We start from the raw sequence: 248,643 nt of genomic DNA on the forward strand, positions 1-248,643 counted from the left end.
TATTCCATTCTATATACATTTAAATTAAATTAAAGGATATAAGAATTCATAAATTGTCAGGTTTTCATTTCCTTTTTAGGCTTTAAGCAGGAAAAGCACATTATCTAACACTGATTCATTAATGATCACTAATGATGTTTTTGATGCTCCAGTTTGAGCCGGTTAGAACTGCAGAACACAAACTGTCATCTGGACAGACTGGAGAGCAAACAAAGTGTTCAAGGTGATGATGTGACTACAGAAACTTCACTGCTCTTCTCCGGTTTGACGAGTTTCTATTTTTAACAACGTGTAAAAACAAGTAGACACAACACAGCTGGTGTGTGTCGTTCAGAAGATTTCCACTGTGTTTAAACGTGTTTTGCTGGATATTGTTGTTACATATGCTGTATTCTCATATTGAAGTGTATAATCAGTGTGTGTGGGATTGTTGTTTTGGCAGCTTTTAATTCTAAGACGAGGATGAAGGAAAAACCCAAACACGTGACGTTTCATTCATCAGTTGGTTGTTTTATTTATCATTAGCAATGACACCAAATGTACTCTACTGTTTCACTTGCTATCATAGGAGATGCATTTTGAATTGTAAACAGTGAAAATGAGAAAATGCATTTCAGAAAACTCCTTACAAGCAGTGTATGACCAGGGAACAGAGCAGCTTGCACCCGCTCGTACTCGCCTATTTATTACAATACATGTCATTTTATAGCTTTGAGTCTCTCGTATTTACATAGATACAGCTGGCTCACACATTCAACCAGCACAAACCTATTGGTTTCTTGTTTTTGTATGTTTTTAATGTGTTATCACATAGTTTTCTTAAAGAATAACAGTATATTTACAACAATAACCTCCCAGCTGCCTGCTGCTGGGGTAAACGCACAGTTAGAATGACTTGCTTTAAACTCAACGCACTACTTATGGTTCTTTAAAGTTTACAATGTAAGTCAACCTTATAGCTCTAAATCTTCTTCTCTTAACAAATAAAGTTAAAACAGAGCTCAAGCCATTCGTCTTCCCCATACAAATTCATAATTATCCAAATACATGAACAAACAAAAAAGAAAATAATAATAAAATAAAATAAACAATACAAAATATTGCACTTAAAGTTCAGGACAGCATTGGACCTGGAACGGTGGTTAAGAGGGCAAGTGAGAGCTTTTAGCTGAGTGCTTTGGAGGAGCTGAGGGCGGCTGTAGAAGCATCCAGCGAGTTTATTCTAAATAAATAGTCAAACTTTTGTACAACATGAAGCGTTATATTCGTCTGGGTGTGAGACGAGCGACCTCTCGTATCGCTCGGTACACCGATGGAGTGCAGGTTTGAGGCCTTAAGCGTGTCAAAGGAACAGGTGATGTGTAGAAACAGAGGGGAAACAGTGGAGAACATAAACCAAGCAATGTCCTGAGAGTGTTTCCTCTATTAGTCCAGAATGAGCTGCTATGTTAAAGGAAAATGTCTTTTGGCTGCACGGGACGTTTTTTTTTCTCATCCTTCTGGAGATTTCCTTCCTCGTAAACAGTCTCCGGAGACAACGTGCAACGAGGAGCCGCTCCATCTCGTCTCTGCTCTGTGTCATAATGTCCTTTACCGTGCCACTGACACGTCTCTGCGTTTCATCACAGCTTCAGTCCGTCTTGTTATTTATACCTTGTAGTCCCTCACGGAAGCTTCCAGAGTGGCAGCAGGATGTGGGTGAGAGCCTTTAAATAAGTGGTGAAGAAGAGGACCAAGGGTTTTGAAGAGGAGGAGTGTGCTTTCGTTTTACGGAGGAGAGAGCAGGTGAAGGGGAGCTGCCGGGACGGTTTAGGTTCGGACGTTGTCCCTCCGTCACACAGTTCGGAGCCCGAAAACATGGGGGGTGGGGGGGGGGTCCTTGTAGTTGTGTCTGTGTGTGTCTGTGTGTGTGTGTGTGTGTGTGTGTCTGTGCGTATGTTTGTGTCGTACCACCAGCTTTGAAGTGGCTTCAGAGGAGGACGTGCAGGAGGAAAGGAGGAGGGGGGGAGGAGAGTCGAGAGTGGGAACTTAAAAAAAAAAGAAAAGAAAGGGGAAAAAAAGTGACAAAACAGTACCGGACTGTCTTCGTGTCTGCTGGAGGGGGGGGGGTGTTCAGAGCGTGTGTCCCCCTCCTCTCCCCTACCGCCCTCCCCCTCCACAACTCCTCCTCCTTTTCTCCGTCACATCTGGACAAACACTTAAACAACTACGAGCAAAATGTACAGTGGGACAAGAGACTGTGCAAGCCCCCAGTGATCAGACAAGCGTCCAGCTCCTGCTCCGGCCCTCCCTCGCGGGCCTTCGGCTCTTCGCTCCATGCATCCATCCATCCATCCATCCATCCATCCATGCATCCATCCATCATTGCGTAAACTACATTCCTCTGCAGTGCCGCCGTCTCCTCTCACACCACAACAACAACAACAACAACAACAACAAAAATCACAGTGGACAGGATGGCAGACAGACAAAAAAAGGACAATAAAAACAGACAAACAAAGATGTCGACCTCTTGTCCACCCCTCCTCCGCTCAATTCACACTTTTCTCTCCAAGTCTGCCACTTTTCCCTCTCCGCTCTCGTTGATAATCATCTTCTCTTTCTCGCCTCGTGTCTTTTTTTTCTCTCCCGCCGCCGCCGCCGCCTCGTCTCTCATTACGACGAAGACGAGGTGGAGGTGGAGCTGGGCTTTTTTTGGTTGATTAAGTCCAAGTAGAGTTCTGAGCGCAGGAAGCGGGGGTATGAGTCCTTCTCCATCAGCCCGTATATCCTCCTCTGTGCGAGGTCGAAGCAGGAGCGCGTCACATTCTGCAGGTTGTCCTTAGTGTGATCTCTGGTGTAGGAATCCAGGTTGACCTGAACAGGAAAAGGAGGAAAAGAAGGTGAAGATGACGCTTTTATTCTGAAGGGATCAAGCTGTGGATCAGGGTCTGCAAGTGTGTGTGTGTGTAAGTGAGTGTGTGGCGTCCTCTCTCACCTCTTTACACGACTGGATGGCGATGTACTCAGCGAAGATCTTCTTGGCTTTGGAGGCCATCTTGGATTGCGACTTGACCTTCTTGTATTCCTCACATGCGAGCCAGAATTCCAGATTTTCCTCGCTGAACTCGGTGCGAAGGAAAGCTCTGAACGCTGCCAGACCATCTGAAGTGGAGGAGGAGGAGGAGGAGGAGGGGGAGGGGGGGGAGATAAACAAGAGAAGAAGTTGACTGGGGTGTCATGGCAACGTGCGCCGCTCGGAGTTTTCGGCAGCAGAAATAACTCAGTGACAGACGTTTGAGTCATGTGGTCGGAATAAAATACGGGTAAAGAAAAACACATTTTCAAGACTTAACACATCCTTTAAGTGACATCATCCCACTCCACATATGCCACCTGTGCATTCCTCCGTACACAGAAAGTGAATGAACAAAGCGGTGATTGTGTGAGCGTGCAGGGGGGCCGTGGAGGGATGAAACACGCTTTCTAATCTAATTCTGGCGCTTCTTAAGCTTTGGTTTCGGTTAATGATTTGAGGAAGGAGGCATCCGGAAGAAAGAATCGCAGGAAGCCCAGTCCCACCCTCGGCACCTTTCCGTTCCCATGAATCACCCGCGCTGATAAGGACCGCCGACGCAAAAGAGCTCCTCTTCTACCTCATTCCACAGAACTGGGGGTGAGGCGAGAGGACAAACAAAGGGCACGACGGGGCGAGAGGAGAGGAGAGGAGAGGGAAGAGGGGGTAGAATAGAGAGGATGGATCTGCCAGGAATGTCAGTGCTCATGTTTTGTGAGCAGAGAAATCGCTTGTTTGTGTGCTGGGATTTGAACTAAAAAAAGAAAGAAAAAGGCTGCACGTTGGCGGTGCGTCACTCTGCATTAAGCCTGGACTCTATCCTCGGGATTAGAGGGGGGGAAGCGTGTTGGCCATTGACTGCAGCACAATGCTCCCGCGCCAGCATGTGTTTCTGTAAGTGTGTGTGTGTGTGTGTGTGTGTGTGTGTAACTCACATCTGTGCAAGCATATTTCCTGCACTCAACACCCTCCCTCCCTCCCTCCCTCCCTCCCTCCCCCCCACCTCATGTGTGCCCTGTGTCCATATCCTCTCAGTCTCTGTCTACATTCAGGCAAAATAAAGAGAGAAGACTGTAAAGGAGAGAAAGAGGAGAAAAGGGGGGAGAGATGGAGAAAAGTCGATTTTCAGTAAATCAAAGGAACTTCAGTAACTTACATTTGTGCACCAGCAGCTTGTCGAGCGAGTCGCCCCACTTGAGCGCTTCCTCTGGGGTGGGCCTGCAGATGAAAGCAGAGCGATTCTTTAACAAGCCCATCTCAGCCAGGTTTCTCATTGTGTGACCCATCCGCAGGACCTCGTCTAAGGACAGTGCAGGACAGATGAGCCCCTAAACGCAGGAGAAGGTATTCCTCTGTCTGTCTGTCTGTCTGTCTCTCTCTCTCTGCCTCTCATGCGTCCACTCCACCCGGAGCTGTGAGCCTGTGTGCCTGTGTGCTGTGATGGGCGGGGAGGGGGGGTCGGCTCTTTATAATCCCCCCGACTGCAAAGCAGAAGGCGGGAGGGGGCGCGGCTTTGGCCGACCAATGGTGGCGCGTTGTGTCTTTTAAGGACCGCCCCCCTCCTCCATCTGCCCGCCCCCTGCTGCCTCTCTGAGCCATGCTGGGCTGCAGGCCACATGATCACAGGAGAAGATCTGAAGTTTGACCTGCTTTGATGATAGATTTGAGTTTTATCCAAAAACCCATTTTTTAAATAAATCACAACATATCAAATCTAACGCCTGCACTCATTAACTTCCCGGTGGTTCTCAAACTGTGCTGAAGCAACCCCTGCTGGTACGCCACATGTCATGGACATTTCAGGCAAGAATAACAATAGTTGAAGTATACAGAACTTATCAAAACGAGAAAATTTAATTATTTAGTTAATTTATAGCTCAATTTCAGTGCAACAACAGTGTGTATGTAATAACGTTGACCTGACATTGACACAGATCATCAGGTAAAGATGTATGGATTGATATATTTATTATTTTATAGATTTTATAGATTAAAACTCTTTTGCCCGTCAAGGTTTGCCGTTCCTCCTCTGCCCACGTCCCCTCTTCCACTTTATCCGTGTCACGCATCACAGGCTCACTTCTATTTCTGCCACTGCCCACACGTCTGTATTTCTAGACCAGGTCATCAGCATTTGGGTGGCGAGACCCAGAAAATAACCACACACACGTGCTGGCAGGAAGTGGGCACTTACTTGACTGACTTCATCGCTTTGTCTAACTTGCTGGCTGGGTTGCTTCCTGGAGATTCATTCCTCCTCCGCAGGAAAGCCAGCCGATTCTTCATGTCTTTGGCCCTGAGTGAGGGAAAGACAGAGAGAGAGAGAGAGAGAGAGAGAGAGAGAGAGAGAGAGAGAGAGAGAGAGAGAGAGAGAGAGAGAGAGAGAGAGAGAGGGAGAATGAGGGATGGTTGGCAGGAGAGATGAGATGAGAGGGACACAGCAGGAGCAGGGGAGAGGGGAAAGTTGAGAGAAATGAATCCAGGATGAAAGGAAAGATAAAGTGGATAGAAGAAGTAAAACATGGGGGAAAGAGGGAGAGAGAAAGAGAGAGAGAGCGTTTTGAATATCCAGTCCAAAGTCCATAATCAAAGACAATCCGAGTCATGGGAAATCACCAACAAACTCTTCAGCACTGCAAATCCAATCCATATGAAATCAAACCCACAAAAGCCAAGAAACGCCAAAAAGAGGAGGTAAATAAATGCCAAAGTTTTGTACATTTTAGCCTTGGGTGAGGTATGCCGCTACGGTGGCTCGGAATCTTCCAAAAGGCCGATGCGGCGACGTCAAGCTCGCGCTCTTCTGTCTTCCTGCCACTCTCCTGTCTTTCCTGTAGATGTGTCCCTGGCAGGTTCCTAGGCAGGGACTGAGTGATTGTGGCAGCGAAGGAGGAGAGAGACTCAATCCTCACTCCTCTGTTTCATCACGCCATTCTCCGTGTGCCTGGAGGGGTTTTGCTGAGAGGGAGCTGACCCAAGGCCGAAGCAACAGGGCGAGCTGACCTCCTCGCTCCTCTGTTTCCCTTTCGCCAACATCCAATATCCTCTTGACCACCCATCTCAGCCCACTGTCACACACTCAGGGACCCCTCTCTCCCTCCCTCCCTCCCCCCCCCCCCCCCCCGGCAATCATAAAGCCCCACCTCATCCTTAACGCCTCGACGACGTAATACGCCAAACCCTCAGCCTCCCCCTCAAAGGCTTCGACAGAATCCTGCGCATTCCCATAATCCCATGGTGCGCGTCCTGGCTTTTCCCGACCTGCAGCGCGTGCTGCCTCTCTGGGATGTGACCTCACTCAACACCCATTTCCTGAGTCCCTGCTTTTGATTTCCACTGTGGATTGACTGGCCTGCTAATAATGCCGAGCGCGGCGGCGGCGTGCGCGTGGCCTAATCACTGTAAGCTCTCACTCCCGCAGCCAACCCAGAGAGAGAAGCTAAATTAAGAAGCAGCTTCCATTTATACACTCTTATCGCTCCAACATGCATGGAAAGGCGCCCAAACTCTGATTAAAACACACTCCGAGCAGCCAGTCTGCACCTGTTCCAACTCATACACACTTTACTTCACGTGTGATGTGAAAAATCATGTCGTTGCCAGAAAGTGTGTGTGTGCATTTCTGGTCACACAGGCTGATTGTAGCACTGAACACAGCACACAGTCAGCAGCCCCAATGTGAGCTTTTCCATCCGCACGCCTACACACACACACATATGACGCGACACACCATGACTACATTTGCAATCTTAAGCAGCGGCGGCGGCTGAATGATTCCTTTACACCAGGAATGAGTGTGACAGGATGTGCGTTACAGTTCTGGGTTCTATTTGGGTTGTGGAGGTTTGAGCGGTGCAGACTAGTTTAGTTAACGCAGATTAGCCATAAGGGGATTTTTACGAGTGTTTGAGAGAGTCAGGAAGATGACGAAAAGGCAAATCAGAAGCTGTTAATAGGAAAAGAAAGAAAAAGGGGAAACGCGTCTGGAAAAAAAAAAGAAGAAGTAAGGCTGTGAAGAAGTGATCGATACATTCATAGAGAAGCAGAGGAATCTTGCCCTTTTAATCAGAATGTATGAAATATTCATCACTGACATCTTATACACACACACACACACACTCACACAATCACACACACACGCCAAGGAAATGTTATTAATAGAGAGATGACACATGGGCTGGAATAACATTAAGTGACCCGTATGAAACTACAAGTATTCGTTAAAAATGTGCTGAATCAAAGTCAGGCCTTCCTTTGATGGAGTTCAGCCGTTTGTTATCCCCCCCCCCTCGTCTGTCGCTTCCATTTGCCAGGCCGAAGGGTGTTATTACCCAAAATAAAAACTCTCTGGCAGTTAAATAAAATCACAACACGAGAGCAGGATTTATTAGCTCGCTCTATTTTCGGCTGCATCCGAGGCAATTAGGCCCCGGGCTGCCAGCGCGTGTGAGGAAGAGAGGGGTATGTGAGGAAGAGGAGGTGTGTTTTACGGAGAGGGGAAAATATTTGGTTGGCCCGGGGAGAAAAAAAGACTTTTATTATTTATGCGAGCTCCAGATCTGAGTCCACACGGGAGACGGAAGACAATGATGTCACAGCTCCAGTTACTGTGTTTTAAAGGTGAACTACTGTAGCGTCTCCATTCTGCCACCGTGTGGGCAAGACTGGATACTGCAAGGCACGGCTCAGCTTGGGATCAAAGCCACAGATGCTTGCAGGCTTGTATTTTTCCTCAGTGTCAAAATTGGAAATAACCTCATCTTACATCACCACCAGCTTTATAAAGAATCTGGGGAATATTAGGATAATAACACGCTGGTCAACAACCTGACTGCACTAACTAGCTGAGCTTTCTTTTTAAATGTAAGTCTGCATATGTTGTGTGAAGGATTGTGTCGTGTGGTGCAGCGATTTGCTCAGATGAGAGAGTTTGTTCTTCTGCAGCCATTAATGGAATTGCCGCAGTGGTTGGTCTGAAGCTTGAGGGCTGCATATCTCCACTCTTCATTTTAAAAAGTGAAGCTTTACTCCAGCAGAGAGAACACGCAGATGTAATTACTGCAGCGGAGTTACTGTGAAGCAAGTTGTGGAGCAGAAATGTGCAACGTCAGCTACACCGCCTAAAAACTAATAACCCAAAAAAGGAAGAGGTACTATTAAACTTTGAAGTCAAAACTTCATGTAGCAGAACGTGTGCATCCTCAAATCAGATTCTCAGAAGGAAGAAGGAGGTCTGGGTAATGCGGTAATGGATGGAAAGGTTATATTTCCTAATTGGAGGAAGAAAGTGTGAATTTTGTCAATTGAAGCCTGTTAAACTGGATTTTCACTTTCCGGTGCTTCCTTCAGTATCTAAGTTCTAGTCTCTCTCTCCGTCTAAAGTTCCTTCTTCTTCCTCCGCTTCGCCCCGTATCTCTCCAGCTGAGCGCCGCCGGCTGCTAATGGCCCCCCCGGCACCACTACCGTTAGCACGCCTCTTCCTTTGATCTTTACCATACAATCATCCCCATACACTCCAGCTAATCTGCTAAAACACTGACCCCCGCTCTGAGGAAGATTATCAAATTAGACTCATCTTTGATCCAACATAGTGTCGCACCACACACGCTCTCTATTTACAGCCACGTCCATGAATGCAGAACATCTTGACTGTCTAATACAAACGCACGCTGGTCTGCTGGAGTTAAAAGCGTACCAGAAGGTCTTCAGCTCTGCAATTATCTGCAGGTTTCCACGCTCTTATTCCCACTTTGCTTGGCTCACATTAGATACACTAATAGCCCCCCGCTGGCTATTCCTGGTGTTGTGAAAGTAGGCCGCACTCCCAGGGAAAGGCTCTGGAAACATGTCGAGGGGGGAAGAGCTGCAGCAGAGACACACTGATAGGAGGAGGACCGAGTACCGACAAGCACGGGACACAAACACCGTCACCCCACTTTGTCCCCCCTTTTGCTCCTCGTTTACCTGAGTCTCTTTCCCCACAACGGAGGGACTTCACCCTTTGAGGCATGAGGCACGGGCAGAGTGTGTTTCCAATCCCTCCGCCGGTATTTACAGAAGGCTGTACGCCAGTGACACTGCACACAAATAACCCTGTGTCTGCCTGTTTGTGTTGGTCCTGCCTTGGTGTGTGTGTGTGTGTGTGTGAATAACAGGTCAAGGGTTGTGTCAGTGTGTGTGCAATTTTCTATACATCAACACCATTTCAGAAACATGTGTGAGCAGTTTGTCAGGATTTGTTTTGATCCTCCATTCTGCCACGATAAACCAAATGATGAGAAAAAACACAAAACAGGAGGAGAAGCTCATGCTGCCAATCCTCAACGCACCTCGTCAATGTAAGTCACTCTATTCCTAGAAGAACAACCAAAAGGGAAATTGTCCTAAATTTGATCTATATATAAACGTGGAGCGCCATCATATTCCGCGCCTCAATCAGAGAGAAGAGAGATCTATTTCTGAGCAACACTCACCTTCCCAACCACAGAGACCACATGAGAAAGTCCTATTCCTGAAATCCAGGCTGCTTATAATAAGAAAAAGGGGCAGCCTGGAGTTAGAAGTTAAAGCTGCTTCCTCCGAAATAGTTGGAGTGCTTCAGCCTCGCAGGGGGATTCTCCCTCGCTGCGACTGTCAAATGAGATCCACAATCCAGAGGTCAAATGGCTCCCTACCAACTCCAGAAGCGGCGGTTTGTGCAACAACAACAAAAAAAAGGGGACCCCCCTCCCACCAAGACCCACCCACCCAGTCCTTCCTAGCCCTCCCCCTCATCCTCTCTCATACTTTTCCAAATCTTGACAGCCGAGATCAAATATCGCACACACAAACAAACAAGACAGGCCCCTCTCGCTTACCTTTCCAGGTACTTCTCAGAGAAATCGACCATAGCGTGAAACATGGGTGCCAGCCAGAGCGCGAGGGGGGTCACACGGCAAAAACGTGAGTTCATGTAAGTGTGTGTCAGAGTGCCAGAGCTCAGGGCTCAGGGGGTTTGTTTGACAATCACATTCCTCTAACCCCTGAGAGGCTCCGTTTGAGCTTTATATAGTCCTGGCGGTCTGGAGGAGGCGGACCCTGGGCTCAACCAATCACCGCGCAGGGTTTGGAGAGGACAGATTCCTTCCGCTGGGGCCTGGACAGGTTTTAGTTTTATGGGTTAGTAAGTTGAGATCAGATCGGTCTTCTGACAGGAGGCTCGACTACTGTAACGCTTCGTTCTTTCTGTCTCAGGTTGATTACAGAGGACAGACGCGTCCTTAGAGGCTAAAACAAAGACACACATCAGAAGATTAGATTCATCTTCCACCGGATGCTTATGTGCTTTTAAAGTTTATTTTATGAACTTGACCACAAATCAAACTAGTCTGCATCTGTGGGGTGTAAAACTAAGAGTCCTATTTTAAAATCACATCATAACTTTGACTGGAATGACTTAATCCAAAGTAACTGGGCGTCCCTGGTGGTCCTCCAGTGATTCATCAGTTAAAGTGACTGATGAGGAGTAAGAGGCTTTTGAACCTCTGCAGGTCACTGACATCTCCGCACTTCATTTGTCCTTCTTTGGTTTGTTTTTGTAAACGTTGGGAGCCACGAGGTTCCCGTTTGGAGGAGATGACGCCACGTGAGTGTGTGTCACAGCATTTGACGATTTGGGATTATGCAGAACTTCACATCTCTAAATTCCACTAGAAATTCTACTTGTGAACCCGTTGATACTGCGATTAAAAACTAACTGGTGAACAATCAAACTTAGTGGTTCTCAAACTGTGCAACTTTAAACTGCAGAAATTCCCTAAAATTGGGAATGTCAATCCAGATTTTTGGAAATTCTTCTATTGGGTCAAATCGTTCACACATACAAGGTTTAAAATGAAATGAAATAGATGTTTTGTGGAAGATCTACGTTTCTCTCTGCATGAGTTTGAATGCAGAAAGTCACCTTAAGCATTTACTGCTACTTGTTGGAATTTGCTTGGGGAGGCAGAACACCTGGACTGCTTAACAATAGAGATAATAATGGAGGTGGCGGTGGTGGGGGGGGGCGAGCGGAGATAAAGGAGACAATCCCAGGAAAACAGCTGCGCTCCATCTCCAGAAAAAGGAGACAAGGAGGGGTGGGGGGGGGGGGGGGGGGAGACAACAAGGAGGGAGAGAGGGAGAAGAATGAAGCGTAGGAAGTAAGAAACGGCGAAAAAAGGTGCTGAGAGCAAAGGAGAGAAAAGACGTGGAGGAGGCGGAGGAGGAAGAGGAGGAGGAGGAGGAGGAGGAGGAGGAGGAGGAGGAATAGGAGGACAGAAATGCTGAGGAAGTCAGGGACCACACTGGTGTCTTTGTCATTGTAAATGATGCATGAGTGTAGAGGAAACAGTGCGTTCACTGTGCGGGAGCCAAGCGGCGCTGGAGGGAGGGAAGCTTCAACGCAGACGGGGGGGGGGGGGGGCAAATGTACCCAAACAAGTCTGCTCCATATTTACCTGTTAACACTCGGGCAGAGGAAAATAGAACACGGATATTCGCCCAGAACATGTATTTTTAGAAACATCTAAACTGGATAATCAATATTCCAGATTATTCGTCTCGCCCTTGACTGATTCTTAAAGGAACGAGCTCGCCTGCAGACTATCTTCCATAATATCAACATGTGTTCTGTTTAGATTAATTCTGTGTGTGTGTTTCAGCCAACAGTTATCAGTACAATGTACTAGAAAAGCAAATGCTGTACATGTACTGCAGTATGTCAAAGATGACGTCATACACTCCAGCTCTAGGCAGCTATGAACAACACTCGCCCGTCCAACTGAATAATAAAAAGCAGAAATCAGGGCGATAAAGCGCAAATCAAGCGGCTTTAACGCAACGCTGAATAGCAAGGAACAAGTGGAGGGTGGGTTTATCCGTCTGTAATCTAGGCGGCAGAAGAGGTTCAGAACAAAGCGGCACCATGTGGAAAACAGACGGGACGCGGCGGCGGGAAGATCAATATGATTTCCAAAGAAAAGGTTCATATTTCAACCCGGGAGGAAAATAATGGCGTGAGCGGTGATGGATGACTCTGCAAGAGGAAGAATGGGGGTCAAAAGAAAGAGAGATTGTTGTACTTAAGAGTGTAGGCTTACATGAAACGGTGACACACACACACACACACACACACACACACACACACACACACACACACACACAGTGCCGGATGATGACAGGTGGAGGTTATTGTCCGTTTCAGGAAAGTAGTACTTAATTAAGCCCTACGGAAGTAATCCAAACGAAAGAGAGGGAATATGGGAATAACACTGCCATGATTCCAGTTTGATGGATGTAAACAGGCCAGTCACTGACCTCTCCTCTCCAAACATCACTTTCGTATCTGATGGCGGTTCTGTAGCATCAGGGTGATTAGGTCAGACACAGCTGATGCTCTCTGCCTCCCCTGTATGGCTTCTATATCAGCCCTCAACATCTGGAGTGAATATTTTCATTTCCTACTCGTGTGATTATATTGGCAAACGGAGATTTCAATCTTTACCCGCAAAAATATTGCAAATATCAAACCCTGAATGTTATAGGCACATTTCTATCTGATCTGATATCATTTAGAACATGTTTCAGTCTGGTGTCGGCTTACATGCTGGAACAATGAAGAAGGAATCAAAGTGGGTCAATAGATTCGGTTTGAAATGTTTTCTTTGACTTGCTAAATTATAGTAAACAGACAAAAGTATTTTGCAGAATAAAAGCAGAACGCTACGGCAGAAAACAAAATGGCAACTGTCTCAACACACTGGAAGTAAACTGTGGAATCTTAATCACTTAATCTGTCGGTTAACTGAACACACACACACACACACACACACACACACGCTTGTGTAGGAGAATGCGCAACCATCACACACCGAGGATACTGGAGTGGGTTTATTGTCCTGAAGGTGTGAAATGTGCTTTCATCTGGGTGAACGGCAGCGAGAATGAGGTTCAATCAACAGCTGATGAATCACCGAGGTGTGAGCACACACACCCCGACCCCCCCCCCCCCCCCCCCCCCCACACCCCACCCCACCCCCTGAGCACACAACACCTTCTCGCACTACTGAGAGAGAGAGCCTCACACACATTTAGCTCACTTCTCACCACTACACACTCTTTACAACTTAATTAAGAGGACGACGATGACGATCTCCACACAGAAAACTTCAACTCTTTAGCCTACCATCTGTGTGTTTGAGTCATCGAACACATACACACACACACATTCCCCGGCATGTTTGTATCTACTGTTAATGTTTGCATAAGGGGGGACAGTGACACAAGTACCAAAGCAGAAAGCCTGAAGAGAAATAACAAATAAACAGCAATAAATGCTGGGAATGAATGAGACGAGCCATCTGTTTTTGTTTGCCATTTGGCTCTTTGTTTGTGTTGGGCGCTGGCTCCACCACATAACCCTCTCACAGTTGTTTACTTCACAGGACTGCTTCTGTACCTGGTTTGACATATTAGGTGTGTGTGTGTGTGTGTGTGTGTGTGTGTGTGTGTGTGCCAGCTAAGCATTTACCAGTAACTCCTGTTTGTCCCCATTGAAACGCATTCTGGAGAGAGAAGCACTTTGATCCGTCAGAGGTGAAGACTTTAACATCCTCAGTCTGCTAATCCAAATCACACCTCCTCAAAATCAGATAATGTCTCCGTCGACCCCCCGCGGACTCCAATTCCATTTAACAGGCCATTATCTCTCACCACTGACTTGGACATAACAAATAGTGTCCTGTGAAGTAACAACCTTACTCACAGCATGTCAGTCTCTTTTACTGAATGAGTGCGCTCATCAAATTAGCATCACAAAAGGCGGATGATGAATGGACAGTGAGCGAACATGAAAGGAGAGACACTGCTGCAGCTGGAAGAACATTAATCAATTGTTAATCGTTACAGCTGCTGTTTAATCTCCCCGCACACACTCTCGTCATATTTCCTCCTCTCATTCTCACATTTATTTAGATTGTGTTTCTGAATGTAAAAGTCAAGATGGATTACAGCCTTATTTAATGCTTCCGCAAACAATCAGACAGTAAAGTTTAAAGAGACTCCAGAAGGAAACAAAGAAACAAAGAATAAAGGTACTTACAGGTTCTTGGATTTCTTCTTCTTGGTCCCGTCGGGCCCAACTTCGCAACTACAGGGGGATCCGGAGCTCAGCTGAGGGGAGAGGAAGGAGAGCACACACTGCATCATCCGCTCTCCACACACTAAGTGAGGCCCTGCAGCCTCATGCAGAGGGCTCTGACTAGCCAATGGCAACCTGGTCGGCTAGTGAGCCAATAGTCCTCAATGTGTTGTTGGAGGATTGCAGTTCAGGTCGAAATGAAGACAGCCAATCAACAAAATGCATAATCCATATCTGCAGTCAGGCAAAACTCCCAGAGGTCAGAGGGTGTGTGTCTGTTTCACTGAACAAAAAGTGACAGAGTGTGACTGTGGCAGATGGTGTTTGTGTGCAATATGTGCGAGTGAAACAAAAAAAAAAGGAACAAATTGAGTCTGTACGAGTGCAGCAGAGTGTGTGGAAGTATGTGTGTGTGTTGATTCTGTTGGCCTCGAACTGCCCCAAGTGTTGAGCTGAGACCTCTGGTTTCACATTACACTTTCTGCCAACCCACTGATTTGATTGGTTGAAAGGAAATGGGAAGTTGCTTCAGGGTGGGGAAGGGGTCAATCTCCACTAATCTGATGGCTTGAAGCTGCCCCATTGTGTGTGTGTGTGTGTGTGTGTGTGTGTGTGTGTGTGTGTGTGTGTGTGTGTGTGTGTGTGTGTGTGTGTGTGAGAGAAACCCTAAATAATGACCCATTGTATTTATGAGAATCTGGTCAATTCTGAGTAAGATACTGGACACAGCTGGTAACTTGTGTGTGTGTGTGAGTGTGTGTGTTCTTTACTCCCATGTTTGTTAGAATCAAAAGGAGTTTCAGCTGACAAAGTGAACCACTTAAGCCCACTTTGATACATGTTTTGATGTGCCTAACATAAAGATGATAAGGAAAAATCTAAACCAGATGATTCAGAGGACTTCCAGGTTCCTTTCTGAAATAAAGGACCATAACCCAGACGGTGCACTGAGTGGGGCTATGTATAAGTCGACATCTTGAGGACATGGGCTGATGTAATGCAGTCAGCAGCCATCTTGCATACGTGAGCGTTATTGTACTCAAACAATAACTCCTCCACCAAGCTGAAGTCTCAAGAGCAAACGTTTCCTCCATCTACTGTACGCAGGTGAGTAAAGTCACATCCTGTTGAACTTGGTCTATGATGTCATCGATGTCGCCTCCAAGTATGAACCCGGCTTCATGGCCATAGAAACATCACAAACCTCAAGGAATAGCTCTTAAGTTGGAGCGGGACCCCTTCTCGCTGGTAGACCATGTACAGTACACACATACTTTGATCTACTAATCTCTGGCAGAAGTCACAGTTGACGGTGAAAAGTGAAGGAGAGCACATGTTGTAAGAGCCGTCTAAAAATAACTACAAGCTGGGAACAGGAGGGGAATATTTTTAGAGCCGCTGTTTGATGGCTACAAAGAAGTGTCAAACTTTGCCAGATTGGCGCAGGTCTGTGCACAGGAAGGACGAAAAGATATTTACACTCCGCAGACGTTTTGATGGTGTGAATAATGTAATGGACTGGGAAAGCAACATCTGTCCCCATAAACCCCCACAGGTAAGGTTCACTCGGGGGTTTCGGTGGTCAGAATGACGCAGCGGCGTGGATACTGTGGAGTTCCTCTCTGCCTGTACGCGAGCCAGGATGGTCCTTCACACTAGACTGCTATGTTCCAACTGGATGAGCTCCACATGGAAACGCATCCAGGGAATGTGGCTACATTCTTGCAACAATCTCCAGGTTGACAATCACATATGTTTATTCAAACAGAATAGAAAAGGGAAAGGCATTTACAGACTATACGCCATGGGAAAGCAATTTTTTTTTTGCGTTGCCTCAGTGTTCATGCTGCTCCCGCACACACTACACAGCCACGCTGTCATTGTAAATAGATTTATTCAGATGTAGACGTCTGAGAGTGCCACCTCCGCATGCCTTTCCTCGCCTCACACTGCAATTACTCGAGAGAACGGCGGAAGTTGATTAATTTCCCCCATGTTTGGTGCATATATATGGCTTGATTTTAGGCTTAATCGCAGCACCTGACAAATAATCAGAGCGTGAAGTGCATGTAAACACAGCGAGCGCCAGGCTTTCATCTTCCTGCAGGGCCGCAAATCACAAGACGAGGCCTGCGTCTCGTTGAGGGGGAGGAGGTCAGTTAGCAGAGTTTGGAGTGCTTAAATTACAACACTTCACTTTCATACGGCCTTGAAAATGACCTTCTGACTGACGTTTAAAGATTCATTTATAGAAGGAAATGCAATCTACAGGAACACATTTATTCCCTGTTGGCTGAAAGAGGCTAATTATGGGCTTCCAAACGAATCTCTGGCCATCTCCGCTACCAGCTTCACACTAAATATAGGCCTCTATCAATACGCTGTAGATTCAGGCCAGCGAGGGATAAATGCTTTATAGATAATAGGACTCCAATCGATCATATAAGATCAATTATCACAGCTTTGCAGTATTGTCGGTATAATTAACTCCATATATAAGTCTGTTATTAAAAGAAGTTATATGTTAAGTATGTTAAAAGATCTTTTTGTTTCCGTTTCTCTTCTTCCAACTCACTTTGTGGCGTTTAGAGGACTGGACGCTACCCGAGCCCCCACACACAAATGAGACAAACACACACACAGGCAGACTGACGGATAGGCTCAATGGCCAGTGGAGCGTCAAAAGTCTGAGTCTAAAAATAACCCTGGAGTGTGTGTGTGTGTGTGTGTGTGTGTGTGTGTGTGTGTGTGTGTGTGCATGCATTACATTACATTACGATCATTTGGCAGACGCTTTTATCCAAAGCGACTTACATTACATTACCACCCTTCGCAGAGGGGGGAGCAATTAAGGGTTCAGTGCCTTGCTCAGGGGCACCTAGGCAGGGGCTCGAACCGGCAACTCTCCGGTTCCCAAGCGGAAGGTCTACCCACTGAGCTACTGCCTCCCATGCGTATGTGTATAGACTACTCACATGCTTCAGTGAAGACAGTAAGAAAACACAGCATCTGCCAAAGACCACACGACTACAGAGGTATGGGATGCAGATGTCCACACACAGTTAAGGGATGTGGGACGGCTGCACAGATACGCAGATAAAGGTTTGCATGCGTACGGACACCTGGTTGGTGTGTTGCGCACGTGTCTTTGTATCCAAACAGCTCTATAGACTTCTGTATGCATGCACGTGCAAAGGCGATCGCAAGGAGGGGAAAACGTATCCAACAATAGCAAAGTGAGTTTCAAACACGTGCAGAAAAACCTAAACGCACACGACCCCCGACAGATTACATGCGTGTTCGGCCAAAATCAGCAGTTCAGGGATGTAATTCTCATTCTCGCTCTTTCTAATCAAACTTTCCATTCCTCATTTGCACTCTGAGCTAACAAACATCGTGTTAGAGATCAGAAACATTATTGACCCACTAAACCCAGACTCCAAATCCTGCAATGATCTAAAAAAGCCCCAAAGAAGTAAAGTCTGGGTTCTTTGTAAAATTAAACTCCTTTAACCCGCTGCTGGGTTTCTTCATCAGGCTGTTTCCTTCCTGTTCATTCGCTTTCTGCCAGAAGAAAACAAATTGACGAGCCGGCTCGTGAACATTGTTACCGAGACCCCAGACGGGCGTGTGTGTTCCCCGGGGGCAGCCCCTCGCTCATGTTCCCTTTTACGTCACCCTGAGGTTTGTGCGACACGGTAGACCTCAGCTTCCTCACATTGTGTGTGTGAGTGCGTGTCATACCCTTTCTAGACTAATAGTCACACCAGCTGACCTGGCTTCATGATCCTGCTCCCAACCTGGCTCTTATCCAGCTCTGACCTCATTCACCTTTCATATGAATGGAGGGAATATTCCATTATTACTACACAAATACTGTTATGTTGAAGAAAGAAAGAATTATTATAAGATTATTTACCTGAAGGAGCCATTGGCGCCGAATTGCAGCCTGACCAAATACAGTAAGATAATTCTATAAAGTTGCACCATTTCCCTTCACAATCACCTTGAATCTCAAGAGTAAATATTACAGCACAAATTCTAACGACGTTATGAAGCGCATATTAGCAGAATTTGCCACCCGAAGTCTCGTTTGAAACGTAATGAGCGGGGATTAACCAGTGTCAGCACTCCGGTATGAATGATCAAACGTGACTCTTTACGATCCGGCGTCAAACATTACAAGGGGGAAGAAACGGAAACACGTGGAGGAATTAAACCAAATTAACATGTGTGTAAACAGGAGAGTATAAAAATAGAGCAGGAAATGACTTCCATCTGCGCGATTTACTAAACAAGGTTCAATCTGCTATTGAGCGCAAGCAGAAACTACAACATGTCCACTGACCTACTGACGTTTGTTGCATAATAACTGTACCATTAAGTAAACAATATGTAAAGATGGTACAGTTCCATCTGAAGCTCCAATCTAACACAAAAAACTGCTATGATGACAACATTAACGCACAAGCTGGTATAAAAAGGTATTTTATTAGGAGAATAATGGCGTGGGTGAGAAGCCTGGAGGCAATGTTCAAATATAGCCCAGTGTTGAAAGGGCTAGAAAAGGTGAGAAACACTTTGTTCTGGACATGATGGACGTCACCGTGCAGCTGAAGCGTCACTGAGGTGAGATGATGGATCCAAACACAGAATCGCACTTTCTCCTTCCCCCTGATTCTCATTTATGAACCTTAACCGTGTTCATTCCCTTAAAGTAAAGCTCCAGAGTGATCGGAAACATTTACATGCACTTTGAAACTTCGATTATTCTTCAATTTCTTTCCTCCAATCACCTTAATGGGATGGAGATCAAATGAGCAGCAGAGCCTGATAATCCAACTGTAAATCATTAAGGTGTGTAAACGTACTTCGCCTCTGCAGTCTGCGTTTCATGGCGGTAAGGACCGATCCTCTGGAGTACTGAGTGCACGTTAATGAGCTGAGCCTTAATGATTTTGGCCTCATGAGTCCCAGTCGCCTCATTCATTAGTGAAGCTGGACGGCAGTAATTGAAGTCGTCATGAGGTCGGGAAAAGACCAGATGAGCTAGATTCATCAAAAAAGGGAAATACGTAGCAGTGATTTACATTTTGCGCAGCTTTGGTGATGTGTGTGTGTGTGTGTGTGTGAGAGTGTGTGTGTGTGTCTGATTGGACACAAACAATAGTGTATCCACCTGTTTGGTAATATTTGAAAATACACTCAGTAACCCACAGACAGGATACTGACTCACCACAACGCACATCATGAAAGCAGACACAAAAGGTGCATTGTGTGTGCTTGTGTGTGTGTGTTGTACTTGATCTGACCCTGCTCGGCCTCCTGTTGTTCAGCACTGCTAAGGAGATGGCTGCTTCCTGCCTGAGTACTTCCCGTGTCACAGGATGTTACTGAACAATGTCTCGTGCGGCGTCATTTCTCTGAGATGCAAAAGTCAAAGTCAAAGTCCTGGAATCGGTGGAACCGTCCATCGGACCTGTGATTGACATTTCCTTTCCAGGGAACGGCCGTTTCTGCCAGGAATTCCAATGGCTTTTCAATGCAAGCTCGGAATTCTTTCCACTCCCGGCTCGCTAGCCGTTAAGGAGCGCCGGAAGTTTTCCCAAAGGCCAAACCCACAGTAATTACTGTAATAATCAACTTCACTGACGACTAATATGGACAGACAGAGACAACAGACACAATCAAGCTTTTACACACACACTTAAACATTTGCTTTGGCTTCACTGCCCGGTCGTGTTGTATAATATAACACAAACTAATGGTATGGGCCATTAAGTGAGTCTGCTGCATGCTAATGACTGTATGTGGTTGTTGTTGTTGTTGAAGACCTGAAGGGGAACAGGGCTTTTATGATTTATGAGTGTGTGTGTAAATATTTGCCATATCAGCAATTCAGAATGTCAGACAGGACAGGTTGGGGTATGATCGCTGAGGCTTGGAATGCAATTGGAAAACTGTCCGTCCTGTGTGTGTGTGTGTGTGTCTTTAACTGCGGGGATGAATACCTGCAGAGTCTGGCATCATCTTCGCTCAAATCAACGCTCTGGCATGTAAAAAATCGAAACCAAATACTGAGAAAGCCGCGCGCGTGAGTGTGTTTGTGTGCGTCTGCGACCGGAGTGACTGCGGGGAGGTTGAGGGAGGAATGTTGCGAATGGGATTCCGAGCCCTGCGAGCGGGAGAGTGATGTGGGTCACACACTCGCCCATGTAAAGGTCATGCTTCACCTCCCCGTGGAAGTAAACAACACATAGCAGCCACGGAACATCTGACTTTACTGGCGGTCTTCTATTTATGGAGCGGCAGGCGGGGATTCCAGCCTGCGTTCCTTGAAATGTCTGAGAAGTCACAAGCCTAGTTGAGTTACATAACGCGACCGTGCCAGCTTCAGTACTTACAGAGGTTCAATTTGTTGTTGTGCTGTTTATCTCTAATAGGAATCCATTACAAAGTCCAATCGCCGGATTACTGGAGGAGAAAAGTGAATGCAAACTGTTCACTTCAACGGGTAGAAATGATACCTGGCCGCCCACACAGATGATGTCTGTTACTGATCCAAAATTGTTTGGATGACATTTAATTGCCGAAATTGGTCATGGGCGTAATGAGAATGGATGTGACACACTAAGGGAAGGAAGAGAAAGTACTCAGGTTCATAACTACAGTGGAAAATTCCTGTTTTAAAATGTTTACCAAGAAATTAGCAGTAAGATTTGCAAAAAAGTGCTCAAAGGGAAAAGTCTGGTTTCAGAAGAAGGGAAAATGAAGGTGCCACGGAATTTACTTTGGAACGGCGTGCATAGTGATAACAGCAGGAAGCGGCGAGGAGCAACAAGCGTTTGATGTCTGCTGAGCAAATGCAACAAAACCGTCCACCAGAAAAAATGTTTTATTTAATGGCGGATGTTGGATTGTGTCATCAAACGGTGAACTTTGATTTCTTTCTCCCCGTCAGTCGTCTGTTTGGCTTCCTCTGCCTCCTGCTTGCTGCCCTGACCCTGTTCCCACCCTGCGAGGACAGTGTGTGTGTGTGTGCATGTGTGTTCCTCATTATCCCACTAGCAACACTCATCCTGACTCCTGCCACCTGCAGAGTTTCTGTCCGCGTGTGTCAACCTGCGTGGGCCGCTATACGGTCATGCATGTGTGTGTGTGTGTGTGTGTGTGTGTGTGTGTGTGTGTGTGTGTGTGTCTGTGTGTCTGTGTGTGTGTGTCTGTGAAAAACTACAAACCCAGCTGGAGATACTGTAAGTGCTGATGTGGACCACAAAAGCTGGCACTCAGAGATAAAGTACATCACGTTCCAGATATCTGACTGTATGTACGTTTCCCCTCAGAACAAAACAGAACACTTGGACTGAAACTGACCGACGTGCAATCTGCTTCCAGAAATGGTCATTAAGCAAGAGGGGGGGGGGGTGACGCTCACATATTTGGATATGTAGTGTTGCAGATTAGCTACAGCTACAAGACGAGAAGCTACTTAACTTAACTTAACTTGATTGCAGATTCAGGTTGTTTTTCCATTTGGGACCTGTGACCTCTTATTAACTTTATTATGTCAATATTTGCAAATTTAGAGAAGAGAACATTGTGCTTAACTCATGTATTACAACTGTACTCATGTCACTACACGTTATCAAGTAATCACACAATCTTAATTATGATTAAGAGAGAAAGATATCAGGATGAAGATTACAGCCTTTAAAAGTCAAGGGGTTTTAATCCTAGTTGATTAAAGAAGACATTGTTCTATACATTAACACATCTTTATTTATACAGGATAGCACCTGTGTCTAGTTATGTCTTCTTGACGTAACCCTTTATTCATACGCGTTGATCTGCGTGCTCTTTTAACCAAACTGAGGTCGTCGCGGCTCCAAGCGACGCGGGTTCAAACACTATTATAACATTATATAATTGTGAGATCATGGAACATGAATGTGTATATATGGTCCTATCAATATCAATATTTAGACACCCGACACCTGATTCAGCCAAAATACTGCTATGGCAACCAGAGCTGCAAACACATCTAAGACAAACTAATGCAACGCAGCAGCCGCTTCTGGATCTTATCTGGGATAAGCTGGACGTCAGGAGAGAGCTTTGTTGTACCTGTCTCACTGTGGATACCAGGCAATGTGCTGCCAAGTCATCAACCGGCTGCTTTTGCTGAAGGGCACTAAGGTAGGTGGAGAGTAGGGCTCTGCTGGGAAAGGTCAGGACGGGTGACATCAGGCTATTAAGTGTTAAGAAAGTGCTGCACGGTGTTGAAATGGAAAGGTCGCAGAGGTAATAGAGGTCGAGTTGTTCAACGCTTTACTGTGCGATGTAATGCATCATCACGTCAAACTCTGTGCGTGCAGCCGTGTTGTATCGCAAATTAAAATGTGATTGAATTGCAGCCTGATTTCTGACAAACAACGACAACACTGTGTATCGATCCGTCCCTCGACATGTTTATTCCTCCTGATTCCTCCTCTTCCTTCCGTCGGCCATCGGGATTGTCTAATGAGTTGTGTGCGCTCTCTCTGTAAGCACCATTCGTCAGGAACAGACTAATGAAAATCTTACACCAAGTAAAATATTGTGTAGTCTGCGGAGGCCATAAGTCAAGCGAGGATAGTTTATACAGCTTTATACAGCTTCAGGTGGCCACGTCATCTGATTAATAGCTGCCAGGGCTAAAGGGAATCATGTGGGAGAGTGAGGGAGAACAGACGAGTGTGTCTACGTGTGTGTCTACGTGTGTGTGTGTGTGTGTGTGTGTGTGTGTGTGTGTGTGTGTGTGTGTGTGTGTGTGTGTGTGCGTGCGTGCGTGGCAGCTCCTGGATTGGCCACGAAAGCTCTAAAACCTCATGAGGATTAACAAGTTTTATTTTAAGGGGAAAAATAACAAAACAGCACATTTCTTCGATTATTGTGTCTTAAAAAAAGCGGTTTTATCAGATAGGGTACTTAAAGAAGAATTTGTACTTTTTGAGAGTATTTATAATTTCGTAAATTATGACTTTTACTTTTTATTACATATCCAAATAAAATACTTTTGTTCTGATTCCTGAGAATTATGTTGCAATATTTCCCCGCATCAAAATTTTTGAAAGATTCCAAAAATAAAGTTGGAATATTTAAAGGCGAAATATGTAGTGATTAAAGTAAAACTTGTCACTGCTTTTCCTCCTGGAGACGAGCTCTGTGTTGTGTCTCATGCGGATTGTTGGCGCAGGATTCAGATTTTGTCTCTCACGGTCTGAACGCAGCAGAGAGGAACGAGAAATCAACCGTTTTTACCTTTAATACTTAAATACAGTTATTAAATACTTACATCAACAGCTAACTTGCTAACTAGCTCTAATTTCAACTGTAATGAGTTCAGTTTGAATTTAAGGTTCTTTATCCACTGTTATGAAGTCATATCTCTCTCCAGCGCCCCTGTATTCTGGTCTTTCTATCTGTCAATCACTTATCAATCATCTATCGTACATTGCAAACTGATCATACTGATGCATTCAAGGTCAGACGATCACACATCAAATGCATGAAAACGCATTTTCCCACAAAAAACAAATGGAATGAGCAACATAATAAATTCATCAAGGCCCCACTTGCACACACACACACACGCACATACACACATACACACACTCTGCAGGGGTTGGTGAGTGCCAGCGAGAGCCCGTCTCAGTCGACTCTCATTATCACTATCATTTCCCCTTCATGTCAGTGTGCCTGGCTATCTATGGAGCCGGAATGTCTTACATACACGCCAGGGAGACATGTGTGTATTTAACACGGATAAAAAAGGACACAATTACAGTACAAGCACGCACACACACACACACACACACACACACACACAACCACAAACACATGTTATGTATGCAAATGAAGCCATACTATCGGTACTAATGTATACAAGTGTACAAATTAGGGTTATTAGCTGGTATTCATGTACAAATATTTTAAAATCTATCTTTTGACTGTGTCGCATGTTTGTGTGTGTCTGTGTAAGCGTACCTCTGTCTTAGTGAGGCGTTCAGATGAAAAGAGGAGATGTACAGAGAGAGAGAGAAGGAGAGAGAGACAGACAGACAGACAGACAGACAGAGAGAAAGAGAGAGAGAGAGAGAGAGAGAGAGAGAGAGAGAGAGACAGAGACAGAGACAGAGAGAGAGAGAGAGAGAGAGAGAGAGAGAGAGAGAGAGAGAGAGAGAGAGAGAGAGAGAGAGAGAGAGAGAGGGAGAGAGAGAGAGGGAGAGAGAGACAGATGGTAACAAACTGTCTGTGCCTTCCAGACAAAACACAAACCTTTTAACCTCTGGCTGAGGGAGAAGCGCTTCACGTTTCACAACAAGTGACAGAAATTCCTTCCCATATGAGTTTTTGCTCTTATGTAACTAGCCTGGCACCAAAAAAAAGAAGAAGAAGATGAAAGAAACGCAGATGCTCCAGATTAACAGCAGCAGCCATGTTTGGTGCGACTCTCGCAGAAGGTCAGACGTGTTAAGAGAAGTTGTTTTCAAGCCTGACGTCAGTTTGTTCTGTTGCTGTATTTTGTTTCACGCTGGCAAACAAATCAATGCAAACAAAGTTATAACAGGAAAAGACACGTACATTCCAAGTAGAGCCGTCGAGTTCAAGTCACACTGATTACAAATTCGGTTCAGCCGAAAATTTCAGGCTTGATTCAAGCTTTGACTCCTAGTCTTCATCTTCATTTTGGTCTTACAGTAAACAAAACAAAGCCAGGTGGATAAAGAACCATGATGCCTTCAGGTACCCCAACAGTAAATGGGACACCTTGCAATCTGGGCCCTCTCTAGTTCTACATCACTGAGTGGATCCAAGCTCACACCAGAAACAAAACCAGATCCAGGACCTGGACTTGTCCTCTGTCCGGTTCAAACCCAAGCCCACACACACACACACACACACACACACACACCAACAGATGCACAAACACATCCATGCATCAGCGATTCTTATCAGCTAAATTGATTTCAAACAGCGAAAACAACAACAATTTAAGCTCATTCAACATTATTGTCAACAGACTCTTGGCTGGCTGAACGCCGCGCTGACTTTCCAGAACGTCCGATTCTGCTCCGTAAATATTTACATGTTGCTCATTTAGTATATCGCTGGACTCATCCCACCCCGGACCGGCTGCGAGGCTTTGAACTCCGGAGACCTTTTGTCCCCCGTCCAGGCCAAGTGCAGTCAAACAGAGAGAGTGTTTACCCGCCGCGCTGTCCACCCAGCGTGTAGGACCGGGGCGGTGAGCAAACACGGTTCACATGTTGCACATTAACGGAGGCGTCTTCTTCTTATTTTAGGCTTTCAAATTGGAACATAACAACACTAGAAGGAATGAGGAACGAGGAATGAGGAACAGCACTTATCGATATATTTTTAAAGACTTTTCCAGGAACCCCTCGCACGGCTCATTCAGTTAAAAACAAACACACTATTCTTAGCGCCATCCTGACCCGCGTGTAGGTGGCGATAACAGTCTTGATGTTATGAGTCTCTCTCACACACTGTGGCCTGTATGAGCTCAGTTTCAGTAAAAAAAGTACAAAGAACGGGAACATTAGGGCCTCGGGGGATAAGGAGAGGTTAAGCACCAATGAATGTGTCTTGTGTGTCGCTGAAAACCAGAGGCTTTGCAAACAAAAAGCCACATCTGCTCATTTATATTTCATCTAATTCAGTGAAACGCAGCGCATAAAAAGCACGGCGCTGTTGGAAACCTGTTCAAAATAATAATCCCTGGATACGCAGAAAGGCGTTACAAAACTGTGCAGGTGAAAATATGGGAGAGACATAACTGACAATCAGAACCATGAGGGGCTGCTCACTCTCTCTCTCTCTCTGATCGGTGGAAAGAAACGACGATGAAGATAAATATCCTGCTGGAGACGATCATCTTCATTGTTATCTCTCTCCAAAAATCAGAACGTAGCTTATTTTCCTCCCTCCTCTGTCTCTTCTTCACCGTCTCTCCCTGATTTCATCTTCAAGCTCTGCCTCCTTTGTTTCAGGACAGTGGCGTAGACTTACGTTGGAACAATTTGCAGACATTAGACTCAACTTGAGCACTTGAGGGACCTACTTTACGGACGTATTTAACAATGACGTTGTTGATTTAGGATAGGATAGGACTCATTCTCCTTTGTTGGCAGAGGTTGGACTGTTTCAATGACCGATACCATCAGGTTTTGTTGTCATGTCTTTTCTCTCATTTTGTAGAGAAATCTAACAAATATTTAACGAGCAATTACAGAATTTCAGCGACTTGATTTGGACTTCTGCTTTGGACTTCTGCTTTGTGACCTGACTCTCCCTGTGTTGACTTGTGACCTGACTTGGAATCGTCACCTTTAACTCGTCACATCCCTGACTTGACTTGGAACATGAGGCCTAAGACTTGAGACTTATTTGTGCAATCGTTGTTTACAGCATCCTGCACTCATCCATTCAATCTATGAAGTAATGTGTGTGTGAGAGTACACACAAACACACACACACACACACACACACACACACACAGTCCCCACCTGTTTGCAGACCTGCTTCCGCGTACATGCATGCAATCTTATTTTCATTTTCTTCCATCCACTCCTTGTGTTTCCTTGAAACAACCCAGGAATGTAAGCCATCAAGCAATCAGCAGTAAACACAGTAAAAGTGTTTCCCTAAACATCTGCTGTGACAGCTGATATTTATCCAGATTTCAAACAAACATTCACAGCCCATAAACAAAATGTTTGACCTGTTTAAGCTGCCGGGGCTGGTGTGCATATGTGTGTGTGTGTGTGTGCGTGTGCGTGTGCGTGTGTGTGTGTGTGTTGCGATAGCATCCACGAGGATGCACCACACTCACTGCAGGGGTGAGTGTGACACAAAGTGACAGAGGACAGATACACAGACAGACAGACGATAGTGAGGACACAGGTCCATTCAGCACCACATCTCCTCAAAAACTCAAACATCCAATAAGTTCAACGCGGGCGACTGTTTCAACATTTGCTAAATGTCAGAAAATAATTTCAAAAATAATACGACTAAATAGGGGAAGACTTCAAACTAAATCTCACATTTGTTAAATGTCAGGGAAAACAATGACTTTAAATTAGGGAGGCGAACAGTTACATGATATTTAGGCATAAATATCAAGAAAACAGAAGTTGAAAAACATTTTAGGCAGATTTGAAATGCTGTCTTCCATCTGATAAAATGCCTTCAGGTACCCCAACAGTAAATAATCATATTTCAAGTCGTTTACCGCTGATATTAGCAGCTATTAGTTAGTATGTTTACATGCACACTATACTGTATATGCTTGAATGGAACGATGGTTGAATATATACTGTAACTGAGTCATTGCTTCCTTGGCTCATGAGAGGAAACTGATGCACGGAATGATTAACAGAGTGACATCATGGAGCCAATGATGCCATTACAGTCAACGTGGTTTAAATGCAGATTGATCCAGAATCTGTTGGCTCACATGTTTGTGCTCATATTGAGGATCATTCTTCAAGATAAATCATCTCTTAAAATCATCTGTTTTGCACAATTTCTAAGGCTCTTTATCCACATCGTTGGTCCCTTTTCCTTGTTTTTAGGATAATTGTTGTAAAAATGTATTACTCCATTACTGTTATTCACCGCTGGTCCTCATGTCTTAGTCTGATATTTCTCTTGACCTGTTCCCCGTCGGTCTCTGCTTATCTTTATGCTGACAGTGGGCCACTAAAGGCATCAAGAGACGAGAGAAGGAGCAGATCGGAAAGAAAGACAGGAGCAGAGTCGGTGCTTGTTAAAGGGCGAGTAAACACTGGCTGACAAGAGAGAGGAGACAGACGAGGAGAAAGAGAGACAGAGGGAGAGCGAGAGAGGGTCAGGCCTTCATTTTATGAAACAGCATTTACATTCACTCACACTCTCTCTCTCTCTCCCTCGCTCTTTCCCAGTAATATGCCTTAAAATGCATGACGCTGACATTTTACAATCACACAAAGTCAAAATCTGACATTTACTGCCGAATCTCTGCATAAGCACGATGATAAAAAGGACTTTGAAAGTAGGCATCTATAAAGTTGGGGGGGAAAACTGGTCATGTGCCGACTAAAAGTGCACACAATTCAAAACACTCCATAGGGAGAAAAAAGTGCTTTATGTTTTGTTTTGCAGAGGAGGGAGGCAATGGCTGGCTTATATACAGCATGTAGATTTGTTTTCATTGCAGAGATCCCACCATTGTCCTGTGCAAAGCCTGATTGAAACCAGATTTCCCTGTAAAACATTCCAACATCTGATAACGAGCCCCGACGAGCTGCACCAACTTTGACTTTGAAGGTATAATGAAGTTAAAACACCATTTGCTTGCAGGAGAATGGATCAACTAAGTCTCAAATCATCCCGTGAAATTTCCTTTTGGGTCGCAGGTTGCGCACACACACCCACACGTTATTTACTTCAATATGTCATTAGATACATGACGGGTGGGCGACGGATCATTTTAAATAATGGAAACTCCGGCCCCAAAGGAACAGTGTCCATGACGCCAATAGGTAGTAAAATTACCCTTGAATCTGCCAAGACCAATAGGCTGCAGCTCCGTCTGCTGCATTCCTCCTCCCTCTGAACGGCTCACACACACTGCCATTTAAGGCTGCCTGGCGTGCTGATGGACTTGCAGGATGGAGAGATGGATAAAGTGAAGTGGTGCTTCTGTGTTCTACAAAGGCGGCCAGCTCTTGTTTACCTGCTTGAGCTCAGTCACTCAACAAGTTAATCTCTGGGCTGATATCTCACTCTGACCCTCAATCACTCTATCACCAAAAAGTATGCGGTTAAAGTCTTGTTATTATGAAAGGCGTCACTCCTTCAGCTGTTCAGAACTATCAAGCATATTGCTGCACAGTTAACGAGAGGACAAACTGAGATGTGTCTGACTCAGTGTTTCTTACTCAGCTTTGGTGAAGGTGGCGTTAGGAAAAGCAGCGTGTGCGTTACGTGAGGCTGCCGGTTCCCTCTGTTGGACATCTGCAACAACTACCATCTGCGGTCAAATGAAAGGCTTCCTCACAAAGCCTATTGTCACTACAAAAGACACAGATCCTTAATACTACAATACTATACTACTGTAACACTGCAGCATTTGTGGTTGTATTTTGTTTGCAAGTGTTTGTTAGACTCATCAACTACAAACGTCGATGAAACTACACTTGTGTCCTTGTGCACTTTCCTCTTTTGACCACTTGGTGTCGCTCATTCTACAGAAACCAGTGCCATGTCCACCTCAAGAGAATTGGAGCTGTGAGTGTGTGTGTGTGTCTGTGCGTGTGTGTGTAAAAACATTGCTTTAAATGTACCAAACCAATGACCTTCATAGGCTGCAGCTGAATCATTTCTACATGCAGCATAGAGCCTATACACACAATATACAACAGTATTTGTTAAGTCCACTGCTGCATTTGTGAGTGTGTGTGCGTGTGTGTGAGTGTGTGTTGCTGCCTACCTTCCTGCCAGAGAACAGCAAACACAGTTGGTGCATGGAGCCTCCGTTCTTGGTGAGCTCCTTCTTCAGGGTCTTGGGTGATGGCAGCGTCCATCCCCCCGTGTGGTGAGCCCCTCCCACCTCCAGGCAGTTGATGGCGTTGTCGGAGGTGAAGCAGGGCGTGCGGGGGTCCTGCAGGAGGCTCCCCTCGCTGTGCGTGCGCCTGCGGAGGGAGTTCTGCACGCTCAGCCCCCCTCCTCCGTGTTTCTCACAGGTGGCGCCCTCCACCATGCTGCGGCGCTTGCTGTCGCTACGCTGCAGGTAGGCGTCGTCGCTATCGTCTTCGTCGTCTTCGTCTTCGTCGTCTTCATCATCGGACTCTTCGTCATACTCTTCTTCGTCAGTGTTGGGCGAGGAGAGGGCGTCGGCGCTGAAGGAGCGATCGAGGCGTAGTTCTGGGATGACAAACGAGGATGAGGAGGAGGAAGGAGGCGCGTTGGTGTCAGGCGGCTCTGAGACATTGTCGTCGTCTGTGTTGGAGACCACCAGGGTGAGGTTGAGGTCACCTTCGCTCCTCTCCCCTTCTTCCTTTCCTGCTTCTTGTATCTCCTCACTCCCAACACTCTCTCTGCTGGCCCCATCCTCTTCCTCTTCTTCTTCTTCTCCCCTGCTCTCCCTATCCCTGGCCTCCCTCCAGATCTCCATCTCGTTGCAATATTCACCCTCAGTGGAAGGAGGCGGTGTAGGAGGCACCTTGTGCCGCTCCTCAGATCCCCCCAGACTTCCAAGGGGCGTGTAGATCTCGTCCAAAGGAGTGATGGAGTCTGAGGGGTGAGGGCTGCCTAGGGTCGGGGGCTCTGAGGGGCTGGAGGGGTACAGACTACTTTCATCACCTTCTGAGTGGCGAGGAGGCAGGTGGAGGCAGCCCATGCCTCCTCGATCTGCTCCCACTCCGCCCAGCTCACATGAAGGGGCATCCACCTTAGGCTCCAACATCTATGTGGGGAAGAGAAGACAGAGAGAAAGGATGAGAATCATAAATTGAACCTGAGGGCAACTGATGTTCAGTACAGTAAGTTAATCTGATGATGACACACCATCTCTCCTCCTAGAGTCAGGATATGACAGTGATGTTATTTTGAGTGAACTTCAAACCTCCTGCTTTAAAGTGAAACTCCACCAAAATGTGTCATTTTTTGTCATACTCTGGCAACTGTGGAGAGGAAGGAAATGCTTCACAAGTGTGTGACTTGTTATATTTTCCACCGTGAAATCTCAGACGAGTTCTGACTAAGAAGAGCTGCTGCTTCACTGAGCACCAACTCCAGTCACACAGTCGCTGCAACTTTAGTGCAAACTGGACAGAGAACCTATTTTGAATCAGTTAATATTCATACATTCAGTTTAGTTCAAAGTCTGTACTAAATTGCAATAAAATGTTAAAAAACAGCAAAGCATCCATTTCTCTCAATTTGATAATTCCACCCACAGTACATTTCTGTGTATCCATATGACCACACACAAAAATGCCCCCACACACACTTTCCAGGGCACATCACATTAGTCTCTCTCTCACACACACACACACACACACACACACACACACACACACACACACACACACACACACACACACACACACACACACACACACACACACACACACACACACACACACACACACACACACACACAGACAGAGTTATCCTCCCCCTGCATCTCTCTCTCTCTCACATTCCTTCCCATATCTGCTGGTTTGAAATGCTGCTTTAACCTCTTTGAGCCCACGGGGCCTTCAGTGGGCAGACCATTACAAAGCCATTTTGCGTGGCTCAACTTAGTTAAAACTCACAAAGGTTTTTTTGAAATATTCCATTAAAAGTTTCCACAACACCAAACATGTCAGGGTGTATTATTATTTAGCTGGATATTGAACCTTGAGTGGAAGAGTAAAGCTCAAGCCTGACATGATGGAATGTGAGAAAAGGGTTTGTCCTCACTTAGTCAGACAGAAAGAAGTCAAAAATCTGCTCCCCTAAGCTTCTTTCCTCCTGTCGCCTCTGGGCCAGCATCTCCCACCCACGGTGAGCAGAAATCGTGACGGATGAAACTTTTATAGATTTACAGCGACAAATTATTTTTATGGTTTTTGGTGAGCGGGGGACGACAAACAACTGCAGTTCCCCCAAAAATAGATGGCTACTGCCGCCGCTGTCTCATGAGCTCTCTACATCAAAAGTGCTCCAGTCAATGTAGAAAATAAATTCTACCTCCTTCCTCTTCTTCTTCTTCTTCTTCTTAAGAGTCTGCAGAGAGTGGTGTGAGAGGCGCTCATTGTGCTGGAAATGTTCACCCGTGATAACTAGCTGCAGTCACAAGACACACGCACAAGAGTCTGGATGCCTCCCCTCCTCTCCCTCCCTCTTCCATTGCTCTCTTTATATTTGTAAAGTTTGGAGTTCAAAGTGTTTTCTCCAATGTCGAGTAGCACCAACGTCTTCTACTTCTTCTTCTTGATATGACTTGAACACCTCAATAGTCCACACAGATCGATTAGGGCGGAGAAAACTGAACTGTTATCTCCTCAAACTATTCAGATCTTCTGCGCCTTGTTGGTGTGGAAATGTCAAAAAAGTCCATATAAAGTGAAGTGAAGAGTCCTGTGTGTGTGTGTGTGTGCGGCGGCAGTAAGCAAAGCTGTTTTCCTGCCGAAAGCCGAGAACAGATGAGTGTCTGTTTGAGCATCGTGCCTGCTCCACAGAAACAGAGGGGATAAACAGTGCGTGGTTATTTGCATAGCGCTCTGTGGATCTGATCACACGCCGTCACAGGAGAGGATTCTGGGACGCTTTGTGACGTCAGTTGCGAGTGGAAATGGACCAGGACACACACACACACTGCAGAGTGTCGGTATATCTGGATACAAGACCTTCAACGTTCATGGCATTTGTTAATTAAATGCACAGATTTTTACACTGTAGTTGGAAAGTTTGTACTTTTATATTTATAGTCTTTGTTACTGATGTTTAGTCAATATGAATGAGACCTGTAGTGGTGATTTAAGACTGTAATGGCTCTGAATCAGGTCACTGTGTCCTTTCCAACAGTAACACCTCATGTTACTTTAATGCCGGCTTCTCTTTATGGATTTCCTATAACTCTGTAAAATGATCAATAAATCGGAGAATATGTTAACGACTGCATTATTTACAACACTATTTTCCATTACAGTAACCGGTCACTGCCAGTTTTTGCTTGGTGCGCAATTGAGCTCGTCTAGACTGAGGTGCTGCGACACGCACGCATGCACACACACCCAGCCACACACCTTTTACACAAAAACGTGCTCTTACATGTTTGCTGCGTGTAATTTCTTTCATCAATCTTTCTCTCTACCTTATCATTCAGGAAATCCCTGCCTGGTTTTCCTTTGTGCCTGGAGTTAAAGGTTAAGGGCTACAGTGTTGTTGTGTCCATAATCGGTGTGAGGACCTGAGAGCCGACAACCCTCGCAAACCCACAACTGCCCGCCGGTGATCAAGACCTCTTCATTTTCTCTTCCAACACCCCTTAACCTCCCTGTGATCTTATCTAAATGGTTCACTGAGCCGCCATAAAACACCAAAGGCTCTTAGTGACGCGCAGAGTACACAACGGGTATTTTTAGAATGAAATGCACTTTCATAAAAGCACCCAGGGATCAAAGTAGAAGTAAAATCCTATTTTTATCCCCGTCTGTCCACACTAACAGCTCATTGTTATCGTTTACTGTACGATCTTTGCTCCAGACAGGTGGCAAGGACTGAAGATGTTACTTGATGAGCCGAGAGCTGCATGGATAATTACTTCCCCTTTCTAATTATAAATACCCTCACAAACACACACACACACACGACACCCCACCCTGTTCCACATTATCCCCTAATCTCTCTTTACCTGTCTTACACACATGCAGTAAAGCCCAGAGGGGGGAAGATACAGCTCCAGACACAATGGAGCCACCTGTCTTGTCAGATACATTTGTTCCCTCTCATGGTCTCAATGCAGCACACACACACACACACACACACACACACACACACACACACACACACACACACACACACACACACACACACACACACACACACACACACACTCACACACACACAGAGAAAAAATCAAGAGGATTTACGCAACTCTGTGTATCTTTAGGACCTTGCGTCTTATCGCCAGATGTAAGCGTCACCTTGATTTCAGACAAGGCCACGTAATCTCAAACCACATTAATCATATCAACGGGGGAAACAGGCGCACAGTTTTACTTTCACTCCTTTCCTTGGTGTGAGCGTTGGAAAGGAAAGAAAGTGCTTAAGAGTTCCATACAGCTCTTCTCCATTTTCACACCTGGCCACAAGCAACCAATTGCTGTGGGAGAGGAGAAAGGGGGCGTGGCTAGTGGAGAGATGCACTGAAATGGCTAAATGAAGCATACTGCAGCCTCTAGACTGTAGGTAAGGTGTGTGTGTGTGTGTGTGTGTGTTTAGAATACACTCCATTTCTGTGGTTTTGTTTATCGACATGCGTATTGTACAAGGCTACCAATGATTCAACGCCAACAAAATCATTCAGGCATGACCTCCATTAAGCAACAAGGAAACAAAACCCACAGTAAAAGGCAGCTCTAGAGGGAGTGAAGACTGAACAGAGGAGACAAAGTCGACAAGACAAGCAAAGGAGAGGAGGAGAAACAGACAGGCAATGACTCGGAGATTAGATGAATAGATGATGGCGGGGGGTGGAAGGTGGGGGGGGAGGAAAATGGAGATAAGAGAGAGAGAGGGGAGGGAAGGAAGGAGACGTTGGAAAATGTCCATCTCTGTTTTTTCCTGGAGGAGGACTATAATGGCAGCATTATTGCTCTTGCCTGCTCAGGAGCACTTAAGCAAAATCCCCTGAGAACAACACTGACAAAAAACATCAACTTCTTCTTACACATCGTTCATTCTTACTTACAGGGAGTGGCAAAACGCTAAACATATGCATGTTCATCCAAATATACTCATTAACAATCAATCACGTCCATTAGCAGACATTTCTATGGCAAGTCAATATTCTGTTAAATCCACTCCAGAGTTTGCTTGCGTGAACGTTTTACCGCACGATAAACAAACCAAATGGCGGATGCATGTTTGGTTTGGTTTGTTCTTCATTGACTCTTGCTCTTGTTTGCCTTCACGGCCAATATAATCAAACGGGATAAGATTGGATTCTGCCCAGCGAGTAAATCTAAATGAATCCCATGTTGGTCAGCAAACTATGTGAGCTTGATGAGCTGAAACCTGCTTCATCATGCTGCAGATTGTGTTTGCTGTGTATGGGCATTAAGGTTTGGATGAGAGCCAACCGTGCTGACCACAGGTCTGGTTTTACTGTGATTATGTTGACATGTTAATGCAAGGAAAGGTGTATTTAATACCATTCCACGGGTCATTAAGCCCTCATTCACCACACCAGGGCTCTGGCACTCAAACAGCATGGAGATACACTTTTGCTCTGCCTACGACCTCACATTCAAATGAAAATGCCAGTATTTGCTCTCTCTTTTAAGTACATTGCAGAGAAAGAGCAGAGACACCCTTCAGACTCCTTTATAGCTGGATTTAACGGGCAGATGGAAGTTTCCAAAGCGCTAATTAACAGTCACAGTTTTGTTTTTAATCAGAGGTACTCCCAGCAGGCATAAAGGTGGAAAACTTGATGCATGTGTTTTGGCAAAGAGTTTGGTGAGTGTTTGCTCGGACACGCAGATGCATGGTATGACATAAACACATGCCCGACAAGTGGGAGTCCCCGAATAGAGGCACAATGGAGCAAAGAGAAAAACAACAGTAGGCCATGTTTGTTGCAACTTCCTACAGTGGGTCAAAAAGAGAAATAAAATCGGATTAATTCCATATTAACAGATTGGAATATTGGAACATGCTGCACTATTGACCTTCTCACTACGACTTATCATAGAAATACATTTGGATATGTTTGTAAAAACTGTTTCAACAGTCAAAGTCAATAATCAAACATCATACTATCGCTTTAATATTTTGTCTTTTCTGTCAAGAGAAGTTCCATCTTCCTTGAGGTGGCAAATATCATCCCTGTCAAGGACTGAATCTCAGAAGGTCTACAGCTCAAGATTACAGGAGGACATTAAAACACACACACAACCACACACACACACTCTGACGGTCACCCAGGGGATTCATGTGAACTCTGTCCCATAGTTACCATGACAACCGGAGACCCTAGCCCGAGGGCAGGTGCGCTGCGTGTCCTTCAGAGGCTAAAGACGTACCTATGAACTCTGCTGTGGTATTCCTGACACCCCTCCCCCCTCCCCCCTATCTCCTTTTTTAGCTGCCGCCTCTCATCTTCCTCTCCTTCTCCCTTTTCTTCCCCTTTTTGCATGTTCTCAGTTTTACAGGAAGACATTTCAATAAAGAACATGTTCGAGACGACATGTGTTATGGGTTTAATCTTTTCCTTTGCTAGATTTGTCAAATTGATCTCCAACCTGAACTAATCTGTCTTCCTGCCAAAGCTTCGGTTTCTCCTTCCTTCTCTTCTTCTCTGCCACTCCCTTTGTTTCTCCTCCCTCCCTCCTTCCCTCCCACTGATTCACTGCTGGATCTGTGTGATACCAATGGGATAGTTGGCATGGTGCCTAAATGATGCAACTCCCCAAACTGTATATTCAGACCATTATCCAGTATTCAGGCTACATCAATTTTCGGAGTCTATTCTTTGGTGTTCCTTTCTGATTTTGACTCATTGATTTATTCTGAGGTCATTTAAGGGACAGGGAGGGAAAACATGAACATTTGGCAGCCACCTTGATTAAAAATGTCACCTTTGGAAGTTCAATGCTGTACTGTCATAACTAAATAAAGTATATGCAATTTATAGTGAATGGATGTAGGAGAATAGCACCATTACTGCTCAGAGGAATGCATCTGAAGTAGAAAATCTATAAGACCAAAGTTTGCTGCACAGAGATCACTCCCTGCATGTATTTTAACACTGATATCTCAAGCAGCATCTATGTATCTTCGCGTGATGAAAATCGGCACAAATCGTATGTTTCCCCTGAGCAACGGAACAAGATTATGGAGTAGTGGGCAGACTGCAATCAGGTAACGCGTCATTATACTTGGAGAATCCAATCGATCCAGGCGTGTACAGTAAACGGCTTTATCATCAGACTTTAATTAGAGTAAGGCCAAACGCTCAGAGTGTTTCCTAACAGAACGGCCTGAATCACTGCAACTTGAGCCTTGTAAGTCATCTATAAGATCCAATTGTATGTTTGTACCCAGTGGAGCACTTTGGGTTCTAAAGAAGAGACAGAGATGGAGACACAGAGAAGGTAGAAGGACTCCTTATACAAGAACTCCTTGTACAAATTCTTCTTCAAGTAAAATGTGTACCATACATAAGAATTCTCTGTCCTAAAATAACGGTTTGTCACTTTGCATGTTATCTTCCTCAACAACCTGTCAATAGTTTTTTTTGTCAAAAGTCAAGTTTTTCCTATTTCAGGAGGTTATTTTCCATCAATCACATAGTTGTTTTCTTTACTTTATTGAAATGAGTTGCTGCAAGACACCAATTTTGTATAAAAACACTCGCACAGTTGACAATAAGGTCACCAAGTCAGATATCTAACCCAGATTCTTGTGTGTTCTTGTGCATGTCAATGTGGAGGAGCTGCATCACGCTCCTGGTGAGCTTGTCACGTACCACCTAATATGATCGACATCCTGCCGCACTGAGAGTAAGTGTGTGAGAGCCCGTGTGTTTGCAGCCGCGCCTGTGTGTATCCGTCCGTGCAATTTCAATATATTTTAAAGTATGTTTTCACACGCACCATAATGTGCAGGAAAATCTATAGCCTGAAGATTCATCCATGAGGTCGTTATTGCTTTGTGTAAGACCAATAGCTCGTTAAAGGTCCAGACCATATAGACGATCAATCCTTGTCACATTATGTGCGCTGCCCTCTCTTGGCCCGGCTCTCTCTGAAAAACCAGGGATTAGGAGGTAATGGTCGTTTATCTGTCAGACGTCTCTACTGTGATCAAGTCAAAAGGGAATGGCAAAAGGGAGCGAGGGAACAAGTGAGACAAGGCTGCAGATCAAGGCAAAAAAGGGGGAGAAAGGATGTCTGATGAATAACTGGAAACATGACTGCCATCTTGTTAACTGAGACGTTGAAAAACTATGAAACAAGTTTTGGTTGAAAATAGCAGTGGAGCCATTAGTTTTCTTACTGAATTCTAAGTGTTTGTGTGGGTGTACATTTTAGTCTTATTCTTATGTCTTGTCTTTTGTTTTTAATTCATGTAATTATTGGATCACAATTGGAGCATTTATATTTGAATAGATATAGTTCATATATCTTTGAATATTACTGCGTTATCATAACACCACAACTGCATTACAGCCAACGGAATAGCACAGACCGGCAGTGTGTGTGTGGAGGGTGATATTCAAAGATGCAAAGGCATCGCTGATAGTCGGCAACGGTCGAGGGAGGAAATGTCACCGACGTGACGCCAGCTGAAGACAATGTGACCACTGAATAAGATTGGAAAAGGCCGTCACACACAAGAATGAAGTGTGTGTGTTTGTGTATGTGCAGACACACACGCCATTCACACGACTGTACATAAATATGAATGTGCCGTATATGTGCGTGAATGGTGTAAATGTGTACTGTATGTGTGTGTGTGAATGAGAGGACAGTGAGAGAGGATGCGTCCATCAATCATTCTCTCTTTCTGTGTGTGTGTGTGTGTGTGTGTGTGTGTGTGGTAGTGTGTATTTGTCGTTGTGTGTGTGTGTGTGTGAAGAGCAGGCCATTGTTTGTCCCAGCTATAGCCAATAACAAACATCTCATTTGTTCAAGCTGGGGCCCACTGTGTAAGACCAGACAATAAATCTCATTTACGTGTGTGTGTGTGTGTGTGTGTGTGTGTGTGTGTGTGTGTGTGTGTGTGTGTGTGTGTGTGTGTGTGTGTCTGGGAGAGGGCGGCTAGGAAGGCCACTGTCTACTATTGATCAGGGACAAGCAAACGGAAGATAGAGGGAAGGACAGATGCAGCAAAGGGGAAAGAGAGATCTTCCATGCATCTTTCTCCCACTTAACTAACTTCTGAAAGTCTCATATATACACACACACGCGCGCGCACACACACACACACGCGCACACACACACTCACGCTCCATTTCTCTCTGTCTCTCTCACTCACTCTCTCCTTCCAACAGGAGAATATAACCCCACAATTCCCCTAATGAGGAAAAGACAACAACATTTCTCCCCAGTGTGCTTCCTGTTGTTTTCCCTCTCTGAGCTCCGCGTCTCTCGATCACTTTCTGCTCGGCTCTTGACATGCTTGTTGATAATGGTCACCCGCGCTCTTTCCTCTCCTTTCCTTCTCTCCATCCCTCTCTATCTTGACTCTACGGCCATGTGGCGAGCTAAATAATGTGACTGGCACATCGCCAAGGCAGAATAGGCTGAAACGAGCGGGCCAGGCGAGGGGTACACACCATCCAAATGTGCAGAAAATATTGTTTACAACTGCTGCGCGTTCAACGGGAGGCGATATTGCGGAGGGGACAAACAATTACAGAAGGAAGGAAGGAAAGAGGGAAAGGGAGCGAGCAAACACATAACTATCACCTAAGTCTTCATAAAAGCTTGCCATAAAAATGTCCAGAGATAAATAAGCCTTTATTGCTTTCTGTTATCTTTCCTCCCATCTCTCTGTGTGTTGCCTCTCTCTCCGTGTGACCAAACCGCTCCCTACCTGCCAGCTATTAAACAATATAGGCAAATATACCCTCATGCATACATTTACTCAAAAATTATTCCTTTCAAATTGCCATAAAAGCCATTTAAATGAAACTTCCTCCGTATTAGCACTAAAACGAGCATGTATGGATTAGAAATGATGAGAGTCCATAAACCCTACCTGGCAAAGAGGAAGCAGTTCCAGCTTACAATCCGCTAAACACAGATACAGGCACTCCACGCATCCCTATTAAAGTGGCCTACTTCCTCTGTCAGAGGGGTGTGTGAATGTTTGTGGCTGGCTGCCTGGTGTGTGTGATCCCGTCAGTGTGGGCTAGGCCAACTGAACTGTGCAGGACAGAGAGAGAGAGGGAGAGGGAGAGCGAGAGAGAGAGAGGAGAGGAGAGGAGAGAGACAAAGCCCATGAGGCTAAGAAGGTAGACTCCCAAGCTGCACAAACAAGTGAAAAGGAAAGAGGGAGAGGGAAGGAGAGAGGATGGAGGGAGGAGATAGCAGTAATGAGAGTCGACAAATGAGCAGCGAGAGCTCAGAGGGAAGCACGAGAACGTATTTGTGTGTGTGTGTGTGTGTGTGTGTGTGTGTGTGTGTGTGTATTCACTGTCCTTCTTTATAACACACTGTATGATTGCATTGTGGCCGCAGAAGCACGCGCATCTGCAAATATTGCTCAACGTGTACTTACTGTATGTGTTTGGTTCTCGTGTGCGTTTGTGCCTGTACGTTCTCCGTATCTCCCCCTCCTCCCCCGGGTCTTTGTGAAGACATTAAGGCACTAAAGCCGCGTCCCACAGGATGCACAAAGCACACAATGGACGTGGATACACAATCAACCATTGTAAACACACAAGTACAGACATGGCAGACACGCGAAAGCGCCAAACAGACGTAAAAATAGACACACCACAGTGACTCACAGCCGCTGGACATACAGTTCCGTACATTTAGAGGCCGCGCGGCAGCTGTTGGGCCACCGCTCTTCCGTCTGAAACCCTGACGAAGGGATTCTGTACAGTAACGACGCGCAGGCACAGATTGTCAATGTAGAAAATCACATTAAGCAGCGCACAGGTGGTGCCTGACGAGGGTGCGGCGGGTCCCACCATGACAGGTCGCCGTCCCCATTACACAGCTTTACCCTCGGGCATGATTGTGCGTCACTACCTGGCTACGCTCATAAGCACGCAGAGGGGAAGCCGGCAGACTGTTGTCACCCTCGCTGCGTTCCATCAAGGTGTGCCGGTGCCAGAGCCCTCGTATTGTGCACGCCTGCATCATTAGCTTAATAGCTTAGCGAAATGGAACTGATCCCTCATGAAGGTCTCTGGAGAAAGGTGAAGACCAGTTATTGTAGCTGTTAGCAGTAGATATTATACACCAACTCGAGTCAATCGTGGCATACTACAGTGAATTATGTTCTTAATTAAAACTGCTGAGCATGATAATGGACCGGCAATCTGGGCAACTCCAGTGTTAGCTTGGCTAGCGCAGAGTGCTGACAGAAGTACTACTTTACTCAACGGAAGCCTGTCGTTAGTAGTTCATCAATATTAAAATACAGTGTAAATAATTTGTTAGCCGCGTAACAGGCGGGCAAGACGTTACTTTATCACTTATGTAACATAGCTAATGGTGTTTTGGTGAATACAAACAGTTGAAATGAGTCAAAACACGGCTATTCAGACAACCTTTAGATTTGACTGATTTTACAAACTTCTACATCTTACTCTTCATCACATTTACACATTTACTAACTAAATAAGACTTCAGGTTTAGGAAGTTTCCGTTATAAAGCAGTACCTGAAATGCTAATCTCACATCAAATAAAGACCTGCAGGATCTGTAAGGTCACAACATTCACAAAGACTTAACCTCACAGAGAGGCAACAGATTGTTCACACATTTGAGCAAAATGTATCCCAGTATGTCTATGATCACTTAGATATGGAGCACCATTACTACCTCGCAACCTTTTAAAAGCTTTATTAAGCTAATATAATTTTATTGTTGCTATAAAGGTCACTTTCTAGATAGATTTGTTTGTACTCAATAATATCGCTGACTCACAGCCATTTCTGCAAATCCTTGGCCTTTTCTAACTACACCCAGCAGGGGAGACTTCATCAAGAACCATGCGAGAGAGCTGTAAAATGCAAAATCACTTTAATCTCTGCCACTCAAACACAAGTCTCTGCCTTCACCAGCCTGTTCTTATATGCAGACGTTGCAAGAGGTTACTTGAAAGAGAATGCCGTGATGTAGTGTGTGTGTTAGTGATGTTACAGGAAAGGAGTCCATCGTCTTAGATACCTGAGAATAATGCACAGTTGACATGCTCACGATGACCGCACCATGTTTAAGTGCAAGCAGCTACAGCACACATGAAGTTTGTTTTACCCATTTTGGTACCAGTTGGCCAGGTGGTGGCGCTGTAATAATCACTTGTCAAGTTTTGTAACAATTGACTCAAATTGCGGTAAGCACACACAGGCAAAAACACACATGTGGAATGTTTGGACCAAACCTTCATGGTCATAACTAAGCACCTGTCAAATCAATGGGAGACAGAGCCACAGCGAGAGGACTTTGTGGCCTTGGTGGAGGTATGGTAAAGCAGTAGAAGTAACAATATTGTGTTAGTATTCGCAACACTGCAATTGACTCTGCAATATACAGATACACATACACACACTCCACCCCTCACACTCATCTCAAGGGCCTCTCAACATGTCTCTGGAGACAGGTTGTTTTCTGTAATGTCATCTGTATCACAAGCTGCATTTGACAGGAGACGCGCGCGCGTCTCCTGTCAAATGCAGGAGAGAGAGAGAGAGAGAGAGAGAGAGAGAGAGAGAGAGAGAGAGAGAGAGAGAGAGAGAGAGAGAGAGAGAGAGAGAGAGAGAGAGAGAGAGAGAGAGAGAGAGAGAGAGAGAGAGAGACACACACACACACACACACTATCTCTACACTGTCAATCACGTGTTATGTGTGATGACACCCTTCAAAGATAAGATAAAGATAATACCAGCAACAGGGGGTAGGGGGGGAACAATCAATACTAATAATTGTAAACACGCACTCACTCTAATAGTTTCTACATTCTGACTGAACAAAAAGTCTTTTAATTATATCAATGTTCACATATTATAAATACCTAAAATGGACTTAAATTCCCCACAAAGCATGGCAACCATTCCTATCAAATCCTATTACATAATATATAATTAAAATAATAGGACATGATATACAAAATGTGTGTAATGTGCAAATACTTCTTATAGTTAGTAAACAAACATTGCCTCAGATTCTCAAATACAGACAAATATTCCCTTCATCTCTGGTGTAAATGCCAGAAGGAAAAGCTCTTAGTTTGACCTTCAGAACAACAGTGGAAAAGATTACATTACCTTCGAGACAGGCATCTGGACGAGCAGAATGCTTGAGTGTGTGTGCGAGTGTGTGAATGCTTGCTTGGTATAATTAGTGTGTGTCCCAGAGTAGAGCAGTCCATCCAGTCGTACACAGACTGGCACCGCACTTGTGCAGCGTGAACAGACGCTAATCCACTACGACCATGTGAGCCTGTTTTGTTTCCCTGTTTTCTGGAAGTGTCAGTGCCTCTTTTCTTGTCCTTGCTCTGTCTCCTCTGCTGTGTGCTCTGCTGCCCTGCGGTCCCAGCTCTACGCCGGCTCGGCGATAATGTGTGTGTGCCAGTGTGTGCGCAAGACACAGTGCGAGGGGGGGGGGAGAGAGAGAGAAAGGAGGGAAACAGAGGGTGGGAGAGGAAAATGAGAAAAAAGGGGGAGAATGGGGGAGAGTCAGACCAGTAACAGCGAAAAAGAAATTGAAGGGGGAGTGAGCATGGTTATGGAAAGATCAACCAACTCTCTAGAGAGCGAAAACTCTCTTTCTCTCTCTCTCTCTCTGCTATTTTTAGAAGTTGCTCAGTGGCAAATCAAAGCACTGAATCAAAACCTATCAAAGAGCTGGATGCAAAGAGCCATGTCTCTCACACCTAATAGGACACACACACACACAAACACACACACGCACACTCACACAAACCTGTCTGGTTTAGCCATGTGTCTGAGCCTGATGAGTGTGTGTAAGCTATTAATCAAGCCTCCTCTTATCACACATGTGCAAATATTGAATGGGACTTTCAAACGCGAACACACCACACAGACTGTGTCAAATGTGATCTCAAGGGGGAATTTGGCTCTTTGGCAGATGCTTTTAAGTGATAAATGACATTTGAATTTTGAAACATGAACTTTTGAGAGGAGAAACTGTTGCAGTTTCATTACCGTGTAGCTGAAATTAAGGACAATTACATTCAAACAGCTTCGTCGGATGCTCAGCTACACTCATTTTACAGTAAAGAATGAGTATCATTAAAATTGAGCAAATGTAATTCCACAGGAGTAAAAATTTGATGTGCTAACTTTGGTCCGTGTCCATCAGGCTCCACGGCTGCTGTTCCTGATGCATAATTGCCATTATATAATACAGTTATGAATAGTTAACGGTGAGCTAAAAAAAAGCCATCAAAGGGAAAATCGTTAATATTTAAATAGAGACAAGGGAATTAATCTTACACTACAGGCCACAATGAATAACATCGCTGAGCTGTGTGTGTTCCTGCTCTTGTGTGTGTGTGTGCGTGTGTGTGACTGGCTGAGTGACAAAGTCATACATGGTGGAGGTGAAAAAACAGACAGCGGGAGACAGAATGAGGGTGAGAGATTCCATATTTGCACTCGGTGGCTGCAGTAAACTGCAATGTAATCTCTACAATGGAACGGGGTGGGAAGAGTGAGAAGTGAAGCCAACGCCCAGGGAGAAGGAAAGGTCCACAGTTGAAAGACCCCGAGATTAAAAAGAAAAATTGAAAAGAGACGAGGGGTGGATAAAGAGAGTGTGGATGAAGAAATGCAGAACAGAGTGAGAGAGTGAGAGTAAGAGTGAGAGAGAGAGAGAGCACAGATTGGCTAAACAGCTTAAGCTTTGTTTCTCAGCTAGGGTGGAAGAGGAGAGTTCACTGTAGCGTAATCTCAAGATGGATTTGGAAGGAGCTTGACAGATTTCATTCATTCAACCATTGTATGACACACAGCCTGTTACTAGATGGTTAAAGAGGCTCACGATCAGTAGAGATGACTGACAGCGGCTGTAGCTTTTTTTACCAACGAAACAGGAACGGGGCGGGAAGAGACGGAGGAGGAAGAAGATTGAGAATTTTCTGCCCTTATTTGAGAAACGCAGCGTACAGACACGCAGAGAAACTAGTGAATGAACCAAAGTCTTCTCCAAAAGGCCGTCAGCGGTGTCATACTTAGAGCAGTTACGGCGAAAACACTATTAGAAGTAGAAACAGGCCAAAGACAAACGTTCACTTTGTGGGTTTTGTGACGAGAACATCAAAAGAGCCTCGCTCACCACGTGGGGAGGCCTTGTAAGATAAGTGTTTGCCCTGAAACCTCTACTTTCGTTTGAAGTACACTGGGGCCTTCGGCGTGTAATGGAGCAATGAGAAACAGTTCCAATTACAAGGCTTTCATGGGGGGATATGATCGTATCAATATACAGGAGTTTTAGATGATAAAACGAGGGGAAAACATGAATAGAAGCATGGAAAATTTCAAATAAGAGGACACAAGGGGGTAATGTAAATAGTCATGTATGGGAGTGAACGCACGGTGTGTGAGTTGGTGTTGATGTTGGCAGTTGTAAAGATTGAAGGTTTGAGCGGAGTGAAGCAACCAGAGCTGCAGAGATATTGGACAGCGGTGCCATGGCTGTTTATAGAGTTTATATTCCCATATGGCTCCAAACAAACAGCCTGATATACTGGGAAATATGCAAACTCAAGACTTCTCTCTGCTACTGAATGCTATTTCAAGACGAAGGGATCCCATAAAATAACGTTTTGGAGAGCTCATATCCTTTGTGATGCTATCTGTCTACGTTAAAGTGTTAATAGGAGGTTTCTCGTCTCTGCTCCACTCCACGGTTCTAAATCTGGAGACGACACACACTGAAAAACAACACATTCCAGATATAGCCTGCGTGCTGTTCATGTGTCGTACGTGGGCTGATTGGAAGACACAAATGGAATCCCTCCGTGTCCAGTCCCTAATGTTAAACATGTGAGCATCCTGTCTGCGTCTGTATGTAGGTTACTTTGCATTCCTCTGTTCAAACTATAAATCAAAACTCAGCAGAGGTCGGAAATTGCAGGATAGATACAGTACGTATGAAGATGTTTAAAGGGGGACAGAAAGCAGTAATGCTAAGAAATTGATCGTAGTTCATCTTGGGGAGCTTTATTCTTTTCTTTTGGCATTTGGCGCTCCGCATTTATACTGGAAATATATATCTACAGCAGAACGAGCAGCATTCAGACCTCAGGCCCACATGATTTTAGCGATTACTTTCTAGTCCTACACAAAATCCTCCAATGTGCCACAAAAATCTCTGGTATGAGCCAATTTCTTACCGACACAAACGACGGCTGTTCAGACCTATAACCCGGCCCAATCTCCGAGCCGGCCCGGACACCCTCCGACATTTTCAAGCACGTTCGGAATTACCGGCACCCAAAACGACGATGTGCTCTCTTAATTCGAGCGTATCGCCAACAAATCTAACGCCCACAACGACAACGAGCAAAAGGCCATTAAGACCTTGAGAGGAGGTGAAAGAGACCAAAAGGACCGGGCGAACACGAGTTGAATATCAATCAGCTTCTCCTCGCGTGCAAAGTCACAGTGACTTTCACAAAATGAGTCTTACCTTCCTTGATTTAACTTCTTCTATCAGGTTTCAGGACAATCGATTTTAGGCCTTATTCATCTCCTCCCAGGTGAGGATTCAGGATTGGAACCTGTAATGGCAACCTGCACTGATTCAGAAATATTTTAAGATAGGGAGGATAAGGTGTAAGTTTCCTCTGAGAGAATGTTACAGTTTAGGGCCATTTTCCTGTTATAAGATGAAAGAACTTCGAATGGAGAGCAGATCTGGTATTATGTTTCACTTTTAACAGTAGATTTATAGTTATTGGGGGCCCTCTGAGCTTAACGTTTAGAATTCCGAAGTCTAAAGGTTGACAAAAGCCAGCTCCCTGTGACTTCTTGCTGTCAGGGGTTGTCTGCCTGTAACACTGATTGATGCGGAGGGACGTGTGAGGAAAACAGAGGAGGAAAGCGCTTTCTATCTTAATCTGAAGGATCTGGCTGGTGAAGAGGGGGAGTCAGAGGATGAGGGGGATGAGAGAGGGTCCTTGTCACACTGCTTCCTCAAGCCATATTAACCAACTCTGCAGCTAAAACAGATTCTCATAAATGTGAAATGAGACAGCCAGATACGAGAGAAGAGAACAGGAAGCCTCTTAAGCCCAACAGACACACTTTGTTCTTACTAGCAGCTTTTGCACTCTTTTTTTTTGTACAGCTTTTCTGTGTGTCTCTATGACTTTTACTGCAGAGAGTTTGCTTTCTTCTTCTGACTCAAAGAGAACGAATGGCAGCATTGTTCATCAAATGCTAACTGTGATTAACTGTGGCTGTCATTTGCAAAATGGCCAGTCCTGGTTAAATTCCCATTTGAGACAGAGACAAGAGAGAGAGAGAGAGAGAGAGAGAGAGACGAGAGAGAGAGAGAGAGAGAGAGAGACGAGAGAGACGAGAGAGACGAGAGAGCCAGAGAGAGAGAGAGAGGGAGGGCATGTGTGCGGCTGTGCAAATTTACTTTTCCAGAAGCTTAGTGGCTAATTCTGCACAGGCAAGAATGTACCGGAAGCTTTGCAAAGGAAGAAGCTCAGAAATGGGCTGCAGAAAACCAGACCCCAGGGCCATCTTACTGCAACGTATAAGCATGTGTGTGTGTGTGTGTTTACATGAATGTGCCCCTATTTTACATCTCTTATGTAACAAAAAATGACTGATGAGTTCATTGAAATGCTGCAGGTTATTCATTAGAGCAGATGTGAACACAGACCCTCTCACTTTTATACGTAAAATGCTCTTAAAATACCCAGAACTTAAAAACAATTGGGAAGAAAACACAACAGCAGCGTGTGTGTTTGTTATGTCTGCGCTCCAAGGTTATTAAAAAGCTCAGCAGCAAACCTGATTTATTGTTAATGATGATGATGATGATGATGATGATGTACGAGTGCTGTTTCCACTCAAATGACGCAATTGACATGTCCCACATTAAAATCACATTATTGTTGGGCTCTGTACATAACTTCTATTCAAATATGCTTTAAGATTTATTCAAAAACAACACAAGAAAAAGGATAATTGGTAATAAGAGAAGCATTCTGTATGTGTGGAAAGAATCCTAAAACCTTTTTTTTTAAGTCCAGGTGCTGGAGGAAGAAGACTGTGTGCAGCTTTGAGTTAATGTTTGAGATGAAGAGCTCACTGTAATCCTTAAGTTAGTTGAGGCAATTCATTTATTTCAAAGGTTTTGCTATGCCGCCTTTAAGGTTAAACATAAATAGAGAGAGAAAGAGAGAGAGAGGGAGAGAGGGAGAGAGAGAGAAGCCTCAGCTATTCCGCTTTGAGGTTAGTCATCATAAACAGCAACCCCAAATCTTCCGATTAACATCTGCACACTTTAGACGAGGCGCCGCACAAAAACAGTAGCTGGCAGAGTCATCACAGAAGGATTAGAGGATCTCAAGTGAAAAGGGCTCGGGTCCAATTTTTAAAAAGGAAAGCAGCGTTCAAAGCCTTTAGAGAGCAGAGGAAGTAGGGCAGCTGCTGACATCAACACTGCAGCAACGGAACCTCATTTACTGAATGAATACCATCGTGCCTATGACGTTATTCCTACCTGCTTCCCCCTCAAAAATGGATTCTGCTCTCACTGAACCTCAGTCTTACAAAATACTAACCTGCGTGCTTGGGCTAAGATGCTGATGTTGTGCATCAGAGTGGCACATTTCAGTTTCCGACACAGGGGAAATGTCAGCGGGCATTCCAGCAGGTCGGGTTTTTTTAATGCTCCTCTTTGGGTGATTCATACCCAAGTGCGCACAGGCACACAATACATCAGCAATATAAATGCCACCGTAGCTTCCGGATTAAACATCGGCTCCCCCTCAGTTTGATTTAAAGTCATTGATACCGAACAAAGAATAGTTTTGTTGAATTATTGGAATACTAACGTCATCCATGTCTTTTCAATTCGCCATTGCATCATTAGTAATCACTGTATATATAACTATGGCAGCATAGATTTGATTTGCATTCTTTAAGCTATTGTTGATCAGGATTAATTACGTCTTTCTAGTGCATATGAGCTTTTTTGTGTTGCATCTGTGCTGAATTAGGGGATATAAAGGATCATCATAGGGGCTTTTCGTCATGGTACGTGTGCTTCTGAATCTAAAGTTAGGCGTTCTTCCAATACAGCGTCCATTGAGGAAGGATTGGAACAACCACATGTGTCTATCTACAAGAAGTGTCCTTAGTTTGTCTATAAATATACATTCCCCAACGGATACTTCCAACATGTCACATAAAACATGCAGCACACATGATGTGTTATTTTAAAAAAGGCCTCTGTGTCACACGCAAGGGCTCAACAAAGACATTCCCCTTCGATGCTCTGTTCTTAACAAAGCTGGCTTTCACATAATTAAAGACATATTGGGGTGACTGACTACAAACTATTTCCCTCCAAGGTACTTGCATAAATGCAATCAAAAGTGAACTAATTTGTCTCAATGTGGAGTAATGTTGTCATGATTAAGCATGCATTCCCTTAGCTGCAGGACACTGTTCACAATCACATTTCCATTTATAAGGGAACTGGTTAGAGGTTCTAATAATGTACACAGTGTACAGGCGCGGTCACACGCTTACAAACATGTGTGTGTACGAGAGAGACAGCAAGATATATGGGAGTTTGGACTAAACATAGCAGTTACATTTGCATTATTTTTATAACTTGCATACGTCTCCGTCCCTGGCAAATGCAAGAAAAACAGCAGCAACACACTGTTTGAAATATTAAAGGTTGATTATCGGGTAAAGATCATGGTGAATTAGATCAATTATTAGAGAAATATTCAGATACAAGCAAAATATTATGTTATTTAATCAGGTAATCAGGTCAGATTCTGGAATATTTTGGGGCTCGGCAGAATTGGTAAAGAGCACATTTGCACACTCACACATACACACACTCACACACACATATGTAAAGAGACTGGGATAAAAGACTCTCTTCCCCTCTTTCATATGCTAATGAAGTGAAGCCTTAATGAACAACAGGTGAGCTATCTACATTTTAGACTCTTTATCCTTTTTAATCACCTTGGATCCGGATGAAAACGGAAACAAGCCCAGAATAGAAAAGAAATGAAGGTATTTAAAATAACCATCAATCCAAAGTGCTTTGCGGAGGGAGAAGATGTTAAACAGTCACACTTTGGAGTTCTGCTCCAGAGGACAAGGACTCATCTATCTGGTCCAGTGTTTTGTCACATTCGTGTTCACGAGTGCAGCTTTTGGGAAGAAGAAGAAGAAGAAGAAAAAAATCCTCTAACAGATAATTAACATAATTAACAAGAAAAGAAAAAGATCATTTAGAGTTGATTTCCCTCGGTAACGCCTAAAATGACCAAACTGGGCCACGTCAGTCTCCTTCACAGACCCCCGGGGGGCGCCGTCTCAATCGGGGCGGATGAAGCCCGGAAGAGCAAACAAGTTGGTCACAGTGACACTGAGATCAGGAGGGCGTCGGCTACTCTGACAACTTCCAAGTTCAAACGTCTGGAAACTCCTTGAAAGTTTAATAAAAGTACAAAAAGATATGATATCAAAGACAGATATCAAAGTGCTATTTCATCAGAACAGAAACTCATCTATTATTCGAAGGCTGAACTTACTGTAATATGAATCAAGTTTGATCAATCCCCATTATTTTAGACTCATATTTCCTAAGGTGTAGATGGTAAAAAGTAATTCAATTTGTCTAAGTTATCTTCTCCCTCCGCAAAGCACCTTTGGATTGATCGTTCTTGCTTGTGAGGCCGCCGTCACCTCACCCAAGATCAACTGACCCGCTGGGAAATATTCACAGTATTCATGAGCAAGATGATCACAGCAAATATGATAAGCCCCAGCTGTAAGTGCAGTGTAATGAGCTCCACAGAGAGTTTGGTTGGTATGTGCAAAATGCAGCAATAAATCTTCCTTTTGCCTGCAAGTATCGCACTTTAAGCCAATTTGAGCAGAACCAAAGCACAGCTAAAAGTGTATCTACCTGAAACTCAAGCCAACGAGACAAAAGACAGCATTACACTTTCACAAATCTATGTGAAACTGTATAGGGAATGAAGATAATTGAAGGTTCAGAGTGTTATGCGTTACAGAATGAGAGATGCAGCGATTGTGCATTTGCATGCATGCTTGGGAGTGTGTCTTGGTCACGGGGCATCTGCGATGGGAGAATGCGAAAATGTATGCACTCCCACGTGTTGGTGTGTGTACCGGCTTGTGTGCAGTTGCGTCTGGAAGCGGAGAAAGCTCAGAGAAGTGTGTTTGTGTCGTACCTGTTCAAAATGTGGTATGAGGGGCTCCCTCCTGTGAAGCTGGAGCTGTTTGTCAATGTTGTCCTTCAGGCACTGACACACACGCCGCTTCTGGTCCGCAGAATAGGCTTCCAGACTGAGCAGGCAGTCACACTTCTACAGAGACACGGATCCAAAGGGAGAGAGAGGCAGAGAGAGAGAGAGAGAGAGAGAGAGAGAGAGAGAGCGAGAGGAGCAAGAGGGGTGGAAGGGACATCAAGCAGATTATTCATCGACCGCCAGAGAGAAGTGACTTGTGTTTGTAGGTTTCAAGAGAGCCATTATACAAGTGTGGAAGCAGTAGATAGTACATGGAGTATGAATAGAAGAAAAGGAGTGGATGATCTGCATTCAGTGTGACAAAAAGTGAGCTACGAGAGAGTGTGTGTGTGTGTGTTAGTGTGTGAACAATGACAAACCAGGGAATGGCTTCAGAGAGGATAATGACTAACAAAAGAGCTTAACTAGCCACAAGTATCAGAAGTGTTATTCTGTCGTGTTTGAGTGCGAGAGTGTGCACGTCTGTGTGTGCGTGTGCGTGTGTGTGTGTATCCAGATTTTCCCTCTGAAGATTAAAATAAGCAGTGCCCATAATTGACGCTTATCCCAGTTGTACATTTGGTCACTGCCTGCTTGTTTGGTCTTATATTCGTATAAACGTCACATTCATCCTCTCTGCTCCGCCATCGTGACGGCAAACTGGCACAAACTGCAGCTCAGCGGCCCTGCAGATGACAAAACGCTGCCATGAGTGAAATTAGATGATGGGCTGTACTCACTTTAGGCAGAATTTGATATGCTGACCCAACTGAAGACAACAGAACTGAGAAAGTACAAATCAATACATCGCTCCTGGTATAAATATATGATGAGCAGCAGGGATTCTTCAATATCTAGATCTTGATGTCTATCTTTGATCTCACTGGTTTTAAGGGTTCCATTTACTGTTTTGTATGCCTGCTCAGCATTCAGAATAAGGCCAAGGTTTCAATCCACTTGATCTCTTTTCTCTTCTCTTTCAACTTTGAATCACTTCCATTTACCTTGCTTGTTTTGACTTACGGCTACATCAGGGAAAAACATTTGTGTCTTGACGTGTTTGGGCATAGGTCAGGATATAAATAGGGTTTCTTTCCATTTTGGGCAACTCTTCAGAGATGTACTGAAGTCCTCCGGGCTTTTTCCTGACGCTCACTGTCCTGATCAGCATCATGGTGCCTGTTTATCTGCTCGTTCTCTGGATCTGTCCTTCCATTATGTTTGTCATTAATGTTTGGCTGATGATGGAGATGTTGATGTTACGAGGGTCTTCAGGGGCCCTTTTTTTTTTCTTTTTTTAAATGGGAAATGCCTTGTCATTTTGATTGATGTTAAATTAGGCATTTTTGGTAGCAATGATGACTTTCCCTTGGCGCCCAGCATGAAATGAACTGCATGCAAAGTACAGTTTGTTTGGAAAGAAACTTAACAGGGGCAGAATTTGTTTGCATCCAAGAGACAATAGGAAAGAAAAGCATTGATCAAAACGATGAAGATAAATCGTCCAACAGAAGCAGAGGGACTAAGTAAGGATGGAAAGCAGAGCAATTGATGATATTGACCCCCTGAGTTGCTCTGAGTTGCCACCATGTGATGATGGAGAAGGGACTTTTGTGGATCAGACAGAAATCAATGTTGTGCTTCTTCAAAATCCATCATTTGGACCGGACTTTAAGACTACAAGGGGGCAGCAGAGGTCTAGGTTTTATACTTGAAAAATACACACACATGCCTCGATTCAACAATGTACATGTGTTGTGATTCAACCTGGTTTGTTGTTTCGGTTGCGACATGTTTCCTCCTCCAGCTTTACACCAAAGGACGTTTCTCCACATATATGGAACGTCCTTGACTCTCATCACTTTAGCTCTCCTCTGTGTTTATTTTTAATGTTCTGCAAGGTGCTGACACATGAATTCCGACCTGACCATTCTGGCTGCAGTTGCACGTGTAGGGATTGGATACAAACCTAAGACTAGGATGGAACAAATCTGCCACGTAGCAATTGCCTCCTATGTTATGGTACAAATTAAATCATTAGCAACAGCAAACCCCCAAATTACAGTCCAGTAAAGGCACCCGCCAACCCCACCCAGAACAGTGTAAATCCATATCCTGAGTCATGGTTATGAGTGAGTAATGCCGTAAAAACTCTGCGGCGGCTCAGGTTTTCCAGAAAGCATGCCCTCATATGGACTGGCCTCTCAGCATCCACTCCCTACTGCCCCACATCACAGAAAACACATCTGCGACGGAGCAGCTCAGCGTCTCAGAGGAGCCCATGCACCTGCGTCCACACACACAATCACCCGGCTTCACAATCTGCACACACACACACGAACACTACCAGTCTGAAGTCAGTATAAATACAGTCAGGGCAGCCACATATTTACAGGATATAAGCATTCAACAACCAAAACCAAGAAGAGGCGAGCAGCTGGGGCTCTCGGGTCTCAGAAACGTAGGAGGGAGGACTTGTATCCCTGATCACCCAGAGAGAGGAAGTGTGTTTGTTTACACAGTCTTGGGAGTGTAAATATGAGGCACACGATGCATTAAACACAACCCGCTTACTGACATCACACACATTCTGTCTGGCATAAGGAGAGAAAGGGGGAGCGGATGACAGAAGATGACAGATGTAGGATAATACTGAAGATACAAACAGCAGCCCACAAATGATTTGACCCGCTTTTTTTAGATCTCCTTTGGGGTAATAACAAACATTTTTGATGGATTTTTGGTGTTAGGAAATAATGTTTGATGTCAAAGTATTTGGACATGTTAATGAAGTGAAAGATGACGTCTGTCTACATTCTAATGATCGCTACAGTATAAACAGAAATAAGTCTAACATTACTATATATGATTAAAGGGGACTTCCAGGTTAACGCCCTGTAAAATTTATTTGGGGGCTTTTTTTACTTACAACATTCTGTAAGATAATTCTAAGTGGTTAAGTCTTGTGATGCATTCCCTGCAGTATTGATTTGTTTCAGCCTAAAATATTTTTTTTGAAGCAAAACTCCATTGAACACAGCAACAATCAAAAATAATGTTTGGACCGAATCCTAGTCAACATTTGGAACCCTTTGAGTTTGAAGGTCTTTGGGGATGTTCTAGTTTAGGCCATGTTGCGTCTTGGCATTGAGCAGCATGCAGGCAGATATGAATGTAACCCTTAAGTATCAGTGTCATTGGTTAAGTAATAAATGCAGTCCTTGTTATTGCAATAATGGAGTGGTTGTATTTCCTATAGGACCTTCTTTATTTAAGCTCGTTCTACATACCCTGTTTATGAATGCGCATATACACCAGATAAACATGATAGGTAATGAAACAAAATCCAATGAATGGCCACTGGCCTGCTGTGGTGCGGCTAAAAATACAGGCAGCATTTCCCCTTAATCAGATTGATTAAAGTGCTCCCTGGTTGGAGCCCTCCCCCCTGAGCCATCTGGCAGACGAGCTTCCAGCGGTGTGACTGGATTGCTGTCAACACGGCTCACCTTAGCCGCTTTACAAGAGATTAGCGAGGTTTCAGTGACAGCTAATGGACGTGACACTGCAGAAAGGGTAAACATGCTGGCATTGAGATACCACTTATTTACCAGGCAGGGGGTAAATAGTGACACAATTTGCCCTCCAGTACTCAGATCTGATCACTTATCCCAACTCCAAACTTCAATTATAATCGCTGTCTGGTTTGCACGACAGGTCAGAGTTTGCTCCTATAGGTCGGGCTTATTTCTGACATGTATTTACGTAAGCATGCCACATCCAGAGGCCGTTTCCGTGTCTTGTCCTTATACGTTTGCGTACCAAGCGGTGTGCACCACGGTTTGTTCCGGCGCCCGTACACTAGTGGCTGACTGGTGTCGTGACCCGTCGTTCTATTTTGCCTTTACAGTTGAGTTAGTTACAGATCAACACATCAGACGCACACATAGCCTTGCAGTGTTCTCTACACAGCTATCACTCTTTGGTCTACAGTGTTTTTCACATGAGACGCGTGTCATCAAGACCTTGTGACGCTTAAAGCCTTCTGACTCCTGTTAAGTTTCTCCACGCTCATATAAATAGATGTAGATGTCTCATCCTTTTACTACCATTACTTATCTTGTGATCTGGATTTCCTCAACTAATGTTGTATGGTGGTGAATGTCTCATAACTGTGCTGACTGAGTAATCAAAACACAAATACTACATATGATACAGGAGGTGACACAATCATTATAACTATATATTGTATTATATTTTAAGCTGTAAAACTGTAACTTCGGTTCATTGGATTTCTGACTGTGAAAGTAGATTTGGAGAACAAATTTCACAACCTGTTTTGGAAAATCCTTTAATCTGGTTCCTCTGTTTTTATTCTCAGTTTGCATTTCTCACAGTTTGAGAAACCCAGGAATAAAGCAAAGCACAGGAAAGGTCAAACAAATATTTGATGGATATTGGATTTTTAGCATTTGACTCACAAATCTTGTTTTTCATTTTCCGATTCTTGTTTCAGAGAACGAAATCCAATGCAAACAGTTTAATAAGCTATATTTAGGTTGTGGTCAGATTATTGACCTTAAATGCAAATAAAGCTCAAAATTAAAGTTTCTGGTTTCAATCAATTTGCTTATACGATGCTGAAAGCACATACAAATTCTGTTCTAAACCTCAATGGTAGAGCCCGGTTTTTAACATCAGCTGATGAAACAAAGTCTGGAGTACAGCCGTCAAGCAACCACACAACAAAAACATGTTTTATATGCAACAAAGAATTCCAGCATAGGATGCAGCATCCCCCCTGTTAAAGAGGCTTTCCCACAGTCTTTCATCTATTTCTAGTCTGTTTGTATGCTTCTCAGAGCTGGACTGTGGTCTGCCTAGACGACGCTGTCCTGAAAACATCACGCAACTGGTTGCTTTTGCTGTGCGCCCCTTCCTATAGCCATAGGGGAGCGTGGGGAGCACATGACACGCCCCCCGGAGGACCATCGCTGGTGTCACGCACCGCTTCTGAGGCCAAGTGCATTTTTTCAGCAGCAATTAGCGCTTAATGTGTGTTCTCGATTCTTGATGAATTCACGGTAGCATCAACAGCACCTTTATTCCTTAGTTAGAATTTGACTGGTAAATGTTTTTTCATTTCAATTATGAATATGAACTTTGGCTGAAGAAAAGCAGCGTTCATAATTTCAGCATAATGGCCGTGTTTAGTTTGAGAGCGACGTCATGGTTGCATCTTTTATAATGACATCATTGTGAGAGACATACATTGCTCTAACACAAATCTGAAAGGCAAATTATACATTTTCCAAATTCTATTTTCAAAGCCGGTGAATAATTCACAACTCAGTGGTTACCATCTGTGCTGCACTCGCCAGGATGGGAGATAAAACCAGGGTTTAGGGTGGCTCAGGAGAACACTTCCAACTCTGAGACTGATGCTGCTGCAAATGTAGTGGGCGGTTGTAGATCTTGGTGTGATCATATTGCTGAGAAGGGGATCTTTAAGTGATTAGATTTAGATGTATAGCTTCTGTCACCGCAGGCCTGTCGATCTGTGCTGGAATATTATATCAGTGAAAACACAAAGACACACTTGGAGTTTGGGCTCAACCACAAGAAGAGAGAGCGGAACCCTCAGTGGTCCAATCAGACCGCAGACACACTCATCCTGCCCAGGTCATATTATGGATGGCCACCATAAAATAGGTGCTTTTGCTGACAGGGGCCCCAGGGTGCGAATCATTCATACACAGCCTTCAGCTCAGGAGGGACAGGCTCTATTTCATACAGTCAGTGTTGAGGAAGTGCCTCCAAGTTCAGAAACACTGAATGCGCACGCACACACAGAGACGCACGCACACACACACACACACACACACACACACACACACACACACACACACACACACACACACACACACACACACACACACACACACACACACACACACACACACACACACACACACACACACACACACACACACACACACACCTCCAGGTACATCCACACGATCCAGGACCAACTATTCTTGGTAAGTTTTCATCACAAGCAAACTTTACCAGAATTGACAGCGTTCACAAACATCACATCAACAATTTACCTTTTCCTGCACAAACACACCGCAAAATGAGGACTGAACTATGTGAGCCAGATTCCAGAGCTCTCGTCCAACTCCAAAGTGTACACACACACAGACACACATCAATGCACTGTGAATTCACCTACATACAGTAGGATTTGGAATCTCTCCTCTCACCGCAGCTCTTTGTGTGCATATTTTCCACGCTGCTTAAAATACACACGAGGTAATTCGCCTGTCGGGATCAATAAGTGCAAACTCTAGAGCCAGAGAGCACCGATCTAATTGGATAGAGAAATGTACACACGTCGAGTTGAGGTTGCGTCAGTTGTATTCGTCGCTGTCACTTCTGTGCTTTGGAAAGATGAGATTATTCATAATTTCTTGCCGATCCGCTGTGAATGCATTGTGCCAATTACAGACCGATGACTACAGTGGTGATTTCACAGCGGAGATAAATCACAGCGGACGTGGACGAAGCGCTTAATGGAACACTCGGCTTTCACTTCTGGAAACTAAAGACACATCAGCATACATTAGCAGAATCAGAGCAAAGCGTAGCATTATGTAAGCCGCCTCATTCAAGAGTCCCTACAGCAGCAGCGGAGTCAGCTGAGCGCTCCAGCCTTTACACATACGTACTTACTGATGTGCAGCGCTGCAGTTTATTAAGCCTGACAGGCATTCAAATAATGGCAGCGCAAATACATGCACATTTGTGTGACTACAGCTCCGGACACTCATGACTGTGAAAAGTTGCACTTAGGCCACAGAAAAGCAATAAAACAATAAAGACGTGAAAATCAGTGACAGTTTTATGCAGAGTGTTGACACGTTACACTGCTGTTGTCACATTTATGCTTCTATAGTCCTGTTTTATCTGAAACTGATTGAACTTTTCCCACGTTCCTTTTTTCAAGCAAATTACTGCTTCACCAAAAAATGCTGCAAAAATTTCTTTTTAATTCATTCGTATTTTCCGAGCTACCATTACATGCACAACAGTTCTCTCTCTCTCTCTCTCTCTCTCTCTCTCTCTCTTTCTCTCTCTCTCTCTCTCTGGTTGTAATCAGAGGATCACTTACATCTCCACAGTCTGACAGCAGGTGTTGCTGAAGAGAGTTGGGCTCCCTGATGAAACGTTTCTTAGGCCCAACGCGGTTGGACAGGTTACCCATGGCGACTTAGCGATGACCCGCGCACGCACACAAACACACACGCGCTCCGTTCAGTCAGTCCAATACCAACGTCGCTCTGTAACGTTGTCTCTCTTCGCTCTCTGCGCGTTTTCAATCACCTACATTCATACGACGACGCTTTCTTGCTCCCCCCCACCCGCCTCGTCTGCATCACTGACACACTTACTTCCACGCACACATGCAAGCGCTGCGCACGCACACTTGACTTTCCAGAGACACAAAAAGCGCAGCCACACTTCATGCTCATGTGTAAATCTGGGTTACATCGGTTCCGTTTTGGGCCCGTTGCTAAAATAGGATGACCTACAGTGATGGAGGAGAAGGGCAGGAGGAGACAGATGGAGGAGAGCATCAGGGGTGGAGGAAAGAGGAGGAGGAGGAAGAGACTGAGCTTTACATTCAAACACACTCCACACCATCTCTTCTACAGAATCTTAACACTTCCCTAATCTAAACCCTCGTCTATGATTAAGTCTGCTTTGTAAGAGACGAGCTCACAGTACCTTTGCGATGTGACGTGTAGGAGATCCGGCGGTGTTGTGCATTAGTGGAGAGCTGCCCTGTGCTCAGGAGAGCTACAGGGATGTTATGGGAAGGTCTGTTTGCGTGCTGAATGAGTCACATGGGAAAAGTTGTGTATGGTGAAACGTGGGAGTTGGAAGACACACACACACACACACGCACGCACGCACGCACGCACGCACGCACGCACGCACACACGCACGCACGCACGCACGCACGGCGGCTGTGTGATCCCGAGTGACTCACGGCTAATTTCCAATTTCAATCAACATGTGTTTTGTGCATCTGCTTTAGGCGTGTGTTAATGTGTGTGTGCACGTGTGTGTGTGCGTTTTTCTGGTTACATAAGGTGAGAGACGGATGAAAAAGAGAAGACAAGTTCTTTCAATCTGGAAAATAATTTGTATAATGTGTGTTTGTGGAGTATAAGCCGGATTATTTGTATAATTCCCATCTAAATACAATAATATTCTTTTTGCTTTGAGGGCATTTCTTCTCCTTTATCGGGCCGTTTGCCTCATGGGGAGACAGGAATGTGTGAGGAGAGGCGACACACAGGTCAGAGCTGGACTAGGATATCTTACACCAACAAGCAAATACGTGTTTTAAACAAAAAAGGTAATTATGAGGTAAGTATACTTCCATCAAGCAGTAAACATACATTTTTGGATCTGGATTTGGATTTTTTGGATCATAGAAGTCAAAGAAGCGCCCGAGTTTCCATGAAAGGTTGAAGCAGAGGAGCTGTTGATACAAAACCATGTACTGAGCTCTGTGTGTGTGTGTGTGTGTGTGTGTGTGTGTGACATTTGCACAGACCGGCCAGAAAGAGCAATTCAATTAGACTATCACATTACACACACTTCTCATTTGGGTAAACACACACACACACACACACACACAAACAGCAGAGATGGTCAGGACCTTTCAACCACTCCAACATGCTCATCCTCCAGTGTGTCACATGATGGCTAAACTCAGTGGACCTCTGTTTGTTTGTGTGTGTGTGTGTGTGTGTGTGTGTGTGTGTGTGTGTGTGTGTGTGTGTGTGTGTGTCTTTCATCAGTCTACCCAAAGGAGTATTGGGGTCAATCTATAAAGAGAGAGTTCAGGAGTCATAATATTTAGAGAAACTATCAGAGGCTTGGAGGTTTTTTCAGAACATTCATAATATTTCCACTTTTTCCTTTATTCTCTTAAGATTTTGAATTGAAATATTACAGCTTTCCTCAAAATAATATGACTCTATTCTCTATATATCATGAGGAGAGAAGGAGGGGGAGTTTTCATATTGTAAGACTACAAAACAATGAAGTAAAGCGGCTTGTTACAAATTGTGACGGTAAGACTCTATAATAAGCTCCAGACAGAAAAAGATTGAGGGTGTGAGACGTGTGTGTGTGTGTGCTGAGGTAATTGTGTGCAGTGTTTCAGCGCAGCTTTGCTCCCTTGTGTATGAAACGCTGACAGGTGTATGAAATATAACAGATGACCACACAGTTTGTCTACGGGAGGGGAGAGGGGGTTGTCTGACAGGAGGGGTGGGAGAATGTGCAAAGTGACGCCTAACTGGACACACACTTGCACAGGATCTTCAATTTAGCTTTTCTTTTCTCCTTTGGCTCCAAATATCCAACCGGCCTTTTCCGGCCAGAGGTGTCAAAATGTCAGCGAGCCCAGCAGCCCAACCGACCGCCTGCCTGTCAAACACACACACACATTTATTTATAGATTTGTTGCAATAACGTAGCAACGACGACGGACCGCGAGACTGCGTCACGGGGCAGAAACCCAGATGCTGAGCAAAGTGCACGGTCCCGAGTTAACGCACAACCACTCTAAAAGCTTCTTTTATGTTTAATATATGCAAAAACCCACAAGGCTTCGCTTTAACTCACCCTCGCTTGCTATCTTTGTCTTATGTAAGGGGTTTCTATTTTTAACGTGCCTAATTGGGCAGATTGAATAATACCGGACCTCCTTCACTGCATGTGGGACAGAAACCAAAGCCCCCGAGCAACCGGAGCCCCTTCAGCCCCCCTCCCTCCCCCACTCCCATTCTGTCTACTATCGCTGCCGAAAAAAGGGCCCTTTTAAAAATTCATACGCTGCTAATGAGGTTATGCAGCACATTTCAAAGCAAAATAGTGGGACAGGGTGTGTGTGTGTGTGTGTGTGTGTGTGTGTGTGTGTGTGTGTGTGTGTGTGCGCGCGCAGACATTGCACCTGAAACACACTGCAGATTGCAAGTCATGGTAGCTGCATTAAAACCCCCAAAATACTATCACTTCTACTCTTCAAATCTGTTTTAATTTACATTTTAGATTGCGGTATGTGGCAGAAAATGAAAAAATTATGAAAGAAGACGAAGAAGAAAGTTTCAGAGTTTCTGTAATATTACAAAGTGCAGCCAAAACTCATGACTCATCAAGAGCAGATGCGATTCCCAAAGCCAAAAAAAGAATTATCAGGATATTGTAAATCTGCCTGAAATAATTCAAGGAAAACATACAATAATACAAACAATAAGTTACTACGCAGCTTTGTCGGTTCAGCTCGTATCTGAGGGTGAAAGCGAATCAGTTTGCTCGTTAGCGGCTGTTGCTCAAAGTATTGATCCAAACTACAATGTAAGATGTTCCAATTTGCCAGGACACAAAGCCTTTGTTACTGATTTGGTTAATCAGCTGCAGACTCATTAGGACCTGCAGCACTCGCTCCTCATTGTGATGTTCATCCACTCTAACATTAATGCCGGCGGTCAGGCGTGCAGCACACAAATCCATACCAGCACACAGCTGGTGGAGGAATTTAGCTTTTATGTCTAATTGTTTCACAAGTCACCCATGAGCGTAATAGCATTCAGGGTTAAAGATCTGTGTAGCGGCTGTAAAGTTGATGGGAGAGGGTGCTGAGTCGTTGTTACGGAGTAGCTCAAATGTGTGTTTTTCAAAGAGGAGTACGAGGTTAGGAGGGACGGGGGCGCAGGAAGGGTCGAGCTGAAGCCATCAAACAATGTACGGCAACATAAAAACCCCTCATAAAAAACCTGCAGTGTCATCTGCTCACTGCACACCAGTGGAAACGGTTGGGGGAGGGGGGGAGGGGGGGTGGAGAGAGAGAGGGGGAGGGGGAGGAAGAGGAGGCGGCGGGGAGGCGTGATGGCGAACGCCACGCCCAACACACGCTAGCTTGCTAACTACAGCAAAACTGCCAACCGGGCTCAAACAAATCATATCCTATGGGAGCATCTGTCAGAACGCGATCAGATCAGATCCTTCTCGTTTCCTGTCAGACTGCCTCCACACTTCCAGCCTCTTCCTCCTCCTCATCATCCTCCTGATAAAACCTCACACAAAAAACTATCTAAAAAACGGAAATGTCTGTTTCTAGGCAAGAAAAACACACACATAAAGGATCATGTATACTTCAGGCGTCTCTAACCGTCACACACACACACACACACACACACACTGCTAAAACAGTTTAAAAAGCCTCTGGAAGTGCCACCACAGTCGCTCAGTGCTAAACAATTAGTGAAGACAGCAATCAAATATTAATAACTATGGTTTGGCTTTCATGTGAAAATGGCAGCAGGAGAGCTGTAACAGAGGGGCCATAAAGGGTTAATGTGTCATATGATAAAAACAAGAAACCCCAGAACTAAAGACGATAGATATTTTGTCCCGTATTGATCAACCTTGACTCTGACGGATAGTTTGAGTCAAATATGAAACAGAAATGTGAAAAGCCTACGGAAAAATGATTTATGTTAGGGTTTGATCCCATTCTAAAGGGTAACTATGACGACTACGATGTCATAGTTGTCATCGTGTTCCTTTTCGTGCGTTGTAAGGCGACGGAAATGTCTCAGCTGGCTCACAAGGAGCTTAGGTGAGCTTGTAGCACATCCAGAATGTTTTAGTGTGTGTCCCTGTTGTGCACATGCGTGTAGAAATATGGACAGACGTTGGTGTTTGTGTGTGTGTGTGTGTGTGTGTGTGTGTGAGACAGCAGAGTTTCATACGGAGAAGGTCTGACAGAGACATGCAGAGGAAAAGGAGATTTTCATTAGATCTTTGGGAGCTTTCTGCGATTCCTTGTGCCTTGCTGTAATGTGATTTCCACCGCAGTCAATTGCCCCTCTGGCTCACACACACACACACACACAAATAAGCTGCTCACATCAGAGGCCAACCACTCCCCCAACACACACACACACACACACACACACACACACACAGAATCCCAGCAATCATTTCTCTTACCTCAGTCATGTGAATAAGATAGAATCTCAGTTCTTCGGCATGATCTGTAAGACAAAGTTACATAAACGTAAGAGGATTATTTTCTGTTAAACCAGCACACACACTCTTTCTTTGGAATACAAACAAATAATGTATTAAACACTGATTATATTGGAAAATACCTCTTAAGTCTCAATAATAACAGATGTTTAGAGCAAGTGACTGAACAGACCCTCTGTAACCAGGCCTGATATACTGTATGGCCTTAATCTGATGAGATCACCCCCTACACACACACACACACACTACCCCAATAGTGTCACTATCGCCACACACATACACAACACACACAAATTCAGAATGTGTTGATGGTGGCGACTGCATGTTCTTCCCAGCTGGAAACAGGCTGATAAAGTGAACACACACACACACACACACTCCACGCTGTGAACATGACTCACAACCCTGCTGTGTGGTCAAGCCTGTGGGGGATTAAATATATATTTATAAATATATAAAGGCAGAACCTCTACCTCTTTATCATTCACCAGCATGGGAGAGAAGACATCAATCTATCCACCTGTCTGTCTGTCATCTATCTGTCACCTGTCTGTCTATCCATCATTGTACAGCTGTGCCTAATAAACCGTTAAGTCAATATGTTCATGTTTATTTTGGTGAGTATGAGAAAAATACACGCCTGTTTCTTATTTGAGACATGTGATGTCATGATGCCTTCAGGTACTAATTCACAAAATAAAAAATGTTGTTAATCGCGGCCCTCAATCACATGCTACCGCAGGAGGACAGACCCCAAACAATGTATGCTGTGTGTGTGTGTGTGTGTGTGTGTGTGTGTGTGTGTGTGTGTGTGTGTGTGTGTGTGTGTGTGTGATGCAGGGACGACGTCGCAGCCCACGTCAGAAAATGTGTTTTTGCATTTCTAACAGCAGAGGGCAGTGTTGCATATGCTGTCATGCAGAGCAGGAAGTCTAACCTTTGCTGAGCTCTATTTTTAGCTCTGAAAACAACACACTCACAAGCTTTAAAAGATACCATGATATGATTATTTTTTCAATCCTGAAATTTTTTGTTTGTTTTTAAAAGTGTAATAATCTGGATAATTTAATGTCATCTACAATCCTCTTTGTAATCCACTCAGTCAAAGTATAAAAGGTGCATCCCATCTTAATCCATAAAGTAGTAAGTTCCTGTATGAGAGTGTAGGAGCTGTGAGTCAAAAAGGCTCCATAAGGTCACGCAGAAGATCAGGTGGAACATCTATATCATAAGTCCTCCTTTATTGTTCAGCTCTGTGATGGAGTTTGGGCTGTTATGGTAAAGCTGATGGCAGGTGGGTTTGCGTGTCTGTCCTCAGTGTTTCCCACGCTCCACACCCCTCTAATTAGGGTGACAGGAACACAGGAAAGCCCCCGTGTTGAACCTGCTCTGTATCATTACACGCGAGCACACACACACACATTCATACACATGCCAAACAGAGGCCACGCTGAAACAAACACAATCGCCCGAGCGCCTCTTTCCTGAGTGAGACGCCGCAAAGCAAAATAACAATGACAGGCAGCAGCAGGGTGGGAGTGGTGTGTGTGTGTGTGTGTGTGTGTGTGTGTGTGTGCGTGAGTGTGTCCTCTCATCAAACGTTCAGACAAGCGTACCCATTTGCCTTCCCACCCTAGTGATCTCCAATTGTTTGGGTAAGAAGGGTGGAGGTCAGAAGAGGCGGAGATCAGAGCAGCACTGACCACACAGTATCCATCATCTATTTATCTAAAGAGGGTCTAAAGATGGAGGAGGTGGCTTCGTGTTGGACGACACTATAAGCCAGAAGCGTTTCTAATAATCTGTGTGCGTATTGAGGGAGGAAGAGGAATCACAATGTCCTCGTTCTGCATCATCGCAGTGCATCCGCTCTCCGCTGACCCCAGACCCACAGCCTGTCTCCACCCATCACTCCTAACACACATATTTACACCAAGCCCCATTTATTTGACTTTGTCCTGGGCTGTGTGTGTGTGTGTGTGTGTGTGTGTGTGTGTGTGTGTGTGTGTGTGTGTGTGTGTGTGTGTGTGTGTGTGTGTGTGTGTGTGTGTGTGTGCGTGTGTGTGTGTGTTGCTCTCCTTGCCAAACTGTTCTCTCCATTCCACCAGAGGAGATGGTTTGTTTACACCATGGTGAAATGAAAAAAGGACAAAGCTTCAGGAACTTGGGGCGGTCAGTAAATATCCTCCCAGTCCAGTTCCATGCAAATTGTTCTTAGTGGATATATGTTTATTTCCAGTGTTGAATTTTCCGTGTTTGAGTTTCCTGGTTTCCTTTTGGATTCTATTAGGGAACGTTTTCAGGAGCCAGGAAGCTTTCTCTTGGTTTCACAACAATGACCCAGGAGCCATTTGTTTGAGTTCAGGAACTACTGTGTGGAGCTTACAGGAGCTAACTGGACACCGATTGGTCGCAACCTTTCGTTGAGCTTATTTTAGTTGTTTTATCACAAATTGGAAACAGAAAACATGATGAAATCACACTAACATGATCAGATGTAGTAGTTAAAGTAGTAATCCATGCCCTCAAATATTAAAAAAATTAGGTTTTCCAATGTTTAAAACCAGCATCAAGATTTAGCGCGAGTCAGCTCAAACATTTAACCACCAATGACCAATTTGTAATGATTTTATACTGTCAGACTTCCTGAATTGTAGCGTTTAATGTTGTATTTACGTTACCTGCCCAGAGACGACAGATGCAAACTCTATGCAAACTCTGGTTTTGGCTCCTATGGCCTCCCCCTTTGATTAAAGCTAAATATTGTTGGCGCCCTCATGTCTGCCCTGACAGACGTACGACAGAATGTCACGTACGCAGACACGCAGGATGACACACGTTTCTTTTCCTGTCGGTTGCGTGTTAAAAAGCCTACGTACCATCCTGGAGTCGCAGCTGTCGGAGGTACAAGGGGCTCTGAAGGACGTTACACCTGCCCGGCTCGTCTTCTCTCGTCACCAGCATCAAGTCGGTGTAGACGAACACCGTAACCTAGACGATGGGAGCAACGGAGAAGAGGTCAGAGGGGGGAAAGTTGGACAAGAGGACGAAACAGAGACGGAATATGTTTTTCCAGAGTGATTTCACACCTTAGTCACATAAACCTACATCTTTAAAAATATACACGACACACACGATGAGATGAGCAAAACCCACCACACACAGAAACACCTCTCATTCACCTCCTGCCTGAGGACAGGAAATGTGCACACAATTGCTTTCACACCCCCACATCTTCCTTCTTAAGCTGTAATATGGACTTTGACATATTTTTTTGCCTCTGCTTTGTTTTCTTTCTCTTTCTGATGAAAACTAATAATGTATGGACTTAAATCCTTATTAGGAATAGGAACTCATGTAGTGCTTACATAACAGTCACGCCAGTGTCTGCAGAAATTATGAGGTCAATGGATTTTTGCATAATTTCCTTTTTATTCTGGGTCTTTATGTTGCTTTTGATGCATTTCTGGTCACGTTAAATCTGAACACTGAAGCTTTTACAGTTTTATTTATTGGCAAATGAAAAATGAACATCCTGTGAGAATCTGTGCCAAATTGCGTCTTAAATAACAACTGATGACTCATTAATGAGAAGTGAGAGACGGAGGAAATGTGAATATGTGCAGGAAAAAAGTGATACAACAGCCAAAAAATACACAGAAATAGATGCAAAAACTGTGTTTAACACTTTGACCAAGAGTTATACAATCTGCTTCTGCTGACCTGCTGGATGTTTGCTGATGATTCGTGTTGTTCATGCCAATACAGCATTAAAGCCCCACAAAGGACAGGAACAAATGGAAAAGTGTGCAGGCATAATTATGGCATGAAGCTCCATTTACGGTAGATGAGTCAATGTTTGCTCACACATTGTAGTTAGCATTCAAATTGCTGAAACATAATTCACACTCACGCTTTTGCTTTGGTGGTTTCCTCTGCAGGGTTCAGATAACAGAGAGGGTATTTCACCGCATTTGCATTTCTGTGTCTGCGTACGTGTGTGTGTGTGGACGAAGAACCAGAAAATGGATGGGACGGGAAGGGAAGCGGGCAGCAAACAGACACACAATCCCGCACGCACACACAGGAATACACACAACAAAGGCACAAGCTTATGCTGAGTTGCTTTTAATGCAACTCCCAGCACAGCTCATTGATTCTCTCTCACTTTACTTACTCGTTACATAAAACATGTTCATTATTGTATTGTTAATAGACGTATTAATTACACTTTTTTTGGGGGGGGCCGTCTGAGTCATGTGATATCTTCCATAAGTGAAAAAGAAATCGAAATAGTCCCGTTTCTTTTTGTTCGTCTTCTTCCAACGGTCCAAATGTTGAAATACGTCACAAACGCCCTGCATGTACACACAATTCAGCTTATTATCTTTGTTAAAGCTGCAATAACACTGGCTGATCACGGAGCGGCACACTGAGGGGGGAAAACTCCCTCCCTGACAAACACGAGCTATTAAATATTTGTTTTATGACTGTAGCCACATAGATGCCAGAATTATGATTCCACTCCAGCAGGCACTTCACTTCACTTCACAGCAAAGATTATCTGCCAGGGCAAATTAAAGAGTTGGCATGAGCTCGCTTTTATGCAGCAAAATCTTTCTTTTCTCTGCCTGTACACACACACACACACACACACACACACACACACACAGAGCAGTGTGTGTGTGTGAGAGAAAGTTATTCCCTCTGCATTTGAAACCCACATATGCCCGCTATTAACACGGCAATGTTGAACAATAATATCAAAACGTGTCTGGTTGTGTGTGTGTGGTGTGTGTGTGGTGTGAAGCAGCAAAGTAATTTCCTCTAAACCTACATTAATCAATATTTATGGTATTTATGTATTTATGAGGCAAACTAACAGCTAAATATTACATGATGGCTGTAGTCACTAGTTAATGCAAAGGACTGCATGTTTATAGAATAGGATGCATTACCTTAACAGTATTACACTGAGAAGATTTACTACCTATACAATTCATAGTACTGCCCAACTGAAGCATCAATATTATGTAGAAAACTGTGTGAACGGCTTCAGCTACAGGTTTGTGTTTCTCTCCACATCTGTCATACATTCATGTTCCCGCACATAGAGATATAAATGTCTGCTTTCTCATCTACTCACACTCTCTTCATTGTTGTGACGTTGAAGTAAGAACAGAACACATTCCGTTTGAGCTGATATGAGCATCGGGGGAAGAGAACGTCACTGACACTCGGGCCACGTAAGCAAAGCGTACAAGTGGTTGTGACAAACTGACTTAATTTCTATTTCGCCACTGGCAAGAGAGAAAAGGAGAGGAGAGGAGACTGCCTGTTACCTTGAGGGAGTGGTGTTTGCTCTCATGTAGGATCATCTCCTCAGATATGATGAGAGCTCGGCTGCACAGGTCAAGCGGCTAGACAAAAAAACAAAGAAAACAAACACAGGCAGGTTTAGATCCAAAGATACTAATACTTCAATCCTTAGCCACAGCAATGAGTATAACATCTGAAGTTAAAGTAGACATGAAGCTGCTGTACCAAATCCATTTCAGCTCCCAAATCCAAACAAGCTAAAGTCAAAAGAATAAAGGCTTTTTTTGTTTTGGATTGTTGCAGTATGACAGAAGTCGATTCTATGGAGGCTGCAAGTGAGGAGACATGAGGTTTTATGTGAGGTCTCAGGATGACGAGACACTGACACGTCAACCACACGCCGAGGGACTTCCTCTCAAAGGCCAGGGTGAGAGCGAGAGAGAGAGGGGGCCCATTCTCTCATTCTTTCCCACTCTCAACGTGTGTGTGTGTGTGGGAACATGTATAGTTGTGGGTTTCGATATGAATTTAAAGGAAACACCAAGAAAGGCTGTCGCATTATGTAAACTAGAGTAAAGGGCCGTTCAGGTTCTTTCCTCCTCACACACACACACACACACACACACACACACACACACACACACACACACACACACACACACACACACACACACACACACACACACACACACCAGCTGGTCTACCTGCACAAAGATGGGAAAGATGAGGATCTTGGGCGCCACTTTGACGTAACCATAGTTGCCGTGTGACGTGTGCGAGCGGACGATGGTGCAGTTCTGGTAATTGGCAAAGTTTGCGTTGTGCGTCTGGTAGTTGCCCAGGCCGGCGTTGGTGCTGGTGCTGGTGGACGCCGTCTTTGTCGCCTTGGAGTTGTTAGAGCGGCGAAGGAAGGCCGTACGACTGGAGAGACCGCCGCCGCCCCCACCGCCACCACCCCCACCGCCACCACCCCCACTCTGTGGCTGAGGAGCAGGGGCCTGACGAGACGGGTACAACCTGGCAGCTGAAGGGAGGAAAGAGAGAGAATGTTACATTTTAATGCTGCGTTCAACTAAATATTGCAGAAGTAAATGAGTGTAAAATCATGTCTCACCTATGGTCCCCTGGTTGTCTTGATATATCGGTCTTAAGACCTGGAAGCAGAAGAATATCATCATAAATAGGCAATAAAATGTTTCGAATTTCTTATCTGGTCAGTCTGATACTTCACACACACTTTCCTGCCCTGGGACAAACAGTGTTTACTCATATCAATTATCAATCATCAGTATTGATAGAGGGAGGACTATGACTTCAGCCCGGTTGAGTTACAACATCGAAAATCAGAAAGGATCTCACAGGCCGCGTTCCTGTTTCACGCGTGTTTCAGAGATGGAGCCGTTATCAAGGGAGACTCAGGGCCGTGACATTGAATTCTGTTTCTGTGAATCATCCGAGTCAATCATGGTTACTGTCTGTCATAACTAATTAAAGTCTGATGCAGAGGAGGAGACACTGAGCTGCCCCCCTGCACTCTTTTGGGGTCATATTAGGTGAGCTGGAAGCTGTGGAGACTCATTACACTATATAAGTAGCATGTGTGTGTGTGTGTGTGTTTGACTTTGTTTTGTTTGGCACTGGCAGCTTTTGAGCCATTTTGTCTGTAAACCAGCATAATGTGTCAGTGTGATTCTTCTCCACTGTGACCCATTTCCACAGGCCCTTCGGTATATTTAGCCCGTGATGGCCGGCACAAGATCTCACCAGAACGCCTCCGCCTCCTTTTTATTTGGGACAGAGGTGGTGGATTTTTTGGCAGGGGAGTGTTTTGTCGTCAGCTTCCTCTAACCTGTTTCTCCGAGGCGACCAGACAAATCATTTTACCACACTGCTTATTGTATTTATTCGTGTATATCTCACTCCTAGAATCTGTTTACAGTCTCCCTGGAAAAACGTCTCGCTCTGCTCGCTACACACTTTCTGTTGCTCTGCATCTCAATTTACCTCCATAATCTAAAAATCATTTAGAGGCCATGACGTGCGCTATGTGAGGTGCAAACATACACACGTACGTACACATACACACAGGGAGACCCACAGGCAATCAGACACAGACGCGGAAAGCAGAAAATAAGATTTTTCAAGTCTACACGTGGGAGAAAATGACCTGTAGTCTGTAGTAGAGGTTTGGAAGCCTGAGGAAGGATTTAAATGATGAGGCTGAGTCTAGACAGCTATCAGGAGCTGGTTGCTGATTGGTTAGTATGCTTATATAGGTGTTAGCTAAGGAATTCAGTTCAGTCTTGATTGATTTATTGACTTTATTGGCTTTATTTGGCTTTAGTAATAAAAATATTTAACCTCATATACATGATGTCACTGCATGCAACCATATGCACATGCTGCACAAGACACATGTAAATGTGATGCTGGAGTTTAAGGGTATGCATGAAGTCAATACTTTGGCTGCATTACTTTTCTTATTAAAACAGTTAATCTATTTTTAAATATGTATGCAATTCAAATTCACAGGGTGCATAAACCATGGCACTTAGGTGGCTCATCTATAAAATAAGTAAAGTAAATGATGTCATATACACATGCACGGTTCTCCGAAAAGTATTTGTTTTGCTCAAGTGGCAGAGAATGTAATAGAAAAACTGCTAAACCTTCACAAAAGTACAGGAATATAATGTATAATCTTATATGTTATTGTCTCCCAGTGGCTCCCAGTCTAATGTCTCCCATCTGTATGAGGCTGAACTATAGCCACTGTATGTTGTGTGTTCAAAACATGTCTTCACGCACACATTCATGAGGCGGCAGAGGCCCAAGTGGCTTAGACACGTATCCAGTCCTTCTATCTATCAGCGCCAGGGATGTAAGGTAAGGAGACGTATCTAGGATGGGCCACCATGTGCCCGTGGTGAGGATGAGGAGGACGAAGGAGATGATGAAGATGCAGCCCACCACCAGTCTGCGGTACCTGGCTTCCGGGGTTGATGGGGGCCAAGATGATGTAGTTGTCGCCGTTGGACGCCTTCACCCTGGTGCCCTTCAACGTGGCCGTGTGCGGGTGATGGAGGAGCCCGCGAGGTTTCCCGTCCAGCTCCTCGGCCGATCCCGCATGAGCCCCCCACCCCAGGGTCCCTAAGCCGATACCGCCGCCGGCCCCGCCTCCAGCCTCAGACCCGTTCAACAGCAGCCTGCGGGCGGTGGTGGCGCGGTGGTGGGCCGGCAGAGGCGGCACGGCCGGAGGGGTTTTACTGCCCCCGGCGTCCGGCCCCCGCCTGCGAGTCGGGGGCGAGGGAGTGTCGTAGTTTGAGTTGGAGGCCTTGTAGGAGGGTCGGTGGATTAGGCCCTCGAAACTTGGCTTGGCTGAGGGGCCCGTGCGCCACACCACCAACGTGATTTCATTGGCACTGTTTCTGCATTACAAGGAAGAAGAGTGTGAACGATAAGCATTTGTGTGATTAAATGGAAACATCTAAACAACTTCATCTAGAGACGAAACAGAGTGATTTCTAAAGCAGCCAAGCAGCAACTCAGACGCTACCTTGAAGTACTTCAGGTCTATAAATCTTAAGAGTTCTATAGTGATCGCACAGTAATTGCCCATTGGTCATGTGCCGTCTCACCCAAACACCACAGCATTTCTTCCTTCACACACTGAGACACAGGCTAACTTAGATTGATCTCTCGTCCACTCATGACTGCTTCATCGATCCGGCAAACCTCTCATGCTGTCCGATAATCTTTACTAATCACTGTTCTAGCAAATGGGATTTAGGTGGAAATCAGACCCTAAAAATGCTCCATTGTGTCGGGGTTGTTACCTGATAGCATGAGCTAAGTCCACACACTTCCACTGCTCCACCGGTTGACCATTTAGCTGCAGCAAAGTGTCCAACTGCTGCAGACCCGCCAGATCTGCCGGCCCACCTGCCAGAGCACCGAGACGAGAAAAAAGCAGAGAATTACACATTTTTAATCAGGCCGTGTTCATTTACAACCTTAGCTACTTAGTGGATTGAGTAGAAAACATAAAGTATTGGAGCTTAAGTATCAGCATGACAACTAACTGCATCACTGATCAAATATTAATGAGATATAGAGATTTTTCTGCTCCCTATGCGGGGATTCAGTTTTGCTTTGCCCTAACTGACTCGGCAGAAAGGTCAGAGCGCCCGATCAGCATCTTATTCCAAGACAGAATCAGGAAAAACATACATTCAAAGTCGCCAATAGTACAATATGAAACCCGATGACTGTGGTGACCCTGTGAGTCCTTCATTACTCTATCCTATTACAGCTGACATGAAATATTACAGGAGCCAAATCCAGGTCAATCAGATGATCAGTGAGCGGTGTTGGTGTTGCTAAGCAGCACAAGACTGGAAAGCTTTTAGACTGTCGGAGTGTTTGATTACTCAGAACGTTTCCATTCGACGGAGAGGAAAAGGCGACGGAATTCTGCGGTTTGGATGGGAAGACATGCTCGGTGACAAATGCACTGAACATGGACAGATGGAAACGTACACACTCATCCAATCGTGACATGTCACACTGAACACACAACTCGCACAGAGGATAAAGACACACACACACACACACACACACACACACACACACACAGCTGCCCGAGGTGAAACTCAAAACCATCAGTTACAGGAAAACAGTATTACAACCAAGTTTACTCAAGTAAAGTAAGCAATTCTTCTTTGCGAGGGCGAGAGAGAGCAGGAGGGCAATGAGAGTGAAGAAATGAAAGCAAAGCACACTTGAAACTGCATCATTAGGATCTATATGCAAAAGAAAAAGTCTTAAAGCGTCCATCTCCAGGAGGATTTGAAGCAGGATTATTGAGTAGAGACATTAAACGTCAAACTTACATGGATCAACAGCCTGAACCCTCACAGGGGAGTCGGAGCAGATGGTGAAGCCATATCCATCCTTTCCTCGATGGATGGTCACCTACAGAACACACACACACACACACAGGAACACAGGAACACAGTCACCGTGTGATAGGAAGTTGCAACATAAAGTAGTAAGCTGATAAAATAACCCAGTTCCTGTCTGGAGGATGATTAGCACATGTGGATTCCGCTTCCAACCTCCGATTAGAAATGTCTTAGCAGCAATTCCCCACTGATGCCAATTAGCTGAGTGTGTGAGAAAAATAAGTCGGAGAGATGGACGGAGATACGCCGCGGACATTCTTTGTTTAGTAGCACACACGGGATGCCACTGTACTCACTGTACTTTACAGAGCGGCTGCTGATTATATCTCTATAATATATATATCCATATCTCTACTTTACCACAGCGAGCAGATCAAACGACTGCCGCTAAAGCAGAACTTAACACAAAATAAAACACACACATATACATATTTTTACTGAAACTTTTCAACTTTTTTTTTTTTTTCAAACTTTTTTTGAACTTTTAAAGAACGCGTGTGTGCTTGTGGGTGTGTGTGAGTGTTTGTCCTAGGAGCGGCACTCAGAGAGTTAAAACATGATTTGTCCCGGATAGCGCTTGAGAATCTCATTTACATGCACAAAGAGCCAAATAACTAAGAGTATGTTTAACTAGTTCTTATAGGATATCAACTAAAACACATTTCAAGAGGTTAGAAGACAATGGAAAGATTATAAGAACTTCAAAACCAGTGTAGTAGTAGTTATGTAAATTCAGAGTTCTGTGATGTAACACTAAAAGTAGCTTCCCACTTTAAAAACTTCAAATAAACTCTTACTTGCATGACAACAATGACCCCAAAAACATTATTTTGAAGGAATATCTCAGGAGAATCTGTGATGTGATTCTGCATATCAAGACACACATAAGAAATAAACTCAAACGGTTGAAATCAGTACTCAGAGAATGATAATGAGAGAGTAGGAGGACGAGTGTAGGAGGGAAAGAATTGGACAAAACCTCGTTATTGCAAATTCTACAACAAAACATGGAGAGATCATCTAGTCAAATGTACCATCCACACACACACACCATGCTGATGACTCTTTTCCCTGTCTGTCTCCCTCTCTCTTGTCTGTCTGTGACTCAGTATCGTCAAACACGTACGCACATGTGCCAAAGTCAACAAAAGGGTCCATCAAAAACATCTCAGTTTCCATCTCATCTGCTGACAACCGGGGGCGGAAAAGCACACAAATCACACACACACACACACACGCGCACACACACACACACACACACACACACACACACACACACACCACTCTCGCTTCCTCCGTCTCCTGCAAGAGTGAAACTACAGTATTTGCTTTGAAAATACAAAGTCTGCCCATAAGCAAGTGGGCAACAACCTCAGAGAGATGTTGATGATTCAGGGGCCTGGAGCTGGTGATGACCCCAAAATGTCTCTAACAATCGCACTTTCTCATAGTCCAGTGGTTTTATGTGCCCGGTGTCTCACTGTTGGGGCAATAGTATCCATTACAAAGTCTCTTACAGCCTTCAGTCCCTCCACATCTGCGTTTCTCTGCGATTCAGCGAAACAATGTGCCTGTCCAGCTCCTTACAAAGGTATTTACATTTGTCACCTGGAGTATAAAAGGGAAAGCGGATCACCATCTGTGTTTGTACACGTGTGTGTGTCTGTAATGTGACTGTATGGGCTGGAACAGCAACGAACAAAGAAGCTTCATAAATAGCCTCCAGAGATAAATTAAGCGGTGACATCATTCTTTTTAATGAGACCTGTAGTGCTCTTCTCACACACACATACACACACACACGTCCAAAGTACTATATGGTGGCTGTCCCCCTACATTAGTTAATTTAAAGAGCTAGAACCTGTATCTTTCATTTTTGTTCCATTATTTTAAGTATTTGTTGCGATATGGATAAAGGGATCATTTATACCTTAACTATAAATATAATGTTCAATATATACTTTTAAATGAGCATGCAGACTCCTAGGGGCTGTTAAAGTGCTCATGTGTATCTGACACACTGTATGTCATTTGTCTAAGGAAACTGACCCTCCTCTTCTTCACTCTTCATCCACAGCGAACAATAGCGTTTTGCTCAGCGCTGTGTCTGCGTGTGAATCTTTGTGTGTGTGTGTGTGTGTGTGTGTGTGTGTGTGTGTGTGTGTGTGTGTGTGTGTGTGTGTGTGTGTGTGTGTGTGCACGCTGACAGATTACGACCACCCCAAAGTTTGGCTGTGTGACAGAAAAACAGAAAGAGACGCTTAGGTACAGAGAGAATAAACAAAGAGATAAAAGAGATTAAAAACTAGATTAAGTGGTGTTTAAAGAGGACGCCAGGACTTTGTAACGTGGCAGTGACATAACAGATGAGGCAAATGGACGGACAGATGGTGAGACGAAAGCGGCGCTGGAATTATGGAAGTCAAACAACAATAAGCGTCACAAAACAGGTTGAAGGGCTGGCAAGAATTTAGTACAGCGAAGGAAAATACAGAGAGAGAGAGAGAGAGAGAGAGAGAGAGAAAGTGTGTGTATATGCATTGTGTGAACTTGAAGAAAGTTTGTCGCGTTGCCCAATTTGCAGGCTTTTACAGTGTTAATTCAATTTGTAAGCGGAGTTGAATCCAACCAACTGGGATTGTGTGTTGGGCTTGGGAGAAGCGGTCTCAGGCCACCTCTTAAAAGACACCACAGGGGTCCTTTTCAAGTTTGGATACAAAAGAGGGGACATGCTTTGGAAATTGTGATAAATCAGAATGAGTGTGCTTTACTGATGTTATTTTAACTGCATCAATCACACAGTTAATTACTAGAAATTAAGGGGAAATAAATGAATGTAAAAGTTCCCAGAGAGTAAATTCGGATGAAACCCGAAGTAGAATCTCTGCTGCCCCTTTTTGCATTAATGCTTCAAAGCTCCAATATTCCCTCAGAGATGTCTGAGATCGCCTGCAGCAGGGAGCATCATTCCTTCCAGGATTCATGCAGCGATGGGTGCTGCTCGTCTGCATGTGGAGCAGACGTATCACCACAACGCAAACACACACGCATTTGCACGCCATTGCATGTGAGGAATATCTGCCATCCATCCCGAACCACGCATATCTGCCTTGATGTCATCGTACACGCATGAATGCAGACGTGCTTTCGTACGTGTTCACTCAAGACTAAAATCTACAAAACACACACACAAACACACACACACACAGGCTTCCCCTTAACCAACCACTCATTTTCCTCTTCCTCAGTAAGACAATGTTATCTGGGTCAGTATTTTGAGTGTGTGAGGAGGCACTGGACGCCCACAAATGACTAAAGTGTCATGCTGCATTGTTGTCACACACTGTTGGGCCAAAGTCTTCCTAACATTCACAATTGGTAATCACCGGTTCCATTGAATTTTGTTCTTTCTTTCTACCCCCAAATTGTATTAAGAGTATTCTGCCTCAGCTCAGTGGATTCAATTCTTTGAGCTCAACTGATTCTATTCTATGTTGACTTGAGGTTTAGTAAATTCAGTAAATCCATTAAGTAATTTGGAAACAATTGACACCTTAAATGATCAGATTATTTTTACTTAATAAAGTTATAGTTTCAAGCAATTCTGTCTTAAATTTCATCCAATTCAAAATGAGCCAATAATAGATTTGTTTATACTCTCTTGCTTATCCTCTCTGTCGCTCCCTTCACCCGTCTCTCCCTCACGCATACACACCTGAGGGAGCCTACATCCGATGCAAAGGTGGCACAGCCCGTGGATGGTGTGCATCACACCTCCGCCTTCTCTTCCTCCTCCTTCTTCTTCAGAGTTCAGTTCCGCAGATAGCACGCACACGCTGTGACGCTGGTTTTCCGTCCGACCGCCCCCCCTGTAGCCCGAGTATCTCCACAGCCTCCTCAGAGCAGCTGATGGTGAGCTCCTGGGGCTGTGCTCCAACGGCTGGGCAGCCTTCAGAGTGTTGTGGATCATCTCAGTGTGCGGTGACGACAGCTCGGCAAAGAGCAGGTGGATTCAGTCCTGGGTGGTCCAAACCAGGCGCCAGTCCAGATGAGGAGGCCGTAGATGATGATAGTGTTTCTTGGATTCGGCCCCGAGTCAGAATTTAGTTTTACCGCTTATAATAGTCCTCTCTGGAAAACTCTACAACTCTGTCACTGACCTCCAACTGCACTCTTCTCTTTAGTAAGGATCCTTAGTAAAGACTTGCGTCATTGCTGCACACTCCTGCACACTCCTTCATATCAGCCTTTGGCCACCATGACATCCGAGGCTTTTCCCACTGTGACAATTCTTCTTCTTCTCAAAGTTTGGCTCGATAATATTTTCCTCTTCCTTCTTTTATCTCCTCTTTTCTCTCTCCTCTTCCAGCATATCTGTTATCCGTGTCCAGGCTTTTGTTCTGTGGGCAGCAGCAGTTGCGGGAGCTCCAGAGATCAGCTGTGTGAGAGTGCGGCGGCGTCAAGTAGGCGAGACTGCCGCTGGCTCGGCCTGCTCAGGCCACTGTCGTTCCTGGCAGGGGCGCTCATGGGAACTCTTCAACAGCAGAAGAATAGGAGGAAGTGCCTCCCGCCGCCAACCCCTCCACACACATACACACGCATGTGCACGTGCACACGCACGTACGCATACCTCACCAGCCCAAAGCCAGCACAGCTTTGTGTGTCTACCACCGATAAGACCAGTTGGCTTCCTGAGTCTACACTCTGAGGTACAGAGAGGTGCTGTAACTCTCAGACCTTTGCAAATATACACAGCGGTGTGACAAAGGGAGGTGTAAGGAGGCTGCACGAGTGAATCATGTCGGGTGAAGTGTGAGAAAGGTGGGATTTTTAGTCACTGGACAGCATCCAAAGCTGCCAGAGTGGACTTCAACTAATGACTACGTACTATATTGTTATATTGTTAAGAGAGGTTGTGTGGGACTTACTGGGATCTACTTAATTTTGATGATTTATTTTCCCTTTAACAGGACGATAACAGTATGAATTGGACACAGTGTACTGTACACACTCATACAACCAAGCACAAATACCACAATGGAAAAATTATCAAGTACAAATATGTCCTATATGGAAATGTGGTATATATAATAGTAAAGTACAAGCAGTCGAGTATCAAAAGTACATCAAGTGAAGAATTAAAACAGTGTTACTAATTATTTCCAGATACATGGTTGTGCGTCTATATTTTAAATCCCAAAATTATTAAAGTTATATTTCCTAATATTCAGCTAAAACAAAGCCGAGATTCAATACCTGTAGCGCAATCACAACAAATCAGGACAAAAGCAAAGTAGTTGAGTAAGTACTTTGTTACCACCTCTGACACACACACACACACACACACTCGATCACACCTCACACCTCATCAGCCTCTTTCCAGCTCTGCTCCCATACTCCCCAGCCTCCGTCCAGACATTATGCTTGTTTGTTATGCTTTGGACTTCCATATTTCCTCTGCTTTTCCTTTCGGCCGACCCTGCCACCCCACGGTACGGAAACCTGCGGGTCTGCGAAATCTGTCGATCTCCCCTCCTCCTCCAGTTATCCAAACATCGCTTGTATTTTTGTTTTCGCTAACCGCGCGCCCTGGGAACGAGGTGGTAATCTACGAAAATTAACAAACACCTCAGCGGCAATGCAGGAAAAAGCCTATTAAAGTCGAGCTAACACAGAGGCCAGGCGATGCCCCGGCAACCTCATTAATCCGTCCCCCCCTCGGCCCCCCACCCCCAGCTTGCCTCTTTTCCTATTTATTGTTTGGATGTCTGGCTTCGCCGAATGAAACACGGAGGGAGAAGAGCTGGAGAAAGACAGAGGTGAAAGAGGAGCGACAGCGCACTTGTCTCCACAATGCTAATAAAGTGGCAGCAAAGCTCGTTGTCTTTAACGCCGCTTCACACCAGAGGTAATGGCAGCTTTTCCCTGTGTCGCCTTTTCAAAGAGGGGGCGAAGATTACCCGTCAAGAGCACAAAAACACTCTCTCTCTTTCTCACAGCGCTCTGTTCACCTCTAAATAGGCAGAAGGACGGATTAGAGGGAGGGACGAGGAGGGAAAGAGAGAAAAGCTCGTTCTGAGAGAGAAAGGAGGGAAAGAAGAATGAATTTGAAAATGCGCTTGTCTGGGAGCCAGACGAGGCCAATCTGTGCGCTGTGGGATCTCTCTCTCTCTCTCTCTCTCTCGCTCTCTCTCTCGCCCCCAAACCTGAATAAACAGCAGTCAAAAAAGGAAGCATCTTGCAACCAAGTGATCACACACACACACGGTGGGGGTCAAACACCAAGTCCAAGGCCACGGCTATGTTTGTATTGACGAGCTAAGCAGTGGATTCTCAGCCATGACCAGCAAATGAATCGAATCCTGAGCAGGTGAGACTCGTCGTGTAATATTAATGTAAGCATTCTTGGGTCCTGTCGAGAAAAGACGATAGATTGGAGACGTCGGGACATAAAAATGAGACATTCTTCATTATTTCTGGGGTGACAGCTGGAGACTCTAACCTCTGTGTCCTTGTCTCAGCGCTCACCCATCCTTCCCTCCCATCTTTCCCATCAGACAAGAGTGTCAGACCCATTTTCACAGAGACAACGTCGGAGCAAACGCCAGCTGACAAGCAAGGTGATGCAAGGGGAGAAGCTGCCCTCAGCGTGGAGATTGTCAAGCGGACAAACGGCAGCAATTTCTCGGGTAAATATAATTGGTAGATGCTGAGGAGGACAAGGCATGACGAGATTCAGTCTCACCGCGCTGTATGATTAAGTTTTGATCTCTAGTTAAAGGTATCTTTTGTTTGGACCCATTAAATGATAAAGTGAACAGATATTGAATGTAGGGGCGCTCTCAGACTTGAAGCCCATTCGCTCGAGATTAAAATCATTACTTGTATTACATTTGAGTTGGTTTCAGACAATCAGAGGATGGCAAGCGTACCAAAATGGCTGAACAAGAGAACGCCATCCATACTGAGTGCGTATGACTACGTGACCACAAATTAATTTTTAAGGTGATTATTGAATGTTTAATTAAATATTACACCATCATTTTAAGTAGGCTATAAATGGACTCAATAATTGTGAGTCAGAGCAGCAATAAATACATAAATAACAAATATATTAAATGGGACTTAACTGGAGGGAAGCACATACATGTTTTTTTGTTTGTTTTTTCATGAATTAACCTTGTGGTTAAGTGACTATGAAGTACGATCTGCAGCATCAAAAAGCCTCCAACCCGTGTGAATCAATGATATCATATTTGTTGTAAAGCCACCATCAAATATTGAAAAAAAAAAAGATGTTGGGAAAGGGGAAAAGTGAGACGTTAAGGTCGGTGGGGAAATGGCCCCGGGGTGAGAGAGGGCGAGGAGAAAGAGAGGGAGGAGTAGGAGGAAGAGGAGGCCGTGGTGGCTAACGAGGAGGAAAGATGCAGTGGAAAAGGAAGCAACAGAAACCTGGTACAGAAAAGAAGAGAAAGTCTAAAAGGTTTTCCTTTCTCCCCCTAATTTAGTCCATGAATGTGTCCCCCCCCCCTCCCTTAACTCCCCCCCTGAGACTCTCCCACACAAACCGCACAATCAGCTGCTACTCTGATTCACCCGCAGATAAAGAGGAAAAGAGAGGAGGGTGAAAAAAGGAGGGAGGGGAGAGGAAGGAGAGAGGAAAGGAAAGCTCGCAAAGACGGGTTACACTTTTCCATCTCTGTGTTTTTCTGCGTGTGTGTGGGGGGGGGCGGTTAACAATTACCAGATCGCTGCAGCCCCCCTTTACTGTCCGAGACGCCTCTCACACCCTTCATCATACTGGACTGCTAACGTAAGAACCCAACGACTCCGACGCATGGTGCATGGGATGAAGTCCCACCAAAACACAGCGGAGCAATAAAACACAAGGACCAGACCACACAACGGTCAAATGGGGGGAAAAGAAGTGTGTGGGTGTGTGTGTGTATAAGTGTGTGAAGAGCAGAAGTAAAGTGAGCTCCTTTGTCTAATCCTGCCCAGTCAGACTGATTACTCAGATCCATTTCACTGACACACTGACCTGTTGAATTGTCCGACCTGTCAGTCACTACAGGAGAGTGAGAGCAAACTTTCATTACTACTTCTATGACGCATAAATTTATAAACTATATTATTAAGGATATATTACTTGGACACATTTACACACTTTGTACTTTACTTTTTGCCTGTTTGGTTTTATTAGAATAGGTTAAAAAAATAATGACATAATAAATAATAATAAAATAAGGTAAAATACTTCAGTCTAGAACTTTTATTTAATTAAAACAGAATAGTTTAATAATACAATATCAGAAACACGTAATTTAAACACGTAATAGATGGGTTAAGAGTTATATAATAAATATGCAACATTAAACTGACTCCTCTGCTGTATTGGCGAGACTCCAATTTTGTTTAGTTTGTCACATCATAGTTTTAATCTTATCTTTAAATATAACTCCTGCTCTCACACGGTGAATGTTGCCTGCACTGTATGTGGCCTACATGCAAAACTTCTGGGTCGAGTGTGTGTTTGTTTGTGTTGAAACTCTCCAGGATAGAAAAGTGCTAAATGGGCCTAAATGATGGATTCTAACACTTGTGCATTAAAGTCAGAGTGTTTATCCTCCTCAGGTGAAACACTAATAGTCAGCTGCCTTGTGGAGTTTTGCTGTCTATCACATTTTATTCAGTCAATATCCAAACAAGCTGCTACTGTTTTTTATAGAAAGAATTAAATCACTGACAGGACATTAAGGTTGGAAATTGGCTCTCACTTTGCTTCCACAATCTATGCCATGACGGCAGCTATTTCCTGTTTGCTGGATTTTTGTCCTGTAAGCAGTTGGCAGTATTGAAAGTTGAAAATTTTAGGGTAACGCTTATGATGGGTTGACAGTGTGATGATTGTGATGTTTTTTCTTGTTTGTGCTCTCGGAGTGGGCGGAGCCATTTGTCAGCAGCAGCAGCAGACAGCCAGGCCCTGTGTGGCTGTGGTTTTCATTTCCATTACAGTAAGTCAGTGTGTTCTGTTTGGCTGAAGTGTGGTCTGTTTGCTGACAATAACAAAGAATGAACTGAAAAATATCATCTGAGTGCAAGCAGTTAGAGCACGGCACAATGCGGCAAAGCACAAATCGATTCATTCCCATGCTGAGATACCAGCAGGGGGAGGATACAGGATTCTTCCCAGGTGATCTTTAGCTCCAGTGTTAGGAAGACCTGAGATTGGATCACATCACAGGTTCTGATCCTGCATAGATTTCCAATGAGGGAAGAGTCATTCCTCATCTGCCTTTTTGCCAAGTTCAGACTTAGATCCAATTTTCCAGTTCCAAAGTAATTTTTCTGATCTAGGAAACGAACCACTCCACACTGGAGCCGGATCACTGCTCCTGCTCACCAAGACACTTTTAATTACATCTGTGCCTTTCAGAAATAGAAGGTCCCGGTATCGTCGCCATCTCAGATGCACCGGCATCATCATGCACGTTTGAAGTTATCAAAAATTCAAATGGGTTCCTAGTTTGATTAGATCTGAAATACCAGTTAAAAATAGCAATTCAGAACGTACCGCTTTTCTCTGCACACACTACTACACCAAGAGCATGCAGCTGCTGATTGTTCGGGTCCATATTGGCGAATCGCTGTGACTTCTTGTACAATTTTACATCTCGAATCGCTGTGACTTCTTGTGCAATTTTACGTCTCGAGTATCAACTTCAGACATGGTCTCCACTTGTCATCTGTTTGCCTTGTCTGCACTCAGTTGTGCAACGTGCATACCACACCGTTGCCAGGACATGAATTCACAGGTCTGGAGTCTGAGTTTGGTGTTGATACAATCTTCATGATAATATATCTACACAACTGTAATATGAAACAAGTATCAAGTGTCTCATATCTCCCAAATCAATCAGCTTATTAAGAATAAATGACAGAAATCAAGTGCCAGTCAGTTAAAATATTAGTAGAGAACGTTGTAATTCTTAGTTATTTGCATGTTGATTTCTTCGGATCAGCAAAAAAGAAAAAAACGCTTTAGCTTGAGCAGCAGATGTGCAGTGACAGCAGTTCTGATGTGATAGAAGTACATAGTGCATTGATCCACAGAGAACAGAGAGACTGAACTCAGGCTTCTTTAAATTTCATAGAGCAAACCCAGGGATTTGAGCTCATACACACATATTTGCCACGTCTGGCTCTCTGATAGGTTACAACCCAGACTTTGCTGACTGGAGTTCATTTGCATATAAATATAATCGAGTTTCACTTTGTGTTTAGTAAATACTCGCTTGACTTATCACCTCTGCTGTAAAATGAGTAAAAGCAACATCAATCTTCCTCCTGCGTCTCTGAAACTGGTCTAAGTGGTCCTCCTCGTTAATTTTTAATTTGTGAATGGTAACTGTGCACACGGCTAAGTAGAATTGGACTAAATGGACTTGTGAGATTTAAAGCAAAATAAGCACAACGTGAGAAAATTGACATGGGGCCTGAAAGGAGAAAGGGGGTGGACAGATTTTTGGTCTCCATGAAAACACACAGAAAATTGACTTCAGATCCAACAATACACATATTTCCCTTTGTCTCTCATGACAAACCATCATCCCGCTTCAAATGTGAATCACTTGCGTGCCAGCGTTTTGACAAATATTGTCTTTCAAGCAGTGACAGACTGCTCCAGTCACCGCTCAAAGCTCTAAACGCATGATTCAATTAGTTGCTATGGTTGCTGAGAATGTGCAACATGGAATGCATGCAGTCCCTATCTTACTGAAGGCATGTTTATGCATGATGAGCAAGTTGGACATGGTTCGATGTCACGGGTCAGCTGCCTCTAATTTATTAAGTATAGGCCTGTGCATTCTGTGTGCACGCAAAGGCACAAACAATGAATAACTAAACGCATGTACACACAATGAAAGGCATACAAACTACCAAGATCAGAGAGATATGCACACAAACCTCTGAAAAAGAATGATGATTGATGTATATTTACTTAATGCAAAGTGAAGTGCACACACACAGCGAAACTTCCAAAAACAATAAGGAATTAGACAGATATGCAGAAGTTCACGGAAAACCCACATACGTATAAACGGCACACAAAGACACACACACAGACAGATAGTAAATAAGTCAGTTTGGTACTCACTGTTAAGCATTGCATATTCTCAGGGCGACTGGTCTCAGGGGCAGCACCATGGTTTGACAGCACAGCCTCTGAAATGTAGACAAAGGAATCACGGGCTGAGACGGTGCCTTTGGAGCACATCGCTGCTCTCTCTGCGCCGGCACAACACAGCAACCCCAAATAAAGCCTTCAGATGCTTCTTTAGGTCCATAAAAGTGCCCCAGAATGAGAACAGCCAGCAATTATGGCAACAAGTTGTCTGGACGCAGCGCTGAGCCGCGCCGGGATTCAAACTTGTGAGCGGACAAGAAGAGAAACGTGGAGAAAGAAAAGAGGGAAGAAAAAAGAAAAGGAAAAGCCGAGGAAAATCCCATAAGATGCGAGGATCCGACAAACTCGCCAAGAGAGGAGTGGAAGTGAGAACAAGTGAGAGGGAGGGAGAGAGAGCGGGAGGGAGGGGTAAAGGAGAGAAAAGGAACTCCTCTCTCGCTCTATTATCCCTCCGTCACAGGGCTCCTGTGAAGTTACTATGGTTACAGGGACTCACCCCTGCCTCAGAGTCCATTTAACTATTTCTCATAAAGGCAGCATTCAGCTTTGGGCCACAATGCCGATCTCTCTCTCTCTCTGTCTCTCTGTCTCTCTCTCTAACTTCACACAGAGAGGAACCCCTTGCTCTCCCTCCGTCCGACCACTTTCCCTCTTTTTGTGGTTTCTGTCCTACCTCAGATGCACCTCTCGCCCCGTCCCTCTCCTCCTTTCTCCTCCATTACCTCCATCACCACAGGAGACAAATCCCCCTGCCTAGTCTCCAAATTCTGTCAATCCCTATCCTTACTCTGCCCACACTAGGATAAGTGGATAAGTGACCTCTGTAGAGCTTATGAAGCAGGCACACTACTCCAGCGTTACCTTTAATGTCCTCTTAAGCAGCTTTAAAGTGAGATAAACAACATATCTGTGGCTGATACTTGCATTTTAGAGAGTTTAGAGTTTAAACTTGACAGCAATATTGATTGTTAGGTTGCTTAATGACCAATTTTTTGTCTTGAGATATCATTTGAATTTGTTTCTTTTTAAATAGTGACAATGCTAGCCTCAAACGTGTCCTGTCATTGGAATACAATAGCATAGTTTTGTGAACTAATCAAATCAAAGATCCTGTTTGTGGCTTTGTTACAGCTTCAAACCGAATACTCTATATGTACTTAATACTTATAGAAACATTTCCTGACTAGAACCTCCAATCATAATACTGCTTCTACACTCAGAATTAGTAATGATGGACATTTTGGTGGTTGCCGTGGGGTCAATGAGGATCACAGCTGTGGCCCTTACATTGCTTTTAAACCGACACTTAAAGTTGAACAATCAGGCAAAATGTCCTCCATTCCTGTGTAACCATAGAAGCTGACCCTCGAATAGTGCATGTCCACATGCCTGGTAGTGGTTTCCACGGTAAGCAGAAAGGTTGTTTTTGTTGTTATTGTTTTATTTTTAGGGGATTTGTCACTTGTGAATCAGAAACCTCAAGGGAAGCAGATAAACAGAGGGGATAACCTGGCTGGCTTCAAGCCCAGCGTGGGAGCCTTTTGTCTGGATAAGTCATCAATAACAGCGGGCATAAGGGCAGAGACACGGAGCAGCTGGCAGTGAGACACGGGACACATCCAGCAAGACTGACATAAATACGAGGGGAGAAAGAAAACACTCAGATATAGTGGACAGTGGGAAAAGTATACAGAAGAGAGATGGGGGAGATGAGGGGGGGGGGAGAGAGAAAGGACAGGGGAAGAGTGGGAAGCTGACCGGATTACAGAGGCGCCAACAATGAAACCTGGGTCAAAACGAGAAAAGGCAGAAGAAGAAAAGAAAAAAAACGGGAAAAGGGCAAAAATCTCTAATAAAAAGGCGTCGGCTGTCAAGTAGTAGAGTCAGTCAGTCACCCTGCAGATCTGCCAGGACATTAAAAGCCCTCGGCTGTGCCAGAGTCTTTCACTGCTCCGCTCCAGCACTTGACACCCAAAGGCCCCTGCTTTCACCTCCTCTCAGCCGCTAACAAATAAACACTTGATGGAGAGGGAGCAGAAAGCCAAAAAAGGAGGAGAAGAACACTGCCGGCACTTCAGGGTTTAAGTCTCTTCAGATCACGTCGAGCACGAGGACTTAATTGTTGAAACAATTAACATCAGGCACTTACACACTGTCCCCGAGGAGACAAAAGGATGAATGGATGAACGGCTGGCTGGAGTCTATGCATGGGAATACTTGCCACAAATGATATTTAAAGCTCTAATGAATCTCAACAAACAATAAACATGTATGTAGCAGATCAAATGAAAATGAAATTGCACAAAATCTTGTTGGGAGTTGGACTGTAGTGCCTCTCTTGATCAAATCTCTTTCACCCTCACGCGGCTTAGATCAAAGAGCGTTACAGCGAATTAGAGAGGCTTTTTGGCCGGGCACAGCCTTCGATTTATTGAGCAAAAAGAGCACAATGCTTTAAAAACAAAGCTCTGCCCGGAAGCGGATCTCTTTGACAACAGAGAGACGAAGACAGAGAGCATATAGAGGAAAAATCAGCAATCCTACAAACGGGGTTGAATGACGCCTATCTCAAAGATTATTAATTGGTCAGGTGGTGCAACATAGCTTCCATGCAACAAGGGAATAATAATGACAACCAAACATCTTCCATCTTCCTTCCAATCCTGCTTATCTCAAATGGGTTGAAATCAAATGAATACGCGGACAAATATAGACGTCACATAGCACAAATTAGTCAATTCTGTACCTCCAAAGAAGCAGAAAATGCCCCGCTTTCATTCAAAATCAAATGAACAGGGAATATTCAGTGTCCTCATTTATGTCTGGATAAGAAAGCAGCCCTCCAGCTAAATATGAAGCGGCAACCAGCGCGGCAGAATGATGAAGTTAGGGCGTAAGTGCAAGATTCCAGCCTTCTCTAATCAGTGAATTTAGGCATTTGAGATGGTGAAATTCTCCTCTTCAAATACTGCCTCCAGGAAATGTAGCGCTCAATTAAAATGATATTGAGACGTGTTGAAGTTTAGTTTGAAGGCTAAACGAAGTCCAACATCTGAAGCAATGAATTTAAACTCAATCTGAATGAAGGAAGCCCTCCCATCATCAACCAAACTCAGAATGTCTGGATCTACTAATTGACCAAAAACAGTAAACCACAAAACCTGGTTCAATTCATGTTTTGTTATGTCATAATTAGGGTTTAGAAAATCTGCTTCCATAAATTCCAAACCTTGGGCCTGCTGTGTTTACACGACACAAGCGGCGAGGCGTTTCCCCCAACTCGTTCACCTTGTCGATCAGCTCTCTGCTTCAGAGTGTTCTGGCGTTTCAGCAGAGCAATCAATCCTCAGGAAGGATCCGACTGAGAGAAGAAGAGGTAGAATTTGGAGGATGGATTTTGCTTTCTTTTCCACAACATTCAGTCTGATACTTGAAAGCATGTTGGTTTTACCCGATTTGTCTGAAGACGACAAGCTCAAACATTTCAATCATAACATAAAAGATACAAATTGAACATGAGAGCTCTGCCTGACCTCAACAACCGAACGGAATCCGTCTCATTCCTGACAATGACGCCCGGTAGGAACGAGACGACGAGGTGACACGTGTGACATTTGGGACAGCCGGGTAATCGTGACTGACACATTTCATTTCCTGTCTGTGTTCTCATCAAAGCAAAGGCAGTCAGAAAGGATTTACATCTCTCAAAGCAAACTGAGGCGGGCGTGATAGAGATTTGGGAAAGGATTTGTGGGGAATAAATACAGAAACACTGGGATTATGATGGGATTAACAGCCAAGATGGATGTAATCAAATTTAATTCACTTTGATCTAATCTCATTACCATTTTGTCAACTTCATCGTTCCATTACAACGGCGGAAATTGGTGTCAAAATGTGGTTTTCATTTGTTTTACACTTTTGAATATGTTGTTGCAAAAACAAATTAGCAACAACGGTGTCAATATTAGCAGCAAGATGATTTATAGGGATTAAAAAGGTTTGCATGAGTTCTGTTCAGTATTTATTGAATATTTGTGGAGGCACAGGAGGAACCCAGACTTTGGTGGCCTCATTATTTTGTATTTTAAGGAGCAGCACAGTTAAGGTGCACAATGAGTACAGTTCAGTTGAATGAATAAATCCTCTGCATATTTCATATTCTAATCCAAAATACCAATCGGATAAGTATGGTGTTTATGATTGTGGCGTAAAGTGCAGTTTTACCGATTGACCGTGAAGCTGAGGTCCATGGTCACGCTGCCCTTCCTTCTCTTTACCGAGCCGCTCTGTTAGAAAAGCATCTAAAGCAAATGCGTCTGATTAAGTGTTCAGTGTGGCGATTACAAACCACCTTTATTGACAGAGCTTAGAAAAGTGGATTTCTAGTGACACAGCATTCATGAACGTCCTCATCGTACCTCCTTTTTTCTCCACTGACCTCAAACTTTGTATAAAGGACAAAAGCGTGATTGGAAACATTTATTATTCCCTGTATTCAATATTGAATACAGGGAAAGACTTAAATTATCAATTTGGCCTTGTGCCGCTTCTGTTCTGTGTGTGTGTGTGTGTGTGTCTACCCGTTTACCCTGCGTGTGTTTATAAAGAGGCAGGCTCATCCGTTTGACACAGGGCTAAAACCAAGACAGACAAACTCATTGACACCTGCACGGGTTTGGATTGTGGGAGTGGAGTGAACCCACACTGGCAAGAACATGCAAGAACTCCAGCTGTGGATGAAAGGAAAACTCAGATGTACAAAAGCCCTTCTCATGTTAAAAAGTGTTTTAGTGGCCATCAATCAAATTTCACGGGACAGGAAAATTGGATGTTTTACAGCAGACAAAGTCAAAAGAGCAGAAATTGCAGCAGCACATTTCCACAGAACACCTGTGAGCTCTAAATGCTTCGCTTCAGATAACACAGATATCTACATCTAAGGACACACACTTCCAAACTGCAGAAACTAAATCAAATGTAGCGTCTGTCAAGAATCGGGATAACAATCAAAATCATCAAGCTCATCATCCGTGTGCATCTGTGTGTGTCCAATCAAGCTGGACCACGTTTTACATGGCATAAATAAATAAATGAGTTAGAAAACCTCTCCTTGTCTGACAAAATGGCAAAACTACTGAAATCAACCCTTTAAAACACTGTCAGACACACACACACACACACACAAACCGACACACACACTCATTCACATTATGGTTATTTGACAAGACAAGTCTACAACATGACAGAATGCCACCTTCCATGTCACGCTGTGTAGCTTTCATATCAAGCTGCAGTCAAAATATCTGTACGGTAAGTTAATCACATTTTTAATCTGCTGGTTTAAAGGGCTGCCATCTGGGAAAGACTTGCGACCGCACGCCCGTGTGCGTGTGCGTGTGCAGTATGTCTGGGCTCACGCGTGTCCATTGTGAGCGGTGGGAGAAGTGAATGTATGACGCAGATGACACACTTTTTAAGCAAAAGCCCAATGGCAGTTCAGCTATTTTTCGCTTTCACGCATACACGGACCACCTGACCCACATTGTAAGCTCATTGGAGGGAAATGCATTAAACATGGTCAAAAACACACACACGTACATGTCATCGTGGGTCAGCTGTCTCAGTGGATATGCTACATAAGTCTCTCTGACACTAGCAGGCACTCTTTCTTTCATGCATAAAATATACACACACACAAACACACACAGAGGAAATATACATACACTGGCACATTCACTGCACAATCTCCCAGCGATTCAAAAGGCAATTCAAAAGTCCAGAATAAGAAAGACAAATAAGTCCTGTGTAGTGATTTTTCTTTGCAGTTAAAAATCATTTAGCATTTACATTGTCCCTCTGTCAGTGTTCTTTATACTGCACATACACACATCATTCATTTACTGGAGGTATTAATGGCTGAATACAGAGCTGTGTGTGTGTGTCATTATATCTGCATTAGCTTCAAACTACGGCTGGCGGGTATTTAAATATTTGTTTGGTCCATCGGTATATCATTACAAAAGTACAACCATTCAGAGATTGTTTTTCTTGTAAACAAAGCAGCTCACCTGCAAAGGACCTGGAGGCCATGAAGCAACGCTCTGCTCTGCCAGACGATGAGGAAGAGGCTGTGTGGAAACGATGCCAACATAACTCAACTGTAACCCTGCTGTTTGTTATTAAACTACACTGGTATTTGATGATTTAATTACATCTAAGACAGCAGCATTTGTACTTAAATGTCAAAGTATAAAGTTGGAACATTACAATGCATCCGAGACATTAAAGGGATTTTGGGAAGCTCTTTTGTTTCTGCTCTGTGCCGTCCAAACTTCACTATACAAGTTCAGCACTGCACACTCAAAGGATCATATGGATCTTTGTGTTTCCTTCCCATTATGTCTGAATACTGCTGCATTATGTGCAGATGGACTCGGAGCGTCCCAGTCTGGCCTGATCTCGCCTCTGGGGTATTTGACCAGGCACTGTCTTGGCTCTGGCCTGGCACAGGTCTCTGAGCCAAGCCGAGGATTAGTCAGGGCAGCGTGACATGCTGATCCAAATAGCACGCCTCCGGTGATGGCCAGCGCACATTAACATGGATTAAACCCGTCGCCCAATAAAAGACATGTTTCAGCCTTAAATTAGACATTCATTCAGAGCGAGATGAGGCATTACGGGATTACAGCCATGCATTGTTTCAAATGAAGCTGTTGCCATGAATGTGTTTGAGGTCAACAAGAGCCGAAGCGTTGTTTGTTTTGTTGACAGCTGTATAGTGAAGGGGGAATTCTTGTGCCTTGTCTCTGAAAATGACAGGAAAAGGAAATAGAGTCTTAAAATGAACCCAGGCTGCATTCTGTGTGGATATAAATAAAACATAAAGTCCAACTAGGAAAAGGTGATGTCGTGGCACTGTAATGCTTCAAAGTGGAAAGTTTGGAGTGGTGGATGGACATTTATAGCCTATTTTAGTTATGCTTTTGATTGTGAGTCATGTTTAAAGTCGTTTTAGCTTAAGTTTTTATGTAATCATGATTCAAAACATGCCAATAAACTAACCAATCTGTTCCATTTGCCTACCAGCTGCATCCATAATCCTCAACTTCATTTTAACCACGTATTCACTTGCTCACATTATATACTCTCACAAAATCAAGTGTGAGGCCGATTGCCAGTGTAATTGCCTACTTTTCACAGATAACATCTCTGAGTGTTAAAGTGAGTTCTTGTGTACCTCCTTCACATGGAGCTCTGGGACTCGACTCCATCTGAGTGCTACATACCATGAACCCCTCCAGCACAAATAAACAAAACTAATGAACACAGACGCGACCGAGATGTGAAAACAAAACTTGTTCGGCTCATGTTCGTAGTCCTATTCATCATTTGCCTGCAGAATGCATAATGTTAAAGCACTTTAAAGAAGGCGTTGCACCTTTATGCTCCCCTCAGTCTGCTTTGGTAACATTGGTGCACTAAAACCTTTTCACAGCATCAAATGTATGGGTCAATGTTAATGCACACAGAGTTCTAGCTCGCTCTAGATCAATCAGTTGATCAATCGATTACATAATAGTGAGTTCAAAAGTAGGTTGGGTCACGATTACACCACAAACAAACCATTTAAGACTTAATATAGGATCAGACGTCCGGTTGTTTAGCTGTGATTGCCGTGTTAAATCTTCCACAAAACGATCCAAACACGAAAAACTTCACTTTAAACATCACTTTAAACATCATGATAAAAGCTATTCACGTGCGTCTAAGAGCCTCGTAACTTATAACACAGCTGTAGTGGGAGTGCTATAACTCTCCGTGGTCCATTGAACTCAGACAGGTGTACAAAAGCTTTCACATTCTCTCTTTTAAGACTGTTCTTTTGGCACCACTGCTGTGTAAAAGTCAGAGGATTGCAGAAGCAATGCAGCAAAATTAATGGCCTCGAATCCACAGTATAGCAAGAACGTGGCGGCGTCTGCCAAACTCCGAATAAGGCAAGATTGTGTCAGACGGAAACACAATACAAAGTGGAAGAGGTCATAAAATCCTAAGTAAATAATATAAATGTATTAGTATTAGTATTATTTTTCCCCTCTAGACAGGACACACACTGCATCATGTCATCTTTAAAGGCCTGCAGCTTGTGTTATGTCAAAATGTCTGTTTAGTTAAGAGCCTCGGTCGCTTTCAACTGCAACACCGGCTTACATAAGAGACGGGCCGAAGACTAACAGGGGAATGACATTCACACTGGAGCGAACAAGAGGCTGATGTGTAAGCAAGACAGACACGAGGAGGAAGAGTGAGACAGACGGGGGACTGAAGGAGGACAGACAGGAACATATATTTCGGACTAGGGAACAATGACACACACACACACACAGAAAGAGACACATGAGCGATTTTCCTAAAGAACGGGATTATGGTCATTCCCCTGTGCACATTGTGTGCCACATACACACACAAACAAACACACACACACACACACACACACACAGAGATCAGACAGTATTACCACGAGGAAAGAGGGAAACAACCCAAATCCATTACTACAGCAACATGTTTTTCCTCTCTCTTGCCGAGCCGTCATGTCAAATTAATGAGCGGTAAACTTCTGCTGCAACGTTACAGCCGAATGAAAAGTAATAATCATTTTAAAGTTGCATGAGGCCAATTAGAGCGGTTGTAATGGGTTAGCTGACGTCTTACGGTGTCACTTCCCTCCTCATAACCCAGAACGGGGCCGTGTACATTAACCATGCGAGTGGATGGGGTGTGGGGTAGGGTGTGTGTGTGTGTGTGTGGGTAAAGGTGAAGGGGCAGTAAGCTTCCAAATAGGTAGGCTAAGCTCCTTATTGGAGGGTAGGGGGTGGGGGGGTCTTCTGTTGTAATACCATGGGAAGAGACAGAGACCAAGAGTGAATTAGATGCAAAGTGACTCTCAGCAGCAGAGGGATGAAAGTAAAGCTGGCAAAACTGTGAGAGCAAAGGGAAGAGGGGACATGAACACGGGGATGATGGAGGGATCGGGTGAAGGAAACAGAGGTCGGAGAGAGAGAGAGAGAGAGAGAGAGAGAGAGAGAGAGAGAGAGAGAGAAGAGAGAGAGAGAGAGAGAGAGAGAGAGAGAGAGAGAGAGAGACATTCTAAAAGCATCCTCGGCTGAAAACAATCCACTTCACTGCAAGTTATAAATAAACTACTGAAACACAATCCGTCTTTACTCCAACTTGTGCACAGCCGAATGAATAAGTACGGTAACACAAACGCAGTACTCACCTTAGTCTAGGCTGGTACAGAGTGGCATAACTCCGATAACACTCACACACATACACACATACCACCGCCGGTGCCTCCAACGTGAAACTATGAGCGAGTGCACGCAGAAGTAAGGGAGAGAGGAGAGAAGAGAAGGAGCAGAGAGAAGAGAAGGTAGAGAGAAGAAGAACAGAGACAAACAAATGTGTGTGTGTGACAGTGTGTGTGTCAGTTTGGAGGGTGTATGTGTGTGTGTAGGGGGGGGGGAGATCCACTCCAGCAGCGAACGACTCAGGAGAGGAGCTCGCTCTCTCTTGCTCTCTCTTGCTCTCTCTCTCTCTCTCTCTCTCTCTCTCTCTCTCTCTCTCTCTCTCTCTCTCTCCTGTGACGTGTCAGTGTTTGGTCCACACCCCTCTCTCCCTCCCACTCTCTCTCTCTCTCTCTCTCTGTCTGTTTCACTCATTTGCTCAAACCAATCTCTCTCTCTCCCTCCTTCTTAATCCCTCGCTCCCCCTCCAAAGACTCCCAGTGGCCCCACCTCCAAAACAAAGATAAGAACTTGAAGAGACATGACGTAGTTCAGACACACACACACACACACACTTTATATTTGCATATCATGGTTTTTAGGTTCTGCTCTTGAACAGTTTCTAAAGCCAAACAGTGTAAAGCAGAAGATTACAGTGATGAAGTGAGACGCTGTCACACTCACCTGTGATGTGGAACTCTGCCTGTGCTGGCACCTTTAGATGTTTCGTCCTCCCCAGTTCTTCCCCAAGTAGGTAGTACCAGCCTTGCACCTTCTACAACACACACACACACACACACACACAAAAACAGTGTTGATGCATGCTGTATGCGTGTGTGTACATGTTCACTATTTACAACGCTTTAGCTTATTCCAGCAGCTGATGCCCTCACTTTTGCACTTCTGCCGTATGAGCCAGATGGTTTGCATGTGTGTGTGTAGGTGTGTGTGTATGTGTCCGTGCACATTATGTGTTCCCTCTATGTATGTGTGTTACATAAATCCTAGCAGGCTATGAGAGAGAGAGAGAGAAGGGGGGAGCTGCTCTTTAATCCGGATGATGCAAAGCAAAGCTATTATTTTCCTAAAACATTTGTTATTGCACAGAAACACACACACACACACTCCTTCCACTGCCCTTCCCCTGTTCTCGTATAAATACACACTTCAATATGTTCATATATTCCTTTACTGCTGCCACACACACACCTCCCCCCATCCTCTTTTGTGCAACATAATGTGATGCCACGGACAGTGACAATAATCTCCAGTTTGAAAGCATCTTATCCGAGCGGACGGATTTCTGCGGGCTGTGGGGGGAGGGAAGGGGAGAGAGAGAGAGTCACAGACATCTGACACAGGGGCACAAAGGGAGACGCTCATCAAGAGAGAAGAAGAAGAAGGGATGATGAGGGGAGAACGCAGCGGATGAAGAGGGTGGATAAGCAAGGAAAGTGGAACACAAATACCTGCTAAAAACAGGGAAAAGTCAATGTATTTAGGAAACTGAGGGGTTTAGAAGCAGGAAGTGATAAATGAAAAGAGAAGAGGGAGAGGTGGGGGGGGGCCTAACTACCTGTAATCTGCCTCATTAGCAAATTAAGCCAATTAAATATTAAGAGGGATAAATGTTAAAGGGAGGAAGCCATAAACGCGTCAAAGAAGTGGCAGGATCCATTTCGGTTGTTTGTTTTGCTTCCTGCCTGATGGGGACGCTAATTGAAAAGTACAAAAACAGGTTTCTTTGGGCGCGTTGCACAGAGAGAGCGAGCGAGCGAGCAGTCCTGCAGCGCTCGCAGCTCTTCACGCTCTACACACTTTGTTATATTCCTGCTTGTACAGTTACAGAAATGTTTGCCTCTGAAAAGGGGAGAGACGCTGCAGAACTGCACAATGAAGCAAGTTCAAGTTCACTTAAAAAGGCCCCAACGAACCTGAAAATATGATTTGAAAAGTGTAGATGAGTTTACAGCAATATTCAGGTTTTTTTTAAGTTAAACACAGACAATGCAGATGTTATTAGAGCTCTTCCGGTATAAGAGATACTGTTGTTGTGTTATCGAATGTCCTCAAAGATGTGAAATGGCTCTAAAACCCAATCAATCCTAACCTGTAAACCTAAACTTACTCTCTGTCAGAATTAATGGAGGCTGCCGAGACACACTGGAATAAATTAGAGTCGAGGAAAAACAGCGAAGAATAGAAGTTGAGTGAATATGCAGAGGAGGACAATTTGTCCCCTTCATCTCTGTCAAAACAGCTCTGTGAATTAGTTAACCTCATTTATCCGCCAACAATGAAGAAGCCTTTTATTATTGTGACATTATGATGTACAGGCAGAAGATACATAGCATGTGTGTGTCATCACTAACGCTTACCTCAGTGTCCATTAAGTATCCACCGTGTGTGTGTGTGTTCATGTTTCTGTCTTCGTATATCAGTGAGAGTGTTTCATTCACTAACAAAGCACAGGAGCCACAGCAAGGAGGATGAGGAGGAGGAGGAGGGTGGAGAAGGTGTCTGACGAGATGAGTCGACTTTTTGTGACAAAGAAACAATATGGCAAGTCTGGCTGTGTGTGTGTGTGTGTGTGTGTGTGTGTGTGTGTGTGTGTGTGTGTGTGTGTGTGTGTGTGTGTGTGTGTGTGTGTCAGTCTGAGCAGTATCAAAGGTCTGGCAAGGAATTGTTCTACTGTGTGTTTTGTGTCCTGTCCCTACACTAACTAAATGTAAATGTGTGTGTACAGAGTGTGAGCCAAGCTCTCTGCCTCTCCCTCCAATATCTAAAGGCAACATTGCTGTGCTGCAACACTGGCAACCCTGAAGTGTTTCCTCATAACTATTGAGGTCATTGGAGCTCATTCACACTGAACTAAACAGGCTGATTCATGGTCTAATGCGTGGAAACACGTGCGCACACACACAAACTCTCTCACACACACACACACACACACACACACACACACACACACACACACACACACACACACACACACACACACACACACACACACACACACACACACACACACACACACACACACACACACACACACACACACACACACACACACACACACACACACACACACACACACCACAAGATGGAGCTTTAACATGTTTTATATGTGTTATGCGTCAGTGCTTGGAATCTTTGGTGGAAACCTACTTTTTCAGGATCCAGAAGGGAGCGAACGCTGAAGCTCACACAGCCCAGCAACGCACTCGTCCTGTGGATACGGAAAGAGAGAGAGAGCAAAGAGAGTCACATATTATTAAGAGAGATAGTGGAGAGTGTGTGTGTGAGTGTGAGTGTGAGTGTGAGTGTGTGTGTGTGTGTGTGTGTGTGTGTGTGTGTGTGTGTGTGTGTGTGTGTGTGTGTGTATAGTCTCTTGAGATGCTGCAGGTGTAACGATAATCAATCCACCCCCTTAACATTTAAATGAAAAAGCTTAATGCATCATCCAACTCATGTATGACAAACTGAAATATATCTGTGGTGCAGGCATCAGATTGCTTCATATTGACGACACGATCGTCTAATATGTAATATTGTAGGCTGGAAACTTAATGAATGCTTTGAGAGAAGCATAATAGTGCATAGTGAAGACAGATCGAATAATGACAAACATAAAAACAATACAAGCTGGATGCAAAGGAAATATTCATTCAGCTGTGATGTGATGTGTGCAAAGTGGAAGAGTTATGAGTAAACGATGCACAGCACCAGCTTGCTGACTTAATTTGTGTGTGTGTGCGTGTGTGGGGGGGTCCATGTGTGTGTGCGTGCGTGTGTGAAGAGGGTGGGACGTGAGAGCAAATGTGCACGTTGCGCGGTTAGTTATGTATTCATGACAAAAACAGTTCTCGACAACCTCCCAGCTGGAGAGGGTTGATTCAGTCTCTGATGCCGTTTGTGCTGCTGGCTGCAGAGCCAAGCGGCACTCGGCATAAACCAGCACCTGAGATGTTTCACAGCTCCGTCGAGTAGAAGACAGAAAGCTTGCTTGCACTGGAGGACAAAGCTCAATAACAGCAGCCAAGGTTTATGAAAACCTGCGGGACAAAACCTCAGCAGAATATTCAGCTCCTAGAAACAGAACTGGTCTTCATATTTGCTTCATTTGTCAGTATAAAACCGATGATTATTCTCTACCAGGGCGGGGAATCGTGTCTGTGTGGGTGCAATCAGGCAATTCAAGATGCTGAGAAATTTGCAAAGGGAATTTAATCATCTGAGGGAAGATTTCAGAGCTTAAGACCTGCACGTGATCATGTCTCACCACTGTCTGCACGGATGTAAATGCATGCTTGGAATGCCTAAGACCACCTACCCACAATGCCTCTGGTCCCAATCCAGACATGGTTTAGGACGAGAGGCTGTTGTTGCATTTCATTCACCCTTTGTCAAAATGAATAACAAGTGAATGACATTTCTCTCTCATTATCCCATAAAGCATCATTATTTTAGGAGCATTATGATTTAAGCCTCAGTGCTGGACTGGACCCAACCTTTTATTGGTGTTTACTGTCTCCAGACTCCCTGTGTCTTGGTAATTGGTCCCATTGTTGCACAAACACAAAGTAGTGTGTACTACATGCTGTCTCTTCCACTGAAAGCTTGGTTATCTCTTAGATGCTGGCTGTTAACATGAAAAAATAAATGAAATAAAAAAAGCAACAACCTTTCTGTGTCTGGCTGTTTGTCTGGTGATGTAATGGTGAATGGCTCATATGCATGTGGATCAGCTGTGTCCAGTGTGGTGTGGTTCATGGTGTAAGAGGATTTGCTGAAGAGGCGCCGCTTCCCACAATGTGTTCACAGCCGCACAGCAGGGGGGACAGATGAATAAGCCTGTTCCGTGACAGGGCGATATGCATTAATCATAACATAGAGCCTTCAAAAAGTACACAGGACTTCGCATTTTTGCCATAATTCATTACCTGGTAGCCTTTGTTTCAAATGTATCTATTGTTTCATTCTGTTATTCACTTTGCAAGTTTTGTCATATCATTTATAGGAAGAATACAAAAGAATAAAGCAAAGTCTGTGATGAACCAAATCATTTTCCTTTGACAAGATTTTGACAAAACAAGTTTGACAGGATGAAAGAAAGGGAAGACAGCAGAGTTCAAAGTGCATGTCAGGGTTCAAAGGGCTCTCATAGACTCTATGATAGTGCTGAGGTATAAGGCAGCTTTCATCTTTCGGGCCATTATACAGTATGTACTGCCAGAAGGAGCGCAGGATGCTCACTTCCTCACTTCAAACTAAAACAGGCACATGGCTGTCAAACCCAGATGAGTTCTGCTGAATCAAATCTGAATTCAACATTTGGTCCTACAGGCCAGTGGACATTTGGAGTAAAAGGGTCTTAATTGTGCAAGATGAGTAAAGCGCTCTGAATCTGTGTCCCAGAAACGGTAACAAAGGCGTCTTTATACGCATTCAAAGAGCTACTTTAATCTACAACTGTGTCAGCCCGTCTCTGTTTATAACTTCATACATCCATTAACAAAATACAGTGACAACTGCAGCCTGCGTTTCTGTTTTAATCCATCAGAAGACACAGAAAGAATCATTTCAAGGAATCAAAGGATTCTTTGTATGGCAGGGGAAGAGTCTTTTCCTAAATACTAGAACAAACAAATGCACTGTACCGCAGCATGCCAGCACACAGCCACGTCTACTTAACACAACATAAGCTTAAGAAATGGGTGATTCAACCAGCCATATGTCTTCACACCCAAGCATGACCCTGTTTCAGCATAAGTCTGATGATGCGGGGAAGCGAGGGTAACACATTGACTCTGCCAGATTCAGAAGCACGCGTACGAGGAAACACACACACACACACACACACACACACACACACACACACACACAGGCAGCAGTCGCATCAATTATGAAACAGTATTTTGCTGCTCGGAAATGATGATGTGTGTACATAGGTGGGAATGTAACTGTGTTAACACGAGGAACAAACAACATAAGATTTTGAAATAGGAAACCCATTTTCTTCATTACTAGCCTCGCCTGACCCATTATCATTACCCCCATCACCAAATTATCACGTGCACCATCATAATAATCAGTGTATCTCCCAGCAGGTTACCTTGTTGTGGAGTCAGAGTTCCACATTGTGAAGAGCAGTCTCTTATGGAGGTCCTCCTCACTGACAGAGCTGGAAACAATAGAAACAAAGTCAGCCTCTTTCACATTTTAAACAGAATATTTGTTAATAAACTGTGAGTCTGTCTCTCGCCTTCTTGTCCTGGTCCCATTTTTAATTCCACCCCTCAGATGAATCATTTGACTTCAGGCTGAGGCTTTACATATTTTAACCGTGCTTTTCTCCACTTATTGATTCAAGCAACCTCTTCGGGGTGCTTAAGCCCGGTGACTCAGTTGAATCTCAAAACTTGAAACCTGACCGGCATATAAACAAAAGAGCATTACAAAATCACTGAGGTGCTTACAAGCGAAAGGTTTGCAAGAAGACGGGGTTCCTACAGCGAGGGACCGTCTGAGTCTTGTGTCTGCCCCTGCGATCAGTGTGTGGGAACATGCCGACCTGAGGGGATGAAAAGGAAACGGAATTACAGAGCCAAAGCTGAATTTTAAAGGGTTTATGTGTGGTTCTGTACAGCTTTAATTACCTTAACATAAGAGTCACACGGCCCTTGGCACTCTTCCATCACGCCCTTTGCCTCCAACACTGTAAACAACGTAATATGTTAATTGAACTGGACCCATTATGAAACAGGACATAACAAATAATCACCACCTCAGTCAATGTGCCATGTTGTATGTCTAGTCGCAATAAATTATCCAGTCACAAACTCTTTTCCTTCATTCCATCTGTTTAATGTCACTTCTTCAGTATATTCAAGTGAAAATACTGTGTTGCTGGTGTAGAAAGGAGAATGTATAGAAATGTCTTCTCGCATATGTGCTGGAATAATGAAGCCACAACGTTTCATCCCCGTACCTGCATACTGGGAAAGGGCGAAGGAACAACAACATGTCTGACTGCTGGAATAAGAAGCTGTGAAAATGGTTTGTGAGGTGGCATCAAGTATTTTCAATCATTGTGAACCCAAAAGGGAAATCTTGCTTATATTACATATACACAAACAGCTGCTTAAGCTGCGTGTCTATTCCAAATCAAAAATCTGACGCCGATTTTCCATTCACTTCAGCCGGGGTTTTTTTTGTGAGTTTTATAATCATATCAAAGTGGAACCATATCACGTAGTCTCCATCTCGCCGCTTAAAAAGTAACTCTGCAGGGTTTTAAAGGCTGCAATCCTGCACACAGGGCTCATGAATAAAGATGAGGTGAGTACATCCGTATTAAAAATAATTCTCAGGATGATACCAGAAAGCAATGAAAACAAAAAATGATCGTGAAAGATGTGTCAGTTTTTCCATTTCATGTTCTATTCACATCACCAGCTGCCTTAACCATGATTACCATGACGTCGGCCGATGTGGACCAATGACCTTAAGTTACTTTTGCTGTTCCTGTGCCCTAACCATGTCGTTTCTCATCGTGTTTCGCTCCCATAGCAACCGCGCTCTCAGGAAAGTAAGCCACCTGAACACTGAGCATATTGTGCATTTTTTAAACTTCCCACGTCAATAACATGAACTCACGAGTTCCACTGCATGTCAGCATGAGTCAGGGAGTCACCGAGCCGTAGCAGTTTGGAGGTTGGAAATAAAAACTCCTGGAATCTTTTTTTAATGTTTTCTTTTGAAGTTTTTTATGTTTTTGTTTTGCTCATTTTCTTCCTTGTTGTTCTGACTTCTCTGGGGCAACACAGCAGCTGGTGAATATTATGAGAATTTTAATGGATTCAGAGTTACATAGAAAACAAGTCTTGTAATTTAATATTCAACCAATCATGTGAGGATAATGAAAGAGATTTGAGTGCACTTTGAAGGCTTGAGTGAGATTGAGGGCCACAGTCCTGGTCCCTCCCCTTGTTTTGTGTCCAAAGTTTGGTCATCAAATGTGTCATGGAGCACACAAGGATGAACGAGAACACACAGACACACACGCACCCACACACACAGAGAGAAAAAGTTTGCCCTCTGATGAGTATGTAGCCGTTCACACAGAAAAAACGACATGGACACAAAAGACGCTGGGAGGGGAGACGTAGAAGACCCGAGGTAGGGGAGCGCATGGCTTCAGTTGCCAGGGCGACCAAAATAAATTACAACTTTTGATTGATGCACCAACCACCATTACCCCTCCTCTCACCCGCTGGTTGCTTTGCCGCCTTGTGACAGGTAATCTGGACTGAAGCTCCAAACGCTGAGCTAGATTTGATCATTTTGAGTTGCAACTCACCGCTAACAACGAGGATGTCAGGCTCAGGCTGCAGGACAGACAACTTCAGCTGACCTATAAGCAAAGGGAGGATAACAAAAGGATTTATTTATTATGGCACACGTGGAGCAGTGTGATGTTACATGTTCTATAGGCTCATTTCCGCTCTCTTTATGTCACCTCTTCCTCCCTCTGTCTCACTCTCTTTCTCTCCCTCTCCCTCTCTTTCCGTCTGTGGGAGCATCCAGCGTTGCTCCACTGTTGACATGGCCACTGCTAACATTGGCATAGTGCTTTTCTAAATTAAATCCAGCTCATAAGAGTCAGAGCCCAGCCGGCTAAAAATGTGGGAGTCTCGTCGTGTGATAAGGCTCCTGGCACTTCACAGCTTGGGTACAAGGGATGTTTGTCGTTCCCACACTGGACTTGGCATGGTTCTGTGCTGCTGGCCATGGTAGAAACACCAAAGCTAAACACTGTTTGAAGTTCCTTACTGGTACAGCTGAACCTGCCTGACAGGAAGGAAATGATTATCCTACCTATCTGTATCAAACCACATTCAAAGATTCAATCATTCATTGCCATTCCACATGTTTGATAGGATTTTGTTGCAGTGGTTCTTGTTAAGAAAACACAGATAACATAAGATAAAAAGATGAGCTCAATCATAAAATGCAATATTGAAGAGCATAAGAATACTCCATAAAAGCATTGGAGATCCCACCATGGTAAAGTGTTGTTCTGTTTGAAAGAGTTCAGGATCCTAAACAGCAGATGTGAGCCATTTACAATAATCCTCATATTCCCCATTAAAAGAATAAAGTGATTCAACTAATAACTCTGAAACCTGTTTTAGTCGGGAACAATTTGCTACAGAAACTTTGCTATAGGATTGTCTTGTGTTCCACCAGGGGGCGCTTGAAGGGCCAGCTGCGGTTTTGACTTACTGATTTCCTACAGAAATAAGATAGTATAGACTGTAAAGTAAGAGACTATCCCTTTAAACATCGACTTTCCTCTTCTTCATCAAAATATGGGATACTTTATTCTTTCTCTTCATGGCTCAAATCCACAACCACACAATGGGAAAAGGGATTGTAGGTCATATAACAGAGGAAGTCGATGATTCCCCTTCTTTTTTTCAACATACACCAAAGCACAATCAGCACATTGTTCTAACAGATGGACGACATTAGTAGAATTTATAACATCCAGCACAGGCAAAGTAAACATTGCTGCCATTAGCTACTGTAAATATCACAACAAGTGTAAATACTGGAAAGGAAATGAAGGTAAGAGGGGCAGAAAGAAGAGGAGGAGATTTGAGTCTTAGTGGAATAGATGGTGTGTAAGAGTGGACGGGTGACATTTTGGAAGCGGAGCCTGCAGCCTACGAGAGAGGGTGTGTGAATTAACGGAGCGTAGCGGATGAGACAGCATAAAGGCCGATACAAACACACCCCCGAACACTGCCCCTCTATGGATGCTTAGCCAGTATACACTCCAATCGACACACACAGCATGACGGCGCAAATTCTTGTCTAATCAAAGAAATTAAAATCAAGGAGGTCGGACTGTGAAAGGGACTTCACTATGAATTACTTAAGAAATGTTCCTAATGTTAAAGAAACACAGATGAACGTGAACTCCAGCCGCCCCCACCCACTGAATGCACCCTCGGGTGGTGCAGATGCCACCCTCAGCCACGGCTCTGATGTGCAAAGCGGGATAACAAAGAGAGAGAGAGCGAGACTGGAAAATGCCAGGGTTGTGTATGCTGCTGGAGGTCAAGGGGAAACCAGCGTGTGTGTGGTTTATGAGATGCCGACCTTACGACCTTTCCAGAGATAGGAGGAGAGAGGGAGAGGAAGAGGAGGAGGAGGAAGCCTATAATTAGAAGAACGTAGAAACCAAAAGGTCCAGAATGAGGGATGTTTTCGTAGCTGTTGTAAAAATAATGAGCTCCTTTAAACAGATCCAGAGCTTTGGAGCAGCAGAATAAGTTATTACAGAACGTCAGTGTTTGGCCCAAAGCTCACTGACTCAGACTGACTGACTGCTACAAAGAGCCGGCATAAACACACAGACATTTCTAATTAAACAACAAAACATAAACAGCTTTGCATTTTTCCGTTTCAGCCTCTCTTTGTCCTCTTCAATCAAAAAGGTCCCTCACACTTTCAAAAAAAGGTAATTGGTCGCCACATTTTCACCGTGGAGCTGCGGATTCTAAAAATGGCAGAATGTCACATGTCAACACTCAATTTAAAGATTCCCTTCAGGATGTAATGATTGAAGGAAATTAAAAATATTGGAAGTTAAAAAGCATAGATAGTGTAGCTGTAATATAAACATTCTGCCTGTGTGTGTGTGTGTGTGTGTGTGTGTGTGTGTGTGTGTGTGTGTGTGTGTGTGTGTGTGTGTGTGTGATCTTGGCTGGTTTGTCATCCTCTGCCACCCTCTTCTCTACTTTAATAGTCTTTGCTTGTTATGTGTTGGCATTTACATTTGAAAACCTTCACCCTATACCAGCTAAGAAAAGGCCAGGCCACTCTGCCACCAGACTAAAGCAGCCATTATCCACCCAAACAAGAGAGCAAAGAAACTGGAGTTCATCCATATTCTGTAACGTTTTTGTAAGAGAAGTTGGGGCAAAAACTGCTGTGTGTAAGGTTTTAAGTTTTCATCTGGGGCGAGTGCCAAATCATCCCATTTGATCCGCGGCGGAACAAAGTGGCGATTTGATGGAAGAGACGTAAAGTTGTTGCCTCGGTTCTTCACTGAATTCCTTCACAGGCTTCTTACATAACCTCCATAAACACATCTCCATCCATTTAGGTCGCAAAACCAGTGAGATGAAGCTTTGCCACATGATCTAATAAGGGAGCGGAACAAATTTATGTCCAGTCGATGCACAGAGGGAAACACCTTCAGTTCACTTCAAACGCTAACGTGCCTTTACAGAGAGAAGAGAGGAGAGGAAGAACCAGATTTGATGGCTTCAATAAGGAAGCTTTGGGTTATTGAAGGTATGGATCGCTGCACTTTTCATGTTTCTTAAAAGGACCTGGCTCAGTTAATATTTAATAATGTTAAACGCTCCGTGCACTCCAATTAAATACACAATCACTGGCAGGGCAAAGGTAAATGTTCCCTGCATTAATAAAAAAGACTGAATAAAACAGTAATTAAGGTGCACATTAAAGGCGCTGAACAGTGAGTCAATAGCTGTTTTAGTCAAATGCTTGAGTGAATGTAAACAAGCAGAGTGAGATCGTCAACTAATCTGGAAGGGACACGAAAGCTCCAAAGAGTAGAAACGGACCACAAAGCACGCTCAGTTGTCTCACAGCTCACTCAGTTGCTCGACCAAAAATTCATCAAGTCTCTTCTACTTTCCTGGCAGCACCCTCGGCCGTTTCCTGTTATGATTGTGCGGCGAAGAAAATCCATTTGTGTCACGACCAATCACTACCCTCAAAGTGTGTGTGTGTGTGTGTGTGTGTGTGTGTGTGTGTGTGTGTGTGTGTGTGTGTTCATCTCCTGCAGCAGTTTGTTCTGAGAGGTTTCTAGAGAGGGAACACTGAGTCAAGTGTTATTGATGGCCCATTCTTGTAGACACTCAAGAGAATCAACAGACGGGCAGATTGTTTTAGCCGAGATCAAGGTAATAAGTCGAAGATTGATAGTGAAACCTGTGAAAAGGCTTTAATGTTGCGCTCATAGTATCCTGAGTTGCGTTGTGACTGTTGAGTGGCAGGTATAATGAGCGTGCGAGGGTAGAAGACGCTGCCAGCTCCGTTACCTTTACAGTGAATGTCAGAACATGGACACACAAGCTGGTGCGTTCCAAGAAAAAAATAACTCATTACTGTATCTCCAGACAGAAACTGTGGAGAAAAATACTCCCGCTGACAGTTGGACCATATTCATAACATATCTTGGAAGGAAGTGGAGATTGGATTTGTAAAAAAGGTCAAAGTAGATAAGGTAGAAATATGGAGGGTGAGGGGGAATCAATGTGATTGTAATAGAATACGTGACGGGACAGAATCAGCCCTGAAGGCCCAGACGGACAAAACTCTGCCAACCAAAGAGTTGAACTTCAGGCTGAGTTTGACACATTTCAAGACAAGAGAGAACATTGACAGAATAAACTTACAGACTGCCTATAACAAAATGTAAACAAAGGCGTCAGAATGGTGTTCATTTGGGAGGAACATTGGGAAGCTTTCATTCATTTGAGGAAATTGTAAGACACTGGAAAAAAAAATTAGGAGAAAACTTGCTCATCAATACACAAATCTCCATAATATACATATTTCTTCCTTCAATTATCTTCAAAATATGCCTTTAGAAGTCATAAACATACAAAAAGAAGAACCCACTCCCATAACACCTCATCCATATTCATTAGTCTGTACAGATAAATACTGGATAATGGATGAGGCCTTAGTCTTTAGCAGTGCAGGTGCGCCGTCCCCCGTGCTGCCTAATGCCTCCCATTAATGATTCAGGGTGTCACCAGATAAGGAGGGGCAGACTCATTACCAGCCCAAAGGACTTGTTGCTACATCTGAGCCCACTTGTTGCTGCGCGGATCGGGTGTGTCTGCTGGCAGGCGTATGTGACACAATCCTTTACATAACACCTGAGACGTTTCCTTCAGTGTGGCGGAGGACCGACATGGAGTATTAGATTAGAACAGACAGGACAGAGGGACAGATCCAAAAGTTGCGATGAAGCCGTCTTAGGAGGGACATTTGGTTCGGATGGACGTCAAAAATAAAACCCCTGCTAAATGAACGAGCCAAAACCTGACAGAAAATGCGAGACTCTACTCTCTAGAAATAACTGCGGTACTGTTCGCGGCAGAGAAGAAGTCATCCTCACCGTGGGTGCTGAGGAGGAAGGACGACGTCTCAGGCGAGTCGGCAGCAGGAGTTCGCGGGTGGACTCGGAGACAGGCCATCGCCGAGAGAGCATGATCGCTGCCACTGTGGATGAGAGGGTTTGAGGAGATGAGGGGAAGGACACGAGGAAACCTGATGCTTTTGTGCGTGAGTGGTGTGCGTGCGTGTGTGTGTGTGTGTGTATATATTGACAGGGAGACAACACAAAGAATAGAGATTAAAAATGTGGAACATCTATAAATGAGTAGATTGTTTTGTTGCCATTCACACAAGCCGGCCTTCAGTCAGACGGTGTTTGAAGACGTAGTGATCTTAATACAAGTAAAGATCTACAGTAGTCTGGAGAGAAGAGGAAGTCCCAAGTCCCAACAAACAAGTCAGATAAAACGCACAAAACATGTTTTAAAATCTCCTTTCAGTCTGTATGTCGTACAGGGCCTAAACCAGTGTTTTGATCGTTTATTCATAATCCAGATTATTTTACAGCGTGGTTTAACACACCTCTGGTTTAACACACCTCTGGGTGAAGTACGAGGCAACAGAGACACACAGGACATTATTCTGACGGCCAGTCTGGCGGCGGAGCACCACTAACCTCCGGATGAACTCACTGTCTCTGCCAGTACAGACAGTATTTTGCTAATCGTGATCACTCGAAATCCTCAAAACTGGGCCCAGATTGAGTTTTATGTTAGGAGGAGATTAAACAATTTAGAGGAAAGGGAGGCTTAGATACATTAGGTTGCCTACCAGACATGCAAATGAAACTCAACCCACCAAACCACACACAATCATTCAAGCAGGGATGAAAAAAAACATTAACTCCAATCCTCCTCCTCAGAACTTTGAGAAGACATAATCATTTTCCTTTTCCCTATCTTTCTGTTCCTCCGCAGAAAGCCCCGCGATACATTTTGCTACTTATCAGTTATGGTGAAGGGAACACAAAGGAGTTCTCTGAAAGTCCCGCACCACATCCCTGGAGGGGAAACCCAGCAGATAATGGCACGGTGGCATAGCCGGGTCGGTGTTTGGGAACAGACCCAGACCTCTACATGTCATTCTCCCTTTGTCAGAGACATGAATGATCGTTTATAGAGGGGAACAGTTCTCTGAACGTGTCTACAAACCTATTACCTGCCACTTAAACACCCTAATGTCTTCAAATGTAAAGCCAATGCCCTTACTTTAGTGCAGATTAATAAAGTAACTCCTAAAGCAAATATTGCATCCCACTGCACCAGGTTCATGTTTAACACACAGCATGTTCATACAGCAGTTAAAAGTGACGCAGGGGTCAAGATCAGCAGCCACAGCCAGAGGAAGGCAGGCGAGAGAAAGACTTAATTAAGATAGAGGAGATAAGCAAGAGAGAGCCAAGCATCTTCCTCCGAGAGATGAATTTTCGATTTATGCCGCGAGCTCGGCGATGAGTGTGCAGTTCCGATTGGGGGTGGGGGAGTCGGGGGGAATTCATCATTGCAATGTGACGAGAGAAGAGAGATGAGATTTCTGTCCAGATTGCTGTAAGCATGAGACAGCAGAGCAGCTGGTAGCAGCAGACTGCAGGGCACAGGCCCCAGTCAAGAACACTTTGCTTGTTTCATTACAGAAATGATGGATTTATAAGCTTGAGAAATATACAACTAATAAAGAATGAAACAAGATCAAGATGTGTGGCAGTGACAGAGTAGCAGTGGAGGGATTATAAGTAAAGAGAATAAGGGCAGTGTGGTTAATTTAGCCTACAGATTTGAAGAGACACATCCAAACTGTGAACAATCATACCCTTTATTAGATATATTGTTCATTTGTGAATAGTTTGTATATCATAAATGTCTGGTTTCTTAATATATGAGAAAATTCAGTGAAATCCCACAAATAAAATGCAGCTAGACATTCCAACTACCACAGGTATTGATAGTCATTGAGTTTAAGAGAGAGAGAGAGAAGAGGAAGAGGCACCACTGAGCCTAGTGGAGTGGAGAGATTTTCTTGATGAGGCCATGACTCGCTGCACCACATCGGATGAGTCCTCCAATCAAAAGGTTCTGATGATGAATGCACAAATGCAGGAATGTTCGTAATAGTGTGGAAGAAATATTCCGTCTACATCTACAGCTTCCCGAGTTTTGCCTTACAGCTTCCCGAGTTTTGCCATTTTCCTTTGCCATAAAAGCAAAGGAAAATGAGTTAATCAGAATACCACTACTTCTTTTCTAATCCAATCTGATGCAAGACGATGGGTGTCCAATAACTACATTCAATATAAAGGTACAGCTCAGCTTGCAAGAGATTTATGATCCACTACTTTTACGTAAATATGAATCACACCATTCAATAATTCATTACAGACAATCTTTTGACATACATGTATGTCTTTCATACATGCAGCATATGCATGGTCTGATTTAGCAGTCCTGGTATGACCGTTTTAACAAAAATACAATAGCACAATCTAGTGGACAAATCCCGAAGTGCAACCTTATTATTTTGGGAAAATACACAATGCAGGAAGTGATGTGTGTCTACCTAGAAAAACATACCAAGAATAAATAGTCCCATGGGAAACCAACCATATTTAACACTGGCCAACAATCATGATATAATTTACAGTCTTTATTTTAAAAAGATTTTCCTCTCACGTTCTTATTCAGATACATTTTAGAAATGAATTACAAATGCATAACACTGGAAATGCTTTTAGAATCTCTACCATAATACCTTTCATATCTCCCTCATACAGCTCAGTTTTATTTTTTTTTCAACTATCAGTGCAAACCTATCAAAAGTAGAAAGTCACTCCTGCAGTTTCTACATGTGGCCACAAGATCGCTCCATAACACAATTCAAAAGACAACTTCAGCTGGTGCAGCGACTTGACATCCTAAATGTTTTACTCATTTATACATTTTAAGGTGCTGTGGCGACAATACTGGGGTTGGATACTGCTACAATCGTCAACCAATCAAACATTATAAAAATCCAACAATGAACAGCAAGTTTGAGAAGACTGTTCGAACAAAATAAGCTTGTTTGCTTGATTGTTTGACAGCAAGCTGTATAGCTTCTATATTGATTATATTTACTCTACGTTGTTTTGCGTAACAGAGGCTTACCTGCTTACCGTGCGAGGAATTCAAATAAAAGTTTGGAATACTATTGGAAAGCTACACTGTACAACTAAATGTGTGTTTGCTCAGGGAACACGAGTAGCGCGAAATAAAGTCATTGATAAACAGCGCATGCGCTACGTAAACGTCGTAAAGCTTTGACGCTTCGAAAGTTGTATTCACAGCGCGGCCAACGTAGCCTTTTACGTATGTTTTAATGCGGAACACACTGTTATTATGGTTACCAGCGCTGTAAGCTATGTAGTTTCTAGTTTGATCTATCCACAATAATTGCACTGTCGGTTTATAGGGGATGATGCACGGATACTACATAATACCAACAACGCTTACGTGAAAAGGTAAGATACTTTGTTCTATTTCCACCCGGAAACACACATGTTGGTTGGAAGGAGACTCTAGCTAATTTCGGTAACTACGGACACAACTATGCCACAAAAACGTACTCAATGTGATTTTTAGGGTATAGATTATTATACTATATATTGTTATATCATGCACTTCTCTGTATGACTTTAACGTGGGAAATCCTGTATGTTGTCATCAGGTTAATGTATAGCAGTAATGGAGTTCCTCCCAGTACTTGATCCCCTGGAAAAACCAAGAGAGGGAATATGGTATGTAAACAGATTGTTTCCCTATGCTTGTGATGTTATTAGACGGCACCATTTTATCTTTCTGAGTGTTTGTCACCCACAGGTACTCCTTGATACCCAGGGGAGATGCCCCGGGTGTGTGTGTGGGCCACACTTGCAACTACACTCCATCAGAGGAAGGAGGAAAAGGAAGAATCTTTATTGTTGGAGGAGCCAACCCAAGTGGCAGTTTCTCACATTCCCACATAATCAATCTTGGTAATGGTGCCAGCAACTGCTTCACTGCTTGTCTCGTGGCCCTGTAGGTTTATGACTACATAGCCTGATATCCTCTCTTGTCAACATTTTTGTTTATGAATGTTTATGCGGAATTGAAGTTAGACCATCTTATCATACTGGATAGAAGTCATCATGTTGGTCAGACAAATGTGTCATATGCTCTGTACTTGAAAGGTCTGTACACATTAACACCATAGCACAGTTTTGATGTTTTCTCACTCTAGATAATCATGAGTGGGACATTCCAGAGTGGAAGGGTTTGAAAGCCAGGTATGAGCACTGCAGCTTTGTGCCGCAGAGTTACCCGCAGAGCCTCTGGGTGTTTGGTGGGGCACAGCAAAGTGGGAATCGCAACTGTATCCAAAATCTACAACTAAATGGTAAGTTTACCAAAGTTTTGTTTGTTTTTCTTGTATGTTTCAGAACAAGTATGTATTTTTGAAGGTGAAGAAATGTTCAGATTAAGCCTCAAATCAATTTGATAACCCTCTATCCCTCCTTTGGAACATACTACTGAGGCAGTTTGCCCACTGTAATATTTGGTTGCAGTAAAAACCTGCTGACTCTTTGCCTTCTATGACACAATTGTCAGTCTCTGTTTTAGAAATACACGATAAACAGTATCATTTGGCTTTTCACCGTGTTGTTACCATTGTGCTGTGCATACATGTGTATATCCAGACAGTGAGTCCAGTTGGAAGAATATTTTGGCAAATGGGAAAACCCCATGTCCCAGGACATACCACACCAACTCAGCCTGTCTTGAGGACAGGCTATATGTCTTCTCGGGTGGGGAAGCAGGAGCTGCACCTGTCTCAGACCCCAAACTCCATGTCTTTGATACAGGTTTGTGTTGAAAATAAAACAGTTTAATAGTAGATGCATTTCAGATGAATAAAATCTGTGAATTGACAGCTTCTATTTTAATGTGTTCCCCAGTCTCCTCCTCCTGGTCCCAACCAGAAACACAAGGCAGACACCCACCTACCAGACACGGCCATATTGTCGTTGCAGTCGGTTCAAAGATCTTCATTCATGGAGGCATAGCTGGAGACAAATTCTACAAGGATATGTTCTCTCTTGACACAAGTAAATTGGAACTTCTTTGTAATCTGATGGTCAATGTTCCTCAGTTTCACAGGGGCCTTGTATTTGTCTCGGACAACCATCACACAGGAAGAAAATTAAGATCCTGGCATTCATCTGTATTCAGGGAATGCATTAGTTAGATTGTATATTGCATAATATCCTAACTCTAGGTCTAATGTGTAAAGGGACCATGAAGTGGGAGAAGGTTCAAGCCAAAGGAGACATCCCACCTGGAGTTGCATCCCACTCAGCTATGGCACTGGGTGCAAACATCTACATTTTTGGAGGGATGACAGCAGATGGAGCGAGCAACTCCATGTACAGATTCAACGCTGGTACATACATTTTCAGAAGTTCTTATTTGTGACACTGAAGAAGTTTCCTTTTATCTTTTCCATGTATAATGTTCTGATTGATATCTGTGCATGTTGGTTGATGATGGAACTCTTCTTATTTTTTGGAGAACTTCTCGACTCTCCACCTCTGGGGCTGTGACAGATTACATATTTCTTGAATTGAACAGGTTGGTTAATAACATATTTCAATGTATTCATTTTCTTTCTGCAGAGAAAAGTCGTTGGATGTTAATGAAATTTGAAGGCGACATGCCACCCAACCGTTTGGACCACTCCATGTGTTTGCTGCCGTGGAAGGTGTGTGCAGAGGGTAATGCAGTAGTTGAACAAGGCTGCTGCTCAGGAACCTCAGAGACAATTCATCTAGCCTTTGTATTTGGAGGAATGGACACCCAGGGTGTTATACATAATGACTGTACTGTGACTGTGATAACATGATGTGCGTGAGTATTCTTACAAATTAAACTAAATCAGGAAACTAAGTATTTTTTGTATCAAACATTTATTTCAATATCTCTCCAGAAGAGTTTGTTCATAGCCAGATTCAAAAAATAACTTAACATAACATTGCCTTTAAAGCCACAGTAGCCCCACTGAATGGCTCTCTCCCCAAACATACCCACCCCTTGCCGTAGAGGACCCTCTCCGACAGCAGCAAGCCTCAAATCTGGGACGATGAATATCTCCCAGGTCTCTCACAATTTGAGTCCAATCAGTCCATTATGTACATCTAGGTGTGACAGAGGTAAGTGATCTGACCTCACAACTCATCCTTCTCATCCTGCTCACCCTCCTCAGGTGGGGGTCCACCTGCACTACCGTAAAGCTTGCTGATGATGGGCTGGACCACCTCCTCCAGCTCCTTCTTCTTAGCCTGGAATTCTTCCAGGTCAGCTTCTTGATGGGACTCCATCCACTCAACTTTCTCCTTCACTGCCTTCTCAATGGTTTCCTTGTCTTCGTCGGACAGCTTGCCGCCAAGTTTCTCCTTGTCACCCACCTGGTTCTTCAGAGAGTAGGCATAACTCTCCAGCTCATTATGGGCATCAATTCTCTCCTTCAGCTTCTTGTCTTCATCTGCAAACTTCTCAGCGTCGTTCACCATACGCTCAATGTCCTCTGGTGTAAGGCTGTTCTGGTCATTTGTGATTGTGATCTTGTTCTTGTTGCCTGTGCCCTTGTCCTCAGCAGTGACATGCAAAATGCTGTTGACGTCAAGCTCAAAGGTGACCTCAATCTGTGGGACACCACGAGGAGCAGGAGGGATGCCAGTCAGGTCAAAGGTGCCCAGCAGATGGTTGTCTTTGGTCAGGGGACGCTCACCTAAAAACAAAGGACAAATGTTTTTATTTCAGCCTATATAAAAAGTAGGTAGTAAGGAAGTAGTAAGTCTATTTACTAAGCGTTTGTTGCTACAATAATTCTACGTTTTTACGTCAAGACCCAACTCTTACCTTCATAGACTTTGATGGTCACAGTTGGCTGGTTATCAGAAGCAGTAGAGAAGATCTGGGATTTCTTGTTAGGCACCACAGTGTTCCTGGGGATCAGCTTGGTCATCACACCTCCAACAGTCTCAATACCCAGGGTCAAAGGGCACACATCCAGAAGAAGAATTGGAACTAAGAGAGAATTAATCTGATACTTAGTAATAAGAACCAAGTTTGCAAGCCTTAAATAGATACTATATTCATACTATAACAAGGACCTACCAGTATCTTCTCCGGAAAGGACTCCAGCCTGCACAGCAGCTCCATAGGCTACAGCCTCATCAGGGTTGATGCCTCTAGAGGGCTCTTTGCCATTGAAGAACTCCTTGACCAGCTGTTGGATTTTAGGGATACGAGTGGAGCCACCAACCAGAACAATCTCATCAATGTCAGACTTCTTCAGGTCAGAATCTTCCAGCACCTTCTGGACTGGCTTCATTGTGGAACGGAACAGATCCTGGATAAAGTAAAAGATTATGTTAATGGACTTGTCAAGCATGAGTGTTTTATTATAGCCAATGTTATGTTTCTGCCAGCCGAACCCATCACGAATAACTTACCATGTTGAGTTCTTCAAACTTGGCACGGGTCAGGGTCTCAGAGAAGTCCTCTCCATCAAAGAAGGATTCGATCTCAATGCGGGCTTGGTGCTGAGCAGAAAGGGCCCTCTTTGCCTTCTCAACCTCACGACGCAGCTTCTGGACAGCACGGTTGTCTTTGCGTACATCTTTGCCAGTCTTCTTCTTGTACAGTTTGATGAAGTGCTCCATGACACGCTGGTCAAAGTCTTCACCTCCCAGGTGGGTGTCACCATTGGTGGCCAAGACTTCAAACACGCCAGTTTCGATGGTCAGGAGGGAGACGTCGAACGTGCCACCACCAAGATCGAACACGAGAATGTTCTTCTCACCATCCTTCTTGTCCAGGCCATAAGCAATAGCAGCAGCAGTTCTGAAAAACAAGATTAATTACTATGAGACCATTGTTAAGAGGAGTTAATTTAATATAATATAAGTTGTAATGTTTCAGATTAGCAGATACATATTCATAAGATACATACGGCTCATTGATGATTCTCATAACATTCAGACCAGCGATGGTTCCAGCATCCTTAGTAGCCTGACGCTGAGCATCATTAAAGTAGGCAGGGACCGTAACCACAGCATGTGTGACCTGAAGACACAGGAGAAAATTAGTTTCAACAGTAGAGCTACTTGGCTCAGTTCCTTCTTCAATGTGGAGAAACCAGTTTCTAACCTTCTTGCCCAGGTAAGCCTCAGCTGTCTCCTTCATCTTAGTCAGGACCATAGCAGAGATCTCCTCAGGAGCAAATGTCTTCATCTGACCACCACCAATGTCAACCTGAATGTGGGGCTTGCTCTTCTTCTCAGTAACCTAAAAAAAAGGAAACACCATTTAAGAAATGATTCCCACAGACCTTCAGGCTCTACAAGCATACAAGTGCAGGGTAAGAAAGTCACCTTGAAGGGCAGGTACTTGATGTCCTGCTGGATGGTGGAATCACCCCAAGTACGGCCGATCAGCCTCTTGGCATCAAAGACGGTGTTCTCAGGGTTGGAGGTCAGCTGGTTCTTGGCAGCATCACCAATCAGACGCTCGCCCTCGCTGGTGAAGGCCACATATGATGGTGTGATGCGGTTTCCCTGGTCGTTGGCGATGATCTCCACGCGGCCATTCTTGAATACACCAACACTACAAAAACATTACAAATTAATGAAAGCACTCCTGTAACAAATGTTATGTGAGATATTATAAAATAAATCTTTTTTTTTTTTACCATGAGTAGGTGGTTCCCAGGTCAATTCCTATGACCGTTCCCACATTCTCCTTTTCATCACCGTTGGCAAACGTGGCACCGACCACCAGCAATACAACACACAACAGCTTCATCGTTGCTTGCATCTCTCTCAGTTCTACGAGAAAGAAATCTGTGAAACAGAATGGGAAAAAAAGCAGATAAAGTTTAACAGTACAGACACATTTTCTAATATTCATTACAGAAAATACCCAACAAACTTAATATCATATTCACAAAAAAGTCTACACAAACCTGAGCTGTTAAAGTATGAATGAATTCACGGCCTTAAGATATCTTTGGCAGAATTGTTGCGGAGCTCACTGAAAAGTGTCTTCCTGTAGTTCTGTTTTCTATCCTCACTTCTTGTTGAATGATGCACACTGAATGGTCCTCTGTTTACATGCTGTGATATCCTCAATGTTGTGCAGGCCTGTGATTGGCCAAGCAGCTGTTGGTTGGAGCGTGCCCACTGGTCTGTTTCAGAATGCTGGCTGCAGCTGATTTGCACACACTGAATGAATGATGTCACAGATTCCTCCCGTCATATTTTTAGTCACTGGACTTGTTTTTTACACCACGTGCAAGTGCCGCACCTCTATGAAAACAGTACAATCATAGCTAGAAGAGGGGAGAACTCAAAAATGTATATATATGTATATTGACATAAATCATAAAAGACATAAGTTGATCATTTATTTTACAAAAATTGATGGAAAGAAACATGGAATTTATTTATACAACATTCATCAAGTGCCCACAAGTGTTACCAATATGTGGACAAAATGGGAGCTCCACATGCTATTCATATAGAACTATTTACATTTATACCCTACACCTGTATGTCAAGTACAATATCTGCTTCAATAAAAACAAATTGCAAAAAAAAAATAACTATTTACATTTTTCCAACCTCTACAGGCCTTTTTAACTACTTACAGATATCAACCCTAGAAAGCCATTTCACTAAATGGAGGCACCAGTGTCAATGCCAGTCACAAAAGCAGTCAGGCACAGTGCCACACTACACTTCCTGGAAATTTGAATAAACAAAGATTATTTCTAATTCAGTTCCTCATACAGTTCCTGGTTATGACAAATGATGTAATTCTGGAGATTTGTCTTTGAAAACATGCCTTTCAATGGAGGCCTGTGATTGGCCTAGAAGCTGTTGGTTGGAACGCTCTCACTGGTCCGGTGTCTGGTCCGGCATGCTGGCTCAATCTGATTTGCATACACTGAATGAATGATGTCACAGTTGCCTCTGAAATGCAAGCAGACGCTCAAGTCACAACTTTACTCACTGGGCTTGTTTTTTACAGCACATGAAACTGCTGTACCTCTATGGAAACAGAAACTATGTCTACAACATGGGAAATATTTTCATTACCCGTGCCATAATACCTTGTAACATAGATAAACCGTCACACAGCTCAGTTTTCTTTTTCGTCTACCAGAGCAGCATCTATACCTCAAACCAGAACGTCACTCCTGCAGCCTCTGTATGTGACCACAACATGTCTCCACAGCTCAAAAGACTCAACTACAACTTTTGTAAGGGATGTGACATTATAAATGTGTTTATTCAAATACACGTTTTAAGGTGTGGCCTATTAAAACAGCAATACAAACCTCAACTGTTTCAATGATTATTAGTTTGAATCGACTATACAGGAGGTGGGGCTTCAGCTGTCTTGGGCTAATTGCAAACCATTAAAAAAGCTCAACAATGAAGAACAAATCTAAGACCTTTCCAATTAACTTCGACAATAACCTGTATAAACTTCTGTATAAGCATATGTCGATTTCTTGCACAACAGATTAGATCTTTTGTCATATCTTATTGTCTTATTTATATGTTGGGAAATCCCTTGACACAGAATAACATTGGTTAGACACATTTGACATGTGCTCTGTACTTGAGTGGTGCCCGCAGAGCCACTGGATGGTTGGTGGGGCACAGCAAAGTGGAAATTGTATCCAAAATCTACAGCTAAAAGGTATGTTCACCATACTTTTGTATGTTTGTCTTGTTAGTTTCTGAACAGAGTAGCATCTAGTGACGAGAGAAGCAGCGCAATAGACCTTAGACTAAAGGCCTCAAGGCAGTGGTTCCCTAGGGGGGGGCGGAGGTACTGCAGGGGGGGCGCATCGTGGGATCGGAAATGGAGCGATATAAATAAGTTCAGCCTCAGGTAAATGAATGAGGCGATACTTCTTCGTCTGGCTGCAGGAGAATGAGCGTCCAGAGCGCGCCACAAGTCATCTGACCTCCAAACCTGCCTACAACTCATCCTTCTCTTTCTCCTGATCTTTCTCAGGTGGGGGTCCACCTGCACTACTAAGCTTGCTACTAAGCTTGTTATTAATGCGCTGAACCATCTCCTCCAGCTCCTTCTTCATAGCCTGGAATTCTTCCAGGTCAGCATCTTGTTGAGACTCCATCCACTCAATTTTCTTCTCCACTGCCTTCTCGATCATTTCAAGACGTTTCTCTTTGTCGGCTAGCTGATTCTTCAGAAAGTAGACATAACTCTCCAGCTCGTTATGGGCGATGATTGGCTGAACCATCTCCTCCAGCTCCTTCTTCTTAGCCTGGAATTCTTCCAGGTCAGCTTCTTGATGGGACTCCATCCACTCAATTTTCTCCTCCACTGCCTTCTCAATGGTTTCCTTGTCTTCGTCGGACAGTTTGCCGCCAAGTTTCTCCTTGTCGCCCACCTGGTTCTTCAGAGAGTAGGCATAATTCTCCAGCCCGTTACGGGCATCAATTTTCTCCTTCAGCTTCTTGTCTTCATCTGCAAACTTCTCAGCGTCGTTCACCATACGCTCAATGTCCTCTGGTGTCAGGCAGTTTGTGATTGTGATCTTGTTCTTGTTGCCTGTGCGCTTGTCCGCAGCAGTGACACGCAGAATGCCTTTGTTGTCAATCTCAAAAGTGACCTCAATCTGTGGGACACCAAGAGGAGCAGAAGGGATGCCAGTCAGGTAAAAGGTTCCGATATGAAGGTTGTCTTTGGTCAGGGGACGCTCACCTTAAAACAAAGGAAAAATATGTTTATTTCAGTCCATTTAAACCAAAAATAATCCACTTACTAAGCATTTGTTGCTACAATTATTTTATGTTTATACATAAGGCCCAACTCTTACCTTCATAGACTTTGATGGTGACAGTTGGCTGGTCATTAGAAGATGTAGAGAAGATCTGGGATTTCTTGGTAGGCACCACAGTGTTCCTGGGGATCAGCTTGGTCATCACACCTCCAAGAGTCTCAAAACCCAGGGTCAGAGGGCACACATCCAGAACAACCACATCACCTACATAGAGCAAAAACATAAGAACCAAGTTGGCAAGCTCTGACCAGTGGTGCTATAAAATAGATCATATATTAATTCCCAACAATGCCCTACCAGTATCCTCTTCTCCAGAAAACACTCCAGCCTGCACAGCAGCTCCATAGGCTACAGCCTCATCAGGGTTGATGCCTCTAGAGGGCTCTTTGCCATTGAAGAACTCCTTGACCAGCTGCTGGATTTTGGGGATACGAGTGGAGCCACCAACCAGAACAATCTCATCAATGTCAGGCTTCTTCAGGTCAGAATCTTCCAGCACCTTCTGGACTGGCTTCATTGTGGAACGGAACAGATCCTGGATAAAGTAAAAGATTATGTTAATAGGCTTGTCAAGCATAAGAGTTTTATTGTAGCCAATGTTATGTTTCTGCCAGCCGAACCCACCATATTGAGTTCTTCAAACTTGGCACGGGTCAGGGTCTCAGAGAAGTCCTCTCCCTCAAAGAAGGATTTGATCTCAATGCGGGCTTGGTGCTGAGCAGAAAGGGCCCTCTTTGCCCTCTCAACCTCACGGCGCAGCTTCTGGACAGCACGGTTGTCTTTGCGTACGTCTTTGCCAGTCTTCTTTTTGTACAGTTTGATGAAGTGCTCCATGACACGCTGGTCAAAGTCTTCACCTCCCAGGTGGGTGTCACCATTGGTGGCCACGACTTCAAACACACCATTGTCGATGGTCAGGAGGGAGACGTCGAACATGCCCCCACCAAGATTGAACACAAGAATGTTCTTCTCACCATCCCTCTTGTCCAGGCCATAAGCAATAGCAGCAGCAGTTCTGAAAAAATGACAACATTAATTGCTATGAGACCATTGTAATGAGGAAACATTCCAAATATTTCAGATTACAGCAGATAAATAAAACATTCATAAGATACATACGGCTCATTGATGATTCTCATAACATTCAGACCAGCGATGGTTCCAGCATCTATAGTAGCCTGACGCTGAGCTAGATTAAAGTAGGCAGGGACCGTAACCACAGCATGTGTGACCTGAAGACACAGGAGAAAGTTAGTCTCAACAGTAGAGCTACTTGGCTCAGTTCCTTCTTCAATGTGGAGAAACCAGTTTCTAACCTTCTTGCCCAGGTAAGCCTCAGCTGTCTCCTTCATCTTAGTCAGGACCATAGCAGAGATCTCCTCAGGAGCAAATGTCTTCATCTGACCACCACCAATGTCAACCTGGATGTGGGGCTTGCTCTTCCTCTCAGTAACCTAAATAAAAGGAAATACCATTTAAGAAATGATTCCCACAGACCTTCAGGCTCTACAAGCATACAAGTGCAGGGTAAGAAAGTCACCTTGAAGGGCAGGTACTTGATGTCCTGCTGGATGGTGGAATCACCCCAAGTACGGCCGATCAGCCTCTTGGCATCAAAGACGGTGTTCTCAGGGTTGGAGGTCAGCTGGTTCTTGGCAGCATCACCAATCAGACGCTCGCCCTCGCTGGTGAAGGCCACATATGATGGTGTGATACGGTTTCCCTGGTCGTTGGCGATGATCTCCACGCGGCCATTCTTGAATACACCAACACTACAAAAACATTAAAAATGAATTAAAACACTTCTGCACCAATTGTTATGCAATATTCGGAGTTTTGATCATGAACATGTTATTCAGAAATGTATTTCTTACCATGAGCAGGTGGTTCCCAGGTCAATTCCTACCACCGTCCCTACGTTCTCCCTCTTGTCGTCGTCATCGGCAAACGCGGCGCCGACCACCAGCAATACAACACACAACAGCTTCATCGTTGCTTGTATCTCTCTCAGGTCTACGAGAAAAAAATATGTATACTTAATAAATCAACTGCAGTTGATTGTGACAAAACATATTCATTATCAAATAAGTGTCCAAAATTCCATCTTCATCCAGAAGAAAAGGGACAGACTGGGTGGAGCCCAAATGCATCTTCCGATTTACGTGATTTAAGTGTTGTTGTTTTTTCAAGTACATTACAGCTACAATCATTTTCTGCCACACTAATTGCACAAACATATATTTGACTTTTAGTTTATACAGCAGTCTCAAGTGTTACCTTAGCTCATCCATTCCTGTCACATTTTCCAATGTTCATTACAGTGCAAGAGAAAATACACAATACATAAACCTTCACAAAAAAGTTTGCACATACTTGAGCTGTGATAGTATGAATTAATTCTTGGCCTCAACATAGCTCAAGCGGATATGTTGCAGAATTCATAGCAAAGGGTCTTCCTTTAATTCTGTTCTCTATTCTGACTTCTTGTTGAATGATGTTCACTGAGCATCCTTTCCGTTTATATGCTGCGATATCTTCGGCGTCAGGCCAAGCAGCTGCTGGTTGTGTGATAGGTCACAACTGTAGGTGAGATGCAGCTCCACTACTGTCACACCACGCCACTGACAACGAGGTGGATTACAGGTTTCTTTATTACTGCAATCCAGCATATAACAGTGGAATGACAACAGGATTCAACATGGGTCTCAGGATATCAGTCTCAGTGCATTCTCCATTTCTCTGTGTAAATCGACATAACAAAAATAAAACTTCATAGTATAGTGTATATTTTTCCTGTGTAATGTCAAACATTATAATGCCTTCAAACAACGATAATAACTAATAATAATAATAATAATAATAGTAATGATAATAATAATAATAAATTCATATATTACGCATGAACACAGTATAATGTAATACAACAACAAAACAATAAATAACGTTAACTATTCAGCAGGAAGAGAGCATCAACACTGCACGTGCACATCCTGACTAATCAACAGGCTACTACGTGGAACTTTAAACTAGACAAACTTGTATGAACTACTTTACTGATCAGTTAAAACCAGCACAAACACCTAGCATTAAAACAACTTGAACAAAGAATATAAGCATATAACAATGGAATGACGATGGGCCTAGGTATAACAAACAGGTGCAATTAATATGCTAGTTTAACACTGATACTGAAACAAAGCTGTTTTAGTCTCTAAAATATCCTTTTTAGGACTAAACCACACAGACAGTCAGCTAAGGTTATAAAAGTACACCACATTAAAAGTTACAAAGTATGAACCTTTACAAACTCACAAAACAGGGGCACTATTACAGCTGGAGCGCGCTCACTGGTCTCTTCCGGCATACTGCCGGCAGCTGATTTGCACACACCTAATGAATGATGTCACAGTGGCCTCTGACACGCAAGCAGTCATTCCACTCACATATTTACTCACTGGGCCTTTTCACAACACATGCAAGTGCTGCACCTCTATGGAAACAGAAACCGTGCTTCTTAAGGTGTGGCCTATTAAAACAGCAATACCAACCTGAATTTTTTGAACACTTATTAGTTGGAATCCACTATACTACTATGTGGATACTACTTCAACCGCCGTGGAATAATTGCAAACCATTACAAAAGTCCATGAATAAACAACAAATCTAAGAAGAATGTTCCAACAAAATTTGACAATAACCAGTTTGCGCTTCTGTATAGGCCCCGGGTGTTAGTGTGGGCCACACTTGCACCTACACTCTATTGGAGGATGGAGGAAGAGGAAGAATCTACATTGTTGGGGGAGCCAACACAACAAGTGGCAGTTCCTCACATTCCCACATTATAGATCTTAGAAATGGTGCCAGCAAGTACTTCACTGCTTGTCTCATGGCCCTGTAGGTTTATGACTACATAGCCTGATATCCTCTCCTGTCAATATCTTGTATTAAGAATGCATATGTGAAATTACTGCAAAACAAATTAGATCTTATCTATATGTTAGGAATTCACTTGACACAGAATCACGTTGATTACAGATTTGTCATATGCTCTGTACTCGAGAGGTACCCTGATACCAGAGGGAGCCAGAGCGACCTGCACAGGTCCTTGGTGTTTGGTGGGGCAAAGCAAAATCGAAATTGCAATTGAATTCAAAATCTACAACTAAAAGATTAAGATTAAGATTTAGTTTATTTATCATGTTGCATAAAAATTGTGCACTTCTGGAAAAGTTTTTGATTTTTGGCAGGGTGTTAGGTATGGGCCTAAGGTTTTTAAAAATCCGTGGATGCAAGTTAGGGCGGCCCCCTAGTGGCCGGTATACATAAAAATCCAAAATGGCCCCCGCTGAAAAGAGAAAAGGTTATAGCTCAGCTTCCTTTAGTCTTAAATTGTTGTATAATGTATTTTTTCTGCTTTGTTTGATAAAAGGAATCCAATTCTGATATAGTCTTACTATTTTAAGTCCATTTCTATGTTAAATGTATTATCATAGTCCTATTTAGCTCAAATAAACTGTCAGTATCTCCGAAAAAGTTTAAATATTAGTCAGGGCACTAGAGCCATATTTTTTACCTCCAAGGTATGTTTTTCTTTTTTGATTGGACAGGTCACTAGCACTATTGTGCCAGAGAGCACACGTGGTGACCAAAAGGACCATTGTTGAGGATTTAGATCACAATTTCAGAACTAAGCCACAGTGAAGTTATATTTGGCTTTTCAACATGTGAAGGATCAATATCAAATTCTAGGGAAATAACACAATGAACAATACATACTTAAACATTATATATTTATTTAAAGGTTTCTGTTGTGGCTGAGGCCCTCCCCTTTGCCCTGTCTTCCTTGAACCCTCTTCCTTCCTCTAGACCAGTGCTTCTTAACCTTATCTGAGGTACTGAACCCTGCAAGCCTCATCAGTGCATTCACCGAAACCCTTTGTAATTAGAAAAATAAAATGTGATTTCCTCAAAACTTAGGTATATATTGTATCAGTGCATCAGTTGCACACAAAATCACTATGTTCAAAGAACAAAACCAACAAAACATGAATTTCACACAAAACCATAACTTAATGAATATCTACTGCAAATCAATGTGACTTTTGCTGTTGCCTTTTAGATACAAGTTGAGGAATGCGCAGCTTCACCTTGGGAAGTGCCACTCTCATATCATTTTCGCAACAAAGTCTGTTCCTTTTCTTAGTTTTCATGTCTGCCATCCTCGAAAAGGATTGCTCGCAAAGATACATTGTAACAAACGGTGTGACTATCTCAAGGGCTTTCTCAGCAATAAGAGGGTATGGTACGATTTGGTGACACCAAAACGTTGAGGGCGTTGTTGAACAAAGAAGAGGCGGAAACCTGCGAGCGTTATTGGCCTAGCTCTCATTTCCCGTTATTCTGCATTCTGGCGGTTTTAAACTTGCTACATTTATCCACTTGCTACATTTACCTGCGTAGGCACAGCTGTGGTCTGTTATCACTCTTTTGTCTTGACTATTCTCTGCTCCATTGCCTAGCTGTGGTCCCACCTGCGTGACCCCTCTTTAAAGCATTACACACACACATACAGTTGTTGCTCATTGGGAGGGCCCTGCTACTGGTAGCTTTTGCATTCACACATATATGTACATCTATATAAATCCCACACCCTGCGGAGACAACAAGTCTTAAAAATGTCTTGCATCCTTGGATTGTTGGGTTTTGATGGACAGAATAGTGGAGCTTCATGTCAGGTCCAACATTACATCTATACTTGCCCCCATGTTTCATGTTCGACTGAGCTCATTCTGGCACTCAGCATGGCTCATAAACACAGAAAACAAATGTCAAAGGTTTTTGACAAGTTTTGCAATGTTTGTTTTTCTCCAATAATCCTCAATCCATACACAATTGAACTGGAGACGAATGGGATTTGACATAGTCGTAAAAATCAAAGATGGATGTTGTTTAATTTATTAGGGTGGGATGAAACCATTTTTTACCATTTGTAATCGAAGACGGCGGTCAATTGCTAGTGTGAACCAGGCTATACTGTTTGTGTCTTGACCCCTGCCGAACCCCTGAGAATGACTCACCGAACCCCTGGGGTTCGATCGATCCCAGGTTAAGAACCACTGGACTAAATATTCCAGTAAAACCAACTGAATACGATGGCAAAGCTTGGCTAAACTGCTCGAACACATTCTGGAGCATTTCATAGAACAATGAAACAATTTCTGCACCTTATTTGACTTGATTTCAGAAATAGCCAGTTTCTGGTAAAGGCTTTTGCAAAACAATATTTTTCACACTAGAATGATTGTAATTGGTTCAATATTATTCCTAAAGGGTGAGCATATGGGTTTAGAGGCCTGAATGATCTTTATATGTTGTTTAATTTCAGAGATGGACCGTTTTTCAAGCAAAAAGTGACTATAATAATACATTTCACACAAAAATGGACGTAAAATAAGAAGACTATCAGAATTGCATTCCTTGTATCAAACAAAGCAGAACAATTACATTATACAACAATTTAAGACTAAAGTAAGCTGAGATATAACCTTCTCTTTTCAGCGGGGGCCATTTTGGATTTTTATGTATACTGGCCACAGGGGGGCCGCCCCAACTTGCATCCACGGATTTTTAAAAACCTTAGGCCCATACCTATGGAGGACTAAAAGTGCTGAAATTAAATAAATAAATACGCCATTAAATAATTAATTAAAAGTGTCAATAATTAATTAAATGTCATTAAATGTGAAATAATTGATTAAATAAAACAAGTCATACAATTAACAAAAAACATTTAATTATTTCAGTGCACATTTAATTATTTCATAGTTCGGTGTTACAGCGAACCATGAATCAATTTTATCCGTCCAAAAACTGTGCACAATCCCTATGATTTTTCACGAATTCCCTCCTGACTTAGAGTAAATTCATCTAGCCTTTGTGGAGGAATGGACAACCTGGGTGTTATACATAGTGACTATACTGTGACATGATGTGCCTGATGTTGCATTCATGGGTTTATTTACTGCAATGCTTTTGCTTATTGATTGTATTATTGACATGGGGCAGAGTGTTAAGTTTTCTACATATACTATGTAAATGACTCAGATAAAGTCTGTAGCTATGAAATGGATGAATTTTTTCCCCGTTGTAAAAATAGGTCAAGAGTTCCATGTTTCATTCAGTGGTGGTACAATAGCAATGAGAGATATACTGAACATATTCAATGATATAAGTAATAAATATTCTTTAAAGCGGAAGAATATTTCCCAAGCGGAAGCTCTACCAACTGAGCTACTGCCTCTTTCAGAGCCTTCAGTATGTTTGCTTGTTATCGCTGCCCCTTCCCAAGCATTTCTCTCACCATTTGAGTCCCATCTGTCCATTATGTACATCTAGGTGCCACTACAGAGAGGCAAGGGGCAACAAGTGATCTGACCTCCAAACTTGCCTACAACTCATCCTTCTCATCCTGCTCACCCTCCTCCTCAGGTGGGGGTCCACCTGCAATACCGTAAAGCTTGCTGATGATGGGCTGAACCACCTCCTCCAGCTCCTTCTTCTTAGCCTGGAATTCTTCCAGGTCAGCTTCTTGATGGGACTCCATCCACTCAATTTTCTCCTCCACTGCCTTCTCAATGGTTTCCTTGTCTTCGTCGGACAGCTTGCCGCCAAGTTTCTCCTTGTCGCCAATCTGGTTCTTCAGAGAGTAGGCATAACTCTCCAGCTCGTTGCGGGAATCAATTCTCTCCTTCAGCTTCTTGTCTTCATCTGCAAACTTCTCAGCGTCGTTCACCATACGCTCAATGTCCTCTGGGGTCAGGCGGTTCTGGTCATTTGTGATTGTGATCTTGTTCTTGTTGCCTGTGCCCTTGTCCTCAGCAGTGACACGCAGAATGCCGTTTACGTCAATCTCAAAAGTGACCTCAATCTGTGGGACACCTCGAGGAGCAGGAGGGATGCCAGTCAGGTCAAAGGTGCCCAGCAGATGGTTGTTTTTGGTCAGGGGACGCTCACCTAAAATCAATGGACAAATACGTTTATTTCAGTCCATTTAAACCAAAAATAATCCACTTATGAAGGTGTTACTTTAAGGCCCAATTCTTACCTTCATAGACTTTGATGGTCACAGTTGGCTGGTTATCAGAAGCAGTAGAGAAGATCTGGGATTTCTTGTTAGGCACCACAGTGTTCCTGGGGATCAGCTTGGTCATCACACCTCCAACAGTCTCAATACCCAGGGTCAGAGGGCACACATCCAGAAAAAACCACATCACCTACAAGAGAGCAAAAACAGATATTTAATAATAAGAACCAAGTTGGCAAGCTCTGACCAGTGGTGCTATAAAATAGATCATATATTAATTCCCAACAATGACCTACCAGTATCCTCTTCTCCAGAAAGCACTCCAGCCTGCACAGCAGCTCCATAGGCTACAGCCTCATCAGGGTTGATGCCTCTAGAGGGCTCTTTGCCATTGAAGAACTCCTTGACCAGCTGCTGGATTTTGGGGATACGAGTGGAGCCACCAACCAGAACAATCTCATCAATGTCAGGCTTCTTCAGGTCAGAATCTTCCAGCACCTTCTGGACTGGCTTCATTGTGGAACGGAACAGATCCTGGATAAAGTAAAAGATTATGTTAATAGCATGTCAAGCATAAGAGTTTTATTGTAGCCAATGTTATGTTTCTGCCAGCCGAACCCATCACGAATAACTTACCATGTTGAGTTCTTCAAACTTGGCACGGGTCAGGGTCTCAGAGAAGTCCTCTCCCTCAAAGAAGGATTCGATCTCAATGCGGGCTTGGTGCTGAGCAGAAAGGGCCCTCTTTGCCTTCTCAACCTCACGACGCAGCTTCTGGACAGCACGGTTGTCTTTGCGTACATCTTTGCCAGTCTTCTTCTTGTACAGTTTGATGAAGTGCTCCATGACACGCTGGTCAAAGTCTTCACCTCCCAGGTGGGTGTCACCATTGGTGGCCAAGACTTCAAACACGCCAGTTTCGATGGTCAGGAGGGAGACGTCGAACGTGCCACCACCAAGATCGAACACAAGAAGGTTCTTCTCACCATCCCTCTTGTCCAGGCCATAAGCAATAGCAGCAGCAGTTCTGAAAAACAAGATTAATTACTATGAGACAATTGTTAAGAGGAGTTAATTTAATATAATATTAGATGTAATGTTTCAGATTAGCAGATACATATTCATAAGATACATACGGCTCATTGATGATTTTCATAACATTCAGACCAGCGATGGTTCCAGCATCTATAGTAGCCTGACGCTGAGCATCATTAAAGTAGGCAGGGACCGTAACCACAGCATGTGTGACCTGAAGACACAGGAGAAAGTTAGTTTCAACAGTAGAGCTACTTGGCTCAGTTCCTTCTTCAATGTGGAGAAACCAGTTTCTAACCTTCTTGCCCAGGTAAGCCTCAGCTGTCTCCTTCATCTTAGTCAGGACCATAGCAGAGATCTCCTCAGGAGCAAATGTCTTCATCTGACCACCACCAATGTCAACCTGGATGTGGGGCTTGCTCTTCTTCTCAGTAACCTAAAAAAAAGGAAACACCATTTAAGAAATGATTCCCACAGACCTTCAGGCTCTACAAGCATACAAGTGCAGGGTAAGAAAGTCACCTTGAAGGGCAGGTACTTGATGTCCTGCTGGATGGTGGAATCACCCCAAGTACGGCCGATCAGCCTCTTGGCATCAAAGACGGTGTTCTCAGGGTTGGAGGTCAGCTGGTTCTTGGCAGCATCACCAATCAGACGCTCGCCCTCGCTGGTGAAGGCCACATATGATGGTGTGATGCGGTTTCCCTGGTCGTTGGCGATGATCTCCACTCGGCCATTCTTGAACACACCAACACTACAAAAACATTAAAAATGAATTAAAACACTTCTGCACCAATTGTTATGCAATATTCGGAGTTTTGATCATTAACATGTTATTCAGAAATGTATTTCTTACCATGAGTAGGTGGTTCCCAGGTCAATTCCTACCACCGTCCCTACGCTCTCCCTCTTGTCGTCGCCATCGGCAAACGCGGCGCCGACCACCAGCAATACAACACACAACAGCTTCATCGTTGCTTGTATCTCTCTCAGGTCTACGAGAAAAAAATATGTATACTTAATAAATCAACTGCAGTTGATTTTGACAAAACATATTCATTATCAAATAAGTGTCCAAAATTCCATCTTCATCCAGAAGAAAAGGGACAGACTGGGTGGAGCCCAAATGCATCTTCCGATTTACGTGATTTAAGTGTTGTTGTTTTTTCAAGTACATTACAGCTACAATCATTTTCTGCCACACTAATTGCACAAACATTTATTTGACTTTTAGTTTATACAGCAGTCTCAAGTGTTACCTTAGCTCATCCATTCCTGTCACATTTTCCAATGTTCATTACAGTGCCAGAGAAAATACACAATACATACACCTTCACAAAAAAGTTTGCACATACTTGAGCTGTGATAGTATGAATTAATTCTTGGCCTTAACATAGCTCAAGCGGATATGTTGCAGAATTCATAGCAAAGGGTCTTCCTTTAATTCTGTTCTCTATTCTGACTTCTTGTTGAATGATGTTCACTGAGCATCCTTTCCGTTTATATGCTGCGATATCTTCGGCGTGTTTAATTCAAGCAGCTGTTGGTTGTGTGATAGGTCACAACTGTAGGTGAGATGCAGCTCCACTACTGTCACACCACGCCACTGACAACGAGGTGGATTACAGGTTTCTTTATTACTGCAATCCAGCATATAACAGTGGAATGACAACAGGATTCAACATGGGTCTCAGGATATCAGTCTCAGTGCATTCTCCATTTCTCTGTGTAAATCGACATAACAAAAATAAAACTTCATAGTATAGTGTATATTTTTCCTGTGTAATGTCAATCATTATAATGCCTTCAAACAACGATAATAACTAATAATAACAATAATAATAATAGTAATGATAATAATAATAATAAATTCATATATTACGCATGAACACAGTATAATGTAATACAACAACAAAACAATAAATAACGTTAACTATTCAGCAGGAAGAGAGCATCAACACTGCACGTGCACATCCTGACTAATCAACAGGCTACTACGTGGAACTTTAAACTAGACAAACTTGTATGAACTACTTTACTGATCAGTTAAAACCAGCACAAACACCTAGCATTAAAACAACTTGAACAAAGAATATAAGCATATAACAATGGAATGACGATGGGCCTAGGTATAACAAACAGGTGCAATCAATATGCTAGTTTAACACTGATACTGAAACAAAGCTGTTTTAGTCTCTAAAATATGCTTTTTAGGACTAAACCTCACAGACAGTCAGCTAAGGTTATAAAAGTACACCACATTAAAAGTTACAAAGTATGAACCTTTACAAACTCACAAAACAGGGGCACTATTACAGCTGGAGCGCGCTCACTGGTCTCTTCCGGCATACTGCCGGCAGCTGATTTGTACACACCTAATGAATGATGTCACAGTGGCCTCTGAAACGCAAGCAGTCATTCCACTCACATATTTACTCACTGGGCCTGTTTTCACAACACATGCAAGTGCTGCACCTCTATGGAAACAGAAACCGTGTCTACAATGTGGTAAATATTTTCACAATACCTACCATAATGACTTAATATCTCCCTTTTTCCCATAGATGAACTGTCACACACCTCAGTTTACTTTTCCCTCTACCACAGCAGCATCTATACCAAGAACTAGAAAGTCACTCATTGCAGCCTCTGTATGTGACCACATATATGTCTCAACAGCTCAAAAGGCTCAACTACAGCTCTTGTATGTATGCTTCTTAAGGTGTGGCCTATTAAAACAGCAATACCAACCTGAATTTTTTGAACACTTATTAGTTGGAATCCACTATACTACTATGTGGATACTACTTCAACCGCCGTGGAATAATTGCAAACCATTACAAAAGTCCATGAATAAACAACAAATCTAAGAAGAATGTTCCAACAAAATTTGACAATAACCAGTTTGCGCTTCTGTATAGGCCCCGGGTGTTAGTGTGGGCCACACTTGCACCTACACTCTATTGGAGGATGGAGGAAGAGGAAGAATCTTCATTGTTGGGGGAGCCAACACAACAAGTGGCAGTTCCTCACATTCCCACATTATAGATCTTAGTAATGGTGCCAGCAAGTACTTCACTGCTTGTCTCATGGCCCTGTAGGTTTATGACTACATAGCCTGATATCCTCTCCTGTCAATATCTTGTATTAAGAATGCGTATGTGAAATTACTGCAAAACTAATGAGATCGTATCTATATGTTGGGAATTCACTTGACACAGAATCACGTTGATTACAGATTTGTCATATGCTCTGTACTCGAGAGGTACCCTGATACCAGTGGGAGCCAGAGCGACCTGCATAGGCCCTGGGTGTTTGGTGGGGCACAGCAAAATCGAAATTGCAATTGAATTCAAAATCTACAACTAAAAGATTAAGATTAAGATTTAGTTTATTTATCATGTTGCATAAAAATTGTGCACTTCTGGAAAAGTTTTTGATATTTGGCAGGGTGTTAGGTATGGGCCTAAGGTTTTTAAAAATCCGTGGATGCAAGTTGGGGCGGCCCCCTAGTGGCCGGTATACATAAAAATCCAAAATGGCCCCCGCTGAAAAGAGAAAAGGTTATAGCTCAGCTTCCTTTAGTCTTAAATTGTTGTATAATGTATTTTTTCTGCTTTGTTTGATAAAAGGAATCCAATTCTGATATAGTCTTACTAGTTTAAGTCCATTTCTATGTTAAATGTATTATCATAGTCCTATTTAGCTCAAATAAACTGTCAGTATCTCCGAAAAAGTCACATTTAAATATTAGTCAGGGCACTAGAGCCATATTTTTTACCTCCAAGGTATGTTTTTCTTTTTTGATTGGACAGGTCACTAGCACTATTGTGTCAGAAAGCACACGTGGTGACCAAAAGGACCATTGTTGAGGATTTAGATCACAATTTCAGAACTAAGCCACAGTGAAGTTATATTTGGCTTTTCAACATGTGAAGGATCAATATCAAATTTTTTTTTTTAAATAATTAATTAAAAGTGTCAATAATTAATTAAATGTCATTAAATGTGAAATACTTGATTAAATAAAACAAGTCATACAATTAACAAAAAACATTTAATTATTTCAGTGCACATTTAATTATTTCATAGTTTGGTGTTACAGCGAACCATGAATTAATTTTATCCGTCCAAAAACTGTGCACAATCCCTATGATTTTTCACAAATTCCCTCCTGACTAAGAGTAAATTCATCTAGCCTTTGTGGAGGAATGGACAACCTGGGTGTTATACATAGTGACTATACTGTGACATGATGTGCCTGATGTTGCATTCATGGGTTTATTTACTGCAATGCTTTTGCTTATTGATTGTATTATTGACATGGGTCAGAGTGTTAAGTTTTCTACATATACTATGTAAATGACTCAGATAAAGTCTGTAGCTATGAAATGGATGAATTTTTTCCCCGTTGTAAAAATAGGTCAAGAGTTCCATGTTTCATTCAGCGGTGGTACAATAGCAATGAGAGATATACTGAACATATTCAATGATATAAGTAATAAATATTCTTTTAAAGTAAACTTAATCAGAAAACAAGCATTTTTGTATCAAACATTTATTTCAATGTCTTTCCAGAAGAGTTTGTACAATGACCAGATTCAATAAATAACTTTTGACATTGCCTGTGAACATGTTGAGACCTTAACGCCACAGTAGTCCCACTGAATGGCTGCTTCTCTAAACCCCCCCCCCCCCCTCCCTCCCCCGCTACAGAAGACCCTCTCCACTACAGAACCCCTTCAGGACTGCCTAAGAACAGCAGCAGCAAGCCTCAAATCTGGGCTGACGAAGATCTCCGCCCTTCAGCGAAGAGAACACCACTTACACACCGAAACTGATTTCAAAAAGTCTTTCAGAGCCTTCAGTATGTTTGCTTGTTATCGCTGCCCCTTCCCAAGCATTTCTCTCACCATTTGAGTCCCATCTGTCCATTATGTACATCTAGGTGCCACTACAGAGAGGCAAGGGGCAACAAGTGATCTGACCTCCAAACTTGCCTACAACTCATCCTTCTCATCCTGCTCACCCTCCTCCTCAGGTGGGGGTCCACCTGCACTACCGTAAAGCTTGCTGATGATGGGCTGAACCACCTCCTCCTGCTCCTTCTTCTTAGCCTGGAATTCTTCCAGGTCAGCTTCTTGATGGGACTCCATCCACTCAATTTTCTCCTCCACTGCCTTCTCAATGGTTTCCTTGTCTTCGTCGGACAGCTTGCCGCCAAGTTTCTCCTTGTCGCCAATCTGGTTCTTCAGAGAGTAGGCATAACTCTCCAGCTCGTTGCGGGAATCAATTCTCTCCTTCAGCTTCTTGTCTTCATCTGCAAACTTCTCAGCGTCGTTCACCATACGCTCAATGTCCTCTGGGGTCAGGCGGTTCTGGTCATTTGTGATTGTGATCTTGTTCTTGTTGCCTGTGCCCTTGTCCTCAGCAGTGACACGCAGAATGCCGTTCACGTCAATCTCAAAAGTGACCTCAATCTGTGGGACACCTCGAGGAGCAGGAGGGATGCCAGTCAGGTCAAAGGTGCCCAGCAGATGGTTGTCTTTGGTCAGGAGACGCTCACCTAAAATCAATGGACAAATACGTTTATTTCAGTCTATTTAAACCAAAAATAATCCACTTATGAAGGTGTTACTTTAAGGCCCAATTCTTACCTTCATAGACTTTGATGGTGACAGTTGGCTGGTTATCAGAAGCAGTAGAGAAGATCTGGGATTTCTTGGTAGACACCACAGTGTTCCTGGGGATCAGCTTGGTCATCACACCTCCAACAGTCTCAATACCCAGGGTCAGAGGGCACACATCCAGAAGAACCAAATCACCTACATAGAGCAAAAACATGAGAACCAAGTTGGCAAGCTCTGACCAGTGGTGCTATAAAATAGATCATATATTAATTCCCAACAATGACCTACCAGTATCCTCTTCTCCAGAAAGCACTCCAGCCTGCACAGCAGCTCCATAGGCTACAGCCTCATCAGGGTTGATGCCTCTAGAGGGCTCTTTGCCATTGAAGAACTCCTTGACCAGCTGCTGGATTTTGGGGATACGAGTGGAGCCACCAACCAGAACAATCTCATCAATGTCAGGCTTCGACAGGTCAGAATCTTCCAGCACCTTCTGGACTGGCTTCATTGTGGAACGGAACAGATCCTGGATAAAGTAAAAGATTATGTTAATAGGCTTGTCAAGCATAAGAGTTTTATTGTAGCCAATGTTATGTTTCTGCCAGCCGAACCCATTACAAATAACTTACCATGTTGAGTTCTTCAAACTTGGCACGGGTCAGGGTCTCAGAGAAGTCCTCTCCCTCAAAGAAGGATTCGATCTCAATGCGGGCTTGGTGCTGAGCAGAAAGGGCGCTCTTTGCCCTCTCAACCTCACGGCGCAGCTTCTGGACAGCACGGTTGTCTTTGCGTACGTCTTTGCCAGTCTTCTTTTTGTACAGTTTGATGAAGTGCTCCATGACACGCTGGTCAAAGTCTTCACCTCCCAGGTGGGTGTCACCATTGGTGGCCACGACTTCAAACACACCATTGTCGATGGTCAGGAGGGAGACGTCGAACATGCCCCCACCAAGATTGAACACAAGAATGTTCTTCTCACCATCCCTCTTGTCCAGGCCATAAGCAATAGCAGCAGCACTTCTGAAAAAATGACAAGATTAATTGCTACGAGACCATTGTAATGAGGAAACAATTCAGAATATTTCAGATTACAGCAGATGAATAAAACATTCATAAGATACATACGGCTCATTGATGATTCTCATAACATTCAGACCAGCGATGGTTCCAGCATCCTTGGTAGCCTGACGCTGAGCATCATTAAAGTAGGCAGGGACCGTAACCACAGCATGTGTGACCTAAAGACACAGGAGAAAGTTAGTTTCAACAGTAGAGCTACTTTGGATCAGTTCCTTCTTCAATGTGGAGAAACCAGTTTCTAACCTTCTTGCCCAGGTAAGCCTCAGCTGTCTCCTTCATCTTAACCAGGACCATAGCAGAGATCTCTTCAGGAGCAAATGTCTTCATCTGACCACCACCAATGTCAACCTGGATGTGGGGCTTGCTCTTCTTCTCAGTAACCTAAAAAAAAGGAAATACCATTTAAGAAATGATTCCCACAGACCTTCAGGCTCTACAAGCTTACAAGTGCAGGGTAAGAAAGTCACCTTGAAGGGCAGGTACTTGATGTCCTGCTGGATGGTGGAATCACCCCAAGTACGGCCGATCAGCCTCTTGGCATCAAAGACGGTGTTCTCAGGGTTGGAGGTCAGCTGGTTCTTGGCAGCATCACCAATCAGACGCTCGCCCTCGCTGGTGAAGGCCACATATGATGGTGTGATGCGGTTTCCCTGGTCGTTGGCGATGATCTCCACGCGGCCATTCTTGAATACACCAACACTACAAAAACATTAAAAATGAATTAAAACACTTCTGCACCAATTGTTATGCAATATTCGGAGTTTTGATCATTAACATGTTATTCAGAAATGTATTTCTTACCATGAGTAGGTGGTTCCCAGGTCAATTCCTACCACCGTCCCTCTGTTCTCCCTCTTGTCGTTGTCATCGGCAAACGCGGCGCCGACCACCAGCAATACAACACACAACAGCTTCATCGTTGCTTGTATCTCTCTCAGGTCTACGAGAAAAAAATATGTATACTTAATAAATCAACTGCAGTTGATTGTGACAAAACATATTCATTATTAAATAAGTGTCCTGCATCCTTTCCATTTATATGCTGCGATATCTTAGGCGTCAGGCCAAGCAGCTGTTGGTTGTGTGATAGGTCACAACTGTAGGTGAGATGCAGCTCCACTACTGTCACACCACGCCACTGACAACGAGGTGGATTACAGGTTTCTTTATTACTGCAATCCAGCATATAACAGTGGAATGACAACAGGATTCAACATGGGTCTTAGGATATCAGTCTCAGTGCATTCTCCATTTCTCTGTGTAAATCGACATAACAAAAATAAAACTTCATAGTATAGTGTATATTTTTCCTGTGTAATGTCAAACATTATAATGCCTTCAAACAACGATAATAACTAATAATAATAATAATAATAATAGTAATGATAATAATAATAATAAATTCATATATTACGCATGAACACAGTATAATGTAATACAACAACAAAACAATAAATAACGTTAACTATTCAGCAGGAAGAGAGCATCAACACTGCACGTGCACATCCTGACTAATCAACAGGCTACTACGTGGAACTTTAAACTAGACAAACTTGTATGAACTACTTTACTGATCAGTTAAAACCAGCACAAACACCTAGCATTAAAACAACTTGAACAAAGAATATAAGCATATAACAATGGAATGACGATGGGCCTAGGTATAACAAACAGGTGCAATTAATATGCTAGTTTAACACTGATACTGAAACAAAGCTGTTTTAGTCTCTAAAATATGCTTTTTAGGACTAAACCACACAGACAGTCAGCTAAGGTTATAAAAGTACACCACATTAAAAGTTACAAAGTATGAACCTTTACAAACTCACAAAACAGGGGCACTATTACAGCTGGAGCGCGCTCACTGGTCTCTTCCGGCATACTGCCGGCAGCTGATTTGCACACACCTAATGAATGATGTCACAGTGGCCTCTGAAACGCAAGCAGTCATTCCACTAACATATTTACTCACTGGGCCTGTTTTCACAACACATGCAAGTGCTGCACCTCTATGGAAACAGAAACCGTGTCTACAATGTGGTAAATATTTTCACAATACCTACCATAATGACTTAATATCTCCCTTTTTCCCATAGATGAACTGTCACACACCTCAGTTTACTTTTCCCTCTACCACAGCAGCATCTATACCAAGAACTAGAAAGTCACTCATTTCAGCCTCTGTATGTGACCACATATATGTCTCAACAGCTCAAAAGACTCAACTACAGCTCTTGTATGTATGCTTTTTAAGGTGTGGCCTATTAAAACAGCAATACCAACCTGAATTTTTTGAACACTTATTAGTTGGAATCCACTATACTACTATGTGGATACTACTTCAACCGCCGTGGAATAATTGCAAACCATTACAAAAGTCCATCAATAAACAACAAATCTAAGAAGAATGTTCCAACAAAATTTGACAATAACCAGTTTGCGCTTCTGTATAGGTGCAAGTGTGGGCCACACTTGCACCTACACTCTATTGGAGGATGGAGGAAGAGGAAGAATCTTCATTGTTGGGGGAGCCAACACAACAAGTGGCAGTTCCTCACATTCCCACATTATAGATCTTAGTAATGGTGCCAGCAAGTACTTCACTGCTTGTCTCATGGCCCTGTAGGTTTATGACTACATAGCCTGATATCCTCTCCTGTCAATATCTTGTATTAAGAATGCGTATGTGAAATTACTGCAAAACAAATTAGATCTTATCTATATGTTAGGAATTCACTTGACACAGAATCACGTTGATTACAGATTTGTCATATGCTCTGTACTCGAGAGGTACCCTGATACCAGAGGGAGCCAGAGCGACCTGCACAGGTCCTTGGTGTTTGGTGGGGCAAAGCAAAATCGAAATTGCAATTGAATTCAAAATCTACAATTAAAAGATTAAGATTAAGATTAAGTTTATTTATCATGTTGCATAAAAATTGTGCACTTCTGGAAAAGTTTTTGATTTTTGGCAGGGTGTTAGGTATGGGCCTAAGGTTTTTAAAAATCCGTGGATGCAAGTTGGGGCGGCCCCCTAGTGGCCGGTATACATAAAAATCCAAAATGGCCCCCGCTGAAAAGAGAAAAGGTTATATCTCAGCTTCCTTTAGTCTTAAATTGTTGTATAATGTATTTTTTCTGCTTCGTTTGATAAAAGGAATCCAATTCTGATATAGTCTTACTAGTTTAAGTCCATTTCTATGTTAAATGTATTATCATAGTCCTATTTAGCTCAAATAAACTGTCAGTATCTCCGAAAAAGTCACATTTAAATATAAGTCAGGGCACTAGAGTCATATTTTTTACCTCCAAGGTATGTTTTTCTTTTTTGATTGGACAGGTCACTAGCACTATTGTGTCAGAAAGCACACGTGGTGACCAAAAGGACCATTGTTGAGGATTTAGATCACAATTTCAGAACTAAGCCACAGTGAAGTTATGTTTGGCTTTTCAGCATGTGAAGGATCAATATGAAATTTTTTTTTTTAAATAATGAATTAAAAGTGTCAATAATTAATTAAATGTCATTAAATGTGAAATAATTGATGAAATAAAACAAGTCATACAATTAACAAAAAACATTTAATTATTTCAGTGCACATTTAATTATTTCATAGTTCGGTGTTACAGCGAACCATGAATTAATTTTATCCGTCCAAAAACTGTGCACAATCACGAATTCCCTCCTGACTAAGAGTAAATTCATCTAGCCTTTGTAGAGGAATGGACAACCTGGGTGTTATACATAGTGACTATACTGTGACATGATGTGCCCGATGTTGCATTCATAGGTTTATTTACTGCAATGCTTTTGCTTATTGATTGTATTATTTTAGGGGCAGAGTGTTAAGTTTTCTACATATACTATGTAAATGACTCAGATAAAGTCTGTAGCTATGAAATGGATGAATTTTTTCCCCGTTGTAAAAATAGGTCAAGAGTTCCATGTTTCATTCAGTGGTGGTACAATAGCAATGAGAGATATACTGAACATATTCAATGATATAAGTAACAAATATTCTTTTAAAGTAAACTTAATCAGAAAACAAGCATTTTTGTATCAAACATTTATTTCAATGTCTTTCCAGAAGAGTTTGTACAATGACCAGATTCAATAAATAACTTTTGACATTGCCTGTGAACATGTTGAGACCTTAACGCCACAGTAGTCCCACTGAATGGCTGCTTCTCTAAACCCCCCCCCCCCCCTCCCTCCCCCGCTACAGAAGACCCTCTCCACTACAGAACCCCTTCAGGACTGCCTAAGAACAGCAGCAGCAAGCCTCAAATCTGGGCTGACGAATATCTCCGCCCTTCAGCGAAGAGAACACCACTTACACACCGAAACTGATTTCAAAAAGTCTTTCAGAGCCTTCAGTATGTTTGCTTGTTATCGCTGCCCCTTCCCAAGCATTTCTCTCACCATTTGAGTCCCATCTGTCCATTATGTACATCTAGGTGCCACTACAGAGAGGCAAGGGGCAACAAGTGATCTGACCTCCAAACTTGCCTACAACTCATCCTTCTCATCCTGCTCACCCTCCTCCTCAGGTGGGGGTCCACCTGCACTACCGTAAAGCTTGCTGATGATGGGCTGAACCACCTCCTCCAGCTCCTTCTTCTTAGCCTGGAATTCTTCCAGGTCAGCTTCTTGATGGGACTCCATCCACTCAATTTTCTCCTCCACTGCCTTCTCAATGGTTTCCTTGTCTTCGTCGGACAGCTTGCCGCCAAGTTTCTCCTTGTCGCCAATCTGGTTCTTCAGAGAGTAGGCATAACTCTCCAGCTCGTTGCGGGAATCAATTCTCTCCTTCAGCTTCTTGTCTTCATCTGCAAACTTCTCAGCGTCGTTCACCATACGCTCAATGTCCTCTGGGGTCAGGCGGTTCTGGTCATTTGTGATTGTGATCTTGTTCTTGTTGCCTGTGCCCTTGTCCTCAGCAGTGACACGCAGAATGCCGTTTACGTCAATCTCAAAAGTGACCTCAATCTGTGGGACACCTCGAGGAGCAGGAGGGATGCCAGTCAGGTCAAAGGTGCCCAGCAGATGGTTGTCTTTGGTCAGGGGACGCTCACCTAAAATCAATGGACAAATACGTTTATTTCAGTCCATTTAAACCAAAAATAATCCACTTATGAAGGTGTTACTTTAAGGCCCAATTCTTACCTTCATAGACTTTGATGGTCACAGTTGGCTGGTTATCAGAAGCAGTAGAGAAGATCTGGGATTTCTTGGTAGGCACCACAGTGTTCCTGGGGATCAGCTTGGTCATCACACCTCCAACAGTCTCAATACCCAGGGTCAGAGGGCACACATCCAGAAGAACCACATCACCTACAAGAGAGCAAAAACATATATTTAGTAATAAGAACCAAGTTGGCAAGCTCTGACCAGTGGTGCTATAAAAAAGATCATATATTAATTCCCAACAATGACCTACCAGTATCCTCTTCTCCAGAAAGCACTCCAGCCTGCACAGCAGCTCCATAGGCTACAGCCTCATCAGGGTTGATGCCTCTAGAGGGCTCTTTGCCATTGAAGAACTCCTTGACCAGCTGCTGGATTTTGGGGATACGAGTGGAGCCACCAACCAGAACAATCTCATCAATGTCAGGCTTCTTCAGGTCAGAATCTTCCAGCACCTTCTGGACTGGCTTCATTGTGGAACGGAACAGATCCTGGATAAAGTAAAAGATTATGTTAATAGGCTTGTCAAGCATAAGAGTTTTATTGTAGCCAATGTTATGTTTCTGCCAGCCGAACCCACCATATTGAGTTCTTCAAACTTGGCACGGGTCAGGGTCTCAGAGAAGTCCTCTCCCTCAAAGAAGGATTCGATCTCAATGCGGGCTTGGTGCTGAGCAGAAAGGGCCCTCTTTGCCTTCTCAACCTCACGACGCAGCTTCTGGACAGCACGATTGTCTTTGCGTACATCTTTGCCAGTCTTCTTCTTGTACAGTTTGATGAAGTGCTCCATGACACGCTGGTCGAAGTCTTCACCTCCCAGGTGGGTGTCACCATTGGTGGCCACGACTTCAAACACGCCATTGTCGATGGTCAGGAGGGAGACGTCGAACGTGCCACCACCAAGATCGAACACAAGAATGTTCTTCTCACCATCCCTCTTGTCCAGGCCATAAGCAATGGCAGCAGCAGTTCTGAAAAAATGACAAGATTAATTGCTACGAGACCATTGTAATGAGGAAACAATTCAGAATATTTCAGATTACAGCAGATGAATAAAACATATTCATAAGATACATACGGCTCATTGATGATTCTCATAACATTCAGACCAGCGATGGTTCCAGCATCCTTGGTAGCCTGACGCTGAGCATCATTAAAGTAGGCAGGGACCGTAACCACAGCATGTGTGACCTGAAGACACAGGAGAAAGTTAGTTTCAACAGTAGAGCTACTTTGGATCAGTTCCTTCTTCAATGTGGAGAAACCAGTTTCTAACCTTCTTGCCCAGGTAAGCCTCAGCTGTCTCCTTCATCTTAACCAGGACCATAGCAGAGATCTCTTCAGGAGCAAATGTCTTCATCTGACCACCACCAATGTCCACCTGGATGTGGGGCTTGCTCTTCTTCTCAGTAACCTAAAAAAAAGGAAATACCATTTAAGAAATGATTCCCACAGACCTTCAGGCTCTACAAGCTTACAAGTGCAGGGAAAGAAAGTCACCTTGAAGGGCAGGTACTTGATGTCCTGCTGGATGGTGGAATCACCCCAAGTACGGCCGATCAGCCTCTTGGCATCAAAGACGGTGTTCTCAGGGTTGGAGGTCAGCTGGTTCTTGGCAGCATCACCAATCAGACGCTCGCCCTCGCTGGTGAAGGCCACATATGATGGTGTGATGCGGTTTCCCTGGTCGTTGGCGATGATCTCCACGCGGCCATTCTTGAACACACCAACACTACAAAAACATTAAAAATGAATTAAAACACTTCTGCACAAATGTTTATGCAATATTCGGAGTTTTGATCATTAACATGTTATTCAGAAATGTATTTCTTACCATGAGTAGGTGGTTCCCAGGTCAATTCCTACCACCGTCCCTACGTTCTCCCTCTTGTCGTCGTCATCGGCAAACGCGGCGCCGACCACCAGCAGCATTACAGCAACCGACAACAGCTTCATTTTTACTTGTATCTCCCCGAGACGTACGAGAAAAAAAAATCTGTGGAACATAATGGGGAAAAAAAGTGTCAAAACGTGGCCTCGTATTTATGACGTGCCATCATAAAATCGATATAAAGCAGACTGCCGGTTATGTCACGAAATATAATCGTTGCCAAATAATTGCCCAAAAAGCCCAACTTCAATCAGAAGAAAACGGGCAGACTGGGTGGAGCCGGAATGCATCTCCCGAATGGGGTTTTTTTCTCTTCAATCTGCCGGTAGCTAACCACGTTAGCGAGCATATCCAGCCAGATGGTGTGTGGTAAATTTCCTTGCCGGTAGTCGTTGAAAGTACTAATTTAGCATAGCCAGCTCGGCACATTATACCCACAATCGCTTTCTATAACACCAACTGCACACATTTGAATGTAAATATGTATTTTACTTGTAGTTTATACAGCAGTCTCAAATGTTAGCTTAGCTCATCCATTCCTGTCACATTTTCTCATGTTCATTACAGTTTCATAGAAAATACACAACGAACCTATTATTATATTCACAAAAAAAGTCGTACAAACCTGACCTGTGATAGTATGAATGAATTCACGGCCTTGGCGTAGCTTCAGCTGAATACCGTTGCTCGTTGCAAAGTCTCTTCCGTTGACTGTATTCTCTATTCTCGCTTCTGTTAAATGATGTACAATGAATGGTCATCGCCGTATATATGCCGTCATGTCTTCCCCGTCGTGGAGCTCCGTGATTGGCTAAGCGGCTCTTCGTTGGAACGTGCTCATTGGTCCATTCCGGCATGCTGGCTGCAGCTGATTTGCACACGCCGGGAAGACGCTACGTCACGAGTCTAGCCCACCACGCGGATGCTGATTGGTTGTCTGTCAAGCACGTTCGTTGACATAGTTGGTGCAACCACTTGTCAATCTACAACAGGGAACATGGTAGCTTCACGTTTTCTAATATTTGAAATCAAGGCTACTTTTTAATCATCAAAGCAGATCATGTTGCGTGTAAAGAACATCCCCATGCTCCCCTTTCAGCATGGGTAACTGGGGACAGTTTGTTTGTATAGTAGTAATGATGACTTGCTGTATTGAGTCAGAGGTGAACAAGCTCTGTGTAACATGCATGAGAGTAAATAGCCTGCAACTACAATAAGTGGACTGACTGGAACTATCATCAGCAAATACAGAGGCTTGTTAGTCACAGTTTATACTTTGAAATGTACCAATTTGCAATAATCTGACTTTTCAGTTTAACTTCAAATCCCTTAATCTTCCTTTTTTTCCAGTCAGGAAGTACTGATCACACATGTATTTAATTATTGTATGTACCTTTACATACCTCACAGGCCTTCTTTTGACTTATATGTCTCTCTTAGCAGATGTTCTTTCAGGAAAACCAAACTACTCACCAAACCAACCTTACATTGTATTCTACTACTGTTAATATTCACAATCTCAAATGTCTAAATAGGTCAAGGTTAGTTACATGATTGCAATACAGTCAGCATACATCGGCCCTTTTCCTAAATATAACTAATATCAGTTGGAATATGAGAAAGTGTAATATTTTTATAATCTAATGTAACTTGTTAAATTGTCTTGATGTAATTTGTCTTGCACATGTCCATATTGTCTTTTTCAGTAGGGCTGGGTTGCTGTAGGCCATTTCAAACCAGTCTCCATTATGTTTAACTGTAGCCTATGGGACAGGGATGACGTGTTATGTCATGTTCAACTGGGGTACTGCTGCACACAAATGTCATTATCTTATCTAGTCAGACAATCAAATAATGTGTCAACAATGTAAACCTGTTTCTATGGATTATTTGAAGAAGTTTATAGAATCAAGTATTCTGTATTCTTTCAAGAGGCCAACATGTATTTCTATTAAATTCATTTTAAAATGTATCGTCATAAATATCATAAACCCATCCATTGTCTATCCAACACTAACACTAACATTTAGACCCAAGGAATGATGCAGTTTTGCTGTATTTCTTTGATACAAGAACATTTTCTCATTAGAGACAGGTCTGCTGACATCTGTCAGGCAGAGGATGGGAGGTGTGGCTGAGGAATGGCAGCTCTGACAGGTAATAGGTACAATTGCTCAGAGGTCTTGAGCAGAATGGACCTACCAGGAATTTGCTGTTACTGTAGTTCTCTGTGCTTGTGGATTTTAACAGGTTTGCTGTGAACCCTGTTGTGAATGATGAGGGTTATTGTGCAAGTCTTGGAGAAAGATGGTTTGAGAACAAACCCTCAAGGACTCATGTCTACCTTCCTGCAAATCTTCACCTTCTCTGAACATGATGGAAAGTGGTCGTAGAAGGGCAAAGCAACACTTGCACAAGTCTAGCAGGAGAGGGAGATTATGACTGTACATAATGTAACAATGTGTCTGGCTCAGGGAAGAGCTCCATGTGGGACACCAGGCGGGACAATTGTCCCCCTTTTTTTTGCATTCCACTGCTCCCAGATTTTCAACTTGAAAGCAAGTTTGAAAAAATGTTGGAATAATGAGAACAGTTTTGAAGGCAGCTTCAATGAAAAATAACTTATATCCATGATAGAGAGCTTCAAGTTTCAACACTGCACCACTCTCCTCTCTTCGTATCTTCAGACAGGGGTCGTGTTTCATAATTCAGCCGTATTAACACATTGATCAGTTCTATTATGACACTCACAATGTTAGCTTTAGTCTATGTTTCTATATTTGAAGAGCAACTGGAAAGGTAAGAGTCTCAACCAACAAGGCAACCATGTGCATTACTGTACTATTAGTCTCTGCTAAATATCTATTTCTAAATTGAAGCAGTGACTGTTTTCTTGTAATTAAAATGTAATAGACTTTGTAAGTAAAATGCATGACTTTGTATAATAGTGCATAATATTACCAAAGGTTTGCATGGTTCTTGGTATTGCAGGTTGCCCCTGAAGCAATTCAGCTCATGTTGGCAATACTGAGCTGTAAACACCCAATGGCATAAAATGCTCAGAGGATCTGAAATCATCTCATACACAGGGTAAGAGAGAGAGAGAGTAAGAGAGAGAGAGAGAGAGAGAGAGACAGAGAGAGAGAGAGAGAATCAGAATCACTTTATTTGCCAATTAAGTTTGCACTTAAGAGGAATTTGCTGTGGTTCTGGGTGCGAACATATAACATAGAAAAAGACAACAGAAGACAACAGAAGACAACATAAAACAACATGTGCAAACAGCAGCTTGGTGAATACTTAAATTAAAAACACACTAAATTAAATTAAATAAGTTAACTAAATGAGTGCTGATGAATAAGGTGTTAAAAAACATGCAGGGGATTATTGAAATAAATTAACTTAAGACTACTGTTAAATAAAGTGAAAGTGCAGGGGTTTATTGTGGAGTCAGTGGAAGACCTGGGCCTTGTTGATAAGGCCCACTGCCGAGGGGAAGAAGCTGGATTTGTGGTGTGAAGTTTTGGTCCTGATGGACCTCAGCGGGAAGGGTTAAATTATTAGTCAGGGTTATCAGGGAGGGTTATCATTAGTCAGCTACACATGTTAGCCTGTATTGGATTTAAATCTGGTACAATGTTTCTCCATAATTAGGAATTTTATCTCTCTTCTACCAAAATGAAATGACTAGATTCTAAAATGTAAGGAAGTTCTTGAAGTGAAAATTGAGTGTAAAACAATCACAGTTGAACGCTGGCACAGGCTGCGCTGCGCCCCCTACCGGCACAGGCGCCAGCAGACACCAAACTGATGACGTGGTTCGGTCCGCCGAGCAGAGCAGCAGGATGGCCGACCAGAGCAGGCAAATCAAACTCGCTGCAGCTAAGAAAAAGGTAAAGTATTCTCCCCATCGTCTGGCAAAATGTCGTGAGGGTCTCTGGTCGTGTGTGTCTCCAGCCGGTTTGCGTTGTCGCTGGGTTTCTTTCATTTCATTTTGTTTTGTTTTAATTATTAACTGGAGGAGGGTGTTGTCAGTACACGTCGACCGACCTCTGCGCTGTTGGTCGTCCCTTGTCGTCTGCTCCTCTGTAGGCTTCAGTATAGAGGAGAGACCGGGGCGTATTTGCGGCCTAGGTGCTTAGCATGAACTTTTTCCATACTATGCATTCTACTTTTTAATTCATGTCATTTAAATCAGTCCGTGTCTTTAAGGTTGTTATTGAATTACCCGACGAACACAATTTACGGAAGGATTTTACACGTTTCTCAACTAAATTTGCTTATCGGCTAACGACAACTAGCTAACTTGCAAGTTTACCTTAGCAGGCTGGCTAAAAGAGGGAGTTTGCTAACTAGTTAGCCGCGGTGTCAAGCCGGGCAACAGTAGTGCAGCTATTTGGCTTAGTCTATAGATTGTGCTGTTTGCCAAATAAAACGTCAGTCGGATCAATTTTAAAAACGACAAGCACAAAGGAAGCACTGTTGCCTAGTTAGCAGGATAGTATGACAGGGACTGTTTTGACAGCTGACACCCTCTCGCTTGTCCTGCTGTGTGCTCCAGCTGGATGTGCGACTGGGCCAGGGACAAAGATGGCCTTATCAGCTGGGAGATGTTAGCTTCGGGAATCAACTCGTCAGCATTTTCTTGCTGCCCAACTATCTTCGTTGAATGAGTGGCCGTGATGACGGCACTTGACATTTAGCTGAGATTCAAACCCAAGTATTTTAGAGGCTTTAGTTGAGCTCTTTGGTTACCACTGACAGAGCTGTCACACACCGATGCATTGGGAAGTCAAACGCATATTTATTATTATAGTTTTATACAAAGTAGTTGACATTTTGTTGAGATTGGCCCAGTAATCCTTAGAGCAACAAGGCCGGCGTGACAGTAGTAACTTGATACGTTGAAAGGCAGTGGCGGTGCATTCCAGTCAATATTTGAAGCCAGATCTTTTGAATGGTCCTTTTGTTGTAACAAATATGGGGTTATACATCTCTGCTTCACCTCGCTGCAAATGCAAATCTCCTGATTCAGTTCGCCTGGCAGAACTCTCCGGTGGTTCAACATCACTCAATCTGAGAGGTGTCCTTTGCGAGATGAAAGGTGAGGACCATTGTTGAGACGCACAGCTAGAGAGGGGGCCCCACTAAATCTTAAGCAGGATCGTTTTATTTAACAGAAGTGACAAGCAGAGCAGATGTCTATCTTTGGGTCATGAAGTCCTTGCTACCTGCTCACTCATCTGTTGTCTCTGTCGTCTGTGCTGCTCAGCTGAAGGAGTTTCAGCAGAAGAGCACCCCTGCTAGTGCAGAGAAGGGAGGAGGAGGAGGAGGAGGATCAGCAGCCAAGAAGAAGAGGAAGGTGAAGGGTGGGAACCAACACGATGCACCTTCATCAGACAGAAACTCCCCAGATAGCGTAAGTCACACTCATCATCATCATCATCATCAGCATCATCTGTTTGTATTATATGAACAAATCTACATTTGAATCCTTTTATCAATTGGCAACACCCCTGTAAGTGCTGTTTTTAAGTGACTGACTGGATTGTCACAGCAGTATGTACTTGAGAAAACATACCCAGGTCCTTGTAAAGAAGCTCTTAACTCTCTGTGCTGTTGTTAGAGGCACCATGTTTTCCTCTGAGCACCTCGGCCAGCGTGTAATAATTTATATCTGGCCCGTTTGCCAGTGATCACAAAATATACGTCCGGTTGTGAAACGATATGGCTGATTTACTGTGGTGTTGGGCAATGTTTCCCTCCCTGCTATCAAACAGACAGAGTGCCAACACACCACATTAGCTCCTGTCTGCTCGCCAGGTGACGGACGGGCCGGATAAAGTGTTTACCCAAGAGATTGACGAGGGGGGGGAAATAAAACGGGGCAGATGAGCAAAGACGGGACACTGTAAACATTTTTATTTAGAGGCGATGCAGAAAGCGGTGAGCTGTTTTGTAAAACATCTAAGGTGTTACATCACACATTGATAATATGCTTTTAACAACAGCTGATATTGAGGCCGGCAGGTCCTCGGGCCTGCAGTACGAACCGGCTAAAGGCTGGCTCGGTCAAGATCGGCTGGACTTTTGTATAGTGCGTGACAGCTTGTGGACTAAGTTCTTGGGAGTCTTACCAATGACGTCATGTTCTTGCGCTGCCACCTCATCATGCATTTGCTCTGTAAAGGTAAACGCTGTGATCAAACAAATTGAAACAATTGAATGAACGTGCCGATTGACATCTACAGCGAATGCCTGTTCGCAAACAAGAGAACGCTTTGAATGACAGGATCTTGCCCCACGTCATCCCTCATCTTGATTGTGATGATAAAATGATAATGGAACAGCAACAGCAAGAACAACCAGTGGCTAACCTTAACATTGAAACATTTAAAGTTGCAGTTGAGCGCAAGCCGCGTTTAGTTATTCAGCTTAAGCAATGTTTGTTATCTGTTTATCTCTGTCTCTTCTGAAGCAACTCTTTCAGTGCAGCACTTCTGTAATTATTCCTAAACGTGTGCAAAAAGTGTAAACATATTCCAAAAGTAGTTGTGTCAAGTACAATCAGTGGTCCTGTATGTTCTGACCTTCTTGTCCTGCTCTAATAGCCGTAGTTTCAACACTTCCTCCCCGTCCAGACCTCTTCCTTCTTACATTTCCTCTAGCTGCATGTAGGTGCCTATCTGCTTTTTATCCCTGATCTCCGTCTACTTTCTGAAATGTCTTCTCTTCTCTCTCTCCCTCTACCCCCATATACTTCTTTCCTGTAGTTTGGCAGTATTCTGAAAGCAATTAGTCAAAGCAATGGCGTAGTCCTGCCTCCCTACGGCAACCCTCATCAGGTGAGCCGCTCGCTTCCTCTGCGCCTCCATGGTTCCCCTGCCTGGTGTTCCCGTCTTCCCCTCTTCTTCTCTTTGTCTTTACTGTCAGTAGCTGCCTTGCTGGCCTACCTTTGCTTGGCCGTTCTCCCTCCCCTCTCTGTCATGTCAAATGCACTTCACTTTCTGTCACATAGCCCCGAAAAAAGCACGAGATAGGGATGAGTACAAGTTCTGCCTTTGAAGTACGTTGGAGCGCACGCCGTAGTTTTTTCAACTCGCGCACGTTCATATCCCATCGTGTGTGAATGCGGCGTGAATTCATGGGTATACACAGGGGGAGACGCATGGTTGTAACATCGCGTGTGCGCGCGTGAGTGTGTGTGTGTGCGTGTGTGTGTGTGCGTGTGTGCGTGTGCGTGTGCGTGTGCGTGTGCGTGTGCGTGTGTGTGTGTGTGTGTGTGTGTGTGTGTGTGTGTGTGTGTGTGTGTGTGTGTGTGTGTGTGTGTGTGTGTGTTTTATGCTTTGTCATCTCCTGTTGATGCTTTTGTGTTGTGTGTATTGTGTTTACATGCACAAAAGTAAGTGTATCGAAAATTGTGTGTGTAACCACTATCTGGGTCGCTGATCATCGTATGTCTGTGTATGTCAACATATGGATTGTTAAAGGAGGTGTGCGATATCAGCTCATCTTCACTGCTCTTCATGTGGCCTCTCCCCCTCATTGCATTGCCAATTAAACCGGCGTGTGCTTGTCTTCTGTGCTGTGTCACCTCAGACTTTTGCCGCCACGGAGGTCACGGGGCCCTCAGCTCCCCAGCTCTCAGAGGAAGCCACAAGCGAGCCTGGCCGCGGCTCACCTGTGTCTAATCCCCCTAGCTCTAACACCGCTGCTACTAATACTGAATGTGTGAGTCACAACACTGGCCTACAGGTGTGTTAAATGACTGCCTAATCGCTGCATTTGTGCCAATACCAATGCCAAATACCAGATTTGCTGCTGCTGCTGCTCTCCTGTCTGTGTGTTCTTAATGTACTTCATCACTTTGCATATTCCCCTTTATGAAATGTGTGTTTTCTGTCCCTCCCTCTTTCAATCTGTCTCTCTCTCTGCAGGACTACACTGACACAAATGGCAACGGGAGTTTAACAGAAGAGAAAAGGTGGGTTACCTCCCGTTTCACCAGGAAGCACGCAGAGAAATGACACAGAATGACGACTTCGCTTCATTGCTTCTTTGTATTGTTGTCGCGTACCATCTCTGAAATCATGTAAGATGTTTGCTCTGTGCTTTATAATCTAAGATTTCAGTCACAAGCAATAGCACTCTGGCTCCAGTATACCTCGCTCCTCTGTGAGTCGAGAGAACAGGATGTTTTGTGGATTTGGGTTAATGTGCATATATATATATATATATGTGTGTGTGTGTGTGTGTGTTATCCTGCAGACCACTGTCTTCCACAGAGAGCCTGCGGCAGCTCTCTCAGCAGCTGAACGGCCTTGTCTCTGAGGTACTGCACACACGGCCGCTCGCTCGTCCCCCCTTCTCTCACTCAGGCGTTTCTTTGTCACACGGTGTTAGGCTTTTAACATGAACACATTACGGCTGAAGTGCACTTTCAGAGAGAGTGTGTGTGTGCGTGTGTGCAACATCTATTCTAGGCAGGAATGCGGCTAAAGCATTTTCAAATTTGCCAGTTGTTCCAAATGGCTCACAGCACACTGATGGTATCAAATGGAACACAGGAGCAGTTTGATGTGTTTCCTTGCAGCACGACTTGGTTGCTGACATAATATATGATGTTTTGTTGTTGTTAAGTGTATTAATGTGAGCGTCTGTGTCATTGTAGTCATCCTCTGCTTACGTGAATGGGGACAGTGCACCTTCTGTCGACGAGAAAGAACGGGGGGTAAGTTGAAGCTTCGCCGTCGGTGAAAGACTTGCTTGGGAATTTGGATCCTGACTTTAACTCAAGAACAAATCCATTTGATTTAAAGTCGATTTAGAAGTTTGTAGTTGTGTGTCGCCCTTGGTTTTCTCTAGTCATCTGAAATAGTAAACCTGGTGTTTTCAGCAGTGTAACCTCCACCTGATCGCCCCGAACTCACTGCGACTCTTTGTGCCTAGGTGACCTTACTTTATGCCTGTTTTGTTATTAGATCGTCCGCACAAAGTACACCAGGTCCACTCCCCCTCGGCCTGCACAGACAGACACACTGTGGAGGGAAAGTGAGCCAAAACATTTAAGTTAATTACAACACAATGTCATTAATTCACAGACAAACATTAGGCAGCAACTGAATCTATTTTTATTGTTATTGCTTTATGATACGGTTTAAGGTTTGTTTACATCATGAATCAGCAGGAAACAGGCTTATAGTTATTATTATTATGATCACTTGAGGAACACAAATGTTCAAAATCTGCAACATTGGGGCTTTGGGCGTTCCCTCTGTGTCGGCAAACAGCTTTTAGAATTTATAGGGGGCAGGAAGTTAATAATCTGGTCTGGAGAAACTGAGATCAAGTGAAATCCATCTGCATCATGGGAGTGATACTTAAATCGGCTCCACTGCCTCTCAGCAAGGCACCATTGGTCATCGTTTCCCTAATTTGCTTCACGTCTCATCTTTAAAGCACATTCCTGCAGCACTCGTATAGCTGTTATTGTTTGCCTCCATGTTAATGATTCACCGTTTGAAATGTCTCTCCTCCCATGTCTTCTTTGTTTCTCTCACCACTGCACTTCCTTTTTTATCTTTCTTTCTTTCTTTTCTCCCCCCTCCCTCCTTTTCCTTTCCCGGATGCATGTGTGCACGTGATAGAGTCGGAACCAGGAGCTGGCTGCCGCCCTGGAGTCCAGCAACGTAACAAACACTCAGCTCAATACCAAGCTAAACCAGCTGGTAAGAAGCTGTGTGTGACTGTCTGTGTGTCTGTGTGTCTGTGTGTCTGTGTCTGTGTCTGTGTCTGTGTCTGTGTGTGTCTGTGTGTCTGTGTGTGTGTGTACGTGTGATAAACTCATCGAGTGCATGCGTGTGTATTTTGCATGCTGTCTTAAATTTCCAAGCACATGCATAGAAATCACGCCTGGGTTTTCATTTCATGTGTTAATTTTGCATTAAGTCAGATTTAAGTGACGTTCGGCACATAAACACCAATAAACTAACTCCCAGGGTTTGTATCTGAGCTGTCGTTAGTTTGCGCCTTAACTTTCCCTATGGGCATGAATATGGGGACTTTTGTGGATCAGGATTGAATTTTAATGACGGATTAGTTCATGAAAGACATTCTTTGCAACGTGCAAAACTCCAATTGCTCTCCTGTTTTGACAGACGCAGCAATCTCAGGAGCTCACAGATCAGCTACAGAAGGTACAAGGATTCCTCTCTGCTGGTGTTTTTATATCCATATCTACCTTTTTGTGTAATTTAATAAATTTCTTATCATTAAAATGTGTTTCCTTCCTCTAGGAGCGAAAAGACTTTGAACAGAAGTTTTCAAAGGAGCACGGTGCCATGAGGGAACAATTGCAGGTACAGTGTGTCATTATCTCAGAGCTCTGACATCACCTACCTAGAACTTTGATCTCTATTATTCCTCATTGTTGGTGAGTTAAAAGAACGAATAAAAGCTCAAGTTGTACATTTGTGTTCTCTACATAGGTTCACATCCAGACCATTGGTATACTGGTATCAGAGAAATCAGAACTGCAAACAGCACTACAGTACACGCAACACGCTGCACGACAGAAAATAGGTGCGTGTTTTACAGTCGTCCCATATATGAGTGTTTAAGTGATTTAAAAAAAAAAAATGTAATATTCATCTTGGCAATATGTAGCACTTCACTAACTCTGCACACATCCACACATTCAGGAGAGGCAGAGGAGCTGAATAACCGTCTGCAGGCAACCAAGCAGAGAGTGTCGGAGCTGGAGAGAACGCTGTCCTCTGTCTCCACGCAGCAGAAACAGTTTGAGAAGGTAACGGCTGTCATCGGGTCGATCATTGAGGAATTACAAGTGCAAATGTGACATAACGTCTCTCAAATAAAGTGACAAATTTACAACTTGCCAATCAACATCATTCATTCATTTAACGTTTTTTTCTTTGTCTGCAGCACAACAAAGACCTGGAAAAGGAGAGAGACGCCCTCAGACTAGATGTGTACAGATTGAAGTAAGTCCTTTTATCACATTCCCGTGGGCTGCGGCCCTATTTGTTGTGTAGCTTGCATTGGAATTGCATGAAACGTAAAGACTTAACGTAAAGAGTAATACTCGGTGTCCATGAGCATTTAATTCTATGTGTGTGTGTGTGTGTGTGTGTGTGTGTGTTTCTCTGCAGCAATGTGAGTGATGACTCAAAGCAGCAAAGCTCGGAGCAGTTGGAGCAGCTGAAGCTGATCACACAGGAGAACGGAGCGATGAGGCTGGAAATGGAAGACCTCCGCAAAAGACTCGAGATAGCTGACCTCATGTTGCAACAGGTGTAGTACACTTAGTCACAAACACAACATGTTACACAAGTTTACTGTATATGTGTATATGTGCATTTGTTCTGTTCTTTGCCTTTAAAATGTACCTGTGATGGGTCTAATGATTGTTTTTGCACTTGTTTATGTGTTCTGTCTGACCCCTTTGTTTCTCTGTGGTTCGGTCCAGTGCTCCAATCAGTCAGATCCCACTAATGCCAACCAGCAGGTCCAGGAGCTGCTGGAAGAGAAGCAGCAGTTGGAGGCACACACTCACCAGGTGTGTGTATAAGAACGCCATTTCTTACTCACTAAATGTACGTCAAGTCTGTGAAGTTCTCCTTGCTGGACATCATTTTGCCTGTGTGTGTTTTTGGCGATGCAGCTGATGGAGTCGATCGCCCATCTGCAGACAGAGAGGGACCACTATGCCGGGCAGATCCAGCAGGAGGGGCGGGCATGGAAGGACAAAACGGAGCAGCTGCTAACACAGGTGAGCGCGGCGGCCACACGTGTGACGGTTAAATATAGCGCTCAACATTTTGTTGTTGTATTTTGCTCCGGCAAATGGGTGATCTGGTCTGTATCAATGTTTGTGTCCAGGTGTCCTTGGTTGCAGAGGAGAGAGACAGGAACATCAGTCGAGTCCAAGAGCTTGAGGAAAACATTGCAGAACTACAGAACGCTGCAGGTAGGAGCTCCACCGCATGTTGATCAATACCATCTATCCTGCAGGTCTGCTCAGTATTTAGCAGTGGCGGTGTTCACTGCTCTTCTATCAAACTTCACCAAAGCCTTTAATTCTCCTCTTCCTCCTCCTGCTCCCTCTCCTCCAGCAACATTGTCCCAAGAGAGAGAGGCAGAGGGTCATGGAGAGCCTCAGTCCTCAGGACCGTCGGAGAGTGAGGTGGCCTTGCAGGAGGCCCTCAGCAGCGTGCAAGAGGAGAAAGATGCTCTGATGGCACAGTACCAGGCACAGGTAACCATGGACACAGTTTATACAAACAAAACCCTCATTGTTCTTAAAGACCTCCTGGAATAGTATCATCAGCACAAACATTGCACATTTTATCTTGCAAAAAGCTCTAAGCATGTCTGTCATATCTCCCCCTTCAGTTGCGGGACAACGAGCAGCTGAGCCGCATGTGTGCAGAGCAGGAAACCCGTCTAGGGGACATGGAGAGCCAGGTGCAGACCCAGACCCAGGAGACAGAGGACCGCAGGCGCATGTTGGAAGACGTTCAGTCAGACAAGGCCACCATCAGCCGTGCTCTCACGCAAAACCGAACTCTGAAGGACCAGCTGGCTGAGCTCCAGAACGGTTTTGTCAAATTGGTGAGTCAGACAAAATCAGCCTGTCCCCTTTTTCCTTTTGTAATGAACTCTCTTGAACTCCATTTAACTCCGTCCGTTACTCCACTTGTAGACTAATGAGAACATGGAGCTGACCAACGCCATTCAGTCAGAGCAGCATGTGAAAAAGGAGCTGGCTCGCCGAATGGGTGAACTGCAAGAGGAACTGCACAACGTGAAGGAACAGGTAGAGTCTCGTAGTTCTAATAGTTCTGCGGCAAACGGAAAAAAAACCAAATGAATCCCACTTCTGACGCCACAATCTCTCTCCTCACTCATTCCGCTCTGTTCTGCCTTTGCCTCTTAGCTGGGCCTGAAGTCCAGCGAGGCTCAGGGTGTGGTGGAGCAGCGGGATCAGGTCTTGGCCCACCTGCAGCAGTACTGCGCCGGCTACCAGACCCTGGCCACAGAGCGTGAGCAGCTCCACCACCAGTACCTGCAGCAGACGCAGATCATGGACCGGCTGCAGCACGACGAGACGCAGGGACGAGTGCAGCTGGAGATCAGCCACAACCAGCTGAAACGCGCACAGGTGTGAATTTCACAGGCAACGGCTTTGGTTTAGAATTCTTTGTGCAATCTCGTCCAAGGGGTTTTTGTTAGAGATACAAACATGAAAGTCCTTGTCTCTCCCCCACAGCAACATTTGGACCAGTTAGTCCAAGACAATGAGCAGCTGAAGTCCGAGGTGAGGGAGCTGCTCAACAGTTCAGCTCTGGCCACACCACCCAGAGACCAAGGTAACCATTTCTATTTCCACTGTATTTGTAAGTTATTTTTGTCACAATCCTACTTCATGGAATATGGGAAAATTGTTATTGTTGTCAATTAACAGTTTTGTTCTGCTTTGATTCTGTTGCTTAGGAGACGGAGTAGAAAGCCAGTTGATGGAAGAGAGTCCAACAAAATCATCCTCCATAGTTATTCCAGAAGACTTTGAGAGCCAGAAAGAGATGGTAATTTATATTTCGGTCCAAACACCTTGACGTTATGATTCTATTCTCTCCCAATATGACTCCTTATGCTTCTATTACATTTGTTTTTTTTCTGTCTCTCTCTCTCTCTCTCTCTCTCTATCTCTCTATCTCTATCTCTCTCTATCTATCTATCTATCTATCTGCAGGAGGAGTTTATCCGCGGGGCCCTGTCTTTGTTGGAGGCAGAGAAGGACGAAGTCCGGAGACAACTGGAGGAGGAGCACCGGCTCCACATGGCAGCCCGGCACCAGGCGTCCGTAGCCATCAGCCTGCAGCAACAGCAGCAGCAACAGCACAGCCACAGTCACCAACACCATCATGACCACGAGCACGATCACGGGCACGATCACGGGCACGAGCATGATCATGATCATGGTCACGAGTACGATCACGGGCATGATCACGGGCATGATCACGGGCATGATCATGATCACGAGCACGATCATGGCCAACATAGCCACTGCGAACTTCATCACGAGCATTCAGGTAAGAAACGAGTAAAAGGAGTGCACTTCTGTCCCTTTTATGTTCCCTCTGTATTTCCCATTATGTAAAACGTCAAACTATAAATGGTATTCGATATGCGTGACCTTGTTGTCTTTGCAATCCGCCGCACAGAAGGAGGAGTGCCGGTGGAGGTTCACGAGGCCCTGCAGGCTGCGATGGAGAAGCTCCAGCATCGCTTCACCTCCCTCATGCAAGAGAAAGCCGACCTGAAGGAGCGAGTGGAGGAGCTGGAGCACCGCTGCATCCAGCTGTCTGGAGAGACGGACACTATCGGTGAGACCTGAATGTTTGTTTAGATACAGGCAAACGGCACAAACGTTTTTTTCATCTGCAATATCTTTGGGCAAAATACACTACATTTTGGAGTGAGTGGCTCCCACCATTCTCATTTCACTTGTCATGCCCTCGCTCTGTCTGACTGTTTCTCTGTCTCTCTCTCTCTCTCTCTCTCTCCCTCTCTCTCTCTCCGAGCAGGTGAGTACATCGCCCTGTACCAGAGTCAGCGAGCCATCATGAAGCAGAAGCACCAGGAGAAGGAGCAGTACATCAGCATGCTGGCCCAGGACAAAGAGGAGATGAAGGTACCTTATCAGGACACAATATCAAGACTGCTTGTCATGATTTCTCAGCCCAAATGATGAAAACCAAAATATGACAAATTCGATGTTAGTTTATATGAACAAAATCATATTCCGGCATTGGAAACGTAAGCAGCAGTCACACAGATGAAGGGGGAATCTGTGACATTTCTGACAAAGCTGCCGATTTGTTTCACTCATTTGCACAAACACAGTGTCCCTCTGACTGAACAGGCCGTCTGTGTCCTTGCCACTGTGTCTCTGTCGTCGATTAGGCGAAGCTTGCCGAGCTGCAGGATCTGGTGATGAGACTGGTGGCGGAGAGGAACGACTGGTACAGCCGGTACACGGGGGCAGTGGCGAGCGCCGGTACCGTCAACCCAGACCTGCTGCCCGTCGGGGAGGAGCGCACTCACGCCGAGCACCAAGCATACGCGCACGTCGAGCTCAACGCCGTCGACGGGGCAGGTAGGATCGCAACCGGCTCAATCAGTAATGTCTCACTTATGAAATGCGGTTTGAGCGTCTCACCATGCCTCTCTCTCTCTCTCTCTCTCTCTCTCTCTCTCTCTCTCTCTCTCTCTCTCTCTCTCTCCTCTCTCCTCTCTCCTCTCTCCTCTCTCTCTTCTCTCTTCTCTCTCCTCTCTCTCTCTCTCTTACCCCCCCCTCCACCACAGAGGCCATGGAGGTCATCCCTCTCTCCGAGCCGTCCACAGGCACGGACACCGCCTCCTCCCAGATCCCGTCGTCCGGGCCCATCCACAGCGTCGACCTCAAGCCCCTGGGACCTAAGGAGGACGCCACAGCCCAGCAGATCATGCAGCTGCTGCAGGAGATCCAGAATCCCCAGGGGGCCCTGCGCTCGCCGCCCTTCCTCGGCGAGAACCCCTGCATTCCCTTCTTCTACCGGCCCGACGAGCAGGACGAGGTCAAGATCCTGGTGGTGTGAGGGGAGCGGAGTGTGTGTTGTAAGGGTGTGACAGACAGACAGGCGTGTGTGTGTGTGCGTGCTCGTGTGTATGAACTCCCGGACCGCATCCTGAGGTCTGAACTAATAAACACCACAGTTTACCGTGTTGATAGCTTGTAGATCGTATTCGCAAACACTTATCGAGAACATTTACACCCTGCAAAGTCTGTCACAGATATGATGGCGACGTCTCTGACCCAGTTACGTTACAATGGCCCCTCTTTGTCTTGTGTGTATGTGTGTGTGTTGCTGAGACTAAGCGTGTTTGGAAGAGAGTGAACTTTCTATGACTTTGTTGCTTAGTTTTGTCAGGATTGAAACTAAACTCATCACTTTATTACATTTAGTGTGACGCTCTTTGTAGAGGCAATAATCAGGTTTCCTCTGTGCAATGTGGCGTTTCTCCTCTCTTCCATTTTTAATTCCCCATCTTTGTTTCTGTTGTAATCTATAAGTGCAATAAAGGGGCCGTATGTTCCGTTCCCTTAACTCATGCCGTCTAAAATCCACATAATTAACTGTACACATGCCAAAAAAAGAGCATCCTGTTTGAATCGGCGTTCAACGCAAAACATTATCATATGCAAAATGTTTGTGCTGTGAAGTTGTGGTACCATCCTTTTGTTTTGGAGGGGTCGCCACGGTTACCGAAAGTGGTTGTTTTATTGCAGTTTAAAGACAGCATGAAGTAGAAATAGGAAAGTGGATGACGAGAGGCCGCACACGGTATGAAAAGACATGAATGGTGGAAAAGGTGTATGAAGGGCGTCTTCCTCAAATTTGCAGTTTAGGATTGTGATGTTTTAATCTCAGCCTGAGCTTCAGATTCTGGGATTTTTCCTTGCTAAGTCATGATCCTAGATCCTAAAGAATCCTAGAGTGTGTAATCTGGTGCTCTTGAGGCTTTTGGGACAAGCTCCTTCCACGCTCCTGTCACTTCACCGATACTTTTTCTTCATCAGAGCTCCACGCTGGGCTGAGCTCCGATCTTCATCGGGTCGTTAAAGCTTCTAAACAAACGGACTCTTCCTCTGTTACTTTTTCGCTCATCGTTTCGCAAATGAGAGACGATTTCATGCACATCCTTTACAACTGGACTGTGTGTGTGTGTGTCTGTGTGTGTGTGTGTGTGTGTGTGTGTGCTCTGCTTGAATTGCATCTGTTGTACCTTTTTGTAGAGTTCTACCAGATAATATAAGTATGATTGCACTAAAACTGTACAAAGCTTCTCAGTCAGCTTTTTCTACCATAGAGCCTCTGAGCTGGATAGATGATTTCTATGGGGGGAAAAGAGGAATCCGGTGAAGCCGAGAGGGGCTGGTTAACCGCTCTCAGGCTGAGGGATCTACTTGACGCAAAGTTGGATTTAAGTGAATGTGTGTGTGTGTGTGTGTGTGTACAGCGTGCACTTGAGAGGACGAACAGGTGGTGTAAATATGCGTAGAGGAGAAGAAGAATTAATGACTTTATTCCCAACCGAACGCGAGCCCATCAGAGTTTGAGAAAACGAACTGCTCGCTCTCTCTCTCTCGCTCTCTCGCTCTCTCGCTCTACCACAGAGTCAGAGTTGAATGTGTTGGTAAGAAGCTCACTGCAGACTCATATGTTTGTTTTTGTTTTGGAGGTAATAAACACTTTAATAAATCTCCTCTGGGCATTGGTATTAACGTGAGGTAGGTTTAGAACATCAGTATTTGGCTTTTGGTCTGAGTTCAGACTTTATTCTGGCTATTAAAAAGAGAGAGAGAGAGGACGAGATGCTTATGATCACAAATGGACTGATTGGTTCATTTGATTAGATTACAGCTATTTTCTCAAACTAACTAATTAACTCAGAGCTGCATTGTCACCCAACCGTAAATGGAAATTTGACAAAGCAAAATTGTTTTAATTCCCCCCCCAATCAAGTTTTTGACATTTTGTATTTTTATTATTTGGTCAATTTTCACTTTTGAAATCCTTTTTTCCCCCTCCTTATGTATACTGCACAGTTGAAATTGATCATTGAAAACAAACCGAAACAGGAGGCAGGCTGCAGACGTGCAAAGTGGCAATTTTTAAAGGATATTTAAGCAAAGTCTTGATTGTTTGAAGGTATGTGGAAGGACAGTAAAGCGCACTAAAGCCCTGAACCCGCAGCACTTTGGCAGTAACTGCTGGTTTCTCGACTCGATTCCTCGCTTCGTTGCATTCTGTCACGTTTCTGGTTTCTTTTGAAAACTTCGATTATTTTTCCCATTTTTTTTGTTCTTGTTCACTTTGCCTTTGGGAGCGGTTTCAAATCACAACAAAAGGTAGATGAAATTATTGCCCTCGTTTTGAAATTCACTGTATGTTCTTTGTGATTGCAAACGACATTGGGAAAGTATTTCTGTCTCTACTGTAAGAGGTGGTGTATATACTGTATCTGTGTAACATAGTGTATATTCATTCTGGTGTGTGGGGGCGGTGTGGAGAGTGTATGTTGGTACAGAGCCGGGGGAGGAGGGGGTTCTACAAAGAATGACTCGAAATGTTATATTTATTTGGAATAAGTAAATATCTGAACTAATCAGTTTTAATGTAAAATAGCATTGACTGTTGGAGGCAAATGAAGGATCATTGAGAGAATTGATTTGTTAGTCTGGTGGGAGCTTTCTGATTATTATTTGAGTAATAATTTTCTCCCCTTCTACTCAATAAAACTGATTGAGCAACTTCAACACTTTGCGGCTCCATTTCTTCCCACAAAGAAAGGAAATGATGGAAGACGAGAGACCCGGTACACTGACGTTTTTAATGTGTTGACAAAGCACAGCGACTCTTGCAGGGTCAAGTCCAAACGTTTAGTCCCGTCCCCACACACACACACACACACACACACACACACACACACACACACACACACACACACACACACACACACACACACACACACACACACACTGTCCCTCTGTCTCTTCTACACAAACAAACCAAACGTCTCCACTACATGCTGAAGTATCAAACAAACAGCCTGCCGTCTTCCACATACATCACTGTAATTTTACATTTTTTGCATTTATTTTTTTCATATATTGTCTCCTGATACACACACTCATCATAATGAATCATAATAATTTAAATACGCAGCAATTTTAGACTAAATTCTCTAGATGGTGGAAACACAGTCCCATAAGATGCACAACACATATACATAATAACACGTTTAGATATGTCCATAATCAACTACTTACTGTTAAATAATAATATGTTTTGATGTGTTTGCAGTCATGGAAGAGTTTCGGGTGCAAATACACGGTTTGGGTGATAATTGTGGTACAGATGGAGATGTTTTTATGGTCTGTGAAGAGTTTGGGGGTAGTACTACTTTCAAAAATAGGTGTCAAGATACAGCACATCACACTGACAACAAAGCCCAATGGGGAAGAGATGAATGAGGTGGTGGGGGGGTCACGTTATAGTTTACTGCATAGACTGTTTTCATGTTCTCACTCACCCCCGTGACCACTGAGAAAAGGGAGGAAAAAAAGAGGAAGAAAGACAAATGTGATAAAAAGCTGAAAATGAATACATTCCAAATATAGGTCAATAACTTCACCATGAGGAATAATTTCTCCTTAATCAAGGTTCCTCTTCCTCCCCAAAAACCTTCACACTCTTAGTTCAAACTTGTTCCACTAGATGTCAGCATGTTGCACTTCTACAGTAAGTGGCATCCCGCCTCATTAAGATAACACAGTTTCAATAAGGGAGGGTGATTATTTGCAACCCCATTGCACTGCTATTGCATAGGTTTGCGTGGAAGCACAGACAACAGCGTTTTGAGGGAGGCGGCCGGGGGGGGTTACAGTCACGTGATCAGAATTTATAGGTCACAAAGGTCACGACACACAAGCGAATTTCAATGGTGGAGGTGGGGCCTTCGGGTGCGAATATCCAGAGGGAGTAAGGTGATCGGTCCTCCAATCCTGCTGGGAGAGGAAGGAAGGAAGGAGGGGAAGGGAAGGGAAGAAGGACAGAGACGCTCCTGTCTGTCCACATATCTAAGTGTCCTTCACGTGTGAGGAGAAAATGGGAGCTGAGTGAGTTTACTGATGGAGGGGCTGGTTGTCTGATTTTCTGTTTCTCCCAACCAGGATGGGTTTTGGAAGAGAGGAAAGTGTTGAGTGGAGAACGAGAGGGCAGGGACGGGGGGGGGGTAGCGGGGCTTGTGTCCTTTAAGAGTTGAATGGCGGCAGAGGGCTCTCCGGGCGAGAGGAGGGGCTGCTGGCTTTGATCGGCCGGCTGTTTGGTGCGGAAAACGTAGAAATGAAACAAGAGAACAATGAGGGAGGAAGATGACAGAGAAACAGGAAAATCATAAAGATGAGGAGACACCAGAGGAACGGATCTATTGAGAATTAGTTTGAGCTGTTGTTGGTTTATTTTGTCTCTTTGGACGTCCATCTTCATCTATGATGGACAAACAGGCAAGTAGAAGTAAAATGGGATGTCCTCACCTATGATTTTTGAGGATCGAACATTACAAATCCGCCCTTAAAGGAACATTTCACCCCAAATCATCCTGTTTGTATCTTTTTACACGGCCTGGAATCTGCTTAGTTGTTACTAAAACAATTGCTCGATCGATTGCTCCAGCTTTTTCATTGGCCACCAGTGTTGCTCAGCGGCACTACGGCAGCCAATCAGACATGAACGTTGTTTTATTTAATGAAGAATTCTGTAAATGACTCGATCGAACTGTTTGTCTCAAAGGGGCGAGTAAGAGATATAAACATAGATCATTTGGTGAAACATTCCTTTATATGACCACAAAATAAATAAAAATATAACAGATAACACAACATGAATAATAAATTAGCAGCTCTGAATACTCATTTGAATATCATGAAATACCACAAGCAAAGTACTCCATTACTGTTTATAACCATGCTTGATTTACAAATGCATCCCCCTTAGCTTTAATAGTAAGAGTATTTGTAAATGTATATGTTGTTGTACAGCGTTGTGTCTATACAGTATGTAAGCAAATGTGTGTGTACGCATCTGCAAATTTGATTCATTCTGTCCTTTTCTCCTTAAATGTTCAAGTGAATAAGGTGTGTATGTCATGCATGTGTGGTTTGGAGAGAGAGAGAGAGAGACTTGGCTTCAGGTATGGGGAGTTTGCACTTGTAGGAGCAGGAGGAGGGAGCCAGCACGGGGTCAGGTGTGGCAGGTAGGTGGCGCTGTTGTCCATGGGTTCAGGACAGGGAGGGAAGAAGAGGGAACTCAGAGGTCTAGTGGGTTGGAGAAGGAGGGGGTCTCCGACTGCCATCAAGACACACACACACGCAGATAAAGAGAGGAAAGGAACAGGTCAGGTTTTGTGTTTTGTGAAAGTCTGAGTGTATCTTTAGACAACTTAGTGTTTATACTTACATATTGTATGTAAGCTTCATATTCGTGTGTGTGAACTCACACACACACGTGCGCTCAGAAATACTGCACATACACACTCGGGGGTAATTAGACCCTACAACTTATCAGTCAACATGAGCACAATTAGGTGTGTGTGTGTGTGTGGGTGCAGTCAAGGTTTGGAGCGCGTTGACCTAATCACACTCACATGCAGATTTAACTATCAGGTTAACACTTTATTTAGTTTTATCTGAGTAAGCAGCAGACAGTGTGACATCACGGCAAACACTACAAACCAGTGTGTGTGTGTGTGTATGCAAGTGTGTGTGTGTTTATCAGCATAAATCTGACTAATCCTAAACTTGATATTAATTTTTACACACTTTTCCACTCTGATAACTTCAAGAAACAAATGCACATTTAACAGTTAGTCCAAACAAAGGGAAAATCAGTTCGCACAGTGATGCAAACACACACACACACTCTCTGACAGTGTGTGTGTATGGGTCCATGCACTGATAGAAGAAAAAGACGAACAAAATGTCATGCGCTGAACGATTTAGAAGAGAAAGGTGGAAGGTGGCGCGGTGACGATGGCGAGCAGTACCCAACGTACCAGAGACGCTTGTCCTCATTGGTCAGTGATAGTGATTCTGCAAAGGCAACCACAGTTACACATGGGAGAGAGGGATGAAGAAGAGGAGGGGGAGTGCAAACAAACAGTTAGAGTGCAGCGCTCGGCTCTCGCTCAGGTTTGATCGCAGCTCATTTTTGAAACGTTTTTTTGGAGGATGGAATTCAAAATCCCAATATTAGACGTGGTTGTAAAGAATTCATGCTGCGTCTACCTGAGTGAGAGTGGAACGGGATGTGTGTCTTAAAATATAGACAGAAACTAAGGAAAAGAAGGGCAACCAGCTCACAAACACAGATCAAAGCTCAAGACAAAGTTGGACTACTGGATACACATAAGAGACGGAAGAGGATAGAAACGTTTCCCCTTAAATCTGCCTTAGAGTGCAAATATCTTAACTGTTTAAAGAGGAGGTGTAATGATGATGAAGAGTGACGTGTTAGTGTTGGTGATGTGAGGAAGATGAGCCTCTATCTATCTATCTATCTATCTATCTATCTATCTATCTATCTATCTATCTATCTATCTATCTATCTATCTACAGCATCTTTTATCACTTTCTGCTTCATTTACCTCTTCATCCCCTCATCCGGGTGTCTTCATATCCCCCTTAGTGACAGAGAGCATCCACACTTCAGCTGCTTCGTTTGTGAAAACTTGCAGTGTGAGTGTTTGTGTGTGTTGTGGGTGGACGCACAGCTGGTGTTTTCACTCACCTGGGGACGCTCGGGGGCGCGCGGTTAGGCCGCGAGGGCACGGTGGGTGGGGCCGCGCTGTAAGGGTCCGGAGAGGCCCCTGGACGGGATGGGACTGGGGGGCCTCCAGCAGGGGGGGGCCCACGAGAGCCCGGACGTGCCGGTGGCCCGGGTGGAGCCCTGCGGTTTGGAGTGGGACTGGTGGCTGGAGACCTGAGGTGGGGAGAGGAAGAGGAAGAAGAAATGATGCGGAAATAACGAAAATCCATGAATCTCTTTGTTCAATCACACACTCTTCATCCCTCACCTTCCTCCCGAGCCTCCTCGCTGCACCTGGAGCCAGGAGTCGTCCACCGGCGGCGGCATGGCGGTGGTGATGGTGGACGTGCTGATGTCGCCGATGAAGCCGAGGGCCTCGCGCAGGGCGTGGTACATCCGAAGCATCTCGTCGCGGTGCTGCGCCTGGTCCTGGGACTCCTCCATCAGTGTGTTCTGGTCGCCGCACGAGTACAGCTGGGCCAGCAGCTCGGCGTTGATGAACTCCTTCGTCTGGATAGAGAGAGAGAGAGAGAGGAAGAGAGAGATGTTTACAAGGACGAACTGCGTGGATCTGGCGTCCAACCCGCGCCGACGACGACTCACGTTGTTAATCATGAGATGCATGATGGTCTTTGGCATCAGGTCACGGACGGTTTTGTTGACGATGGCCATGTAGGAGTCCACCAGGTTACGGATGGTTTCCACCTGCCGCTCCAGCTGAGGGTCCATGCTGTGCACGAAGCTGTCCGAGCCGTTCTCACCATCGCCGTCGCCCTGAGGAAGGAAGATTGTGATGAATGTGGTAAAACGCACTACAAGAGACACAAAGATGATAAAGACTTAAATAACACACTGTACCTTGCCTTCCTTGTCCTACAAGGTCGAAGGTGATGGAGGCAAAAACAAAATGAGAAGACAGAGACGTGAAAGTGTTACAATAAACAAATATGCAAGTTTAAAAGAAGATCAAAGTCGATCCAGCATATATCTCACCGTCACCCGTTCTGGATAAACTCCGGCCCTGAGGAAGGACGCCTTCCACGCGTCCACGTCCTCCTGACTCTCACAGGCCAGCTCCAGCTGACGGTAGTCCTTATACACGTTCCTGTGGACAGAAGACAGCAGCACAAGAGACAAGAGAGTGTGTTTCATTTTCATTCCATCTCTCACACCAACATTTGCCTCCTCCTCCTTTAAGGCGTCTCTCTGAGTCCTTCACATGTTTATAGTCGTCCATAACACTCTGTAGTATTTTGTAGTATCGTGTGTGTGTGTGTGTGTGTGTTTGTTTGTGGATGAGTGTGTGTGTGTGAGTGTGTGTTTGTGTTTGAGACCTCTGTTCGGTGTTGAAGAGGGCGAAAATGAACTTGCTGGACATGAAGCCTTTCTCCACGTCTCTGAGCCTCAGGTTGTCCACCTGCAGCATGTATTTCTTCTCCTTCTCCTGCAGGGGTCGAAAGAGAGGTGATACAGAGACAGAGAGAGAGAGAGAGAGAGAGAGAGAGAGAGGGAAGCAGTTAAAGGGAAAAATAAACACAGTGGTCACATATAGAATCCATACTGACTTATTTATTAAAGAGAAAGAAAGAAAGAAAGAAAGAAAGAAAGAAAGAAAGAAAGAAATCAACGGGGGGAAAAGCACACGTAATAAATTTAACTGCAGACGAAAGACGGAGAAACGGAGAGACGAATGGGAAAGTCCTGCCGAGTGCTCCAGTCTGTGGTTTTGATTACAGTGGTGCAGAGCGAGGGAGGGAGAAAGAGAGAGAGAGAGACAAATGAGAAACACACACACACACACAGAAAGAGAGAGAGAAACCGCCACATTCCAAAGCAGAGATCTCTTGTTCTTGTAACTCTACACACAACATACGATATCCAGACATCTGACTATTTATGAATCACGGAAACCAACACACACACACACACATATAGAGTGTGATCATAGTTCTCCAAGTCACTGAGTACAGGGAGTTTGCACTTGTATGTGTGTGTGTGAGTGTGCTGCTTTTACTAGGTTGTATTTTCCCTCTGAATGCAGTAAAATTAGACAAATCCCCAAAATAGAAATGGCTGGGTGTCTACACACACACACACACATCCCACAGATGCACAAACACACACACACACACACACACACACATACACACACACAGAGTTCCCTTTGGTTGCAAACAGCACCTTTGAGCCGAGTCTCTAACTAACCTTAAAACCATCTGGCTCGCTAACCACCGGCCTGCCCTGCCCAGCCCAGTGTGTGTGTGTGTGTGTGTGTGTGTGTGTGTGTGTGTGTGTGTGTGTGGAAGGAGAGTATTGTGTGACCAACCTCCTTCATCAAAGGATTTATGACCTGCGCAGCCAAATGTTCATATTATTTCAATGCATGTAAAACACTCACACATGTACACACACACACATACACACACACACACTAATGCACCCAGGTGTCCACTACACAAAAAACTAAACAAGCGGCCGCCCCAGACTGCTGACATCATCATTTATAGTGGCAGTCAGAGCAAAGAGGTCCCCGTCTCCCCCCCCCCCCCTTCCCTCTGTCTCTCTCTCTCCCCCTCCCTCTCTCTGTCTCTCTTTCTCTCTCTCTCTCTCTTTTGGCTCTCTGGCTTCATCTCTCCCTGGGAGTGAGCAGCCTTCGACTGATTCATACATTTTCCTTTCCTCTAGCCAGTAAATCCAGTCAGGAAGGTTGGCTTTGTGTGTGTGTGTGTAGTGTGTGTATGTGTGTGTGTGTGTGTGCAGTGAAAGTGTGAGTCAAAAGCAGAGAAACTGAACTCCAAATTGCGACAAAAGAAAGAGAGCAAATAAGACCAACTTTTGTAAGTGTTGAGAGAGCTTTGAACACACACACACACACTATCACAGGAGCATCATACAGACACTCTGTCAATCTACTCATCATGTGTGTTGTATGTGTGTGTGTGTGTTGGGGATTGAGTGCTTCTCTATATGTTCACATGAAAGCAGCAGTCGGTTATCCAGCCGCCGCTGCCGGGCTGAGGTACAGATTTGAGACCGTGCGCACACACACACACACACACACACACACACACACACACACAGACACACACACACACACACACACACAGGCATCATTATGCATACACAGGCACACACTTTATTTGACCTTCGTTCTCAGCATTTTCCACACATGAAAGCCAACCTATGTTAATTAGCTTCAAAACACACACACACACACACACACACACACACACACACACACACACACACACACACACACACGCACAGTACCCCAAGCAGTACAAGGTAGTTAACCTGCAGTATGTGGCGCACAGAGTGTGTGTGTGTGTGTGTGCGTGTGCGTGTGCGTGTGCGTGTGCGTGTGCGTGTGCGTGTGTGTGTGTGCGTGTGTGTGTGTGTGTGTGTGTGTGTGTGCGTGCGTGCGTGCGTGCGTGCGTGTGTGTGCGTCTGTGTGAGTTCTTTCCATGGTTTTGTTTTGCTAGTGAGTAATACAAGCCTCATTATAAGAGCCAGAGGAAGTTCACTAGTGGATTGGTTAGGACACTTCAACACTCTGCACACAGTCCAAACAGAAACACACCACCCGTCTCTTTCTCACACACACACATACACGTACACATGCACACATGCACACATGCACACATGTACACATGCACACACACACACACACACTTTCAGGTACTTTAAAGGTGCGTGTAACTTAGAAATTGTACAGAAATGTGTACAAACCCAGCAAATTCAGCCTTTCACTGTCTGTGGCCTGATACACACACACACACACACTGCACTAAAACACACACTTTACACAAACCATATCCTATTAACACATTGAAACAAATCAGAGTAATTTGGTGGCTCACAAACGTAAAAGACGGTCATTTACGGCATCCATGTTGTTTTAAGAGCTGCGTCTCTCTCGTGCACGTGTGTGTGTGTCTATGCACGGTTGCGTGTGTGTTGTAGTGTGTATGTTGACGAGAGCCCTGATAGAAAAGTCCTGGTGACTTGGGCCGCGCATCAAAGGGCTGCGGAGAAGCCGCACGGCATCTGGGAGCAATAACGTTGCCTCTAACCCTTCATTACCGCAAAGACCGGGCCCTGGGTGGCAGCCAACGGCAATTTTCACAACCCTCCTCCTCCTCCTCCTCCTCCTCACCTCCTTCACCCCCGTTTCTTTCCCTCCATTCTTTTTCTACCGCTCCATTATGGAGTTCTGTCTTCTGCTGGTATTTTTTATTGAATGGAGTCATTCTCAAAGTCTTACATGATCAGGATGCATGCAGGAATCCGTTAAATTCTGGGACAGGTCGGCCTGACGGTGGCGCTGTAATAACCACTTTAACATTTTGGGCCTCTACGCCTTTAGAACCATAAATGAAAAAGCAAAATTCCCCCGCCCAGATACCATGTGTCCATATAGGCCACGCCCATTTTATGCCATTTTGAATTTAGATTTTGATCAATTATCACAAAATTTTACGTTAACAATGTGTGGACCGAGCCGGACAAAATGTACATCTCTGCTTTTGATATTCCTCACTGTTTTAGATATAACTGTATGGCAAAGCTGAGTGGGCGTGGCTTATTCTTCAAAAAGCGCTACATCTCATGAAAGAATCAGTCTACTGTACTGAACTGCACTCACGACCTGCTTGCATGAACTCTTGAGAGTACAAAGCTTTAAACAGAAAGATAGAATCTAATACATGATATAATATGTGTAAATCTATAATATAAATGATGAAACACATGTTATGGAGTAAGATAATTTGTTTTGGTTCTTATCGGGGTTCATCCGTAGAAAGCACATGCGCTGCCAAAATCAAGGCAGACAATTAGGCCGAGAGAGTTACGGGCTATAACAGCGAGATCAGAGCTATTCTGGGCCGACGTGTTAAAAGCACACAGCTGTTCTGCTCATGAGTCATCAAACATCACACACACTGACTCACACACTCGCACTGTTACGGTGCATCTATCGCGGAAAGCAACAACATTGTTTATCTCGCTCAGGCTGGAGGAAAGGAATAAAAGTGTAGACGGGTGAAAATGTAAATTCTGGTTTGGTCAGTTTGATTGCTCACATTTTCCTCCAAGCTTGATCTTATGTTCATCTTCTTCCTCTTTTCCAAATGTCCACATTCCTTAAGAGCAATGGTTCTTAAACTGGGTTGCTTCTTATGGCAAAATTATTTATGAATAAAAATGGTTTCATGAAGTTAAGTTTAACCCCTTATCATTTTCACAATTATTCAAAAGTTATTTTAATATTTTATTTATTTTATTTTATTGTATTACTTCTTAATATTTTAATTCATCTAATTTATCCATTAATATAATTATATATTAAACTTTGGTTGAAAATAACCCAGGATTATGTGGAACTTTTTACCCTGATAATATAAACGTCTCATTTTCAGTGCAGCACACAGGGATTTACTGTGATGTGTTTAGTTTTTTCCTGAAGTGTTCCCTCAAACGAACGGAGTCTTTCTCATCATTTCTCCTTAAAAAGTGACAGGCATTGTGCTCGGCTCGGCTCCTCCTGTGGGAACAAGCGCAAACAAAAATAAACGTCTTTGAGAAAAGGAAACGTGGCCGCCACATAACAATGACACATTGAGTCTGCAGGCCGGCTAAAGACAGGCCGCCAGCTCGGCGATACCTTCCTGTTTAGCAGCTAATTGCCAAGCAGTTAATTACCTGCAGTGCGTTTACCTCTGCAGAGGGTCAGTAAAAACCAGCTCTGGGGCCAGAGCGGACGTGTGATCAATCACTGGTGACCACCAAAGAGTCTGAGAGGGGGAAGGGGAGAGGGGGGGGGGAAACACGGCAACCCACTAACCACATAAACACATGTGGAAATCCCAACATGTCTCGTCAGTGCTGTGTGTTAAATGCTCTGTTAACTGTGTGTGTGTGTGTAGTTGGTTGTAAAACTCCCACGAAAGACAATCAGATGCACAATGACACAAAATCTATGGAAGGTTTTAAAGTCTCTGACAGAAAGTCGCATTAAAATACAAATCATCATCATCATCATCATCAGCTGTGCGAAAATGATAAATGCTGGCTGTGATTTTCTTTACTTCTTTTGTTTCACATTTTGCTGTAAATCCAAAAAGCATTCCTGTTTTTTAACGTATGACTTGAGGAAAGAGTTCCTCTGCAGTTAAGGCTTATTTTATGAGCTGACATTATGGAAGAAGAAGCAGAAGAAGAAGGAAAATAATGAGTAACACATTAAAGCCACTTAATTTATCCGTGTACGAATGACCTATTAGGCCTAAATCTGCTGCATGTGGCTGAATTCTGTCCGAATACGAAGTTGCACTTTAAACCCTAAATGTGCAACACATTAAACACAGGCTGTGCTTATTTTCTGAGTGTGTTTTTATCATTTATTTTTGTCTGAAGAATTTCCGCTGCCCATTTTCACAATTGATCCAGTGGACTTCATATTTGTGAAAGTTAAACAACGTACATATGAAACACATATTGTCACTTTAATTGTAAGTCATCTCTGCGCTTCAAAGGGGGTAGAGAGCCTGCAAAGCCTCACACACACATGGGCAAATTACAAAACCACACACACACACACACACACACACAGCGAGAGAGGAACAGAGAGTACACAGCATGTCAAAGGACATTAAATGTGCAGCCGTGTGGTTTCTTTTTATCTGTCCTGTGTCTGTCTGCGTCTGAGCCCTCCTTTGTTTCTCCGAGATGATTCCTGCACGGCCATTGTGTGCAGGATACGAAAGGAACAATGAAGAGGGGAAAATGATGATTTACAAAAAAGGAAAACATACAAAACTGATTTATCTCATCAGTCAGCCAGGATAAATGGGGAATGATCCACAGACCGACATGTTTGACTCCCTCGCTCCTCCGGCACCCTGTGGTTCTCACTCTCCCCCCTTTTGTCTCTGTTTTACAAGCTCCACTCCTCTCTTATGTTTCCTCTTAAAATCAGACACGTTCAGTTTAACGTTCGCCACCATCTTCACCTCTTTCTCTTATTTTCTCCTGTAAATTTCCCTCCGCAAAGCTTGGTGATCACTCTATCCACCACTTATTTCCAGCAAATGTATAATGAAAATGTGATATTTTGGAAGGCAAAAGGAACAAAATGCTTATTTGCCATCTCATGAACTTGCTGCTGACTAATGCCGCGAGTATGAAACACAGAGGATCACATTTTCCGGCTGTCGTTAAGGGTTTGGCTCAAAATGTTGCACGCACACACACAGACACTCACACACACACACACACACACACATACAGTCAAACTCAAATAAATCCACGGTGTTCACAAGCTTAGCCTCAGCCACAGTGATGCAAACACACAAAGATACAATTACACCCACATAAACACACACAGGCGCTCGCTTTAATGCAATATCGGAATACAAAGGAGGAGAAACAAAAGGCAGAGAGTTTGAGGTTTTCTTCCTCGACAAAATCACAGAGCGGGATTTCATGACAGGACAGAATAACATGGAGATCACAGATTCCCCCTGCCTGTGTGTGTGTGTGTGTGTGTGTTAACATGAGAGTGTGTGTGTGTGTGTGTGTGCTTAAAAAATAAAGAGTTTGAATAGGAAGCTGCCTGCCTGCTCATCTAAACAGTGGAAACAATGCTGAGTGTGACCGCAGCCCCCCCACCCCCACCCATTAAACTTCTCTCTTCCATCCAATTGCAAACCCAGAGCTTCACTGCTGCAACAACAACACAGCGCCTCGCCTGCTCCTCCCGCGAGCATCAGCCAAACCTGGATTCCTCCTTTTGTCATTTCCTGTTTGCGTCTCTTCTCCATTCGTCGCTGTTTTTCGCGTCACAATCTCCCTGATTGCTCTGCGTCTTTTCATTCATCTCAGCCAGATTTTAGATTCAAGAATCCTTACTAACATTTTAGAGTCTCTACCCCCCCCCCAACCCGTCTCCTTTTCCCTCCCTGTTTCTCTCTCTCTCTCTCTCTCTTTCTCCTTCCCTTCACATCCCTCCATCCCTAGGAGGACTGCTGACTTGTCTCTCCCGGGACGACTGCTTTGATTTCTGGCTTAGAAACCATAGCTAAAGAAAACACACGGCCTTGGCCACCTATGCATACACACACTTGTTGCATAGTGTCCACCAGAAATGTGTGGGTGTGTGAAAGAAAGAAGGTAAATGAGGCTTTGACTACTTGTTTTTCTGCACACACACACAAAACTCTGCCTCTTTCATTCTGGTTTTGATTTCCCAGTCGTATGTCACCCTTCAAACCTGCACCACCGCCACCCCCCACTGTGTGTGTGTGTGTGTGTGCGCGCGCGTGTGTGTGTTTGTGAACGTGTGTTAGGAAGGCTGCAGAGCCGCACATAAAGGGTTCTTTATTCAAGTCGGACAGGGAGAGGAAATCAGCTTTAGAAGTAAAAATAGAGGGAGCAGGAGAGAGAGAGAGAGAGAGAGAGAGAGAGAGAGAGAGAGAGAGAGAGAGAGAGCGAGAGAGAGAGATGGAGACCACAGGGCTGCACATCTGGAGTTATTACAAGGTTTCCTCCTCGTTGCCAAGAAAACGCCGACATTCCTGCCCTCGCTACAAAGACCATGGAGCCTCTACTCTTCAGCTTCACTCCTACACACACACACACACACACACACACACACACACACACACACACACACACACACACACACAGCCATCACTCACACGTCCACAACCTGCACACATACACCACAATGCACCGCGACTATAGAAACACCAATGGAAGAGGAGAACAACACCCCTGGACGCAAATTTTCCACACCAAAACGTTCCGATCCCGCGCGCTCCCAACGCAAACCTCTCGCTTCCTGTTCACCTCTGACCTTCCACTTTCTCCCCCAAAGCCAGAAGAAAGAAAGAAGGAAAGAAAGAAGGAAGGGAGAAAAAAAAAAGCAGAGAGCCAGACAGAGGGTGGGAGGGCAGGAGGAAGGGAGGGAGGGGAGAAAGGAGGAAGAGGAGAGGAGAAGAAAAATGGGGGAGCTCCTCCTCCTTCTCTCTCCATATCTCCCCTCTGTCTCTCTCGTTCCTTTTTCTCCCTCTGTCTCTCGCAGGAGAACCTCGGTGGCCAGAGCTTTGCCACGTCGAGGCTCCAGCCCCAGTCCACCGATGGAGCGGGGACACCAGGGAGGGACACCAGGGAGGGACGCCAGGGAGGGACGCCAGGGAGGGACACCAGGGAGGGACACCAGGGAGGGACGCCCGAGGAAGAGTTTGAAGTAGTTTGAGTAGTCATGGTGAAAGAATGGAGACCGATTAAGAAAGGAGACAAGTAAAACAAAAAGAGGAGAGGGGGACGTGACTCGGGACATCACCGGAAGAGGGGTGAAGAAGAAGAAAAAGAAGAAGAAGAAGAAGAAGAAGAGGAAGGAGAAGTTTTGGTTCACTAACAGGTATTCTTCCTCCTCATTGAGATCTTTTCCCTTCCGTTTGGCGTGAGTTAAGGAGACGAGAGGTTACGTGCCGCGGTGTTAGAGTGGGAGGTGTTTGGGTGAGACTTGGGTGAGACTTGGGTGAGACTTGGGTTAGATTTGGGTGAGACTTGGCCTCGACGTGTCAGACCAGAGTCTCCATCACTATCTCAGCTGACGGCTCCTATTCACCAATCAGCACGTAGACGTCGGCGCGTTTTCATTTTGTGGTGTTTTGTTGGTATTTAAGCTCCTTCTCAGCTGGGGGTCAACGGGGTCAAGCTCGGTTTAAGCCCGACAAATTTCATCTTGCAGGGGGGTATGTGTGTGTGTGTGTGTGTGTGTGTGATCTGAACGTGAAGATTAACAGTATTTAGGCAAACCGAATTTACTGAATGAATTTCGTAATTTTTCCCCCTAAAGTTCTGCGATATTGTCGAGAAGATCCGAGGAAATATCTCAAAATCTATTTCTGCATCTTCCATCTCCCTCCACTTCTTAGCCTGGAATGCCGCGGGATCAACCCCCCCAACCCCCGACCCCCCACTCCCCCATCCATCCCTGTGCACCTCCCTCTGCTCAATCAGCCTTATCAGCAATTATTTTTCCTAAAATTTAAAAAAAGCAGGATTGCGACGACGGGATGGAAACGAATCACAGTAAGTATGCCGTCTTATCCTGAATGAATTTTGACAGCGTCTGCACACTGGATGACAAGGAGGGGAGGGGTGGGGTGGGCTGTGTGTGTGTGTGTGTGTGTGTGATCCCGTTCCATCCTCCAGCTCAGCCCGCCTGCCCAGTGTTCAGACTACCTGTTCAGGAAGTAGTGGTTGTACAGTAGTCTGCACATTGGTTAGGCTGGCTGGGGAAGCTCGAGGGAGTGACATCGTGCAGCCGCCGCCAACCCTTCACCCATCTGGACAAGCGGCCGCAGGGACGCCGGCCTGGATTAATCGAAGAGTTGTGAGGTTGTGGATTATGTCATCGCATCTTTGTTGTTTGTGTCATTGAGAATTTAATTTATTTTAATTTGTCCCGGAATTACTCCAATAAAATTGATCTGCTGTGTCAAACCATCTCCGTCTTTCTTCCATCAAGGTTCACAGACACACACACACACACACACACACACACACACACACAAAACTATCTCAATCATATCATCTTTGAATTTTTAGATGGTTCCCCGTGAAGCGTCACTCACACACAAACCTACAGTAAGTGATAGTCGCTTAACCTTCTCGGCCACTTTTGTTTATTTCTTTCCCCGCAATCCCAAAGCGCCAATTGAGGGAAACAGAAAGTTCGCCCACACGGAAACAAAAATATAACTAGAACGCGCAGTAACCCCCCCCCCCCCCACACACACACACGGCCCCCCTGCACGCTCCACCCAGAATCTGCAATTAAATCTCTGCCTCCCTTCATCAAACTGGCAGTTTCTTTACCTCAAATGACCATGTAACACGCAGACCAGACAGGAAGAACACACACACACACACACACACACACACTCTGGATAGCTCTCCCCAAAAGAAGAAGAAAAATGGTTGCTGGCTTTGGCTATAGCAGTGACATCATGTGAAGCATTGATGCTTTGCGAGACCACTTGGCGGGATCCTGACATGATGGTAAATCCCTTTGCTGCCTCATTTTCCCTTATATTTCCTTTTCTTCTTCTTCTTCTTCACGAAGTGAGCGCAGGGATCCATGTTTTCCTCTTTCTCCTCCTTCGCAGACGCAGGAATGAAAAAGCCACAAACCAACCTGTTTCCATTTAGGGCCCTGCCACCACGCACACAAGCTTTTGTTATAAATTGCAGGCTTAGGGAACGTACACACAAAGCACGCACACCCACATCAGTGCACAAACACTCACACACACACACACAGCGTAGAGCTGCATGCAGACATGTTTCTGGTGAGTGCTGTTTCCCCCTCAGGATATTTACAGCTGGAGTCTCTGGCTCTCCAGCAGGGAAACACACACACACACACACAAACAGCCTCTGGGTGACACCAGAGGAGGATCAGCCAATGTTCAAGTGAATCTATGGATAAATGTGTCTTTATGTGAAGGTTAAACGTGCCCAGAGTCCCAAACTCGCAGGCAAGGGTCTCGTTTTGCGTACAGTAGGTATGATAATGGCCTCGGCCTGCTCGCAATTTTTTCTACCTTTCTTTTCCACATCCACATCTCCCTCTCTCTGTCTCTCTCTCTCGCCTGATTCAAAGAGTTGGCATGTCCTGTGGTAATACAGACCAGAAGGTTCTGGTAGCCACACACACACACACACACACACACACACACACACACACACACACACACACACACACACTCATGCACGCCCTTACAGATGCCCTAACTAAAACATCATGGCACCACTAGTTGGGTTGAAAGTTATTATTAGTTTCTAGGGATGGTGTGTGTACATGTGTGCGTGTGTGTATATGTGTGTGTGTGTGTGTGTGTGGCAAGACCAAGAGAGGGGATTTCCCCATGACGATGGCCAATAAAACATGGTTGTGCAGTTGTGTGAGCTGGTATAAGGACACAGTGTGTGTTTCTCCTTCCAATGCATCCGTTCAGGTCTGCATGCATTTCTGCAGTGGTGCATTTTTTGTATTTTTATCTATTAAGCTAAGCATATAATTTTGCAACTTGAAGCCTTCAACAGTGTGTATATTGGCAAGTATCCACCCAGGTGCATATACATTATATACAGTATATGTGAGTATGAGTACATGTGAGGGCTCTGACTTCTAGTGTGTGTGTATGTGTGTGTGTGTGTGTGTGTGTGTGTGTGTGACTCAACTCCATAAAAATGTCCAGCTTGCATAGACATATATTTTTTCTAACATGCTAGTGCCGTAGTGCCTCCAGGCTTTCGGCGCTGAGCCTTCACACCGGCACCCTGTGTTGGTTTTGGGTCTCCCTGCACCCACAGAGCTCCGTGTTCAAATAAATAATGTGTGGAGGGAAAGAGGGGGGGGGGGGGAGACAGACCAGAGGGAGGATGAGGAGGGAGAGGAAGGAGAGGCTGATAGATGGATGGATGGATGGATGGATGAGGGAAAGATGGAGGGTTTTCCTTTTTCCTTTATCTCTCCCTCACCTCTCCTCCCGCTTTCTCTCACTTCACACGGTCCTTGTTCCCCCTGTTACAAACCAGCTAACAAGAGACACTCCTCCTCCTCCTCCTCCTCCTCCTCTCTCCTACAATCCAGTTCCCTCCTTGCCCTGTACCCCTTCTTTGAAATGAAGTAAGTTTATTAGAAGCAGCTTGTGTGTGTGCGTGTGTGCGTGTGTGCGTGTGTGCATGCGCGTGTGTGTGTGTGTAATTGGGAACAGGGCAGGGCTCTGGAATGCACATGTGGGTGCCAGCTTCAGTGTCTGACATGCTGGGGGGTCTTGACTCTTTGGAGGGACCTTCTCAGTGCTACACTCACACACACACACACACACACACACACACACACACACACACACACACACACACACACACATACAGGCCAGTGGTAGAGAGCATAACGGCTGTGGCTAAGGTTTGGAGACACTGAGACTGTGGCTAGCTCCCTAATAGTTGTGCAAAGCATCATGGGACACCACTTTGACCAGTCTGCCCAGCGAGAGAGCCGAGAAGGTCAAATCCTTTCAGCTCGCGAGGACCAGGAGTCACATTTGCCATCGGGATACGGAAACATTTTGGAGGAGAAATCGGAATAGAATCTGCTGCAGGATCCCAGAGTTCATTCATCAACTTCATATCCGACTGTAAAAGTTTAGTCTACTCGTAACTTGTTGGAAAACACTTGAAAGCATCGTTAAGATGAGTTACATAGCAAACGTGGGCGCTGATGAGTCAGAAGGGCCCATCAAGCGCAGATATCTCTCAAAATAAAGTTTAACGGTCACGCAAAATGGAATGGGGCCCAACACCACCCAGATTTTGCACCAGAAATCTGATTCCAGGGGTTCAACATGACGACTCACAATCCTTTAAAATGCTTACATTGTATTTTTTCAAGAAGCACCTGAACGCACCAGCATGGAAAAGTCGATACAGTCCAAAAGCTTTAAGAGACGTTTAGCCAAACACACAACACAATCAAGCATATCCGCGTGTGTGTGTGTGTGTGTGTGTGTGTGTGTGTGTGTGTGTGTGTGTGTGTGTGTGTGTGTGTGTGTGTGTGTGTGTGTGTGTGTGTGGTCGGCTATCTTACCTCGTCATCCTTGTACCAGGACAGAGACTCGGCGGTGAGGACGAACCAGTATTCCTTAGCTCCTCCCTTCATGATGCTGATGTTGTTGATGGTCAGCCAGCCCTTCCTGATAACCTGCGAGACACACACACACACACACACACACACACACACACACACACACACAGAAACACACACACGTTGATAAAAGCAAAATACATTACGAAGTAAACCTCAGGCAAACTTCATCCTCCTTCCCTTTTGTACACACACACACACAGAAACACACACACGCTGAACGTCACATTTGTTAACCTTTATACTAAACACACAGGCAGCAGCACAGTAAATGTATATGACACTGCTTCTAACAGAGATAAGAAGCGACGCCACACGCACATATCTAAACACACTCCTCACACTCGTTTGCTCACTCACTCTCTCTCTCAATCACTCTCTCTCTCTCTCTCTTTCTACCTTTCTCGGCACCACAAATACAGAAACTACATACATGTGCAGCTCACGGTGTGCGATTTGTTATTTACCTTGTACCGATCAGTAACTCCTCTCTCTGGCTGAATGGAAATGTGAAGAAAACATTATAAAGCTAAACCCACTCAGGCCGTTCAAATACACATGACCGGCACATCACAGCTGATGGCTACTGGGACAGCGGCGAGGGGTCAGCAAGCAGGGGGACGCCAAAGGGACATCAAGAGGCTATACGGATTCTTTTGTTCTTTGTTTTTTGGAACATGCAATGAAGTGCAGGTGATTGTTTACTCGTAATTCTTGAACAGAAGAGGCACAACGATCAAACGTTTGGTTGTAGCAGCTGGATTGATCAGCATCCAGGAGGGGAACTTTAGCCATTTCAACATTCCCTTTCATTCCCAGCCACTGTTGCCTCTATACATGTCCACACCTCTATCCACAACATACATACTGTTACAGAGATGCATCAGCAGAATATAGACCCCTGTGGAATGGACCAGCTTTGTGTCTGTAAGTGTGTATGTTGTGCTGTGTTGTGATGTCATGGTTGGATGTTACTACTTGGTTCTGGAGGGAAGCACAAGTCGTCAAAAATGTTGGTATCAGAACTGGAATGTGAGAGGAAAAGCTCTGTGTTTGAACCAAATTCATCCACCTAACATGAGTGGAGAACTAAGTGCCTTTGGGGGCGGTAAATGGTCCATTTAAAGGTGGTAGTATTGGTGATTCGATGATTTTAGTGCTGAAACAGCAGCTCTTTAGTTTCCAAGGAGACGCTCACCCAGAGTTCAGTGGGAATTCTCCTTTTCAGCTTGGAAATATTATTAATAAATAGTATTTAATAGTATTCAAGGAATTTATGATAATTGTTCCTTAACCACTGCAAAGGTCTTACATTTTGGTAAAAGAATAAATGGGATCTCACTCACAGAGGAGCTAAATAAATGTCCCCCCTGAGAGACATTTACCGTCCGAACACGGCTAAAGATGATGTCGTGAATGTGGTTTTGGACTCCTTTGCTCCCACGGTGTTATTGTGGCACTGAAAGTGTTAACAGCAGGAGCTGTGAGGTCTTTAAGGGCCATCTACAGCCGGCTGTAAACAGGAAGTGAGGAGGACGATTTTGTTTACTATGTGCCTCTAACCTTTGACCCCAATCTGGCTGGTTGTTATGACAACTGACTGGTTGTGTCTGTGGAAGTGACATATGTGTGCTACACTGCGGGTCATCACCCCCCAGAGTAAGGGAGGGAGTCGGTGTCAAAGAGCACAGCAAGTCTGTCTCCCTCTCTCTCTCTCTCTCTCTCTCTCTCTCTCTCCCTCTCTCTTTCCAACTAGTTCAGTTCCTGTGCTTGCGGGTGTCTAATCTTCGCCAAAGCGAATCAGCCGCAGCACTGAAGCAGCAACCAGCGTATGCAAATGCTGCTTTGACTCCAGCAACACTGACACAAGAACATTATATAACAGGAAGACCTATAGCGTCTCAGCTCCTATATGTTCTCTTTAGGCCTAACAGTGTAGAAAAGTGTTACGTTACGTCTATCCCAATGTTAGTGTGTGAGCGTGTCTGCATGTGTGTGTGTGTGTGTGTGTGAGCGCCTGGAGGGAAGAAGAGATAGAGATAGAAAGAAGAGAAGAAGCAGCCAGGACCCAGCCACCTGCCCATTTACTGGTAGTCAGAACACACAGACACACACCAGCACACGCGCACACAAACACACACTTTTATCACTGTAAGCCAGCGCACAATGTCTCACAAAAATGCAACACAACCTCAAAACATACAGAAACACGTGTGCCCCATTGTATGCAGAGCGCTGAACGCACGAGCACGTATGCACTGACACACACTCGCAGGCACGTATGCACACACGCTCACGCATGCTACTCACCATGATCTCATCCTGAAGAAGAGGAAGAAGAGGAAGAAGAAGATAGAAGGCACAGAGAAAAGAAGGGGAAAGGAAGAGGAAGAAACAGAGGCAAGAAAATGTCACAGTTGAATAGAATAAGATTGAAAAGTGTAAAAGTATAGAAAGATCTGTGTAAGATAGTGTTTAAATTTCACAGTAATCTGATTTATTTATTGTGTTATTTATGTTATTTGCGATTCTGACTGACTCCTTTGTACAGATGCCTCTGATTTTCACCCAAAGGGGAAAAACGATGCGAAAACTGTTGTCCATTAGCATCTCTGTGCGCGTGTGAAAGCAGCTGCATTGTGTAAAACATTGAAACACTGCCCGGGGTAAGAACATATCTCTGTATACAGTATAGCTGGGTTCCATTTAGCATGTCCATATCAGAGAGATGAGCGCTATGCTGCCTTAGGGACCGGCGCCATGAAGTCCAGATGTCATGTGGCTCGGCTAACACACAAAACAGACTCGGATGTGTTCAGTGTTTTTCTAGTGGAGCTGCATGAAACCAGCGCATCACTGGAGAGTCGTGTATGAAATAATGTGTGTGTGTGTATGTGTGTGTGTGCTTTCGGTACCTGATTGCCGGCTGCCTTCTTCTTGCTCACTTGGCTGCTCCTCTGCTGAGCGCTACACGGCAAACACACCAAGATGAGTTACATCACAACAGCACTAACAAGCCCAGTAAATATGTTTAAAGCTGGACAGAGTGTTGGACGCTCACTTGGCAAATCCAATGAAGTCCTCATGATTGGTGTTCATGTAGGACACCTCGATGTCTATCAAGAGCATAACCTAGACAGAGACAGGGAGGTGTCAGCGGGAAAAAGAGAGGTCAGAGGTCGGTGAGATTTGTGTAAACGTGCACAGCCTGATGCTCTGATGCAGTTTACTTTACTCACCAGAGTTTACTTTGGTAAATTTACCTACTGTCACTGTTATCATGTACTTGAGACAGAGCACATACTGTACTGTATACTATACTTTATATCAGTGTTTAAAGAGCCAATGAGTCTTTAGCCTTTCTAGGTTCCCGATAAAAAAGCTATTATTATGATATTATCATTACAGATTACATTTCTTTCTCTGACCATAACTCTTAAGACAATAATGTACTAATAAGTAAATGAATGAATGAATGAATGATGGAATGAATAATGAACTTTTGTATTTGTAGGTTTTATACGCTTCTTCCACCTTCTTCTGTATTGGCTGCAGACGATGGCCTGCCCGCCTTTTTTTGGGGCCATAGGAAAACAATTACAGCTGGTTGGCTCTCTGTTGCAGTCTCAGCTGCATCTAATTACCAATTAAGTCTCAACCTTTTCTCTTCCCCTGGACTTACAGCAGCAAGCAGTCACTGAGAGCTGAGCGTCAGATCCTGAGAGGCCTGAGTCGTAAGTGTGTTTAGTTTTAAGTACTGGGTGTTGAAGTAGTTTGATTGGTATTAATGTGTGTGTGTGTGTCTGTGTGTGTGTGGCTGCAACAAAAATGAACTCATTGCAAGCTCATTATACAGTTTATAATGCCGATACAAACAGTGTAGTTCAGATAAATGTATACAATGACATAAAACTGAACAAAATATTAACTGTGTGTATCTGTTTGTGTGTGTTTGTGTGTGTGTGTGTGTGTGTGTGTGTTGGGGGGGTTACCTGGTTCTTCGTACGGTTTTCACGGTCCCTGATGTGCTGGGTTACAATTCTCTCCATCTCCTCTCTCAGCATAGGGTACTGAGCCAGCTGTGAGCACAGAGCACAGTAGGTAGGGAGAAAAACACACACACACACACAAGTACACACACAGACGCACAAACACACACACAGTCACAGAATCACAGCTACTTATCTACATACTGCATACGATACATAAAACACTACATATGATACTGAACCACAAAATCACTCTCTGACTGAACCACACACCATCACGCGGCACAACACACACACACACACACACGCCCACCAGTACAAGACAAACCACAGAGAGACGTTCTGCTCTAAGGAGTGTATCGCAGACTCAGCACTTATCGTGTCTTTTGTGTATTAAAGGAAACATTTCAAGTGTTTAATGTCTATTTGTTAGCAGAGGCATAAAAGTAAGTGCAAAGTCTGTGATATTACTACACAAACACAGAAACAACAATGTTCCTGGCAGAGAAGCTCTTTTCCCAGCACGCTGTGGGTCTTTTCCATGAGCTCATTGCAAAACCCACGAACACAGACATTGGTGGGCTTCCAATGTGACACAAACAGTGTTAAAAACCACACAGCACCAGAACATTTTTTTACACAGTTTTCTTGCAAGTTACAATGCATCTTTCATGACTATCAGATGGTTTGGGGTGTGAGCAGATATCAACAGGCTTCATTCTCTCTGTGTCCCGAGTTGATTTACAGTTTCCTTGGTTGGGGCCATATGCACACAGTAGCAGAAATCCAAGAGAATGACTGCTTGATAATAATGAGAGCTTGTGTTAACATGGATGCCAACACAACCGCTGAGTGCTGACCTGCAGAAATTGTGACAGTGATTGGATTGGTTTTGAATTCATTTCTGCTAAAAATTAAATATCATTTGATAGATTTGTATGTATATCAAGGCCCTTTATGTTGTAGTTGTGAGTACCACAATATACAAATATTTGCACATCAGCCACAAGTAAAGTTTGGAGCTGTAAGCTTGTTCAGATTTCATAAAAATCTGCATCACACCAAGCTCAAGAGCAACACATAAACTAGCTCTAAATCTGTTTTATGAGGACAATAACTCATGTTGTCTCATTAACAATGTCACCATTTTCCCAATGCCTGTGAAAACACTGTGTAGTGATTTCATGATGACTGGTTCATGGTTTTCACACTTTATTAATCTGCTAAAGCACTGAAAAGCTGTGAAAACCGCAGAAAATAAAACGTTTCCGCAACAGAACCATTAAAACTTAAGTACACAAGCAACCGAAAAGAAGATAATTTGTAGGATTGAAAAGGTGCATTGTAACTTTAATAACAAACAAATGCTGTCAGAATCTGTTTGTGTTGTGTCTCTGTGAGGATTCACAGAGACACAACACTGAGTGTGGAGTGAAATAACTTCATAGCAGACGAGGCAATGGGCAGCGGGCAAAGGCGCTCACACATTCATTGAGTTTGACATGCGGTGCAGAGGAGCGGGGAGGGAGAAGGGAAACTGCAAACTGACCCCTTTGTGGAATTTCCCAAACACTGTATATTATCATACGGTATCTTTACATACATCTGTGAAAGTAAAACCAAGATAAAACTCTTGACAGATAAGAGAAATCCAAAGGAGGTCGTGGTATTGTTTGGTTCGGTTAGAGGACAACAGGATGGAGTAGACAAAAGAGAAAGAAAGAGAAAAGTAAAAAGATGTTTGGAGTATGCCGGTTAGTCGATGAGCTGAGCTACATAATCCAACCGCAAACAACAATCACTGGACTGAGACAATCAAATCAAATCAAAGAATGATTTGAACAAGAAAGACACAATGAGGTCAAAATGGAACAAAAGCCTCTAACATGCTGGTTGAGAGGCAATAGACTGCAATAATTTAAGGCCGATACTTGCCAGAAGACCAATGACAAATAAAGTCTCAATTTGTTCTTCATGTGGTAAATGAAAATGTGGGTTATATGATAATAATAGTAAGATCTAACAGTAAGGATAGACCGGTGTGCTGGATAAAACAAGTCTCGCATATTTGATCATCTGTGCAGTAGTTTAATGACCTATTCAACAATAATAAGTCATTATAAATCTAATTTAACTAAAGATTAACAAGGATTAAAACTGACAACTAATTTAAATACTATCATGGATTATAAAGATTAATATGGATCAGCTACTGAGCGCTTTAAAGACCCAACAAACCATATGTGCAAGACAAAGGAGCACAACACTGTCTTCAACCCGCACCACAAAGGTTATATCTGCTTCTTCCAGATGCACTTTCCTCACCCACAGTAATGATAAATCAGTTCTATTGTGTATTTGAATGAATCTCCATTATTATTATTTATTACTATTATTATTTACTAATTTTTTCTGCCAAAGTAGCCATCGGTCTACCCCTACCAGTAAAATTAACATATGCAATATGTCTAGTGAATGTGGTTTGGTTCTCTTTAGCATTTTACCTTTTGGCTACTCTTTTGTATGGTGAAGGTGAGTTCGCTCACTACCATATCTATACACTTCAGTGTAGGCCCCTTCAGCTTTTGGATCTGCTTTTTCACTATGGCCTCAAAGGCAAGGTCAGGGGTGAACAGCCCCGTCCTGTAGGGATAGGCAGGCGGCACGGGAGAGGGGAGCAAAAAAGACAGAAAAGGGACGGAGAGAGGAAACGTAGAAGCACCAGATGAAAAGTCTTGTGAATAAAAATGAAGTGAGAGGAAAAAGAAGAGGGAGTCCGACAATACGGAGAAGGGGAGGGGGGGGAAACGGAGCTTAATAAAAAAAAACAGATAAAAATAAGGGAAAATTAGTAAAAAAATGTGGACAAAACAGAGACAAGGTAGCAGGTATGAAGAATTTTAGAAAAGAAGAAACAAAAGTTTGAAAGATGAGATGAGGAAGACAAAGGCCAGAGGGGAGAGGTGTGGGGAGATTGGGGGGAGTTGGAGGGGTAAACAGCACAGAAGGAAGAAATCGCTAGTGAGACAGTTGGTTTCTGCTGAAGCCATTCTAATACAGGACAGTGCTGGAGTGTCTCTAATGATAAAGAGGGAATCAAAAAAGACAGGGGAGAGAGAAACAGAAAACGATCCCAGGCTGCACGACTCCACCAGCCAAAAACGCCCAAGCACGGTACCACGAGACAGCAGCTGTGCACCCCAACGCTCAGCCAGGACGCCCTGCTTCCTCCTGGGCTTCACCCTCTCTCCAGCCATCCTACCTCTAACATCCAGTGGGTCCTAACATAACCACAACATTTATTATCCCAGAGTCTCCAGGTTGTTGCAGTCCAACCGCCGTTGAAAGTGTTTGGTCACAGTAGATCAATCTGGATAAAGACGGCTTGACTTTTGTTCTGGCCGGGGGTTTGGCACAGGCTGAGCGCGGCCCCTGAGGACCATTCAAGGGCAGCTAGAATATAAACGTCATGGCTCCTGTACGTTGCAGGTGCACAGCTACGCTCTCACACACAGGAAGTCTGGATGCGAAGGTCATCAATATGGTTGCCAGGTCGTGTAAATGATGGACGTGTGAATGTCTAAACATCTGCAGGGGTGGAAAGAATCTGACTTGAGTCATAGCGCTGAGAAGGATCGCTCGTATCGTCGAGACTTGGATAGCTCAGATTTGTCTCAGGAGTTGGTGGAGGCCAAAACAGGGCTCGATATGAGAGCGAGTATTGGATTTAGATTCATCAGATCAACAGAAACAGGAGTCCAGCGGAGTCTTAATGTTGCTCTGTGTCTGCTGGTAGGGTATGTAGGCCAATATTTGCACACAGATGAATCATAATAACAATGTAAGGCGATGATCTGTCAGGAATATGTGTCAGCCAGCTCAATTTGTAATTCACCAAGTGGCAAAAAAGGGACGAATGAATGCTGACGTGACAGCCTGAGCATAATAATTACAACACTAACATGTGAGACAAAACTATGTGGTCGAGCTGAACACTAAAAGTGCTTTGAGTTGTTCCACCTCTGCGAAAATTCCTGCTCTTATTATCATTGGCTGCTTTGGTATTTAACTTTATAAAGGCGACCATATAGAGATGACCACTCAGCTTCCACACTAGTTGACAGCCCGTCAATGCCAGACCCTTCTAAAGCGGGAGGCAGGCAGGCAGGCAGGCGGGTAAACTGCACGCCACCCTGCCACTCCAGGTATCCCAGCAACAAGGGCTGGAGAGAGTCAGGTGGGTACAGTAGGGGGGGGGTTTAAGGGTTGAAAACAAGAAAAGAAATGAAGTTGCTATCCACCATTTCGTTGTTTTACCTTCTTGGTACACTGCCTAACCGTATTGACTAGCTCAGAAATGACCATGTCCACACATTTGGTGCATGGCTCTTTAATCTTCCCAATCTGCCTTTTCACAATGGTCTCAAAGGCCATGTCCGGGGTGAAGAGGCCAGTTCTGCCGGTCAGTGAGAGAACCAGCAATGGGAGGCCACAACAAAACAAGCGGGGAGATGGTGGAGAGAAAGAAGGAGGTGGGAGGGAGGGAGGAGGGTTAAAGAGAAGAGTGTTAATTGTAAAGAAATTACCCTCCATTCATGAGCTTTCCCCCATAACAAACATAAAACGAAAGAGACACAACATGGTCAGTGAGAGGGAAACAGAGGGGAACTCGAAAAAGTTTTACAAAATAGCAATAATATGTAATAAATATCAGCTTATCTGTATCTGTTTCTATAAAGGTTATCATGGTTATTAGTGTTTTTTCTATAGACTGCTTGGCACGTTATCGTGTTTTAGGTTTAGGTTTTAGATTTCATTCGATACATATTCTGTTCATTTCCATGGTGGACTGAATGTTTGGGACTCATTATTCTACATTTTTGCCTGACACTGGAATCCTCTGGATAACACATACCAGACAAATTTCAAAAAGCCTGCCGGACCGTCAGTAAACACACCACTGCTGTTACTCTGTATTGACTGAACTACCAGTCGACTAACGGCAACTCATAATCTCATTTTCAAAATGTAACCGTGTATTAACATCTCCTGTCTCATTTTCAAATGCAATGTCATCGTGGAGTTGCATTTTCTGAACGGGCAATTTTCACATCACAGATTATTCGCGATGGTCAGGGACTTAATGATTTCTTCCAAAATATTTCAGGCTGTTAGATTCCCTCAGACATTCCATCATGGCGCCGGGACATCTAAGGGAAGCTGCTGATTTAGAACAGGCTCTGAAGAATCACGGGTCAGTTGCACTCGTAATTTTGTAATTAATGATAATGACATAATAAAATGACAAAAGGCACAAACTGGCTATGAAAAGTTCGAGTGCAGGTCTAGGTTTGCTACCGCCAGCCGCCTACATCAACACAGTAAATGACCTTCTGTTTGATTTAAGCACCTGAGACACTGAGCAGCTCAGACGTTATAAATCTTTGGAGGCTCACGGACATGTTACCAACGACTGCATGCAGGATTTGTACCGCATCTGTCCATCATGGAAGTAAATTAACTGCTATCTTTTTTGCACGGAACGCACTCACATTCTGCACATCTTGTTATCCCGCAAACAAACACAAACGCCCCTAAATCCCATTTCTCCTGTTGTTGTCCACAGAGCGTCGACAACAACAACAGAGAGGGGACGCGACACAGACAGACAAAAAACAAAACATAAAAAAGGCCAGAGAAGCAGCCATCCCATCCCAAAAATCTCCTCTGTCACAATGTGCTGCAGCCATTAGTGTGTGAGTAACTCCAGAGGAAGAGGAAGAGGAGGAGGAGAAGATGAGGGAGAAGCACGATCGCTGCAGTCTGGCCATAAAAAGGTGAAGTGAGATGGAGGGAGAGGAAAGAAGAGAAGGAGGGGGGGGTGTTGTGTTGGAGCGGTGAGTTGGAGGGCAGACGTGCCTGATGCCATGAATGTTCTTGATGGCGTAGCTGATCTCCTTGCGCAGCTCTTTTTCATCAAACTCCATCTATAACAGAGACAGAGAAAAGAGAAATGTTGAAATACTGCAAATACTCATCTTTTTTTGTTTTTGCTGCTGCAATGCCACATTTCCCCTTCCAGAGCTGCACCATAAGGACATAAAGCAGGATTTGACCTCTAATGTATGTGGCAGACCCTGGATTTTTTCTGAGCCGAGCTGCTGGTTGTGAGGAAACAACCTGCTCCGTCCTCGCAGTGGGAGACTTTTCCTGCGGTCTGGGAGTGAGTTTTATATCCTCACAGGGACGGGGAGAAAGGACAGAAGAGAGGGATGGAGCCGAGGGGAAAGGTTGGGAAGGACAAGGAATGGCTTAGAGAGAGAAGAAGAAGGAGGAGGATCGCGTGGAGATACAGGAGGGACAGAGAGGGAGGGAGCGGAGGAGAAGCTGGAGGAAGGGAGGACAAGGTGAGGGTGAAGACGACGACGTGCTGAGATGAAGAGAGACAGAGAGAGAGAACGCGAGGGGGAGGGATGACGCATGGATGGATTTGGTGAAGGTGAAGAAAAGAGAGAGAGAGAGACGAAGAAGAAGGTGAAGGGAGGGAGGGGGTAGAAGAAAAAAGCTGAACAGGAGAGGCTGCGGTCAGACGGAGAGAGAGAACGGAAGAATGTTTTAGTCATAAAGCCCAGGCCCGGGGTCCTGAGGGAGGCCCGGATTTTGGTCTGATCTTGGAGAGCGAGAGGGAGAGAGAAGTGAGACAGAGAGAGAATGAGACAGAGCGAGAGAGAAGAGAGAGAGAGAGAGAAGGAAAGAAAAGAGGTAGAAGCGATGTGATGGGAAGTGCAGTCGCTGTGGAAAGAGTTTTGTCTAATATTTTCCTTCAAATTATCATACAAATACCTCACACTCACACACACTCACACACACTCAAACACACTCAAACACACTCAAACACACTCACACACCTTGACCAGTTCGAAGGGGAAGCGCTCGTGAAAGATGCGGTTGATCCTGGCGCCGCCCGACAGCTCGGCCGTGTCGATCTGGTCCCCGGAGCCCTCGATGCACTTCTCAAAGTCCACTGAGAACTGCTGGACCATCCTGCAGGCAGAAACACAGAGGGACTGTCAAACATCTGTCCACCTGTCCGTCTGTCTCTCTGTCCGTCTGTCTCTCCGTCCACTCACTGGAGCAAGGCCTTGGTCTTGCGAGACGGGTCGTCCGGTCTGAAGTTCTTGTACTCCTCCACCTCCTTCTCGATGGACAGAAGCTGGCTCTGCAGTTTGGCCCGCAGCGCCGGCAAGGTGTCCCGGATGTGATTGGTCAGTTGCTGCGGGGGGTCAAAGGTCAGGACAGGTAGACAGTTTAGCACCGAAGGGCGGACGTGTTAAGGGCAGAATGAACGTCGTTTTTTTGTCACACACCTGGTTGAGGATCTTCTGCAGGTACGGCGTCCCCATGCGGTCGGCCAGGTGTCTGTACGACGGGTGAGAGAGGAAGAACTTCCTCTCGGCGCCCATGGCGGCGTTGATGTCTTTCCTGCCGTCGATGTCCTTCTGGCTCCTGTTCACCACACCGATGTAACCTGGACACAAAGTGGAGATTGAGAGGAAAGCCAGATCCAACTCGTTTTATCACTTCCTGGAATTTGACAGACTGGAACGCGTTCAGAGCTTTGTGGCTTTTGTTGGCAGGCGGTTTGGACGGCGCAGTCGCATATTAGGGGCCGATCTGAGAATGTGCTTGACTCTGAATTTCAACCAGGCCCCCCTGCCCTACACACACACATACACACACACACACACACACACACACACACACTCGATATCCTTTAAGAGGCTGATGTTTTTCATTTTTGAAGAGACATAACAGAAGAAAGCGTTTTTTTGTGCAAAGTGCGCTAGGCAGAGAAGGAAAAGAGAGAGAGAGACGGGCGAGAGAGTTCAGGTCACGTGGATCCCATTTCACCTTCAGTTAAGTTTGCTCAGGCATCACTCTGTAAAAAGACATTTCATGCTCTATAACTGCGGCAACCGTGAGTCGGCCGCCTCGTAAATGCAAACGTCGAGAGAGAGAAAGAGAGAGAGAAAACTGTAGAAAAAACAAAACAAAGGACATGGAAACTATTCAACAGCTCATGCTGGAGTTCTAACCAAGTCCAAGTGGAAAAGTGCTGCCTCAGCACATTGCAGTAAAGGGCAGCCCACAAGATAGAACGCAAAGAAAAGCAGCACTTTTCCAAGTCTGTGTTTTTCTCCTCGCCCCCCCCCTCCCTATGTCTCCTTTCCCTCTCTCCCTCCAAGATCCTTCCCTGCTCTGTCACACAAACACACACACACACACACACACACACGCACTGTTTTTTCAGCAGTTGCAGCATTGACAGAAAGCACCGCTGCCTTATTACCACAAGAGGGAAACATTGGGTCACTACCAGGGCTGTAAGAGAGAGAGACAGACAGAGAGCATGTGTGTGTGAGTGTGTGAGAGTGTGTGCACGTAGGCTCACCCCTCCTAAGTGGAAGCAGCTTATTCTCCAAAATGTCCTTCGCATCTGTCCCCTCGTCCATCAGGTCCAGCTTGGTGATCACGCCGATGGTCCTCATACCTACTCACACACGCACACACACGCACACAGACATGCACCAAGATGACTCACATCTGCAAAAACCATTTCTATCCCTGTAAATACTTGATGTGCACAAGCTTCAGAGGTTGTAACACACTCTTTGCTGTCCACATCAGATTTTGCGTTTCTGTACATGTATGTGAAAGACACGTGTGTGGGTGTGTATGTGTGTGTGTGTGTATGTGCGCACCCTGGGGGTCGACCTCTTTGGCAATCTTTAGGGCGTCAGAGTTGGCCAGATCAGAGTTGGCGGGGGAGACGGCCAGCATCAGGCAGTTGTCCTTGGTGACAAACTGCATGAGCATCTCTCGGATCTGGGCCTCGATGTCGGCCGGTTGGTCCCCCACCGGCACCTTGGTCATACCGGGCAGGTCCACCAGGGTCAGGTTCAACACTGGGCACAAGGGGAGGAGAAAAAGGTGATCAAGCAGCAGATTGTAGCGAAACATCCAAGTCCAAGTCAGTGTTTCACAAAGAGAGTAAGTGTGTAGTGTTGTCGTCTCACCGTGAGGAGAGTAAACGCGCAGGTTGATGGGGACGGGGGAGATGCCCTTGTTGGCCCCGGTGATGCGGTCAGTCTCCGCCTCGATCTCCTGCCGAACCTCGTCAAAATCCACAAACTTCTTCCCTTTGCAGTGCAGGAACTCGGCGTATTCTGGCGTGAGAGGAGACTCGGTTTACAAGATACACCATGACAGAGAGCTTGACTGGTGAGACCCTGAATCTTAACAGTTAGAGTAAGATTGTTTTTTTGTTTTTTTTCTTACCTGTGGGACAGTTCATCAGCTGCAGAACCAAAGGGCGACGGGTCACGATACCAGAACCACGGGGAAGGAAATCCCTGTGACACAACAAGAGACACGGTGAGAACTGGAGCCCAAAAACAAAACTTTATTCTCAAGTTATTATATGTTTTTAATGAACTACCCAATTAGCTTCTTGCATTGAGGTTCGAATGACAGGGTGTGTGTGTGTGTGTGTGTGTGTGTGTGTGTGTGTGTGTGTGTGTGTGTGTGTCTTTGTGTGTGTGTGAATGTGTTTATCTACTAACACCATTTTCTTCAGCAGAGCTCGGCTGATTATGCAACATCAGCATCCACTTGCCGTTGGCACTGTGTGTTTCCGTGCCAGCTCACATGACGCCTCCACTCATTGGGTGATGCATTGGTATGTGTGAGAGTCTGTGTGTGTGTGTGTGTGTGTGTGTGTGTCTGTGTGTGTGTATCTGTGGGTGGGGTTTCTGATTGTTAGATACTGAGCCTCATCTAATCCTCGTTTAATGTGAGCAACAACAGCAAGACATTAGTGAACCCCAGTACAATCTGGTAATTTCCTTTCCCAGCAGTGCTTGGGACACACACACACGCACATACACACACACACACTCAAACTGATGAACACATGTCATACACAGTGCAGGTTTAAATACAAAGAATTTAATTGACTCCTATTTGAAACTATGAAGCAGTAACTGAACTTCTGTGGCGTTTGACCTATCAGGATCATCAAAAACAGACCGTTAAAGGTTATTACGTCAATAAACAAACAGGAGGTTTAAGACTTGAATTAAACAGATTGATTCAGCCTTTAACTCTGAGCTCAAAGTGATGCTGTGATCATATTCAACCCCAGCTTGCTGAGACCTGCAGGGCCTCTAAGATGTGTGTGCAGTGAGCAAGCTTGGACTTTGACTCGCATAACGTCTCCTCAGTAGAACCAGCTCATGTTTGCTCATTTAGCTGCAGCTGCTGTTTGCATCACTGCTGCACCTTCACCTTCATCTCCAGACAATAGGAGGAAGAAGAGACAAATTACACTCATTGATTTGCTTGATGTACGATTGAAGGTCCTCCTATTATACACACACACACACAAACACACACACACACACACACACACACACACACACACACACACGCACGCACACACACACACACACACAAACACACACGTCATGCTGAGTGGACACCAGCTGCTCCAGAGTAGTGACTCATCGCTTTGTTGTTACACACACAAAGCTCTAAAGCTCTACAAACAACAAACACACACTCAGATGACGGATTTGTTAACACATAAATTGTGAACAAGAGCTTGACAGAAATCTGAACTATTAAGAAAGAAAATCCAACTTTAATCTGGTAATTCTATATTTTTATACAAGTAAAAGTAATTCATCAGTCCTGCTACTTTTCTCATCACTGTGACTGACAGAAGCGCAGAGACAAAACCTTCAGTATCAGTCTATTATGGAAGAAAGAGTGCTTAGTAATGACACAGCTTTGGGTGATGAAGTGAGCACACACACACAGACACACACACACACACACATCCACGGATTGCTTTGCCCTGCTGAACCAATGAAACGGCCGGATGCTGGTTGGTGTGGCACAGCAGGGATTAGCCCAGAGCCAATGGGAGTGTGTGTTGGTGTGAATGTGCGGCCCGAACCCAGATTAGTTTAATCCTCTCTCTCCTCCCTTCCTCTCACGGTCACAGCTCCCTCTCACTGTTAATACCTCTGATTGTTTTCATAGTTTACACTACTTTTGTTGAAAGAGGTAGGACTGATTTGAAGCGTATGTTGGGACCAAAACGAAATATTCATGAGCTGGAACAATCTATGCCACAACAACACCAAATCCTCTGACTTTTCCCTTGAATCCCAGTCAAATGAGACATTCATCACCCAAAATGAACACAGATTTGATAGTAGGTTTCTAGCTGCTGACTCATTACATCACTACATGTGGCTTAATAATGTGTGATGAGAGCGATGTCATCTTATTCAGCTGCTGGAGTTAGTTTGTGTTGCATAATACATCAACCAGTGGCTCTATTATCATCGTAATGTCTCCTGGGGGTGTGTGTGGGTGGGTGGGGGTGGGGGCTAGTGATCATCAGTGAGGATAAATGTGGTTGGTGGGAGTGTGTGTTGTAATTCTGCTTCCTGCTTCCAATGACATGCAAGCACGACTGACGGCCGTCTGAGCTAAAGAGCCACTCAAGATTAACATCATGCATGAGATGTAAAAACTTCATTTCTGGTTCCCACTGGTGCTTTTGCTTGCCAATATCAAACTGGACCACAGCTCACAACACAACCACACACACCCTTAACACCACGATACAAACAAAACACTCCTCCCACACTTTATCACACCAACAAACCAAAATTTGTTTCATAAATAAATCAAATAAAAGCCTGAGATCTAATTCCTCCTCTGCTTTTATAAATCTACTACAGTTGCAAAGTAAAGCCTCCAACCCGATATGACATAAACAATGTTATTATATATACATTAAAGATGGATTCCCTGCTTGGAAGTAGTGATCAATACTACAGCAGAGGAGACTGGAGCACAGAATGAACTGAGACAGCGCTGTCCATGGTGCTGAAGCTGGTATAGGGACACAACATAAGACATCAGAACACACTATACTCTGAATCTTGAGTGGTTCAATGTTAACAGTTAAGCTGCTGCTGCATATTTGACTCTTTGTACTATTTGTCACTCTTATGATGTTAGATAAGCAGTCTTTGTTGTCTCTTCTGTAGTCTATGATACATTTAAGGATCAACATCCTCCTCTTCATCTCAGCTGAAGCACACTGATGTGTTTCCCCAGATGGCCCTGCACACCAGCAAAGCCCCCCTTTGCATATGGGGTGACACTAATTAAACACATGGGATGATAAAGCTATACAGTCAGTGTAAAGAGGTGAAAGCCACTGAGCTGTAATGCTCAGGAGAAGTTGAGGAAGCAGGTTTATAAAAACATACGTCTGGATTTATGGGCAGATGACGGAAAGGCGACCTTGCTTTAAGTGTCATCAGATGTTCTGTCACATTTAGCCCAGAACGTTTTAATAGCTCGGTCGTCCTTGTCCCTGGGTCACGTCTCGCAGGCGTACACCCCTCCCCTCCCCCCATATAATCTAATCCACTTGAGAGGAATGATGTCATGGTGCATTATGAAGACGGCGAAGATAAGAAAGTAACGGCTTTTTTTAAAAGGTTTTTGCCCAGAACTGATTTTAGTTCTCTAACATTTCACGTAGAGATATGAGACCTAGATTTGAAAAGCTTGTTGGATGATATTTTCTTTACAATCGCCCACTTTCTTGTCTCCCTTTCAGTCTTTTTTATCACACCACTCGCCATGTGTTGCCTGGAGACAATCTTCAAATGACCAAAACGCCTCATGACATGAAGTGAATCAAGTGCCACTCTGTCATTTAGCAGATCTATAATACTCGGCTCACCATTACTGCCAGAATCAAAACCCTCTGCAGGAACGTGATGATGTTTAGCACTTGTTCCTGTCAAAATGTGACATGTATTGTTGCAGAAGGGAGCAGCTGACAGCCTGTAATGGAGTCACGTGACTTGACAGGGAATCGCGGAGGTCAGTCCGTTCCCTCGTCCGCTCCAACAGGGACTAAACGCCGCAATGCCGTTAGATTCTATTAAGATAGAAGGCAGCTTAATGAGAGCCAAGTACAGGAGAAGAAGAGCCGTCGTGTTAGATGATTTTGTGGGAGGCCTGAGGAGGGAGAAGAAGAAGAGGGAGAGCTTTGTGGAATGCAAACACACAACGTATTGTGTTTGTTTGTGTAGACTTGATAACGTTAGAACACAATAGACCTCCTGTGATAAGGAGGAAGCTGGGAGGACCTGAGTGACGTCACTGCAGCTGGACTGGGATAGAGAGCAGAACACACACAAACACAAACACACGCACACAGCCAGCAATCTGCTCACTGTCGCTAGATGGGAAAGACGGTCGCTTCTACAATCATAAATCTTTGAAACTGCTAAAGGCTCCGCTGGTTAGATTGTCTCCTTTCTTCCACGGCTCCCTTGGGCAAAGCAGCGTAACGAGGTACTGGCTGATTTCTATGACTACTGCTGAGTGAGCACAGCAGGATTTGGCCCTCCTGACGAGCATGATGAGATGCTTTCAAAGTGGCGATTACTCCAAAAACTCTGAGAGAACTTTGTGATACCAAATCAAGGCACTAATGCTGGAAACAGTGAACACGCGTCCTCAGATCAGAATGATGGAATAAGTTAATTTCAAAGCGACACCATGACATGTTTACCCATGGAACAGACGCCTTTGACATGTAAACACTCGGGCGCCATTGAGCCTCACTTACTACCTGTTAAGAAGGGGATTAGCACTGTGGCCATGTGGTGAGCTGTTTGTCTCTATACTGCTCAACTTGTGTACAAAGAGAGCAAAACACAACACACAGCCAGGAGTGTTTGGGGCTCATTAGGTTTACCAGAGAAAGAAGGGGGAGCAATTGAAAAGGGCCGTCCAACCACAAATCACTGAAACCCCCTCCTGACTCTCCAGTGTGATGTCTGTGTGTGTGGGGGGGGGGGGGGTGAGCTGAAAATACTGCCGAGTCACACACTGTGCACACAAAATGAAACAGAAAACACCTGAGCGCACACAAGCGGGCGGCTCTGGTTGTCAGCAGAGTTTAGCTTCACTGAGACAGAAGGACAGATGGATGAGCTGAGATAGAAGGGCTCAAAGCTCAGATCCCCCCCCCTCTTTCTCTCTCTCCCCCCTCTCCCTCTCTCTCTCTCTCTCTCTCTCTCTCTCTCTCTCTCCCTCTCTGCTTTGCAAGGTCATGCTGCAGTATAACAGATCAGGTTGGCTCCCCTGGTACTGTATTTGCATTTCCATTATCACTGGAAAAGCATTAACAGTCATGTGATCTGAATGGAACAGTTTAAGAACAACAAAAGGCACTCACACACACTCCAGCCATCACCCCTGTAGCTGAATCAACACTGTAGTAAATCAGCACCTGAGGTATGATCAGTCACGTTGGATTTAAATTGATAGAAAACTTAATATCACTTAACCTAAACTTGGGCTGTTTGTGCCTGATATCCTGTCACATCCGGGACTTGCATGCAGTATTTAGAATTATAAAACAGTGAATACTTATCAATCAGAAATATGCATCTACCCCAACGCAACATGCAGTAATTAAGAGATGAACTTCACTGAGCCAGGATTTATGTTGGCCTAACAGAATAACCTCCTCAGATTTGCCTTTTATGTCGACGCAAGATGACGGCAACGACCGCAAACCGGTGAAATATGCAAAGACAGCCGACAGAATGTGAATGTTTCCTGGAGTTAAACCTGTAAGGGGCCTGGGAGGGGGATGGGGGACGCGTACGGTGTAATGTATGAAAGCCACAGAGGCCGAATGGATGATGGATGCAGCCTGCAAAAGCCACTTACTTCCCGACGAAGTTCTCTAGCACCGAGCTCTTCCCCGCACTCTGACCGCCGACCACAGCGATCTGTGGCAGGTCCAGGTTCGAGTTTTGACCGATGGCAGAGAAGGCATCCTGCATGCGGTTGACAAGAGGAATCAAATCCTCCATTCCCCGGTTCCCCATCTTTGCGGCGCAATAGGTAAGTCAGTCGGAGAGAGATTTGATTCTGGTGTGTTGTCGTTGTCTCTCCCGGACGCCCCCGCGTTCACACTGCGCACACCGGTTCACTTTTCGGTGTGTTTCCTCATTTGACGTTGCCGCATGAACTCTCCGCCACCGACCGTGTTCACTCCAATACCGAGCACCGCAGGGAGGGAGGATGAAGATGAGCTCCTGTTTTTCCTCTGGAGAGCTTCCTGTAGTTCCTCACTTCAACCTCTTGGTGGTGACACAGAGCTATTTCCTGTTTTAGCTGCTATACCGTAGTGCAGGAACGGTTTGTTGGTTTGTTGGTTTTAACGAATCAGTTTGGTTTTGTCAGTAAAACACAGAAAGTGATTGATTTTAATTGTATCGATTGTTTGTATTTATTTTTGGAAGTTCGTTTTATTTTATTGTTACAGCCTAAATAATACATTTTCTTTTTACTGATCTGTCCATGGTGCTGAAACGGTTAGGTGTAGTACTACATACTCCAAACCGACAGGGGGCACCCTAGGATTCTTAGATTTTTATTTTGTTATCGTTTCTCAACACAGGCAGAAATAAAACACAGGCAGATTATCTCCAAAATAGCTTGCAAGCTAAAATAATATTTATTATTCTTTTGTTTGTGTCAATGATAGATTACTTTCGACGCACTGCAGCGAAAAATGATTAATCGGAGAGTATAAATGAAGTGAAATACCTCACCTCTGTCTCATTACTTCTTTAGATATCTAATGTTTAGATAATCGATTTGAATTAATGCTTCACGTCTCAGAAGGATGGCTTTCTACTTACTTCTACTTAATAATTGTGCTTTATCTTAAAACGGCCCCATTTATCTTTAATTATAAGTAATATAATGTATCTTGTAGATACATTTAAGACGTTAACGTCAAATGTTCACTTTCTAACGTAGTTTTCCATCCAACCACCAGAGGGCGACAGGATTTCACAGCACCGGAGCAGCTGGATTGTGTTTCTTTTTACATCAAGTTGCAACGAGCTGACAGCAACTACTAACCCGCGCAGCACTCTCCTTTGATAGCCTACGTCCAACGTCGCCTTTGCGTAAGTCGCAGGAAATGGCAGTTAAGCCTAAAATAGAAAAATGCTTAAAGTCGTTAAGCATGCGTAGATGTTTTTATTTGAGTTAGCCGTCTGAATGCTACGCTAAGCTAACCTGTTGTGTCTACTCAGTCAGCGGTGGCTAATGTTAGCCTCTCTTGTGGCAGGTGCAGTTTATTTGTTTTTGGTGGGATAGGTCGTCGTTTCCTGGAGGCAAATGTGCTCGTTTGAATTAACTAATGAGCAAAAGTGATGAGTGTGAAGGTGTAGAAAGAAGTGTTGGACGCAGTTAGGCTGAAGCTAGCGTTAGTTTTCATCAGGAATTCCTCATTTGCTGCTAAATTCGCCTCTTGTTGTCAGCGTCTGTTATTGAATGTGTGTCCGCACTGAGAGTTTCTTCAGATAAGCAGGCTGCCTCTTCTTTCTCCAACGACAGGGCGCTTACAGTTTCAAAGGTGCCCGGACACTGGCACCTATCCGCCGCAGCTGGTAACCTGACGGAGATACGTTGAAATGTTTAACCCGCACATCCATCAGCAGCAGCAGCAACAACAGCAGCAACAGTTCCACCAGCACCTGCGGCAGCTACAGCAACTTTTCCAGCAGCAGCCTCCGCCTCCTCCGCCGCAGCCTCCGCCGGGGCATCATGTCGCCCATCACCACCACCAGGCACCGCGGTAAGGTCGTTAAATCGAGCCCGGGGATTAGGGAGGGCCCCGGCTGGTGAGATAAGTGGGTGAACCCTGCCACAACAACTGCATACAGGACTGAGAATGCATTTTAATTCAAAAACGTTATATTTCACGGCTTTGCAATACATGTTTTCTAAATGTTTTATTTTTATTATTTAGTGCCAAAATTAAATATACACCAAGATAGCAGTATTTATACAAAATTGCTGGTATTTTGAGTGCAAGTATTTTCCCCCTTAGGTTTTCCAATGTTAAATTTGGTTTTTGTTTGCTAATTTACTGCAAAAAGCAAATGATATAGTGTATTATACTGTATACATACAGTATGAAATGGGCCACAGCTAAACTCTTGTGTCCAAGTGACACAAGGGCATAGGGGCACCTTGAACCTTGAACTGTAGCTGGTTGATTAAGCGCTGTTTGTGTTTGGTGATAGTCCCTCTGGCTCAGATTGTATACATTATTACTTTATTATTGCACTGCTGCATTAACTGAGTCACTGCTGTAACATTACTGGCTAAAGAGCTTGATCGCATCAACCCTGCCCTGGCCCCCACGCTCAGTCCAAACAGGACACTTTTACGACTGATATCCCGTAATCTGTCGTTATAAAATACCTTGTGGACTTGTGCCATGTTACCTGCCAGCTTTTGTCTCACCTGGGTGCAGGTTTCGGGAACAAAAATAACATCCGTGTGGTTTTATTTCACCTGTTGGCTTTGATTACTTCCCGTGCTTATCCCCTGATGCAAATGATTTTAAGTGTTGTCATGTTGTTATTCATGCATCCAGTGTAAACAAGGACTTTTCAATACTGGCTCATAAACTAATGGAATGTAGATGTTCTGATTAGGAGTCCACACATAATAAATCCCTGTTAGTTTTTGGTGTCCAAGCTGAAAGTAATGCGTGTCTTGATCTTTTGTGTATTTGCTTCCCAGAGCCATCGCCGTGCCTCCCCAGGCCGCCCCTCCCCCCAGGATGGTCAACATGTGCCAGGCGAACCAGACGACCCTCATGGCCCCCAACCCTATGCTGCAGGGAGCCATTCTGATGCAGCAGATGCAAGGTGCAGACAGGGCTAACGTATTCAAAAGGAAGAGGGTCAAGCCTAAATGAATAGATTCTAGTTGGAAACAACTTGTATAATCCATTTAGTTTCCAAGATTAAAAAACGGTTTTGAATCCTTCCTCATCGTCATTCTTCCTCTCTCTCTCTCTCTCTCTCTCTCTCTCTCTCTCTCTCTCTCTCTCTCTCTCTCGCCCTCCTTGTGCTCTCCTTCTCAGCGGGTAACATGAGGAACTTCGCTATGGGTGGTCAGCAGTTCCGGCAGTTCTTTGCGGCAGGGGCCCGTTCGTCCCTGCTCGGGCCGGTTCCTATGGGCGTAGCCATCAAATCCCCCATGGTTGGCTTCCCAGCTGTTCGGGCTTACCACCCACACGCTCGCTACTACAACAGCACTGCCACCCCCACCACTTCAGCCTCCTCCTCCTCTACCAGCAACTCCTCTGCCTCCTTCTCTACCAGCAATACCACGGTAATTGCTACAGAACCATGGAATGTTGATTACACCAAACATTACACTAGAGGAGGGATGCATCAGTGGTTGATAGTTGAGTGAATCGGACGCAATTTCATTTCTAAAAAACCCCTCTGACGTTTATCTTGCTTGGCCATGTTTTCCATGAAGACGAGGCCATCATCAACACTCTAAAAAGAAGGAACTACTTGTCTTTTGTTTTATAAAGTATAGTTGTAAAGTAGTTTCCTGTCTTGCGTGTTCAGGATGCTGTAGCTCGCCAGCCAGACAGGAAGAGGGACAGCGGGCAGATAGCAGCCGAAAGCGCCGACGGCCTACCAGCAGCCAGCAGTACCAGCGACGCCGGTGATAAGAATGAAACAGGTAGAACTCTAATGAACGGCCGAGACATGGGACGTGTAAGACATTCAGTTTGTGTCCACAAAAAGGCAAAACAACGGAAGAAACTTCAATCTTTGAGCAGTGTGCAATATGTGTCTGGCTGTAACCCACAGATGGAGCCATGGAAGGAGCTGATGCCTCACAGACCTCAGAGGAGCAACTGGAGGAACCTGTAGTGAAGAAACAGAGGACAGAGAGGTGGGACACCCTTGGATTTTGGTGTCATTTGTGGTTTGAGGGTTTTCATGACTTCTTAACAGCGGTAATCATGGCGGGAACGCCTCATTATCCCAGCCTCTCTAGGGGAGTCTGGGAATACCAAGACACTTTACAAATGGGTCACACTGTTAGAAAACACCAAAGCATATCATGCAGCTCAGTGGGACAGCACAGATGGAGTGGGAAAGCGAAGCGCGACTGACTGATTAACGTTTTAGGTCACAATTAATCTTGAAGGAGTATTTTGTTGTTTACACTATGATATAAATCTGTAGCTAACATACACAGAAGTCCTATTTTTGGGGCTTATTCCTTCCTTATAAACACAAATGCTGGCCAATCTATGGGTGATTGCGCTTAATTAATCTGCACGGATCACAAAAGAGATTTAAAAGGTATAAGGGTTTAAAAAATCCATAAACATCAAGGAAAATGCAGCAATTCCAGTGGAAGCGTTGCCTTGTGGGGACACTTTATTGATTGTTGTTGAACAGAAAATGCTCCCTCCTCTTTAACTAACTTGCCGCGCTTGTGTTTCTTTCCCACTGCGGCTGTCGTTCTTTTCCTCTCTCAGGTCAGAGGAGCCCAGAGAGCCGTCCGTGGTTGAGAACGTCGCGATGGCCGAAGCCGGTGGAGACGTTCTCTCTTCGGAGTGTAACAGCAACGCGGAGGACAGCCATCATGATGGTAAAAGCGTGCACACGTCTTCAAATGTCAGGACATAAACTTCATCTAAATGTCACGCGCTGTTGTGCTTATGTTGCTTTTGGCCTTTTCCCAGGCTGTCACATGGTGGAGGAGGGAGGCTCCACGATGGGATCAGCAGTGATGGAGGTGAGGGAAGCCTCGTTTTGCTGTTTTGAAGACTTGTATCGAATTTTTCAGATTTCCAGACCTGGTTTGTTTCTCTCTCTCTTTCTGAAGGTGCACAGCGACTCGTCTGCTCTTTCACCGCCTGGCAGGCTGAGCGAGGAGAGCCTGCAGGGCCACATACCCCAGGCGGAGGAGGCGCCGCAGGACAAAGACGATCCTTTGGCATCGCTGGACAACCAGGAAGAAGACGAGGAAGGCGTGGTGGAAGGCGCCAACAAGTTCTACTGCTACCTCTGCAGCATCACCTGCCACAACCAGCAAGTAGGTGGAATGCACACACGGTACAGTCTTGGCATCCATGGTGGAATGGACTACAGCACTTCCTGTGTGATTGTTTCTGACATCCAGCACAATGAACCCAAAGAGAGCAGATCAAGTTGCCCAAACAGTCTCGGATCAGTCTTCCTTTGTTCTAATCTTTCTATCTTTATTTTCTTTCAGAACTTTAGGAGTCACATGAACAGCGTTTCCCACCAGCAGAGGATGATGGAGATCCAACACATGAGCAACGCCTGCCTGGTCAGCCTGCTCCCCCGGGTGCAGGAGTCTCTACAGGCAGCACACAAAGACGGGTCAGTGCCACAGACAGACAAACAAACACGCGTTGAGCCTGTGGAAATTTTAATGCAAAGTTGTAGGGGGAGTGAATAATGTGTGTGCCTGTCCTGCAGAGAGAAGAGGGCAGACGTGAAGCACTGGTGCGCCACCTGTCAGAGCCACTTCACCTGCAGCATCAAGGACCATCGTCGCACAGAGGAACACAAAGTAATCGGCTGCCCACTTCAATCATTTACCCTCTGTTGATTCAACTCACAAAATCTCACAAAATGTATTTGATAGCACATAATAAAATAGCCAATCTGGTGTTGCATTAGATTAGAACAATACTCAGGAGTGATTTGGTTTCCCTCCCCAGTTTGCCCGTCGAATGGCCATCTCCTCTTGCACCGTCTGTAAGAAACACTTCAGGACCTCCCAGGTTTTTGTGGAGCATCTGCAGTCGCAGGAGCACAGACAGGCAGTGGAGACGGTGTGTGTCCATCTGTGTTTATCTTTATTATTCTGATTAAGTAAAGCGTGTGCTTGCGCATTACTCTAAAACCTTGAACCGTACTCTCACCTCTCCCAGCTGCAGGACAGAGAGGGCGACGAGGCCTTGGCCAAGCTGTCTGACGCCGACACAGAGGGCTGCTCAGTGGAGGAGGTGGAGGGCAGCGAGGTTGACGAGGAAGAGGAGGGCCAGGGGAGCGACGGAGACCAAGAAAGCTGTGACAAGCAGGTGAAGCATCTGGGACTTACATACATCTGATTGCTCCATAACCTTCCCTCCCTGTTACACTTGCGCCTTTGATTTAGCCTGTTTAATGGTAAACCTGTTATTTTCCACTCTCTCAATATGAATACGTGTGTTTAACATACTTTTCCACCGTCTGTGCTCACCTGTACAGGAGGGCTGGTCCTCCCTGACAGAAGTGAGCCTGAAGGACATGACCAGCGATGAAGAGCATGACGCCAACAAAGTCTACGGTACGAGACAAACCTTTAATCTTCCTCAGCTCCTAATCTTCAAATTTGCACAATACTGTAAACATTCTTCATGGCTGTGTGCTGTCGTATGAAAGTAACCTTGGCTTTTGTGACCCCAGGGTCCAGCTTTTTAACTCCGGTGGCCGGTTTCCTCTGCCGGCTCTGCGACAAGTTCTACCACTTTGAGTCCGCCGCTTTGCACTCGCATTGCAAATCCCTAAAGCATTTTGAGAACCTCAAGGTAGGTTCACCAACCACATCATACATCCTGAGAGGACAAGTGTGCATTATTCAGTGTGTTTTGTGTGTAGTTAAGTCTTTGCATACTGTCTTTTCTCAGAGGTACAGCGGATTGCTTGGTCAAAAGGATGAAGCTGCTCAAACTCTCTTAGATGAGAAGCTCCAGTCTGTAACAGAAACCGCCACAGACTGCTCAGATGGAAACGGCGACCCCGACGTCTCTGGTTTGAACTCCCTCTCCGATGACACGGCTTTGGTGTCCAGCTTCAGCTCCACTCAGCCCGTTGTTGCAGTCACGAGACTGAGGATGCAGACGGACGACCAGCAAGAAGAGGAACACGCAGAGCCCAGCCTGACCCCACTGGACCTCACCTCCACCTCAGCACCCAGCAGTGAGCCCACAGAGCGACATGTCAACCTCCCCAGCGGGGAGGAGGAAGTTCAGGAGGAAGTTCAGGACGGAGAGAAGGAGAAGAAGGAGGAAGAGACCACAGCCCAGGTCGTTCAGGAGCCAGACTCAGCAGCAGCACTTGTTGAAGAGGAAGAGAAGGAAGCCCAACCTCTCCCGGGGAAGAAGAGGGCAAAACCCGCAGCTAAGCGCCGATCGGGGAGGGCCAGCAGGCGATGATTCAAAGACGCGGGAAGAGAGGAAGTCGGTACAATCACAATGTAGGCACAGGATCTCTCAGTACGGCGTTTGAAAGTTTGACTCCAGCCCACACACATGGAAAGGCGTTTGATGAGGCTTCAGCACCGAACACGTGACTTCTCATATCGATCTCTCCAGGGGCGGGGGAAGAGAACATCGGTGGTGGTCAGTAAAAACATTCACACACACAAGAAGGATCAGAAGAAATGTGATGTTATTAGATCACAGCGATCCAAACGAGACCATCAAGCATCTCTTAGTCATGAGAGCAAATCTCCAAAATTTAAAAGGTTGATTATTAACTGTTTGAGTTAGCCTTTTATTTTGCATAAATTAAAAATATAACATTTTTAGATAACGGGAACTCGCCTGTGTTTTGGTAAAATGCACTAAAAGGAAAAGGTGCCAGAACACGATGTCATAATGTGCTGGGTGTTGGAGACAAAATTGATATTGCACATAATTTAATGACGTATTTAAGAGTTCCACACCCAAAATTGATAATCTAGAATAATCTGTTTCAGAGCAAAGGAAAAAAAAGCAAAATTCCCACCCCAAGGGCCCAGAGGGCGACGAGAGCCGACGGTGCGTTTCTTTTGCAGCTTCCCTATCTAGTTAGAATGAAGGTCTTGCTGACTTATTCTATCTTACAGGCGCCAGGCGACCACGCTGACGGTGTAGTGGCCGCACCGCTAACAAAGTAGCACAAGCGCTTAGTGAAATGAGATGTAGAATGTAACCAAATTAAGTGTTTGAGCAGGGGAGGGGGCGGGCGGGGGCGAGTCTTGTTTGAAAGGATGTCATGACGAGTACCTAGTGGTTTTGGCTACGGTGTTGAGCGACGTTGACAGTCTTACCGTAGCTCTTGAATTGTCCCGGGCATTTTGTATCATTTGGGATGTTGTTTAGAGACATTTCTGGGCTGGAGATGATGTCATTAATCCCCACAGCTGCTGCTTACATGTAACCTGAGTCAAAGGGATACGTTGAGCATATTCATGTACATTTGTCAACAGGATGTATTCATGAAAACCCAGCTTACAGACTTTTACAGTTTCACCCACTGGTTTGCAAAGAGATTGATTGATTGATGTGTTTTATGTCTGAGATGATGTATTACACCATAGATCTTCATCAGCACATGAGGATTGTGGAGATACGATGGTTTCCGCTAACAAATAGGCCCCGAAATCAGAGTTTGAGTTTTGTCCAAATCTACAAAGTGATAGATTGTAAAGCTTTTCAACGCTAGTGTGCGTCGATCGACAAACCGCCACTTTTCAGTAGCTACACTGAAGAAAATGCTGGATCTGATGCTGTCTGTAAATTCATTCTTAATAGAATTTAATGACTTTAAATTAGTACTTGACTCGCCTCATGGCACCCAAAGAGCAAAACTGCTAAGGAAAGAAGGGCTGGTTTGCTTATTTTGTTTTCTTTTAAATGACTTTTTCCTTTAGTTGTAAAGACCACAACTCTTTTTTTATATTGGATTTCATGATTTGGCACAGTAGATTGAACTTTTCCTCCATTTATCATTGCTTCGACTCATTTCCTTATTTTTCTCCCCTTTATGTGAATTAACGACTTAGATTGGTCTCGACATTAAATCGCAGAGAAAGATTGTAAGTCGGCATTTCATGTAGCAGAAGTAGCGATCACTTCAACCTGCACCTGTAAACAAAGACTAAAAAGCAAGAGAGAGATAAGAGGAAGCATTTCTCATTTCCCCATGACCAGAGCTCTGCTGCTGCTGCTCTGGAAACATTCAGGGGAAACACAGTATTTCAAACCGCTGAACCCTGAGTGACACATGTAGCGTTTTCCCGTCTCGTCATGGCTGCGGTCACATGATTATTGGCTCATTATGTTTGGGACGAGCGGAAGGAGAGCAGAAAACATTTGAGATGTACAGACACGCCATCGTCTTCTTCCTATCCGGTCAGACACGTTAAGGATCATTTCAAACAAAGCTGTACATTTCTTATTGTATTTTTAATCAGCTACTGACAAAACTGAAATGAACAAACAAGCGATGTTTTCTAACTGCTGAAAGTTTAATGTATTTTTGGATGTTTGTTTTCTGTTTGCGGGTCATTTTAATTTATATTAAAATGTCTGACAATTCCCACACTTTAGGAAGCTCGGGTGTTTCTTCTTTATTGTATGACTTCTGTATTCTTTCATGACTTCACATATAAACACACACACACTGCTTGATTTACTTGTATAGAAATTGAATGACAGAGTGTAAACACACAAACATTATTTTAAACAATGACATCTAGAGTGTTGCATATTTGCTCTCTGCATTAAGATGTGGTTACAGATCGCACCGCTATGAAGGAAGACACACTGTTGTCACACTCAACACAAGAACACGTGACTAATCCTGATTTGTCCATGTGAGAACATTTTAAAGGTCATGGAATGTGATATGTGCCCATTAGTGTCCAAATGTACAGAAGGATCAGATATCCGGATAAGCGTGAGTCACCAGGTCCAACACACAGAGGTAAACAGTTGAGTCAAGCGTAATAAATATTCATATACATCTGCGGTTTGCTGAACACAAGCCCCCTCCCGATCTATCCGCTCTCCTCGCTCATTTTCGACTCTGCCGTGTCCTCATTGGTGGGTGGAGAGGGGTCCTGGTCCGCAGGAAGACCCGGCAGATCCTCCTGGTCAGGGGAGCCAATCAGCTGGTCCCTGAACTCCTGTCTGGCTTGTCGGTTATCCTCCATGAGGTCGTGCAGTTTACCGTTCAGGGCGTCGTTCCGCTCCTCCAGGTGATCCAGATAGGAGTTGATCTGATCCAGCATGGAGTTAATGGCACCATACTCTGTGGGGGTAAAACAGCAAAGGGATCAGTTTCAAGTCCTGCGAGAAAGACAGTTTAATATGTTTATTTCTTTCTGCATCTTGTTTGTTTACAGGGTGATGATGTGAAAAGTAGAACATTGTTGACACCTTACATCTGTCACTCTCTAAATATCTATCAGACACACTGGACAAGAGCAGATTCCATTCTAGAATAGGACTAAGGACACATCAACAGTTATCTGAAGCTGATCACAACATTTGAAGAAAGAAATACATAGTACCAGTGTAATATTATGAGCTGTTATGGCAGTAAACCAACAAATGTTACAAGACAATATTTCCTTAAATAATAAAAATAAATGTAATATTAAATCAAACTACAATTATTCAGGTACTTTCTTGCTGATGTTACTCTCTACACAAAACACACATTATTACGTCATTATTGCTCAACTGTATATAAACTGCCATTTTCTATGATCTCTTAAGCGCCTGTTTCATTCACCTGAACTCTTCATTTCCATATATTATGACTGGATGATGGATAAACGCGCTTGTTCGTTACCTTCGTCGCCGAATTCATCTTCGTCGTTGATAATACCATCCTCAGCCGACATGCTGGGATCTCCATTTGGTCCAGACATTATTCCAATATAGTACTGTGCTGTTTACCTCAAAATAATTACTTTTATCCTCTTAAGTTAGCTAGGTTGCTAGCTAAAGCAGCTTGTAGAAGTATCAACTCTAGTAGGTCTGTGGTGAACACTACGCGTTCGAAATCAGCAATAGCAACAATATAAGTTGCTGATGCTTACTTCACTTATATTTAATGTTTACTGCATTTTCAAATCAATTTGGGAAACTGACAGAGCTCCAATGAAAGACCTCCAACCAGGCTGGCTAGCTAGCATCACATATGCTGCAGACGTCAGGTGATTGTGGGAAGAGCTTGTTTTCACAGCAAAGATTGTATATATCTGCGAGAGGACTCTCTACTTAAAGACAACTTCAAGGTAATTTACTCAAAATAATTACACCTTTGTACCTAATGAGATCCACGGTAAAGCGTTAATAACTGTTTGTTTATGTCTAAAATATGCTGTTGTGTTTTGCAGTACTTTGGTTTAAATTTAGCTTTAGATACTCCCAGAAATGTAACTGGAAAATGAACAAAGTGAATGCTCTTCTTGTTTACTCCTCTCTGTTTCTAAGCTGTCAAAATGTCACCTGACCTCGCTAACTTCCCTGTTTAGCTTCGCTTGTTCGCTTTAAACTTGTAACATTGCTCCCGGAATGTATTAAATTGCAAATTGATTACATTTAGGGGCTCGTCTGTGTTAAATACCACAATGACAGATAAACGAATGTTAAGCCGTTATCTCGACAAAGCTGATATCTCATACCTTGACCAGTAGATGGCGCAAAGTTGTCACGAATTCGCCTGTGGAAACACACACAGGCAGTCTGGTTTGGACACACGTGTTTCATTTCTCTGTAGTTGTCAAATACAAACATATCCGCCTTTCGTTAAGTTATGGAGGAATTACCAGCAGACCTCGCAGCTTTTCTCGTTAACCATCCATTTCTTCAGCGAACAGATGGGAACAAGGTCAGCAAGGACTGTACACACTGTACAAAACACACGCGAAGTTAGCTGTATTGCTAATGAAGCTAACCACCTTGTTAGCCATAGATGCAGACAACCAGGCTGAATTTGCTGGTGGGCGATGACGTATTTACAACATTACTATCAATATGCTTAAAGTTGTTGGTGTTTTTTATCGTTTCAGATAAAATGCACACTGAATGGGCACGAGTTTCCGTGTCAGCTGGCAGAGGTTGAGAAGTTTACTAAAGGGAAGAAATACCAGAAACTGAGTACTACTGCAGAGTTTAACTACAGCCAGTATGAACCACACGTTGTGCCAAGCAGCAAACAACCGTAAGAAGACTCTTGATGGGTCAGAAATCCTTCCAGGTCTTGTCTGTAGGCTCTTATATATACTGTTATATAGCTGGAGAAAGTACAAAGATGCTGATTTATGTTTCTGTGAGGGACGAAATGACTGAATCTGACAATCTAACATTGACCTTGGTGATTTTATGTTTTTGTTTCTTTTCCAGTAAACAACTCTTCTGCAAACTGACTCTCAGACATCTTAACCGGCAGCCACATCACGTCCTGAGACATGTTAATGGGAAACGTTTCAAGAAGGCTCTTTCTAAATGTCAGTGTGTTACTTTGTTACACAGCACTGATTTGCAAGTTATTTTGCGACGGAGCGATCTAGGGCTAAACTCACTCAGGTTTGCAGATGTGAGGCTTCTGTGACCTCGTTTTGAAATCGCTTACATACTGAATGATGTAATCTTTGACTTCATTTGAGGGTTCAAAAATGTGTTGCATGACTGAACTTGTCACTGTCACAGCAGAAAACAAACATGGCTACATCCTGGAAACTGTTGTATGATCACCTTTACCACCAAGTGACATATTGCAGCTTTCAGATATTGATTTGTTTGATTGATTGATTTCTCTTTCTATGTCTAGATGAAGAGTGTGTGCAGCAGGGGGTTGATTTCATTCCAGCCAGACTCACACAGAAAAGGCCCAAAGATTTTGGAGACGAGGTCATGAGGGAGGGTAAATCAAAACACGGGAAGTCGTGGGAGCCCACGTCCAGTGACGAAGATCACAGCGACTCAGAAGACAGCATGAGCGACCTCTATCCTCGTTAGTATCCATTACACACACAGAAAATGACTTTACCCAACTTTGCTTTGTGTATTATGGTAGCAGTGTACCATCAGGTGACATGGAGGGCTTGGAATGAGTTAGAAATGACTTCCCTTAGTAGTTATTTCAGATATTTTGAGTGGAAAGCTGCAGAATCGTGGCTCTCAACAGAACCAGAGGGAAGATGTAGATTTGGCAGGAAGACTAAAATGGTGTTCTGTTTTCCCCGTAGCGTCTATCTTCACTCTGAAAACACAGGCAGAGGAAAGCACAGGAGACAAAATCAATGAAGAGGAAGACGACTTTCAAACTGATGAGGAAGAGGACATGGAAGTTGACAAACAGGACCTGCAGAAACGCAAAAAGGTCAGTTCTGATCTAAGTGTGTGTGTGTGTGTGTGTGTGTGTTTGCATGTGGAAACATAATGCTGTCTGATTTCTGTGTCTTTCAGGTGCAGGGTGGCGGTCATCAACAGAAGAAATTCAGAAATAACAAATGGAAACCGGGTCGCTCTAAGAAACAGGGAAAAGTACTGAATGGAAAGTGAAATGCCACATCTGAATACTATTTTTATACCTGGAAATTTCCGAGGGAATATCACCGTTTAGAATCTAATTCTTTCCTGCGATGGCGGTGTCATCTTTGTCTAGGTGAGCATTCATCACCACTCCCTGCTCCAGTTTCTCATTGTTTCGTATGAGGACAATTGTGCCGTGTCCTAAGTTGCTGTGCTCCATAGTGGCTGGTTAGACAACACAGTGTGTATGTGGCAGTAGACTGTATACGCTTAGACGAGTTAGACCAGAGAAAATTTTGGATTGTAAAACAGATCCCTGGCATAAAAAAATAAACCTTTCAGATTTGCAAACCTTTTCTTGCGTTGTTTTCACATTCCTCAACTTTACTCGTTATAAATATTGTGTCATTGATCAGAATTTTATTAGTGTTCAGTACTCACAAGCACCAAGAGAACAACATGCAAGGATGAAAGGAAAACTAAAATTCGGTTCATGGAAGGACAGAAAATGTTTTGCCAAAAGTTGCAATGCTGTGTTTGGAGGAAGAAGGGACACTGTAAGTCAACACCAACACCCATCTGAAGTGTGGAGCATGTTGGAGGGAGCATTCCAGAGAGATCCTGCTATGTGGAAGCACCTTCAGGTTCCTGCTTTACTGCCTGGGGTCCTGGACTGTTTACACTCAATCAGGGGGGCAATGACTTAAAATCTCTGTCAAAACACTTACACTGACCACTATCATCTAAAGCTTATTTGGATGATGCCAGAAATTTTGATTTGCTTATTTAATTCTTGCCATCATGTTTTCTTATACTATTTACACTTTGGTGTCCTGTGTAACTATTACACAATGATGCTGTGAAGATTTAATAAATGTAGCACCATCTTGCCTAAATGTTGTCCAATATTAAGATGTATGTCTTGCAGGTTTGCATTTAGTAAATATTTTTACACTTTCTCACCTGAACCAAGCATGTAGTAGTTGTAAAATCCTGACTAGCTCTTATGGATGATCTGTAGCTAAGCTTGAGACTCCAAATCTGTGAGTGAGATGATCATAATCATCATGGCGGAACGTAATATTTATGCATATAAACAATAATTGTGTTTGTTTGTGTGAGTAGCAGCGGTGAGACCGTGCGGGAGCCCCTGGCGGATCAGCATACGTGGCATGCAGCGGTTGCAGAGCCATGTAGGGGGGCTCCGTCTCGCTCGTCAAATCGCGGGGCATTGTGGGGCGGAGGCGGCCTTTTCTCTGCGTTCAGCGGATCGGGAAATCTTCAAGTAAATAACATAAACGGGGTGGAGAGACAGCCCCACTACGTCCCTGCGTCCAATTCAACACGTTTGAAAATTAGTGTCGCGGTGAAGCGTAATTATTAAAAGGCATATTTTCATATAAATATGGGGCAGGAGGATTTGATGAACACAGCCGAAGACGTGGCAGACCAGGTAACTTCTATTTCACCACGACAGTTGTTAGCGTTAGCCGCTGTTAGCTCGTCGGTGGCTAACTAGCTGCTAACCAGTTGCTCTGTATTAAAAAGTGGCTCGCGCCTTCACTGTTAACGCTTTGTCACCTCCAGTGATGCTGTTATGACTAATCGATAGCTTCCCGAAGACGTTAACTTGACCTTTAAACGACACAGTGGCCCGCTCACTTCTTTTCAATTTGCATGACAAATAGTCCGACTCCATGTGTCTCCGGTTGGATTAGTTAGCATTTTAGTTCGTACTTAAAAAATGGGAAAGTAATGCGTGACACTTATTAGCACCAACCTGGCTTCATTTTGATTTGAGTTGTTAATGATTGTGACTGTTAGTTAGCTCGCCATCTTCAGGCTTAGCTGCGGTTTCATGGGTGTCAGTTGTGAAATCACTCAGCTAGCTAGCAACTTATTGTTTAACACAATCGCCTCATATTGTGTAATGGGGCTCATGTTGTCTAACATTGTACGACATCAACAAGATAGGATTTGTGTGCACATATTTGTTATTGAAACAGTTCAACAACCCGAGTTATAAATGGAGTTTCAAGACAGCTGCACTTAAGTAGCATTTTCCTGTTTGTGCTACTGCCTTGCTTAGTGTCGTGGCAGTGTTCTGGTCTATAAGAGTAGAACAAAAATGTGTGTATCACATTTCAAGGTTTGCCTGTAAAACCATGTTGGCGGTGGAGACTCAGAAGAAGTAGCTTGTGGAAGTCATTTCTGGCCTGAGTCCTGGGCTTGTTGGGAAAAGTTGCGAAGTTTTTAGTTTGAAAAATGTCTCGTTGTGGGACCTCTCTATGTGGTTATATTGTGTTTCAAAGCTGTGCAATGTGTCCTGAACTTTGCCTCCATCGTCCAAGTTGATGAGGCTACTGGTGTATGTCATGGTCATGGTCAGGAAAGGCCACGAACAGGCGCTGGTGTGTAAGTCTGTTTGGGGTTATGGTGATTGTGTCGAGCTCATTGGAACTGCAAACGTCCTCATACTGTGTGTAATGACGTCAGACATTCATACACTCCTACAGAAGTGATGAATGTGTGTAATAAAGTCGCTGAAACGCCCCGGCTTTTATCCCTGCTTGTGTTTGCTTTGAGGGCAAGTCCACTCGGCCATTTTAATTACAATCCCCTCACTAACAGGTCAGGAGAATATATCATGATACTTACACGTTAACGCGACAGCAGGTCTATTTCTAGTCGGAACTGATGCGGCAGCTTAAGCTCTGCTGTGATTGGCTGCCAGCTCGCCCATTCACGCGCCACATGTTAGCTGGAGTAGGAGTTGGTGGAAGCTGATTGGCTGCCGAGGACTGACAGTGCTGATGTGGACCGCTGAGTAGGCGGGACCAGAGGGGGCGGGGCCCTGCGTCCCTTCCGTCACTGTTAAAACTGAGAATTTCGTCTGCTTCTTCATGGGGTGTTTTTGTAGATTGAAGGGCGATTGGGTTGTCCTGCTTGTGTAATTTCAAATTCCTCATTTTGAGATGATAATGACAGACGGTTCACTGGCTCCCTCGTTTGAAAAGCGTGAAAATGATGAAGTGATTATATGTTGCCGCCTTTTTTTGTGGTTTATTTCCACAGCACAGACAAGACAGTTTTGATAATCAAATATGTATTTATCCAACAAAACCCTTCAGTGATATGGAGCCTGTGCCCTTTCCTCTTTTCCACTTAACAAACAGAAGATACGTTTCTGTACTGGCAGTAATCATATTTTTACTCATAACTCGAGACTTTAATTATAGTTTTGATCATTGTTTTGATGATGACTAGTATGAGGGTTTCATTTAAAGATTCCATCCCTATAATCATCAGCATGACTTTACCAATTATACACCTGAGATCTGTCTTGGAAGATATAGAGGTGTGTGTGTGTGTGTGTGTGTGTGTGTGTGTGTGTGTGTGTGTGTGTGTGTGTGTGTGTGTGTGTGTGTGTGTGTGTGTGTGTGTGTGTGTGTGTGTGTGTGTGTGTGTGTGTGTGTGTGTGTGTGTGTGTGTGTTTTGTAAAAAGGAGCTTTTCTGTGTCAGTCCGTGGTGACCCTGTTATGTTCTTTGTTCTATAATTGGTGTTGATTTTCCCCTCACTCGCCTCTCTCCTGGTGCCGTTTCAGTTCTTGCGGGTAACCAAGCAGTACCTACCCCACCTGGCTCGTCTGTGTCTCATCAGCACCTTCCTGGAGGACGGCATTCGCATGTGGTTCCAGTGGAATGAGCAGAGAGATTACATCGAGGCCACTTGGAGCTGTGGCTACTTCCTGGCCACAACATTTGTGCTGCTCAACCTCTTAGGACAGCTGGGTGAGCGAGGGGGCGGGCAGGGGTCGGGCAGGGGTCAGGGGTACATCTTGTTTTTGAGGTATTGTCGATTTTGATAAGCATTGATATTGTTGCTGATGGGATACAGGACAAGAGGAGCATGGACAGAGACCTACGCAGTTTAAATATAGCAACACAAAAAAGCATTTCTGGGTCGAGGTGGCAGAGAATGGGCTTATCATGACTGTGCCATGGAAACATCTGCCATACTTGTAAAACCATGAAAAAACCTGAAGCAAATCTCAGAGAAAGATTTCCAGCATTCTGTCCAATCCAGGTCTTGCTTGTTGTTTTAAAATAATATAATTGAGCAAAAAGTAATGTCACAGCTTTTTCTTCAGTGGATGCACTTGTTGCATTTCACATCATTACAGGAGATAAACCTAAAGCTCTAATAACCTGATTTGGCCACTTGGTGACAGGGCGACACCAAAACAAACAAACACACTTTCCTGTCTGGCTGTCATTTAATGAAGTTTGAAATGTCTAAGGTGACAACACTTGGGTCTAAATTCACACACAGCAGATGCAAAACAATGTTATCCTTGTCTGTACTTAAGGAAGCGTCTAATTCCTGAGCAAAACATCTGAATCTTTAGCCACTAGATGCTCACTTCTCTTTACCAGCTGGTCATAAAGCTTCAGTCTGTTTGATGTTGGCCAGCGAGTGTGTAGTTAAGAACTTATGAGTGGAAAAAAGGTGGTGGGTGGAGGGTTAAAGCTCCTTAAAATGAGTTTGTCACAGTATATTTTCTTCAGATATCATGATGTTTAATTTTCTTACGTCTGTGTGTGTGTGTGTCTGAACAGGTGGCTGCGTCCTTATCCTCAGTAGAAACTTTGTACAGTATGCCTGCTTTGGGTTATTTGGCATCATTGCGCTACAGGTGAGAGGGCTTACATTATTTAAGCTATTACCAAACGTATCCTGCAGCATTATTCTGTCTAATTTGGAATATTTGTCTTTTTTCCATCACCAGACCATCGCGTACAGCATTTTGTGGGACCTTAAATTTCTGATGAGGTAAGTTGTCTGGAGATTTTGTTCTACCTACAGTGAGGTAAACTGAAACGTGATATCAAACTCTGCCAAATGTTTGCTATCAGACATAAAACCGGATGGCAGTCATGAATAATTCACACGGTTCCGTTAGAACTGGTTTAACGTGTTAAACGTGTGTTAACAGACGTTTGTGCCTCTGCGATGTAACACTTAATCCTTGGTACTTGTTCCAACAGGCTGAATAAGCATTTATCATCTAGCTGCTACAAACGTGTAACATCAGTAATCATCAGATCATTATCGTGCATCTTAATCTGCTTAACATAGTTTTTGGATTGATGTCCGATCCGTTACAAATTCTTGATTGTCCCTGCTTGTCCGACCCACACTGTCCTCGCCTCGCCTCACCTCTCATCTCTGTCCTCCTCCTCTAGAAACCTGGCCCTCGGGGGTGGTCTGCTCCTGCTGCTGGCTGAGTCCCGTTCGGAGGGGAAGAGCATGTTCGCCGGCGTTCCCTCCATGGGGGAGAGTTCACCGAAGCAGTACATGCAGCTGGGCGGCCGAGTGCTCCTCGTGCTCATGTTCATGACTCTGCTGCACTTTGACGCCAGCTTCTTCTCTGTGAGTCTAAACAACTAAACTTTCCAACAATGGGTGACAGCGTTTTGTTGCATAAGTGTTACCATTCCACCCGCCGACTTGAAACGTTTGCGTTCTTCCTCAGATTCTGCAGAACATGGTGGGAACCGCCCTCATCATCCTGGTGGCCATCGGCTTCAAAACCAAGCTGGCGGCGTTGACCCTGGTCTTGTGGCTGCTGGCCATCAACGTCTACTTCAACGCTTTCTGGACCATCCCCGCCTACAAGCCCATGCACGACTTCCTCAAGTACGACTTCTTTCAGACCACCTCGGTCATCGGCGGCCTGCTGCTGGTGGTGGCGCTCGGGCCCGGCGGAGTTTCCATGGACGAGAAGAAGAAGGAGTGGTAGGAAACGGGGGTAAGGTGAGAGGATTGCGCAGCACCACTACCTTCCCCTGCCGACAGGGACACAAAGACCCTCCCTTCGCTCCAGTTCCACCCAGCACGGTTCACTTGGTTTCTCTTTAACTTTTTTCTTTTTTTTTATTCGGCCATCCACACAAACCACCTCATCAATCTGTGGACGCTCACATGTGTTTTTCTCTTTCTTTTTTTTTTCTTACCCCTTCTTGTATGTCCTCCATTTTAATGACAACAAGAATAAAAAATGTCACAAATGTGTCACAAAGCAAATGAATCATAGTTTACAAGTGGAAGAAAAGGTGTTTGTTCTATGTGCAGAAGGAGCTGATCGGTGAATTGTGTTTTATGGATGTAATATCACAAGTTGTCATACACAACCTTCATCTTTTGTGACTAAAACTGTCAAAGTAGAAAGTGTATGGGTTTGAGCTCCCCCACGGATGCCGATCAGTTTCCCGCTCGTACTGGATGTTGTTGCCTCTGAGAGTTGCTCACTCGTGTTTGTTAACTTGGGCACCGATTCGACAGCAACTCACTTTTACACTCTGTTTCTCTCTCCCCTCTTTTCTCAGACAGCCTTTATATTTCTTCTGTACACATTCAAGTCTGAACCGACATCTCATCTGCATCGGCAGTCAAATCTCTGGGTGGGGGGGGGGGGGGGTATATGTGCATTGTATACCAAGTGGTGGATTGAAGTCGTGGTTGAAATTTCAATGCAGTTAGCTCCAGGACTGGTTATTGGGCACTTTGTTCTGTACGTTTCTGCTTAACTAGTGAGCTGTTTCTGATCGGGGGGACAAATGGGAGAGGCTCAATGTTTGTGAAACGCCATATTCTGCGATCTAGACAAGCAAAGGGGACTAAGCAGAGTCATTAGCCACCTTGACTTTGTCTTTGCTCAGTGTTTTTTGCCCTGTGTAAGAAAATAAAAATATTCAGTGTATTGATTTTCAGAAGTTTATATTGTATTTTTGATCATTTGTTTTTTTTTCATTTTTGGAAGTTCATGGCGAAGAAATAAAAATGAAAAAGAAGTCACTGTCTCTTACATGACTAGAATAAAGTATCTTATATTCACAGAGATTACTGATCTACTGATAGACCAGATGAACAAACATATTTACAGTGAGAATGAGGTGACCTGCACTCTTAACTTGTGTTCTCCAATTCCAAGATATTACTGAAGAATTACATGTTACTATAGGTATTTTGACTTTAAACTAACTAATATACACTTGTAGATTAATAATAAATCTATATATGCGACTTTGGCTACAGTTCCGTTTTGATACTGTAAGTTGTACATTTTGTATTTACCTATTCCTCATCCTTTCCATTTACAGCGCTGTGACGCGGTGCGAGTTGACCAATCAGAATGCAGAGTGAGAACGACCGCTTCTGAACGCAACACGCTATCACAGACCCAAAACGCCTTAGCCTCGCCCCCTCGCATCATTCACGCGCTCGGCCCCTGTCGCTGTTTTCCACACGAGGTGATTGGTCGAGAGGCGGAGTTTCATATTTCTACTCTTGAATCTGTAGCATGTGGAGCACTAGCTGCTGCTCTAAACCGAGATTGCTCTGGACCAAACAGGTTACCCAGTCGACAGCGTGCGGAAGTGAAGCCTCGAAAATACATTTGAGCCCTCTCGCTTAATTGTGCCGCGTTCAACCATCTCCCCCCCTATAAACAAGTCACTGCTCCGTAAGTACAGCTCATTTCAACACATTTATCGCTCAATACAAGCGGTTGAATGTCGTTTGCTGACGCAATTTCAACCCACTTCGCATCATGACATTTATGTTGTATTTGTGTGCCGTGTTGGGGGAGTTATAGCTCGAATATCAACATATTGGAGCTCCAACATCTTTGGACATTTTACGAAATTGCTTCTATTTTTATTCACATTATTTAAGTCTCTATCTCTCTCTATATATGTATATATAGAGATGCACAGTTTGCTTATCTGCTGGTAGATGTTTGAACACGCTCTCATCATGTGGCACCCTGATCCCGATCTTACTGGCAGTGAATCTTTGATGACTGCCTGTTCCCTTTGAACCTGTCCTTATAACATGCTTTAGGGAAACAGGCTCCCTTGACAACACGAGGGTTAAGCTCAAAGTCAATTATTACTCTACAACAATGGATTAATCGTTGTGGTATAAAACTTTTGACTGATGTTTGACTTTTGCTCTGTTTATACTCCACAGCTGTACTGTCACCATGTCTAAAGGCACAGTGGTTCTGGCCTACAGCGGCGGATTGGACACCTCCTGCATTCTGGTTTGGCTCAAGGAACAGGGCTACGATGTCATAACATACTTGGTAAGAGCTGAGCACTGGCAGGATTCCCGTGAGCAACAGGTGCACGGTTTGCGACCCAACATGTGCGTCTCTGTAACTTGTGGTTGTCTGACAGCTGCCAAAACGAGTCTATGTGCACATTAGTTGTCATTTAGGCTGTGGTTAGACTTATCAGAGCCGCCAGTGGACTCACACCACAGGATTTGGCTTCATAATGACAGAACAAAGCATGCTGGATTTACTTTTGGCCCTTAGGCTGTCCAGAATCGCACAGTGTGCAGATTTTCCTGATGTCTAACTTGTCATTCAGTGGCTTTGTGGCCTGGAGAGTGGGGGATGGGGGATGGACTCTACATTGTTCACTGGCCTGTGACTCTGTTGGGCTTTAGCTCTTCCGTGCAAGGACATCTAGATACAATAACAGAGCACAATTTATATTCCATCATGTTATCAATTAAGTTTCCTTGGCTTCAACAACAACGTTTACTGTTTACATGCTTGTATATCAAATTACACATCATGAATTAGTACTCAGGGACTCATTCATAGTAAGTTTAAAGATATGTCCCAATCTTACAAATTTGGATTCTGTAATGGTTTGATGAGTAAAGACCTAATATGAGCATAAGAAAACACTAAAATATCATGATCCTTTCTTTAATAAGGATGAGTCTCTTCACTAGATCAACATGAAGTATCACCTTCACCTACCTATGTTTACGTATGATCACAATGATGAAGCTCTACATAAATACCAGGATCAGCTCGTTTGATGTTCCACTCCATTGCGATCAGACAGCCTCTTAAGGTCCCTCTGTGTATTCACGGCTGGTTTCTGCTGCAAGAGGTTGTTACATCGTCTGAACCGACGTGATCTGAATGACAACATGGTTCATGTTCCTAATAACACAGAAATCCCTCACTGAGACAAGATGATGTGTCAGACACTTGACTTTGTTTCAGTTCTGTGTAAGGCTGCACAATGGATCATAGCTGTGATAAAGAAAGTGTGATTATCAAATGATGTCTGCATGTGGAGGAGTGTTTCTCTGCTTTGACCACTCAGACTCAGATAGTCAAGCATGAAATATTATCTTGACTATGAAATGTTCAAATCCATTTGAAATAGACATGTATAGACCATGATATGGATCCCCTGAAATTGTAGAAGTGGCACAAAATAAACGGATGTGCCACAGGATATAGGATGTGTACTATGGTTAGGTCAGCATATCTGCAACCAGCACTCCACCAGAGAGCTTTGAGTGCACGACATGTTGCAACGTCCCTCTGCTCATTTTTCAAATTGGAAAAGGTAGACAAGAAATCTGTTACCACTGACTAAACCAAAAGATTACCAAAGATTAGGTAAGGTTAAGGTAAGGGGGCCCCTGAGCTGAATGGGTGTGGCTGAGACACCCTAACACATAATAATCAGAAGGGATGTCCACATACATTTGGCCATATAGTGTACACAAAGACGAAAGACTCAGGAGAGATACAGAAACCAAAATAAATACTTGTATGTACTTTTTTAACATTAATGAAACCCTTTTTGTTCTTTCCAGGCTAATATTGGGCAAGATGAAGACTTTGATGCTGCTCGGAAAAAGGCAGAAAGTTTAGGAGCAAAGAAGGTGAGAAGGAGGTTCAGATCCCACATGTGAGATAAGTAATATGAAATGTACTGTGAAAGTATGGGATCAGAGATATTATGCTGAACACCGAGCACATGTCCGCTCTGTCAGGTCTACATCGAAGACTTGCGCGCAGAGTTTGTGGAAGAGTTCATCTGGCCTACAATCCAAGCCAATGCCATCTATGAGGACCGCTACCTGCTGGGCACCGCCGTAGCCCGGCCCTGCATCGCCCGGCGTCAGGTGGAGATCGCGCGTAAAGAGGGCGCCCAGTTTGTCTCCCATGGTGCCACAGGAAAGGTGAGGAGGGAAGCAGTATGTCCACAAACCTGCTGGTATGATGCAATCACAGTGCCAAACATGCAAGAGACTGAACATTATCAAACTTGACTTATTACTTATTATTACTTACTAACACAATTTCGAGTAATTTGCTTAATCTGAGAGAGAGACAAACAACAAGAAACTATATAAGGATAGACAGGATGAATGTTTAGGTTATTGAGCAATTCAGCCTCAGTACACAAGCCACAATATCTGAGAGGACTGGATATTGCACCTTAACTGCTTCAACCAACAGCTCCTATCAGGTTCAACATGAACCTGTTTACACATGCCGGCACATGCAGCACTACACAGAATCAAGTTAGGGATCAACTATTTCTGCCAATCACGGCTGGTTCCAAATCCTATGATCCTTCACTACAGTTTGCATGTTCAAACAAGCATTACATTATTTCACTTGACTTTATTTTAGATGGAAGCCTGAAAGTATTTCAAAGACACAGAAATCCTGAAAATTCCAAGTATTGGTAGTAATATGTTATCTATTTATCGCTAGGAAATCGACACTTCCTGCTGCATTCAAACTCATGTGGTGCCTGTGTGTTGTTTGCACTGTACATCGCCATCTGCTATAACAAATGAGCCCGGGCAGGGCAAAGGAAAATGCTAATAAGTGTTTTACTCTTTACAAATGTGCTGAATCAGTATGCATGAGTAGTTGCCGATTACGATGACATCTGTCACCTTTCACATTCATATTTCTGCAGATTTTATATTATATTAGATAGATACAACTTGACTGAATGTTCATATTTCTACCATAAGTGGATTTGCTTTGTCTGTTTATCCCTAAACCACTCATACTACAGTTAACTTAAATCATGTATTGTTTATTAATTGCAAATTTTATACAACCAGGAAGTTGTATTTGGAGAATTTGTAATGTAATGTATTGATTATAGTTATTCAATTATGGATTTGATAATAATTGTCATACTGCAATTTATCAAATGCTTTAATTTCAATTCATGACACTGAATAAACAGTTGAAGAGGAAAGTAGGAGAATGTGTTAAATACCTCATTGATTAATCAGTTCTTGGGGTCTTTTTATTTCGAAATGAAATAAAGAGGAAAAGAGTTTCCAAGAATAACTTAAATTTGTTTCACTTTGCATTAGTTTTAAATCAACTGCAGTGACCATCCTTTGCCTGCAGATGGAGACAGATTCCACAGAAAGGCTTTTTAGTAAACACCAGCCCGTATTTAACTGAACAGACCAAAGAGCAACGGCAAAAGTCATCTGTGTCTCAATATTGATATTTGTTATACTCTACTTTTTACCGCCTGTTGGGACATTGAGTCATTATCAACACATGAGCCTGAGTAAGTGTGTGATGGATTTGTTCTTTTTCAGGGTAATGACCAGATACGCTTTGAGCTCACATGCTATGCCCTCTACCCTGAGGTTAAGGTGAGTTTCATACTGTGTGTGTGTGTGTGTGTGTGTGTGTGTGTGTGTGTGTGTGTGTGTGTGTGTGTGTGTGTGTGTGTGTGTGTGTGTGTGTGTGTGTGTGTGTGTGTGTGTGTGTGTGTGTGTGTGTGTGTGTGTGTGTGTGTGTGTGTGTGTGTGTGTGTGTGTGCGCCGTGTACTCTTCCACACTGTATCCCTCTCTGTTTGTCTTTCCAGATCATTGCACCTTGGAGGATGCCTGAGTTCTATAACCGCTTTCGTGGGAGATCAGACCTGTTGGAATATTCAAAGGTAGTGTTTCTGTGCCTTTGCGAGTTTTGTCATTAACCGGTCCTCAAAATAACCCAAATAATGACAGATGGCCCATCACAAGTTTCCAGAACCCAAAGTAATGTCTTTTTCGTCTGACCAATAGCCACAAAATCCATCAATATTCCATTCACGATCATGTGAAACAGAAAACCAAGCAAACCCTCATATTTATGAGGCGGCTGGCAGCGTATGTTTTCTATTTTTACTTGAGAAATGACTTAAACAAGCAATCAAAACGTCACAAACTATCTCCCACGGACTGATCATGTCATCATTCCAGTACTCGCAGTATCATTATTGTCATTTTTCTAATATTTCAGACTTTGGAATGAAACAATGGAACCGTTTCTTGGCAGCAAATCTGACCTAAAACAAAAGCAGTGATTTATGGTTACAAAAAAAAAAAAATCCCAACAGATGTTGATCTGAGCTCAGCAACCACAGCACTTCATTGTTCAACAGAACAAAGAACATGGACCAAACAATTGCACCAGGCTCATAGTAAACAATATCAAACGATACCATGTGTGTGTGTGTCAACCTGTGATCTTATTTCACACATCCAGAATCATCAATTTAGCTCTCTCACACACACACTGTTGCAGTTTATTGGCTAGGACTCATCAGGTGGTTGGTCTATACTAGCTGTCTCCACTAGAGGGTAGTCATGACGTGTTAGTGAATGTGAGGAGTGCAGTGCCTTTAAACACAAACATTGACTTTTCTATTTGAACATACCAAAAATATCCCATCAGAAGAATTGCTGTTGTTTTGTGTGTGTGTGTTTGTGTTTTTCATTTGCACTCCGAAAGACAAAAGCAGTTTGGGAGAGACAGAAATGCATTATGGTCACTCGGTGTATCAGAAAAAACAGCTTCTGGAAATGATTTCTTACTTGCGTGTTCAGAACGTTTTCGATGGATAAGTGGTACATTCAGTTCTGATTACGCACAGTGAACGTACAGGAACGCGTCATCGCTGCTCTCTGTGTAAACCTACAGGAACACGGCATCCCTGTGCCTGTCTCTCCCAGGGCCCCCTGGAGCATGGACGCCAACCTTATGCATATAAGGTGGGAAATACTGGCGTGATCCCCCCATTGATAGCATTTTCATTATTGACATCATTAGTATTGCGGTAAATGTATGTACTGTGTCACAATCTAATATGTCATTCCTGTTTGTTTTTAAACAGCTACGAGGGTGGCATCCTGGAGAATCCAAAGGTAAGGCCAGTTCTTGTTTGTAAGTCTTGATAGATAAAACAATCGTTTGTTGGCAGAATTGTCAACTTCATATTGGTGAACAATCAGACGCAGCTCCATAGAGACAGATAGAGGCGTAAATCTGTAGACTATAAAGTACATCAAAGCATTTCCTTTGTCCGTCTGCTACTGAGACACAATCCCGCTTCCACTGTCATTTCCATCTCAGCCTGCAGACACAACATTCTGTCTCTTGTGCAGCAGAGCTGAAGCGTAGTGAAGTGAAAACTATAAAAGTAATCCGGTGATAAACCGACAGTCTGGATTTCTGACCCATGCTAGAGACAAACTGGACTCACTCTCCCACAGTGCCATGGCTGAGACATAGTTTGATCTTTCATAGGGTCAAAGGTCAAAGCAGTACATGCACGTTGCCCTCAGTGACCTCCAAAGCTCCCATCCCTTCGTCCCTTCTGTCTGTGTCTCTGTCTTCCTCACCCCGGGTCCTCGCCGGGCCCTGGGAAGAGCCTGGGACACACAGACACTGACTTGTCGTCAGCAACGCTTCGACTAATTCCCGATTTCATGGGAGCCGTGGAGGGGGAAGGGTTAGGGCGTTGCACCCAGCTGGGGCCTCCTGGGTTCCAGCCCCAACTCCTCGGGCCCTCATTGTTCCACAAGTTGCGCCGCCGCGGGCTGCGACGTGGGAGGGGAACCATTTCATCGTGACACCGTGACACCAAAATGTCACCAGTAACAGTAAAGTACAAAGACAGCGGGCCAGACAGATGAGTCCCCAATGGACGGGGTGTCACAGCGAGGCGAGGGGTCCCGCGCTGCTGGAGGAGAGATGCAGGGGCACGGCCACTGTAACTCACAGGCCTCTCTCTCTCTCTCGCGCTCTCTCTCGCTCTCTCTCGGCCCCTTTCCCACCCCTCCTCTCTTGCGTGGTCGGCCTGTGGAGAAATGTTGTAAAAAGAATGAGAAAGCAACTCAATAGCATAGCAATGTGTGATGACAGTATTGTGCAACTGACTGAATTCAAGTGTTTTGTCTTGGGCAATTTACAATATTGAATTGATCAATGGCATTAAACACAATGAAATATTTATGGTGCAGCGCTTCAGAGTGCTAAAGGGATTTGAATACATTACACAGGACACAATATGATATTTGAACTTTGAACAGGCGGTAAAAATCCAGTCATGTTAGCAACCAGCCTCTCTCGCCCCTTTGAGTCAGGGCAAGTATGTTTGTTAATGCAATAAACTTACCTCAAACTTCTGGAATTAACGTTGATTTAAATGCGAAAAAAGGGGAGTGAAAAGACAAATTTAACACCGAAAGTAAGCCACCCTAATGCGCAAACCAACACGGCAGATCCTTATCTACCTATAAGGTCATCTGACAGGGGTCATCTTGTTCCGAGTATCTCCGCTCTGTATCTGCTCCTCGCTCTCCTCCAGTTACAGCCCTTCAGGCTCAGGGCAGACCCCAACTATTCAAGCACCCCGACTCCCCCCTTACCTGGGATACAATGGCTTCTCTCAGGTGAGGAAATGTCCAAATGGTCGCTCATATGTTCTCTTCCCCCCACGCCAGATAAGAGTCCCGAGTTCAGATTACTCTACGATTACTGTATCCTTCCTGATAACGCCGAAACCGCCTCTCCTGTCGCAGCGATACGACCTCTTGGCTCTTTATTTACTCAGCCCATCTGGCATTAACCTGTGTGAGGATACGAGCCCGAGGCAACTCAAACTGGTTCATACCATGGGGACTGGAGGCACGCACCTGTTGGCAGCCACAAAGCACCAAAATGAAGGTCGGCCCAGTGTATCAGCATTGATTAAAAAAAATAGGATCTGGGACATTAAGCATCTGTTTCTGCCTTTATTCAGATTAAGTATTCACATTGAATTGAATGGGTGTGAGTCTTTGCTTTGTTTACTTAAAATTTAAGAATTTCTAACCTGTTTTCGTTCATCGAAACCAGATTGAAAGGCAAATCCTGTGAGAATCATCTGTTATACGTCTTAATGACATCTCGCTATCTCTGCTTTATCTTTTATAGAATGTAATAGTATAGAAGTTCCTCTGCTATAGTGGAACTTTACTGTGCAGCTGAGGCAGGGAAATCAAAACAAAAAGACATCTCATTTGCTTATTCCGTCTCCCTCTCTCTGTGTCTCCCTCTGTCTCTTTCTCTCTCCCTCCGTTTCTCCACACATGAGCAGTCAGTTCACACACCCGCACACACACCCCGAGGCAGCCTGACACTCGTCCCGAGTCATTAAAACATCACCTCAGTCTTAATTATAGCTTATGTCAGCAGGCTTCCCCGGGCCCGCTCCACCCTTTGATCCCCCGGCGCTGATGGGGGGCCACTTGCTTGTGTTGACCGGTGAGTAAAGAAGCGTAACGCCAGGCCCTCTGTTCACCGAGAGGAAATGAAAACTCGTCCCTCTGCTGTTGGCTCAAAGGACGGATGGACGGAGGCCTGCCTGCAGGGGAAGGATGTGGGGATGTCGGTGAACGTATGCATACGAATGTGTGCTTTGAAGCAGAGAGGTCAGCGTTTGTCGCGTTGCCTTCATTGCCCCTGGGAGCTGATTGGTCCTGACCTTAGCTATGCCTGCGTCCATCTCCGTGTCAACCTGCCTCCTATGGAGAAGGAGAACCTCGACTCATACACTCAGTCGAAGGTTTGACATTAGAACCAAAACGTCTCTCTCTCTCACACACACACACACACACACACACACCACATGCATATAGTTTTATTCTTGTCTCAATTTGCCGTGTTTGCATTTTAAAGAGAAGGACAGAGTTGAAACGTAGTGATTTAAGCGTCATTTCCAACCCATTGCGTCAAAGATGTTTTTACCATCCTCTCCTCTCCTATCTGCCTCTCCTCTCTCTCTCTCTCCCTCCTTTCCATTTCTCCCCCCCCCCTCCCTCCTGCCACCCCGGCTTCTCTTTTGGCCCCTATTGGCCCTCGATTGAAAGCCAATGAGGCAACTAATATGTGGAAAGATAGAAATTTACTTGCTTTAAGTTCATGCGTCAGCCCTCTGCCTCTGTATGGCACCTCGTTTAGCACAACAATATGGCAGGAGCAAAGACTGCCAAAGGAGCTGCTCTGTGCTACATGATGGTGTGCTTCACGCCCCATTTCCCACCAATAACCCCCCAACCCCACCCCCCTCCACCCGCTCCATCTCTACCTTTGCCTCTCTTTCAGGGGCCATGGCTTTGGGACAGGTCCACCTGCAGGGGGTTAGAATTGAAATGCACTGATCTCGCCTTGCTTTCTTTTTCTTTTTTTTCTTCTTTATCTAACAGTCCCGCGAGTTGCATGTGAGCTCGGAGGTGCAGATTAGTTTTCAAGCGTGACTCTGTGGGAGGCACAAATTATGTTTTCAAGAAATCAGTGGAGAATGTTTTGGCTTATAAGCAACAGAGGTGACGGCCATAATCAAAATCTCCTTGCAGATCTCAACCTTCTTTGTCAGTGTGGACCTTTCTTGTTTAATTAATGCAGAAATAGTCAAATTATCGGCTCTGTTTTGATGTTTTCCCCTGGTAATTGTAACAGCAACCCTCCCACATGCTGCCACCCACAAACACAGGCAGCTAATGGTTCTGGGTGCATTTTGTTTGGACCATTGGAAACACAGTCGACTCCCGTATTTAAAATTCAGTTTATCTTCTTTCCCCCCTCAGAGAGTGAGCATCAAAAGGCTTTTTAGGAGAGTCATTCCCCTCCTCTCCTGCTCACTCTCATTTGGCATCTTTCAGGGCACTGAGGCAGAAAATAAAGGCGATGGAGACGAGACGCCTTCCCAGTCAATTTCGGTGTTTAGTTAAAAGGAAGGAAAGTGATTGTGCCGCTCTCGTTCTCTTCCCCCGCTGACGGGCGGGCAAGCGGATGGCGATTAGTTATTGTATGATGATTTAGTGTCTGGTAAAGCTTTCCATTTAAATGCACCCGATAGTTATTTTTGCATAGTCCACACCCCCTCTCTGCAATTTGCCTCAGCTCAGAAGACATCGGCCTTCGTTCTCGTCTCTAATGTTGTGTAATTGTTGGAGGGTTGCACATTGCTGGGCAGACGGGGAGTGCACGAGCCGCCGCCACGCTCTTTTACATCTGAGCCCAGACTTAGTGAAAATGCTCCCACCGACTGGAAAAATGACAAATATCTGTCACCCGGGACAACAGCCACGTATTTGGGTCGGAGTTTGATCCCTCTGGAAAGAAGAATTATCCATTTGGAGAGTGAAGTAAAGGAGAAATGTCCCTCAGATCGCCAAAAATGGAAGAAAAGAAAAGAAATATGATAGAATTCTGACTTTTTTTTACAGACAGGCAGAATATTATTGAAAGCTTATTGTTGCTCAAATAGCTTTTGTCACAGTAACAGGTGTGTGTGTCTGTGTGTGTGTATGTTCACTTGTCAGGTGTTCATTCTTCTCTGGGGATGTGAGTCATTTTCTTCGTTTTCTCTCTCTCTCTCTCTCTCTCTCTCTCTCTCTCTCTCTCTCTCTCTCTGCATCCCACTTTCCCCGCCTCCCCCCGTGGTGAAGGGCCATGCGGGGAATATGAAACCAAATAGAGGAGAAAAATGGAACATTGATTTCTTTTTGTGTGAGTGTGTGTGTTGTGTGTCCTCACTCAAAGTCCTGATGGCACCTTGAGGTCTTTCCCCCTTTTTCACGCCTCATCCTCTCTTTTCTTCCACCCGCCTTATCTCAGGTTTGTCCGTTATCTGTTCGCACAAAGGATCCCCCCCCTCCTCCGCCCTCATCCACTGTATTTTAGCTTGATGAGGTCTCAGAAGGTCCTGCTCATCAATGTGACTATAGTGTGTGATATAGAGAGACATGGAATGTGTGTGTGTGTGTGTTTCAGACTCACGCTCCAGCTGACCTGTACCTGATGACCAAGAACCCAGAAGATTCTCCCGCCACCCCTGACGTCCTGGAGATCGAATTCAAAAACGGTCTGTGTGCTTTTCGTTACACGCCTCACCTGTTGATTCTGACCTCTGACCTCTTCCTGCATCTCCATTCAGTCACACCGTATCAAATCAAACATTTCATTCGGGTGAACTTCAAGCAAATTCAAACCAGCAAGAAACAAAAGTTCAGATTACAGAGTGTGTGTGTGTGTGTGTGTGTGTGTGTGTGTGTGTGTGTGTGTGTGTGTGTGTGTGTGTGTGTGTGTGTGATTCTCAAATCCAGTTTGGATTTCCCATTTCTCTTTTCATTTAATATAAATGTTATATAAATGATTTCATGATTATTTTTCTGATTTGCAATTTCCTATCTTGTCTTATTTTGAAGTTCATTAGGCATTTCAAATAGGTGGATAAGGTGCAACTTAAACATACAACTGAAGAATGTAAAACTGTAATGATGTCATGATTTCAGAGCAGACTAACTGGCCAATATGCATTTGCATCCATCAAAGATCTGTCGTTGGTATCATTCCGATTTTTATCACTCATATAGGAAATGACTAACACAAGTTGTGAAGATAAAACACTCAGTACATGTCAGAAGGTCAGACCCTGGTGTCCTCCCTCTGTCCTCGTCCATTCCGTCCATTTCTCTCCATGTTACTTAACATTAACGCCGGCCGCCTCGGGGCTACAACCATCCATGGCTGACCCCGCTGCGCTTTATCACCATTCCTGACCACCCAGACTTATCCTCATCCTCCTCGTCCCCGAGCTTTAACTCGGTGCAAAGCTGCCACGTTTGGCCCGGGGGGCAAACACAGGCCGGAAGCATTAAGTCTCAGCTAATACACTTGGAGCCCTGAGGGGGCCGGAGAGACGCTCATTAGATGTATCGGGCCTGAATAGTGGCAAGCGTCGCATGTTTGTGCAGGGAGGAAAATGGCGAGAAATATCCGAGCCCGGGGCAAACTGCACAGATGTCCCTTCATCCCCGGTCACTAGTGGGGGCTAGTAGAGCACTGACATCAATCGCATGGTGGACACTTGCTCCTCTGACGTGTCCTTCACAGACAGCTTTACGAGCTATAACAGTGATTTAACAGGATTCCAGAAGGTTGGCAGTGGATGTGACGGAGGAATAATGGCGTCCGCTCATACTAAAGGTGGTCTAAAGTGCTTTTTTCACGACACAGCCACAGCTTTCGTCCCTCTGCTTTACTTGTTTAGCACAGAAAATGTTTTAACTGTGAAAAACAAGCAGGTTGGAGTCAGATGAGCCGGAGATGAGACGTGCTTTTGTAAAGGCGTAGCGGTGAAACCTTGTCGTTTTCTTTTTCCGCGGTTGCTTTTTTTTTCTTCTTCATTTTTTCTTTTTCTTTTTTGCCGGGGCCTTGCGCTGTGTTTTCACACACACATTCTCCGAGGCCTTTATTGAGCGCGCGATGACAAAAGCTGTTTTAGTTGTCCACACAAAGGCCCGAGCCTGCTCCTCCCTCTGAGCACAAGATCAGCACAAGAATGTTTCATTTCACTCCCCTCCCACCTTTTCATCCCTGCCTTTCTCACCAAAGTTTTCTCACTGATTAAAAAAGAATATTTAACAACAGGAACCTTTCCCCCCACCTACCCACCCCCGCCATCTCTACTCTCCTTTAAGGCGAAAAAAACGAAGAAAAAAAAAAAGAAAAAGAAATTCATCCCTCCCTCTTTTCATGCCAAAGGAGTGAACAGGAAAAGAGACAGAGAGGAAAAATGTAAAGCAGTAATTTTTCCTACAACTGTGTCTGCGCTCCCATTGTCTGCACTGTGAGGCTGCGGAGAAGTGAAGAAAGGGATCAGGCGGAGAAAAAGAGCCCTCGGTGAATGATAGAACCCGAGTGATGGAGGGAGAGAGAGAGAGAAAGAGAGAGACACTCCCACGTTTTCACTCTCACACTCTCACTCCCTCACTTAAATTATTTGAATATTTAATCTAATCGTTGGATTTTTCGGGAGGGGTGGTGGTTTTTGATGAAGCTTCAGGGATGTTTTACTTTCTCCTGATATGAGAATAAAACGTCAACAAAAGGCGCTTGTCTGAACAATTAGTCAGGTTCTTGTAAAATGCGACACAACTGCCAGGATCATATCAGTAGATTTGTTTCTTTTCCCCCTTATATCGTCCTCACACACACCACACACACAGAGAAAGGTACACACTCCTCCACCTTTGGCCCCCGTGTTACTCATTGCGGGGTCATGAATAAGCAGGTCCGTGACAGTGATTGATGCGGCCTTAGAGAGGAAGTGTGTGTGTGTGTGGAGTGACGACGACGGGTGTTTTGTTGTTTTTAAAAGTGTGTGTGTGAGTGTGTGTGTGTTAAGCGATACAAGCGATAGGGAGATCGGTGGCGATAGCGTTGGCTGATGATCCTGGCACTCGCGCACAAACACTGAGCAGCCTCACAAAGCTGTGTGTGTAATTCAATTAAGCCAAGGCCTGCCCACGATTTCACAGCTTTCAAACCAGCCCGACACTTTGAATTTATTAGCCCGCTCTCGCCTCCTCCTATTGTGACGCGCTTCACTTTAAGCTGACGGCCTTTGTTTGACTGACAGAGGTAATGAGCGCACGTCAGCAGGTTCCATCAACTTTTTGCTTGTTTTTTTGTTGAAATTCAGTTTGTTTGTTTTTTTTCCCCATTTAGATTTACTTTTTATCACTAAGGCTTATCCTTAGAAATTGGAGTATAACATTACAACAGTTGCTTTCAAATCTAATATTGTGCATTTAACTTAATGAAGGGACTTTTTTTACCTCCTTTATTTATAATTTAGGCTACAAAAATATTGGACATTTTTGATGTTAATCATATTTTTTAAGGAGATCCCTGCATATCACAAACACCAAAACTACTTTTCAATCAATTAATCAATCAATTAATCTTATGTCTGTCTGATGTCACTGTTGTCCTTCTGGCCTCCAGGAGTTCCGGTGAAGGTGACCAATCTGAAGGAGAAGACATCCAAAGACAAACCACTGGACATCTTCTCATACCTCAACGAGATCGGGTCAGTACCTTATTTTGCTCTCTTCCTCTCTCTCTCTTTATGTGTGTGTGTGTGTGTGTGTTAGTTTACTGACGGGCAAAGACAAACGTGTGGGTAAAATACCATCATTTGTAACCCGAGTGTTGAGAATTAAAAGCTTCCGTCGTGCTACGATTAGAAGAAAGGAAGATCAGAGACTAAAAGTGGACCCACAGGTTGGAGAAGATTTCAAAGCTCGTTGTGATTCTGACCTTTGCAGAAACGTCCCGAGGAGAAACTTTCAACTGCTGAAATGTTAAAAAGGCTGTGAATTCCTTTCTTACAGCCTCCTTTAGTAAAAGTGTGTGTCTGTCTTAACCTCTATCCTCGTTTCAGGGGAAGACACGGAGTGGGCCGGATTGACATCGTGGAGAACCGTTTCATCGGCATGAAGTCCAGAGGTGAGGAGCAGGATCCCTCAGACGACTCCCGTCAGTTGTGGTTATGACAGAAATGGTGTTTGACGACTCTGGCAGCTTGGCACAAACCACCAGTCAGAGTGACGCCATTCGTACTCACCCTGAAATAAATCTCAATATATTAACGCTGCGTCCGTTCGGCAGCCGTTTCTTTCAATATCTCGGGGCTTTCAGGCAATTGCAGTTATTTTACCTGAGTGCTTTAAGTGAGCCACTTGCTATGCCGCCGCCATGAAAGTGGACTGTGTGGCAAAATGCTTCTCTTCAAAGGAAATGTTTTCCTCTGGTTCACCTGGAATCACACAGCCAAGTCGCTTCCATTCACTTGCACACACACACACACACACACACACACACACACACACACACACACTGTGAAGACATAACGGCATGCACGCTTCATTGCATACACACACACACAACCAGGTATTCGTCAGGATGTGTTTGTCACTTTATGTTTGGCAGCGACGGCAAACTTCATAAGCGCCTTTGTCCACCGTCTACATGTGTCACCCCATCTTACTCCCGCATGCTACATATACACACACACACACGCGCACGTCGCTTTCCCCCATGACACCTCCTTACAGTGCTGTGATTGGCAAATTGACTGACCAACAGACTGCGGCCTCGGTGCAGCTTGGCAGGTAGAAATTGGAAAATGGGAAGCCCACTTTTCTCTCCCCTCGGCTGAACAAAGGATCAAAGCTTTTCCTCCACCGAAAGCGACAGGAAGAGGTGGAGCACAAGGTGTCCAAGCGGCTGGATAACTACCACTGAGTGTACACGTGCCCGTCTCCTTCCAGAATGGCAGTCGTGTCAGCGCAATAGATGGTGGGAGGTGCCTTAGCGCTTATTTGCGTCAGGTCATATTTGTTTGTGTCGGGTCAGAGAGGCGGACGGGATGGAAATGGTTTGTCAAGAATGTTGTCGCCATTCTGCAAAGCGCTGTGAAACGCTGAACATTTCCCACCTGTCACAATCCTGTCAGACCTCTTGACCTGCGCGCCGCTTGATGGCGTTTGCCAGGCGTAGCTGCGCCGATCGAGGGATGTGGGAAATTGCTGTATCTTTGGCTGATGAGTCGATTGCCTCGTCTCCTGTCCTGTCCTGTCCTGTCTCGTCCCTGCTGTCTCCACATCAGGACTTTAACAGTGATCAGTGACTGAACGCATAACAAACTGTTTTATTTATCACATTACACTGAATCCTATTTATTATTGTAGCATTTGTGCCTGTGTGCTCAGTTTGGCCTAAAGGGTTAAAGGGCATCAGCTCAGGAAGAACACCCCCCGCCCCCCTGCAGGCATCTGGCAGAAACTGTATAAAAGATTAAACCCTCTAAACGCCGGGGGTGTCGTCCCTCAAAGCTTAACTAAACTACCGTTGTCAGAGCTTAGCCAGGTAGCGTTTCATTGTTTGCTCGTCTCCCTGTAAGCTAGCTCTCTCTTTAGAGACACTTAAGCCAAGTTGAGTTTCAGGGCAGTTTTAACTTATTTATCTCGATAGAGTGAGCGGGAAAGTGTCCCTACGTGCCCTCCGCCGCACCTGGATATGCCGGAAAAAAGCCACGAGGCTCCCCGGGCTCAGGTGGCAGCCGTTTGAGGCTTTAGCTGATTAGCAGCAGTGCTAATCTTTGTTTTGGGGCCGCTAGCCCAATGTGAACCGCTGACCCATCGTAACAGGCAACTGCTCACTAGAATGGAAGAGTTTGGAATGGCGCTCGTGTGGAAAATGTTCAGGAAATGGTTTTGGAATTGGGAGAACACAGAAGAAATGTTGGAATTTTGGCAACCAGTGTGTGCATCCTCAATAAGGCTTGCCTCAAATAAAGTCTTATTTTCAGATTTGACAGATTCCCACACAAATATCGACCATGTTGTTTTACACTGTTCATTAGACATTTCAACTGTTTTAGCTTCGAAATTAACACCGTCACTATTGTCCCAGATTTAAAAGAAATAAGAAACAGACCATAACCTTCCCAGGCTCTCATTCAGATTGACAGATGAGGTGAAATTCTGGGGTCTTTTTGAAAAATTTCAGCCGTCGCGCCGTTGACGAAGCTCCAATTTCCGCCGTCCAATCTGTCTTCCAGCGTTTTGCCTGTTCCCCTTTTGTTCCTGCTGACATTTGAGTGACAACTTCATTTTTCCTGTCATCTCCCCCCCCCCAACACACACACTCCTCTCCCTCCTCCCTCCCTTTCCCAGTCCAGAGGGGGTAAATTGCAGGGTATAGGCAGCAGAGCCCTGGTCCAGGCTCCAGGCTGGCAGGGGCCTTGTACCCTGTCATTTACCTAGGACAGGCTCATCCATGTCCTGGGAGGGTCTGGGAGACCTGTCCAAAGCCTGACAGCTCCCTATGATGGAGGCGCTTGCGTGTGTTCTTAAGGAATGTCGAGGATGCCGCCACTTTTTCTATTAACCTTTAACCCTACTGGTCGCTGCCATTCTATATAAAAAGTTTACCTACCTGCGTAAAAGTTTTGACACCATTTTCTAGCTTTATTTTTTCCTGTTACACTTGAATCACAGCAATACATTTTAAATCAGTTTTTATGCAATGTAACACCTTTGTTCAACCTTCCTCAGCCTGCATTTGTTTCCCTTCTTCCTCTTCTTCAGGGATTTATGAGACCCCAGGAGGCACCATCCTGTTACAGGCCCATCTAGACATTGAGACCTTTACCATGGACAAAGAAGTGCGTAGGATCAAACAGGGACTGGGTGTCAAGTTCTCCGAACTCCTCTACAACGGCAAGTCACCTCAAACACATATAGAGATTAAACTGAAGTTACCAGCTCAGTGTAAACACAAACCACAATGGAGTTACATTTAATGTTTAATTAGATTGGTTGCAAAGTAAAGGACATGCTCTTATTTTATGGGTTCAAATCATAACCAAAGCAAGGAAATTGAACTTAAGCTGCAAACAATTTATTTTACAGATAATATTTTGCCTTAAAATAATCAAATATGAGCCCTTTTGGTGGTTTTCCTTTAAGATAACTACTTAGTATACACCATTTTCGACAACATATGACTAATAACTAAAAGCTAATTAATTTCATCACATATTCACACTCAAATGACAAATGGCCAGTGGGTCCCTGTGACGTATTTAATAGTTATGCCAAATCATAAATGTTAGTATCTCCAAACCTGGAACCTGTGTGATCGGTGCGAGTTGTCTCAACAACACTATGTCTCCACTCTATGTATTTGCATGGTATGTGTGTGCTTGTGTTGTGAGTGTGAGTGTGTGTGTGAGAGCCCTTCTCGGCTCAGGTGTCCTAATCCTGCCTCCTGCTCTGTGTCCAGTCCCCCTGAACCTTCATCCACATAATAGGATCAGCGCCATTAGAGACTGACTAGGCCACTTCAGTTATACCCTCCAGAGAAGCAAAGCAAGCACACACACACACACACACGTAAGGGCTGCACCTTCATATGTTTGGGTAGAGATTAAACCCATCCTGGATTTACATCATTAATAATTTCAGATACACCTTTGTTATACAGACGGTGAGCAGTGTGGCTTATGTTAACACTCCAGCTGCTCCTGCCTCTGTCCTGCTGTAATGCTGCAGGGGGGGGGGGGCTTGAATGTAGTGCAGTAGGTTTATAACAAAATAACAGCTCGTTAAAACATTTGGTTAATTAATTTTCTCAGCTGATCAAGAAAAAGAGTGAAATCATGGCAGCTTTTATAGTAAACACGCCAAATAATTGCTGGATAAAGCTCCTGAAATGTGAATCTTTAATATCGGTCAATCAGTGAGCAATTCATACACCCATCACACATTGAATTAAGCTGTCATATTGGTCATTTTATAGACAAAATAATTAAGGTTATAATGCAAATAGTCCTTATCCCTTTTTGACCCGGGTGAACCTCACAGAGTTACACTGTGATCCTCTTTAATGTGACGGTGTAACCAAATCTCTCTTGAGTGCAAACCAAAGTGGGGCCTCCGCGGGACCGTCATGGCCAAAACCTTGCCGAGCTAATCAAAGCAGAGGCGGACCGTGTCTTTGAACATGGCAGACGACGAGGTGGAGGTCAACGGCTGATGAGAGGAGGACCCCTGCTGAGCGAGGCGTGCCTGACCTCCTCACATTTTACAGACACATCCCCTCGCCCATCTGTCTCAGAGCCTGATGGGCCACAACACCCAAATGGGAGACTAAACAGCGAAGTGTGTGTGTGTGTGTGTGTGTGTGTGTGTGTGTGTGTGTGTGTGTGTGTGTGTGTGTGTGTGTGTGTGTGTGTGTGTGTGTGTGTGTGTGTGTGTGTGTGTGTGTGTGTGTGTGTGTGTGTGTGTGTGTGTGTGTGTGTGTGTGTGTGTGTGTGTGTGTGTGCTTCACCTGGAGCAGAAATGACTTTTAAGTGACAAAAAGGGGAGGAGCCTGTTTTTGCTCCAATCCTACCTTACCTTTATAATTAAACACGTTTCCATAGAAACAGAAGTGGGATCTCATAATTCTATTGTTTACCTGAGATAATAATGAAGATTACTTTGTTATATAAAGTGATTTAGGTGAGCGGACTTGCATTTCACATGGATATAAAATCTCAATAACACTTCTACAAAATTACATATAAAGCCAAGTAGTTTTATCTCATTATCCCTAATTATTGTTTTGATTTCCTGCTCTCTGTGCTTGCCCGTCACAGGTTTCTGGCACAGCCCAGAGTGTGAGTTTGTGCGCCACTGCATAGCCAAGTCCCAGGAGAACGTGGAGGGCAAAGTGCAGCTGTCTATCCTGAAGGGTCAGGTCTACATCCTGGGACGAGAGTCACCCAAGTCTCTTTACAACGAGGAGCTGGTCAGGTGAGCTGGAGAACACAGAGGGAAGTGTTGAGAATGTGAGCTGGGTGGCACACACACATACACATACACACTCACTCACTCACTCTGCTCTTAGCCTGTGCCCGTCATCTCTGACCTCCACGTCAACATACTAAACCGACCCTTACTCACAAAGACATCAGAGAAGTGTCAAGCTCAGTTCCTTGAGGGCAACCCCGACCCCCGCACCCCAACTCCACCCCCGTGGCCCCTCGGCTGTGGTAACAGTGGGGTTTGTTCAGGAGGCCGACCCCCAGAGCCCCCTGGGCAAGCTCAGCGCTGACCAAAGTAAAGCCCCTCCATATGCCTCTCCATCTCCACTTCAGTCACACACACACACACACACACACACACACTCCACTTGTACCCTAGAGTCACGAGAGCTAATGGCACTTTGAGCCAGAGGAGAGAGGTGGTTTCACTGGGCTCTTAAGAGGAGAGTCAGGGTGTCATGCTAGTTAAGCAGGTCAGGGAGACGAAGATGAGGAAACATGTCTCACACAGGCAGGTCATTCAGTGCTTTACGCTGATTTGGCAAGAGGCTGAAAAGGCAGAAAAAATGAAAGATCTGTGGGAGAGAGAGAGAGAGATGGATCAGTTGCCCCCCCCAACTTGCTCATCCACACACTTCTCCTCCTCCTCTCCCTGGTGAGGCAGATTTCCTCGTAGGGACAACGCAACAGTGTGACGGAGGTGTTGTGTTGCGACATCACAGAGACCTGGGGGCCACTGACAGATGGGCCCGCTGCTCTCCCATGAGCACCCACCAACCCCTACACCCCAAAGCAACTCCTGAATCTGTCAAACACAGTGAAACAACTTACACCAGGCCCCCAAACCTCAGCACTATATACTTGTGTTTTATAGGCTGGAGGGTCGAGTCCATTTTATTTATGTAGCACATTTCTCAACCAGTAAATTCAATATGCTTCACACATACACACATGGACTTTGAGTTGGAGTTATTCATGTTTTTCATAGGTTAGTAAAAATAGGTTGATGCAGAGTTCAGAACGCTTCATCACTGCACTCAGGAGCAAAACTACTGGACTGAATTCATACTAAATGAACTCAGAATAAGAAAGTAAATAGATTTATACCGTAAATTATATATATGTATTTATACATTTCTACTCACCATTAGCTGCACATGTAACCAGTTTGTGATTTGATGCACTGGAAAAGTCTCTGGAAAATGTAACAATACCACAGTGACACAGAGACACAGAGACTGGGAGTCATCTCTCATCATCAACATCAAACAAATTGATTTTTACATACAAATCAGTGGTCAACGAAAATATCTGCTACCATTTTAAGAGTGTATTACACCAAAATATGTTCTACTTAAATACTACTGCTACTACTTATATAATGTTCAACAGGCTGGCTTGGTATCAGTGGAATAATCCAGGTCATTGTGGATTATACTTTACTTACATGCCATTAAATACACACACCTGACAAAGACTTACCTGTAAGCAGCAGCGTTACACACACACACACACACACTCAGTTGCCACTTCACGAAGGCCGGCTGCAATCACACACACACACACACACATACACAGTGAGAGCAGATTAGACATAAAACCCCTGTGAACATCCTGTTGGCTCACCGCAGGCGACAGTAAACGGTGTCATTAACACAGTGGTCCCACAGCTCGTCACCGCACCCATCTGAGACAGAAATGTCACCCTAGTCGCTGTCTGCTGGCTCCGCTCTCAATTAGACTGCAGGGTTTCTTAAGAGGACTACACAAATATACTCCAGCGCCGAGAGTCACACAGTTATACCCACATGGTGACATATTCTTTGAAGCCACTCAGTCATAATGGCGCTCAGGTGGCGAGTAGGGAGCCTTGTATTGAGAGTTGATGATTTAGTTGTCCGTCTTTCTTTTTATAGTGTTTATCGTTTGTTGGCAATTTCCTCCGTTGCTAAGTGCTTCTGAAGAATGAGTGTTACACACCGGGAGCTGGGGGTGTCGAAAGGAGAGGACACAGCGAGGGAGTGTATTAGGCACGGCAGGTAGAAACTACTATAATTACAGTGCGCGCAGGCACTCAGCGAAACACTCGCACACACGGAGAAAAGGCACAATAAGTAGGCGAGAACACGACGCGGAGCACTTTATAGATTTATGACTTTATTTTATGTATAGGAAGGAGAGAAAATGGAAGAAACAGCACAGATTACAAACTGATTTCTCCACTTAGCTGGAGGTGATACGATGGGGTTGTGTTTGAATAAAGGGTCACAACCTCTTTTGTGTGTCCTCCTTCCCGTCTCCGATCGATTCCTGTCTTATTCGGGACAGACAGTGTTCACGGCGAAAAACGATCGGAACATTATTTCCGAAAGAGCAGATTATCAATGATCCAATTATCCCAGCAGTTGTTGAGGCTCGCGCGTCTTCTGTTTACCGCGCCGACGCCAAACATTTCAATCGTTTCGCTTCCCAGGAAGTCGCTGAACTTTACTTTGAGCTTCTCTGTTTTCCTTCATCACTTTCATCCGCCTTCTGCCTCTCGTCTTCTTTCATTACACCAGCATGGACGTGCAGGGAGACTACGACCCGTGTGACGCCTCCGGATTCATCCGGATCAACGCCGTCAGGTTCACACACCCTTTGGACTTTTTAATGGCAATAACAAAGAATTATACATAAATTAATATGTCCGATCTAACCATCTTCCGCTCTGTTGCAGGCTAAGGCAGCACCACCGTTTGCAGGGTTTCTCCAGCACCAAGAAATAAAGTCATTTGGTCCCTGTTTGACCTTTTCCTCCAACTTTGTCTTATCATGAAGTAGCTTTCATTGTCTCATCTGTTGCCTTATCGTTTTATGCTCGCAGAATCACCATCAATCAACCATCTGCATTTTGTTGCTTGTACTTGTGACAGGCAATGACAATAAAGTGGAATCTAATCTAATCTAATCAAACTGCCTTAGAGGTCACCAGAGTCAGGTTTTAAAAAAAGACAACAACGACGTAATGTCAGTGAAAGTACTACAGGCTTTGTAATCATTCTAGGAATCTGTGTCCTTTTAGAATGTAATTTCCCGCATTCTTCTGCTTGATTCAATAAAACAAAACGTAGATTAAATTGTCTTTCCTGGGCTTTTCTTCTTCTGCACTCTTTGACGCATTTTATTATTGAAGATGAACATATTCATCGCTGGTAGAGGTGCAGACGCTGTGGTGGCACACGTCGGGCTGTGTGGCCGTGAATGCATTAGTGATTAATAGTTGATGGCTTTGGCACAGGGCCTATTTATTAACGCTCGCCTGTTTAACTCTCGGGACGTTACAGCCGCCGCTGCCCAGTGAAGATTTCTGAATCATATTTTTGATATTTAGATGAGGAGTTTGAGGCTCAGGCGGCAGCTCAGTGATAGATGGCTGCCGGAGCAGAAGTGATGAGGCCATTTCTGAGCTCAAATGGCACAAGTCAAATGGAAGGAAAACCAATTGAGCACATATGTGTATTTCCCTGCGCTGCATGGGGTTTCTAGGAGGGTAGAGGGAGAGGCATTAACCCTTTAGGACAATGGCTGAATGGAACACAGGTCATTATTCTTCAACAAAGTGTTAATAGTTGCCATGAGCTATTTGTGTGTCATATGGCCACAGAATGAAAAAGAAAATAAGTGATATGCAACTTTAATGATGATTTTTCTGGAAGAATATGTTTATCTTTGGCAAATTGGAGCATTATTTGGTCCTAGTAAAGCTGTAGTCTGCAGAATCAACCCTATGGATCCACAGAACACTTGGAAAAGCCTCTCAAAGCTGCTCCCCATGGACGAATCAGTGAAGTTAGATACAATTATGCTGATATGAAGCTTCCACATCCTTTATTCCTTGGAGCACCCACAGGTTTCCTTGTCCAAATGTAGAGATCCAGCATATATAACATCTCAAGTGGGACTGAAAGTGTCATGAAGGCTCAGACTAGCCTTTATGTTTTGTTCTGGCTCTTTGCGTCACCTGTATGTTTCACTGTGCTCCATACTCTTATCCTACTTTAACAATCTATAGGGCACAGCAGCTGCTTCCGTGCAGCTCTTTCTCGTCACGACCGCTGAAATGTGTCAATCTCTACACGGAATCGCAGGTTGAGATTGGGCCTCATGGTCGAGTCCACACGGTAGAGGAGACCCCCCGCCGGGTCTAATGGGCAATGAAGGATCCTCGAACCCTTTCAGTCCCGCGAGTGCCCCTCGGCCCCCGCTCAATTACACGGCAGGCGTCTCAGTCTTTGCCTGGTCAATTACCAGCCAGCCCCTGCATTTACTGTCGTGAACATACAGGTTGCAAGATAATCAGTGTCCAAAATTGCCCGAGTAGAATGAAGGGATGGATGGAAAGGTATTCAGATTAGTCAGTCAAGCTGAAGGGGAGAGGGAGGGACGGCGACAGCTATCAATCTCAATCTGGCTTCAATGGTTGGAGGGGGAGGATCGCGGTGACCTTTCAATTTTGTTTGTTTCTTGAAAAATGTGATCCCGGGAAATCTTGACTGATGTGACGACTGTACAAACAGAAAGATGTCTGTGTTTGACTTCACTTTGGTTCCAACACTGGTTTCTCTAATCAGCGAGTCCGTGCTTGTTTGCGTGCGCTTCTGGATTCGAGTCCACGTTCCCAGTCCTCCTCTTCCTCATCTTGTGTTCCAGCGTCTCCCTCTCTCTCTCCCTCCTACCTGTCTGCACGCTCAGCCTTGTATGAAAACTGGCTGACACCTGAGCAAGGGAATTAATCATCCTTGACCCTGCACCAATTACCCCTCATTACCCACTCTGTGTCGACCTCTCAGGAGGAGAGCTGTGTTACAATGGCGCGACATGAAAGTCGGCAAGAAGCCCTAATGGACGCTCCTGTATGACCGGTGTCTCCTCGGGAGCCCAGGTCAACTAACCTTCAAGTCCTTGTCACTCTCCGACAGCCTACGTACAAAGGAGGCTTTTGTTCAGGATCAGAGGCTGTGACCTGTTGAGATGAAGAGCCGAGAGGGCTGGCGGCAATGTGAGGGGAAACATACTGGGGTGTACAACAAACTCATTTAAGTACCGCGATGAGGCCATTTGTGTTTCTATTTTCATCAATTCAGGTGTCACTTTGCATTACTTGACTAAATAAGAACTAACACGTGAAGAACATGACATTAATTGAACCAAACTGTCTATTTTTACTAAGAAAAGCTGCCTCATTTTAACCCTTAAGACCCCATCTCCTCCTTTATTCAATTCATTCATTAAATTCATATCCATTCGTAAAAGGGGAAATAACTACAAAATCACATCCAAATGTTTACCGTCATTCAATCTGCACTCTTGGTCTACCTGCCTGCATTGAAAGCCCTCATGTTCACTGACCTCTCCTCTGAAAACAGCCATCCACACAATGAAACGGGAACAATGACCACGGGGGGTCAATTACCGCCAATTAGAGGCCGAAGTGGCTCTCCTTCATTATGGCCTGTGTGTAACCCAAACCCAGGGAGCCGTATGGAGGCTCCATTGTAATGTCCATCCTCCCGTCTCTGGTCCTTCCTTCACCTGCCTCCAGGTGCACACAGCAGAGGGCGACGGGGCATGGAGAAGTGGATCATTCAGACGTTTCCACATCATCCACACACTTGTTTTCTATTATTATTATCATCATATTACTATACATTATATTTGACTTTTGCCGTTGCTGCACTCCTTCTTTTTTTCCCCGACGATCTCACTTAATGATACTTTACTTAGCAGGTAAGGTTTTAATGGACAGGTCCCCGGGGGTTTGTGCAGAAAGCTAATGGGCCTGGAAAAGAAGATGAGGTCACTGACTCGCCGCTGAGAAGCAATGGGGAAGATTAACAACAGGCCAGGACGCAATGCTCATAATGTTAGTGCAGCGTGTATATGTATTATTTATCATTCTTATAGATTCTGATAGCACTGCAGGGAGATGGATAAAAAAGCAATTATGCAGATGAGTGGCAATTTATTTTTTGAAATGTCATTGCTGAGGGTGAGTGAGTGAGTGCGTGTTTTTTTAATAATAATAGGAGTGTTAAAAAGGAGCTAAACAATTAGAGACAATTGAAGATCAGCATTATAAATGAGCTGAAAGGTAAATGAGGAATCACCGGTTTATATTATTTAACATTTCTATTAATTTGTTGGGACACTTTGAGATCCAGATCACCCACAGTGCACCACTGCATCTGATGCTTTCTAACAGATCTGACTTTGTCCCAACAGAGAACCACCACCTCATTCACACTCGTGAAACGTGATACTCTGCCAGAACATCTGTGAGGAAACCATCAAAATCAGGCAGGATTCACTTTGCCTTCCAGGCTAACCAACATCAACAGAGTGAGTGTGTGTGCGTGTGTGTGAGCACTAGTTTTCCTTTATGTCGAAGCCTATTTTCTGGTGTCAAAGGACACCCATACAGCAATGTCCGTAAGATCTATAGACAGATGGGACCATTACGGTCAAAGCCCCCGGCTTTGTTTGGCCTGAGCCGGTGATGAAATATTGATGAAAAAATAGAAATATTTTGCCTGGTGTTCAGTGTTGCTCATCTAAAAGGGTTAATGAGTGTGAGGACTTCCCTGTCTCCTATTTCAACAATATGCATCTCTACTATTACTAACATTGACTAGACTGGAGTCTGCAGACTCTGTGGGGCTTCTAATCAATAAGCTCTTTCAATAGCAGATTAAGTTACCCTGTTAGCATTGGCAGAGTGTTCGACAGTGGCAGGGTTGAGTTGAAGGTTAAAAAACGGTTTGACAATCAACATCAAACAAGTACAAACTTTGATCCATCCCTGATTGAGAGCATTAATTGTTGCCCTGGCTGTTGCTGACATGCTGAAGGTGCAGTGAAGCATGTTTGGTCCTGTAACATTAGCACATAAACACTCCTCTGATGCACCATACCTTTGTTGTAAAATCTTAAGGTAATCTTGATATTATAGTAATAAGTATCTCCACCCAGGAGGCTCTGCTTTTACCTGCATCTGTCAGTTTGTTTGTTTGTTACTCAGGAAGTTGTGCAGTGATTTTGATCAAAGGGTGGGGCATGGCCAAGTGACGAACCCTTAGGATTTTGGTTCATACAGCAAAAATCAGGCTTACTGTATGTATCCCTTTATAAACTATCAAATGGTGCCATTTTGGCCCAGATATCGATCAAGATCTGAATCAGTGAAGGTGTACATAAAATACTGCTGCTGTTTTATACATAAAAATAGTTACAGAGAAATATATTGTCATTTCTTTCTGCTATTCTCTGCCTTGGTGGAGGTATGTGCAGTTCTACTTCTCCCATGTGCTCTCCCACTAGGTAACATATCTCTGTTACGGTATGTACAGACAGCGATGTAATGAAACAGAGCAGGTTTTGGCCATTTCAGATGGCGACACCATACATTCTGGCTGCTTGCCAGGTCAACGCAGCTGAGTAAACAAGAACATCAATCTGCTGCTTGTCTGTCTGCCTCTTGACTCTTTGCCAGCTGTTCAGACCTGTTGAGCAAGGCATTAAAATACCTTTTCCTACCTCATACATACAGACTAGCCTCAGGTCAGGGGCCCACTACGAGTCAAAGTGAGATTTCAGTGTGTGAATGTCTATTTCCCAACATTATTAGAGGCCCTCCTGCCCTGTGAATGTTTGAAGCGGAATTCTGCACTGAACCAACGCTTGTACCCCCATAACCAGCTGTTATCAAACAACCACCTTCACCATTACACCCTCCTCCTCCACTTCCCAGATCCCCGGGGTGGCTGTAATGCAGCATGTTTGTCTAAAATCAATAGATTTATCTCCTTCCTTTGCCAGGGACTTTGCTCTGGCTCTGGCTCTATCCGTGCCTCTCCCCTACCTTCCTCTCCCAGGGGTCTACTGGCGGGGTTTGTTTGCTGGCACACACTCTTATGTTCTTCGATCCATCGCTCTGCGAGATGGTGAATGGAAGAGCGGCCAATCAGGTTGAAGGTGGCTGTCCTGGTAGCTTCACTCTCAGTAAATCCCAGGGATGATGTAAATGTTTAATGGCGCTGGTTATTTGGTTGTTACAGTGTGTTATGATGGATGGTGATGCGATGTTTGTATTTTCCCGATGGTGTTTGAACTACACGCTGGTGTTTATTCAGTCCTTATCTTGATATATTCTGAAAATATAGCTTAAGACCTGTTTCATTTTCTTGGAAATATTCTGTATTTCAATTTATTCTGTGTCTTTTTAGTGGTGACTTCACTTTCCTGCAGGGATACAAGTATTTCAGGATCTATTCTCTCCTTTGTATGCATGAAATTTCATCACGGGACTCTGGATATCCTGCCACCTTAAAGACGATCCATCCACACCCTTTGGTTGAGCATTACTTGCCGTTTTGCACCTCAGTGAAGATGAGCGACGCAGCGGTAGATGATGGTTTTTACCTGGAAAACAGATTCAAAACCAGCAGAGGACATCAGAGAGAGTTGATGCTGCTCCTAAAATGCCTCAGAACACTGAAAGGAATCACAACACCGCTCACTTTGCTTTGGATGAATAAAAAAGCTTCTGTCTATCTCCTGAACTCTGCGTGCGGATGTGTTTTTATCCCTGTCATAGATTGGAACACAGCGACTCCAGTCTTTCATAAAGAAGTCTTTTCACGGCCCGTTTTGCTGTTGACAGCAGAAGAATTACCTGCGAAAAACACTCTTTGTCAGCTCTCAGCGCAACGGCTCACAAACAAGACCACTTAGCTATTATTTCCTCTCAGTCGCAGATACACACAGCAAAGGGACGTTTATCAAGAAAAATGGGCAACAGTGGGAGAGGAAGAAAAAAGGACAGGTGGAGAGAGAGGCCAGGAGAGAGGGATGGAGAATAGAGGAGGGGGTTATTGGAGCCGGGGAGAGGTCACGGTGTCCCGGTGGGAGGAAATAGTGGAAAACATCCGTAATTTTCACCGCGGGATCCTGTGTAATTGAGTCATTTAAAATACAGATACAGAGCTGAATCAAAGCAGAGTGGCTGGAGGTGGAGGAGGAGGAGGAGGAGGAGGCTGCAAAGTAAAAATGAAGGAGAAGAAGAGACAAGGAGGCAGAAATGTGCCTCTTATTATCGGACAAAGCTGCTGTGTTTATGTTTCATTCTGTCAATCTTCTCTGTCATGGTAGGATGTTAGCTGTCAGAGGGTTTTGTTTGTCCTTTTATGCTACACTTCACCCACATTGATGATACGTCTTCAGCTTTCAGTCTAAGCGAGACTCGGCACTTAATGCATTAGTAACTTTGCCATGTTTTTCTCCTGCTTTGTTATTTCAGTCTACAGTTTCTATGTTTACACTCATTTATTTCACATTAAATTGATAGAACAATATATTAGGTATTCAGCTTTATGTGTGTTGGGTGAAAGAGGTGTAGAGTGAGAGATGGGACATGGAATGGCTTTAAAATCAGTGTCCAGTAGTGAAATGTTCCATGCAATACTTAAGAATATGGAAGTGCGTCTGGTTTTTGGTCCCGCCTCCCCTCTGCTCAGACAATGCGTTTCTGAATGAAAGCCGTGCCGGAATACCTCAGAGGTCTCCCGATGAAACACGATCCCTTTCTTCTATCCTGCCTTTAGAAATTTACACCCAGCATAGCGGAGCAGCGGCAATTATAAAGCAATTACAGTTTCATATGGCCACTTGGTTTGAAATGGAGAAAAGGAGAAGAGGTCGAGGCTTAAAAGAAGAAGCGTGCCAGTGTTGATGTTCCTTTTATTATATATAAATGCTGAGCTTGGATTCCACTCGAGTGACCACAGAATATCCTGTTTTCACTCCAAATGATGAACAAAAAGACTAGAAAAACAGTGTACGATGCAGATTCCTAAACTTCTTGTTCTTGTGAGAGCAACGTCTTCTGCGCGCTCACACACGCTCAGTGGATGAGCGGCCCTACACTTTGTTACCACACTGAAGCCCTGGGAACACGTCTATTCTCTCCAAGACAATGACTGGGAGGAAGCTGTGCCGGTGACACTTGATCGGTCTGCCACAGTTACAGCCACTCACACACACACACAACACAGACTATTCCCACCGTTTGATTGGCAGGACTCCAGACACTCACACCTGCTTTAACTGCTCTTACTTTCTAAGCTGATTGAGCAGACAAGAGATGAATTTTTAATAGCTGTCAGTGTGTGTGTTCTTGAATCCGCACATTCATTCATATATGCACGTCTTGTGACCACCACCGCCTGATTTTGTCCTTTGATCCCAGCGCTCTAACATCATTTCCCAGCCACCTCTGGGTCTGAATACATTGGACAGCACATGGTAACAATATGTTATGGGCCAGATCATACTTCAGTCATGCTAAATTGGAGGTCTTCATTTGGAGGTGCTGGTCTGGAAACAGCCCTCTGCTCCCACTTAATTTCTCCTCGTCTTTTTTTGGAGGTGATAACATGCCCAGGGGCTGAGCAGGCAGGGAAATTGATATCTGCATGAATGTCTGTGAGACATGGCAGAGCCACGAAACGTCAATCTGCTTGTCTCAAAGTCGACAGCAATCAACCACATCCTCACAGCTGCACGAGCATGTTGCATTGAGGGAAGCCTATAGGGAGCCAGTCATTTAAGTGTTTTGGACACATTTTGGACAGTAATACATCTGACAGATATCTGTGAGCGACATTGTTCCTCATTGTAAAACGGAAACATGAAGTAAATCCATACAAAATGCTTGGAGGTAAGTAACCTTTAATCCTAAACCATTTCAGACAGATATCTTAAAAATGTTGCTTGTTTGAAGAATGTCTAGCTCGGCATCCACTGGACCACACATTGGTTCATGTCCTTACAGGTCGACTATGCTCGCTGAGGTTTGGATGCAATTTATGGAGCAGGAACTGTTTTGCATAAACAGTTTGGAAATTTGCGTCAATTTCACTCTCTTCTGCCAGCATTTTCCAGATGTGTAACAATAGATGTTTCCACATGTGCAGTATGGGGGAAATCCAATATTCCTCAATTTTCATTCAATTTTGTTCTTTCAGCCAGGAATTGTTTGATTCTTATTTTGCTGTGGCTGGCATTGACCTCTATCCTCCCTGATATCATCTGGGCAGCTTTTCACCAGAAAACGTTTTAATGTAGTGTGTGAGTCAAATTGCATCAAGATAGAGTGGACACTACATTTATTCTATATAATACAGTTCATTTAAAAATAATCATCTTTAAGAACTGTATGGAAACACAGCAGATCTCTGAGATAAGAAAAATAATTCACTGTGTATTGACAGAATAAGATTTTTTTTTTTTTTTACAGTAATTCATAAAATACTGGATTAAGGAACTGAGACAAACTGAAACTATATGAGTAACATGAATATAAACAATACAAGAAGCACATTCTTGCCAGATTCTCTATACTCATCATTCATGATACCGACTGTGACACCATTGGTGATATCATTAAGGGGGCGTGCTGGGGTAATGTCATTCATTATGTCATTAATATAGATAATAAAGTATCTTAATCTTAATCTCTTAACAACTGTACCATGATCAATAACAACTGTGTCAATGTCGATGTCAACTGTGACATCATTCATAAAGAATGAATTCATGAACTTTGACATGCTTGTGAGAAGTTCCATTGATGTCTCCCGCCACAAGTTGGTAATGCAAATTAAAAATAAAAATAAAATGTAAATGCAAATATAATTAAA

The 248,643-nt window shown here is 44.2% G+C and overlaps 13 protein-coding genes and 1 pseudogene across 23 annotated transcripts; 6 read left to right on the plus strand and 8 right to left on the minus strand.

The window, feature by feature from the left end:
* Positions 1–489: 489 nt before the first annotated feature.
* On the minus strand, positions 490–110,556 carry rgs3a (regulator of G protein signaling 3a). Of its 6 annotated transcripts, XM_076163656.1 has the most exons (24): positions 110,464–110,556; positions 107,325–107,428; positions 102,453–102,506; positions 100,750–100,808; positions 100,570–100,664; positions 100,206–100,274; positions 97,259–97,319; positions 94,775–94,865; positions 84,771–84,838; positions 73,541–73,622; positions 72,485–72,590; positions 71,635–72,076; positions 69,763–69,802; positions 69,353–69,672; positions 68,672–68,749; positions 66,209–66,320; positions 63,291–63,334; positions 51,156–51,290; positions 29,752–30,726; positions 14,175–14,245; positions 5,250–5,351; positions 4,212–4,273; positions 2,978–3,144; positions 490–2,856 (listed from the first exon to the last, which is right to left on the minus strand). In XM_076163656.1, the coding sequence occupies exons 2-24, from the start codon at positions 107,401–107,403 to the stop codon at positions 2,656–2,658; spliced, it is 3,513 nt and encodes a 1,170-aa protein (XP_076019771.1). In that variant the 5' UTR covers positions 107,404–107,428; positions 110,464–110,556; the 3' UTR covers positions 490–2,655. The 6 variants fall into 6 exon arrangements, with proteins under 6 accessions (XP_076019771.1, XP_076019772.1, XP_076019773.1 ...); XM_076163657.1 differs by lacking the exons at positions 69,353–69,672; positions 69,763–69,802; positions 71,635–72,076; ... (9 more) ...; positions 107,325–107,428; positions 110,464–110,556 and adding an exon at positions 68,874–69,036; XM_076163658.1 differs by lacking the exons at positions 51,156–51,290; positions 63,291–63,334; positions 66,209–66,320; ... (13 more) ...; positions 107,325–107,428; positions 110,464–110,556 and adding an exon at positions 39,744–39,897.
* Positions 110,557–110,653: 97 nt separating this feature from the next.
* rabepk (Rab9 effector protein with kelch motifs) lies at positions 110,654–113,277 on the plus strand. 2 transcript variants are annotated; one of them, XM_076163714.1, is made up of 8 exons: positions 110,654–110,816; positions 111,023–111,092; positions 111,175–111,329; positions 111,575–111,730; positions 112,032–112,196; positions 112,290–112,439; positions 112,625–112,774; positions 113,007–113,277. In XM_076163714.1, the coding sequence occupies exons 2-8, from the start codon at positions 111,040–111,042 to the stop codon at positions 113,231–113,233; spliced, it is 1,056 nt and encodes a 351-aa protein (XP_076019829.1). In that variant the 5' UTR covers positions 110,654–110,816; positions 111,023–111,039; the 3' UTR covers positions 113,234–113,277. The 2 variants fall into 2 exon arrangements, with proteins under 2 accessions (XP_076019829.1, XP_076019830.1); XM_076163715.1 differs by lacking the exons at positions 110,654–110,816; positions 111,023–111,092 and having other exon boundaries at positions 111,269–111,372.
* Position 113,278: 1 nt separating this feature from the next.
* Positions 113,279–116,208, minus strand: LOC143011051 (endoplasmic reticulum chaperone BiP-like). Its single transcript, XM_076163713.1, has 8 exons — positions 116,084–116,208; positions 115,767–115,998; positions 115,543–115,680; positions 115,346–115,458; positions 114,846–115,236; positions 114,508–114,742; positions 114,250–114,417; positions 113,279–114,118 (listed from the first exon to the last, which is right to left on the minus strand). Exons 1-8 carry the CDS (start codon positions 116,206–116,208, stop codon positions 113,556–113,558), a joined length of 1,965 nt encoding a protein of 654 aa, XP_076019828.1. The 3' UTR covers positions 113,279–113,555.
* Positions 116,209–117,017: 809 nt separating this feature from the next.
* Positions 117,018–122,610, minus strand: LOC143011048 (endoplasmic reticulum chaperone BiP-like). 2 transcript variants are annotated; one of them, XM_076163711.1, is made up of 10 exons: positions 122,528–122,577; positions 121,589–121,954; positions 121,090–121,228; positions 120,756–120,987; positions 120,532–120,669; positions 120,335–120,447; positions 119,840–120,230; positions 119,513–119,750; positions 119,252–119,419; positions 117,018–119,136 (listed from the first exon to the last, which is right to left on the minus strand). In XM_076163711.1, exons 2-10 carry the CDS (start codon positions 121,626–121,628, stop codon positions 118,385–118,387), a joined length of 2,211 nt encoding a protein of 736 aa, XP_076019826.1. In that variant the 5' UTR covers positions 121,629–121,954; positions 122,528–122,577; the 3' UTR covers positions 117,018–118,384. The 2 variants fall into 2 exon arrangements, with proteins under 2 accessions (XP_076019826.1, XP_076019825.1); XM_076163710.1 differs by lacking the exon at positions 121,589–121,954 and having other exon boundaries at positions 122,528–122,610.
* A 3,387-nt stretch (positions 122,611–125,997) lies between these two features.
* Positions 125,998–130,697, minus strand: LOC143011050 (endoplasmic reticulum chaperone BiP-like; annotated as a pseudogene).
* A 2,178-nt stretch (positions 130,698–132,875) lies between these two features.
* On the minus strand, positions 132,876–136,939 carry LOC143011049 (endoplasmic reticulum chaperone BiP-like). The gene is made up of 9 exons (XM_076163712.1): positions 136,873–136,939; positions 135,845–135,983; positions 135,511–135,742; positions 135,287–135,424; positions 135,089–135,201; positions 134,593–134,983; positions 134,252–134,489; positions 133,991–134,158; positions 132,876–133,899 (listed from the first exon to the last, which is right to left on the minus strand). Exons 1-9 carry the CDS (start codon positions 136,922–136,924, stop codon positions 133,334–133,336), a joined length of 2,037 nt encoding a protein of 678 aa, XP_076019827.1. The 5' UTR covers positions 136,925–136,939; the 3' UTR covers positions 132,876–133,333.
* A 2,156-nt stretch (positions 136,940–139,095) lies between these two features.
* On the minus strand, positions 139,096–142,263 carry LOC143011034 (endoplasmic reticulum chaperone BiP). The gene is made up of 8 exons (XM_076163685.1): positions 142,066–142,263; positions 141,732–141,963; positions 141,508–141,645; positions 141,310–141,422; positions 140,812–141,202; positions 140,485–140,722; positions 140,211–140,378; positions 139,096–140,119 (listed from the first exon to the last, which is right to left on the minus strand). Exons 1-8 carry the CDS (start codon positions 142,236–142,238, stop codon positions 139,554–139,556), a joined length of 2,019 nt encoding a protein of 672 aa, XP_076019800.1. The 5' UTR covers positions 142,239–142,263; the 3' UTR covers positions 139,096–139,553.
* A 3,658-nt stretch (positions 142,264–145,921) lies between these two features.
* Positions 145,922–160,507, plus strand: golga2 (golgin A2). Of its 2 annotated transcripts, XM_076163570.1 has the most exons (27): positions 145,922–146,015; positions 147,395–147,541; positions 149,722–149,877; positions 150,060–150,106; positions 150,391–150,454; positions 150,794–150,853; positions 151,770–151,850; positions 152,280–152,318; positions 152,418–152,480; positions 152,610–152,703; positions 152,823–152,929; positions 153,067–153,125; positions 153,294–153,435; positions 153,611–153,700; positions 153,806–153,913; positions 154,024–154,111; positions 154,257–154,399; positions 154,537–154,755; positions 154,847–154,960; positions 155,081–155,305; positions 155,414–155,513; positions 155,638–155,729; positions 155,897–156,236; positions 156,369–156,530; positions 156,732–156,838; positions 157,111–157,303; positions 157,513–160,507. In XM_076163570.1, exons 1-27 carry the CDS (start codon positions 145,968–145,970, stop codon positions 157,782–157,784), a joined length of 3,360 nt encoding a protein of 1,119 aa, XP_076019685.1. In that variant the 5' UTR covers positions 145,922–145,967; the 3' UTR covers positions 157,785–160,507. The 2 variants fall into 2 exon arrangements, with proteins under 2 accessions (XP_076019685.1, XP_076019686.1); XM_076163571.1 differs by lacking the exon at positions 149,722–149,877.
* Positions 160,508–163,066: 2,559 nt separating this feature from the next.
* Positions 163,067–197,276, minus strand: dnm1a (dynamin 1a). Of its 2 annotated transcripts, XM_076163572.1 has the most exons (23): positions 197,112–197,276; positions 191,607–191,680; positions 191,345–191,494; positions 191,030–191,233; positions 190,720–190,818; positions 189,635–189,795; positions 189,398–189,540; positions 189,176–189,311; positions 188,187–188,254; positions 186,585–186,723; positions 182,271–182,357; positions 181,340–181,410; positions 181,194–181,245; positions 180,589–180,600; positions 178,746–178,775; positions 178,222–178,335; positions 165,890–165,999; positions 165,549–165,660; positions 165,414–165,428; positions 165,159–165,329; positions 164,824–165,065; positions 164,538–164,729; positions 163,067–163,097 (listed from the first exon to the last, which is right to left on the minus strand). In XM_076163572.1, exons 1-23 carry the CDS (start codon positions 197,270–197,272, stop codon positions 163,067–163,069), a joined length of 2,574 nt encoding a protein of 857 aa, XP_076019687.1. In that variant the 5' UTR covers positions 197,273–197,276. The 2 variants fall into 2 exon arrangements, with proteins under 2 accessions (XP_076019687.1, XP_076019688.1); XM_076163573.1 differs by lacking the exons at positions 163,067–163,097; positions 178,746–178,775 and having other exon boundaries at positions 164,534–164,729.
* A 978-nt stretch (positions 197,277–198,254) lies between these two features.
* On the plus strand, positions 198,255–206,657 carry ciz1a (cdkn1a interacting zinc finger protein 1a). Of its 2 annotated transcripts, none has more exons than XM_076163716.1 (16): positions 198,255–198,364; positions 198,798–199,038; positions 199,995–200,122; positions 200,341–200,591; positions 200,840–200,957; positions 201,089–201,173; positions 201,769–201,881; positions 201,976–202,028; positions 202,119–202,328; positions 202,509–202,639; positions 202,739–202,832; positions 202,984–203,097; positions 203,197–203,346; positions 203,516–203,594; positions 203,714–203,835; positions 203,935–206,657. In XM_076163716.1, exons 2-16 carry the CDS (start codon positions 198,875–198,877, stop codon positions 204,460–204,462), a joined length of 2,340 nt encoding a protein of 779 aa, XP_076019831.1. In that variant the 5' UTR covers positions 198,255–198,364; positions 198,798–198,874; the 3' UTR covers positions 204,463–206,657. The 2 variants fall into 2 exon arrangements, with proteins under 2 accessions (XP_076019831.1, XP_076019832.1); XM_076163717.1 differs by having other exon boundaries at positions 198,809–199,038.
* Positions 206,658–207,052: 395 nt separating this feature from the next.
* Positions 207,053–208,246, minus strand: bbln (bublin coiled coil protein). The gene is made up of 2 exons (XM_076163720.1): positions 207,872–208,246; positions 207,053–207,325 (listed from the first exon to the last, which is right to left on the minus strand). The coding sequence occupies exons 1-2, from the start codon at positions 207,948–207,950 to the stop codon at positions 207,072–207,074; spliced, it is 333 nt and encodes a 110-aa protein (XP_076019835.1). The 5' UTR covers positions 207,951–208,246; the 3' UTR covers positions 207,053–207,071.
* A 274-nt stretch (positions 208,247–208,520) lies between these two features.
* surf2 (surfeit 2) lies at positions 208,521–210,917 on the plus strand. The gene is made up of 6 exons (XM_076163719.1): positions 208,521–208,915; positions 209,097–209,248; positions 209,431–209,534; positions 209,858–210,040; positions 210,276–210,409; positions 210,496–210,917. The coding sequence occupies exons 1-6, from the start codon at positions 208,841–208,843 to the stop codon at positions 210,589–210,591; spliced, it is 744 nt and encodes a 247-aa protein (XP_076019834.1). The 5' UTR covers positions 208,521–208,840; the 3' UTR covers positions 210,592–210,917.
* Positions 210,918–211,780: 863 nt separating this feature from the next.
* surf4 (surfeit 4) lies at positions 211,781–217,416 on the plus strand. The gene is made up of 6 exons (XM_076164028.1): positions 211,781–212,014; positions 214,167–214,353; positions 215,182–215,258; positions 215,352–215,395; positions 215,809–215,995; positions 216,099–217,416. The coding sequence occupies exons 1-6, from the start codon at positions 211,967–211,969 to the stop codon at positions 216,363–216,365; spliced, it is 810 nt and encodes a 269-aa protein (XP_076020143.1). The 5' UTR covers positions 211,781–211,966; the 3' UTR covers positions 216,366–217,416.
* A 500-nt stretch (positions 217,417–217,916) lies between these two features.
* ass1 (argininosuccinate synthase 1) lies at positions 217,917–239,881 on the plus strand. The gene is made up of 15 exons (XM_076163734.1): positions 217,917–218,087; positions 218,597–218,711; positions 220,259–220,327; positions 220,439–220,627; positions 222,029–222,085; positions 222,302–222,376; positions 223,399–223,469; positions 223,592–223,622; positions 228,517–228,607; positions 231,535–231,619; positions 231,974–232,038; positions 234,684–234,815; positions 236,738–236,894; positions 239,467–239,532; positions 239,625–239,881. Exons 2-15 carry the CDS (start codon positions 218,610–218,612, stop codon positions 239,671–239,673), a joined length of 1,239 nt encoding a protein of 412 aa, XP_076019849.1. The 5' UTR covers positions 217,917–218,087; positions 218,597–218,609; the 3' UTR covers positions 239,674–239,881.
* Positions 239,882–248,643: the final 8,762 nt, after the last annotated feature.

The sequence above is a fragment of the Genypterus blacodes genome, unplaced genomic scaffold (genome assembly GCF_046128005.1).
Source record: "Genypterus blacodes isolate CSIRO-AG114 ecotype Tasmania unplaced genomic scaffold, CSIRO-AGI_Gbla_v1 ptg000133l_1, whole genome shotgun sequence".
Classification (NCBI taxonomy): domain Eukaryota; kingdom Metazoa; phylum Chordata; class Actinopteri; order Ophidiiformes; family Ophidiidae; genus Genypterus; species Genypterus blacodes.

What these genes read in the sequence shown, in the direction of transcription:
- rgs3a (XM_076163656.1), bottom strand. Translation starts at nt 107,403, where the DNA reads ATGGCCTGTCTCCGAGTCCACCCGCGAACTCCTGCTGCCGACTCGCCT. An exon ending in GGCAGAGTTCCACATCACAG is followed by an intron (nt 84,839 to 94,774) that starts GTGAGTGTGACA and finishes TCTACATTTCAG; the next exon opens with AGGCTGTGCTGTCAAACCAT. An exon ending in AGAATATGCAATGCTTAACA is followed by an intron (nt 73,623 to 84,770) that starts GTGAGTACCAAA and finishes TGTGTTCTGTAG; the next exon opens with GTGACCATCCATCGAGGAAA.
- rabepk (XM_076163714.1), top strand. Translation starts at nt 111,040, where the DNA reads ATGGAGTTCCTCCCAGTACTTGATCCCCTGGAAAAACCAAGAGAGGGA. An exon ending in AAACCAAGAGAGGGAATATG is followed by an intron (nt 111,093 to 111,174) that starts GTATGTAAACAG and finishes TGTCACCCACAG; the next exon opens with GTACTCCTTGATACCCAGGG. An exon ending in TATGTTCTCTCTTGACACAA is followed by an intron (nt 112,440 to 112,624) that starts GTAAATTGGAAC and finishes TAATGTGTAAAG; the next exon opens with GGACCATGAAGTGGGAGAAG.
- LOC143011051 (XM_076163713.1), bottom strand. Translation starts at nt 116,208, where the DNA reads ATGCAAGCAACGATGAAGCTGTTGTGTGTTGTATTGCTGGTGGTCGGT. An exon ending in AGGCTTACCTGGGCAAGAAG is followed by an intron (nt 115,459 to 115,542) that starts GTTAGAAACTGG and finishes CTGTGTCTTCAG; the next exon opens with GTCACACATGCTGTGGTTAC. An exon ending in ATGAGAATCATCAATGAGCC is followed by an intron (nt 115,237 to 115,345) that starts GTATGTATCTTA and finishes CTTGTTTTTCAG; the next exon opens with AACTGCTGCTGCTATTGCTT.
- LOC143011048 (XM_076163710.1), bottom strand. Translation starts at nt 122,579, where the DNA reads ATGCCGGAAGAGACCAGTGAGCGCGCTCCAGCTGTAATAGTGCCCCTG. An exon ending in TCAAGTACCTGCCCTTCAAG is followed by an intron (nt 120,670 to 120,755) that starts GTGACTTTCTTA and finishes CCTTTTATTTAG; the next exon opens with GTTACTGAGAGGAAGAGCAA. An exon ending in CACCATCAAAGTCTATGAAG is followed by an intron (nt 119,137 to 119,251) that starts GTAAGAGTTGGG and finishes CTTTGTTTTAAG; the next exon opens with GTGAGCGTCCCCTGACCAAA.
- LOC143011049 (XM_076163712.1), bottom strand. Translation starts at nt 136,924, where the DNA reads ATGCCGGAAGAGACCAGTGAGCGCGCTCCAGCTGTAATAGTGCCCCTG. An exon ending in TGTAATAGTGCCCCTGTTTT is followed by an intron (nt 135,984 to 136,872) that starts GTGAGTTTGTAA and finishes TTTTTCTCGTAG; the next exon opens with ACCTGAGAGAGATACAAGCA. An exon ending in CACCATCAAAGTCTATGAAG is followed by an intron (nt 133,900 to 133,990) that starts GTAAGAATTGGG and finishes CATTGATTTTAG; the next exon opens with GTGAGCGTCTCCTGACCAAA.
- LOC143011034 (XM_076163685.1), bottom strand. Translation starts at nt 142,238, where the DNA reads ATGTTCCACAGATTTTTTTTTCTCGTACGTCTCGGGGAGATACAAGTA. An exon ending in ATGAGAATCATCAATGAGCC is followed by an intron (nt 141,203 to 141,309) that starts GTATGTATCTTA and finishes TCATTTTTTCAG; the next exon opens with AACTGCTGCTGCCATTGCTT. An exon ending in AGTTTGAAGAACTCAATATG is followed by an intron (nt 140,723 to 140,811) that starts GTGGGTTCGGCT and finishes TACTTTATCCAG; the next exon opens with GATCTGTTCCGTTCCACAAT.
- golga2 (XM_076163570.1), top strand. Translation starts at nt 145,968, where the DNA reads ATGGCCGACCAGAGCAGGCAAATCAAACTCGCTGCAGCTAAGAAAAAG. An exon ending in CCATGAGGGAACAATTGCAG is followed by an intron (nt 152,481 to 152,609) that starts GTACAGTGTGTC and finishes TTCTCTACATAG; the next exon opens with GTTCACATCCAGACCATTGG. An exon ending in TGCACAACGTGAAGGAACAG is followed by an intron (nt 154,961 to 155,080) that starts GTAGAGTCTCGT and finishes TTTGCCTCTTAG; the next exon opens with CTGGGCCTGAAGTCCAGCGA.
- dnm1a (XM_076163572.1), bottom strand. Translation starts at nt 197,272, where the DNA reads ATGGGGAACCGGGGAATGGAGGATTTGATTCCTCTTGTCAACCGCATG. An exon ending in GCTGCTTCCACTTAGGAGGG is followed by an intron (nt 189,796 to 190,719) that starts GTGAGCCTACGT and finishes CTTTGTGTCCAG; the next exon opens with GTTACATCGGTGTGGTGAAC. An exon ending in CTCTTCAACACCGAACAGAG is followed by an intron (nt 165,661 to 165,889) that starts GTCTCAAACACA and finishes TTCTGTCCACAG; the next exon opens with GAACGTGTATAAGGACTACC.
- ciz1a (XM_076163716.1), top strand. Translation starts at nt 198,875, where the DNA reads ATGTTTAACCCGCACATCCATCAGCAGCAGCAGCAACAACAGCAGCAA. An exon ending in AAGAAACAGAGGACAGAGAG is followed by an intron (nt 201,174 to 201,768) that starts GTGGGACACCCT and finishes TTCCTCTCTCAG; the next exon opens with GTCAGAGGAGCCCAGAGAGC. An exon ending in TGGGATCAGCAGTGATGGAG is followed by an intron (nt 202,029 to 202,118) that starts GTGAGGGAAGCC and finishes CTCTTTCTGAAG; the next exon opens with GTGCACAGCGACTCGTCTGC.
- bbln (XM_076163720.1), bottom strand. Translation starts at nt 207,950, where the DNA reads ATGTCTGGACCAAATGGAGATCCCAGCATGTCGGCTGAGGATGGTATT. An exon ending in AGATGAATTCGGCGACGAAG is followed by an intron (nt 207,326 to 207,871) that starts GTAACGAACAAG and finishes TTACCCCCACAG; the next exon opens with AGTATGGTGCCATTAACTCC.
- surf2 (XM_076163719.1), top strand. Translation starts at nt 208,841, where the DNA reads ATGGAGGAATTACCAGCAGACCTCGCAGCTTTTCTCGTTAACCATCCA. An exon ending in CAAGAAGGCTCTTTCTAAAT is followed by an intron (nt 209,535 to 209,857) that starts GTCAGTGTGTTA and finishes TTCTATGTCTAG; the next exon opens with ATGAAGAGTGTGTGCAGCAG. An exon ending in ACCTGCAGAAACGCAAAAAG is followed by an intron (nt 210,410 to 210,495) that starts GTCAGTTCTGAT and finishes TGTGTCTTTCAG; the next exon opens with GTGCAGGGTGGCGGTCATCA.
- surf4 (XM_076164028.1), top strand. Translation starts at nt 211,967, where the DNA reads ATGGGGCAGGAGGATTTGATGAACACAGCCGAAGACGTGGCAGACCAG. An exon ending in CCGAAGACGTGGCAGACCAG is followed by an intron (nt 212,015 to 214,166) that starts GTAACTTCTATT and finishes GTGCCGTTTCAG; the next exon opens with TTCTTGCGGGTAACCAAGCA. An exon ending in TTGACGCCAGCTTCTTCTCT is followed by an intron (nt 215,996 to 216,098) that starts GTGAGTCTAAAC and finishes GTTCTTCCTCAG; the next exon opens with ATTCTGCAGAACATGGTGGG.
- ass1 (XM_076163734.1), top strand. Translation starts at nt 218,610, where the DNA reads ATGTCTAAAGGCACAGTGGTTCTGGCCTACAGCGGCGGATTGGACACC. An exon ending in ACGATGTCATAACATACTTG is followed by an intron (nt 218,712 to 220,258) that starts GTAAGAGCTGAG and finishes TGTTCTTTCCAG; the next exon opens with GCTAATATTGGGCAAGATGA. An exon ending in TACAACGAGGAGCTGGTCAG is followed by an intron (nt 236,895 to 239,466) that starts GTGAGCTGGAGA and finishes TCATTACACCAG; the next exon opens with CATGGACGTGCAGGGAGACT.